Here is a 288,358-nt window from a genome sequence, read left to right as displayed (position 1 = left end):
ATCATTCACATCAGGCAATACTTCTTGTGAAAAGCAAACCTAGAACTGGCGTGTGTTTTTTTGTTTCATTTCGGTTTTATTGAAGTTTTTTCGGTACAACCAAAATAAAGGTATGCACATATTCAAACAGTGCAAACAATTCAAATATGGTGTCCACAAAATTGTAGTGGGAATGCATACTCGTCATTACACAGTACCGGTCATGAATAAGTATGAATCAAACACAACTAGATGGGTTTGTGAATTCTAATAACAGATAGACAGACAAGACATCGGACAAGGGAACAGGGGGGGGAGGGGGGGGGAGGGTACATTCTCTGTTGAGGCAGTTAAATTTGCGCATCACGGAATGCAGTTGAAGAGCGAAAGGTTTCCCAGGGGCCCCATATCATCACATATCGTGCGACATCTACAGGCGTAACACTAATGAGGTCTTCCAACCTCTGGTACAAAGCGATTTCATCAAACCACTCCTCAGGCGAGGGGGAGGAGACGGTTTTCCAGTGCCTAGGGATCACTACTTTCGCTGCCTGAATCATGTACTTTAAGAGGGACTTCTTATATGCCGGAATATTTAGGACACTGTCGAACAGCAAGAGGGCTTCCGGGGAATTCTGGAAGGGGACACCTGTGACCTCCTTGATCGTTCTGTGTACGAAGTCCCAGAAAGGTCGTAAGCCACTGCAGTTCCACCAAATGTAGATCATCGTGCCTTCCTCCTTGAGGCATCTCCAACAACGGTCCGACAACGTCGGGAACCATTTGTGGAGCAATGCCGGTACTCTGTACCATCTGGAAATAATTTTGTAACTCGTTTCCTGAGCTTTGGCAGAGACCATAGATTTATGTGCTAAAAGGAAGCACCTGTTCCACTGGGCTGGGGCATACTGATTCCCCAAATCCCGCTCCCAGGCTTGACAATATGGAGGAAGGCATGAGGACCGCTGTTGTATCAGTAGCTTATATACCGCGGATATGGGGTGTGGGGTCGCTGAGGGAGAAACACACATTCGCTCAAACTCAGTGAGCTTTGTGGCCAGCACATGGGTTCTACTTAAAGAGGTATAGAAGTGCTGAAGCTGCAGGTATTCAAAGGAATTACGGGTCAGTGGGGTCTCTAAAATCTGGGACAAGGGCTTAAGTGTGGGACCAGAGACTACCTGGCAGAACCTGATTGGTCGGGATCTCGTACCCTGAAGAAAGTGTTTGGGTGAGTGCCCTGGAGGGAATCTAGGGTGATCAGTGACTGGTACCAGTGGGCCTTTAGGATCAATCAGCGAGGTTGGGCGACCGATGGACGCCAAAGTTACAAATGTATGATGGGCAGAGAAGGACAATCGCGACAACGCTGGGCGCGGAGAGCCTACTAGCCATGGGAGGGTTGATACCGAACACGATGAGGTGTCCTTTGCAATTCGTACCCACGCCTTAGTATTATCAGTACGCGTCAGGTCTAACAGTCGGGCATAGGCTGCAGAATGATAATATAGTCGACAGTCAGGGAGACCCACTCCTCCTGTTTCCTTGGTGCGAGTCATTATTTCCCATTTAATCCGTGGTCGGCCAGGGGCCCATACAAATTGCGTGAAGCATCTACGGAGCTGGGACCAAAAAGTAGATGGGATGTGCAGGGGAATAGTCTGCAAAAGATACAGTAGTTTTGGCAAGAGGGTCATCTTTATTATACTAATCCTACCAAACCATTAGAAGTCTCGCTTACGCCATCCGTCTAAGTCTTTTTGGAACTGGAGGAGGAGGGGTGCAAAGTTCAATTTGTGAAGTCGCGAAAGATCTGCCATCACTTTAATCCCCAAATATGTTATGCCTCTAGGTGGCCAAGCAAAGGGAAAAGAGGCCTTAAGAGCAGGGGTCAGGTCTTTTGGCAAAGTGACATCTAGGGCCTCTGACTTAGACATATCAATCTTAAAATTGAACCAAGCACCAAAATTAGATATCTCCCGCAACAAGGATGGCAGGGAGATGCGTGGGTTGGTAATGTAAAGAAGGAGGTCGTCAGCAAACGCCGCACACTTATACTCCTGTGATCCTATCTTTATCTCCGTTATGTCTGGGTTGGCACGTATGGAGGCCAGCAGGTGTTCCATGACCAGGACGTATAGTAAGGGGGACAGTGGACATCCCTGCCGTGTCCCATTATTAATTGGAAAGGAGGGGGAGAGGGTACCATTTACCTTGACTCTAGTGGTGGGATGTTGGTACAGTGTCAGGATCCTGGACATGAATATCGGGCCCAAGCCTATATGCAAGAGAGTCTCACGGATGGCGCGCCAAGAAATCCGATCAAAGGCCTTTTCTGCATCAAGGGAAAGTACCATCAGGGGGACCTTTTTAGATTTAGCATAGTGGATGATGTCCAGGGTTTTGAGAGTGTTGTCCCGGGCTTCCCTCCCCGGCACAAACCCTACTTGATCAGCGCAAACCAGGGAAGGCAGATAAGAATTTAGCCTGTTCGCCATTAATTTGGCGAAGATCTTAAGATCAACGTTTAAAAGAGAGATAGGGCGATAGCTGGCACACAAGTGCGGGTCCTTTCCTGGTTTCGGGATAACCGTAATATGCGCCTCCATGGTCTGCGCCGGGAAGGGGAGCCCAGGAGACACCCCATTGAAGACTTGAAGCATAATAGGGGAGAGATTGGAAGAGAAGGCCTTATAGAACCTAGCCGTAAACCCATCAGGACCCGGGCTCTTGCCACTCGGGAGCAACTTGAGTACCGCGTGGAGTTCAGTCTCTGTGAATGGGGCCTCCAAAATGGCCGAGTCAAGCACAGAGAGTTTGGGAAGTAACAGAGGTGAGCCAGGAGACCCGCCCTCCACCTGAGGGGATGCTTGGGGCAGATTATAAAGTTTTGAATAGAAGGAGTGAAAAGTAGCCGCAATATCAGTGGTCGTGTGAACCATATGGTCCTGGGCGTTCTTGATAGCGGGAATGTGAGAGGCTGCCTGTCGTCCCCTAATGGCCCTTGCCAACATACGGCCACTTTTGTTCTCGTATTCGTAAAATTTACTCCTACAAATTTGAACCATGCGCTTATAGGATACGTCTATTCTGGAGATCGTGAAGGGTTTGCAGGGTAAGCGCTCGTTTGTGGGCAAGCTCCAGGGAAGTGACTTTTTGTAAAGCGAGCTTAAGTGAGTGGGCTTTCTCCTTCCTGAGAAGGGAGCCATGTTTAATGAGCACACCTCGAAGAACGCACTTCAAGGCCTCCCATTGGATCGGCAGTGGGGTGGTATCCTCCTTGTGATCTGACAAGAAGTTAGTTATACTACTAGTGAGGTCAGCAGCGCATCCCGTATCAAGAAGGAGACTTTCGTTTAATTGCCATGTCCATTCCTGTTTAGTGAGGAAAGGCAATTTCAGGGAGCAGTATATGGGCACGTGGTCGGACCAAAGGATACTCCCTATTTGTGTAGAGTCAAGCCAGGACAGGGCTGATTGCTGAATAAGGATATGGTCAATACGACTGTATGAACCATGGGGGGCAGAATAGAAAGTGTAATCCTTATCAGCTAGGTGTTGGATCCGCCAGGCATCTCGCAGCTGCAATTGGAGCAGTGCCCACTTAACTTTTTTAATGGTGGAAAATGTGAGGGAAGCACGCCCAGTCGAATTGTCAAGAGTCGGGTCAAGCGTCACATTAAGGTCACCACACAAGAGAAAAGTCCCCCGAAGCAGCGGTATGATGTTATTAATAAGGTTTACAAAAAATGGGGCTTGATTTTGATTCGGGGCATATACGTTAAGAAAGGTTAGTTCTTGGCCTCCAATAAGCAATGTGAGGGCCAGATATCGCGCATCTGAGTCGGCAGTACACCCCAGCACTTGATGGGGTAGAGACTTGTGGATCGCTATGGCGACTCCTTTAGTCTTATTCACCGCATTATTTGCAAAGTGCCAGGTTGTGTAGTGTCGATGTTGTATGTTCGGGGCACTCCCTTCCTTAAAGTGCGTTTCCTGGAAACAGACATGTACCTTTTGGCGATGAAAGTGGTGGAGTACCTGGGCCCTTTTTTCTGGAATGTTGAGACCCTTCGTATTGAATGATGCAATCTTTAGAGACCCCATTGCTGTGGGGGAAGGGGGTAAGGGAGGAGAAACACAAGGGAGGAACGGGAAAACGACCGACAAAAAACAAAGAGAAAAAAAAAACTGTTAGAAGTGAACAAACAGGAAGAAAACCCTGAAAAGGGAAGATAGAGGCGACCCTAAGGTCCAAAGAGGCTGTCACTTGGGGCAAGCACCCCAAGGAAAAGTCTCTGCGTATTTGGGGTAAAAAGTGTCAGCCAGACAAGAGCTAACCCCCCACAACACCGGAAGATGCATATAGTAACTTATAAGCACCAGCAAATTAGGAGCGTAAAGACACATAGAAAGGATGGGAAAAAACAACCGTGAGCCAGTAAGCAACATTTAACAAGCTAAAGCTTCGGTAGACCCGACCAGGTCAAGGAGAAAGTCCCTCAGGTAACAGGGCGAGGCGGGGATCTGCGGCTAGAGTAGCTTAGTCCCTTCTGGCGTTTTCCTCTTGAGGTCGTAGTAGTAGATCTGGCCGCTTTTTCGGCAGGCGGTGGACGTTGTCTTCCCGTCGACTCAGAGGCAGGTGGGAGAAGAGAAGGCAATGGCCCCAGATCAACCGGCGGTAAGTCCAGCTGCTGCAGAAAATGGGGTAGATCTGTAGGGTCACAACTTGGTCTTTGGGACCCGCCAGTAGTGCAAAAGGAAAGCCCCAACGATAGGGGATACTGCGCTCCTTGAGGAGGTGCAAAAGCGGACGCAGAGCAGCGCGCTGGGCTAGAGTATAGTGGGATAAGTCCTGTAGCAAGATAAAGGGGACGCCGTCATAGGACAGAAACGACATCTGTCGGGCATTGAGCAGAATCTGATCTTTTATTGCATAAAAGTTGACTCTGCAGATGACGTCCCTTGGCTTTGAGGGGTCAGGATTAGGAGGTCTCAGTGCCCTGTGGGCTCTATCAATTTCAATGTTGGAGCTTGGCGGACGTCCCAGGAGGTCATTGAAAATGTTCACAATGGTAGGGAGAAGCGCCGCCTGCGTGATTGACTCAGGGAGGCCTCTGATCCGAATGTTGTTGCGACGACTCCTATTTTCGACGTCGTCCAGGTGATATTGCAAAGCGTGCAGTTGCGCATCATGAGATTGTAGTTTATCTTTCAATACCTGCACATCTGCAGATAGGGAGTCATGCTCCTGCTGAACAGTGTCCACCTTTGTATCAATCAAGGCCATCTCAGAGCGTACTTGTGTGAATTCTCTCTTACATTCTTGTAAAACGTTGGCTGCAAAACTAGAGAGATCTGCTTTGGTGGGCAGCGAGCGTATCATGTCACGCAAGTCTGCCATGGTAGGTGGCCGAGAGTCCTCATCAGATATAGGAGCACGAAACACAGATCTCTGGGGCAATGGTGGTGAGCCCCAAGAGGCTGGTACTGCAGGTGCGACCAGAGACTGTGTGCCTGACGCAGCAGTGCCATCACAACGTGGATGGGACCCGTCCCAGGACGAGCCTGTGGACCAGCGTGGGGAGTTCGCTAAGGACGGCTCAGGAGACTGAGGTGAGGGAGGCTCCCGCTGCGTGCACGGGGGATTGGCCACCGCCTGTGGTGATTTTGGGGCCGTTTTAGTAGCCATTCCAGGCTGCCCCCAGTGAGAAATTTCCCCTTGTGGTAAAGAATGCCCCATAAAGCTGGCAGGGGCAGAAATTTCTTGGCCAAATTTCAAAAAAGGGGGTATCCTACCCAGCTCCTTGATTCCCACAAACATAAGGTCCGTAACCTGGACAGAAGCAGCACTTTGGAGAGGGGGATGTCCGATAAGTCTTCCAAATGGATCCCCTTTATCTCCAAATATACAGAGCAAAGTGAGGCCATTAATCGCATTATTAAGCGACATTGGGGGATTCTGGGTGGCTGCCACAGTGAGATCTTAGAGTTTAGATCCCCTCCCCTTTTCTCTTTCTGTAGGTCCAGAAATTTGCGTAACCAATTGGTCAGAGCAGATATCGGACCTAGGTCCAAGTCTGTTCAAACTTCCTTTACTACACATGGCAAGGGTAGTTTTCCCTGTTTATGTTGTATTGATTGCAAATATATGGGTAGGGGCAGTACCTTTATCCATCCTACCACTGGAGTTTCATATCCAATTCGATTTTACCTTACATGCAATTCAAACTATGTAATTTATGTTTTAATTTGTCCGTGCAAGCTACTATATGTGGGTGAGACGTCGACGGATCTCAAAACGCGGTTGAACAATCACAGATTGTCTATACGCAAGAAAAGAAAGGACCTCCCTGTTGCCAAACATTTTACGGAGCTTCAACACTCCGAGAAAGATCTTAAATGTTGGGCCATTGACCATATACCCATGCCAAGAGAGAAAAAGAGAGTTTTTTTGGATCTATACTCTCAATAGTTCGAGACCCAATGGTCTCAATGTGGATTACAATCCGGGAATATATGTCTAGAGGAGCAGTTTGCCCTACAGTGTTATTTATGCGATGTATGTCTCTTTTTTTGGTGTTACATGATGCACTATGAACACCATTAAGCCAATTTCTAATTTTAATTTTTTCTTTCTTTTATTCTCATAGATAAGAATGATGCTGCGGGTTGGAGAAGTGAAGCATACCCGATGGGTTCCGTATTTGCCTGCATGCCTCTATTTAGTATACATAATGGCTTCTTGTTTACACTTTTTTATGCCTGTTATATTATGCTCACTGTTTTGTGTCCTATATTGAATGTGTCCCCATTGGGAATTGTTGGCCTTTTGTGACATGCCCGCAGTATTCCGCTTTGGATATTGCCCCAATTGGTCCGTCTGGGAGGCAAATTGCATCTTTCTTAGCTGCATTTTCTCCTCTGTCCCTTATGGGTATACAATTAGGTACACAGCAATATTTCCGTGTTGCGCTATCCTATCTATCACTAGGCTGTGCGCACACACAACAGTTGGCATTTTTATTCTTTTTTGTTTTGATGATGGTTGATCAAGTGTTTTTCTGCGGTCATCTTGTACATACTTTGCTATCATATGCAGTGATATTACACTGGATCGCATCGTTGATGCTGTCTAGTGTTTGCCCTCTCCTTTTTTCTATTTTGAGAGTCTTTTGTACCTCTTTCAAGATGGCCGACCAAGCGTCGTTAGACGTGTGCGCATGCTCCGGCTACGTCATCTGAGGGAGCCACATTATGTTCCTTGTGCGACTCGGCGCTTGCGCACTGTATTCATCCGAACGCCGGACGTGGTGATACTTGGCATGTGTGGCACGGATAATAACACCTGGTATGTTGTCGCTCCTCCCTCCCTTGACAGCATCATTTTTTCTTCTGGTTCCTCCCACCATTCGTGCACCTGGTACTTATTGATTGATTATTATATTGTTATGCTATAATGCACTTTTATACTTTAATGCATTCACTTTATAATGTATTTTACTACATCAGTGATTGATCTTTGTATATTACACTGATATATTTACAGTCTGATTCTCTTTACATGCACTTTTTGCACTTTATTGTAGATGTTTGTTTATTGATTACATTGTGACATCATAGGGGTTGGGCTATATATACCCCATTTTGTATTGTGTTCATTGCTTGAGAAAGGCTCTTGTATGAGCCGAAACGTTGCCATCCACATGGGTGAATAAACACCACTTACTTTTACTTGGAGTGCTGTCCGTTTTTTATATATATATATATATATATATATATACACAACTGCATATGGGTTTGAGCACTTCCTGCCTGTTTAACACCATCCCATTTTTTCAGTTTGTTTGTATATAGAGATGCCTAGAGGTGTATAAACTCCAATTTAAATGTGCCTGTTTTCCATCCATAGGCTACATTTAGGTGCACCTGCGAGACCTGGGCCATATCAGCTAGTCTTGAGTGGGATTCGCAGACTCCTCCCTCCTCCTATTGCTAGCATGGCTACATGGTGGAGGTAACTGGTGAGTTGTCTGTGAGTCGGACCTCACACTCCTGTAATTCGCCCACTGGCCCCTGCTATTGCCCATACGGCACAGGTAGGTGAGTGTTAGGACCCGAGCTACTTGAGAAACCTTGACGCGGTGCTCGGGCTCAGACATGTCCTCTATAGTAGGACATGTTGGCTAATCTCTCAATTTTAACCACTTCCCATCTGGGCCATTTGCCCCCTTCCTGACCAGGCCTAATTTTGCAAAACTGACATATCTCACTTTATGTGGTAATAACTTTGGAACGCCTTTATTTATCCAAGTCATTCAGAGATTGTTTTCTCGTGACACATTGTACTTCATGATCGTCATAAATTTGAGTCAAAATATTTCACCTTTATTTATGAAAACATCCCAAATTTACCCAAAAATTTGAAAAATTCGCAATTTTCTAAATTTCAATTTCTCTGCTTTTAAAACAGAAAGTGATACCTCATAAAATATTTATTATTTAACATTCCCCATATGTCTACTTTATGTTGGCATCATTTTGGAAATGTCATTTTATTTTTTTAGGACGTTAGAAGGCTTGGAAGTTTAGAAGAAATTCTTCAAATTTTTAAGAAAATTGCCAAAACCCACTTTATAAGGACCAGTTTAGGTCTGAAGTCACTTTGTGGGGCCTACATAGTGGATACCCCCATAAATGACCCCATTGTAGAAACTACACCCCTCAAGTTACTCAAAACTGATTTTACAAACTTTGTTAACCCTTTATGCGTTCCACAAGAATTAAAGGAAAATGGAGATCAAATTTTTAAATTTCACTTTTTGGGCAGATTTTCCATTTTAATCCAATTTTTTCTTTAAGACATCAATGGTTAACAGCCAAACAAAACTCAATATTTATTACCCAGATTCTGCAGTTTACAGAAACACCCCACATGTGGTCGTAAACTGCTGTATGGGCACACGGCAGGGCGCAGAAGAAAAGGAACTCCACATGGTTTTTAGATGCCATGTCCCATTTGAAGCCCCCTGATGCACCCTTACAGTAGAAACTCCCAAGAAGTGACCCCATTTTGGAAATTAGGGGATAAGGTGCCAGTTTTATTAGTACTATTTTTGGGTACATATGATTTTTTGATCATTCATTATAACACTTTATGGGGCAAGGTGACCAAAAAATTGGTTGTTTTAGCACAGTTTCTATTTATTTATTTTTACAGCGTTCACCTGAGGGGTTCAGTCAAGTGACATTTTTATAGAGCAGATTGTTACGGACGTGGCGATACCTAATATGTATACTTTTTCTCATTTATTAAAGTTTTACACAATAATCGCATTTTTGAAACAAAAAAATTATGTTTTAATGTGTCCATGTTCTGATAGCTATAGTTTTTTTTATTTTTTGAGAGATTTTCTTATGTAGGGGCTCATTTTTTGCGGGATGAGGTGACTGTTTTATTGGTACCATTTTATGGGACATACGCGTTTTTGATCACTTGGTGTTGCACCTTTTGTGATGCAAGGTGACAAAAATTGCTTGTTTTGACAGTTTTTATTTTTTATTTTTTACGGTGTTCATCTGAGGGGTTAACTCATGTGATATTTTTATAGAGCTGGTTTTTACGGACACGGCAATACCTAATATATATACTTTTTTTTATTTGTTTCACTTTAACACAATAATAGCATTTTTGAAACCAAAAAATGATGTTTTAGTGTCTCCATGTTCTAAGAGCTATAGTTTTTTTATTTTTTGAGAGATTTTCTTATGTAGGGGCTCATTTTTTGCGGGATGAGGTGACGGTTTTATTGGTACCATTTTGTGGGACATACGCATTTTTGATCACTTGGTGTTGCACCTTTTGTGATGCAAGGTGACAAAAATTGCTTGTTTTGACACAGTTTTTTGGGTTTTTTTTTTACGGTGTTCACCCGAGGGGTTAGCTCATGTGATATTTTTATAGAGCTGGTTTTTACGGACGTGGCAATACCAAATATGTCTATTTTATTTTTTCTATTTTAAATTTTTTTTTTTATTCCTTACTTGGGGACCTTTTTTTTTCACATGTGAAACTTTTTTTTATTTTATTTTTTTCAACCCTTTATTTTTTATTTTTTACACTTTTCGTCCCCCATAAGGTCATACAAGACCTCTGGGGGACATTTGCTTCACTTTTTCTTCTTTTTTTCACTGTTGATTTCTCCTGTAACTGGGGCTGACATAGTAGCCCCAGTTACAGAAGAAATGCACCCCCCAGAGAGGCTGTACAGCATGATTCTGCGCTGTACAGCCTCATAGCAGGGCTGATCGAGGTCTCTGAGAGACCTCACACAGCTCCTGCACGCTCCAGTCCCGGCGGTCACATGACCGCCGGGCCGGAACAGGAAGCGCATAGCGCTTCCTGCTCTGCAGACACAGCGCTCGGTGAGCGCTGTGTCTGCAGCGATCTAGCAGGCAGGGACACTTGGGCACTGTCCCTGCCTTATCTCCGGGTTGCCCTGCTGTCACTGACAGCGGGCAACCCGATCAGCAGCTGCACGATTAGCGTGCAGCTGCTATTTCTGAAAGGACGTTTTAAAACGTGCTTTCAGAAATAGAGGTCCACCCATAGGACGTTTATATCCTATGGGCGGACTTAAAGCGGTTAACATCAGTTTGAGGGTTTAGTAAGACCGCAGAGTGCACCTGTCTTTGCAAATATTATTAAGCTGAGAGAATTGGCTTAGCAAAATGTCTACTTTGGTTGTCAACTTGTCAAGCTATATGAGTAAGATAGGTATATTAGCACATTGCTTAGATTTATGACCTAACATTTAAGACAAAGAAAGTTCTCCTAAAAAAACTTTTATGGTGTGTAGACAGTCTCCAAAAGCAGGGCCGGCGTCAGCACCCAGCAAACTCGGGCAAGTGCTGGGGCCCACTGCTCCTAGGGGACCCACTCAGGTCTATGCTGAAGATCGCTGTACGGGAAATCCCCCAGTGCTACTGAACAGTCAGGACTCTAGTTCCCGGATTAGGAGTCCCTGCTCTGACTCCATATTTCCATATAGTTTCTCATGTATTAGGCATTCATATACAGCAGAAGTATAATTTTATTTTATTTTTTTGTAATTACAAAAAAATGTATATGAACATGAAGGAGGTATCCCCAAGCATTATCAGTATGCTTGGGGACACTCAGTGTATTTAAGTCTAATTTAGCCTCTGTTTCTAAAAAAAATATGTTTCTGCCAGGATTTGAACTCACAATCATCTACATTAGAGGCAAGAACCTTAACCACTGAGCTATGACACACAATGCTAAACTGTGCTAGAAAAACCTCATAGTAGTTTCTCATGTATTAGCTATTCCTATACAGGCATCAAAACTATGAATTAACACATGTGGAATTATATACATAACAAAAAAGTGTGAAGCAACTGAAAATATGTCATATTCTAGGTTCTTCAAAGTAGCCACCTTTTGCTTTGATTACTGCTTTGCACACTCTTGGCATTCTCTTGATGAGCTTCAAGAGGTAGTCACCTGAAATGGTTTTCACTTCACAGGTGTGCCCTGTCAGGTTTAATAAGTGGGATTTCTTGCCTTATAAATGGGGTTGGGACCATCAGTTGCGTTGAGGAGAAGTCAGGTGGATACACAGCTGATAGTCCTACTGAATAGACTGTTAGAATTTGTATTATGGCAAGAAAAAAGCAGCTAAGCAAAGAAAAACGAGTGGCCATCATTACTTTAAGAAATGAAGGTCAGCCAGTCAGATGAAAAATTGGGAAAACTTTGAAAGTAAAGGCTATTTGACCATGAAGGAGAGTGATGGGATGCTGCGCCAGATGACCTGGCCTCCACAGTCACCGGACCTGAACCCAATCGAGATGGTTTGGGGTGAGCTGGACCGCAGAGTGAAGGAAAAAGGGCCAACAAGTGCTAAGCATCTCTGGGAACTCCTTCAAGACTGTTGGAAGACCATTTCAGGTGACTACCTCTTGAAGCTCATCAAGAGAATGCCAAGAGTGTGCAAAGCAGTAATCAAAGCAAAAGGTGGCTACTTTGAAGAACCTAGAATATGACATATTTTCAGTTGTTTCACACTTGTTTGTTATGTATATAATTCCACATGTGTTAATTCATAGTTTTGATGCCTTCAGTGTGAATCTACAATTTTTATAGTCATGAAAATGAAGAAAACTCTTTGAATGAGAAGGTGTGTCCAAACTTTTGGTCTGTATATATATATATATATATATATATATATCAATCATACTTCTGATATATAGGAATGCATAATATGTGGGAAACTACTACTGGGGTTTTTAGCCATAATATATGTACAGCATGTTAACATGAAGCTCTATAGCCCAGTGGTTAAAGTTCTTGACTTTAATGTAGTAGGCTGTGAATTCAAATCATTGTGAGTGGCATAATCATTAAAAAAATAGAGGCTAAATAAAACTTAAATAGACACACCAACCTTTTTAATTTGTGTAACTATTATTTTTTTGTTGGGAAAGGTGGCAACCCTAACAGAACCCCTGCTCCCGGTGACCCCCATAACTTTTTCTTTATAGTTACGTCTACAGATATGTATGGGGGCTCATTTGGAGAAAATCTGTCTTATTCTGTGGGGGGTGTATGACTTGATCACTTTTTATTAAAATTTTCTTGGAAGATAAAGTGATGAAAAAATGGCAAATCGGCCTTTTTTTTTCTGTTACATCCTTCACCATATGGGCTAACTTTTTAAAAATATTTTAATAGTATGGGTGTTTTCGCATGCGACGATGCCCATAATTTTATTCTTTTTTGTTCATTTTTGAGGAAAGTGGGGTGATTTTGCATTTTAATTTTTTTTTATCTTTTCAAAACTTTTTTTTTTGCAGTTTTTTAAATTACTTTTCATCAGATTGCAACTTATACAGAATAATGGAAATTGCTTCATTATTCTCTATAGAAATCACTATATCACAGTTTAGTGCTGCCACCTAGTGGCCTGAACTGGGATATACTAACAATGAGCCTGGAACCATAGTATAGGCTGCGGCTCATTTTTAAGAACAGGGTGCTTTCCCTGATCTCCGCTGGGGGAAGGTGCGTCTGAGCAGGAAGCCTGTGCTTCAATTTTTTAACACACTCAGATGCCGACATTTGACAAATGCCACAAGGGGGCCCACTGAGATTTATCGCCCAAGGGTCCACATGAACCTGGAGCCAGCCCTGTCCAAAAGTGTGATCAGTCATGGATTCATTTTCTGTATGGAATAGTGGCCAAGCATGCACGTGCCTTGCTACTTCAGTGGGACACTCCAGTTCTTAAAGTGGCTGTCTGAATATTAAACAAATAAAGTGCCTGGAGCCACTAAATGTGATAAAATAAAACAGAAGGTACAATCACCCTCTAATCCCCATTGTTTGCAGAGCTGTAGCTCTGCTCCTCCACACTTTGTTTACTTGGCTGCAGCGATGATGTGCTATATACCCCATGTCACCTATGTAGCCAGTCACCGGCCGCAACCTTATATGACGCGCCATGACTGCAGCCAGGTGAATATGCCCATTTGGAAGAAAAGCGGTATAAACAGCAGAGAATTAATGAGTATAGCTTTTTTTATTTAATATTTTTGGCTTTTTATACTTTAACCCCTTAGTAACCACTAAAATGTCTTTTTACGGCAGTCACTAAGGGACCTTAGGCCGAGCTGCCTCCTTTTTACGGCAGGCCAGTCTAAATGCTGCACGGATCTCCCATGCAGCGGAGAGCGGCAGCTCTAATGGCCCAGACTGGCAGAATCCGCAAAAAAATGGCAAAAAGAAAATCTACTCCACATTTGGTATTGCTGTGTCTGCAACAACCTGCACTACGCAAATATCATGTAAATTATCGTGTACCATAAATGCTGTAAAAGACAATGAAAAAATAGCTTGGCCCAAAACAGACTGGCCACTAAGGGGTTAATTTTGGTGAGAACACCATATTGGACTGCAGCAGTTATAGGTTTATTGCATGTGTAATGGATATCCCCAAAAAATAAAAAAAAGTTGTTTGTGGGGAAACTTACACTAGGCCTCTTCCATAGTATTCGGTGCAACTCCGAAGCCCCAGGTGTTTAGTGGTTTGAAAAAGAATAATTATGAGCTTGTATTCACACATTACATGTATATTGACTAAATGCACCAATTTTGGTGGTACTGAATGACTATTTAATGTGTATGCGCATAGTCGGACTGGCATTCCTTGGGCCCACCAGAGAAGATTCTTTATCAGGGCTTATCCCCCAAATAATCAAAGTCTAATTATGTTTTGATTTAAAGAAATAGAACCTAAATTATTGTCTCTAAAGACAGCTCCAAATGTTTTTTGGGCCCATCAGAGGATCTTCTGGTACTCTGGTGGGCCAGTCCGAAGCTGGATATGAGATAGATAGATAGAAGGTGCACTGTACAACAATTTTCTTGCATATACCCATCAAGCTGATCTTGGCCCCATTTCATAGTATCCCCAGAATCCAATGGGTGGGTAGTTTTCAGTCTGGGAGGCAATAAAAGGGTTTTTTCACAGTTTGAAAGACAGCAGTATAGCAGCTGCATATGCAAATGAGCACATGACATAACATCATTCCATGACATCATAATGATGGCTCTTGTATAAGAACAACAGACACTATTGGGGCTGCTCATTCCTTTGCGGGAGGGTGACTTGCCTGGTCAGAGGCTACAGCAGATATGTAAATGTTACATTGAGTGGGTTCATGGCCATCGGCTTCCTGTGTGTGAATTAGGACTTGTTTTCATTGAATCACCATGGGTCAGCAGCCAACCACACAGACTATTCCAAGAGGTAGTGGCCTGGTGGCTCTCCTGCATCAAATCCCTATATAGGTGTTATAAGGTAATACCAAGGGACTACCAGGATAATGCCCTTACGTCTAGACCAAATTCAAACCGGTTGTTTGGCACAGTGGTTCCACAACCATTGCTGTAACAGTACAGAGGTTTTCCAGTTTCTAGTATGCTCACGAGACACACTGGGGGAATTCATTTTTTGGGGATTGATAGACTAAGAAAAACATATCCATTCTGAATTGTATGGTTTTACATAGCAGGACATACAAAAAAATAAAATAAAAATCTGGTCCTTAGAAGATCTTAAAATTAGGTACATACACCCTCCAATAAACAACAACATGCAACAGATTCCAGAATTGTATTATTTATTCGGTAAAAAAGAATCCAAAATAGAAAAGCTATATGTGAAAAATTAAATACACAACATCAATCTGTAAAACCATCTTTACCAGTAAAAACTTAAAGAGGACCTTTCATGGGTTTGTAGTAAGTGAGATAAATATCTGTACCTGCGGGGTACCCCCTGCTGTGCTGCCGCCCTGCCAGTTTTTTTTTAAATAGCGCTCCTGTGCCCTGTTATTGTCCCCTTCAAATTTCGCACTCAATATGCTAATACTGAGCATCTGAGCAATGGGGAGGAGATGCAGTCTCTGTCTCCTTCTCCCCCTGGATGTAGCGCTGTCCAATCGCAGCGCGTAGCGTCACAGCCAGGGAGAAAAACCTCACTGGCTATGACGCGCTGCGATTGGACCGCGTTAAAGCCAGGGGAGAAGGAGACGCCCACAGAGAAAGACTGCGTCTCCTCCCCATTGCTCCGATGCTCAGTATTAGCATACTACAAACCCATGAAAGTTCCTCTTTAAAGTACTTATTTCCTGTATGACTTTATCAGTCTCTCATAATGTTCTGAAGGGATTATGGCCCACTCTTCTTTACAAAGTTGCCCGAGTTCATTGAGGTTTGTTGATGCCTAGCTCTCATATGGTTCGGCCATGCATTTCCCTTGGGTTTAGGTCTGGACTTAAACCGGGCCATTGCAACAATTAGATTATTTTCTTTTTCAGCTATTTTGTTGTAGATTTTCTGGTGTGCTTGGGATCATTGTTGTATGATCCAGTTTTGGCCATCTTTAGCTGTTGCATAGATGGCCTAACATTTGATTCTAGAATACTTTGGGATACACTGATCATGGTCAACTCAATGACTGCAAGATGGTCAGCTCCTGTGGGTGCAAAACAAGCCCAAATCATGACCACACCACCACCACCGTGCATGACAGCTTGATATGCCGTGTTTGGTTTTCACCAAATGTGGCACTGTGCATGATGGCCAAACTTCTCTACTTTGGCCACTTTGGTCCAAAGAACATTGTTCCAGAAGCCTTGTAGTTTTTTGAGATGCAACTTTACAAACTTAAGCCGTGCTGCCATGTTCTATTAATAAAGAAGAGACCTTCCCTCTGGCCACCCTCCCAAATAAGCCATACTGTGCTGTCAAGAACTTGAACATTTAACATGGGATGGGTTTGCTGGGACATCCACTCTGGATAAGATTGGCAGCTTTAATGTTTTCCACTTGTTAATTATCTTTATCACGGTAAAAAGATGAACTTCAGAGAATTTGGAAATGGCCTTATAACTCTTCCCAGATTCATGAACAGCAACAATTGCTTCTCTAAGATCATTGCTAAGATTATTTTATTGTATTATGTCCTGATAGCTAAAACCATAGAATTCAAAGAGGAGGTATTATGTTGTTATATGACTGTAGATGGATGCATACATGCACTACTGTTCAAAAGTTTTAGGTAGGTCTGGAAAAAAGGCTGCAAAGTAATAATTCTTTAAAGGATAGATGTGTCTTTTTATCAATGAACAAAATGCAGTAAATGTACAATTGATGATAGAATAGATTGATGAGGAATAGATTGATAGACATACAGTACAGACCAAAAGTTTGGACACACCTTCTCATTCAAAGAGTTTTCTTTATTTTCATGACTATGAAAATTGTAGATTCACACTGAAGGCATCAAAACTATGAATTAACACATGTGGAATTATATACATAACAAAAAAGTGTGAAACAACTGAAAATATGTCATATTCTAGGTTCTTCAAAGTAGCCACCTTTGGCTTTGATTACTGCTTTGCACACTCTTGGCATTCTCTTGATGAGCTTCAAGAGGTAGTCACCTGAAATGGTCTTCCAACAGTCTTGAAGGAGTTCCCAGAGATGCTTAGCACTTGTTGGCCCTTTTGCCTTCACTCTGCGGTCCAGCTCACCCCAAACCATCTCGGTTGGGTTCAGGTCCGGTGACTGTGGAGGCCAGGTCATCTGGCGCAGTACCCCATCACTCTCCTTCATGGTCAAATAGCCCGTACACAGCCTGAAGGTGTGTTTGGGGTCATTGTCCTGTTGAAAAATAAATGATGGTCCAACTAAACGCAAACCTGATGGAATAGCATGCCGCTGCAAGATGCTGTGGTAGCCATGCTGGTTCAGTATGCCTTCAATTTTGAATAAATCCCCAACAGTGTCACCAGCAAAGCACCCCCACACCATCACACCTCCTCCTCCATGCTTACGGTGGGAACCAGGCATGTAGAGTCCATCCGTTCACTTTTTCTGCGTCGCACAAAGACACGGTGGTTGGAACCAAAGATCTCAAATTTGGACTCATCAAACCAAAGCACAGATTTACACTGGTCTAATGTCCATTCCTTGTGTTCTTTAGCCCAAACAAGTCTCTTCTGCTTGTTGCCTGTCCTTAGCAGCGGTTTCCTAGCAGATATTCTACCATGAAGGCCTGATTCACACAGTCTCCTCTTAACAGTTGTTCTAGAGATGTGTCTGCTGCTAGAACTCTGTGTGGCATTGACCTGGTCTCTAATCTGAGCTGCTGTTAACCTGCGATTTCTGAGGCTGGTGACTCGGATGAACTTATCCTCCGCAGCAGAGGTGACTCTTGGTCTTCCTTTCCTGGGGCGGTCCGCATGTGAGCCAGTTTCTTTGTAGCGCTTGATGGTTTTTGTGACTGCACTTGAGGACACTTTCAAAGTTTTCCCAATTTTTCGGACTGACTGACCTTCATTTCTTAAAGTAATGATGGCCACTCGTTTTTCTTTACTTAGCTGCTTTTTTCTTGCCATAATACAAATTCTAACAGTCTATTCAGTAGGACTATCAGCTGTGTATCCACCTGACTTCTCCACAACGCAACTGATGGTCCCAACCCCATTTATAAGGCAAGAAATCCCACTTATTAAACCTGACAGGGCACACCTGTGAAGTGAAAACCATTTCAGGTGACTACCTCTTGAAGCTCGTCAAGAGAATGCCAAGAGTGTGCAAAGCAGTAATCAAAGCAAAAGGTGGCTACTTTGAAGAACCTAGAATATGACATTTTCAGTTGTTTCACACTTTTTTGTTATGTATATAATGCCACATGTGTTAATTCATAGTTTTGATGCCTTCAGTGTGAATCGCCAATTTTCATAGTCATGAAAATAAAGAAAACTCTTTGAATGAAAAGGTGTGTCCAAACTTTTGGTCTGTACTGTATACACATATATATACAGGTCCTTCTCAAAAAATTAGCATATTGTGATAAAGTTCATTATTTTCTGTAATGTACTGATAAACATTAGACTTTCATATATTTTAGATTCATTACACACCAACTGAAGTAGTTCAAGCCTTTTATTGTTTTAATATTGATGATTTTGGCATACAGCTCATGAAAACCCAAATTTCCTATCTCAAAAAATTAGCATATTTCATCCGACCAATAAAAGAAAAGTGTTCAGTTTATGTTCAGTTATGCACTCAATACTTGGTCGGGAATCCTTTTGCAGAAATGACTGCTTCAATGCGGCGTGGCATGGAGGCAATCAGCCTGTGGCACTGCTGAGGTGTTATGGAGGCCCAGGATGCTTCGATAGCGGCCTTAAGCTCACCCAGAGTGTTGGGTCTTGCGTCTCTCAACTTTCTCTTCCCAATATCCCACAGATTCTCTATGGGGTTCAGGTCAGGAGAGTTGGCAGGCCAATTGAGCACAGTAATACCATGGTCAGTAAACCATTTACCAGTGGTTTTGGCACTGTGAGCAGGTGCCAGGTCGTGCTGAAGAATGAAATCTTCATCTCCATAAAGCTTTTCAGCAGATGGAAGCATGAAGTGCTCCAAAATCTCCTGATAGCTAGCTGCATTGACCCTGCCCTTGATAAAACACAGTGGACCAACACCAGCAGCTGACATGGCACCCCAGACCATCACTGACTGTGGGTACTTGACACTGGACTTCAGGCATTTTGGCATTTCCCTCTCCCCAGTCTTCCTCCAGACTCTGGCACCTTGATTTCCGAATGACATGCAAAATTTGCTTTCATCCGAAAAAAGTACTTTGGACCACTGAGCAACAGTCCAGTGCTGCTTCTCTGTAGCCCAGGTCAGGCGCTTCTGCCGTTGTTTCTGGGGAATGCGGCACCTGTAGCCCATTTCCTGCACACGCCTGTACACGGTGGCTCTGGATGTTTCTACTCCAGACTCAGTCCACTGCTTCCGCAGGTCCCCCAAGGTCTGGAATCGGTCCTTCTCCACAATCTTCCTCAGGGTCCGGTCACCTCTTCTCGTTGTGCAGCGTTTTCTGCCACACTTTTTCCTTCCCACAGACTTCCCACTGAGGTGCCTTGATACAGCACTCTGGGAACAGCCTATTCGTTCAGAAATTTCTTTCTGTGTCTTACCCTCTTGCTTGAGGGTGTCAATGATGGCCTTCTGGACAGCAGTCAGGTCGGCAGTCTTACCCATGATTGCGGTTTTGAGTAATGAACCAGGCTGGGAGTTTTTAAAAGCCTCAGGAATCTTTTGCAGGTGTTTAGAGTTAATTAGTTGATTCAGATGATTAGGTTAATAGCTCGTTTAGAGAACCTTTTCATGATATGCTAATTTTTTGAGATAGGAAATTTGGGTTTTCATGAGCTGTATGCCAAAATCATCAATATTAAAACAATAAAAGGCTTGAACTACTTCAGTTGGTGTGTAATGAATCTAAAATATATGAAAGTCTAATGTTTATCAGTACATTACAGAAAATAATGAACTTTATCACAATATGCTAATTTTTTGAGAAGGACCTGTATATATATATATATACATACACATTAGTCCTGATCAAAAGTTTGACCACTTGAAAAATGGCAAAAAATCTTATTTTACATCATTGTTGGATCTTAAAGAGGACCTTTTACCGATCCTGACATTGTGAACTAAGTATACAGACATGGAGAGCAGCACCATTAAGTTATAGTAGGCGGAGATTTCAGTCACTAAGTTATAGTAGGCAAAGTCTGCCCTTGTTCTGCTGTAGCGCTGGCCAATCGCAGCGCAGAGCTCACAGCCTGGGAGGTTATTTTCTCCCAGGCTGTGAGCTCTGCGATGCGATTGGCCAGCGCTACAGCAGAACAAGGGCAGACGCCGCCTACTATAACTTAGTGACCGAATATACTGGAGGGCATAGCAGGAGAACGGAGCTGAGCCCAGGGATAATAGTAAGTGCAGTGAGATCCCCGGGCGCCGCTCTCCATGTCTGTATACTTAGTTCACAATGTCAGGATCGGTGAAAGGTCCTCTTTAAGGTTCCAAGTAGAGCTTCAACATGCAACAAGAAGAAATGGGAGTGAGACAAAACATTTTTTGAGCATTCAATTTAATGAAAACAACGAATAAACTGAAACAGGCTATTTTTCAGCTGATCCAAATTTTAGGACCACATGCCTTTAAAAGGCCAAATCTGTGCAAAGATGTGGATTCATTGTCATTTTCTGTCAGGTAGTCACACGTTGTGATGGCAAAGGCAAAAAAAATCGCCCCGAGGTCGGGTTGTTGAACTGCATAAGCAGGGTCTCTCACAGTGCACCATCGCTGCTGAGGTAGGACGCAGTAAGACAGTCATTTGGAATTTCTTAAATGATCCTTAAGGGAACAAAAAAGTCAAGTGGAAGACCCCAAAAAATGTAATCAGCACTGAGCCGGAGGATCCAATTGGCTGTCCATCAAGACACTGGAAGATCCTCGACCCAAATTAAGGCCCTTACTGGTGCTGACTGCAGCCCCATAACCATCAGACGGCATACGAGACTGAAGGGCTTCAAAAACAAAAAAAGTCTTCAAAGACCTCGTCTCCTTGAACAGAACTGCTCGTTTGGACTTTGCAAGAGTGCACAAAACATGGGACATTCAAAAGGTGGAAGAAAGTTTTATTCTCTGATGAGAAAAAATGTAACCTTGATGGTCCTGATGGTTTTCAACGTTACTGGCATGAAAAGCAGATCCCACCTGAGATGTTTTCTACGCGCCATAGTGGAGGGGGCAACATAATGGTCTGTTGTGCTATTTCCTTCAGTGGAACAATTGAGCTTCAGAAAGTGCAGGGGCGGTAAACGGCCGCTGGCTATGTCCATATGTTGCAGAGAGCATTCCTCATGATTGAGGACCCTCGTCTGTGTGGTAACGACTGGGTTTTTCAACAGGACAACGCTACAGAACACAATGCCCGCAGGACAAGGGACTTCTTCCTGGAGAATAACATCACTCTTTTGGCCCATCCTGCGTGTTCCCCTGATCTAAATCCAATTGAAAACCTTTGGGGATGGATGGCAAGGGAAGTTTACAAAAATGGACAACAGTTCCAGACAGTAGATGTCCTTCGTGCGGCTGTCTTCACCACTTGGAGAAATGTTCCCACTCACCTCATGGAAACGCTTGCATCAAGCATGCCAATACAAATTTTGGAATTGGTCCAAAAAAAATTATTTGTCGTTTTCATTAAATTGAATGCTCAAAAATGTTTTGTCTCACTCCCATTTCTTGTTGTTGCATGTTGAAGCTCTACTTGGAAACTTGTTAAGATCCAGCCATGCTACAGCAGCAAGGAATAACTAAAGACAATATATAAAAAAAAAAGTACAGCTACAGTGCTAACAAGTTACCAAAAATATGACAAAAAGGACATAAAGACAAGCAAACCGTATATAAATAAAGGGATACAATTATGACTCACATACTAGTTAAATCAGTGATGGATCCACGCTGGGAGAACAGGGAAAAATTGAGATTTGGACCCTGTGTGACTTGCAGTATGCAATGTTTAAAGAGTTTTAACTGCCCCCCCCCCCCCCTTAGTCATGTGACAGGAGGCTGGCTGGAATGGAAGGTTGTACAGCATAATTCTAATTTGACCCAAAACTTCTTAGAGGTACCTCTGGAAAAGATACCATATTTTTCGCCCCCCTAAATATGCATCCCCCCCCCTCCCCCCAGAGGACGACAGGAGGACATGGACCGGAGGACCAGGAAGCGGTGAAGACTCTGTACTCACCGCTTCCTGGTCCTCTGCTGTCGGCTGTGCAGTGGCTGCGCACAGCGTGAGGGCGCTCTGTGACCTCACACTGTGAGCGTCGGTTCACAGCACAGCCGACAGCAGGAAGAAGAGGATTGCACTGGAGGAGAGGAGCGGCAGCATCCAGGAGCAGGAGAGGCAAGTGCTTTTTTTTATTTAATTCAATATGAGGTTGATGGGGGCTAATATATCATGGCTGGGGGCTGGTGAGAGGCAATGGGGCTTATATAACACTGCTGGAGGCTGGTGACAGGCAATTGGGGCTTATGTAACGCTGCTGGGGGCTGGTGAGAGGCAATGAGGGCTTATATAATGCTGCTGGGGGCTGGTGACAGGCAATGGGGCTGATATAAAGCTGCTGAGGGCTTATGAGAGGTAATGGCTGCTGAAGAGAGGCTGCTGGGGGCTGGTGAGAGGCAATAGGGGCTGATGTAAGGCATGGGGCTCTTATGCGAGGTCTGATTGGGGGTCTGAGCTGAGGTCCTTTTAACATTGGGGGTTTTATTGGGGCTGTCAGCTGAGGTCTGATTAAAATTGGGGGTATGATCATAGGTGTAATGAAACTTTTTTTTTTCTTCTTATTGTACTGGTGCGTCTTATAGGGCAAAAAATACAGTAATATGACTAACAAGTTTTCCAGGATATTTTACGATCCAGGCATGTCATACACAAATATGAAATTGGTCTGTTGGTATATACAGCAGCATTGGGTGGCATGGAAACGTACCATCTATGGAATAGATCAATTCTATCCCGCAGAGTTGGACAGCCACAATAAATGAAACAATGAAAACAAAAGAGTAGCAATACCACTAATCCATGCCCATAAAGTAATTGAAACATACCAGGAGAAAATCCCAGCCAAGATATACAACATAAGTAGAGGGCAAAGTGGAATGTAGGAAAATATTGATACCATATGTAGCACGCCGACTCTGCAAGCCACGTCCTCCCAACGCCGTTTCTCCTCACAGGCTTCTTCCGGGAGAATGGATAGTGGTATTGTTTCTTACTCTTTCGTTTTCATTGTTTCATTTATTGTGGCTGTCCGACTCTGCGGCCCCCTCCTGGTCCTCATTTGGGGGTTTCACTTGCTGCTAATTGTTTCTTTGTATTTTAAGATGTATTAATTATGTATTCAATAAAGATGTTCTGTTATTTATCTGGAATGGAGGTTATTTGCGTTTTTTGTGAGGTATAGTTCTATTTATTGGTCGTTCCTCCTGTTATGCTCATTTAAAGGGGTTCTGCCGTTTGTTTAAACTGATGATCTATCCTCTGTTTGAGAAGGCAGCGGTGCTCCGAAAGCGATGCGGCCTTCTCACTGTTTACCGCTGGCCAAGTGACGTCACGACTAGTATCAACTTGCCTGTGCGCGGCTAAGCTCCATTCAAGTGAACAGAGCTTAGCCGCGCACAGGCAAGTTGATACTAGTTGTGATGTCACTTAGCCAGTGGTAAACAGTGAGAATGCTGCGGCGCTGCTGCCTTCTCAAACAGCTGATCGGTGGGGGTCCCGGGTGTCAGACCACCGCCGGTCAGATGCTGATTATCTATCCAGAGGATAGATAATCCGTTTAAACAAACTGCAGAACCCCTTTAAGTATCAGAGTTAAGTATTTGGTGTTATAATGCATCAAGTCTATTAGCATCTCTATGTTACCTGGAAAAGCAGTACAGTTTGGCCTTTTTATTAAATTCTATTAGCACCTCCGTGATAACTGGCATACAGTCTGCAGTCTTATCTGCAGACAACTTTAACTACCACATACTGTGTCTAATAAACGCTTAGCTGTCTGAGGAAAATGTCATCATAACTCCTAACACAAGGATAGATAAATGATACAGTTCGGGCACTTTTTTACAGATACCCATGTAGTAGCTGATCTTGGGTTCTCTTCATGTTGCGTCCACAGGATCCAGTGGAGTTTTTTTTTTACTCTGGAAAGCAATAAAAGGAGTTTTCCAGGCATCAGATTGGCAGCTGCAGATATAGATGAGCACGTGACATCACAGGATTCTGTGACATCACAGTGATGGTCTTTGTTGATTATGAACACCAGACACTATTGAGGCTGCTCATTCCTTTACCGGAGGGCGACCTGCATGATCAGAGGCTGCAGCAGGTTTTCCAGCTTCCATTATGCTCCTAGGACACATTGGGGGATTCATTTTCGAGGATAGATAGATACACAGATATGAGAGAGATTATATAGATAGATGCTGTTGGATTTCTCTCCGTTTTCAGGTGGAGATAGGTCACCACCAGAGTGGTCTGGCAACAGCTTACTCCACCGGCCCTCTTCAGAGCACATGTATGCTCAGCATAGCATACATATGTTTGGGGGGGGGTGACACTTATTCAGCCATGTGCACGGCCAAACTTAGTGTGGGCTTTTTCGGTTTCAGATTCCCCATTGACTTCAATATAAAAATATATATATTAGACGCTGCATGCGATTTCTTTTTTTTTTTTACATAAAGTTGTAAAAGACATGGTTATAGAAGCAAATAGAAAGGTAGTGTTTTTTGTGGCAAAACAAACACATCTCTCCTTCTGCTAATGTGTACAAGTACAGTACTTAGCAAACTAGAAACTCACTGTACATCTTTATCTTAGATTGCTCAATTTCCATCAAGTTTACTGCTCTTTTGAGAGCACAATGGCACATTGTGTCTTATTGTGCTGTTTGCTATCAACAATGGCTTGTAACACAGCGATCCTTCCCATCCTCTGTTCTGAGAAAGCAGCTTCACTTTTACTGATTAACAGATGGAGCTTGTTTCCTGGTGGTTTTCCTTGAAGCAGACTTTCTTCTTTATGGGGTATGCCTTCCCTCTGCTCGGCATGCAGTAAACAGCACAGCTATCAACTCTCTAACAAGCAAAGGAGACTCCAGTTATTTTAGCTTGATGTCATACATACTGCACATTTTAATATATTTTTTGCGATTCAGGGGTCGCAGTTGAAACAAACATGGGACTTGCTCTGCGACACCATTAATTTCCATGGGATCACCTCTACACTGCGATGTCCCTGCGATCCTGGCCACGACCAGTATCCCCTTCTAGTCATACTCGTATTTTTCAGACTTTAAAGCAGAAGGAGGAAGGTACATAAGCTTGTAATCGTAGTTGTAATTTTTACAACAATCGGTACCAACGATACTTTCAGGAAACATTTCAATGAATATTCTATGAACTACCTATGTATTAATATTAAAATATGCAGTGTTTATTAAAATTTTAAAACTATATATTTTGTTGACATTTTTTATTAAAACTTTAGCAATTTTTTGTAGACATCACTTCAGCTTACATATAAATATATTTACCTTTCAGAGCAAGTTCGGCTTTTTATTTCAATTTCATATCATCTCAAGTTATGGTGCAACTGTGAATTTGCATGCTGCTAAATTAGCACAGATTTAGGTGGTGGATTCTACACAGAATACAGCGATTTACAGTACTATACGTATATGAGAGGTTTTAAAATCTTCAGATGTAGTGGAAAAAATTAAAAATAACTACACAAAGTTGGACACATACTGCAGATTTTCTAATCTGCAGTAGGTCAATTCAGCTGCAGATAAGGCTATTTTCACACTTGCGGCAGTGTGATCCGACAGACGGTTCCATCGTCGGAACTGCCCGCCGGATCCGCTGATCTGGATGTGACTAAAAGCATTTCTGAGATGCATCCAGATCCGTCTCTCCGCTTGTCATGCATTTTGAATGCCGGATCCGGCACTAATACATTGCATTCCGGCAAGTCTTCAGGTTTTTTCGCCCAAGATAAAACCGTAGCATGCTCCCAGGTCTTCAAATATTCACGCTTATACAAGAATCTGGTCTCCGCTGCAGGGGAACCATCAGTCCACCATCATTTGGAGTAGTTTTTTCAGTGACAGTTGGCCTTGGGGGGGTGGGGGTCAAGAGACACCGGTGTGGAGTGCCAAAGAGGACAGGCAGAATCAGTCGGTGGATAAGCCAAGGTCAGAAAGACAGCACAGGGTCAGTACCATAAACAGATGGAGGTCAGTGCAGGCAAAATAGGTACAATATGGCAAACAGGCAGAGGTCAGGCACAGACGATCAGGCACTAAAACACCTTTACAGGGATTAGTAAGCTAGGAACATTTCGCCTTATCTCACGGAGAGACAGCAGCTATTGAGCCATTGGCTAGGGATACATTGAGTTGCACATGAACTCCCTGGCTCTTAAAGGGAACAGACCACAGGAGCAGACATGGAAAACACCTAGCAGGCAAAAGTCAGAGCACTATGAAAATGAGGCTGGTGGACACGGTCCATGCCATGTCAAAGCTGCAGGAGGGTTGAGTGCTAGGAGAGGAAGGCCACTGGTGGGCACAGACTGCAGGCTTAACAGAGAGAGGGAGAATTCTAAGTTAGACAAACTACGATATTTAGAACAGATTTATCATTTTTCTCTAGCAATCTGTGCTCCTTCAGAATGAGAGCCATTCTGACCCCAATAGTGTAATGTCCTACTGTCAAGGCAGTGGTTCCCCTGCAAATGGGTTTTAATGTGCATTCCTATATGTATGTGTATAAAAGATCAGAAGTTGGATATATTGTGTATTTAGCTTTGTAAGGGCAGTATGGAGTTATTAGGCCATAACATCCACCCACTATGTAGAGCTGGATCTTCTCCCTAGAGGGCGGAGCAGCCAAGAACATGTCTAGTTTAGAGTAAAACTGTGGGAAGAGCAGACATAGCTGAATGAATCCTGCTCTGAATTAAATCAGCCACAGACGTGCAAAGCTGCCAACAAGCAGAGAAAAGGAACAAGGACATACTAAAAGAGCATGCCAGAGGTATAAAAGGAGGTGCGAAGTTCTGTGGAGAAAAGTTATCTAAATAGGACATTTGAGTCTCCATAGCCACATGTCTGGGATAAATAAGCCACAGGGTACAAGGCATACTTTATAAATAAGCTGGCCGGTTATAGTTATAGAAGAGGAACTAAATTCTGTAGAGAAAAAACTAGTCCACAGCAACCTGTAAAAAATTATGCAGAGCATTGTCTGATGTTGGGGCCCGGCCTATAGTTGCATTGCATAAAAAGAGTGTTGCACCTCCATTCCTGTATGCTTAACTACAATTGGCTAGAGAAGTGCAGTATAAGGAGAATTGCTGTAACAAGACACTTGACACCAATCCTGCCAGTGACCCTACTGAAATGTGTATTGCAGTTTGACAACCACTTTGTATGGAGGATGACTGCTATTGACTGACACACTATACAGCCACTAAAGTTTATGGTTTCATTTAGCCACTCACACAGCTCATATTATATAGAGTATAAGCACGTATAATAAAATTAAGTGCTGTTTTTCTATTTTATTTTGCAGAGGTCTCCATAGCAAAATAAGAGGGGCCCTCACTACCTTGTATGGGAAACTAAAACAGCGGCAAATGCAGCATTAATTAAAGCAAACCTTTCACCTCATTTTCACTTTATAAACTAGCAACAGTACCTTATAGATTATCTTCAGTGTGTTCCTTATACATGTTAGTGCCGCTTTCCTGCGCTGTTTATTCTTGAAAAAATCATCTTATAAAGTTCTCATTTCCTGCTCCTCAAGTCACGCTACAAGTCAAGGGGGTAGCTGTTCCCTCACCTCTGGCTGTACCTCCCCTGCCCTAACCCCGCCTCTATGCGCTGTAATTGACAGCTGGCTCAGTCGCCGGGACCGTGCTTGTGAATCCTGCGCATGCGCCGTCCTCCTCATTCACCGTGCGATCCCGTCTTTCTTGCGGACAGAAGCGCGATCCTGTAACAGAATCGCGCATGCGCCGTCCGCGATGCCTGCCTGTCTCGCGCTTGTGTCCGCAAGAAAGACGGGATCGCGCGGCGAAGGAGGAGGACGGCGCATGCGCAGGATTCACAAGCGCGGTCCCGGCGACTGAGCCGGCTGTCAATTACAGCGCATAGAGGCGGGGTTAGGGCAAGGGAGGTACAGCCAGAGGTGAGGGAACAGCTACCCCCTTGACTTGTAGCGTGACTTCAGGAGCAGGAAGAGAACTTTATAAGATGATTTTTTCAAGAATAAACAGCGCAGGAAAGCGGCACTAACATGTATAAGAACACACTGAAGATAATCTATAAGGTACTGTTGCTAGTTTATAATGTGAAAATGAGGTGAAAGGTTCGCTTTAAATGTATAATAGTACCATATATCTTAAAACCCAAATTATAGCCAAAAGGCTCTAAAAAGGTACAGTGTTCTTGCACCTGATTGGGCCCTCTCCAACTCTAGGCCCCATAGCAAGTGTTATGGCTATGTTAGTTTGCCATATACAGATGTCAGATACACAAGAGTCTGCAGAGCCAGAGAATCAGTGCATCACAAAAGTTATTATACTGGATCAATAATCTGCCATGACTGCCAAGTCTAATACAACACAAAACATCAGGATATCGGCAATTAATATACAATCTAAACAGTTATACAGATCTCAAGCTGATGGCAATGCAAGCAAAGCATATACCAAATTACAATGAGTGCTCATTGCTTCTGTGAACTATCATCCCTGATTTCCCCATACTGGCAGCAATCCAGTTACTACAACTATTCTCTCAATATGAACCACAATACTAATTAAAAATGCAGGACTCTGATTCTGCCATAGAAGGATGTAAAAGACTGTGCCCAGCAGTGGAAGAAACTCATATTCTGCCATTATAGCAACATTAACCCTGGCATCATGTCTGTTAAAGGCTTTTTTGGTCTGCATCCAATCCTCCTTTTTTGCGGGTTGGATGCGGACCCATTCAATTCATGGGGGGCCGCAAAGGATGTGGACAGCACACCCGTGTCCATTTTGTGGACAAGTATAGGACAGTTCTATAGAGGACAGGATGCGGAACACACATGGCCGGCAATTTGCGGACCACAAAAATGGCAATGGCCGTGTGCATGAGCCCTAAATGATCTAAAAATGTCTAAGCAGAAATGACTTTTCGTGAAGATAAACTAATATGCACTCTGTCTAGATGGACCCTGAAGACATATTTAATCTGTCTGACTTCTTGCTAATGTTTGGTTGGATAGCAAGATGTAGGGGACATGTGGAAGACAGTATGACTGCAGGATCCGTCTAAACAGGGTTTGTTTGTAGTGTGTTAACTTGGAGATGCATAGACCTGCAAAGAAGCTGCACACACTAAACAATATGACATTTCTGAGGGCTCACCCTCCAGGTATACAAAACAAGTACATACCTACATTTGATGAATGTATTGTGTTACCATAGTCCATTATCATTGGGAGTATTATTTTTTTTAAATAAAGCCAGTGATTTGCTTCAGCCATCACATGTTGACTTTACCTGGCTGCAGCGGTTATGTCATGAGAGCACGGCTGGGAGAAACAGAAAGACAGAGCAGGATCTACTAGGTAAGTGATCATCTATCCTTTATTGCAAGGTTGCCTGGTTTCCTCTTTTCCTTAGCTTGATCATATTGAGGCTGGGCTCTTTAAAGGGACTTTCCATGTTCTAGATATTGATTAACTATCTTCTGAACTACTGTGTTATTTCCAGTGCAGCTGCTGAGAACAGTTGACCCCCACTGATCTGATATTGATGACCCATCCCGAGAATATACTAGCAATATCTAGAACCCGTAACGCCCCCATTTCATTTTATTTAGAGAGGACCCTCCAATTTTAGTTTTCCCCAAAAGGTTGCATAATTAAACCCAGATGACAAATTATACAGCGATCATAATTTTTATAGCAACTTAGGGCACTACAACAGGTAGACTGGTATGAAAAGGTGTAAAATTGGTCATTATGTGGTTTTATACAACTGCATGTATACTAGGTAAAGAGGTCTATACTACAGACCCTGTAATTGGCATATTAGAACATACAGTTTTACTTTTTGTCCACATTTAGATTTCCCTATCACATAAAAGCTATACATGATTTTCACCGCCATCTAGTGGTTTAAGCATTGAAAGACCTGTAAGGATTTATATTGTCAAACTATTCTCATCTCCCCTTTCATGTTCCTATTCTCTATCTCTGTCGTCTTCAATATGTATCCATACTTATATGATAGATACATATAAAGAACCAAGCACACAGAGGATTCTGAAATCTTCTACTCCTGAAATGTAGACCACTAACAGATGTCACTAATATACAGAACTCAGGAAGATACTGAAAATACCAGTCACAAAAATGTCTGGTCAGCCTTTTCTATGGTATTTTTACAGACAGTGTAAACCATATACATGAAAAACTACAGGTGGTCTACTGGAAGAACATCATCTAGATCGGGTATGGGGAACCTTTTTTTGCTGCCGAGGGCCATTTGGATATTTGTAACATTGTTCGCAGGCCATACAAAATTCTTAACTTTAAAATTTGACTGCTATATTTGGTCTAACATATAATTGACTTAGTAAGTTACATAAATTGCGGTTCAATAAAAAAAATGCACTGTATTTTTGCTGCACAAAATGGTGCCTGCGCTATATATTACATATAGTACAGGTGCCATTTTGACCACACATAGTCAAATTTTATATAAAATTTTTTAATTAAAGGATAACTGTCACACTTAGACCCTAATTTCAATTTTCATATATGTAGTTACTAATAACATGATATTCCAGAATCAGTTACTTTTAGACTGACTTACCCCATATTTAATAAGATTCAGCCCTTAGCGACCAGTCTGCATAAAACTGCAATATCACTATTCAGTTAAGATGGCCACCACTGTCCTCACCCTGAGGCTAATCCCGCCTGCCCTCACTAGCCAGTAACAATAGCCCCCCAAAAGTGTCAGTAACCAGAGCCCTCCCCCTAAAGGGTTAATCTCCTGCAGCACAAAGGGGTCCTCTTACCACATGTTGCTTTCATTTATACACTGAGCAGATGGCAGATCTTCCTTCCCTGGTCTGCGCTGCACCAACTCTGCATTCTCCAGCTCTGCTCTGAGGGAGCGTCTGCCAAGCGCAGGGACAGGGAGAAGTGCACACAGCCCAGGCACTGTTATCAGCTGCTGGGGAGGACCTGGCTTTAATCATTTACTTACAGTCCCTGGCTGTCAGGAATGTGACCTTGCAGGCTGCCTGCTTCTGCGTCCTCCAACACAGAGGACGGACCCTGCATAGCAATCCAATACTTAATCCAATAGTCCCCAAAAAATATATATGACAGCTATACTTTGTCTTTTTTATAAAAATTTTATAAAACTTTTACGCACAGAAACCCCAAATCCCCTATACCCTCCCCCAACATAATAACCTGTAGATGCGCCATCCGCCAAATTTCTCACGCTTGACAACATCATTTCAATATGACAAATACATGCTCCACCTCTCCATAACTCCCATCAATACATTTGATTTAAACATTGATCCAATTAACAAAGTTACATTTGTTATTAGGCACAACATTTCTCCATTAAATAGTAGAAAAACAATCCCTAAACCACGCAAGAGACCGCCAACCATGGAGCCGGACGTATATATCAGACATCAGTACTCCTCACACCAATCCTTCGACCATGGGACCTCTGCAGAGGGACGCAGGCCAGGCAGGACAATAATGTCTAAGTGACAATTGGCCCCAGAAAGGCAGCTGGAAGCCCACAGAGGAGGATTTCAGGATACTTGGCGGGAGCTTGCACTCACTGCTGTCGCTCACATCCCCGGCCAAGCCACGGCCCGCAGTACAGAAAGAGGCTCACCCAGCTTTCACTCTCCCTGCCTCTTTCTTCGCAACCATCCCTGCCTATATCCCTTTCTCAGCCTTAGATCTGCACCCAACCTCCATCAGCCTCCTATCATACCTCCCAGCCTTCATCAGCCTCAGATCAGACCCCAATCAGACCCTTCCTAGCCTCCGATCATACCCCCAAGCCGCAGATCAGACACGCATCAGACCACCCAGCCTCAGATCAGACTCCCATTAGACCCCCAGCCTCAGATTAGACTCCCATCAGACTCCCCAGCCTCAAATGAGACCCCCATCAGACTCAGATCAGACCCTCATCAGACGCCCCCAGTCTCAGATAAGACCCCTATCAGACCCTCCCCACCCTCCATTAGCATCAGATCGGCCTCTATCAGACCCCCAGCATTAGACCTCAGATCAGACGTTTAAAAAATAAACGTACCTCTCCAGCTCTGGACAGCGCTGCCACTCGGCAGATTCACTTACCCTCCCTGGTCTTCTTCCCGACGCACTGTACTGTGATCCGACAGCGCACAGCGTCAGGTCATAGTGCGTGTCTACGTGCACTACCTCCTGACACTAAGTGTCAGGTCACAGAGTGGGGCCAGAAGACGACCAGGGAAGGTGAGGACAGCCAGTGCAGCACTGTTCTCATCTTCCTGTGCCTCCCATAATGGAAGCTGTCATTAGCATTTTTATTGTGTTCAGGCAGGGGGCCACATAAGATGGTCCCGCGGGCTCTATGTGGCCCGTGGTTCCCCACCCCTGATCTAGATGTAAGACCCTTTGGGAACCAGATACTCTACTTCTGCAGATACTCTGTCTTCATATTCGTGATGCAGATTCAGTGTTGGTAGTACAGTATATGTGCATTTGGGCATTGCAGCCTAACATGTGCTCTGGAACACACAGAGGGTAAAATGTTGCTGGTCCTTAAAGGGCATCTATCAGCACATTTGTACCTATGAAACTGTCTGACCTGTTTGTTGCAAGTGCGCTTGGCAGCTGAAGACATCTGTGTTGGTCCCATGTTTATATATGCCTGCATTGCTGAGAAAAGTTTTATTTTTTACATGCAAATAAACATCTAGGAGCAATGGGGAAGTTACCATTACACCTAGAGGCTCTGCTCTCTCTGCAACTTCTGCGTTGTCTCCAATTTGACTGACAGGGTCAGGCAAGGAAAACGCCATCACGCCTGGCCCTACCAATCAAAGTGCAGAGGGCGCAGCAGTTGCAGAGAGCGCCCCTAGGTGTAACGGCAATGCCTCCGTTGCTCCTACATGCTAATTTTCATATTATAAAACATACTTTTCCTCAGCAATGTGGACACATATGAACATGGGACCAACACAGATATCTTCAGCTGCCAGGAGCACATTCAACAGGTCAGCCAGTTTCATAGGTACAAAAATGACGACAGATGCCCTTCAAGGCTAAAATTAGTTATGCCACTAAGGGGTAAAAATTCACTTCAGTCACCTGAGTTGTGCTCCAACTATATTTCAGACATAAATTCATTATCGAAAATAAAAAAGTGACATTTTAGGAGGGGGGGGGGGAGATCTGATTGTGATTGTTGGGGGGGGGGGGGGGGGAGGTTAACTCAAATTGGTTTGTGACACCGATAAAGAACACATTCTACATATATAAATGGTAAAAATTAAGATACTTTATTATGATGCACGATTAAAACACGAGTGTAAGGTCTTGACACACACAGATGAGGCACCAAATACGTGGTCATAAATGACACAATGGCAGCAAGATATAATCAAGTAAAGCAGGACATATATCCAAGCTGATATACAAAACTGCACACACAAATAATACAGATCCAGTATGGCGCCTCAAAACAACCACAACACGTGTTTCGTATTGTGCTATGTACCTATGAAACTGCTGACCTGTTGCACGTGTGCTGTATGGATGCATGTCCTGCTTTCTTGCTGCCATTATTGTGTCATTTATGACCACGTATTTGCTGCCTTATCTGTGGGGTGTGTCAATACCTTATAATCATGCATCATAATAAAGTACCTTCATTTTTACCATTATATATGTAGAGTGCGTTCTTTATCGGTGTCACTAGTTTGGGATATGCATCTGCATTGTTACCAATGTGTCCTATGTGGGTGTTCAAAGGGGTTTGTGACAAACATATGACATTTGTAGTAGACTTTGTGCTTTAAATATTCATGCTCAATGTTTCAAAGAGTTAGTGGCCAAATTATAGTTTTCTGGACAGTTGATGACCTCCTGCTGAGTTATGGCCTCACATTCTCTCTCTAACCTTGGGCAAGGAGACTGGGACTATTAGGCTCCATTTTGCCTTTGAAGAGGCTGAAAATTAACCTAGAACCAATGGCCACTAAATGGACTGGCTGGAGGGCAGGACACGTCTGCTAACATTATCTGTTAACCATCTGATTAGGCAAAGAAAATATAGGGTGTGTTTTCTCTGGGAATGTTTTAAAAACCCAAGTAAATGTGTGTGGGGGAGAGGGAAACCCAAGTAGATGTGCGAGTGAGAAGCTACATTATAAAATTAGAATCACAGCTCCCCAGATAAAGGACTACAAGAATAGAATGCCAAGCTCCTCTGGCAGGATTACCCGAACCACATCTTTTAGGGATGGAAGTTTACACTGTAGTTTTTAGATAATTATTTTTTCTTTTACCTCCCTTTGTATTGTCCTTCTGTAACTTGTATGTACTGTTGTTAAATCATATTAAACAGTTCTGTTTAATAGCTGCGGTGTTGTCCCGTTGATGGAATCCGGTTATATTTAGTGTTGTAATCTACTATGTGTACACCAGTGTTTTGGCTTGGCTGCAAAATACCTGAGAGTGGTACCCCCTGCAGTTGCTGCACAGTGGGTGTGAATATTCTGAGCACATGTAGGAGTCCCAGCAGGTAAGGTTGGGGTCCCTTAGAGTACTGGATCCGGCTTTGTTAGCCTGTGGATAGCCCTTTGGATTGACCCACAGGGAAGCATGCATACACCTAGCTAAGAAGGAGTGAGTGAAAGAGCATGTGTGGTGTAGTGTGCTGTGCTAGAGTTGTATCATTAGGACGACTTATCCCCTATCCACAAGATAGGAGATAAGTACCTTAAAGGTGGGGTTTCAACTGCTGGGACCAGTTATCTACCATTTAAAAAAGCATCGCCACGGCTCAAAATTATTTATCACATATGTATCATGTCTGATATGGCAGGTAACAGACGTGCGGAGCAGAGGGGAGGGAAGGCGAGTACCCTTTCACTAGGGAGAGGGAGGAGTGGTGACCCATTACTCACCTAGCACTAGCGCCTGGCTGCCCTGACGTTCCTAGACTGGCTGCTCACCGATGCCGATCACGTGCCTTGTCCCTGGCTTACCCTGAAAGAAGCCCAAGGTAGTTAATAGGGCAGTGGGAGCACTAGTCCTCACCACTGACACCTAGGGTAACAACAGGGAAAGGACAAACCCTAACGCAAAATACAATCCCCGAAGGGAGACAACAAACAGGAGAGAACCGGAGATCCAACAGCACCCGTTCCAACAACTCCACAGCAACTCCAACTCGAGGTCAGAATAGAAAATCTGGAAGGAAGGTCTATATCTGGCAACAAGGGAAGTAGAAAGGGAGGATATATAGTAGCTGGGAGTGGCTGGCAAAGAACAGCTGAAAGGAAAAGCTACCGATTCCTAAATGGGACAAAAAGGATCGCAAACAAAAGCAGGAAAACCTGGATCGGAAGCCTTTCCCACAACTAGGTCATGGAGCGATCCCTTGAAATCGAGTGAGTAGTCACCTGCTGCGACCTTCTGACCCCAGGCACAACAAGGTCAGTGCTTGGTCGTGACACCCTTGTGACAATATGATTCACCTCTGATGAATAAAAAGTGAACTAAGTCATACATACTCCAAAAAAAAAAAAAAAAAAAAAGGAGCCCTCAAAGCTCCGTAGATCTAACTATAAAAAAATTATGGGGTCAGAATATGGCAAAAGAAAAGTATTAAAACATAAGGAAAACTATATAAATGTGGTATTGTTATAATCGTGCTACCCCGGAGAATGAAGATAACAGGGCAGAGAACACCATAAAAAACGAAACCCATAAATCTGTGGCAGAATTGCGTAATTTTTTTTTCCAATTCCCATTTTTTATTTTTTCCAGCTTTCCCACTACATTATACACAATATTAAATGGTACCATTAGAAAGTACAAATTGTTCTGCAATAAACAAGCCCTCAATATGTCTATGTGAGTAAAAAAAAAAAAAAAGTGATGGATCTGGGAGGGCAAAGGGTAAAAATTGGAAATGTAAAAGATTGAAAATTCTGCATATTTAGACAAATAGCATAATATAGTACCAATACATAAAATATTTGATTTTAAATATTTCCATCTGTGTCCTGGCTTCCGTTTACAATTGAAACCATGGTGCTCAGCTAAATCTGTCAGAAAGATACTAATGGCAAAGGATGGATTTAAAATGGGGTCTATCAGCATTTCATTATGGCGTTATTTTGAGGGCATGAACAGCACTACATTGTGAAGAAACGGAGGCTCCAAACCGAGCCTCTAATGGCAGTTTTAATTAACACTGGATATATAAAGAATCTTGGTTATATTATAGACTAGACTAGGAATTCTGACTCACAAACAGAACTGCCTGTAACATAAATAACGCTTAGTGAGATTGTGAATGTGCCACATGAAATGTAATGCCATTATGGATTATACTCTAGTCAGATTGGATAACATTTGCAGAAGCATGTGGTAAGGGTAATTAGATCAGACTTGACACCCAATAAGTGACTGTTTAAACGTGTTCAGCCATGCCAAATGTTGAATAATTCTACTAAATGCTGTTTAATAGCATTTTCAGTTGGGTTTAGTGTGAAATAGAAAATACTCTGATTACACAGTCTATATGCTAACACAATATTGATTCAAAAAAATGTAATGACCTTTACATATTTATGCTGTAATATAAATGCAGATTTGCAAGCAGTACTCCTTGAGCAATATGCCTAAAACTCAAACACTGATTTGTGTAGCTACATTATAATGGAATAAATGAAAATTTTTAAATAACAAATGAAAAAAAAAAAAAATATATAATAATACACTGACATTTAGATTAGCGATTTTTGCAATGCTCCTTTAAGGCAGGATTCACATGTGCAGTTATGATGCAGTTTATGAGCCAAAGCCAGGAATGGATCTAAAAGGAAAGGAAAATTATAAAAGGAAAAAACTTCTCTTTTTCTATATCCAAGCCTGCGTTTAGCTTAAAAAAATACATTAAAACTTCATGTGTGAACCTTCCAGCCTAAGCACAAATAGAAAAATAGGCCAGCACTACTCACTATTATTATAGCGGATCCAGTACGTGGTGGTGCCTGTAGCATTAAATCCTGGTCCTGGGATTTCCGTAATAGACAATGTTGAATAAGCCACGGCACTCCAGAGGGATTCCAATCAATTTCTTTATTACACCTTGTGTAGCAACGTTTCAACCTGATGGTCTTTGTCAAGCTCCCATTACACAAATGACACAGTGAACATTAAATACAGTCCCCTAGCTCCGCATTGGTTACTGCTGAGCCCTACCCATTAACCCCCTCATTACTTCTTACAGACATTTACATATTACATATTGCCCACTCCATGATCCCTAATAACATACTTTCATCCTTTGCTCCCTTGCTTTACCATGCTGCAGGAGACGCCGTCCCATCCTCCTCACTACTGGTGCATATCGATGTTCTCACATTACAACACGAGGCTTCCGCGTCTCTGTGTATAATCTGCGCATGCGCGAAAATTCTGCGCATGCGCGAAAATTCTTCCGCCCTTTTCTGCGCATTTCCATCAGATCATGCCCCACTTCCTGGTCTTGTGATCTCGTCGCTCCGATGACGCGCTATCACAAAATCATACTCCGTTCCATTCAAACTCTAATCTAAATGCCATCAGATGCTGAAGATCCATGTTACTATATATTTTTAACACAGTCATATAAGATTATTAATGAGACCCCCAATTACACGGTGCGGGCTGTCTGGTATCCACCACACTCTAATCGACATTCAGTCTGGACATTAATTATGCCATTCTAATTCTTTACTTTTCTTATGGAGGCTGCCACTATCTGGACCACCAATACATTTATTTAATTTCTATTATTTTGCCCTATCTTCAGAGTGACTATCATGGTATTTCAGAGGCTGTACATACAGGTTTGCCACCATTCGTTCAGTGACTAGTGTATAGGGTAAGCGTTCATGGGGTGATTAACCCTCAGTACGCCAGCCCATCCAGTCTCATACTATCATTCATTCTATATGGGAGTTTCAGCGGGGGACTGTGGGTCTACCCCCCCATTTGAGGAGCCGCCCACATTCCCTCACATTCTCCCTAAAAGATTTTTTATGGCGAAAACCTATTCCTTCTAGATTTACCTCCAGTACCATTTCACTCAATTATTTATTAGAAAGGAGTTCTCAAACTATGTGAAATATCACACAAGTGGACCCTTTTAGTAGCAGTCTCCATATACTATAGATTTTACTCAAAGATTATATCATATATGGTGCAAACCTTGACAGCCCCACATCGTCATTAGGAGAGACGACACAGCCCTGTAAAAACAGAATTAACCAACATAGGTACACGATACGTAAGCTATTAGCTAAAAAAGAAAAAGAAAGAAATCAGCAAAATCAAGGAAGTGATGATGAAGCAGAATTACCAGTGCCTGAACACTTTTGGAAATATAGGCATAATGTCTCTCAATTGAGATTTAGGATTATTGATAATGTCCCGACTTTAAGGAGAGGTGGAGATAGGGAGAAGCTGTTAAAACGAAAAGAGTTAAGATGGATCCACGAGTTGGAGACATTGGAGCCGAAGGGCCTTAATAGGGAATTTAAGGTGGGTTCCCTTTTCTGACTCCCGATCGGGTTGTGTGTAAATGTGTTTCAAATACCAGGCTAAGAAGCCAGCTTTTAATACATATGTATATATGAATATATCTAAACTCCTGTGTGTGCCCATATCTCCATTTTTATGATGATAGTTTATCTAAAGAAATCCTTTTTTTCCCTTTTGTCTTAGATTCTGTTTGGACATACATGCTGTGGGAGAACCGTCTTCTTATCTTCACGATGCCCTTGTGCGTGAAGGACCCATGACTGATAGGCTAAAAGGGGAACCAGTCATATAGACCCTCTAATGACGATGTGGGGCTGTCAAGGTTTGCACCATATATGATATAATCTTTGAGTAAAATCTATAGTATATGGAGACTGCTACTAAAAGGGTCCACTTGTGTGATATTTCACATATTTATTAGAAAGGAGTTCGCAAACTAATTGAGTGAAATGGTACTGGAGGTAAATCTAGAAGGAATAGGTTTTCACCATAAAAAATCTTTTAGGGAGAATGTGAGGGAATGTGGGCGGCTCCTCAAATGGGGGGGTAGCCCCACAGTCCCCCGCTGAAACTCCCATATAGAATGAATGATAGTATGAGACTGGATGGGCTGGCGTACTGAGGGTTAATCACCCCATGAACGCTTACCCTATACACCAGTCACTGAACGAATGGTGGCAAACCTATATGTACAGCCTCTGAAATACCATGATAGTCACTCTGAAGATAGGGCAAAATAATAGAAATTAAATAAATGTATTGGTAGTCCAGATAGTGGCAGCCTCCATAAGATAAGTAAAGAATTAGAATGGCATAATTAATGTCCAGACTGAATGTCGATTAGAGTGTGGTGGATACCAGACAGCCCGCACCGTGTAATTAGGGGTCTCATTAATAATCTTGTATGACTGTGTTAAAAATATATAGTAACAGGGATCTTCAGCATCTGATGGCATTTAGATTAGAGTTTGAATGGAACGGAGTATGATCTTGTGATAGCGCGTCATCGGAGCGACGAGATCACATGACCAGGAAGTGGGGCATGATCTGATGGAAATGCGCAGAAAAGGGCGGAAGAATTTTCGCGCATGCGCAGATTATACACAGAGACGCGGAAGCCTCGTGTTGTAATGTAAGAACATTGATATGCACCAGTAGTGAGGAGGATGGGACGGCGTCTCCTGCAGCATGGTAAAGCAAGGGAGCAAAGGATGAAAGTATGTTATTAGGGATCATGGAGTGGGCAATATGTAATATGTAAATGTCTGTAAGAAGTAATGAGGGGGTTAATGGGTAGGGCTCAGCAGTAACCAATACGGAGCTAGGGGACTGTATTTAATGTTCACTGTGTCATTTGTGTAATGGGAGCTTGACAAAGACCATCAGGTTGAAACGTTGCTACACAAGGTGTAATAAAGAAATTGATTGGAATCCCTCTGGAGTGCCGTGGCTTATTCAACATTTGCCTTCCAGCTTAAGGGTACGCCCACATGGGGCAGATTTTCCACAGCAGTATCTTCTGACGCAAATCTGCAGCAAATCCATGACAGGTCCAAAGTCTGCATGTGTTAGGCCTAGTTCACACTAAAGTGATTTGGTCATTGATTTTCATCACCGATTGTGAGCCAAAACCTGGAGTTGAGGCTACACAGAGATAGGCCAGACACACACCAGAAAGGTAAGTGCGAGAAACTCGCACTGTGTGGCAGTGAGTACCCATTCTGCTGACTTCAGTGTAATTCAATAGATTTCAGGTCTCTGTGTTACACAGCATTATAAATTAGTATAACGCTTTGCTATCCTGCTTTTGATCTGGACATGGTTTTGGCTCACAATCACTGATAGAAATCACCGACCAAGTTGCTGAAATGTGAACTAGGCCTTACATGTGGGTCTATAGAATTCAACCTATGCAAAGGATAAATTGACATGCTGTAGATTTAAAAGCCGCTATGTGGGTCAATTTACAATGCAGATATTTTTACCACAGCGTGCGGATGATACTTGCTAACATTTCATCCACTTGTTGGTACTGTAATATGCAGCTGATTTTTTTGCACCCAATTCATTTGCCAGAAATGTCTAGACAGTCCGTAAAAGATGATAATTACTTACTGGTAATTGGATTTTCCTTTAGCCTCCACAACGGCACCACCCAAAGGGTACCCCGCCTCCCCAGGGACAGGAAACAACTAAAAGACCAGCACTTAAAAACCTCCTCCCTCTTACCTTCTCCAGTTAATAACCTAGGACTCAAATATAGATGCCAGAACAAAGTTTATTGAACTGTTAATAAAGACTTCGGTCCTATATCATTGAACAACAGACTACGCTCAATTACTATGTTGATAACACTATGTTCAACCATTTAGGTTATACAATGTACTGAACTTGAATTGTAATACTTAGCATTAAAATGAATGCTCTGTATACTATCCTTACTCTTGTTTTATTGTTATGACATTTTGCATTGTAGTAAGTATTCATACTTTTCTGAATTTAAAAAATGTACCTTGCAAAAACCTTTAATAAACAAATAATTTACTCAGAACAAAAGTTTATTATAAGATATTTGCTATATCAATATAAGCAATTATTGACCAAATCAAAAACAATTGGACATATATAGTCAAAACATAATTCTCAAAAGAAATTTAAGGGTGGGGAAAAAAACGTGCTGTTGAGGAGGCTAAAGGAAAATCCAATTACCAGTAAGTAATTATTATCTTTTCCCCACACATCCACAACGGCACCACCCGGAGGATTAACAGAGAACCCAATTAGGGGGTGACAACAGCAGATAACACCTTTCTGCCAAAAGTCACATCTCTGTTCGAAAATACATCAAGTCTGTAGTGTCTCAAAAAGGTTGAGGGACTCGACCAGGTAGCTGCATGACAAATCTCCTCTAGCGAAGCCGAAGCCCCCTCCGCCCAAATGGAATGAGCCGTCAACCCCACCGGAGGAGAGATATCCTTTATTATATAGCACATGACAATGCAAGATTTGATCCAGATCCCCACTTCACAAAGATGGTGTTGAAGACTGACTGATTCAGGCTTCACTCCTTTTAATCTCTCTGCTCAGAAAATCTGCCAGTAGATTCTCTTTTCCCTTTACACAAATTGCAGTCAGATATTCCAGGTTCTGTTGAGCCTACAAGAATATTTTTTGCGACAATGTCACCAGAAAACGACTTCTTGTCGTCCCCTTCCCCCCCATTTGTTGATATATGAGACAGTCGTGGTGTTGTCTGCCAAGATTTTTACAGGTCTTTGTTTGAATTTTCTGGGAAAAAGCCTTTAGAGCCTGCAATACTGCGCAGAGCTCCCGCATGTTTGAAGATGCACCCGACAGATCTTTCTCCCAAATTCCTTGGGCTGCCGAATCTTCTAGATGAGCTCCCCATCCCTGTCTGCTGCCGTCCATCGTAATTATCTGCTGCGTCTGACGCCATTCCACACCTTGTGAAAGATTCTTGTGATTGCACCACAACTTCAGTGATTGTTTTACTGCAGATGGGACTCTCACCTTTTTGTCTAAGGATATTTGTCTTCTGTCCCATGTTCTCAATAGGAACGGTTGTAGAGTTCTGGTATAAGCCTGGGTCCACTTGGCTGCTGGAATCGAGGAGGTCATAAGGCCCAGGATGATCATGATGTGTCTGAAACATAGCCTTTCTGTCCCACAAAATTCATTTACACTCTGCTTCAGGGAGACTTGCTTCTCCATTGGAAGTAAGGACGACATGAGGCGGGAGTTTAGAACTCCCAAAAACAAACACTCTTTCCTGGGCAGGAATGAAGTTCGATTTTTGAATATTGAGTATCCAACCAAGCTTTGATAAAGAGTCTATTACAACCTGCAGTTGTACATATAGAGCTTCTTCTATTGGGGCTGCTATCAGGAGGTTGAACTCTTAGAGCTGAACTCAGGTCAAGAGGTAGAACCTGGAATTGAAAGTGCTGAAGGGAATCTTGAAACCATACTGCTATTAAATATTTCTGGTATTTCTTGTGGATTGAGATATGATAGTATGCGTTGGTTAAATCTATTGTCGCCATAAAACAATTCCTTGTTAACAAGTTGATAGTGGACCTCACTGTTTCCATCTTGAACCTTTTGTATACTATGTACTCATTGAGGGTCTTTAGATTGATAATTGCCCTGAAGGTTCCATTCGCTTTTTTTCACCAGAAATATTGGAGAATAGAATCCCTCTGTTCTTTCCTGAATCAGGACTTTCTGAATAAGTAGAGAGATCTGGAGATCCATTACTTTCTGGTCTTCTTTTAGTTTTATGTTTACCCAATATCTGCTTGGAAGAATTTTTACGAATTCTAGTTGGAGACCTGATTCTATCACTAATAATACCCAAGGAGATGCATGAATGTTTTCCCAGGTTTCGACAACGTTTTTTTTAGTCTTTCTCCCCCACCGGAATCTGGCGTCATTGGGAGGAAGGACGACAAGATTTCTCTTGGTTAAAAAGTAAACCTCCACCTCTCCCTTTAGTGGGCTGCCAGGCGCCTGAATCTTTTTCTTTTGGTCAAATCTAGGATGTCTCTGGGCCCGAAATGACCGTTTTTTGTGGAAAAACTTGGATTCTGTGGAAAAACTTGGATTCAGCCTTTTCCAATATATCATCTAATGCTGTTCTAAATAGCCTATCACCTTCAAATGGAATAGAACAGAGCATGTACTTAGAAACAGAATCACCGGACCATGTTCTAAGTCAGACGGCCCTTCTGGAGGCGTTAGAAAGTTCTGCCGATCTGGATGCTAGTTTCACCACATCCGCAGAAGAGTCCGCTAGAAAATTGGATGCCTGTTTGAGAATCAGGATAGAGGCTAAAATATCTTCCCTGGGAGTGCCCGATTGAATGTGCTCCTCTAATTGGGAAAGCCATAGAGGCAGGGTACGAGCCATGCATGCAGCTGCAATACCCAGGCGTAGAACAGCAGTAGAGGACTCCCATTTATTTATTTTAGGCAGAGACTCACATTTTTTGTCCATTGGATCTTTCAGAAGACTTAAGTGTTTAAATGGTAATGCAGATTTTTTTAAAATTTTCACCACTGGGGCATCTATCCTAGGAAGAGGAATCCTCCTCTGTAAACAGGTACTTACTTTTAAATTCTTGGGATGTAGCTCGTCTTTTCTCTCGGTCTTTCCATTCTTAAAGGATACGGTTTTTTATATTATTGTGGAACGGGAAGACTATTTCTTCTGTCCGCCAACCCCAAAAATATTTGGTCTTGCACCAACAAAAGTTCCTTTGATTCTTCAAGATTTATAGAGGCCCTAATATTTTTCTGAAAAGATTCTGTCTCTTCAATAGAGCATAACAACCAACCTGACATATCCTTTGAGAGACTGGAGCCAGAATCTGAGGATAGTTCACCCTCATCCAGATCTGAATCCTTTTCTTCAGGTGGAGAAGACAAGGCTTTGGATGTGGTTGGCCTAGGAAAAGCCACGGCTAGTTTTGCTTCAATAGCAGCTCCAACTTCCTCTTTCTTAATGATCTATCAGTGAGGGAGATTCATCAGACACAATCTGATCAGTACAAGAGAGGGCTCTTCTGCATAAGGGGAAAAAAAAATTGTGACGGCTCTCCACATGGTTTTAAGCTCCCTTTCCCTTGAACAGAGTAAACGAGCCAATTTTAATTCAAGAAAAAACAAGACTGTATGCTGCTCCCACGTCAGTCCTTGGTCTTGGGAGAGGGGCTGTATACCATCACTTCCTGGAGAACCTAAATGTCTGACATTTTTCTGTCAATAACCACCCATTCCTCTGCCACAAACAATACAAGAAAGCGTGTGCTTCCAATATGTCCTCCCCCATGTATTTTGTTTTAACAAAAACTAAAGCTACATTTTAAAAAAGACCAAACACATTACTTCTGAAGTACATACTTATATCCAATAATGGCAAAATTACATGAGCCATTCCCTTATAAAGATTTATGTTTTGCTACCACTGCAGCTGGCAGTTCCTCTCGCTTGTTGTACCATTTTCCACCAATGCTGATGGGTATCCCTATAATTTCAAAGAGGTTGTCCTAGATAATAAAAAATCTTGGACAAGCCACTCAATGGTCTAAAATGACTAAAATGGTGATCTGCAAGTATTTGCCACATTATCGCTGAAGTCAATCACTGTCCTCAGTGGTCTACTACAGAGGACACTGACTGGCTGCAGCAGTGCTGTACACCTGCAAGTCAAAAAGGCAGTGCACCTTCAATGTAGCAGTGATGTTGAATTTAATTACTGGAGTTTTATCCAGTAATGCAATGTTTCGCCTACAATTAGCCTTTCTCAAGCATTTTACTTTGGATTAAATTACACATCACACTGCATGTGCTGGATCAGAAACACCCCAAGGCATGCACAGGCTGAACTTCAGTCATATCTGAGGGTGCCGAGCTGCTTTAATTTTTTTCTATGTTAGCAACACTTCTGCCGGCATTGACTGTGGTATCTATGGGGGTTAAATGGCAGGAATCGGAGTCACCATTTGAGTGAGGTACCAGAAATGCACCTGCCACTGATGGTACTCCGTCCACAAGGCCTGGACACACTTTAAACTAATCAATACATTTTTGGCAATATTTATATGTAATAAAACATTTAAGACTATGGTAGTGCCACACAATAGTCCATTTATATTATCCGGTATAATGATATCACGTGCAATGAAATATTATACTGTAGCTAAAACAATACAATATAATGAAACACAAGGTACACAACAGAAGGTACACTATAATGACATATAAATAATAAATAAAAGGACAAGATCTTGGATTAGGAAAGTAATTTTAATTTAAGCAGTTTCCATAAATGTAAACTGTTTAACTATACATATTACAATACAAAATTTTAAATAAAAAAACAAAAAACAAAGATTGCGTAAAAAAGTGAATATAAGTGTGATGGAATGCTATTTTCATATATGCGTTAAAGCTATCCGACAGGCTGTTCTAGCAATGGAACAGCCTGCCGGAGTTCACTGTATCGACATAGCCGGATACTGCTGTTTGTCACCGGAGCTCAATGACTATAATGGAAGTGAGCGGGGATCCAGACGGCTTCCGGCATGAGTGCAAGGATTAGGCATACAAAAACCAGTACAAGCACCATTTTTTGTCTGGACAAGTTAAACAGGCTGGATCCCCGCTGAATCTCTTTATAGTCAAAGGGGTCTGGCAGTTCTCCAGCCCTATCCAGCTATGCCAGAACCGATTAACCTTGCAGACTGTTCCACTGCCAGAACAGCCTGCCAGATAGTTTATGCATATTTGAAAGTAGCCTAAAACTCTTCATCACGGCCCTAATGTAAAACACAAACAAGTGTATTTTTCTTTATAGTCACAACCAGACTTTAAACAAATATGTATTGGTTGCCTCATCCATAAAAGGGTAGGCACTTAAATATAGTTTTCAAAATTACAGAATATACCATGTAAATATATACATGAAGAGCTGAACCTAGACTACATGGCTGACTTTGCTGTCTGTAAATGGAGTGGCAGTATTGTTACGGCAATAACAGCAGCTTTTGTTGGAAAGTCTCTGTCCAACAGTCCAGCTTTTGTTGTCACTGTATAGCGCCAATATGATCTTGTCTGTCAAACAATAGTGCCGTTTTGACACAGTTTGAATAGTGAACATGTCTTCTCATCCAAAATGTTTAAAGAGTCACTGTACTTACACACAATTTAACAGAGAAAGGTATAATTAGCACATTTCTAAATCACTTTAATAAAAAAAAAAAAAAATAATCTGTGGTTACTTCCACCCTGCCTGCATCCACCTGAAAAAAAGCTGTAATGTCATGGCCACTAGGACTTTCATTATCATCCAATTTGCAGTCCACTGCCTGTTAGGCTGGGTCCATCTTTTTATTAAATTTTGAGCATATACAGTTAGGTCCATATATATTTGGTCATTGACACACATTTCGTTTTTTTACCCGTTTACTAAAACATATTCAAGTTATAGTTCTATAATGGTTATAAATCCAGACTTTTAGCTTTCATTTGAGGGTATCCACATTAAAATTGGATGAAGGGTTTAGGAGTTTCAGCTTCTTTACATGAGGCACCCTGTTTAAAGGGACCAAAAGTAATCAGATAATTGACTCATAGGCTGTTTCATGGGCAGGTGTGGGCAATTCCTTCATTATTTCATTCTCAAATTAAGCACATAAAAGGCCTGGAGTTGATTTGAGCTGTGGTGCTTGAATTTTGAAGATTTTGCTGAAAAGATGCTGTCAAAGGAGCTCTCCATGCAGGTGAAACAAGACATCCATCATCTGCAAAAACAGAAAAAACCCATCCGAGAAATTGCTACACTATTAGGAGTGGCAAAATCTACAGTTTAGAAGAAAGAAAGAAAGAAAGAAAGAAAGAAAGAAAGAAAGAAAGAAAGAAAGAAAGAAAGAAAGAAAGAAAGAAAGAAAGAAAGAAAGAAAGAAAGAAAGAAAGAAAGAAAGAAAGAAAGAACTGGTGACCTCAACAATGCAAAAAGAACTAGACGTCCACGGAAGACAACAGTGGTGGATGATCGCAGAATAATTACCATGGTGAAGAGAAACCCCTTCAAAACTGCCAACCAAGTGAACAACACACTCCAGGATATAGGCTCATCAATATCCAAATCTACCATAAAAGAGAAGACTGCATGAAAGTAAATATAGAGGGTTCACTGCACAGTGCAAGACACTCAAAAGCTTCAAGAATGAGAAGGCTAGATTGGACTTTGCTAAAAACGCATCTTAAAAAAACAGCACGGATGAATTCTGGGGTTTTCAGAGACATACTGTGTGCTTAAATCCAGCCAAACTGATTGTCCATCTGTTTTATAAAACGCCGACCAATGACCCAAAACATCAAGCCAAACCCAGGAGTTTATTAAAGCACAGGAGGAGTATTTTTGAATGGCCAAGTCAGTCACCTGATCTGAACCCAATAGAGCATGCATTTCACTTGTTAAAGACTAAACTTCAGACAGACAGGCCCACAAACAAACAGCAACTGAAAACCGCTGCAATAAAGGCTTGGCAGAGCATTAAAAAGGAGGAAACACAGCGTCTGGGGATGTCCATGAGTTCAAGACTTCAGGCAGTCATTGCCAACAAAGGGGTTTCAACCAAGTATTAGAAATTAACATTTTATTTACAATTATTTAATTTGTCCAATTACTTTTATGCCCCTGAAATGAAGGGATTGAGTTAAAAAAAATGCTTTAGTTCCTCACATTTATATGCAATCATTTTGGTCAACCCACTGAATAAAAGCTGAAAGTCTGAACTTCAACTGCATCTGAATTGTTTTGTTCAAAATCCATTGTGGTAACGTACAGAACAAAAATTAGAAAAATGTCTCTGTTCAAATATATATGGACCTAACTGTAGTTGCACAGACTATACGCAATTATACAGAAATTCTCAATAGTAGTATAATCACAATAAAAGTACAAACCGTATAAAGTCATATATTCTAAGGTAATGGTAATAAGAGACCAAACAACAATATCAAAATCTGTGACCTGGTATAGTCTGCCAGTCTCCATCCACCCACTTCTACCCACCACTCGGTATGCCAAATTGTGTGAAGAACATAAAGGAAGGATCATAAAAAAGATGTCGGAAGTCGAGTCGCAAAGGGTCCCTTAACTATGTATCCCACCTGTTGCAAACCTTAATTCTAGTCCGTGGAGAGGAGGCATATATTATCTCATACTGCATATACTGATTGACCAACAAGGTCATTTCAGACAGACATACTAGGTGTAATGGGGAGCTTCCATGTCCTGGCGATACGTTTTCCAGCAGCTGTGAGTATATTACACACCAACCATCTACGATGGTGAGGTACAGTTTGCATTCCTATACAAAGTATGGCTAGGGAAGGCTCAGGGGAGACGGGGAGACGGGGAGACAGGGAGACTCTGAAATAAGTTTAAAAACCTCATTCCAGCACTGAGTAATTATGGGGCAATGCCACCACATATGTGATAGAGTGCCCCTGTTGCAGCAAGAAGAATTGTAACTATGATTAATATGAGCTATCCTAGCCAGGGTAAGGCAACATCGGAGTTGCTATTTCAGATTCTGCATAGTTAATAAAACAGACACTGCCCATTTAAAGGTGTCACGCACTTCCTCCAGCAACCACGTGAGGCTAAATTCTTCCTCCCATTTCATCATATGGCCCAACTTACATTCTAGTGCAGGACTCTGTGTAAGATAGGCAGTAGAGAGCCCTCAAAGGTGCGATGAGTTCTCACTAAAATAACATTCAAGTGGTGAGATCCTAGGTGGCGAAACAGGAGGAATTTCCACTATCAAGAATATGCCTCATTTGTAAGAATTGGTAAAAATAAGAATTGAGGATATGATAATGATGCAATCTTGTATTAGGTGATTTAAGAGTTGTGGACTGTAAGTAATTATGCCATGTCCCTATTGTGCGCATAGTTGTGAGAGGAAGATTGCGGAGGACCCAAGCAAAAGAATGTGCAGCCAGAAGACCTCAAAGAGAAGGCTAGATCCATCTCTAGTAACAGACTGTTCACAGGAAATGGGGACATGCCAGAGCCAGCTCAGCCGGATAGAAGCACTGCCTCTACACAGCTTTTGAAGAGCAGAGAAGCTCCTGTGTGTCTGTAACCCTGATCTACCCATCCTTATGAAACAAATATAGCAGGAAATAAGAAAAGTGAAAAATAGCCTATTGCGATTGGTGGATCCAGTCCTATCTTTACACAGAGGTGACATCATTACAAGCAGGATTAGAATGACAGATGAGCAGGTAACTGCAGTAAAGTGATCTGTACAGATCAAGAAGTGGCTCTATTATTGGGCTTAGTGGCGAGTGAGAAAACGTCAGGATTTTATGGTCGTTTAAATATAGATAATGACATGGAAAATGAAAAATATGTTAAATATAAAAATGTGATTCAAACAGTAGGTCAATTTCTGATGAGATATTCCCTTTAAAGAAGCTTTTTTTTTTTAAAAAAGAAACCAGTTAGTGACTTCAGATCAGTGGTTCTTAGAATATGACATAGAAAAAAATAATACAAATTACAATACATACAGAATGAATGAAATCAGGCACTTTTTAAATCATCACTTACTAGAGATGAGATATTTTGAAATTCGTTCACGCTTCGTTTACTGGTGAAAGGTGAATTGCGTTATGGATTCCGTTACCACGGACCATAACGCAATTCTATGACTGAATACATAACAGAATGCCTTTAGAGGCATTCCGTTATTCATTACGTCAATAGAAGTCTATGGGCTGAATAACGGATCCTTTCCGTTTCCATTATGCAGGGGAGTGAACGAATTTCATATCCTGATATTCGCTCATCTCTAGCGCTTACATAAAGACACACCAATTCCTTTACAAGCATGATGTGTCAATGGGCTGTGAAATATTCGAGAAAATGCAGTGATTATTGACATTACATTCTTGAAACTGGATTTAACGCAAAAGTTTTTATAAACCTTCAGTAAATCACTGCTGTGTGAAACTTCTTAGATTATGTGCAGTAATATGCTAGATATCATTCTGCACATGTAACATCTACAGCCTTTTCATGTAAATAACCTAGTTATATAAGCCACTTAAAATGATAAGTTTAAAAATAGGGGTACCACAGTGTTTATGATGGCGATTTCACACATTCTAGTCAAATATGGCACTGGTTATAGAATTATATAGTAGTCAAACACCTATTCAGTTACTCCATAGATCCAGCTGTGGCACTGAATGGAATATAGTGGCACACAAAAAGTAACACGTATTTTGTCACCATGCTGCTTGGTAGAATAGTGGCTTTGTCCCTTTTGATGCATGTGTGACTAGTTGAACTGTCCTTCATGTCACATGTGATTTCCCAAGCAATACTCAAAACAGCAGGATGACACGGGTGAATATATACTGTACGTCACCAAAGTATGTGGACTACCTTTGAAATAAATTGCTAACAAGTAAATAAGAATTAAGTGTAAGGCCATGCAACTGCAACTAATATACATCAGCCTCAGCTTTGGTTATGCTGACGAGCTCGCTTGACTCATAACAAGGTTACAATCATAAGAAGACACCACATTTTTGCCCCATTAGTGCTTTTCTGATTAACTGTAAGTGGTGCTCTTGTCTAGAAGCAGTGCCAGCTGATCTGTTGGAGCCACACAAGGAGCTCTAAGTGCTCAAGTGAGTAGTGTGAGAAATATCTCCAGGAGCTTCCTGGATTGGTGTTCCATGGCTGATAAAACACCACCATCTTAAAAAGTAAAAAGGAACTTCTGAGTGATGAATCATGCTCTATTGTCTAATAATCAGCTGGATGGCTTTGTAGAAGAAACTAGTTTGAGGTTCTTTGAAGAAAAAAAACTTACGGTAATTCTTCAGCATAAAATAACATTCTAGTAAACTGTATTCTTCCAACTGGAAAGAACTTTGAGAATATAATGAATACAAATATAAAATATATGTAAAACTTCATATAAAATGTGTACATATGAAAACCACCATTTTCAAATGAAATGCAGTTGTTTTGATTAAAACTGGACATTGATTATTGGTAAAGTTGCATAATCTATATGTAATATAATGCATAGACATGTTATTTCTCATTCCTGGTTATTCTCCGTAAACTTTCTTGACACTTCTAAGGCTTGATGTGAAGTGATGAGCAACTACAATGTCCTGTCCTCAGTAACAGTCACTAACAAATCATAGAGGTCTAATCTAACTTGTCCATAGTCCGGTTGTCTACACCTTTTAGAATTTTATCAGCCAAAGTTCCCATCTGTTTTTTCACCAACTTTAAATGTTGCTCATGTAAAAGCTTCTGTATGAGGTACTTTTCTCTCTTGATTTTCTCTTTGGTTTCATTAGGGATGTCAGGGATAACGTATGATATAATAAACTTAACAAAGTAGACAATATGCTGTGGAAAGGAGAAGAGAGAGAAAATAAAATGCAAAACATACAATTCATATTAATCTGATATTTCACTAAAGGCAATGCATATTGTAATTAAACTAATAGAGAAAAATCACCAGATGCACGAATCTTGTCTGCACCTTGACCAACTCCCTGCCCCAGGGGTTGTCCACAATTCTGCAAAAGTCTCTCACAAATCAAATGAATCTTAAAATTTTTAGCATTTTTATTTAGAATTACACGAATATAAAAAAAGAAAATAATTGGATAGTTTGTAATACTGTTGCTATTATTTGAGACACTTGTTAGTATTCTTTTTTACATTGGATAAATTGGGCCTGAAGTGGTGCGTTTACAGTGGGAACCAAAAAACTGTGGAACGTTGAAAGATTTGTAAAAGGCTTTGGTGGTTTGAGGCCCCATTCACACATTCGTGGGGCCATCATGCTCGCTCTGTGGACTGCAAACCAAGGGTCCACAAAACACTGGCACCAGGAGCATGCACTATGAATCACATGACTTTAATGGGTCAGTAATCCGCAAAATGGCATGAAAGATTGGACACATCCTAGCTTTTGCGATGCAGGGTACGGACCCAGAAACACACAAAAGCATACAGTAGGCTGTCGGTGAGCTTCCAGGTCTGTGCCTCTGCTCCACAAAAGTTAAAACATGTCCTATCCTTTGCAACATCTTGCAGATCACAGACTTATTGAATTTAATGGGTCCACATCACGATGCAGAGAGCACACACCCAAACCTGTGTTCTGCGGACCTGTAGTTTACAGTCTGCAACACGGGCACAGCGGCTCCACGGGTCGTGTGAATTGGGCCTAAAACAGCATATTTCCAACAGACAAACAGAAACTTGAGTGGCTTACCTCCATTACAATGAGAAAAGATAGCTTGGCAGCAATCACATGCCAGTAAAAAATGCTATGTTCATACTGGTGTTCATGGCCAGGTGGATATCGGAAATCACGATACCTAAGCAGTGTTAAAAATATTTAGTCACATGTAATACCAAGCAGTAACCACAAGATGGAGCAAATCTATGCCTGCCTTATGTATAATTAACATTTACTGCCTACAAGAACTTTTATACTGATACATGACATAAATGCCATGTGAAGATACAAATAGAATTTGGCATTCTTCAGTTTCTACCTCCTTCTACAATATCCAATTTGTAAAAGTGCCCCAGTAACAGTGGAAAACTGCAAAATAAAAAATTATTCAAAAGCCTGAATGTCTCCCAAAGGTCTTTTTTTTTTTTATCTCATGGGGGGCATATGTAAAAGAATATATACAAAACTAAGCAAAATAAATGTCTGAAGGTTCTCATTTATCCAGGTCATGGTATATATCTGTAAAGAATAAATCAAGGCAACTGGACTTACTGTAGATTTCTTGAAAACGTTTCACTCGTTCTTCCAACGAGCTTTCTCAATTTGTACAATCACTCAGAATTGAGAAAGCTCGTTGGAAGAACGAGTGAAACGTTTTCAAGAAATCTACAGTACGTCCAGTTGCCTTAAATTATTCTTTACAGATAAGTAAAATAAAGGGAAAAAAAAAACACCAAAGAAAACGGTCACCCCAGCTGCCATGTAATTTGAGACTAAGCTTATTATATATCAGAACAACTGAAACAAAATAGGAAACGTAATCTAACACTTTGAGTCTAAATCTAAAAAAATATCCACCAATTAAAAAAAACTTTTACACATTAAAGCTAAAAAGATTATAAACAGCCCTATGAGTCATAAAAAATAAAAAAAATGTGTGCAAAATTAGCGCAAAAAAGGGTCTCGTCATTTAAGACCAAGACATATTGGTTATTAAGGGGTTAAAACATGCTACAAAAGATGCTGAAAGATAGGACTGTAATGTTTACTAAGGAAAATTCGGTCAGTACTTGCCTGCATGTCGTTTCTGTGCCAAACCAAGGTGGTGGAACCGGTCTGCTCTCAGTTTTGAAATCTGATATACTGAAGACTGAAAGTGTATTGTTAATGTACCCTTGCATAGTGTTGGAAGAATGGGTGCCATAGGGTGGGATAGAGAAAGACCAGTAATAAACCAAACGAGGTATCATATCAGACGTAAAGGCAATGATCATAGCCTGCAGCATGAGCAACAACAAAAAAAAAAAAGGAAACTTTTTTAAGGAGCAGTCTGAGGTGTATCAGCAAACATGTACAGTATAGAAGACATATACAGTCACATACATGAGTCCACAACGTTCCTATGTGGCAGATGATGAGGGGGTGCTAAACTCAGGTGGCCATCCCCTCCATCCCAAGAATGCTGTGAACCTGCACAAGCCTCCTCCAGTCCACAGATAACGGATATACTGTTTGTCCTATTATTCTTGGGTATAATGACAGAAGTGGTTCCTGAGGGTCTTGTTTTTTGTGTACACACTCGATTAGGTGTGTGACACAAACATGATTTCAGTACAGTGCTAAAGTATACCATATGTCATAAGATTTCCTCCGATTGTCATCTTATATGAAAAAGAAGAACCGCAGACTCCAGGATTTTCAACATGTTAGTCCACATTTTTGCTTGAGTAAAACCTGCTACAATTCCTTACCTCATGGTGCATCGAGAAAAGGAATGGGCCAACCTCTGCACACTAGCCACTAGCAAAGGGCCTGCAGGGGATATGGTTGGTGGGGATCCCAGCAGTAGTACCCCCACCGATCTTAGTTATCCCCCTATCCTGTAACTCGTACCAACCGGAATACTCTTTATTATGCAACAAAATAAAGCTAAAGAATCTGCTTTCTATCATCTGGAACGTCATGAGAACAAGGGTGTACATGATGAACTCCGATGCAATGGCCACAATGAAAGCACATCTCATTAGAGACAGCAGTTCTTAATCACACTTACTAAAAAAACATTGTAAGTGGTTCAACTATGTAAAATCCAAACAATTTAACTATACTTAACGTTTAAGGCTACTTTCACACTGGCGTTTTGGCTTTCCATTTGTGAAATCCGTTCAGGGCTCTCACAAGCGGTCCACAACGGATCAGTTTTCGCCCTAATGCATTCTGAATGGAAAAGGATTGGCTCAGAATGCATCAGTTTGCCTCCGATCCGTCTCCATTCCGCTTTGGAGGCGGACACCACTGCCTGCAGCATTTTCATGTCTACCTGACGATGCGGAGGCAAACGGATCCGTTCTGACACACAATTTAAGTCAATGGTGACCGATCCATTTTCTTTAATTTTTTTTTTAGAATTGTATATTTATTAAAGAATATATAAACGACAATGCACATCTACAATAGATGCATGCACAATAGTACAAGGTAAAAGATGAAACATGTAAAGCATCCCATTCATGTTGATTGAGCACGTATAACACTCGATAATATGCGATGATGGAAAATGAAAAACCGAGCAGTAATATAACAATAAAAAGTGAACTAAGAGAAACTGTGTCTATAGTTAATCAGTCCAAGATAGGACTACTGAGCAGCAAATCCTAGAACCAATAAGACATCAAGTAGTAGTGAAGGTGTCTTAAAGGCCCGAGAGCCCAGAGCTTCTCAAAAAGTAATGCTTCATCAAACTAATATCCAAAAGACAAGACAAATAACAGACAATGACACAATGGTGGGGGATTCGTCCACCATAGCCGTCTTGGCTATGTTAAAGATAATACAAACGGATCAGTTCTGACACACAATGTAAGTCAATGGGGACGGATCAGTTTTCTATGACACAGTCTGGCACAATATAAAACGGATCCGTCCTCCATTTACTTTCAATGGTGTTCAAGACGGATCCGTCTTGGCTATGTTACAGATAATACAAACGGATACGTTCTGAACGGATGCAGACGGTTGTATTATCTGAACGGATCCGTCTGTGCAGATCCATAACGGATCCGCACCAAACGAGAGTGTGAAAGTAGCCTAAATTGGGGACCGTTTTAGTATATCTTGTTAAAAATGTAACTTCTTTAACTTTACCTTGAGAGTACGACCACACAGCACGCTTGTGTCACGGTTATACTCCACGGCCCTGCAGTGGGATCTTATTTAACTAATGAAGACCGCATTGTTTAGTGCGTCTGTATTGTTAATGGCCGTGCTCTTTTGCAGGGGCTGTGTGGCCATTAACAATGCAGACAAGCTGAACAGCGTGGTCTCATTAGTTTAATTAGGGTCTTGTGCGGCCGCACGGCCCTTGATCACAGCATGGTCTGGCCATGTGGTCATACAGTGAGCTATTATTCCACAATCATTTTACAGCAATACCATCGATTTCCATTCTAAACAGACAAACACCTTTTGTCCAGAACATCTGAGCCCTCGACAACATTCAACTTTGTCGGGAAATCATGTGCAAAATGTAAGGCTGCATATTTGCAGCAGAGATTTTTTTTTTATATTGCAACTGATGAGGAAATAACACACTTACATTTGTTACCACAGCAAGTATTGCCACTCCTTGCATGATTGGCTGCCAGGCTCCAATGTCCTGTGCCTTCTCCGGGACCATACGCCTGAACTGAGTGGTGAGCTTCCAGGCATCCACCCGGATCTCCAGTAAGTTATTCACAAGGGCCAGAAGGGGAGCAAGAGGAAATGACGCCACAAACAACGTAACAAATCCAAACTGGATCACTGTCAGAAGGGAGAGACAGGTAAATAAATGGGTTGGTCCTGCATTGTGTGCTATCCTAATATATGGTACCAATAAAAAAAATGAAGATAAAAATACAATACACTTATATTGTAAAAAATTAAAGGGGCTGGCCACCATACGCATAAAAATAAAAAATGGCCCCAGATAATAACTAAAGCCACAAGGTATTTGCATCATGAGAGATATACTGTGTACATATAATTTTTCTAATATGTTCAGCACAGCATGCTCCCATTGATGAGAGGCTGTGTGGGCGGAGCAACTTCAAAGTGAAAGTAAAAATCCCAGCATGCATCACATCAAGTTCAGAGGAGTGGTCACATGACATCCCTGGCCCCAAAAAAACCAAATCTTTTTCTGCCGATAGTCTTGTGCAGGGGCTAATTTTTTGTGGGAAGCGTTGACATTTTTATTAGTCCCAATTTTAGGTACATAATATTTTTTGATCATTCAATATTACATGTTATTGGGCAAATAGACCGATAAAATTGGTTGTTTTGGCACACTTTTCTATGGCATTTACCTTTTGGCGAAAGAGTGTATATTTTTAAAGAGCAAGTCGTTACGGACGCAGCGATACCTAATTTGTCTATTTTTTTGGGCAATTGTCTCATGTAGGGGCTCATTTTTTTCGGGATGAGGCGACTGATATTTTTATTTTTTATTTTTTTTTATTTTGAATCAATTATAAATGTATGGCTTTTTTTCACTTTTTTTTTACCCAGACCCACTTGGTTCTTGAAGATCCAGTGGGTCTGATGGTTTACAATACACTGTATAGTGTACTGCAGTGCATTGTTACTTACAGTAAGCCTGATCAGTCTCCTGCCTTTAGCAGGAGCCTGATCAGCTATACCAAGGCAAGTCAGATACCAAGGCAAGTCAGCAGCGTAGCACCCGGGCGGCTGCCACAGCACAGCAGAAGCCCGATGAGGGAGGGAGCTCCCTCCATCTCTCAACCCCTTCCATACAGCGGTGCCTATGGACGCAGCATGGAAGGGGTTAAACGGCAGACATCGGTGCCAACACCGATGTTGGCCGTTTCAAGCAGAGTGTGAGCTGTATATTATAGAGGACACTGCAGGGGGAATCTGCAGCGCTGCCAGCAGCCATCCTGAAATTAGGGGGGCACAATGGGACCTGGAGCCCACAGGGGGTTGGAGAGGGGTGGGGATATTATATATATATACACACACACACACACATTTTTAGAAGGTTCTGATCCCCACAGTCACGGACTGTGGGGATCAGAACCTTTCAGACGGCATTAGGATCCTGTGATTGACTAGTCTGTACAGCAGATTAGGAAAAGCAGAGCATGTGCAGTTACAATAAAGGCATGGACGAGCTTTCTCTAAAGATCCTCCATGTCGCGTGCAGCCATGGACAAACTGGCTGCACGGCAGAGCGTGGCTTACTTCAAAAAGATTACCAGACAGATTTTTAAAATAAAGTAAATTTGGAAACTCATTTTTACCCTGCCTCCAACAATGTTGTGTAAAGTACTGATATAGTGGCGAACCCCATTAACTTTTAGGAAGCAAATCTTTGCAGTTTTCATTTTGCATTTCTTATTTTTAGAGAAAACAAACAATTACTGATAATGCCACTTATATACCACAATAAATCATGTAAACTTTTCAGGCCAAGGGCTCATGCACACGAACTTATTTTCTTTCTGTGTCTTTTCCGTTTTTATTGCGGACCGTATTTGGAACCATTCACTTCAAGAGGTCCGGAAAAAAATAAAAATAAATGGAAGTTACTCCATGTGCATTTTATTTCCGTATGTCCATATTTTCGTTCTGCAAAAAAATAGAACATGTCCTATTATTGTCTGCATTACGGACAAGGATAGTACAGTTCTATGAAGGGCCAGCTGTTCCGTTTCGCAAAATACGGAATGCACATGGATGTCATCCGTATTTTTTGCAGACCGCTAAATACATACGGTTGTGTGCAAGGGGCCTAATGCATATCATTTTTGAAGTAGGAAGAAGGGAAATATTAAAGCCTAAGAGCCCATTTAGATGGGTCAATAATTGGAAATGAACCATTAATTCCTGAACACTGCCGCTATGAGCTACATTTACATGCAGCAAGCCTTCCCCTCTGCAATTGTTCATCCATCCTTGTACAGTTTCATTGTCTCTGTTTACATAGGACCATATGCTGCCGACAATGATTTTATATGCTGCATAAGGGCTCATGTACACGGCTGTAAGTGTTTTGTGGTCTGCACAATATGGATACCGGCAAAGTGCATGCTGCCATTTTATTTTTTACTCCTACTCCTATCCTATACTTGTCCGCAAAACAAAAATGAATAGGGCATTTTTTATTTTTTTTGCGGTGCCAGGGAACAAAGGTGAAGTGACTAAAAATAGTCCATTTTGCCTTTTTTTTCCACTTTGCCGTTTCCGTATGGGATAAATATTTTCAAATTTAATACTATGGGCGGTTTCACACGCGGCGATGCCCATGAGGTTTATTATTTTTATTGCTTATTTTGATTTTGGAGAAGGAGGGGCGGGGTGATTAGAATTTTTATTAAAAATAAATAAATAAAAAATTAACACTTTTTAACAGTTCCCCTAGGAAACCTGAACATCCAATCATTAGATTGCTTCTTTCATAGACCCCAATGCATTAGCATTGGTGTCTATGATACTTACGCTATGTTCTTATGGAGCCCTGCCACAGGCTCTCCATAGGAGCCTATCTGCAGCAGCCTCAGATCATTCAGGAGGACTGAGGCTGCCACACACACACACACACACTATCCGGCTCCCCCAATCAGTCTGGGAGCGCACTATTCTGGATTTTTAAGCTCCCAGATTCTGTCGTCACATTTTACCAGGGCATCTGAGGGCTGAAGGGTTAAATGTGTGCGATCAACGTGATAGATCGCATACATTAGTCCTGGGTGTCTGCTGTTTAAAACAGAAGGCACCTGGCAGCTTTGGCGCCGGCTGCATTCGCGAGCAGGCGTCATCTTTAAAGACCTCAACAATGTCGTACACGTATGGCGCTTGGCGGGAAATGGTTAAGTTGGGTTCATAGGGACAAAATCCACATGACAGAACCAGATCAGTAGGATGAACACAGCTTTTTTGGTGGTGAAAATGCCACAAAAAAAGCCACACTAGCTATTTTAGCCCTTCTCCATTGTCTTCTACAGGAAACACAGCAAAAATCTGCTTGAAAGAATTAGCATGCCACTTCTCAAGTGGATTTGAAATCTGCGGTGAAAAAAGTCAATGGCAAGCAGCCAGTGGTGTTTTCATAGCAGATTACACAGCAGAAAAAGAATCATGTGAACATAACCTTACAATGCACAGCCGTTTTGGAACATGTCAGCTTATCTTGGCTTTACTCAAGAGAGCAGAAGCCAACAGATTTGCATCAACTGCCTTAACCCTTTTACTACTGGAGGTTTTTTCTTCCCCATATTCCTTGAGCCATAACTTTATATTTCCGGTCACATAGCTGTATTTATTTGCGGGACAAGTTGAACTTTCTAATGCCACCATTAATTATGGCATATAATGTAGAAGCGGTAAAAAAAATCCAAATGGGGTGGAATTGGAAAAAAAACAATGCAATTCCTCCGCTGTTTTACGGCTTTTGTTCCCATGGAGTTTCGTTTGCGGCAAAACTGACCCATGTCCTTCATTCTCTACATCGGTATAATTACACCGAAACCCCATATGTATATATTTTTTTTTTGTCTAAAAATAGTGTAAAAATAAATGTAAAAAACTTTAAAAAAAAGTATATCACCATATCCTGACCCCCATAACTTTTTTTTACAGTTATGTCTACTGAGCTGTGTAGGGGCTCATTTTTTTGTGGGACAATCTGTGCTTTTTATTCATACAATTTATGAGTGTTTGTGACTTTGATCACACTTTATAAAAAAAATTGGGTAAAAGAAGCAATTAAAAAAAATACACCATTAATCGTATTGGAAAAATATTTTTATATTTGAATAGTACGGGCCTTTTAGGTCGTGATGTCACCCATGATGTTTAATTTTTTTTGTTGTTTTTTTTTTTTTTTTATTATACGGAAAAGGGGGGGGGCAATTTAAAAACGTATACTTTTTTAAAATATATTTTTAACTTAAAAAAAACAAAAAACGATTTTGAAGCTCATGAGCCTATAAAATCTTTTTTTTTTTTTTTTTTAAATTAGGTCAATTACTCATTTCTTATGTTGGCCTGCCATCTGGTGGCCAATATAAGAATTTCAGTATGAATACTGTGGGTCTCCTCAGTGAGACTCACAGCATTCAAAGCAGCTACCGACATCCCCATTGGTTGCAGGGGATGTCGGTAGGCAGCTTGGAAGCGCGAGCTCCCAGGTTTTGGTAGCAAACGGGTTAATCTCTAGGTAAAGTAAAGAGCTTAAGCAGCTTCATTCTAGAGATTTGGAACTCCACCAATCAAAACTTAAAGGGGTTTTCCAGGCTCCTGACACTGATGACCTATCCTCAGGATTTACCATTAATATGAGATTGGTGAGGGTCTGACACCCGGCACTCTCACCAATTAATTGTTCCCTGCAACTTCCGATGCCAGAATTAGCAATTTGACCGGAGTGGGAAGCACAGCTTCAGTCAAGATATAGTGGCTGTGCCGGTTACTGGACCTCAGCTCCCATTGAAGTGAATGGGAGATGCGCTGCAGTTACCCGATATGGACACTACACTTTGAATAGGGAGGTGCTTCCTGCTCCATTGAAACAGCTAGGTCCAGCTCAGGAGACTGCAGGGAACAAATGATTGGTGGGAGTGGCAGGTGTCAGATCCCCACCTGTCAGATATTGACGACCAATCCAGAGTATAGATCATCAGTGTCAGGAGCCTGGAAAACCCCTTCAACGTGTAAATGACATATCGAAAGTTTTCTGAAACTGTAGGTAAGCTACAAACAAATGGCTAAAAAAACTGTATAAACAACCTACCCATTTCAAGATACTCATAAAACAAGCCTAATTTTCCTACAGGCTGCAGATGGTAATCCTGTTCCCACCGAGGCTTTACTGTTTCTATACCTGAAGAACGACATCTTGCAATAAGATTTTTGATCCAGCTGCAATGTGAAAAAACGTCTATTAGCATTAGCTGTTGCTAAATACTATATTCTACACTTTGTTGCCTACTTCACATTATGATGTACAACGCAATATAGAGGAAATAGAACAACTGAAGACTCCCCTAAAGAATAGAAAAATAAGTGCAAATCTATAAAGGGCTGGATATGGATATTTTCAACTTTTCTAGGTCGCCACCATCATATTTCGTAGTAGGGTCTACAGGAGTATAATACTCCATCTAACTCTGCCAGTTTAAAAGAAAACAATGAATTGTTTAATAATATTACTTCTTTTGAAGTGAATAGGAATCAACTAGTTCTGTCCAATACACACAATAGATGAAGCTGTGTAGGTCTGGTGAAACAGGTACTTGGGATCAGATATTGATGGCTCACGAGGTTAGGCCACTTGATTTATAAATGCTGGCAGTCCACCAAAACCAGGAGCTATATGCAACTGCTAGATTTAGCTGGTAGAGAGGGGAACCAAGTAAGAGATCACTTACTGTATTAAAAGAGGTTGTTTCGAGCAGTTAATGTCGTCATGCAAAAATAACAATAACACTTACGGCAGAAGAATTTCCTGGATATTGTTCCAGATCGCTTTGCCTCCCATTATAATGGTAAGCTGTGTTGTCAGTTCAAGAAGGCAGCCACCAGGATCACACTGGGAAAAAAAATGTTCAAATACTATTCGTGGGTTTCAGATGATCATTAGCAATAATATGAGGGGGAAAAAAAAAAAAAACTGAATAAAGCTTGGTTTATACTGTTAAAATAGTGAGGTTTATTTGTCCATTTGCAGTACGCTCTGTGAAAGATGTGCATATATGTCAAAAGTATCCATAGTCCCTCATTTACCCAAGGCCAAACAGATGAGGATGCGCTTTTCCATACACAAGACATCCTGCACAAAAATGTATACTGCGTTTTACACAGTCTTCCAACATGGGGGCCTATCGGTGATGTCTGCAACTGTGGCATTCATCAGATGCGTCCATCAGACGTATGCGTCAGGAAATCCCAACAACTAGCTAACATATGCTGCCCCCCAAGTCACCTGGATTTGTAAGGATCCATTTGAAAAAGGTTCCATAAAAGCTACCATGGCTCCATCAAGAAAAGCAAACACTACAATGAGCAGTAATGCAATTCAGAATAATCGCCTATTTGCGTACATCTTTGTGCATGTAGCAGAGTGCAGCTACATGCAGCGTTTGTTTTCTTTTACATGTCAGCCACGGTTCAACTTGTACATTTATTTCATTTTTTTGGAGGTGCTCGTCTTTGTTTTTTGCATTACACATTAGCGTGTTGTTGAACAAACCCATCTGTTTTTGACAATCTTATGTGTACAGGGGCCTTCCTCCCAACTGTACCCCGTCAGATGATGTTAGGGAAAGAAGGGGAAAGTCAAATTTTAACAGCCATTTTTTGGTGTGCTGACAAGACATGAACTGCAACGTTTTGCAGCAATTTTCTCCTCTTTTGCCAAGAGCGGTTGTCCAACAGCTGCTGAAGGTGTATGGACACCTTTACTGGTGATAGTTACGTAATCTGATATTTGAGGATGCCCACTCAGAAAACATAACCATCTGGTTTCTACATTAGATAAACCTCCAACAGCTACTTAACCTCATCAGAAAACCTTACACACCTTGCTACGATGCTACACATTCTATGCTGCTCATACTGTTTTTGTTTTATGACAGTGGTGCTACCACCCCATTTCATCCACAGGTTCACACTGATTAATCAGATTCAGTTTTATTTTACTGAAAAAACTGATGCAAACTAATGTAAATCTGTCAATTTCAAAGTGATTTTTTATTTTTTTTTGGGAGAAAACAAACAAACATATGGGTCGTCTAGCCTATTCCAGTACACTAGAGATTTCAAAACAACTTACTTCTTCATTGCGATATCTTCCAAACCAATAGACTGGATCTCCCGGGTACCCCACAAACTTCCCTTTGAAAAAGGCAATGTAGAAGCAAGACGAGTAATAATTGACAAATTGGAACAAAAACATTTTTGTGGTGAGACTGTTTTCATATTCAGTCTTTGTTCGAGGAAGCTCTGCAAAAAAAAAAAAAAAAGTTACCAGTTATTAAGACCGATTTATGGCCGTTAACAGTACAGGATGATACACATAAAAGGCCACCAATTCTATGCTTTCGTATTAAGCCAATGTCTGAAGGATAAATTTACGTCTGCAATTCATTGAGGAGATGAAGAGGCTCAAACAGAGAGCTGTAGATTAGGCACATTTTCTGGTCAGTGCCTTATTTGCAAAGACAATAATTGTGGATTGCCTGTTTTGCATGTAAAATCTGTGAAAAAACACACACCAACATATCTACCATCCAAAGGACACACCAAAATAACTGTACCATCAAAATTGTCTCTGTAAATAAGTGGTTGGTGCAATATATTGTATAAAGTGAATTTAAAAATTAAATCTTAGAGGCAATATCTTGTGTACTTAATTTTAGTGCCACTAAATACATTTAGGTCTGTAAAAGAATCTGTTAAGATTTTAGCACAATTTAGGTTAGATTAACATTCAGAAGATCAAAAGAGCTGCTAGCAATCCAATTGTCGGACAGCCAAAATGACAGATTTCACAGTCAATGGAATTCTGCAGCCTGCTATTTATTAGAATACACGCAGGCTGCAGAACGAAAACGACACATAAAAAATAAAAGAAAGTGTCCATGATGTTTAGAGGGGTTCTCATATCAAGGACTCCTGTATGGACTTTAGAAAGAGTATTGGCCTGCCTGGAACCTCCCCTCTCTGAGCCAGACCAGCCATGTAAGTTTGGCTCTCACTCTCAACCCATCCATACTTTGCACAGTTGGCCATTAAAATAAACGGTTGGGATGTAATGCTTTGTAGCGGGGGAAATCTATAGCCAGACACTGGTCCCTCTGATCACAAGGGGATAAGAGACACCAAACTTGTGTTATTCAGCAAAGACAAATCCTTAGGTCACTTTGGATGATCAATGTTTATTTTACATAAAGAAACCATTGAAGAGACAAAGTGGTTATTCTTACCAAAGTCTGTAATCATTATTGCCACCTTTTCATACACCATGTTCAGGAGCATAATAATTATGAAGCTGATGATGGATGCTGTGACTGTGGTGGCGGTCTGGGGAGTTAAGTACTTCTGAATTGCTTCTGTTCCATTAATGTGCCTTGGCAGGGTTGCAGAGAACACCAAGAAGACAGAAAGTCGATACACAATAATCCCAACTACTGATGCAACTATCAGCAGAATCTGTGAAAATAAAGAACAAAATGCGATACAAATTGTAGAGGAGAAAATCTAATACTAGAGATGCTGAGAGGACACTGACCTTGTATAGGAACAGGATATGTGATCGGAGAGGAACAAAAGCATTTCACCATTTGTTTTTAAGTATTTATTAGGGTTTGTTCACATCAGTGTTGTGTTTTCCATATTGCTGTTCCATCAGAGGAGTAGAAAAACTGAAACAAATGCCTCTGTTTGAATATGTTATTTTGAGCATCATTTGTTCTCAGTTTTGTGTTCATTCTATCAGATTTGTTATTTTTAACGGGAGAAAAAGTGCTGTCTGCAGGGTTTTCCCCCTGCAAAAACTAATAGAAACACGACTGAAAGAAACATTTTTTTTTTTTAACCAGTGAAGTCAATGATTTATAAAAACCAAAAGTGTTCTGTTTGTTTCCACCATTAAATCCGATTCACATATCCATTCTTTTCTGTTTTCTCATTCATCTAATGGAACAGAAATACTAAAAACGCAATGCTGATGTGAACAGTCCCCTACTCTGCTGCTATAACAGACATGGTGCATTTGTGTTCAATATCTAGGGATAAGCAAATTTGAATATATTATACACTTACTTCCCTGAAGTCTTGAAGGTCCATTACATTTAAAAATCTATTTTTTTGTCCATTTGCTATGTTGAAGAATGCATTGTATATTTTTTTCTACAAACAGTCATTTTAGAATAGAAGGCATCTGATTGTACTTCAAGTGAATTACTAACAGAAAAGCAATACATGCAAATGTATTAACAATATTAACAGGACTACCGCCCCTTTATGGGGGTTATGCAGGAATTACTATTGATGACTTATCCTCTTGATTGGTCATCAATATCAGATCGGAGGAGAACCGGACCCCCGCCAATCAGCTGTTAGAAGAGGCCAAGCGCTTTGTGAGCACTGTGGCCACTTCCTAGGCCATGTGATGTCACTTTGTGTTGATCACATGGCCTAGTTGCAAGCTCAGCCTCATTCAAGTGAACGGGGCTAAAAGCTGCAATGCCAAGCACAGCCACTATATGATGTATGGCGCTGTGCTTGGAAAGCTGAAGGGAGCCTGCAGCACTCACCAGAGCTCCAGTGAGCACAGCAGCAAACTGAAACAGCTGCGGGACTCTGATAACGCCATTCTGATAACGATCACCTATCTTTTGGATAGGTCATCATTATCTTTACCCGGACAACTTCTTTAGAGTCACACTAATAACAGTAATAACTGCTTTTGTGTGGAGTGGAAACACGCATGCCACGCTCGAAGTCTCGTCTATCTGTTCCCCATTGATCAGGAGATGAAAAGGTGCCTTTCAGGATGCTTCCAAGTTCAGGATGCCTGAGACTTTGTATATGTAACATGTGTATGTGCATAGTTCTTATTATAGGGACTGCATGGATAAGAATATGGGGCAGGGTTGCCAACCGGTCAGAAATTTCTGGACAAGCCGTAAAAATAGGTGACTTTTTTTTCATGTATTTGTGAAAAAAAATAGATGCATCTGTGATTTTTTTTTTTAAGCTGGTGGTACTTAAATAGATTATTTTGGTGGTATTTATCATCATTTTACAGATCACAGTAAATGCTGGTAATGAGTTCTTATCAGTATATTGAGACATGTATTACTTATAATTAGGGATGAGCGAACTCGAACTGTATAGTTCGGGTTCGTACCGAATTTTGGGGTGTCCGTGACACGGACCCGAACCCGGACATTTTCGTAAAAGTCCGGGTTCGGGTTCGGTGTTCGTCGCTTTCTTCGCGCTTTTGTGACGCTTTCTTGGCGCTTTTTGAAAGGCTGCAAAGCAGCCAATCAACAAGCGTCATACTACTTGCCCCAAGAGGCCATCACAGCCATGCCTACTATTGGCATGGCTGTGATTGGCCAGAGCACCATGTGACCCAGCCTCTATTTAAGCTGGAGTCACATAGCGCCGCCCGTCACTCTGCTCTGATTAGCGTAGGGAGAGGTTGCGGCTGCGACAGTAGGGCGAGATTAGGCAGATTAACTCCTCCAAAGGACTTGATTAACTGATCGATCTGCAGCTGTGGATCATTGAGCTGCTGATCCTCAATTGCTCACTGTTTTTAGGCTGCACAGACCGTTTGTCAGTCTCATTTTTCTGGGGTGATCGGCGGCCATTTTGTGTCTTGTGGTGCGCCAGCACAAGCTGCGACCAAGTGCATTTAACCCTCAATGGTGTGGTTGTTTTTTGGCTAAAGCCTACATCAGGGTGAAGCTGTCACACCAAGTGCATTTAACCAGCAATAGTCTGTTCATTTTTTGGCCATATACAAAATCAGGGGCAAGCTGCGCCTGTCACCAAGTGCATTTAACCCTCAATGGTGTGGTTGTTTTTTGGCTAAAGCCTACATCAGGGTGAAGCTGTCACACCAAGTGCATTTAACCAGCAATAGTCTGTTCATTTTTTGGCCATATACAAAATCAGGGGCAAGCTGCGCCTGTCACCAAGTGCATTTAACCCTCAATGGTGTGGTTGTTTTTTGGCTAAAGCCTACATCAGGGTGAAGCTGTCACACCAAGTGCATTTAACCAGCAATAGTCTGTTCATTTTTTGGCCATATACAAAATCAGGGGCAAGCTGCGCCTGTCACCAAGTGCATTTAACCCTCAATGGTGTGGTTGTTTTTTGGCTAAAGCCTACATCAGGGTGAAGCTGTCACACCAAGTGCATTTAACCAGCAATAGTCTGTTCATTTTTTGGCCATATCCCAGTCTAATTCTGTCACTAAATCCATACCGGTCACCCAGCGCCTAAATACTAGGCCTCAAATTTAATTCCCTCTAAATCTCTCGTTACCCACCGGTGTACTGTTGTTGCTGGGCAAGATATTTAGTGTCCGTCAAAGCACATTTTTTGTTCTGGGTTGAAGTACAATTCCCAATTTAGCAATTTCATAATTTAGTGGTTTCTGCTATATCAGAGCTATTTGAAATCTATCCCTAAAAGGGTATATAATATTGAAGGTGCACATAGGGTCATTCAGAATAACTTCACACACACCCGCTACTGTGTATTTCCAAGTCTAATTCTGTCACTAAACCCATACCTGTCACCCAGCGCCTAAATACTAGGCCTCAAATTTAAATCCCTCTAAATCTCTCGTTACCGTTGTCCTGTTGTAGCTGGGAAAGTTATTTAGTGCCCGTCAAAGCACATTTTTTGTTCTGGGTTGAAGTACAATTCCCAATTTAGCAATTTCATAATTTAGTGGTTCCTGCTATATCAGAGCTATTTGAAATCTATCCCAAAAAGGGTATATAATATTGAAGGTGCACATTGGGTCATTCAGAATAACTTCACACACACGCTTCTGTGCATTTCCAAGTCTAATTCTGTCACTAAATCCATACCGGTGACCCAGCGCCTAAATACTAGGCCTCAAATTTAATTCCCTCTAAATCTCTCGTTACCCACCGCTGTACTGTTGTTGCTGGGCAAGATATTTAGTGTCCGTCAAAGCACATTTTTTGTTCTGGGTTGAAGTACAATTCCCAATTTAGCAATTTCATAATTTAGTGGTTTCTGCTATATCAGAGCTATTTGAAATCTATCCCTAAAAGGGTATATAATATTGAAGGTGCACATAGGGTCATTCAGAATAACTTCACACACACCCGCTACTGTGTATTTCCAAGTCTAATTCTGTCACTAAATCCATACCGGTGACCCAGCGCCTAAATACTAGGCCTCAAATTTAATTCCCTCTAAATCTCTCGTTACCCACCGCTGTACTGTTGTTGCTGGGCAAGATATTTAGTGTCCGTCAAAGCACATTTTTTGTTCTGGGTTGAAGTACAATTCCCAATTTAGCAATTTCATAATTTAGTGGTTTCTGCTATATCAGAGCTATTTGAAATCTATCCCTAAAAGGGTATATAATATTCAAGGTGCACATTGGGTCATTCAGAATAACTTCACACACACACGCTTCTGTGCATTTCCAAGTCTAATTCTGTCACTAAATCCATACCGGTCACCCAGCGCCTAAATACTAGGCCTCAAACGCAGCCGCCTGTCTACAGCCAATGTGGACAAGCTGACGTTCATAAAAATGAACCAGGCATGGATCCCACAGGATCTGTCCGTCCCTTGTCCAGATTAGACATTAACTACCTCCCCTTAACCATATATTATTGGACTCCAGGGCACTTCCTCATTCAATCCTATTTTTATTTTCATTTTACCATTATATTGCGAGGCTACCCAAAGTTGAATGAACCTCTCCTCTGTCTGGGTGCCGGGGCCTAAATATATGCCAATGGACTGTTCCAATGTTGGGTGATGTGAAGCCTGATTCTCTGCTATGACATGCAGACTGATTCTCTGCTGACATGAAGCCAGATCCTCTGTTACGGGACCTCTCTCCTCTGCCTGTGTGCTGGGCCTAAATTTATGAAAATGGACTCTTACAGTGGTGGGTGACGTGAAGCCTGATTCTCTGCTATGATATGAAGACTGATTCTCTGCTGACATGAAGCCAGATTGTCTGTTACGGGACCTCTCTCCTCTGCCTGGGTGCTGGGCCTAAATATATGCCAATGGACTGTTGCAGTGGTGGCTGACGTGAAGCCTCATTCTCTGCTATGACATGCAGACTGATTCTCTGCTGACATGAAGCCAGATTGTCTGTTACGGGACCTCTCTCCTCTGCCTGGGTGCTGGGTAGTGTTGAGCGCGAATATTCGAAAAGCAAATTTTTTTCGCGAATATCGCAACTTCGCGATTTCGCGAATATTTCGAATATAGTGCTATATATTCGTAAAAACGAATATTCGTTTTTTGTTTTTTCCCCCCCCACAAAATTACAGTACACATATAATTGATTGTTTCCCAAAGGTCCAACAGCTCAGATCTTACTCACATTGCCTAGAAAGTGATTGAGGCGCGAATCTTCGTAAGGCGATTTTATTAGCGCACATGCGAATATCGGCACGTCCCAGAACAGAGGCAAAGGGCTTTGCATTCATACATTAGTGAATTGAGTTGCGAATCTTCGTAAGGCGATTTTATTAGCGCACATGCGAATATCGGCACGTCCCAGAACAGAGGCAAAGGGCTTTGCATTCATACATTAGTGAATTGAGTTGCGAATCTTCGTAAGGCGATTTTATTAGCGCACATGCGAATATCGGCACGTCCCAGAACAGAGGCAAAGGGCTTTGCATTCATACATTAGTGAATTGAGTTGCGAATCTTCGTAAGGCGATTTTATTAGCGCACATGCGAATATCTACACTTGTCCCAGAACAGAGGCAAAGGGCTTTGCATTCATACATTAGTGATTGAATTGAGCTGCGAATCTTCGTAAGGCGATTTTATTAACGCAAATGCAAATATCTACACTTGTCCCCAGAACAGAGAGGCAAAGGCCTGTGCATTCATATAGTATAGCACCATATTCGCGAATACGTAGAACTTCGTAAAATTCGATTTACGAATATTCGTATTTTTTATTTTACTTTCCACCTTACAGATTACATTGATCTGTACTCTGTCAACTACTGTCATCACCCCCCACTGTATCTCGATTGATTCCCAAAAGTCTCACATTCCCTAGAAAGTGATTGAGTTGCGAATCTTCGTAAGGCGATTTTATTAGCGCACATGCGAATATCTACACTTGTCCCAGAACAGAGGCAAAGGGCTTTGCATTCATACATTAGTGATTGAATTGAGCTGCGAATCTTCGTAAGGCGATTTTATTAACGCAAATGCAAATATCTACACTTGTCCCCAGAACAGAGAGGCAAAGGCCTGTGCATTCATATAGTATAGCACCATATTCGCGAATACGTAGAACTTCGTAAAATTTGATTAACGAAAATTCGTATTTTTTATTTTACTTTCCACCTTACAGATTACATTGATCTGTACTCTGTCAACTACTGTCATCACCCCCCACTGTATCTCGATTGATTCCCAAAAGTCTCACATTCCCTAGAAAGTGATTGAGGTGCGAATCTTCGTAAGGCGATTTTATTAGCGCACATGCGAATATCTACACTTGTCCCAGAACAGAGGCAAAGGGCATTGCATTCATACATTAGTGATTGAATTGAGTTGCGAATCTTCGTAAGGCGATTTCATTAGCGCACATGTGAATTTTGCATAGCATATGTATTATGCGATGCGAAAATTCGAATTATCGCATATGCGAAATAATAACGAATTTGAATAATCGCGAATATTTTACGAATATTCTTTCGAATATTCACAAAATTTCGCGAATTCGAATATGGGACATGCCGCTCAACACTAGTGCTGGGCCTAAATTTATGACAATGGACTGTTGCAGTGGTGGGTGACGTGAAGCCTGATTCTCTGCTATGACATGCAGACTGATTCTCTGCTGACATGAAGCCAGATTGTCTGTTACGGGACCTCTCTCCTCTGCCTGGGTGCTGGGCCTAAATATATGCCAATGGACTGTTGCAGTGGTGGCTGACGTGAAGCCTCATTCTCTGCTATGACATGCAGACTAATTCTCTGCTGACATGAAGACAGATTCTCTGTTACGGGACCTCTCTCCTCTGCCTGGGTGCCGGGGCCTAAATATCTGAGAATGGACTGTTCCAGTGGTGGGTGACGGGAAGCCAGATTCTCTGCTATGGAACCTCTCTCCAATTGATTTTGGTTAATTTTTATTTATTTAATTTTTATTTTTATTCATTTCCCTATCCACATTTGTTTGCAGGGGATTTACCTACATGTTGCTGCCTTTTGCAGCCCTCTAGCTCTTTCCTGGGCTGTTTTACAGCCTTTTTAGTGCCGAAAAGTTCGGGTCCCCATTGACTTCAATGGGGTTCGGGTTCGGGACGAAGTTCGGATCGGGTTCGGATCCCGAACCCGAACATTTCCGGGATGTTCGGCCGAACTTCTCGAACCCGAACATCCAGGTGTTCGCTCAACTCTACTTATAATCTTTATAATTAATTATAGTTTCCCAATTTGTCCGTAAAAAAAAACGTAGCTATCCGTGAATTTTGGATAAGTTAGAAAAATTCTGGTTGGCATCCTCTGTATTGGGGCGGGAGCTGTGGATTGTCACGTTAGATCAGCACAAGATCAGTGTATAACCATTCATACTGTACAAGTCAGAAATTTGTAGATGAGCAACATTACCCAGAAAAACACTGCGCTTGTACAGAAAGCCATCCTCAAGCACTTTCCGAATGTTGTGTAAGGAACATGTTCTTCTTGCTGCAAACAGAGGAATGAAAATGACAGGGCTTAATAATAGCAAGTCTACTGACAGTGCAGCTCTCTAGCATTAAAAGGGTTTTCCAGGATTAGCATAATGACAGCCTATTGAGAGAATAGGTTGCAGTGATTGTGTGAGCACTGCACCCTTTTAATGTTTACCTCAGACTGTCTACCTGCACCCCATACACATAGCAGGCACAGACTGAAAATAGTCCATCAATATGTTGATCCTGGAAAACCCTTTAAATTAACGTACAATTTACCTGGGTGATGGGATTCACAACCACATGGGTACATTTTGCTTCATACTCTGGAAGGGGCTGTTCTTCTTGCTCTAAAAACTCAACAGTGTCCCACTCATATTCTAGCTCGGCTTGTCGACGCTTCCAAAATTCGAGGAACAAAGTAACTGTTAAATATCAAAAGGATAGTATTACACATAATGCACTGCTTACAATGCATCTTAATATACGGACAAAATTCTTTGCACTGCACTACAATATCATCCATGAAAATATGCATCTTAAATGCTCCACTTTTGCTGACAAAATCTGTCTTTTTATTTCCCAACCACATATTTCTCTGTCAACTCTGATAGTCAAATATTTCAGTTATAGCAACTTTTAAAATCAATGATTAAGATCAACAAACTTTGCATAAGTCAATACAAGCAACTTTATAACAGATCTTGTCAGTGAAAAAATGCCTCTTTTTCCACTTAACAGGCTCTTCACTCTACATTCTCCGCTAAAGTTGTCTTGAGACCAAGAAGGACTGCCAGCATATTGAAGGATCATATTACAGCTGGCTACAGAAGAACATGGAAACAGGTGGAACAGGAGGAGTGAATGGATAAGGGAAAATGGCATTTTTCTGTAATAACATATACTACAACATTTTTTATACTTCACTGTACAATTTATTTATGCAAAGTTTCTTGAAAGGCTAGTGACCATTTACATTACACCCTCCTGTTCAAACTTTTCATGCTTTGCTGATGGTCTCGGTCTCAGCATTATGAGCAGCCTCAATGTACACTGAAATATATATGGTTGTTAGCTTCAATCTAAGTAGGGATAGATTATCCAAATGGAACAATCGTTTTAAGGCGAGATCAGTATAACAAACACAAATTAGTACAATATCATAACTGGAGAGCCCTTACCCCATATTCCCATAAACACTGCAAACACAAGGGTTCCAAAACTGTCAAATATGCAAAGTTTCTGCAACAGAAAATAAATAATTCAGTATAGCAAGAGGACATTATGTTTCATTATTGGCCCGATTAGCCCAAATGTTGCATTATGTACAAATAATATAGCTTTACGTAGGATCTGCAAAATTAGCACTTGTGCTTTACTTTTAACATAACTCATAATTCTAACGTTGCAGGAAGTACAATAATTGAGATATACAGAGCCTTGGGTAAAAGTTATTATGCAATATAGAAAACGCAAATAAAATAAAAAAATACTTTTATACTATAAAGGACAGATTTTCATTTCATACACTACTGTAACATTCCTTTAAAATTACTTTAATCAAGCACTTGGGCTCAGGCTACACGGCAACATTTGTTGCACAACTTCTTGTCATAGAAACGTTGCACAATGTTTTTCGTAATAATAGTCAATGGTGTGTGTTGCACCCTCACATGCAACATGCTGCGACATGACAAGTTGGATTTTCGTGCGACAGTCACATCGCAGTGGCAGTGCAACACCATTGATTACCATTACAAAAAATTTTGCACAACATTGCCATGGAGCCCTAGCATTGTGGGAACAGAAAGATCCAAAATTAAGAAATATTGATTATTGGTCGGTCACAGGAAATATGTAATGTACCAGTATAGGTGCGACAAATTCAAATAAGAAAAGTTTGTGCTCTCTGAGTGCCTACAAAACAAATACTTTACAATGGACAAACCATAACACGATTCAAGAGAGGTACTATTACCTTTGATGATTCACAGGTGATATTAAGGTACCAGTATGTACACTCTTTGTCACACTGTGGACACATAATAATGTTTCCTCCGATGTTAGGGTCACAGACTTCTTTGCTGAAATAAAAAATATATATATAATGTTTCCCATGTAAAGCTATTGCTTTGTATTGTGGATTCTAAAGTAATTATACACAAGTAGCACATTTGCGATTGAACATGTGTATGCAATATTCTTATCCGTGAAAAGAGGCTTCTACTGCGCAGAGGTCATTTTACAGGTTTAGATCACCAAAAAAAAAAAAAAAAAACGACAAAAAGCATAAATTAATGTATTTTGTATTTCTTTGACTGAAAGTCAATTCACAAATATGGGTAAAAATTTGCAATGTATACATATAATTCTATCCTATAAAAAAAATCTTCAATAAAAAGACAGATCTGTCGCAACCGTATGTATTCGGCATTGATATATATTTTTATAGAGTACACCCCTCACATTTTTGTAAATATTTTATTCTATCTTTTCATGGGACAACACTAAACATAGGACACTTTGATATAATGTAAAGTAGTCAGTGTACAGCTTTTACAACAGTGTAAATTTGGTGCACCCTCATAATAACTGAACACACAGCTATTAATGTCTAAACTGCTGGCAACAAAAGTGAGTACAACATGGCACCTCATGGCAAAGAACTCTGAGGATCTGAAAAAAAGAATTCTTGCTCTACATAAAGATGGCCTAGGCTATAAGAAGATTGCCAACACCCTGAAACTGAGCTGCAACACGGTGGCCAAGACCACACAGCGGTTTACCAAGACAGGTTTCACTAAGAACAAGCCTCGCCATGGTAGACCAAAGGCGTTGAGTGCACGTGCTCAGTGTCATATCCAGAGGATGTCCTTTACAAATAGACGTACGAGTGCTGCCATAATTTCTGCAGAGGTTAAAGGGGTGGGGGGTCAGCCTTTCAGTACTCAGACCATATGCCACACTCTGCGTCAAATTGGTCAGCATGGCTGTGACCCCAGATGGAATCCTCTTTGAAGAAGAGGAAAACATGAATGCCAACATGTACTGTGACATACTGAAGCAGAGCATGATTCCCTCCCTTCAGAAACTGGGCAGCAGGGCAGTACTCCAACATGATAACGACCCCAAGCACATCTCCAGGATGACCACTGCCTTGCTAAAGAAACTGAGGTTAAAAAGGTGTTGGACTGGCCAAGCATGTCTCCAGACCTAAACTCTATTGAGCATCTGTGGGGCATCTTCAAACGCGATGTCATCAAGGAGACATGGATGAGGATTCCAGTGGCAACCTGGGAAGCTCTAGTGAACTCCACGCCCAAAAGAGTTAAGGCACTGCAGAAAAATAAATGGTCGCCACAGAAAATATTGGCACTTTTGGCCCAATTTTGCCATTTTCACTTAGGGGTGTACTCCATTTTGTTGCCAGCAATTTAGACATTAACCCCTTCAGGACCCTGTCATTTTTCAAGGACCAGGCCATTTTTTAGCAACTCTAACATGGGTCACTTTATATGGTGATAACTTTAAAACGCTTTTACTTATCCAGGCCATTCTGAGATTGTTTTCTCATCACATATTGTACTTCAGGACACTGGTAAATTTGAGCCAAAATATTCCATTTATAAAAAATACCAAATGTCCCCAAAAAAAAATTTGAAAAATTAGCGACTTTCAAAATTTCTATTTCTCTACTTTTAAAATAGATCGTAATATCTCCAACTTCATGTTTAAATCATTTTGAAAATTACATTTTCTTTTTTTGGGGACGTTCGAAGGCTTAGGCCACATGCACACGATCGTTGTGTGCTTTGCGTTCCTCAAATCACGGATGGCCTTTAATATAACTGCCTATTCTTGTCCGCAAAGCGCGGACAAGAATAGGACTGGTTATATTTTTGGGGCGGACCACGGAACGGAGAAACGGATGCAGACAGCACACTGAGTGCTGTCCGCATCTTTTGCGGTCCCATTGAAGTGAATGGGTCCACATTCGAGCCGCCAAAACTGTGGCTCGGATGTGGACCAAAATAACGGCCGTGTGCATGAGGCCTTAGAAGCAAATCTTAAAATTCTTAAGAACATTTCCAAAACTCATTTTTTTAAAGGACCAGTTCAGTTATGAGATCACTTTGTGGGGCTTACATATTAGAAACCAACCATAAATCACCCCTCAAGCTATTCAAAACTGATTTTACAAACTTTGTTAACCATTTAGGTGTCCCACGACATATAAAGGAAAATGGGAATGAAATTTCAAAATTTCACTTTTGGTTTAGCAGATTTTACATTTCAATAAAAAAAAATTCTGCAACACATCAAGGGTTAACAGCCAAAAAAACCTCAAAATCTATTACCCTGATTCTTGAGTTCACAGAAACACCCCATATGTGTTAAAAAACTGATGTATGGGCGCACAGCAGGCTTCAGAGTGGAAGGACCACAATATGGCTTTTGGAGAGCGGATTTAGCTGGAATGGTAATCGAGAGCTATGTCGCATATGAAGACACCCTGAGGTGGCCCTACAGTGGAAACCCCCAAAAAGTTACCCCATTTTGGAAACTACACCCCTCAAGGAATCTTTCAAATGTGTTTAGTGAGCACTTTGACCTCAAAGGAAACACTTGGAAGTAAAAATGAAAAATTGCATTTTTTTCATAGAAAAAGTTGCTGTATAACCAAATTTTTCACTTTTCCAAAAGGGTAACAGGACAAAATGCACCCTGCATTTTGTTCCTCATTCCCACCCCCCCACCCCGAATACGGCAACACCCCATATGTGCTCCCAAAATGATGTATGGGCACACAGCAGGGCTCTAGAGTCAAACTGCAAAATATGGATTTTGCTGATCTTTAATTGGCAGACATTGATTTTAGGTGCCATGTCATAAAAAAAAAATTCATAAGGTCCCCAGAAATGAAAAACACCAAGAACTGACCCCATTTTGGAAATAGCACCCCCATACAAACATTTTAAGTGGTGGAAAGGGTCAGCAAACAGGTGTCTCACAGAAGGCAGAAACACTTGTTAAAAGGATTTCAAAGCACACATTTGTGAAAATTGAAAAATTACAAGCAGACCCCAATTTTTCACTTTCACAAAGGGACACCACAGTATGTGTTCCTAATTTTCTCCCCATTCAGGAAACATCCCATATGTGCTTGTAGCCTGCTGTATGGGAGCACAGCAGGCAAACAGCTAAATGTGATTTTGGCTGGCAGGCCTGAATTGGCAGACATGGATTTAGGAAATTAAAAACCTCAAGAAGTAGCCCCAGTTTAGAAAGTGCACCCACGTACGAACATTTTAAGGCAGGGATGCTCAACCTGTGGCCCTCCAGCTGTTGTAAAACTACAACCCCCACCATGCCCTTCTGTAAACTGATAGCTGTAGGCTGTCCGGAAATTATGGGAGTTGTAGTTTTACAACAGCCTAAGGGTCGTAGGTTGAGCATGCCTGTTTGAAGGGGAGGAAAGGGAACTTTTGACCTAACAGGTGAAATGAATATGTAGTGGTTGGTGAAAAGTGGATATGTAATCTATGCGGACTAAATCAGAGATATAAGGTGGTAAAACTACAGGATACATCATGGATGAAATTAAATTAATACTCCATGGATGTGTGGTAGATTTAAAACACTCCTGCATGCAGAGGCCAGGTTTTTCAGGGCAGGTTTCACAGTGGTAAATGGTGTCTTTCCTTATCCCCCTTTTGGATCGCACCCTGCATCTTTTGGGGGTCCTTCCCTTTCTTGCTGTCTGGAGGACTTGACGTGGAAAATGTTGCCATGGTACAACGCGGGCACCATGACTTCCTGAAGTACTGGCACCCTCCCTGGGCTGGCTTTGAAAATTTAGGGCCTTGATAACCACCTCTTGGAACTGAAGGAAAGTTAATGTGTGGCCTGCAGATTAAATAGCGCGTACGCATTGCACATTGCCATCTTTACAATGTGTACGGCCAGCTTTTTGTACCACACTTTCGTTTTCGTGTGGCACTGTAGGGCTTCAGAAGTTGATCTGAAAGATCCACCCCTCCCATGTGCCTGTGGTACTCCAGGATACAAACAACGACGTCCCTCTTGTCCTTGTACTTAACCACCAGCATGTTCTCATGGAGGAGAGCCCTACTTTCACCCATTCTCAATGGTTGCCCTAACAGGATCTAGGGAGGCCACAGTACCTCTGGCAGTTAGGGACATGAATAGGGGTATGTTGGTATAATAGTTATCGACAGAGGTGGTAATCCTTATCCAGCATTGAGTGCAGTAAGTCCCACACGATCTTCCCACTAACTCCTACGATAGGGGGGCATTCTATCCGTGAATCTTTCCCTTCGTAAATGCGGAACTTGTGGGTATACCCGGAGCTACTCACAAATTTTGTAAATCTTTATGACATACCTTGCCCGTTTGCTAGGCAGGTACTGCCGGAATCTAATCCTCCCTTTGCATAGTAATAGGGACTCATCTACACAGACATTTTTTTTTATCAGGGTTGTACACCTCAGCAAACTTGGTGTTAAAAGTGGTCAATGATAGGCCTAACCTTGAACAGACTATCAAATATCGGGCCGTTTTGGGGTGGGCACTGTGCATTGTCGTTGTAGTGTAGGAATTTCTGAATTGACTCAAATTGCTTCCGGGTCATTATCTTACTGTAAATTGGAGTCTGGTAGAAAATGTCTCAACTCCAATATTGTCTAACATTTGGCTTCTTTACAACGCCCATATGCAGCACGAGTCCCCAAAACTTAATCTCTGGTGCACTTACTGGGGTCCAACCTAGGGGTCTAGCACATGGCGATATAGGGTTCTGATCAATGAATTGTTGGGCGTATAAATTGGTTTGGGCCACCATTAAATTTACAAACTCTTCAGGAGAAAAAGATTTTGAAAAAAAATCTAGTTCAGTGAAACCCATCTGTATTCCGGAGCTGCCCTCAAAATACGGAATTAGGGGCTGATAATCGTCAGGGGGTGGGGTCCATATGGGCTCACCCTGGGGGGTTTCCTCAGCTGTTGTTCTGGGGCGCCTTCTAGAGGGTCCCTCATCAGCGGATGATGATGAGGGGGTAGAGGAAAGTGGCATCCTCTTCTCCCTCACCGACAGACTCCGTATCGGAGGCAAGCATGGCGTATGCCTCATTAGCCGAGTATACTCGTTTGGACAGACCGGCCATTTTTATTTTATTTAGGTGTGACGTGTGAAATGTGTAAACCTTTATTTAGTTTGAGGGTTGTGTATGTTGCGTTTTCACATGTGAAGGGGCTTGTAATAATAAATTTGAAATGTAGGAAAAGGAGTAGATAAAAAAAGTTTAAAAAAAATTGCAGGATGCACGCACAAGGATGTTGCATGCATGCAAAAATCTACACTAACTACTAAAATTGAAAGAGAATATATATATATATATATATATATATATATATATATATATATATATATATATATATATATATATTACAGTACAGACCAAAAGTTTGGACACCCCTTCTCATTCAAAGAGTTTTCTTTATTTTCATGACTATGAAAATTGTAGATTCACACTGAAGGCATCAAAACTATGAATTAACACATGTGGAATTATGGGAAGGGGGGCAAAAACTGTTAATTGTGGCCTGTTTGTCCACTCCTCTTCAATAGCTGTGCGAAGTTGCAGAATATTGTCAGGAACTGGAACACGCTGTCGTATACGCTGATCCAGAGCATCCCAAACATGGTCAATGGGTGACATGTCCGGTGAGTATGCTGGGCATGCAAGAACTGGGATGTTTTCAGCTTCCAGAAATTGTGTACAGATCCTTGCAATAGGGGGCTGTGCATTATCATGCTGCAATATGAGGTGATGGTCGTGGATGAATGGCACAATAGCCCTCAGGATCTCGTCACGGTATCTCTGTGCATTCAAAATGCCATCAATAAAATGCACCTGTGTTCGTTGTCCATAAGACACGCCTGCCCATACCATAAACCCACTTCCACCATGAGCCACTCGATCCACAACATTGACGTCAGCAAACCGCTCACCCACACAATGCCACACAAGCTGTACGCCATCTGCCTGAACAGTGAAAACCGTGAGTCATCCTTGAACAGATTGCCTCTCCAAAGTGCCAGATGCCATCGAATGTGAGCATTTGCCCACTCAAGTCGATTACGAACTGCAGTCAGGTCCAGACCCCGATGAGCATGCAGATGAGCTTCCCTGAGACAGTTTGTGCAGAAATTCTTTGGTTATGCAAACTGATTGTTGCTGCAGCTGTCCGGGTGGCTGGTCTCAGATGACCATGAAGGTGAACATGCTGGATGTGGAGGTCCTGGGCTGGTGTGGTTACACGTGGTCTGCGGTTGTGAGGCCGGTTGGAGGTACTGCCAAATTCTCTGAAACGCCTTTAGAGACTGCTCATTGCACGGGCAACAGTTCTAGAAGACATTCCTGCATGCTCCCTCAAACGTTGCAACCTCTGTGGCATTGTGCTGTGTGATCAAACTGCACATTTCAGAGGGTCTTTTATTGTGGGCAGGCTAAGGCACACCTACACTAACTACATGAAAATAAATAAATAGGTCTGCTCAGTTTACGGTGCAAATTATCAGAGAAGTGGATGTTTCTAATCAGCGGTTAGCAGGTGCAGGACGGACGCACGCACACATATGTGCGTAACACTATCTAAAAGTGATTTTTTATTTAACACTAAATGTATTTTTTTACACACATAAATAAATAAATAAATAAATAAATAAATAATGAGCACAAAAGCGACCAGTGGGAAAAAAATAATAATATGCACGCAAGTTGACGTTTGGTGTGTGTAAACATTTACTGCCGATACAAAAAAAGAACACCATAAAAAAATCAACTTATAAAAGTGCAAAAAAATAAATAAAAAATCACTGCAGCAGATGTTCCAGATGTTGTTCTTTTCACAGGTACCAGTAGGCAGTGGTGGTGCACCACAAGTCCCAGCAAGCCAACAAGCAGCACAGAAAAGAACAGAACTTCTCTGCACGCAGTCACCAGCCAGAATGGCTGCCAGACAGTTTCAGCCCTTTCCTGTTCTGTTATAGCGCTGCCATTGGCTGGAGCGTTGTTGAGAATGTGGCCCCTACATTCTCAGGATCAGCAGGGATCCAAGAGGCTAGACCACCTCAAGCCTGAGAATGAAGGGGGCCAGATCCCTGGTGTAGCACTGTGTACCCTCACCGTTTTATTTACTGGAAACTGCAGCATAACTCTATTCAAGTGAATGGGGCTAAGTGTAGGTCCATGCACAGCCAGGCTGCTGAGAGCACTGCTGTGCATGGAAAACTTGGAAGCAGATGTAGCGTTTACACCAGCACTGGATCAGTGGCAATCCCAAAGGCCAGACCTGCACCAATCGTTAACATATGGCATAGTGATACTGCATTAACCTTTTAACGATTACAGGATTTCAGCCACTCAGATGCTGCAGTCAATAGTGACTGTGGCATCTGTGAGGTTAGACGGAGGCAAGGAGCTACCTCTATCCACCAATCAGCACCTCCTGAACACAATTGCAGGGTTGTGAGTGTCAGAATATGCTAACACAAAGAAATCTTTTTTTTTTTTTTTCAGAATTTATTTATTTATTTTTAAAAGGGAACCTGTCACCTCCAACAAACATTCCCAGCCGGCAGCAGTACCTTAGAGTAGCCAGCAGCATGTTTGTAACGATCATTTTCTTCCTGCAGGCAGATGAAGCAAAAGCTGTAAAAGCGTTCTTTAATCCCCTGCCGCCGTGCGTTTCTCTAGTCAGGCTTGAAGTCACGGAGGCAGCGGCCACCTTGCTTCAAGTCATGGTAACCACGCCCCCTTCGCTGCCCCTTCTCTGTAACCGACAGCCGGCTGTTTGGCAAAGGCAGTCGAACTCTTGTGCATAAGCGCCGTCAGTCACAGCAAAGGGGGCAGGGAAGGGGGCGTGGCTACCGTGACTTAAAGCAAGGAGGTCACTGCCTCCATGACTTCAAGCATGTGTGGAGAAGCGCGCCGGGCAGGGGATAAAACAAAGTTTTCTGTACTTTTGCTTCATCTGCCTTCAGGAAGAAAGGCATCATCAGAAACACACTGCTGGCGGCTTGGGATGGTTTTGGGAGGTGTCAGATTCCCTTTAAGTAGGAGAAATAACAAAACCCATATAAATGTGGTATCAATCGTACGACTCTTGAAATACAGTTAAAGAGCATCTGTCAGCACGATCAACCTTATTAAACCAGGCATACTGCCTGCTATGGTTGATCCTGCTAATCATAATGATGCCTATCTTGTGAAAATCGGTTACAGCATTTCTGAGAAAAAAAGGTTTATTCTTTATGCAAAATAGGGCTTTGGTGCACCAAAGGGTGGAGCCTAGAACCTCTGTGCACCTCAACCTACCAGTGGTGGACACCCAAACGGAAACTGAACAGTCGCCATTATAGTTTATGGGGCCTATTAGGCTCTGTTTGTTTCACTTATGTGCTGTATCTGGGGCTTACGCTATTTTCGTTGTTCTGCTCCTCTAACGGAGGAGAACAGAAACTGGGAGCGCTGATGTGAACGTGGATTTATTAAAATGATGAATGGAAAGCAAACCATCAATAAAAAACCAGCTAATAATAAAGATCATTTCATAATCACAAAGGTTACACTTGATGTATGATTTTGCTGTAAAACCAAAATGTCTTACCTCCAGGTGCAGGATTCCTGAGATTTATACCCATATAAGAAACAGCACAGTCCAACTATTCCTGCCAGCAGCAACATTTGTGTGTAGAAGCCCAGCCAAGCAAAATAAATCCCAACTTTCTCACCATAGTATTTTCTATAGAAGAAATAAAAAAAAAAACATTGTTTCTTAGCTTATTAGCCTTTATGAAATGCACCACAAATTTCCCCAGCATCTCATAATAATGTTATGTTCAAGTGTCATATTTGCATATTGAAAAACTGACATCTAACCGATATATACTTTACTGCAAGTAACCCTAATAAAACACATGGGATGCAGATGAATTTGTATATGCAATCCACACTGAAATTTCTGTCAAATATGGCGCTTGTGAAGATAAACACTGAGGGAAAAGTAGGCCATCTTAACCATACCTCCCAACAGTCCTACATCTGGTGGAACAGTCCTAGATTTCGGCTGCTGTTCCATGGTCCCGGGACGGCTGAGGCATGTCCCTCTTTCAACTGTCTCCTGAAGACGCAGAGACACTTGAATACAATGGTGAAACAGGCCAGTTTGGCTAAGTAAGAGCGCGCACAGGCTAGGGAATGGTGATCATATTTATCTTGGGAGACCAAGATGGCCCCCATTCACCGGGGAATGCAGATAAGTGAGTTATTAACAGTACAGGCTATATTATTATAAGGTGGGCACTAAATAATGGGGCAGCAGAGCTGCACTATTGTAAGGGGGCACTAAGTGGGCATTCTGTTGTGTGTGGGGGAACTAAAGGGACGTTGTACTCTTTATGGGGGCACAAAGGGGGCATAGCCACAGTGTGGGGGCACTTTGGTGGGCAGAACTGTTTAAGGGCACAAAGGCCAGGATTAGGCATGTATTGAGCAGCGTTAGAGACTTGGATTAGTGTAAAAAAAAAATAATAATTGTTGCATAGAATGCCGCTGATAGTGTCCCTCCTTGGGCTTTTTAAAAGTTGGAAGATATAGTTACCTAATGCCAGTAATGTACCTAGTACATCATGAACAAAGATCCATCATAGGAGACCAAAATCACAAACAGACTTTTGTCTCATGATCTAATGACCAAAAGACAGTCACTTCCTGCAACGTGTAAAAAGAGAAGTCATACTACTCCCTGGTCTGACAGTGAGCAGAGACAAAAATAAGAATTATACGCATGAGAAAGAAAAATGTGCGTGCACTTTATGTAACTAAACATACAAACTCCACCCTTACTCCGCACCACCTAAACTTTTATACTTAGCAGGATTTTTAAGCAAACCTATATTTGCATGAGACATTTGGTTACAAACTTGAAAGAAGCCGGCGCTGTTTGAAATGCAAAGCACAAGGAGATAGTTTCTAAAAGGTGTTTCCTGTCTAAAAACATCCGATCATGATGGAAAAAGTGTAAGCCCATAGAAAACTAGTTTAGCATTCTCAAAAGAGAAGCAAAACGAGAGTCTACGCCTGACGAAGAGACTGAAGTGGTCTCGAAAGCTTGCTATGCATGAGCATTGCTTTTATTTTTGTCGGCCATTGAAAGGTATCAGACTGCAAGACTCTGATTTTGTTTCTCTTAAAGGGGTTGTCTCACTTCAGCAAGTGGCATCTTATCTTGTAGAGAAAATTAATACAAGGCACTTACTGATATATTGTTATCATCCATATTGCTTCCTTTGCTGGCTGGATTCATTTTTCCATCACATAATACACTGCTCATTTCCATGGTTACGGGCACCCTGCAATCCAGCAGCAGTGGTGATCGTGCTTGCACACTATAGGAAAAAGCACCAGCCTCTCTGGTGGCTGAGACTGTGGGAGCACATATAGGCTTTTTCCTATCATGGTGGCTAAGTGGTTAGCATTGGGGTCCTAGGTTCGAATCCGACCAAGGGCAACATCTGCATGGCGTTTGTATGTTCTCCCCGTGTATGCGTGGGTTTCCGCCGGGTACTCCGGTTTCCTCCCACACTCCAAAAACATACTTGTAGGGACCTTAGATTGCGAGCCCCATTGGGGACAGCTTGATGCTAATGTAGAAGATGTTAATACAAGGCACTAATGTAATGTGATTGTCCATATTGTGTCCTTTGCTGGCTGGATTCATTTTCCCACCACATTATACACTGCTCGTTTCCAATCCATAAGCAGTGACAGTGCTTGCACACAATATTTATTTATTTATTTTATGCACTTATAGGGCGCTGTTATATTCTGTGTGCAAGCACGGCCACTGCTTATGGATTGGAAACGAGCAGTGTATAATGTGGTGGGAAAATGAATCCAGCCAGCAAAGGACACAATATGGACAATCACATTACATTAGTGCCTTGTATTAACATCTTCTACATAATAAAGGCCATTTGCTGAAGTGAGACAACCCCTTTAATGAAAGCACTTAAAAGGCATGTCTCACAAACAAATTCTTTACGCTCACCGAAAGAGAAACCTAGCAAGACTAGAAAATGAAACATATGAACGATATATTAATCTCAAAATATATAATTTTTTTTAATTTCCTGCTCTCCATTGGAAATGAATCTGGGGTAAAGTCTTACGATATTTAAAGTTATTAAGTTACAGCTAAACAGCTTCTGTTACTCACTTCCATAAACCAATCCTGCATATGAAAAAAGTACACATTAACACTTTAAAGGGCGCCATTTTATGGGACATCAAAGTTTAATATTTATAATGCCATAAAAATTCAGTGAAAGTAGAAAAAAATGAAAAAGGAGAACACCGTCTACTGTACAAAAAACTGGTATTCCTCTTTTCCTTTGACCGCAGAAACAATTACCTGTAAGTTTCATCACATACAATATGAACAGTAGCTCACTGAAAACAAGACTAAGGACTATGCTGCTCTTCATGGCAGCAAAGCTAAACATTGGGCATTTTTCTATACGACACAAAATTATAAAAAAAAAAAAAAATTTAAGAGAATATACATATTATTTACAATAGAGATGAGAGAAGTTCTGGAAATTTGCTTCATGACTGATTCAGGAAATTTTTATTTCAGGCCTGAAGTGATTCTACACAAACAAAAAATGTTCTCTAATTATTCTGAAAATGTATATATTGGTCTCTGGTCTCTTAGGACCCATTTTTCTGACAGATTCAGAGAACACGGAGAGAGGGAGAGAGAGAAAGAAAGAAAGGAAAGAAGAAAAGAAGAAAAGAAGAAAGGAAAGGCCAGGCCGCACTGGAAGTGAGACATGCAGGCCAGTTCTCCTCTCAATAGGACAAGAGAACTGGATGTCCCAGTAGTATTACATTTCTTTAAATAGAACATGCAAGCCAGTTCTCCCTCCAAAAAGGTTCACAGAATGGCCTTAGGGGTACTCTCTCATTTGGGAGACCCAACAAGTATGCATGAGGAATACTGTAGTCCAGCCATCGCTGCTCTGCCTTTTTTGGGAAACATAAATTAGTATCTTTCTTTTCTATTCTCTTTTTATTAGTTTTTATAATAAAATAAGAGACTGTTTACATTGTGTCGATGTAGAAGAAATCAAGAACAAGTTGATATGCAACAGTGCTCGTTCTATCTGCTGGCATCAGATAGACTTTATGGTTTTTTTGGGGGAAAGGAAAGCTAATTTGCATACTTCTGAGTTTGTGAAATATATTCAAATTAACTTTCCTTTTAAATACATATGGATTAGCTTTCCTTCTAAAAGGAAATTCCAAAATTGGTAGAACTGATTCATCTCTAATTTAGAACAATTCTGATTATTACAGGAAGTGCAAAAAAAAAAAAAAAGGAAGATCCTATAGCGAGATTGTTAAAAGTTATCGGATGGGACTAGAAAACATGGCTGCTTTAGTCCAGTAGCAATGCCACACCTGCCCATGGGTAATGTATGGGTATTGCTGCTGAGCTCCACTGAAGTCAATGGAACGTAGCTGCAATACCACATACAACCTATGGACTAGTGTGGTGCTGCTTCTGGAAGAAAGCAGCCTGTTTTTCTAAACCTGTACTACAACCAGGGCACTGCATTGCCTTTTATGAGATATTTTCCCTAACAAGGTGCAAGCTACTGAACAACTGTTATACTTGACATTGTTTTATACTATTTTTCTAAATGAAAAGTGATGGAAACCTTGCACAAATCAAACCCCTTTCCACCACAAGCTAATCTTGTTGGCAAAACTTCATACATTTCTTGCAAATAAAGGATGAATACTGTGTAGATTCCTGTATTGTTCTGAATTGTGAATTATCCAAAGAAAGCAATAGGTTTGTGCCTTTCTGGAATGGTTTACTCCTGTTTGATTTAGCAACAGAATAATTGTTTACACACCTATCATACGTGTACAGCATCTTAAAGGCCATGTATACATTTTTTAAAACTGCATTGTACTCATTTTGAGCTAAAAAAATTATTGGTCTTTATGAAAAATATGGCGTCCTTTTTTCTGTACATAGCCGAGATGCTCTAGTAGCAACCTTTGGCGTTTTGGTCTTTTCCGTCATACAAGGAGCTGACGGACTCCTTATGTCTGCTTTCTGACCTCCTAAACACTCATAGCTCAGTTCTTATTTTACTGATATGTTTATGAACTCTTAGTAATATAGAGATAAGGCTCCAAGAGAAGGGGCGCGGCTGGGCACAAACGGCCAGAGGGACAGCCCCTTGGGCAAGTTATGAAGGTCATTTGCATATAAATAAAACATATTTTTATCAAAAATGAAAAGGACAGGTGGGGGTAAGACTAGTATATTTTTAATTAGATAATGGAGACTGATAGGATGATATGAACAGCTCTATATCGAAAATCTTGCTGACAGAATCCCTTAAAAAGGTTGCCGGAGGCCAAGCCTTCCTTATGCAGGTGTCCAAGCCCATCTCCTTGAAGAGCCCGGGTCCGCCTCTACACAAGCTCCCAGTGCTGCCCCTTGCTCCTTCATGACCGCCCCGCCTCTGAGACATCAAAAGCTAACCAAAACTACACCTGCCTGCTCATCCTGCATGCCGCCACAATCTCGCACATGTGCAGAGCAGATGACTGGCAGATTTTGGCGAGACGCAGGATGAGCAGCCGGGTGGAGTTTTGGCTAGCTTCTGATGTCGCAGAGGACGGGCCAGTCATGAAGGAGCAAGGGGCCGCACTGAACTTTTGTAGAGATATAGTTATGATGATGTTAACCTAACCTAACATGCATTGCCATTTGTTAGATATGCATGGAAGCGCAAAATAGAGCTTTATGACTTTTTGGGCATATTTGTGAAAACATTAATTTTGCATTTTTACCCCACTCACTTCACTTTAGATTTATGAACAGCAACTTTTTAAAGTCGCAAAAATTGTTGCCTTAAAGACGCACCAAATTTAACGTTGCGCCACATTTGATATACTATATTTGGTGCACATTATGGCAAAGCAGACCCCTGCAAGACAGACTTCAAAATCCACCTCCTCCGTGATAAATCTTCCCCTAACAGCTGTGAAGCAACATAATTATTTCCGAAAATGAGACCGAAATGTAATCACTGTAATTCTGCCCACGAGATGCACTATTCTTTCTGTCCTCTATACACAAAAGGTCATGATAGTTATATGCTTAAAAGTCTTGATAAAATCCTTAGGGCTTGAGAAACAGTGGAGAAAGTCAGCATTCTTGCTCTCCTCCCTCTAAACAGTAATCTAAAAAAACTTCTGCTTCCCCCATGGTAATGGTGTGGACACTTGTTCAACAACAACTTGTTCAAAGTGCAAAAAAAAAATAAAAAAATGCTGGGTGTGCAGGTCCTACTGCATCCAGTGAGAAGTGTCCCCACACCATCAAGTGGAGATTATTATTTTTTTAACCCCTCAAAAGGCACGTGTAGCCATTTTTAATGGCCTTTAGATGCACTTCTGTCTACACTGCCATTAAGACTAGGCCCATTGATTTGAATGGGGTCTATTTGCCCCATTATCACTTCAAGTAAAAAAAAAAAAAGCTATGTGAATAGCTCTATACACTTCAATTGGTTCTAAAAAAAAATGGCTGCAAAAAGGTGGCATATTGCTAAAAATGCAATGTATTGCCATCTAGACTTTTCATCAGGAAAACGGATTTGGGTCTAGGACAGGGGCTAAAACTGAACTGACCAGGACTATCAAGAAGATGCACGTTTCACTGGACAAACAAACAGATTTCTTCTCAGAGCATAGGGCGTTTTTAATTACCAGTTTTTAAAGGACATTTTATGATTGACACTTGCCATACCAAAAAATATTTTTCTTGCATTCACTGATGAGGAAGTAAAACACTTAGCGCGAACCCCTAGAGTTTTCCGATGTGCCCGTCTCCAAAAGAACTACTACAAAACACTCACTAGGTGGTACTACACTCCGGAGAGACTACACAAGATGTATCCCACAACAAAAATATACAATTAATATACATAAACACCACAGATGTGCCTTCTGGGTATGCTGTCCCATTCTTCTAATACTAGGCATAAAAGACAGTTTATGCCAACACCTGTTGGCGGCAGCAAGACTAATAGCTTTGTGCTGGAAATCTACAGCTCCCCCACCAATCCCACAATGGTTAACTAAATGTGGCCAGATTTACCGCATGGACCAAATAGCTCATTGGGAATCAAACACACTTGTTTGAACGTACATGGGGTCCTCAGAAAAAGTATAGAAATCTCCTCTAACCAAGTAGAAATAGAAGCCTTACCGACTTTACACGTTTTTCTTTATCGCTCAACTGCATGTGAAATTAGTGTTTAGCAGTATAGACAATAAGAACTAATACAACACACAAATTTCGTTGAATAAAAGAAAAATAACTGTTTTATTAATAGCTACAGCACAGTAATAAATGAGACAGTATAAGACCATATGATCAGCAGATGCTGATCTAAATATTATATTTAGATCTTTTTGACCATCTAATGCTTATCGGTTTAGATTCAAGTTTACATCTAAACAGATATAAATACCAATTATATATGTAATAAAGATTATTTGGTTTCTAAAAGAATTCCAGTGATTGCATGTGTAAAATATATCAATTACACTTTGAGATACACTTCTCCCCAAGAAAAATATTACGTTTTTAAAACATTTTATTGAAGGAACAGAAATGACAGTAAATTTCGATATTACAGAAGTACAAAATGTCAATTAAAGGGATTCTGTCATCAGATTTTACCCCTATAACCTAAAGATATCCTCATGTCCGGACTAAGAAGAAGAATCCTAAGCTGGCCTTATTAAACCTCACTGATGCTCTATTTGTCCAAAAAACAGGTTTTTATAACCTGCCAATCACTTACTTAAGGTGCCCAAGGGGAGGTCCGTTAATACAGGGTGCCCGTCCTGTTTAGATGTAAACTGGAATCTAAACCGATAAGCATTAGATGGTCAAAAAGATCTAAATATAATATTTTTAAAAAAAAATCCAGAAGTGGACATCAAGAAATCAAACCATCAAGCTCCTATTCTCAAAAGTCAAGAACCTTCCTTCAAGTCTAATAATTCTTTTAATTACAAAGTTAGTATGGTTAAAAAACAAAAATAAAAAAAACAAGCATACCGTATTATTATTATTCGCCCTATAAAATACACTCCACATACCCCCACTTCACGCTGTGCGCAACAGGAAGAAGAGAGCTGGACCTTAGGAGAGACAGCATCTGGAGCAGGAGCGGTAAGTTTCTATTTTTAGTTTATTTGCTCTGAGGTCTGAATGGGGGGGCTGATCTGAGGTCTGAATGTAGAGGGTCTGATCTGATGTCTGAATAGGGGGGGGGGGTGTCTCTGATCTGAGGTCTGAATGGGGGGGGGGGGGGTCTCATCTGAGGGATCATGCAAAACCGTAGCCAGGAAAAAAACTGAGAAGCACGCAAGCAGTTTTCGTGCAATCAAGTAAACAGTCTAAAAGGTTTTGGCGGGCAGCACAGAGTCAATACAAGGAGCAGTCAGGTCAGACCATGCAGCAAAGGGACAAATCCAGATAACAGGTAGAAGTCGGTACACAGGCAAATGAACATAATAATTGCACACCTTCATAGGAATCTAGAAGCTAAATCTTATTGCTCAGGGACACAGCCTTGTGGGAAGATACCTCAACCACAAAATCTGACATGTGTCACTTTATGTGGTAATAACTACTTTGGCTTTTACTTATCCAAGCCATTCAGAGACTGTTTACTTGTGACACATTGCACTTCATGTTAATGGTAAATATGAGTCAATATGTTTTACCTTTATTTATAAAACAAATCCAAAAGTTAACGAAAATGGGGAAAAAAATCACCGTTTTCAAAATTTTAATCTCTGCTTTTAAGACAGTGATGCCTCAAAATATTTATTAATTAACATTCCCCATATGTCTACTTTATGTTGGCATCATTTTAGTAATGTAATTTTATTTTTTTAGGACACTAGAAGGTTTAGAATTTTAGAAGCAATTTTTGAAATTTTTAAGAAAATTGCCAGTCAACTTTTTTAAAGGGTTTCTATCACTTCGCTGCACATATTTAGCTGTCAGACACTAGCGATCCGCTAGTGTCTGCTCTGCCCAACCATCCTAATATAATTGCTTTTGGGGCAGCCGTTTTGCTAAAAAAAAAGAACTTTTATTAATATGCTAATAAGCCTCTAGGTGCTATGGGGGCGTCATTAGCACCTAGAGGCTCAGTCTACCTTCAGAAACTGCCGCCGCCCAGCGCGTCCCTCCAGCCCGCCCATCTCCTCCTGAATGCGATCCTCCTTGTGAGCGCCTGTATTCGGCGCATGCGCAGTGAATGTCTGACAGCTTCCCTGCTCAGACATCTCCACTGCGCCTGTTCCTCGGAGCACTATGGCGTCATCGCGCAGGCGCAGTGGAGATGTCTGAGCAAGGAAGCGGTCAGACATTCACTGCGCATGCGCAGAATACATACGCTCACAAGGAGGATCGCATTCAGGAGGAGATGGGCGGGCTGGAGGGACGCGCTGGGCGGCGGCAGTTTCTGAAGGTAGACTGAGCCTCTAGGTGCTAATGACGCCCCCATAGCACCTAGAGGCTTATTAGCATATTAATAAAAGTTCTTTTTTTTTAGCAAAACGGCTGCCCCAAAAGCAATTATATTAGGATGGTTGGGCAGAGCAGACACTAGCGGATCGCTAGTGTCTGACAGCTAAATATGTGCAGCGAAGTGATAGAAACCCTTTAAGGACCTGTTCAGTTCTGAAGTCACTTTTTGGGGCTTACATAATAGAACCAACCCATAAATAACCCCACTTTACAAATGACACCCCTCAAACGATTCAAAATTCTGGTTTTAGAAATGCTGTTAACCATTTGGGTATTCCACAGGAATTAAAACAAAATAGGAGGTAATATTTCAAAATGTCACTTTTTTGGCAGATTTTCCATTTTAATAATTTTTTTCCTGGAGCAAATCAAGGGTTAACAACAAAACAAATATTTATTACCTTGATATTTATTACCTTGATTCTGCAGTTTGCAGAAACACCCCATATGTGGTCGTATACCGCTGTTTGGGCACATGACAGGGCACAGAAGGCAAGGAGCGCCATATGGTTTCTGGAGGGCAGATTCTGCTAGAATGGTCTTTAGGCACCATGTTGCATTTGAAGAGGCCCTGAGGTAACCCCACAGTGAAAACCCCCAAAAAGTGACCGTATTTTTTAAACTACACCACTCAAGGAATTTATAAGGGGTGTAGAGAGCACTTCACTCAACAGCTGTTTCATTGAATTTTTAATACAAATTTTTAGGCACAAACTTTCTTTTTCACAAAACATAACAGGAGAATATCCTCCCCCAATTTGCTACCCACTTTTTCCTGAATACAGTAACACCCAATTGTGGTCATAAACTGTTATCTGGGTATATGCCAGGGCTCAGAAGGAAAGAAGCAGCATCTGGATTTTCTAACATGGAATTTTCTGTCATGATTTTTAAGAGCGATAACTTTTTTTAATCTTTTTTGTTGAATGAGCCTTATTTTTTACCATTTTGGAGTACGTTTGTTTGTTTTTTATCTAATTTTTGGCAGGTAAAGTCACCCAAAAACTGTTTGGTGTCTTTTTTCTATTTTTTTTTTTTTTTTTATAGATCCAGTCATTACAGATGCAACAATACCAAATAGGTCTATATTTTTTATTTTATTTTTAATGTTTTACAGAATAAAAACAGTACATATGACTTTTTAAATGATTACCATAGTGTTTTTTTGGGAGGTGAGCTCACAAAAAAAAAAAAAAAAAAAAAAAAATCTGTTTTGGAGAAATGCAATTTTTTTTTTACGGCGTTCACCTGATTGGGTACATCATATGATATTATTGAAGATCCGGTCGTTGCGGACGCGGTGACACCAAATGTGGCCATTTTATATTTTTTCTTCTATTTTTCTTAATGTTCCCCCCAGATCTTGTAACTGACATAGTAGCCCCAGTTACAGGGGAAATACACCCCCAAGAGAGGCTGTACAGCATAATACAGCGCTGTACAGCCTCAGTGCAGGGCTGATCGAGGTCTATGGAAGCCCTGACAGCTCCTGCACTCACCCGGTCCTGGCGATCACATGACCGTTGGGCTGTATACAGCGATCTAGAAGGCAGGAACATACAGGAACGGTTCCTGCAGTTGCATGATTAGCGTACAGCTGCCATCTCTGAATGGACGTTCCAGAATGTCCATTCAGAGATAAACAACCAGCCCAAGGAACTTTATAGTCAATGGGCGGTCGTGAAGTGGTTAAATAAGCAGGAGTAAACCGCGATAGACTGGAGAAGATTAGGGAGCGCACTAGCCTTTTGAGAGCAAAAGATAGAGTGCAAGCACCCTAAAAAGGCTGATGACAAGGAGAGAGCAGGCCCCCCAGACGTGGAGAAATAAGCAGACATATTACAGTGTTATAATCATCCAATAATTACAATTATTATTTTTTTTAAACATTCTTTGTTACTGTTGTGCCATAATATCAAATTATGTCACATAAATCTCAGCTTGAAGTAATACTCTAGACCTCCCTACCTTATAAAATCCAATGGCTGTACCTTGTAAAAACTACGCGGGTGGGCCCATTCTCTGTACAACAGATATCTTTCATTTGGGCATCTGGGATCTTCAGACTTGACATTAAATCTACACTGTGAAAGGAACAAACAAAACAGGTCAGAAACTGAGTTAAATCACTTGGGATTTACAGCGCCTTAAAAAAGTTAATACCCCCTTTTCCACATTTTTTCATTTATTCACTAAATAATTTCCAAACCATGCATCATTTTCTTTTCACTTCACACATACTTGCTACTTAGCGTTGGTTCTATCACATAAAATCCCAATAAAATACTTTTAAATGTGGAACATTTCAAGGGGTATGAATTATTTTTCAAGGCACTGTACATGAGCAAATTTCTTAAGTCAGTTTGCCTCAGACTACAATGCCGTAATTAACTTAAACGTATCAAATGCTGCACTTTGATAAATTTGGTACATCCTAAAATATAAATGCCTAGAGATGTTCCTATACCTTTTTTTTACATCTCTCTACTGAAGTTAGTTTGATATTAGTTTGCTTTTTTTTTTTTTAAGTCACAGTTATACAAATACTCAGCTAGCCAACTATCCCCTATTACAGCAAGTGCTATTTGTGCACAAATTCAACTTTATGCCTGAAAACTGACAATTTAGATCTTCATATATCCCCCATACTGGTCTTTTGCAACTGCTAGGACCCCCACCAATCACTAGAACAATGGGCCCTGTACATGACAGGAACCCCCAAATCCCCGGTTCAGGTCCAGTACGGACCCCTGAAGTGAACAGAGAGCAGCTGCACATGCGTGGCCACCTTCTGTTTATCGCTATGAGAGTTCTGAAAATAGGCAAGTGCTGGCTCTGCTAGTTCCAGCAGTCCCATAGCAGTGAATGGAGAAGTGGCCGCACTTGCTCTCTCTAATCGCCCAGCACTCTCACTCGGCTACTTTCTGAACTCCAAACTCATGACACCTTTATATATGTGTATTATTGGTTCTAACAAACATATAATGTAATTGGCGGTACAGAAGTCCATTCTGCAAAAACACCCACACACTCTAGAAAGATCTATGAGAACATCTAAAACGTCTTACATCATGAAGAGGAAATGCAGCCTTGTAGATCCCAGAATCTAGCAATTTGTGGATTCCAAATTTTTTCACATTTTCCTTCACTGCATATTCGACACGAGACAAAATGAACTGAACCTGAAAACATGAAATCACACAGTCAATATACAGAAAATATCCAGAATCAGTTGTATTCATGCAAAATAGTAACTAGTTACTAATAGTAACAGACATGTACTGAAAAAGCTTGTAGGCAAGAAGAAGTGTATGCAAGCTACACAGATGTGAGGTTAGGCTACTTTCACACTTGCGGCAGAGGAATCCAGCAGGCAGTTCCTTCCCTGCAACGCATGCAAACCAATTGCATTTCAAGACTGATCAGGATCCTGATCAGTCTTAAAAATGCATTGCTAGAACGGATCTGTCTGTTAGTTTGTCATACAGACAAACAGATCTGTTTTGATATTTTTTTCACATTTGTACTGCTCTGCGTATGCGCAGACCCGAAGGAAGGATCCGGCATTCCAGTATTTTGAATGCCAGATCCGGCACTAATACATTCCTATGGAAAAAAAATGCCGGATCCGGCATTCAGGCAAGTCTTCAGTTTTTTTGGCCCGAGATAAAACCGTAGCATGCTGCGATATTATCTCTGTCCTGAAAAGTCTAAAAGACTGAACTGAAGACATCCTGATGCATCCTGAACGGACTGCTCTCCATTCAGAATGCATTAGGATAACACTGATCGGTTCTTTTCCGGTATGAGCCCCTAGGACGGAACTCTATGCCCGAAAAGAAAAACGCTAGTGTGAAAGTACCCTAACATATGAACCTGACATGTCAAATATGCAATTTTAGTTGTGCACAGTACCTCATTCATGCACTTGTGGGGCTCTGGAAGCAGTTCTTGTTGCTGTATTTTAACTACAAGGTGGCCCACAAAAAAGCAGCCAGCCTCCAATGTCTCCAAATCAAACAGCCTGTCACTAAATCTGCTTTAATGTCCATAACAACCAATCGGAGCTCAGCTTTCATTTTTTCAGAGCCCTGTAGGAGCTGAAAGCTGAGCTCTGATAGGTTGCTATGGGCAACTAATACAGATTTACTATTAGGCAGTTTGATTTGGAGAGATTGGTGGCGGGCTACCCTATAGTAAATGCACTTTTAATCTTCTTCCCATTGTACAGAAATGAGTCTGTTCAAGTCATGAAGGCTTTCAGAGCCCTATGAGCACATGAATAAGGCACTGTGGGTAGCCAAAATTGCATATCCGAGATGTCAGGTTCCCTTTAAATTGTGTTGTGTTAAAGGGTGCTAGTCACAGACCACTTTCTTGCTTCTCCAGAAAATCCCCTGGAGCCAGTGTCAGACACATGTAATCTACAGGTGAAACTCGAAAAATTACAATATCGTGCAAAGTTAATTTATTTCAGTAATGCAACTTAAAAGGTGAAACTAACATATGTGATAGACTCATTACATGCAAAGCGAGATATTTCAAGCCTTTATTTGTTATAATTTGGAAGATTATGGCTTACAGCTTATGAAACCCCAAAGTCACAATTTTAAGGTACCCTTTGCTCAGGGGGTATTAGAGTGTGACACTTTGAGCCTAGAATATTGAACCTTTTCACAATATTCTAATTTTAAGCTGCATTACTGAAATAAATGGACTTTTGCACGATAGTCAAATTTTTAGAGTTTCACCTGTAGATACATTTTGTACCATAAATACCTGCCCAACTGCAAGTCTATTGACTCAACTAAGGCCTCTTTCACACGGGCGAGAATTCTGTGCTGGTGCAATGCGCGAGGTGAATGCATTGCACCCGCACTGAATCCGGACCCATTCATTTCTATGGGGCTGTACCACATGAGCGGTGATTTTCACGCATCACTTGTGTGTTGCGTGAAAATCGCAGCATGCTCTACTTTGTGCGTTTTTCAAGCAACGCAGGCCTCATAGAAGTGAATGGGACTGCGTGAAAAATCGCAAGCATCTGCAAGCAAGTGTGGATGCGGTGAAATTTTCACGCACGGTTGCTAGGTGACATCACTGTGCTCATCACATGGTCCGTCACATGATCCATCACCATGGTGATGGACCATGTGATGAGGCAGTGATGTCATCAAAGGTCCTTTTCCTACTACACAGCAAAGATGAAGACAGAAGAGAAGCCGGGCTGCGCAAACAAGTGGATTAAGGAGAGTTAAATTATTATTATTTTTATTTGATTTTTTAACCCCTCCAGCCCTATTTTACTAAGCATTCTGTAGTAAGAATGCCATTAGTTTCCCTTATAACCATGTTATAAGGGAAAATAATAACATCTAAACAACACTGAACCCAAACCCGAACTTCTGTGAAGAAGTTCAGGTTTGGGTACCAAACATGCCGATTTTTCTCACGCGCATGCAAAACGCATTGAAATGTTTTGCACTCATGCAGAAAAATTGCGCATTTTCCCGTGACGCACCCGCATCTTATGCGGCCCAAAAACATGACGCCCGTGTGAAAGAGGCCTAAGGCTACTTTCACACTAGCGTTAATATTTTCCGGTATAGAGATCAGTCATAGGGTCTCAATACCGGAAAAAAAACGCTTCAAAATGCATCCCGTTCCATTCTCATACCAGAGAGCCAACAGCAGCATGTTAAAGATAATACAACCAGATCTGTTCATAACGGATGCAGGTGGCTGTATTATCAGTAATGGAAGCGTTTTTGCTGAACCGTGCCGGATCCAGTAAGAACGCTAGTGTGAAAGTAGCGTAACAGCATCATAGGATATTTTGCTCTCCTGAAACAGGCCCTGCTGGTAACAAAACAATCGCTATGTTCCAATATCTAGTAGAAAAGCAGAAACCAGGGACTAATGCCATAATAATGCATATGGTTCCTGAATGAGGAATTTTGGAATTTGGATGATCAGCCACTGGCGAGAAGGAAGAAAAAGGGTGAGCGCTTCCGTCATAAATACAACATACTGTAAACGGTTAGAGCTCACTTTAGGTTACTGAGCTGCAGAATATGTTGGAGCTATATAATCAAAGATTATTATTATTATACTGTTGCATTGATCAATGTCTTTTCAGTTTGAGGTCATGGACTTCTACCCATACATACTCCTGTAAAATCTCTTAATATAAAACTTAGAATGAATTCTTCCCTCAATAATCACAAAGCATCCAGGGCCTCAGGCAGCAAAACAGCCCCAAACCATGATGCTCCTTCCACCATGCTTTACAGTTGTAATGGGAGATCCTGGTGTGTGTGTGCAGTGTTTTTTTTCCTCCAAGCAGTTCATTTAGATTGTGTCTTGTCCTGTACTGTTTCTAAGATAACAACCCAACCACAATTTTTCTCACTTACTTTTTCTTGCAACTGTATTCGCAAAATTGCACAATAATATTTGGGCCGTTCAGACTACTAGTACAGTACTGCCCTTGAAGGGGTATCCTCAATGATGACTTTTAAAGAGAACCTGTCACCTGGATTTTGGGTATAGAGCTGAGGACATGGGCTGCTAGATCATCTGCAATATCCAGTCCCCATAGCTCTGTGTGCTTTTATTGTGTAAAAAAAAAAAAAAAAAAAAAAGATTTTATAGATATGTAAATGAGGCTACTAACATTTCCAGAGCCCAGCACCGCCCCATATCCTCAGAAATCTCCTCCTTGCTCCCCGACGTCACAAAGCTAGAGCGCCGTAATCTCGCGATTCACGAGCTAGTGCATGCACAGTGTCGGCATAGTGTTCCTTCCCTGTGCTGGCATCAGCCTCAGGGAATGAACGGCGCATGTGTTAGCTCGTGCATCGCAAGATTACGGCGCTCTAGCTTTGTGACGTTGGGGAGCAAGGAGGAGATTCAGGGGATGCGGGCCGGTGCTGGGCTCAGAGCCAGAGAACGCTGGACTCCTCTCTGAAGCACGGAGGAGACAGGAATCATTGAAGGGTCATTTACTTATCTATAAAATCATTTTTTGACACAATAAAAGCACACAGAGCTATGGGGACTGGGTATTGCGGATGTGCTAGCGGCCATCTAGCAGCCCATGTCCTCAGCTCTATATCCAAAATCCAGGCGACAGGTTCCCTTTAAATTAAATATATGATCGCTGGGGGCCATACCGCTCGGACCCCCAACAGTGACTAAGGAGGGTGCTTCCTACCCCTGCAAGTGTGACGAAGAGAAGATTGAATGTAATAGCAGTCAGGCACGCACCCTCAAAGTCCATTTTAAGTATATGGGGCCAACCGCTGCACATACCGGAGGTTGTACAGAGTCCTAATACGGCCTAATATGGAGTCCTTACAATGCAATACATAGAAATCTATAATAATACACTTTGCATATACTTAACCATATCCCTTGGCTGATGTGATTTCGTTTACACGGTTTCAAGTCTACTTACAATGCGGCTTCTTGTAGCTGGAGTGAAGAATACATCTCTGTCGTTTATATAAAAGTCATTTACGCGATCCTTTTCAAATGGAGCCGTGAAGAACTCTTGTTCTGGCTTTATCACATCCTCACTGACACTAAAAATCTTTGTGAACCAGTTAAAAGCTGAACGCTTTTGTCTTAGATCATTGGGCTGTATAGGCAGTTTGATATGCATCACTTCCGCATAAGTACAAAGGACCTCCCATGGAGCGTGCACCTTCACAAACACAAGTCCATTATCTGAAACCTAAAGCAGATTTCATAAGAGATTGTTAGAGAAATATATATATATATATATATATATATATATATATATATATATATATATATATATATATATATAAATATTATATATTGTTAGAGAATAGTTAAAGACAAAATATGACCTGCGAAGTAATGATTAATGGGGTATTAGGACATAAAGACATCCTAGACAGGTGATCTGCTCTATGAGCCGGAGCAGAGAGCCACTGAGTAGTAGCATCTCGCTCCCTGGCAGATCCATCCTATTCCATGCATTACATGGACGACCAGTCATTTGAATTGCTAGCCATATACGACAACATTTTCAGCAGATCCAGAAAAATACTAAACTTCTATTTTAATACAGTTTTTTCTGTAACAAAACAACGGTTAACGGCAAAACAAACCTCGATACTCATTAGTGCGACTCCTCAGTTTACAATTGCACATGAGGTGTTTCTATAAACTGCTGTGTAGACACACCGCAGGGCTTACAAGGAAAGGAGCACCATTTGGCTTTTGGAAGGCAGATTTTGCTGGAATGGTTTTTGGATGCCATGTTGCATTTCAACAGACCCTGAGGTATCCCTACAGTGGAAACCCCCTAAAACCGAGCCCATTTTGGAACTACACCCCCTCAAGGAATTTAATGAGGGGGTGTACTGAGTGCTTTGAGCCCACAGGCGTTTGTAAATTCTATGAATCACTTGGCTGTGAAAATGAATTTTTTAAATTTTTCCAATGATGCTCTAGCCCCAATTTTTTTTCCCACAAGGGGTAACAAGAGAAAAAGAACCCCATAACTTGTTACCAATTTTCTTGTGAATACATCTCATGTGTTTGTAAATGTATGGGTACACTGCAGAGCTCAGAAGGGTAGAAGTGCCATTTGGAGGGCAGATTTTGCAGGAAAAATGTTCAACAGATATGCAATTTTAGTGACCAAGATGATGTGCCCAGAGTGTGCCAGCCTTCTGATTAGGCAATATCCGGAACAGGTGTGGACCCATCCATTCTCAATGGGGCAGGAATGGATGCGGAGAGCACACTATGTGCTCTCCGCATCTGCATTTCTGGAGCGCGGCCCTGATATTCCAGTCCGCAGCTCCAGAAAAAAAAATATAGAACATGTTCTATTCTTGTCCGTGGACAAGAATAGGCAGTTCTACGGGGGTGCCGGCCAGGTGTATTGCGGATCTGCAATACACTACGGACGTGGGAATGGACCCTTATGCTGTGCTTCCTGGTTTTAGAAACGCCCTACATGTGGCCGTAATCTTTTGCCTGGTCATACAGGCACCATGTGCATTTAAAGTGCAAGGTTGTGATTTATGCAGCTTGTGCTGACAACTGTAGAGGTTTTGGGGTGAGATAATAAATGGAACCCCTGAGAAGTGACCCCATTTTGGAAACTACATCCCTTAAGGTATTACAGGGTATTTTAATCCCACAGGTGTTTTGCAAATATTAAAAGGGTTGTGCAGGGATTTTATATTGATGACCTATCCTCTGGATAGATCATCAATATCTAAAAATCGGTGAGGGTCTGACACCCAGCACCCCGGCCAATCAGCTGTTTGAAGAGGAGTCCATTTCCTCTTCATTACACTACGCGCCATCAATATAAAACCTCTGCACAACCCCTTTAATGCACAGCAGATGATGTAAAGTGAAAATTAAAATGTTTCTACTGACATGCCATTTCACAGCCTAATATGCTGTACCCATTGTGTGCCACTGTAAAATGTAAACCCTTTTGTTATTATGCTGTGTCTCCTGGTTTTAGAACCACCCTATATGTGGTCCTAATCTTTTGCCTAAACAAAGCCTAGGGCTCAGAAGTATAAGAGCACCATGCTCATTTTGAGGCCCAATGTGTTGATTTACACAGCTTGTGCTGGCAACTGTAGGGAACTAATAAATGGAACCCCTGAAAAATAAACTACATTTTCAAAACACCATCCCTCAAAGTATTGGGGGATGGAGTGAGAATTTAGAGACCACAAGCAAGTTGCTTTAAAACAGCCCCTGGGATACCAGTAGAGCCATTTTCTGAGAATACATTTTTATTTTTGACAGAGCTGTTTTAGGGCTTATTTTTTGTGGGACGACTGGTCACTATCATTGGTTCTATTTTGGGTACATACAACTTTTTGACCATTTTTTATTTTACTTTTTTCGAAGCAAGAGAAAGAAAAAGGCAACAATTCCGCCATTGCTTTTTGTTATTGCGGAGTACACCGTGTAACCCCAAAAGCGGTGGATAATGGCAGCGCTGGACCCGTCTACCAGGCGTTTAGTTATAGGGACCCATCTGCGGAAGCCACCTTGACGCCTGGTAAATCGGCCCGACACGTATGTGCACTAAGAGCTTCCATTATTAATTTATAGTCGGTATTGTACCACTTTTATCTAGAATGACCCCCATTTCTTAGCTCTATTGTTTGTATATATATAACGGTGTGCAGCCATTTTGTTTTTTGTAATTATGTCTCTCAGGGCAGCTCTTGTATTCACTCCCTTAGCAGTGCAGGGGCAGGTATGTTTGAATGCATGTAAACAAAGGGCCAGAAAAGAAACCAGGGAAATGAGGAAATATATATATTTTTGTTTGCATAAAACTTGCTTAGCTTAGTTATATTTTGCTGCCCATCAGATTTTCAGTGCTATATATATATTTTTTTTTTAACCACTTCAACCCCCCTAGCTGAAACCCCCTTAATGACCAGGCCACTTTTTATACTTCTGCACTACACTACTTTCACCGTTTATTGCTCGGTCAAGCAACTTACCACCCAAATGAATTTTACCTCCTTTTCTTCTCACTAATAGAGCTTTCATTTGGTGATATTTCATTGCTGCTGACATTTTTTGTTATTAATCGAAATTTAACGATTTTTTTTTTGCAAAAAAGTTGTAAAATTTTGCAAAAAAAAAAAACAACGACATCCATATATAAATTTTTCGCTAAATTTATTGTTCTACATGTCTTTTATAAAAAAAAAAATGGTTTGGGTAAAAGTTATAGCGTTTACAAACTATGGTACAAAAATGTGAATATCCGCTTTTTGAAGCAGCTCTGACTTTCTGAGCACCTGTCATGTTTCCTGAGGTTCTACAATGCCCAGACAGTACAAACACCCCACAAATGACCCCATTTCGGAAAGTAGACACCCTAAGGTATTCACTGATGGGCATAGTGAGTTCATAGAACTTTTTATTTTTTGTCACAAGTTAGCGGAAAATGATGATTTATTTTTTATTTTATTTTTTTCTTACAAAGTCTCATATTCCACTAACTTGTGACAAAAATAAAAAATAAAAAATTCTAGGAACTCGCCATGCCCCTCACTGAATACCCTGAGGTGTCTTCTTTCCAAAATGGGGTCACTTGTTGGGTAGTTATACTGCCCTGGCATTTTAGGGGCCCATATGCGTGAGAAGTAGTTTGCAATCAAAATCTGTAAAAAATGACCGGTGAAATCCGAAAGGTGCTCTTTGGAATGTGTGCCCCTTTGCGCACCTAGGCTGCAAAAAAGTGTCACACATGTGGTATCGCCGTACTCAGGAGAAGTTGGGGAATGTGTTTTGGGGTGTCATTTTACATATACCCATGCTGGGTGAGAGAAATATCTTGGCAAAAGACAACTTTTCCCATTTTTTTTTTATACAAAGTTGGCATTTGACCAAGATATTTCTCTCACCCAGCATGGGTATATGCAAAATGACACGCCAAAACACATTCCCCAACTTCTCCTGAGTACGGCGATATCACACGTGTGACACTTTTTTGCAGCCTAGATGCGCAAAGGTGCCCAAATTCCTTTTAGGACATTTGGATCTCAGACTTCTTCTCACGCTTTCGGGCCCCTAAAATGGCAGGGCAGTATAAATACCCCACATGTGACCCCATTTTGGAAAGAAGACACCCCAAGGTATTCAATGAGGGGCATGGCGAGTTCATAGAAATTTTTTTTGGCACAAGTTAGTGGAAATTTTTTTTTTTTGTATTTTCTTACAAAGTCTCCCTTTCCGCTAACTTGGGACAAAAATGTCAATCTTTCATGGACTCAATATGCCCCTCCCGAAATACCTTAGGGTGTCTTCTTTCCGAAATGGGGTCACATGTGGGGTATTTATACTGCCCTGGCATTTTAGGGGCCCTAAAGCGTGAGAAGAAGTCTGGAATATAAATGTCTAAAAAATGTTACGCATTTGGATTCCGTAAAGGGTATGGTGAGTTCATGTGAGATTTTATTTTTTGAGACAAGTTAGTGGAATATGAGACTTTGTAAGAAAAAAAAAAATATATTTCTGCTAACTTGGGCCAAAAAAATGTCTGAATGGAGCCTTACAGGGGGGGGGGGTGATCAATGACAGGGGGGTGATCACCCATATAGACTCCCTGATCACCCCCCTGTAAGGCTCCATTCAGACGTCCGTATGATTTTTACAGATCCACGGATACATGGATCGATCGGATCCGCAAAACACATACGGACGTCTGAATGGAGCCTTACAGGGGGGTGATCAATGACAGGGGGGTGATCAGGAAGTCTATATGGGGTGATCAGGGGTTAATAAGTGACCAGGGGGGGGGTGTAGTGTAGTGTAGTGGTGTTTGGTGGTACTTTACTGAGCTACCTGTGTCCTCTGGTGGTCGATCCAAGCAAAAGGGACCACCAGAGGACCAGGTAGCAGGTATATTAGACACTTATCAAAACAGCGTCTAATATACCTGTTAGGGGTTAAAAAATAATAAAATCACATCTCCAGCCTGCCAGCGAACGATCGCCGCTGGTAGGCTGGAGATCCACTCGCTTACCTTCCGTTCCTGTGAACGCGAGCGCCTGTGTGCGCGCGTTCACAGGAAATCTCGGCTATCGCTGGAGGACGTGTATATGCGTCCACCCAGAAGAGCAGGGCCGCCGCCAGGACGCAATCCTGCGTACGGCGGTCCTGAGCAGGTTAAACTCGGACAACCCCTTTAAGGACCAGGCAATTTTTTGTAAATATGACATGTCACTTTATATGGTAATAACTTTAAAACGCTTTTACTTATCCAGGCCATTCTAAGATTGTTTTCTCATCACATATTGTACTTCATAACAGTGGTAAAATGGAGTAAGAAAATATGTCATTTTTATTTATAAAAAAAATACCAAATAAAAAAAAAAAAATTTTTTTTAAACATTTTAAATTTCAATTTCTCTACTTTTATAATAGATAGTAATAGCTCCAAAAATAGTTATTACTTTACGTTCCCCATATGTCTACTTCATGTTTGGATCATTTTGAAAATTACATTTAATTTTTTGGGAAAGTTAGAAGGCTTACAAGTTTAGAAGCAAATCTTTAAAGTTTTAAGAAAATTTCCTAAACCCAATTTTTTGGTGTCCGCCTCCAGAGCGGGGTGGAGACTGAACTGAGGCAAACTGATGCACTCTGAACGGATCCTTATCCGTTCAGAATGCATTGGGGCTAAACTGATCCGTTTTGGGCAACTTGTGAGAGCCCTAAAACCACAGTTTAGGAACTACACCCCTCAAGCAATTTAAAACTGATTTTACAAATGTTAACCCTTGAGTTGCCCCACGAGAATTAAATGAAAATAGAAATGAAATTTCAAAATTTCTTTTTTTTTTAGCATATTTTACATTTTCATCAATTTTTCTGCAAAACTTCAAGGGTTAACAGCCAAACAAAACTCAAAATCTATTACCCTGAATCTGGAATTTACAGAAACACCCCATGTGTGCTGAAAAACTGATGTATGGGCGCACAGCAGGCTTAAAAGTGGCTTCTGGACAGCGGATTTAGCTGGAATGATAATTAGGAGCTATGTCGCATATGAAGACACCCTGAGGTGGCCCTACAGTGAAAACCCCCAAAAAGTGACCCCATTTTAGAAATGACACCCCTCAAGGAATATTTAAAAGTGTGTAGTGAGCACTTTGACCTTCAGGCGTTTCACAGAATTAGGAAACACTTGGCACTGAAAATGAAAAATTGCATTTATTTCACAAAAAAGTTGCTTTAAACCCACATTTTTCACTTTCACAAGGGGTAACAGGATAAAATGCACCCCACATTGTGTTACCCATTTCCCCCCCGAATACAGCAACAGAGAGAAGATGTACGGGTGCACAACAGGGCTCTAGAGTCAAACCAGCAAAATATGGATTTTGCTGACCTGAATTGGCAGACATAGATTTTAGGTGCCATGTCACATTTAAAAAATTCCTGAGTTCCACAGAAATTAAAAACCTCAAGGTTTTTATTATGTTTTTGCTTTGGGTGGGGGGGAAAGGGGGAGCTATTATTGGATTGCCAAATGGAAAAATGCTAAACTGAAAATGTCTTCCCATGGATTAATTAAAGGGATTCTGTCATGAGATTTTACCCCTATAACCTAAACATATGCCCATGTCCGTACTAATAACATGAATCCTAAGCTGGCCTTATTAAACCTGCTTGTGGCTCTATTAGCCCAAACAACTGGTTTTTATAACCTGTCAATCACCTACCTAAGGTGCCCAAGAGGACGTCCGTTAATACAGGGTGCCTGGCCGCACCCCTCGCCATCCGGTGCCCAGCGCCGCCTTTTAAACTTTAACTGGTCTTTAAAAAATAAATAAAATTTAACAGCGAACTAAAATCCTGTATATCATTTAGGATAAAAACTCCCCGAGTCACTTGGCAGTTATTGACAGGTGTCACAGGTAGCACAGATGGCTGGCGATGAGCCTCAGGAGGCTGAAAATTATATACAGGGGTCTAGTATGGGGCACAGAGTAGCGCCAATATCCTTATTGGGGCAGAAAAGGGGTTAATTAATTTATTATTTTACAGTTATAGGTGGCACAAATCCACATGGGACATAGGAGAATTTACAGAAGGAGATATGGTGCCACTCAAGCACAGGACACCAGTATGTACACAGAAGAGGATGGCACACGTAGTGACAGTTATTTATATCTATTTTTTTTATGTAACTTGGGAGTGTGTGACAGGTGTCTTGACAGACCGACAGGTGGAAGTGACAGGTGTCTGGACAAAGTGATGATGACAGGACTGATCTGTCACTGACTGGGGAAAGAAAAATCAGGCACAGAAGAGCGGCAAATCAGCACTGAAGGGCTTAATTATGTGTGAAGCAGAGGATTAGGCACAGAACTGATGATAACAGATGTGTCACTGATTGGGGCACAGAAAAGTGGCGTTTCGAGACTAAAGGCGTTAAAACATTTGTGGCGAATGGAGTCTGACAAAGCTCCTTCTCTGACAGGAATTTGGACGATCAGAGGAGAGGACACACAGTACACAAAGTCCCTCCCTAAATAGCGTCAATGCGCGGTGATTGGTCCATTACTGCAGATGGACCAATCACAGCGATCGCCGGCCGGTGAGCGATGCGATTGGCTCTCCGCCGGCATCACTGGTTGCCTAGCAACCCCAGTGTGTCGGCAAAACTGAATTGTCAGCGCATCGCTGACAGTGTAATCGCATAACATACATGCACGCAGGGATGCAGTGAGACACTACATTCCCCCACATACATGTCCGCAGTGATGCGGGAAGGGGTTAAATAAAAAAATTATATATATATATATATATATACACACACACACATACACATTTTTTTAAGTACATTTTGCTAACCTTTAAAAGGGGTTGTCTCATATGAGACAATGGAGGCATATCGCTGGGACCCGCACCTATTTCCTAAACAGAGCCCCAAAAGTGGTGGAGGGCACACATGTGCAGCCGCCCTTGACTAATTTCTATGGGGTTGCAGAAAACAGCCGAGCCCATAGACGTGAACGGGAGCGCTGGCTGGTCACACACGGTGCACTCCTATTCACGTCTATACGGAGAGCGCTTGGTGGTGGCCTGTATCCACCACTTTGGCCCGCTCCATTCTTGATATAGGTGTGGGTCCCAACGGTGGGACCGCACCTATCAGACAATGGGGGCATATCCTAGCGATAGGACCCTATTGTCTCAGATGAGACAACCCCTTTAATTATTAATATTTTTAGTCCCTCTAAGGGACATGACAATGCCCACCATTTGATAGTTTTTATATTGCACTGATATACCAATGCATTATAGTCTGTTACTGTAACAGTGACAAACTGCCTATTAGGCTGTACCTGTGGCACAGTCTAATAGGCATACAGTCTGGGGGCACCCTCCCTCTGTCTAACCCCCTAACTTCGCCACAGGGGGTTAATTGGCTGGGATTGGAGTTCTCTCTGACCGTGGCCTGACCTTCAGTCAGTGCTGCGTTCACAGGGAGTTTGCGCAGCCTGCAGGCAGGGCTTATACTGGACCGCACAAATCATGCTCAGATTAATTTTTGTTTAAAATCACCTAGCCTTAATTCACAGACATTTCAGTTTTCTACAGGAAGACACCTAATGTTATTATTCACAAATGAAACAAGAAATCAACTGTAAATGGCTTTCAGCACAGGACCCCAACAGTAAATACTAAGCATATCTTTAAAAGAGATGCCTAATGCATGACAGTCAGCTAATGGCAGGAATGGTCTTTGAAACTCACAGATCTTGTTGCCTCCAGCTGTAAGCCATTTCTCATAAGATTGGACTCATAGGCCTGACGCTTTTTCTGTAAAAATGAAATGACACAAAAAGTACTTCAGTACAACAGAACAAAAAACCATCATATACAAACAATTATGGAGCTATACTGATAGGCAAGCCTGTATGCAATAAAGTAAAAAATACATTTACAATACAGATCTTATAATAAAGTAGAGATAGATAATTATGACCAAAGTAAAAATTGTGATCAGCTGAACAGATAGATTATTTTGTTTTCATTTCATTCCTAGTTCATTGTCTAAAGTTGGAGCGGTGGGAGGAGGTGGGCGCAGTTGGAGCAGCAGGGGGCCGCAGTGGAAGCAAGTGGAGGAGCCTGACAAACATCTGAAGAGCAGGGGAGGAGAGGCACAGTTAAATCAAATCAGGCATATTTATTTTTTTATTGATCGCCCAGCTCTATAATAATGGACTGAAACTGAAAGATTATGTGAAGGGAGTACAAAATCTGGCCCAGGGGGGAAATGTAAATATATACAGAACACAGCCTGATAGTTCACCAGCCTCCCTCTATTAGGCCCTTTAAAAAACTTAAAGGGATTTCCCAAGATTTTAATACCGATTACCTATCCTCAGACCTTTTTTTTTAGGGTCCATTCACACGTCCGCAATTTTGCGGAACGGGGGCAGACCTATTCATTTTCAATGGGGCTGAAATGTGCTGTCCGCATTTGCGGATCCGTGCGTCCGTTTTCGCAAAAAATAGAACATGTCCTATTCTTGTCCACAATTGCAGACAAGATTAGGCATTTTCTATTATAGTGCCGGTGATGTGCGGTCCACAAATTACGGAATGCACATTGCCGGTGTCCGTGTTTTGCGGATCCGCAAAACACTTACGGACGTTTGAATGGACCCTTAAAGTGTAACTGTTGTTGAAGTATATTTTTAATAAAGTGTAGGAACAGAGATGTGAAGCTCTGAAGATGCCCGTCTGTAAGGCTACTTTCACACTGGCGTTTTGGCTTTCAGTTTGTGAGATCCGTTCAGGGCTCTCACAAGCGGTCCGAAACGGATCACTTTGCATTCTGAATGGAAAAGGATCCGCTCAGAATGCATCAATTCAGTCTCCATTCCGCTTTGGAGACGGACAGCGTTTTGATGTCCGTCTGATGAAACTGAGCCAAACGGACCTGTCCTGGCACACAATGCAAGTCAATGGGGAAGGATCCATTTTCACTGACACAATCTGGCACAATAGATTGTTCAATGGTGTTCAAGACGGATCCGTCTTGGCCATGTTAAAGATAATACAAATGGATCCGTTCTGAATGGACGGTTGTATTATATGAACGGACCAGTCCATAAAGGATCCACACAAAACGCCAGTGTGAAAGTAGCCTAAAATACAAAGGCTTCCAGTCTGACAGATGTAGATGTGCCCCAACTATCACTGTATATCACCCTGCCTATATGACTTGTTAGACTGAAGACTCCTTAGCAATGCTCAGTTAGAGCGTCTCGAAGATTCAGAAAATGAAACAAGGGAATTACAGTTAAACTTTAATAAATTCATAAGAATGGGTTTATTGACCATGTACACCATACTTCTAGTAATTCAAATTCCCTGAGGCTGCTCTCGTAGTGCTGAATGTACAATACAGACATTAATATTCCCTCCACTGTATCAAAGGAGAGAGCAAACAAGACATTCATGTGCGAGTCACAAAATTGGAACAGCCCCCTACTCACATTACTAATTGCTTCTAGTCACAACAGAGCCAATTTAGAATAGATCCCATTCTGTCATCAGGGTTTGGGAAATTTCGCTGCATGCAACGGTTTTGTCCGGCCATAACCCAGCACTCATGCAAAGCTGGAAGCCAGCCGGACCCCACTATAGTCAATAGGGCCCAGCTGTAAGGCTAGGTCTACACGACGACATTTTTTTTTAATAATGATAGTCTATGGCAGGCAAGCTCAACCTGCGGCCCTCCAGCTGTTGCAAAACTACAACTCCCAGCATTCCCGGACAGCGTACAGCTATCAGTCTACAGCAGGGCATGGTGGGAGTTCTAGTTTTACAACAGCTAGAGGGCTGCAGGTTGAGCATCCCTAGCCTATGGTGTCTCACTGCGACATGCTGCGACTGCAACGCAACAGTCGCAAAAAATCCATTCAAAATTTATTCTTCTGCTACTGTCACCATAGACTATCATTATAAAAATTGTTGCGCGACATTGGTGCGACACATGTTGCAGTGTAGTTGTCGCGTGACACATTTCGTTTTGTAGACCTAGCCTTAACGGCCATATCAGACTATGCTTCACACAGTGATCTCCGGCAGCCTGCAGGATCGGGTAAACGCAGGTGTGAAACTAACAGTAGGTAAAGTGGAGAGTATGAAAAGTACAGAATTTTGGACTTTCATATATTTTTTTATTACAAAAAACACCAAAAAAAACAACATAATTAGAACTCACACTTTGCTGACAGCAGTAGTAAAAACAGCAGTGAAGTAGCCCAAAATGCTCTCCACTTTTCCTCAAATCTCTTACTCAGTGTGGTTTGGGTAAGAAAATTTTCAAATCTTTACACTGTGAACTTCCTTTTTCCTTAGAAATTAATTAATTTCTACTAAAGTTTTGCAATGAAAGTCAGTATTTCCTGAAAAAGAATGTAGTGCTGAATGCTGCCACCATATAACACTGCAATAAGCAGTAGATTGTTCCTTGTTTATTTCCATTTAGAGAAATCTTAATGCCAGCATATGAGATCATACAGAATATTTTAGTTTTTTTTTTCAAATCCTGTTTACATTTCACACTTTGCAGAGTTTGTGAGTGGTTTATGAACAGATATATGCCACTTTTTGGCGTAAAGCTGTCACAGAATGCTGCACAAAGGTTATTTACGCCGCTACATAACTTAGCCCCCAGAAGAAGGTCCACCGAAACGCGTGTCAGGGTTGGCGCCATCCCAGAGGAGACACATAATGGGTAAATAGACTCTTGGTTTTATATGTGTTTGATGTTCTTATGCACTTGCACTTTATTATTGGTTATGTATGTAATGGAGCCACCATTTGTGTCTCCTATGTGGATGTCGCCTTTTTCCCTGCACTTGGCTTTTATGTATGACTTGTCAATTATGAATTATGTCAAATTATATTTGTATTTCATGCGGTCTGGTAATTTTTAATAGGTATATACATAACTTAGGCGGATGAACCACCAGCGCAGGAGGGACGAACGTAGATGCTGGTCTTCATAAATGTCCTCCTTTGTTTTCTGTTTCTTTAATTCTAAACCACAGTGCGCCCTATGACAGAGATCTATTAAATCTCATCTTCTACTATGTAGTTGTATTGCGGTTTCCTGCTGAACTAATACTAACCCATGAGAACATTCAGGATACATAGCAAAATATATGGAAGTATTAACCCCTTTGATGGAATAACTTTTTTCGGAAGTTTTCAAATAAATAATGAAGACAAGTTATAACAGAAAATCATCAGAAGCTGCCATAGCTATTTTTCAGCTCAGGCAAATGTAACTGATGAGTAAATGGTTATCGGTGCTAGAAAAATCTGTCAAAATGAGTTAAATTGGAAAGTATGTCCCAGTAAGTATGTCTATTCAGTCTCTAACACAAATACAAATAAAGGTGTGGTTAGTAACAGAGTTTGTCATTTGGCATTTCAGTGCGTCATTTACAATGCGTTCAGAAAATCTTCAGACTCTTTCACTTTAACGTTTTGTTATGTTGTAGCCTTGTGCTGAAATAATAACAAGTCGTGAAAAACTGCTATGACACTTGAAATTTAGCTCTAGGGTGCTCCCATTTCTCCTGATCATCTTTCAGATGTTTCTACACCTTGACTAGAGTCCACCTGCTTTAAATTCAGTTGATTGGACATGATTTGGAAAGAGAGCAAAAACAGAGTTATGAGGAGAAAATAAATGTCCACGGAGCTCAGAGACAGGATTGTGTGGAGGCACAGATCTGGAGAAGGGAACAAAAAAAATGTCTGCTGCACTGAAAGTTTCTAAGAGCATAGTGGCCTCAATTCTTAAATAAAAGAAGCTAGGCACAATTAGGACTCTTCCTAGAGCCTACTGACTCACCAAACTAAGTAATTGAGGGAGAAGGCCCTGTGTGCAGATAGGACAAAATTCCAGAAGGTCAACCATCAATGCAGCACTCCATCAATCTGGGCTTTGTGGCAAACTGGCCTAAATGCAGCCTCTCCTCAGTAAAAGACACATGAAAGCCCACATGGAGTTTGCAAAATAAATAAATAAATAAATAAATACACACCTAAAAAGGACTCAAACTCTGAGAAACCAAGATTGAACTTTTTGACCACAATTCTGGAGGAAACCAGGCACTGCTCATCAACTACCTAATACTATTCCTAAAGTGAAGCATGGTGGTGGCCGCATCATGCTGTGGAGGTGTTCTTCGGTCAATAAGACAATGAGCCTAAACAGCCAAGGCAACACAAGAGTGGATTCGACAACTCTGTGAATGTCCTTGAGAGGCCCAGCCAGAGCCCTGACTTGGACCCAGTAGAACATCTCTGGAGAGACCTGAAAATGGCTGTCCACTGACAGTCCCCATCCAACCTGACAGAGTTTGAGTGTGAATGTATCTTCAGAGAAGAATGTCAGAAAATCTTGAAATGCAGGTGTTCAAACCTTGTGGCATCATACCAAAGAAGACTGGATCACTGTAAAAAGTGCTTCAACTAAGTACTGAGTAAAGAGTCTGAATACTTTTGTCTATACAAAATTTTTGTTTTTCCTTTTAAATAAATTAGCAAAGACTTCAAACGTTCTGTTTTTACTTGGTCATTATGAGGTACTGAGTGCAGAATGGTGGGGGAAATCCTTTTTTCAAATTTTAGCACAAGCCTGCTGCATAAAAAAAAAAAAATGAAAAAAGTGAAAGGATCTGAAGAATTTCCGAATTCACTGTATGCAAATGTGCATGGGAAGAACTATTCAAAATGTTCCAGAGTTTTGCAAATGCCGACTATGTCAGGACAGCGTCACTGCAGCCACCTGTTCATCGGTGAATCACTTATCTACATGCGTGTACCCCTAGTGCTTGGCTTTTGCACTGCACAACTGCCTGGCTAAGGCATCTAAGGCTGGGTTCACATCACATTTTTCCTATCAGTTTAACGTATACAAAAAACATATACGTTAAACAGATGCCTCAGACTGATGCCATACAGAATTGATCTAGTAACTAAACAAAAAAAAATCCTCAATGCATATTTTTTGCATCGAGGATTCGTTTGTGTCATGTGACCACGGAGCGTGAGTGAAGCACTTGCCATTATTCACGTACAGTGGTTTCCTACTGGCCCGCACCACGCTGCACTGGACCCTGACACAGCGTCAGGACACAGGGCACTTGGGTAGCTGAGGTTTTATAAAGGAAAACATTCTTTAATGTATTTTTTCTTATTATAGTACTCGATTAATCATTAGATTAATCGATAGAATACTTGATTACTAAAATAATCGATAGCTGCAGCCCTAGTGGCATCCGTTCACCAACTATAGAGTTCCATTGCAAAAAAAATAATATATGTATCTTTTTTTTTTCAACCGGACTCTGCAGGGTATAAGAACGCAGTGTCTTCTTTCAGAAACAATGTAGAACTAGGATTTTACCATACATATGGTAAACTTAAGTCTAAAACGTTCCCCATTTTCATATGACAAGCAAGCCAAACGATCAGATATTCCCCTCGCATCACTTTAAAGGGTTGTGCTGAAAAGCAAGTGCAAATTATTTTTCCTTAGAGAGCAGACATTAGAGACAGGCAATCAGGCTGGCAAGCTGCTTGCACACCTTGCGCGTAGCAATAGCATGTCTCCCCCAGTGATTCCCATCATGCTTCAGGAGCTTTTACACAGATCTCTATGATTCTGTAGCGAATTATACGACGCATAAGCTCGAGGATTACCTCTTTGAGGTGTCTCATCCTCAGCTGAGGGAACTGGATAGAGTTCTCTTGGATGATGATATCACACTGGAGGAGATCAAACTAGCAATTGGGGACCTTTCTGCTGGGAAAGGACCTGGCCCGGACGGCATCCCGATAGAGGTCTATTCCAAATATGTTGATGCATTCGCCCCGCAACTTCACAAATTATATGCAACTGTTCATTCCCGTGGATGCTTGCCGGACACTCTGTATGACGCAACAATAGTGGTGATCCTAAAACCTGACAAAAATCCAGTGGCATGCGGATCATACCGTCCAATTTCTCTCTTGAATTTGGATTATAAAATACTCACTAGAGCTCTGGCTACTCGACTGAATAAGGCGATTACCACAGTGGTCCACAAGGATCAGTCAGGTTTCATAAATCAACTTCTGATAATATTAGGAGGGCACAGGTGATTGCACAGATAGTGGCGGCTGAGGGTAAGCATTGGGCTATGGCCTCCCTAGACACTGCTAAGGCCTTTGACTCGATCGAGTGGCAGTTTCTGTTGACAGTGTTGAAGAGTTTTGGATTTGGTCCAAAATTCATTAGATGTATCGAGATACTATACAAACATCCAAAAGCAAAATATATTGATCAATGGTCAACATTCTGACTCGTTCCCGCTAAAGATGGGCACAAGGCAGGGATGCCCTCTGTCGCCTTTGCTATTTGCGGTGGCGATAGAGCATCTGGCCCTTAGAATCAGGCAGGACCAGATCTACACCGGTATTGACATGGGATGTAGAGAGGATAAAATAGAGCTTTACGCGGATGATCTAATCCTCTTTATGACTAATCCTGAGATGGCGCTCACCAGAGCATTTGGGATTATTGAACAGTTCAGAAAGTTCTCAGGGCTGAACATAAATTGGAATAAGTCCGCCATCATGCCCCTTTGGGCCCACACGTGGCCATTGCACTACCACAACCTGCCTGTGGTTGACCGCTTCAAGTACTTGGGGGTAATAATCATAAAAGATGCACAAATGTCATACTCCCTAAATATAGAACCTCTGGAAACCCTTTTTACTGATGATAAAATTAAAACCTGGAAGACTCTCCCTCCGTCCATTATGGGCAGGCTGAACTTGGTAAAAATGATTTTGCTCCTTAAGGGCTGTTTCACACGAGCGGATGCCGTGCGTGACATCCGCTCCGTGAATGACAACCAAGACCCGCTGCGGACAGCAGAGACACGGAGCAGTAACATGATTGAGAATGCTCTGTGCCTCTCTGTGACCTCTTTACTACAAAATCACAGTGAGATAAAGTTGTCACTGTGATTTCGTAGTAAAGAGATCACAGAGGCACGGAGCATTATCAATCATGTTACTGCTCTGTGTCTCTGATGTCCGCATCGGGTCTTGGCTGTTATTCACGGAGCGGATGTCACGCACGGCATCCGCTCGTGTGAAACAGCCCTAAGGGTTTGTATCTTCTGTCCCACGCCTGTGCACCAATCTCTAGGGGGTTCTTTGACCGCGTTCATGCTATAATTGCATCCTTTATATGGGGAAATTCCCTTCCCGACTTTTTCCTGTACTTTCTAGCAAGTCAACTGAAATTCCTGAAGCCTTGGGTGGTAACTAATGAACTACCCAACGATGAGTATTACTTGAAAGAGTACCTGCAGTTGAGCACTCTATGGCCCGTATTAGACTCCTATTCTGCGCGCTGTCGCCCCCTTCTGCTCCACAAATTGGCGCATCAGGTGTGGAAGGCCTCCACATATATACAAGGATTTCCCTGACGAGGTCCCGTTGTGGGATAACCCTATGTTTACTCATCTAGTGTCGTTAGAGGGGGGCGGTGAATGGAGACACTGCGGTGTGATCTCTCTGGGAGATATATATGAGGGTTGGCACTTGTGTTCCTTCTCACAGATTCAGATACCTACAATTGAGACATGCCATGCAAGCTCAGTTCAGGGGAATGGTGAGAGGTATATCGAAGTATCCTCTAACCGGGGTGTTACAATCCCAGGGCCCGAAAGGAATTATTTCTGTGCTGTATACACATTTGCTTAGTAATCTCATGAAGAGGAATCCCCTGGCCATTGAGCAAGGCTTTGTTGGCTCCGGCAAGAGTTTCGCATCCCATTAATAATAGACTGGTTGAACTGTTTATACTGCGCAGAAGCTACCTCACTCCAACCAAGTTATGTAAAATGGGAAGAATATCTCACAGTAGATGTCATAGATGCTCAGCAGACAATGCTGACTTCTGGCATATGATTTGGGACTGCAGTTATATCAGTCATTTCTGGTCTGCGGTGCTTGAGATCCTGTCAACCATGGTCCCAGCTACTATACCTTTATGTCCCAAGATGTGTATTCTAGGCATTTTTGATGAAGAGTCTTTGTCTCATTATAATAGAATCTTTCTGGGGGAAACTCTATTCTTAGCTAGACAAGATATAGCGCTGTGTTAGATGGGAGTTAGACCGCCTACAATAGGACAGTGGAGGTCCTTAGTAAACCACACTGCGACTATGGAAAATATTGTCTACAAACATAGGAAATACCTGCTAAAATTCCACAAGGTTTGGGGAGATTGGTGCTCTTCCTTGTTAACATTGCAAAATTCCAATATGTACTCGAATGATGGCCCAAGCCTGGTAGATATGTAATGGACTGCCTCCCACTCCCCTTTGTTCATTTGCTGCTCTGTTTTGAATGACTAATGATATTGTATTCTATATGCCCTGTACAGCATGCACTTTTTTTAGTTATAGATCATCCCCTGCGTGGGAATCTCTACTGTCTTTACATGACTCACACCTGTATTGTTTACTCTTTAATAAAAAATAAAAAAAGAGTAAAAAAAAAAAAAAGGAAGGGTTGTGCCGAGAGGGTTGCCATGCCGTCAAGACAAGGCTGCTGGACCTATTAGTGTGACTGGAAACCCGGCCAGTCAGGTTTCTAACTCTGTGTCCTACCCAAATGCTAGGGCTGTTGATTCCTATCAACTTTGTCATTGTGTTCACCATCAGAGTTCTATACTTTGCGACTTCCTGCTGACATTTCTGGTGTTCTGACTACTGGCTTGTTGTTTTTGGAATTTCCCTGTGGCTGCTGTTTCTACTGATATCAACTCTCCTTGTAACTCACCTTGGCTTTTCTCTAGATTAACTACTTGTGTACTGCATTTATCAAGTCTGTTTTCTCTTGGTTTTGCCCCGTTTGCTGCATTCCCTTTTTGTTTCCGTTGTCATCTGGGAAGGTGCCTCTCTAGTGTGCCCGCAGGGCCGGTTTTTAGACAAAATGTGGCCCTGGGCAAAGTCAAAAGTGGGGCCCCAAATCTTGTAATAATGTACTAACAACACAGTTACGTTCTGTTGATTCCAGCGCTCCCTCACAGAGTTACACCCCATAAAGCTCCTCACCCTCATGGCCCCAGAATTTGCCACATGCCCCCTCCCCTCACAGCAATAAGTTCCCTTTACTCACAATATCTGAGAGTGTTAAAAACGAAGCGCGGGATTCCTCTTCAAGTGCCCTTTCCCCCCCAGAGTAGATCAGGGAAAGCGCCCTGTTCTAAAAAAGGAGTCGCAGCCTGGATTTCTATAAAGAATAAATCGAGCAATTTACATTTGATGATTGTAAGATGTGGTCCACTTGGGGGACTTAAAGGGGGGGGGGGGGGGGGGAGTAGAAAATGTTTTGAAAATATAAAAAAATAAATTTAAAAATCACCCTCAGTCTCAAAAATGAAAAACAAAACAAAAAAATAAATAGAATTATGGGCATTGCCCATTATGGACGTATGCATATATGGAGTCAGAGCGGGAAATTCCCCACTCTGGAGTCCCGACTGTTCAAAGGCGGGAATGAAGAAGGGGGCCCCTTACAGGCCCCAGGCCCCCGACCCCCCCCCCCCCCCGGCCCTGTGTACCCACACTAGCATTCTGTTATCCACATCACAGACATATCCTTGGTCCTCAGCAGCAACGACCATCCAGCCTTGAGGCGGGCCCTGGTGGAGAACCTAGGAGATAACCCTAGTTTCATACTACCAGTGTGGTGTTGGAAAGCTGGTAGCAGTTTTGCTGTGATCTGGACAGTTACCCTAGTACTCCCTAGCACAAACCCAACAATAAGTCCTTGTAGGACATGGATTGGGAACATAGAAGGTCACACACAACTGAATACAGTTCAGTAGAGGGGTTCTACCATGACTAAAGTAAAAACTGAAAGACATGATATAGTACATACTCTCTAAGAAAGTCATCAGCGGTACACCAAGAAGCGTAATAGCACAAGCACAGTTGGCACCTGCTCTGCTCAGGCATCAACAGCAGAGCCTCTGTACTTGCGTCGCTACAGGGAGCAGTAGCGCAGGCGCAAAATTGACAGGTTCAGGTGAGATGTCTGGCCCTGTCGATCAAGCAGGTCTCTTGAGCAGTGGGGACACCCCCTTGCTGCTTAAACAGACCAAGTGAGGAGCAAATTGAATTCAAACAAATCAACTCACCCATTTCTAATTGCTCTGCTAGATTTATTTTAAACTGGCAGGTCAGGGGGTGTGCCGCTGATCAGGTGGGGGGGGAGTGTTATTTAACTGTCACAACTTCTAACAGTTAAAACAGATGGTAGCAGTTGAAATATGGAACTGTGCAAATGCGTCCACCTCAATGGAGGTACAAACAGCAGGTGGCGCTATATAGATACATTTTATTGAATTACCCAGTGTCTGCTAAATTTTCAATTACACGCAACTACAAAAGTATTCAAAGCCAGGTGCTGGTTTGAAAAACGTACAATATTTTTTGTGGGACAAACTCTTTAACTTAGGGTACTTTCACACTAGCGTTTTTGTTTTCTGGTATTGAGTTCCGTCCTAGTTTTATCCTAATGCATTCTGAATGGAGAGCATTCCGTTCAGTATGCATCAGGATGCATCAGTTCAGTCCCTCTTACGTTTTTTGGCCGGAGAAAATACCGCAGCATGCTGCAGTTTTCTCTCTGGCCAAAAATCATAAACACTTGCCTTATCCGGCATTAATTTCCATTGAAATGCATTAATTCCGGATCCGGCCCTAAGTGTTCTGGAAAAACTGATCCGGTTTTGCGGTCTGCGCATGGGCAGACCTTTAAAAAGGAGAAGAAGAAAAAATATCGGATCCGTTTTTCTGGATGACAACTGGAAATACGGATCCGGTATTGCAATGCATTTGTGAGACGGATCCGCATCCAGATCCGTCTCACAAATGCATTTGTTTGCGTTCCTGCGACGGAACTGCCTGCCGGAATCCTCTGCTGCAAGTGTGAAAGTACCCTAAACCTAAACAGATCAACCATTTTCATATCAAAAAGGGTTTTCCAGAGATGATAAAAAAGGTTATATGTTACACAGAAGGAAGCCAAAGGAGCTGTACATATTCAATAAAGCCAGATGAAAATGTTTCACTTCAACTGTATCTTTTATGCAGAAATGAGAGCATAAAAGTACACTACATATATATTTGCCTATACTCTTACATTTAATGTGCTGTAATTGCAGGAAGCATTTACTGAATGATAAACTTAACAATTAAACTACAAGAAAATAACCTTAAAGCAGCGTTCCAGGATTGTAATATTGATGGCTTACTAGTGAAATAAATGGGAGCTGCAGTTACGTACAATAGACAGAGCTATGCTGGAAGCTACTCTGAAATAGATGATTGGTGGGGTGGCAGACCCCGCTAATCATATATTAATAAGGATAGGCCATCAATATTAAAATCCGACCTGGAATATTCCTTTAAAGGTGACAAACAGTGAACAAAACCTATTTCAATCCAGCTGATTTCTAAGGGATTGGCCAATGAGCTCATATGTTAGAAGGCCACAGCAGATATTAGGAGAAAGAAAAATGGGACCTGTTGGATTTCTTTACCGTGGATCGAAACACTGCCAAAAATATTGTCTTACGATTGTTTAAAGATCAGCTATGTACAAGAGGATTTGTCAGTATGCAAATGGTAACATTACACAGGTAGGTAAACCAGTTTTGCCTGATTCCATAGAAGTATTTTGTGTTGCAAATGGCTGAGGAAGACTTACATGAGAGGACACACCTTGAAGCTAAATACGCCACGTAAGTATTGTGGCTGACCACTTCAAGATAATTACTGCTCATACTGACCCTGCACTGAAGCAGATTTTGCAGCATTTCATTTCAATTTACCAATCTGCCCAACTCAGCACCTAGGGTTCCCAAGTTATCAACCCAGGAGCCAACTTCAATAATTACACAAACAGTGCCATGGCTAGTGTTTTTTTGGGCTGGATTGTGAAGTTTCTGTCAGAACCAACCAATCTAATGGTCCTCGTTTACCATTTGGTAAGTTAGCCTATTGAAACCCAAGGCATATGATTTTTTTCCAAAGCTCTACGGCTTTTCTTAATGGAGACCTGACTCTTCAGAAGCTTACTTATTAAAAGTGAATCTGTTACCGGTTTTAAACGACGCCCTCTCCACAAAGCTCTAACACCACTACATAGGTGCCAAAAATACAACCATACTGTATTCTGATATGACAAAATAACAGAGCACTTCTGGGAGACAAAGTAATAATTTCTCTAGAAGGAAGAAAATGACAAGGATATAGAAATTGACACAAATAATGTTTTTCAAATTGAGGGTTCCAGGCAAACATGCAGAGTATAGGGTTCCGTACATTACCTGTCACGCTTCGGTGTGGGAGGAGGGAAGGGGGGGGGGGGGGGGGGGGGGGGGGAATCAGGCCTGAGAACTAACTAAGGAAGATGGACACCTCCTAGTAAAATCCTAACCAAAATCCTGACTGACTATCAGTATGAACAGACCCCAGAAGTAGGACTCAGGAATACCTAGAGTCCTATCTAGCACCCTGGTACTAATGGCAGGGACAATACTACCTGTTCCTCCAAAAGGAAGGACGAACAGGAGTCTCCCTCAGGCCTAATACAAATAGGGAAATGCAACACACAGAACCCAAACAAAATACAAAAAGGGAAAGGAAAGACAACTTCAAAAGGAGCAATGGAAGCACCAGGAACTCTGCCGAGATCCACACACCAGCTATCCACAACTGAAACCTGTAGCTATAAACCGCACTGCATTGTTTAAGAAGCAACAATAAATAAGGAAGGTTAAATGGCCACATTACCAACACCTGAGGCAAATGGTGTGGCCATTACCAGAAACAACACTGGCAACACGTGGTTGATCTGACAGGTTTTCCTTGTGGATCAATAGGTGCCTGTCTTACAGATCTCCTGCCACCTGTCGCAGGAACGGTGGTGACATTACCCCAAATTTATCCACAGGGCTTTATTCACCCAACAGAGGTCAAAAGAATGTTCTTTTGTTCCTCTGTATACATCACTATACCTTTTTTTGCTTTATGTATTAGCTTAGTAGACAAAGGTATACGATAACATAAAAAATCAAAATAAATGTTTTTTAAAAGAACGCCGTGACACACTTTGCAGCCTTCCACCAATGGTATACTTCAGGAGATTATCCTAATGTATACCTCTGATGGAAAGCTGTTTGAACAGAGCCTTCAACTTATTATATGTTCATCTAAAAGCCATAATACAAAGCAGAAGACTTTGTTCTAATGATAGTAACAGGCGGCAAGAGCATAATCTTACTTCACTTGGTAGTAAAGATACAACCCTTTGGTTGGCCTAATTATACTACTGAGACACTAACCAACAGCAACAAAACTCTCCAAGGCATTCTGCTCCACGCCACAATATAAGAACAATGTTATAATTAAAGCTAAATATACTCCTGGTTAACAACCACACGATTCAAAGACATTTGTGAGAAACCAGATTTTTACAGGATGCGTCTGTGTACAGTTACAACTTAAGATATAAGGGCTGTGTGGGTTTTTCATCTTAGGTTCTTAGGGTTCACTACCACTACTTTGGTTTTATGTTACTAGTAATCAAACAAAACCTATTTGGAAGGATTTCTAAAAACAGCAGTAAGACTGAAGAAACTGGATTAAATAGACCTCCTTGCATTTCATGGGGCTTTCCCACAAATATTCATTTAGCCTCTTAGATCAAGCAAAACATGGGAATCCATCAAAAAATGCTCTTAATTAAGATCCATTTAATACATTCAGTTCTGGTGGGAAGCGGTCTTCTCAGGAATTACTCCGCTTCCCATGTACAAGAAGATCCAGGCAGTAGAAATTAGCTACTGGCCATGAGTAACCACTGCCAATGTAGAAAATAAGGCCGATCAGCAGCACTCCAGGAGTCTACTCATGGGAAACTTTTTCAAGGTTGCATGCACCGTCAGGCTCCAGCTTGTAAAGCTCCAATATAGGCCTTTAGATGCGAAGAAAACGGTAGCACTTCTGCTGCGGGCTTCCGAAGAAAATCAACCTTGCTTTTGACATTTTCAAATTTCTTCTCTCAGTAGGAACATGTATTGTTCAAATATAACCCTTGGATGATTATTATTATTACTACAAAAAATTTCAATTTCTTGTACTTACTGAAAAACCTGCACAAATTCATAACAAAATCAGTCTCTAAAAGTTTCCCCCCTGTCAGAACTAGCCTGTGTCTGTCTCATCTGTCCATACAAATTAGATTACAGTCAGCCCCCCCCATACACATGCATGCTCAGCTGAGTGTGCATGTGTTTGCAATAGATACAGGGAAGTGAGCTAAAGCCAGACAACTCTGGAGTTGGCTTGTCAACCTTAAAGGGGTTGTAAATGTAACACCCCAGAGTGGCATTACCACTTCTGCACCCTGCTACGGTCTTTACTGGTTAACCTCATGTGTATTTATTTCAGGTCCAAACACTGTGCATTTCCTATTTTTTAACGGTTTTTGTTCATTTCTAATGTACCTGGTTTACCAGTAGGTGGCAACAAGCATGGCAGAGCTTCAGTTATAGAGAGAATGGAACCCTTCTTTCCATTCTAAGGCTAAATGCACACGGTCAGGATTGCGTGAGGATTTTCCACGCGGATTTGCGTTATGTAGATTGTATTCTATGAGAATTTAAAATTCTCATTGCAGATTTTTATCTGTGCGGATTTTGACCTGCGGTGCAAATTTTAAAATCTGCAGGATGTCAATTTATTTTATTTTTCCTGACCGGATTTTCTCCATTCACTTTAGTAAAAATCAGTTTGCAAATCCGCATAATTGAAGCGGATTGACCACATGGATTTGCCTGCAAACAACTACAGATTTCAGTGCGGATTCTCTGCACATGAATCCTGGACGTGTGCATGTACCCCAACTCTCCCTCTAAGGAGGGCAGGGGACTAGTTAGTTAGAGGTCAGTTTAGCTAACCCCCTGCTAGGGGGAAGGAAGCAAGGGCTGGGCACATCGCCGTTGGACGTGCCCCAGCTAAGCTCAACAACCCAGCTCGTGCACCTTCAGCTTTACTGGCTATAGCGGCCACAGCTTAAAGCCTCAGAAGCCAGGAGGAGTTTTCCCTGGACAAATCTAGAGACAGACCAGACTACAAAGTGAATTACAGCCTAAAGAAGAAGCAGAGTTCTATAGCCAGCCTGTCAGTACAGCAGAGCCAGGGAGCAACAGATGTAGCAGAGAGGAGTTTTCCTGCCACAGTTTTAATGCTAAAGCCTGCTGGAACAAAAAGTCTGTAAACCGTTTGGAGAAACGTTTATGCAAAGTAAAGCTGTTACTGAACTTCATCACAAGGTCTAGACTCAGGTTATTTCCTTTATCCCCCGCGATTCAACTACCCCTTATTTGCTGCTTCGGAAGACAACGCCTGGGGTCCAGCGTATCCAGGTAGGAGCACCGTGACAAAACAGTAAGGGACACTGTAGGCCACCCTATACCACTCATCCATTCCTACACCTGGGTACCACCACCAACACCATTTCTTAACCACTACACGACCGCCTAACGCAGGATTGCGTCCTGCGGGAGGTCTGTTCCTCGACGCGCCGGCGCGTCATCTCGCAAGAGGCAAGATTTCCTGTGAACGCGCGTTCACAGGATCGGAAGGTAAACAAGAGGATCTACAGCCTGCCAGCGGCGATCATTCGCTGGCAGGCTGTAGATGCGATTTTTTTAACCCTTGAAAAAGGTATATCAGACGGTGTTTTGCTAACAGCGTCTGATATACCTACCTGGTCCTCTGGTGGTCCCTTTTGCTTGGATCGACCACCAGAGGACACAGGCAGCTCTGTAATAAGTAGCACCAAGCACCACACTCCACCCCCTTTCCCCAGTCGCTTATTAACCCCTGATCACCCAGTCATTGATCACCCCCCTGTAAGGCTCCGTTCAGACGTCCGTATGTGTTTTACGGATCTGTAAAACACGGACACCGCAGATTTGCAAAACACAGACACCGGTAATGTGCTTTCCGCATTTTGCAGATCCGCACATTGCCGGAACTATATAGAAAATGCCTTTTCTTGTCCACAATTGCGGACAAGAATAGGACATGTTCTATTGGCTCTACAAAAAACGCAGTGTTCGCCTGATCAGGCCTGATCTTGTGCGCACACTTGCGTTCAGTCCGCCCCACCACAGTGACAGTTTTTTTTTTTCCTGTTTACTGCAAAAACACAGTAAAATCGCTGTGGCACTATAAAGATCACTTTTGAGGGGCATGGCGAGTTCATAGAAGTTTTTTTTTTTTGGCATAAGTTAGCAGAAATTGATTTTTATTTATTTAATTTTTTGGTTTGTTTTTTTCTTACAAAGTCTCATATTCCACTAACTTGTGACAAAAAATAAAATCTCACATGAACTCACCATACCCCTCACAGAATCCAAATGCGTAAACATTTTTAGACATTTATATTCCAGACTTCTTCTCACGCTTTAGGGCCCCTAAAATGCCACCAATACCCCACAAGTGACCCCATTTTGGAAAGAAGACACCCCAAGGTATTCCGTGAGGGGTATGGCGAGTTCATGTAAAATTTTATTTTTTGTCACAAGTTAGCGGAATATGAGACTTAAAAATATAAATAAATAAATAAAAATCAATCATTTCCGCAAACTTGTGACAAAAAATAAAAACTTCCATGAACTCACTATGCCCATCAGCGAATACCTTAGGGTGTCTACTTTCCGAAATGGGGTCATTTGTGGGGTGTTTCTACTGTCTGGGCATTGTAGAACCTCAGGAAACATGACAGGTGCTCAGAAAGTCAAAGCTGCTTCAAAATGCGGAAATTCACATTGGTTCACAAACCAATAAATATACACCTATTGCATTTTTCTTTATCAAAGACACTTAGAACAATAAATTGAGAAAAATGTATATAGAAATGTAGTTTTATTTGAAAAAATTTATAACGATAGTGAAAAATTTCATTTTTTTGCAAAAATTTCAGTCAATTTCGATTAATAAAAAAATAAATAAAATGTCAGCAGCAATGAAATACCACATTAGTGAGAAGAAAAGGAGGTAAAATTCATTTCGGTGGTAAGAATTGTAAAAAGTGGTCTGGTCATTAAGGGGGTTTAAGCTAGGGGAGCTGAGGTGGTTAAAGGCATTCTGTCCTGTTACTTCACTGGAACTGGCATCAAACATTTCTTAAAGGGACCCTTTGCCGCTGTCGGACGTCGCATTTGGCATCACGAACAGGATTCACGTGTGTTTCCTTGTGTCACAGAGCCTACAGAATTCACAGAAACCCCTTAAAAATTACTTTATTAAGTTTGCTGCGGAGCGGCAGTCGCAAAGTTGCGAGTGCCGGCGTCCGAAGGGTTAATCAGTCATCTTTAACTATGATGGCGCATCTTCTTGTACAATCAGAGCAAGAAAAACAGGGAACACCCCGATATAGAGCAGGAAGCTACAGCCCTGCCCACAGGGAACAACATCTTAGCACAAAGAAAGGAAGTGGGACTCCTCTCCTAAGGCCCCTCCTTCACCAAACCAAACTGGGGCGAAATGCTGTACGGCGATGATCTGCCGGAATTGCGCAATGCCATACAAGAAATAAAAGTGTCCCAGGTTGTGGAGCGAACCAAACCGGGGTCCGGAGCATTCCCCGTGCTGGCAGGCGCAGCGGAGGCGACTGGAGTTACCACTCCGCCGCCCAAGAAGAGTGGGACCTACGACAGCCTGAACCCAATGGTGCCTATAGGAGTCACGGCCTACGCATCCTCCGCCTGGAATTACCGCAAGGCCATAGAGGATTGGGTAGTCAATTTGCTAGACTGACCGCTGCACCACGACCCAGTGCTGGAGAGGAGGACCGGAACTGTGGTGTGGTTCTCTGTGGAACAAGGTACCGGTTTTATTCGAGATGATGTGACTGGCGAGGAGCTATTCGTCAACCGACGATCGGTTAAGCGCCCTTATTTACCTCAGGCCCGGAACAGTTTGTATAAGGGAGACCAAGTAGAGTATACCCTGATGAAGTCTCCAAAAGGCCCCTTTGCCACTGGGGTGAATCTGTTGGAAAAACCCTTGGTCCAGCACTTTCTTCACCTTCAGTCCGACAGTGGTAAACTACCAGTTACCTATGAAGATTGAGTCAGCCATGAGAAGAGCCTCCCCGGGAATTACCACCACCCAGAGAGGAAGACTACTTACCAGCACCCTCACAGCCGGAGGTACTGTATCCCTACTCCATGGCAGAAGTAGGCTATAAAAGGTTCTCAGTACCTTTGCTATTCTTCTACCCATGTGGATTACAAATAATGACATTATTTCCCATGGTAAGAGAATATATAAGTAAATAGTGGCCCTCCCGTTTAGTCTCTGGATATAGGTGCACCGTTTTAGAACGCCCCTTCGTTCATAAAAGGAAGGTATCAATTATCAAATGTTTAAACAGGCACTCAATCACCGGGAACTGTACCAAAAATAATTTACTGCACCCAACTTCATACGGCGTAACAATCATATAAAAACATCCCGAAAAAAGTAGAATTAAATCAAATAAAAAAAAAAATTCAAAACAAAAGTAGTGTTGCGTTTTCCTGTCCAATCCTATAGCAACACTGGGATTTATATAAATGAGGAGGGCAGGAACCCACAACATCAAACAAGCATCCTAGTATTGCATGAAGGTAATATTTGCAATCTTGTTGACCGGCCAACCTATATACCAAGAACATTAATACATATGAAAATGATATGTCTTCCCATCCGCCGCAATGTGAAACACCTAAATTATAGATGTAATTTAAAAATTGGGAGGAAAGGTGACATACCAGGCTCTCCATAGGGTAAGCTAGTCGGCAGCTAGTGACGTCACCAGCACTAATGAGCAAGTGTCTGTAATACGGCTAGGGCAGCGCTAAAGCCGCCCAACAGTGCTGGTGAGGTCACCGAATACACTGCTGGGCAGAAGCCTCTGCCAAGCAGTGTGAAAATATAATCAAAAAAGCCCTTGCCCTGCGCGATACAGAGCAGGGCAAGGAGAGCATCATATCACAGGGCCTGTCTGGGTAAAAATGGGGGTATGTCCGGGCAGCAGTGATGTCACATCAACCACTGCAGCCAATCACTGGCCTTATTTAGTGCTCTGCAGAGGCCAGTGATTGGCTCCAGCAGTCACACGTTGCCTACATGATGTGACTGCAGCAGCCAATTAAACAGCCAAGGAGGGAGAACTGGAGCAGCATCGTGGAATTTGTCAGGTAAGTAACAATCAAACAGTTGTGTTCAAAATAATAGCAGTCAGACATCACTAACCTGATCAATCACTGTTTTTGGTAGAAATGATATTTCTACATGCCAAATAATTTACTAGCAGGTGTAGTAGAGTAATAGAAATCCAACAGATCCAACAGTCAGACATGCATGTTGCCGATTCTGTGTAATTGAATCACTAATTGAAAGGGGCATGTACAAAATAATAGCAGTGTGGAGTTCAATGAGTGAGATCATTCATTCTTTGAAAAACAGGTGGCATTGCCCTTATTTAAGGAAGGAAGGAAGGCAGGCATCAAATGTTGTACATGCTGGTTACAGTGCATTTCTCTCTGAAATTCTGAGGAAAATGGGTTGTTCCAGACATTGTTCAGAAGAACAGCGTACCTTGATTAAAAAGTTGATTTGAGAGGGGAAACCATATAAAGAAGTGCAGAAAATGATAGGTTCAGCTAAAATGATCGCAAATGCTTTAACCCCTTAAGGACACATGACGTATCGGTACGGCATGTTTCCCGAGTCCTTAAGGACACATGACGTACCGGTACGTCATGTGTTGTTCCGATCACTGCCGTGCGGCCGGCTGTGATCGGAACAAGGTGCCTGCTCAAATCATTGAGCAGGCACCTCGGCTAAATGCGCGGGGGGGTCCCGTGACCCCCCCATGTCCGCGATCGCAACAAACCGCAGGTCAATTCAGACCTGCGGTTTGTTGCGCTTTCTGCAGTTTCTGATCGCTGCGGTCCCTGACCGCGGCGATCAGAAACTTTAGTGTGGCGAAAATATATATTTATCACCCCCCCTGCACCTCTGAATGATTTTAGCCCGGTGGGAGGTGCAGGGGGGGTGTTGCGGGCGGTGGGGGCGGTGCGGGAGGCGGGCGGTGCGGCAGGCGGGATCGCGATCCCCCGCCCGCCTCCTATTGCGTAATCGTTGGTGTACAGTGGGTATACCAGGGTGCCAGCACATTGCTGGCACCCTGGTATAAACGGCTGACATCGGTGATGCGATGTCAGCCGTTTAACCCTTTCCATACAGCGGTCCGTACGGACCGCTGTATGGAAAAAGTTAACAGTAAGAGGGAGCTCCCTCCCTCTCCGATCGGGGGGCTGCAGTGCCTTTGCAGCCCCCGATGGAGAGGGAGAGAGCCCCCAGACAGCCCCCCCAGAGCCCCGTCCTTACCCTTCCCCGTCTGCGCAGTTCTGACCATAACTGAGCAGACGGGGAAGGTTCCCATGGCAACAGGACGCCTCTCAGGCGTCCTGCTGTCCATGGTGCTGAACAGATCTGTGCTGAAAGCATAGATCTGTTCAGTGTAAGTAAAATATAGTACAGTGCAATATATATTGTACTGTACTGTATTATACAGACATCAGACCCACTGGATCTTCAAGAACCAAGTGGGTCTGGGTCAAAAAAAAAGTGAAAAAAAGGTAAAAATCAAAAAACACATTTATCACTGATTAAAAATTAAAAAAATAAAATTCCCTACACATGTTTGGTATCGCCGCGTCCGTAACGACCTGATCTATAAAACGGTCATGTTACTTTACCCGAACGGTGAACGCCATAAAAATAAAAAATAAAAAACTATGATGAAATTGAAATTTTGTCCACCTTACTTCCCAAAAAAAGGTAATAAAAGTGATCAAAAAAGTCGCATGTACGCCAAAATTGTAACAATCAAACCGTCATCTCATCCCGCAAAAAATGAGACCCTACTTAAGATAATCGCCCAAAAACTGAAAAAACTATGGCTCTTAGACTATGGAAACACTAAAACATCATTTTTTTTGTTTCAAAAATGAAATCATTGTGTAAAACTTACATAAATAAAAAAAAGTATACATATTAGGTATCGCCGCGTCCGTATCGACCGGCTCTATAAAAATATCACATGACCTAACCCCTCAGGTGACCACCGTAAAAAAATAAAAATAAAAACGGTGTAAAAAAAGCCATTTTTTGTCATCTTACGTCACAAAAAGTGTAATAGCAAGCGATCAAAAAGTCATATGCACACCAAAATAGTGCCAATCAAACCGTCATCTCATCCCGCAAAAAATGAGACCCTACTTAAGATAATCACCCAAAAACTGAAAAAACAATGGCTCTTAGACTATGGAGACACTAAAACATTTTTTTTGTTTTAAAAATGAAATCATTGTGTAAAACGTACATAAATAAAAAAAATTGTATACATATTAGGTATCGCCGCGTCCGTGACAACCTGCTCTATAAAATTACCACATGATCTAACCTGTCAGATGAATGTTGTAAATAAAAAAATAAAAAACGCTGCCAAAAAAGCTATTTCTTGTTACCTTGCCGCACAAAAAGTGTAATATAGAGCAACCAAAAATCATATGTACCCTAAACTAGTACCAACAAAACTGCCACCCTATCCCGTAGTTTCTAAAATGGGGTCACTTTTTTGGAGTTTCTACTCTAGGGGTGCATCAGGGGGGCTTCAAATGGGACATGGTGTAAAAAAAAACAGTCCAGCAAAACCTGCCTTCCAAAAACCGTATGGCATTCCTTTCCTTCTGCGCCCTGCCGTGTGCCCGTACAGCGGTTTACGACCACATATGGGGTGTTTCTGTAAACTACAGAATCAGGGCCATAAATAATGAGTTTTGTTTGGCTGTTAACCCTTGCTTTGTAACTGGAAAAAAAAAATTAAAATGGAAAATCTGCCAAAAAAGTGAAATTTTGAAATTGTATCTCTATTTTCCATTAAATCTTGTGCAACACCTAAAGGGTTAACAAAGTTTGTAAAATCCGTTTTGAATACCTTGAGGGGTGTAGTTTCTTAGATGGGGTCACTTTTATGGAGTTTATAATCTGGGGGTGCATCAGGGGGGCTTCAAATGGGACTTGGTGTCAAAAAACCGGTCCATAAAAATCAGCCCTCCAAAAACCAAACGGCGCACCTTTCCCTCTACGCCCCGCTGTGTGGCCGTACAGTAGTTTACGGCCACATATGGGGTGTTTCTGTAAACAGCAGAGTCAGGGCAATAAAGATACAGTCTTGTTTGGCTGTTAACCCTTGCTTTGTTAGTGGAAAAAATGGGTTAAAATGGAAAATTAGGCAAAAAAATGAAATTCTCAAATTTCATCGCCATTTGCCAATAACTCTTGTGCAACACCTAAAGGGTTAACGACGTATGTAAAATCAGTTTTGAATACCTTGAGGGGTGTAGTTTCTTAGATGGGGTCACTTTTAGGGAGTTTCTCCTCTAGGGGTGCATCAGGGGGCTTCAAATGGGACATGGTGTAAATAAACCAGTCCATAAAAATCAGCCTTCCAAAAACCAAACGGCGCACCTTTCACTCTACGCCCCGCTGTGTGGCCGTACAGTAGTTTACGGCCACATATTGGGTGTTTCTGTAAACGGCAGAGTCAGGGCAATAAAGATACCGTCTTGTTTGGCTGTTAACCCTTGCTTTGTTAGTGGAAAAAATGGGTTAAAATGAAAAATTAGACAAAAAAATTAAATTCTCAAATTTCCTCCCCATTTGCCAATAACTCTTGTGCAACACCTAAAGGGTTAACAACGTATTCAAAATCAGTTTTGAATACCTTGAGGGGTGTAGTTTCTTAGATGGGGTCATTTTTGGGTGGTTTCTATTATGTAAGCCTCGCAAAGTGACTTGAGACCTGAACTGGTCCCTAAAAATTGAGTTTTTGTAAATTTCTGAAAAATTTCAAGATTTGCTTCTAAACTTCTAAGCCTTATAACATCCCCAAAAAATAAAATATCATTCCCAAAATAATTCAAACATGAAGTAGACATATGGGGAATGTAAAGTCATCCAAATTTTTGGGGGTATTACTATGTATTACAGAAGTAGAGAAACTGGAACTTTGAAATTTGCAAATTTTTCCAAATTTTTGTTAAATTTGGTATTTTTGGTGCAAAAAAAATAATTTTTTTGACTTCATTTTACCAGTGTCATGAAGTACAATATGTGACGAAAAAACAATCTCAGAATGGCCTGGATAAGTCAAAGCGTTTTAAAGTTATCAGCACTTAAAGTGACTCTGGTCAGATTTGCAAAAAATGGCCTGGTCCTTAAGGTGAAATAGGGCTGTGTCCTTAAGGGGTTAAAATGGCAACTAAAACCTGAAAGATGTGGAAGAAAGCGAAAAACTACCATTCAAATGGATAGAAGAATAGCCACAATGGCAAGGACTCAGCCAACAATCAGCTCCAGGAAGATCAAAGAAGGTCTAAAGTTACCTGTGAGTACTGTTACAATTAGAAGGCGCCTAAGTGAAGCCAAGCTATCTGCAAGTACCCCCCCCCCCCCCCCCCCCCCCCGCAAAGTCCCACTGTGAAGAGGTTACAATTTGCCAAAGAGCACATTGACTGGCCTAAAGAGACATTTTGTGGACTGATGAAAGCAAGATTGTTCTTTTTGGGTCTAGTGGCCGGAGACAGTTTGTCAGGTGACCCCCAAACACTGAATTCAAGCCACAGTGCACTGTGAAGACAGTGAAGCATGGTGGCGCAAGCATCATGATATGGGGATGTTTCTCATACTAAGGTGTTGGGCCTATTTATTGCATACCAGGGATCATGGATCAGTTTGAATACATCAGAATACTTGAAGAGGTCATGCTGCCTTATGCTGAAGAGGAAATGCCCTTGAAATGGGTGTTCCAACAAGACAACGACCCCAAACACACCAGTAAACGTGCAACATCTTGGTTCCAGACCAACAAGATTGACGTTATGGAGTGGCAGCCCAATCTCCGGATCTTAATCCAATAGAAAACTTGTGGGCGACATAAAAAAAATAAAAAAAATAATGCAGTTTCTGAGGCAAAACCAAGAAACAGAAGAACTGTGGAATGTAGTCCAATCATCCTGGGCTGGAATACCTGGGCCAGTAGTTGGTTGACTCCATGCAACACAGATGTACAGCAGTTCTCAAACAGTGAAGTGATTCAAAGGAAAGCAAAATCTTCAAACATTTTTTTAGTTTATATAGCGAATGTTTGAGTTTGTAAAGAATATTACAAACACTGCTATTTTTTAAACAGTCTAATATTCACTTTTCTTCAATTTTTTTTTAGAGGAACAACACAAATTTTATATATTTTTCATGTTTTGATTTGGAATAGAATGTGTAGTGTTCCCAATGCATTTGGGTGTATGGAAATAAAAGCTATTAAAAGGATTTTGAGCTTCACTCACATTTTTTTTTTTTTTTAAACACAACTGTATGAGGTTTAGTTACCTCCTGAAACTGTAACAAATAACCTGACCCAGGAGAGAGTCAAAAGAGCCACCCCAGGAATGCACATCCGACAATGAATCAATATTAAAAATGTATGTAAAGTTTATTAGACACACAAACAGACACACATTAAAAATTGTATACAATAAAATACAAAGTGCGGTATGCAATAGAATATATGTAACCGACACAACCCGGTCCACTGAATTGCCACAAATAGGCACATGTGCTATAAACCAGCATATAAAGGAATTCAATAAATAACAAAGCAAATGTCAGGTAAGGTAAGACCACTAAGAATAAAGACTGACCATGATGAGGTCAAATATCACAAGCCAAACCTACATAACCAGCTAGTGCAGTCGGCGTTTCTCTTGTTTCCAGGTCCACTGCACTAGCTGGTTATGTAGGTTTGGCTTGTGATATTTGACCTCATCATGGTCAGTCTTTATTCTTAGTGGTCTTACCTTACCTGACATTTGCTTTGTTATTTATTGAATTCCTTTATATGCTGGTTTATAGCACATGTGCCTATTTGTGGCAATTCAGTGGACCGGGTTGTGTCGGTTACATATATTCTATTGCATACCGCACTTTGTATTTTATTGTATACAATTTTTAATGTGTGTCTGTTTGTGTGTCTAATAAACTTTACATACATTTTTAATATTGATTCATTGTCGGATGTGCATTCCTGGGGTGGCTCTTTTGACTCTCTCCTGGGTCAGGTTATTTGTTATATGCTCTTTCGCCACCCTTTGCACTCCTTGGATTATTTGGTGTGCCCCCTGTCTCTTTTAATATTACCTCCTGAAACTGGACAACCCCTTTAAATCTAACATGTATGGCCAGGTTTACCTCTGCTATAATATTCAAAAGCCATTAACTCACTTGTAAACTTGCTTGTGAACGTACAAGTATTGTATTCACTAACTTGACGTGTTATGCAGCAAACAAGACTGTTATATAAATGTTCATAACACTGTATAAAGCGACCTTATAGTAAAAAATATAGCTACAGTGTAATTATACTGGTCAGCTATATCAGCCATATAAAAAACATTGTGTAAACAAAAATGTTTTCCATATCTACTCCACGATGCTGGGAAAGGATGTGAAAATCAGAACCTCCTTGCTCACTCTCTCCGATAAATTGTGAAACTGTATGACTCGCCCAGAATTTAATGGAAAAAAACATGACTCTGCTTTGGACACAGTGAAATGAAAATCATGTTGCCTCGCATTTGACTGTTCTATTAGAAGGGAAAACAAATGCTCTTCTGGCTCTAGATCTCCAACTACACATGCATTTATTAAGCACAATTGTTCTGGTCTGAAAAATAAAGTGCCCTGAAAAGAAGAGGGAAGGTCCTACTAACATCTGCTGCTGCAGGAAATATCCCACTAGTAGGATGTGTGTGTCTGCTAATTCCATTACAGAGGGATACTGGCAAGCCTCAGGAAATCAGAGTCAGTATAACACTGTACTTGAGTATGTTACTTTCATTTGGAAAGGAAACTGGAAACAAAGGTTTCAGAGATCAGGACTTTTACACATATTTAGGTGGGTGGAGGTTTTAGTTAAAATTTGTAGACCTAATAGCATTCTATGTGTTTATTTTATGCCATGACTTTTCAAAACCACGAATGGATTAAAAAAACAAAATGACAAAGTATTTCCCAAGGGTGGGTTCACGTCAGCGTTAGGGATTCCATTATGGCTTTCCGTTCCAACGGAAAATAACGGAATGCCCAGACAGAATGCAAAATGGAAGCCTTTAAAAGGCATTCCGTTTGCTTTCCGTCCTAATAAAAAATCTATGGGAAAGCATAACTGATCTGTCTGGGTCCCATTATGCAAGACGGAAAACAAAGTCCTACTTTGTTTTCCGTCTTGCATAACGGGACCCAGACAGATCGGTTTTGTTTTCCCCAGACTTCTATTAGGACGGAGAGCAAACAGAATGCCTTTTAAAGGCTTCCATTTTGCCTTCCGTCATAATACAAGTCTATGGGCAGAAGAACAGATCAGTCCTTTCGTCTTATGGATTCCGTTATAACCATGTTATAACAGAAAGCCATAACGGAATCCCTAACGCTAGTGTGAACCCACCCTTAAAAGGGGTTGTCCACAGTTTAGTTTTTTTTCCGCCCTCCACCCAGTGAGACTTGTCAAGAGAACTATACTTACCTGCTTCCCACAACTTAGTTCTGGCTTTGCGGGTCTCTGGTTGTCTTCATTGTACTTCGAGTCTCTGTATTTAAATTTCTTGCACAGACGTGGTCACATGAGTCGCTGCAGTCAACGACTGGCCTCAGTGGTGACATGTCCCCAAGCGGCATGTCACCATTGAGGCCTGTCAATGGCTGCTGTTGGGTTCCTTTTAAGATGGCCTCCACCCTCTCAGACCATCACATACCCCTCTTCTAATGTTCTCAGATGGACTTAGCACCAATATCAACCTAGGATCCAGCATTACTGACACTGGGCAGCTACCTACCTACAATATCTAAAGTGAAACAATTACCTACTGGAAAAAAATGAACAAAAGCTCAACATACTGTAAATCGATTTTGAACCATATAGAAGCCCCTTTTTTGCATACAGAACACAATATTCTCTGTACAAAGTTAGTAAAATGTACATAGAGACCCACCAACAGGTATCATTAAATAAATACCGTATTTTTCGCCCCATAAGACGCACCCCCCCCCCCAAAAGTGGGGGAAAATGCCCCTGCGTCTTATGGGGTGAATGCTGCCATTTTATGATTTTGATGTATCAGCTGGAGGTGGAGGGAGGAGGGGCCGGTGTCATGCAAATGCAGTTGGGCGGTGCGGTCACTGTACTCCGCCCCCGCCGCTCACTCACTGCTTTATTGCTTAAACATTTTATAATAGCTTTAAAGGACGTTCCGATCCCCAGCCCCATCTGTACTACCGTACTTACTATATGTCCTATAGCAGACAGAGCAGGCAGGGCAGCCGGAACTCACTGATGTCAAGTGATGTGCCTGTGCCTGCGCCCACCCTGCTCTGCCTGCTACAGGACATTTAGTAAGTACGGTAGTACAGATGGAGCTGGGGATCGGAACGTCAATTAAACCCATTATTATAAAATGTTTAGGCATTAAGGAGGTGAGTGAGCGGCGGGGCCGGAGTACAGTGACTGCACTGGCCCCACCGCATTTGCATGACACCGGCCCCTCCTCCCTCCCACAGGTTTAGCTATGGTACATAGGGCACTATGGGGTGGGGCATATGTGGATGGCACTGTTATGGGGTGGGGGATCTGTGGGTGACACATATATAGCAATGCCATCCACAAATCCCCCCCATAACAGTGCGTCATCCACAGATCCCCTCCATAATAGTGTCATGCATAGACCACCATTAGTACAAAACCCACCAAAAGCACACCTTTTGGTTAAAAAATTTTTTTTCTTATTTTCCTCCTCAAAACCCTAGGTGCGTCTTATAGGGCGAAAAATACGGTAATTCATACTTGCAGTATTTTATGCTGGAATCCAGACATACAGTACCTAAAAGATCTGATGATATACCAGTTCAAGTGGATGTATCGGATATGGATTTTGTATATTTTAGAAGTCTAATAACTAGACAGTCTGCGTTTTTATCAAAATGACCTTTACAAAGGTTGTGACCAGGATATACGTCTCACAAACCATCTCCGTCTAGAATTTAAAACAGATAACATACCATCTGCTTTAAGAGAAGGTTCTTCTTCGTGTTTCTTGTCTGATCCTTCAAAGTCTCATCTTCATACACCAAAATATAGTCGATTCGCCTTTGATCATCGTTGAAGTATAATGATTCAGAGTTTTGATTAAACTCTACCTGGAATTGGTAAAAACAAAAACACGTGAACTATGGAACTCAAATACACTAAGTAACTGCAAGATCTCCAAGAACGTTCTGGATTTCTCGCCATTTTCCATATGAGTTGCTACTAACAGCCACACCAATGACAAAAACAGGAACTCAACACAAGGTTGGGAAAGTGATCACTTCCTGACCTCTGCAATGTAAAAATAAACTCTGCATTATTTATATTCATCTGGTAAAATCTAGAAGTATAGTAATTACATTTGTATAGCTTCAAATATTTCTAGTATGCAAATCAACTTAAACTCAATAACTAAAATAATTTGACTGCATCAGATTTTACTTTGCAGTGATAAAATATGCCGGATGGTTCATTTTAGATAAAGAAAGAACAAAACTAAGGATACTTTCACACTAGTGTTATTCTTGTCCTGCACCGAGTTCCGTCCTAGGGGCTCATACCGGAAAATAACTGATCAGTTTTATCCCCATGCATTCTGAATGGAGAGCAGTCCGTTCAGCATGCATCAGGATGTCTTCAGTTCAGTCTTTTAGACTTTTCAGGACGGAGATAATATTGCAGCATGCAGATCCGGCAATTCAAAAATTGATCCTGATCCATATCACAAATGCCATTAGTTCGCATGCGTTTTGACAGATCCGGCAGGCAGTTCCGGCGACCTGCCGGAATTCTCTGCCGCAAGTGTGAAAGTACCCTAAAATAGTACAGCAGTTACAGACAGAAAATCTTACACTCTGGAAAGTGGTTAGCTATTGTACAACATCTGTGTGTGGGGGAGTTGGGAGGAATAGCTGTTGACTTAATATTTGTTTGACCGCCAGCTATTGAAGGTATGCAAGCACCTTAAGGGTTACGAGGAAGTCTGCATAACACAGTAAAGAGTAAAATGTACTGCGTTAGCCAGCTAAAAAAGGTGTCACTGCTCGTTCAGTGAAACAAAATAAGTCTTGCATATATACCTTTTAATGGTGAGCAAACATAAACAGCAACCTGTGAGGGATATCACCCCTCGTGCCCACTTGGGCCTAGGGGCAGGGGTAGCAGATGCAGTGTGCGTCTTACCCCCTCTCCAGCCGACAGGTTTCCGGGCCTCTGCAGTACTGTTGTTGGTGTATTCATCGGCCAGGGCTGCTGTTGCGGAGGCCCACTTGGACTTCCGTTTAACCACTTCAACCCCGCTAGCTGAAACACCCTTAATGACCAGGCCACTTTTTACACTTCTGCACTACACTACTTTCACCGTTTATTACTCGGTCATGCAACTTACCACCCAAATGAATTTTACCTCCTTTTCTTCTCACTAAGGCTACTTTCACACTAGCGTTCGATCGGATCCGTTCTGAACGGATCCGATCATAATAATGCAGACGGAGGCTCCGTTCAGAACGGATCCGTCTGCATTATTTTTAGCATATAAAAGCTAAGTGTGAAAATAGCCTCGGACAGATCCGTCCAGACTTTCAATGTAAAGTCAATGGGGGACGGATCCACTTGAAGATTGAGCCATATTGTGGCATCTTCAAACGGATCCGTCCCCATTGACTTACATTGAAAGTCTGGACGGATCCGCACGCCTCCGCACGGCCAGGCGGACACCCGAACGCTGCAAGCAGCGTTCAGCTGTCCGCCTGTCCGTGCGGAGGCGAGCGGAGCGGAGGCTGAACGCCGCCAGACTGATGCAGTCTGAGCGGATCCACATCCATTCAGACTGCATCAGGGCTGGACGGAAGCGTTCGGGTCCGCTCGTGAGCCCCTTCAAACGGAGCTCACGAGCGGACCGACGAACGCTAGTGTGAAAGGAGCCTAATAGAGCTTTCATTTGGTGGTATTTCATTGCTGCTGACATTTTTACTTTTTTTGTTATTAATCGAAATTTTACGATTTTTTTGCAAAAAAAAAAAAAAAATGACATTTTTCACTTTCAGTTGTAAAATTTTGCAAAAAAAATGACATCCATATATACATTTTTTGCTAAATTTATTGTTCTACATGTCTTTGATAAAAAAAAAAATATGTTTGGGTCAAAAAAAATGGTTTGGGTAAAAGTTATAGCGTTTACAAACTATGGTACAAAAATGTGAATTTCCGCTTTTTGAAGCAGCTCTGACTTTCTGAGCACCTGTCATGTTTCCTGAGGTTCTACAATGCCCAGACAGTACAAACACCCCACAAATGACCCCATTTCGGAAAGTAGACACCCTAAGGTATTCACTGATGGGCATAGTGAGTTCATAGAACTTTTTATTTTTTTGTCACAAGTTAGCGGAAAATGATGATTTTTTTTTTTCTTTTTTCTTACAAAGTCTCATATTCCACTAACTTGTGACAAAAAATAAAAACTTCCATGAACTCACTATGCCCATCACAAAATACCTTGGCAAGCATTTCCAAAATGGGGTTACTTGTGGGGTAGTTATACTGCCCTGGCATTCTAGGGGCCCAGATGCGTGAGAAGAAGTTTGCAATCAAAATCTGTAAAAAATGACCAGTGAAATCCGAAAGGTGCACTTTGGAATGTGTGCCCCTTTGCCCACCTAGGCTGCAAAAAAGTGTCACACATCTGGTATCGCCGTCCTCAGGAGAAGTTGGGGAATGTGTTTTGGGGTGTGATTTTACATATACCCATGCTGGGTGAGAGAAATATCTTGGCAAAAGACAAGTACGGCGATACCACATGTGTGACACTTTTTTGCAGCCTAGATGCGCAAAGGGGCCCAAATTCCTTTTAGGAGGGCATTTTTAGATAGACATTTGGATCCCAGACTTCTTCTCACGCTTTAGGGCCCCTAAAAAGCCAGGGCAGTATAAATACCCCACATGTGACCCCATTTTGGAAAGAAGATACCCCAAGGTATTCAATGAGGGGCATGGCGAGTTCATTGAATTTTTTTTTTGGGGCACAAGTTAGCGGAAATTGATTTTTTTTTTCTCACAAAGTCTCCCTTTCCGCTAACTTGGGACAAAAATTTAAATCTTTCATGGACTCAATATGCCCCTCACGGAATACCTTGGGGTGTCTTCTCTCCGAAATGGGGTCACATGTGGGGTATTTATACTGCCCTGGCATTTTAGGGGCCCTAAAGCGTGAGAAGTCTGGAATATAAATGTCTAAAAATGTTTACGCATTTGGATTCCGTGAGGGGTATGGTGAGTTCATGTGAGATTTTATTTTTTGACACAAGTTATATTCCACTAAGACTTTGTAAGAAAAAAAAAAAAAAAAAAAAAAACAACAACAACAATTTCCGCTAACTTGGGCCAAAAAAAATGTCTGCATGGAGCCTTACAGGGGGGTGATCACCCATATAGACTCCCTGATCACCCCCCTGTCATTGATCACCCCCCTGTAAGGCTCCATTCAGACGTCCGTATGATTTTTACGGATACATGGATCGGATCCGCAAAACACATACGGACGTCTGAATGGAGGCTTACAGGGGGGGTGATCAATGACAGGGGGGTGATCAGGGAGTCTATATGAGGTGATCACCCCCCTGTAAGGCTCCATTCAGACGTCCGTATGTGTTTTGCGGATACGATCCATGTACCTGTGGATCCGTAAAAATCATACGGACGTCTGAATGGAGCCTTACAGGGGGGTGATCAATGACAGGGGGGTGATCAGGGAGTCTATATGGGGTGATCAGTGGTTCATAAAGGGTTAATAAGTGACAGGGGGGGGGTGTAGTGTAGTGTAGTGGTGTTTGGTGCTACTTTACTGAGCTGCCTGTGTCCTCTGGTGGTCGATCCAAACAAAAGAGACCACCAGAGGACCAGGTAGCAGGTATATTAGACGCTGTTATCAAAACAGCGTCTAATATACCTGTTAGGGGTTAAAAAAAAAAAAAAAATCACATCTCCAGCCTGCCAGCGAGCGATCGCCGCTGGCAGGCTGGAGATCCACTCGCTTACCTTCCGTTCCTGTGAGCGTGCGCGCTTGTGTGCGCGCGTTCACAGGAAATCTCTGCTATCGCGAGATGACGCACGGATGCGTCCAGGAGGAGTAAATCAACCACCTTCCGGACGCATCCGTGCGTTAGGCGGTCCGGAGGTGGTTAAAGGAGGTACTGCTTTAGGTCCTCCAGGCAATTCCACAAGAACTGCTCTGTGGCGATGAGCTCCTTCAACTGCTGGACAGTGGTGAGCTCCAATCCTGTGGTCTATTGGTCGACTGCTCTCGGCAAGGCCCGCATGTGATCGGCCCAGCTCGAGGTAGAACCCCTCTGCAAACTACAGAGTTTTTTTGTCGGTATGTCTCAGGGGTCAGGTTGTACTGCCTTACTAGAGCCTGCTTGATGTCCTCATAACTCAGGATGGTCTCACTGGGGAGGTACCTGAAGATTTCAAGGGCTTTTCCCCTGAGACATGGCGTGAGGAATCTGATCCACTGGTCCTCTGGCAGCTGGGACTGACGGCAGGCCGTCTCAAATGCCAACAAGAAAGTGTCCAAGTCCCCATCTTTGTCCAGCAGGGGAAAGTCCTTCACCTGCAGTTTGGGAATCCGGATCTCTGGAGACTCACATCGGGCTGGAGAGGGCTGCTGGAGCACTTGTAGCTGGTGCTCACGCTCCGCCTGTGCTTGCTCGCGACATTCTGCAGGTTCTGCTTGAGACGGTCCAGGGCAGCTTGCAAGTGAGCAGCCGAGCCTGCCTGCCTTGTGGGGGAGCTTTGTCTGTGCTCCCCCTTGCCTTGAATACAGTTGCCTTCCACCTCCTCTCGGCCCCCTATCTGGACTGCAACCTCCCCGCCATCATTCATAGCCTCGGCCGTCTCCTTAGCCTTGCTTCTTGTGCAACTGGCCATTATTGCCACGGATGGTCACTGACACAAACTGCAACCTGATGCACAGACACCTTATTGTATTTGCCCTCAGACTGTCTAGTGTTGAGCTGATCTTAAGACTCCAGTGGCAAAAGCAACAGCTGGTAGTCTTTAGTGTCTGGGAGTATGGGTCTCACACTCACACACTTATCTCGATCCCACTCTGCTCCAATATGTGAAATACCACACCTTATGCCCGCTTGATGTTAACTACGTCGAGCTCACAAGACGCGGTATGATCCCTGGTTACTAACACTTGACGTTACACCCTCCTGGAGGAGAAGGTAAGGTTAGCTTGGCACAGTTTACACAGACACCTCCTGTCCACACGGGCAAAGAGAGGCAACAAGCTCAGAGAGCGCTGTCTTAGCCTGGGTAATCTGCCACCAGCTTCTCATTTGATATAAGCCCGGTCCGCTAATGGGATTATATAGGGTGAGAAACAAACCCGCGGTAGCTTATAACTAGGCCAAAACACGGACGTGGGGATTAGTGATCGAGATACAAGATAGCACAAGATTAAATTATTTAATTGCCTTAAGGGCACACTAGATCTAACACTATACACACACAGAATATATACAGTGGTCTGAGGTTACAAATACAGGTAATATGGTACACACAGGATTACACAGAGCACAAGTCAGTTACCGGGTAGATGAATGTCCCTTTGAGTTAGGATGGGGTAATAGTCCTTGGCTACGGTGGGGGCGGGGGGCGGGGGGCAGTGATGTCAGCTGTTTCCAGGTCTCTCCAAAACACATAGCAAGATGTGATCCCCTTTCAGAAAAAGGCACGCCAACTTGCTGGCACAAGCCTTTTAACCTGTAGCCGGTCCCTCTTCTCCCGGCCTTTGGGAGGGGATCATCCCCCCTCTGCTGGGCTGGCAGCAAATGACCTACAAAACCCTTTAGGATTCATAGCTCCAGGCCACAAGGTCACAGGGAGATGGTTCTGGGACCAACGGATCCGCCTGGGTTCCGGCTACAAGTGGAGTCCAAACATGGTACAGATCGTTGGTTTCTGTGGGGAGATATGTACATCTCCCTTCCCTGGCATCCCACCACCAAAACTAAGACCATGGGCATGTTCATCGTGGCCACTGGGACACAAATATGTATCCGGTTTGCACCTGTGATGGCCGGGCGATTCAGAATTCCTTATAAATCGCCGGTTCTATGCCGTCTGCTAGATTTTATTGAACTGGGGAATGGCTTAGACCCCCTGCAGGGAGGTTTTCCTGCAGGATCCCTGCTGTCTGAATGGAGGTATGAAATGTAACCAAATGTGGCCTGCTAGAAATGTTATGCTATCTGGCTGGGGCTTTGAAGCAGGGCCCTCCTGTGGAGTTCACTACCTCTGCTATATTTCAGCAAATAGCGGGTGTGGGGACATGGCTGACAGTAAATAATTATCCATATTCTTCACACAACACATGATGACCCAAGTTGTCTTGAAAGCTTGCCATTAAAAGCCATATCCTTATCAGCTTGATAAGTATTGAGCTATAGTGAGCATTTATAAGGTCATGAGAACAGAGATGAGAGTTACACATGAGCTGTCTGATGACAGGATTCAAATAAAACAGGCTGTGACAGCCTGCAAACAATTATTAACCCTTGTAACTCAGAAGCGGCTGAACATTTTTAATAAATACCAACTGATAAAATTATGTTCAACTCAAAATGAGTAAAATGCAATCAAACAAAATTGCCCCAAAAGGTGTCCAAAGTCTTTAACATCACTTATTTTATATTTGCTAACCTATTATACCTGCATTGAGAGATCTAAAACACAGCAAGAGCGTTCTGGATTGGACCAAAGCCCTCGATTCATTTGACAATACAAATTGAAACAGGTCTTGACTCTCAGACCCCTTAAAAAGTCAGCCACAGCTTAAGTGTCCATTAGTGTGCATAGCAGATTCATCCTTGCTTCCATTACAGTTTATCATGATTCCTCAGCTCTCCAGAGTACAGGCCATTTTACACAGGCCAATTATCAAACAAGAGTTTGTTTCAGATCATTAGCCAAATGTAAACATCCGACCGATCAGTCGACAAATGAGCAAACTCTTGTTGAGTGATATATAGCTTTGTGGGGAAACTTTCAGTAAAACTTTATAGTTGTACATTTAGATCTTTGCTTTTTCTAACTTAAGAGCAACCCCTTGAACAGCAATTAGTATATGGGGAAGGCGTTATTACTGATTGATAGCATTCTCTGCTTAAGTGTCTATACAGAGATAGCTGTTAGTCATTGATAGCTGTACACAGGGGAGGTGTTATTAGCGATTTGCATTCTCTGTGTAACTGTATATACAATTATTGATAACACCTCCCCTGTGTACAGCTATCAGCGACTGACAGCTATCTCTGTATATATAGTTACACAGAGAATGCCATCAGAGAAAGCTGTACACAAGGGAGGTTTTATCAGTGATTGATAGCTATTTATGTATACAGACTTAAGCAGAGAATGATATCAGTCACTGATAGCTGTACACAAGGGAGGTGTTATCAGTGACTGATAGTATTCTCTGTGTAAGTGTGTATACATAGCTAGCTATCAGTCACTGATAACACCTCCCATGTGTACTGAGAGCTGTTCAACAGGATGGTCTTAAGTTAGGAAAAGCAGAGATATAAATATATAAATTACAAGTTTTACTGAATCTTTTCCCACAAAAATATATCAATCTGCTCAGTTCCTCCTGCTCTATAAGATGCTGCCTGCAGATTGTACTGCATTTCGTGGTGACAGATTCTCTTTATGCCACATTTTCTCTGTATTCTAATGACCCCCATAAGCTTCTTTCCGGAAAACAGTTAGGACCGGCTAACTTTATAAAACTTTTATATTTTGGGGTTTGTTCCCAATCTTAGTATTATTTATAGCTCAGAATGCTGATGAAGTAACAGGTAAAACAAGTAATACCTATAGAGACAGAAACAAAAGACAAAGAAAGACATCATAAGGAAACAAGTGGGAGATGGTGCAGAAAGGGTGGAGAGCTCACACAGGCTTTTTAGAGGCACATTACTATGCAAGATGGGTAAATCACGACATTGATAAGGACTGATGATCCTATTTTCCTCTTTTCTTGCCACTTCAGAAAAGTCTCCAGAACCATGCGCCGCCATAATGGATTTAGGATCTGGTCCACCATTAGAACAGTCCGCAAGCCATTCATCGTTCATGTGACCACCACAGCCAACCACCTGCCTAAGCGAGCACATTTTGTTCATACACATGTAACCGCTGAGGCCAGTGATTGGCTGCAGCAGTCAGGAGACTGTTGCAGGCATAGCAGGGATCAGAGTAACAGTGCAGGACAGGTAGGACATTTAAAAGCAAGACATCTGTTTATTGATTTTTCACAGCCCCCTGCTCTGGGCAAAGTTGTTACAAATCTCAGAATACCCCTTCTTCATCAATGGTTAACCCGTCACCATCAGCGATACACAGATTACAGATAGTGTGGCATGTTGGATCTATATGATCACACACAGGTTTGAGGTGGTTGGGGCCACTTAAAACATAAGAGAATGGAGTAAAATATTGGCATAAACTCTGGAGTAGCTTGTGAGCATACCAGGATGATTCTTAAGCCAGAATACTACTTCTGTGCTAAAACAAAAAGGTATGAGACCCCACTCAGAGGACAAGTGCCTTATCTATGAGGTTTGGTCCTTGGAGAGACCTGTGACTTGATATCCATGCTTGTTCTGCTAACAGTTATTTCTAAAGACACGCTTACATATTCTGGCTTTGGCAAGTATCCTGAAAGAGGAGAGGAGAGAAAACTGCTGCCAGACACCTATAATGGGCAGCTTAACTCCCCGAGAACAATATGATTGGGCATGTTGGATTTCATCTGCCCTATCTATATCATCACTAACATCTGCCATTGGGGGGAAGAGTTCCTATACACATTGAATGGTTGGTCGATTCATGTCGCCCGATCCTTGGGAAGCTCCCCATACACATGGGCCATCAATAAGCTAATGTGCAAGGGGGCCTTAAAGAGGTTGTGCAGACAGTATATATTGATGACCTATCCTCAGGAAAGATCAATATCTGTTCGGCAGGGGTCCGACACCAGGCACCTCCACTGATCAGCTGCTTTAAGAGGTGCTCCATGGGAGCGCTGCTTCCTCTTCATTACACTGCCCAATGTGTCACTTGCACGGCGGTGCAGTGTACTTACAAGTACTTGCTCCATACATTCCATTTTAATTAGGCTACATGCACACGACCGTTGTGTGTTTTGCGGTCTGCAAATCGTGGATCCGCAAGACACAGATGGCGTCCGTGCACATTCTGCAATTTGCGGAATGGCACAAACAGCCTTTAATATAACTGCCTATTCTTGTCTGCAAAGCGCGGACAAGAATAGAACACGTTATATTTTTTTTTTGCTGGGAACAGAGCAACGGATGCAGACAGCACACACAGCTCGGATGCGGACCAAAACAACGGCCGTGTGCACGAGGCGTTACACTGTGCCTCCGAGATGACAGTCAGTGTAAAGCCTCATTCATACGTCAGTGTTTTTGTCAGCGATTTCCATCAGTGATTGTGAACGAAAACCAGGATTGGAGCCTCCACAGACATAAGGCATAAGGGAAAGATCTGCACATGTTCTGCGTTTAGAGCCGCACCTGGTTTTGGCTCAAAATCACTGATGCAACGAATGAAGCATAATGAATAGGAAGTAGCACTCACTGCCTCCTCTTCAAAATAGCTGTTTGGGGGGGGGGGGATTTCCAGGTGTCCTAAGGATAGGTCATCAATATATACTGCTATACTGCCTGCACAACCTCTTTAAAGAGGTTTTCCGTTTTTCCTATATTGATGTCTTATCCTCAGAATAGACCATCAATATCAGATTGGAGAGGATCCAACTCCCATCACCTCATGTGAGTGCTGTATTCTGTTCACCGTTTACAGCTCCTCCATACCATTCACTGGGACGGAGTGTAACTACAACTGCTCCTTCTCATTCAAGTGAATAGGATGGAGGAGTTGTAATTACATCTGCTGTGAAGTCGACGGCGAGCTGGTAAAGAGTGAAGAGAGTGCGTTATTTTCAAGTAGCCGATCAGCTGAGGTGCCGTGACCCCCGCCAATCTGAAATTGATGACCTATCCTGAGGATATGTCATCAATATGGAAAAAGCGGAGAACACCTTTAAAGATGTACCAAATTTACCACAGTGGTTCAGGCTGGATAATAAATTTGGTGCATGACCTGACAATATTGTCTAACTTTATACCATATTGTGGTTGGCCTCACCTTCCAGCAGAAATTTTTGGCAATATTTTCATACAATTTTAGGCCTCATGCACACGCCCGTATGCATTTTGCGGTATGTAAATTGTGGATCTGCAAAATACGGATACCGTCCGTGATGCATATGCATTTTTTGCAGACCAATTGACTTTAATGGGTCCGTGGTTCACATTTTGTGGCAAAGTATAGCACATGTTCTATCAGTTTGCGAAACGGACATATGTACAGATGCGGAAAGCACACTGATCATTCGACATCTGTATATCCATTCTGCAAAAAGAAAGAAAAAAAAAAAAAAAGGGGATGGCACATGGACCACATCTGGATCTGAAATTCTGCAGACTGCAAAAGGTATACGGTCAAGCACATTAGGCCTAGGCACAGTTACATTAATAAAGGTGGGAGATTTACCATTTCTGCAGTATGAAGTCTGCACGGATTTTCTTGCATGGTTCCATAGGTTTGTAATACTGTTTGCTCCATTTCTTCAGACACTAAAATAAAAACAAGAGTTGTTAACCATGAAATCCCAGAATCCTGTCTGGTTTCTTAACAGGCAGAATCTCTTCTGAAGCATCCTTAGAACATAAATTAAAGTGAGCTTAAAAAAGGGGTGGTCTGATTTATTAAAAAAACATAATTAAAAGATAAAAAGGCAGGGAAGTTGATAACACAATAAAACAAAAAAAATAAAAAAGTTATATCAACTGCAGCACTGATGTGCCCATAAACGGCAACCGCTGCAGACAATCACTGGCCTCAGCGGTTTTTCATGCTGTATAAGGGCGCATGCACAGGACCATATGCATTTTGCGGCCAGCAAAACACGGATCCGCAAAAAATACGGATCATGTCCTTGTGCATTCTATATTTTGCGGAACGGAACAGTTGGCCCCTAATAGAGCAGTCCTATCCTTGTCCCTAATGCAGGCAATATTAGGACATTTTTTTTTTTTGAACAGACATTCGGAAATGGAATGCACACAGTAACTTCCGAATGGTTACGCATATGGGCAACAAAACAAAAAAACACGCAAACTAAATACGTTTGTGTGCATGAGCCCTAACGTTGAGGACAGGACCTAGCTGCAGGCGGTTATTTGCGGTATATACAACGTCACTGCTGCATTTAAGAAGATGACGTCATTTACCAACCTCCCTGACTGAGAGTATCTAATACACATTGAGGGAAACTTACCAAGACTGGTGTTCCCTGTGCGCCTGAGTGAGATGCACCTTATTTATTGAAAGGCAGATGCCCGTTAATAAATTAGGTGCATATCTGCCCTGCCGTGTGCCAGGGGCTGGCGCAGACTTCAGCTATAACTTCTGCCCATTTTCTGACGTCAGTTATAGTAAATCCAGCAGGTCGTGCACAGCCCCGTCCCCTCCCGATAAATATGAAATTTAAAAGATTGCATTACACTATTTATTTCCAAGTTCAACGGATCTACTATAGTGTAAATGTTGAAGGCCAGGCACAGATATCCTAATGCTTACCTATAATTATATTTGCGTTGGAGGCTCTGTTGCAAATCCCACGAGATTTAATGTAAAAGCTACTCTTCCTGTCAAAAAGACAGACACCACAATGGAAGTGGAAGGACCCTAAGTAATTGGTGTCCAATGGATGTCTATGGTATCTATCGTACAATGGATCCGGCAATGTGTCATGGTTTTCCTTATAAACAGAAACCAAAAAGCAGTTATGAACAGACCACATCTGACAGCCGTTCCTTAAAGGGGTTGTCCAGTTTCAGCAAGAAACAGGACAGTGGTGGAGAATAGACTACAATAGAAGAACTGAGCAGTACTTGCCTAATAGACCCAGCGCTACTGCTACAGTTATCCTGGCCGGGCTTTGTTTACTGGGCTGCAGCAGTGACATCATGTCAACATGTGATGTCACCTCTGCAGCTGGGTATAAAAACCCCAATCAAGGGCCTTGATGATGCACCAAGGAGGCAGCGATTGGCTCCAGCAGTCACGTGTTGTAAACATTTCACTGCTGCAGCCAGGTAATCAGAGACCAGCTTAGGCTACTTTCACACTTGCGTTCAGAGCGGATCCGTCTGAGACGGATCCGCTCATATGATGCAGACGATGGATCCGTTCAGAACGGATCCGTCTGCATTATATTGTAAAAAAAATTCTAAGTGTGAAAGTAGCCGCAGACAGATCTGTCCCGACTTTACATTGAAAGTCAATGGGGGACGGATCCGTTTGAAAATTGAGCCATATTGTGTCAAATTCAAACGGATCCGCCCCCATTGACTTACATTGTAAGTCTGGACGGATCCGTTTGCCTCCGCACGGCCAGGCGGAAACCCGAACGCTGCAAGCAGTGTTCAGGTGTCCGCCTGCTGAGCGGAGGACAAACGGTGCCAGACTGATGCATTCTGAGCGGATCCGCATCCACTCAGAATGCATTGGGGCTGGACGGATGCGTTCGGGGCCGCTTGTGAGAGCCTTTAAACGGAGCTCACAAGCGGAGCCCCGAACGCAAATTTGAAAGTAGCCTAAGAGAACCAGGGTGGTGTCACGGCTGTGTCATGGTCTGGTGTAGTGGACCATGACACTTTTGCCGTGCATGCTTGTTGTCGTTTTGCATGTTTTGACACTTCCCTGTTACGTTGTGTGCCCCTTCCCATCTTGGTGTGTGCTTGGTGGAGCTGGGTGCGGCCTCTGGCTCTTTTATACTGTGTTGTGAGCCTGAAGGTCAGTTTTGGTTGTTTGACTGTATACGTGTATGAGCTCTGCTCCTTTCTTGATGTGTAATCTTACCTTCAGGGATAGGATTAGGGCGGCTGTAGGAGGTGACCCGCTTCCCTATAACTGTTTCCAGGCTTAGTAACAGCTCCCATTATACGGTGGGGGTTTCCCCCACTCCCCACAGTGACAGTATGTCCAACTAGGATGCCCTCACACAGGTAAGATTACACATCAAGAAAGGAGCAGAGCTCATACACAGTCAAACAACCAAAACTGAGCTTCAGGCTCACAACACAGTATAAAAGAGCCAGAGGCCGCACCCAGCTCCACCAAGCACACACCAAGATGGGAAGGGGCACACAACGTAACAGGGAAGTGTCAAAACATGCAAAACGACAACAAGCATGCACGGCAAAAGTGTCATGGTCCACTACACCAGACCATGACACAGCCGTGACAGCTCTGGATCTGTTAGGCAAGTACTGCTCAATTCTTTATGGCAGGATACTCACCAGAGTTGCCCATTTTTTTTATTGAGACTGAACAATCCCTTTAAGTTCACAGTCTCTGAAAAAAAAAGTTGATAAGCTGGGCAGCTTTTGGTAATTGAGCCTTTAAATGATTTGTTGGCAGCTACCATTTAAGCTAGTCTTGTAACCTATAGATATTAAGAGGATACTTTCGGGCCAGAGGCATATTATTACAGGGTACCTTACAAAGACTCAAGACAATCAAAATTATTACACAGTAAAAATAAAAATAAAACAAAATTACAGACACCCCTTTAGTCAGGACTTTAATAAAACGGTATGTTTTCTGGTTTGAATAAGAATGGCTTATGGTTTATATGAATGTATGTGCACAGGCCATGTATGAAAGCAGCTGTTCGTTCATACAGTCCCCAAAATCTGAGCTCTACTGCAGAATTTAGGCCTCATGCACATGACCATTTTGAGGTCTGCAAATTGTAGATCCACAAGATACAGATGCGGTCGATGTGCTGTCCGCAGATGATCCATGTGCTTTCCGCATCCATACTTCCATTCTACAAAAAGAGAGCATGTCCAATACTTGTCTGCAAAATGCAGACGCAACGTCAATGGGTCCGCAAAATGGATGTGGTTGTGTGCATGGGGCCTTAAGCAGCACATTTTTTATTTTTATTTTTTAAGAATTAAGCCTCATGCACACGTCCGTGAAACACGGACCATGTGATACCGGCCTGGATTTCTTCTGAGTGCAGGAGCGCGTGGCGTCATTGGTTGCCATGATCTATACCAGTGTATTACTGTACTGCGGCGGGAGCAGGGGGCACACGGTGCCATACCAACCAATGACGCCATGCGCTCCTGCACTCAGAAGAAATCTAGGCCGGTATGACATGGTCCGTGTTTCACGGACGTGTGCATGAGGCTTCAATAATATTTATGCATAAAATAAGAGCCTGTTTAAAACCATCATGTGTTAAAGGGAGTCTGTCACCTCCATATGGCCATATACAGTGCTTACATGGCTCTGTAGCACACCTATACAGGATTGTAACGGTACCTTTGTCTTTAGACTTGCACCAGCAGGAAAAACTAAGTTTAATTAATATGCAAATGAGCACTCGCAAGTGCCCAATGTGTGTCTAAACGGCACCAGCCTTTGGGCTGTTTCACACGAGCGGATGCTGTGCGTGACATCCGCTCCGTGAATGACAGCCAAGACCCGCTGCAGACTGCAGAAGCACGAGCACGGAGCAGTAACATGATTGATAACGCTCCGTGCCACTCTGTGATCTCTTTACTACGAAATCACAGTGAGATAAAGTTGTCACTGTGATTTCGTAGTAAAGAGATCACAGAGAGGCACGGAGCATTATCAATCATGTTACTGCTCCGTGTCTCTGCTGTCCGCAGCGGGTCTTGGCTGTCATTCACGCAGCGGATGTCACGCACGGCATCCGCTCGTGTGAAACAGCCCTAAGGGTGGTGTAAAGTTATAAAAAAAAAAAAAAAAAACACAAGCATGCCTAGCAAATTGATCATCCGTTGTGAGTCACTGAGATAAATCCAGTTCATCCTTTAACTGCCTGACATTACACAGCATTAGTAAAATTACCCCGATGCCTTCTCCTATATTAGAAAATACAATCCCTAATTAACCCCTTGACGACTGCCCAATGACTAGATACATCCCCCGTGCAGATAGCACATATATAAACAGTCAGGCAGCGCTTTAATCCCAGCACCGCAGGTTGCTAAGAGATGGTTAGTAAATTGATTAAAGTCAATTTACTGTATTATTTTCACTTATAACATGGTTATAAAAGGAAAATAATAGCATTCTTTATACAGACATGTCCTTTTGCAGGTCCTGAAAGAAGAAAAAAGACGACTACCGGCTGCACGAACAACAGGATGAGGGGAGTAAAAAAATTTTTTTATCCCCCTCAAGCAAATTGCGTGTCACAATGCCCGAACACCAACCGTGGGGCAGCCACAGAGGATCGCAGACCCATTCACTTTAATGGATCCACGATCCGCTTGTTCCGCAAAAAGATAGGACATGTTCTATCTTTTTGCGGAACGGAAGTACGGGACGAAACCCCACGGGTTCTGTTCCGTGCTTCTGTTCGGCGCCATTCCGCATCTCCAGATTTGCAGACCCATTCAAGTGAATGGGTGCGCATTCGTGATGTGGAATGCCCATGGAACAGCGCCCGTATGTGGTCCGCAATACGGCCACGGAGTGCACACGTTCGTGTGAAAAAGGCCTAAGGCTTTCTCCTGCTCACTAAATTACACATTATATAGTGTGTAAAAAGATATTAGTAACTACAATAAGAAACACTGATATTGATGCAACAATTACATGTTAGATAACTTTTATGCCCTGGAATACAAAATTTATGTGGCGTTGGTCTAGATTCCCATATGCAATGTGCTGACGTATCCCTTAGAACAGCTAAAAGGTATAGTTACACCCTGAAGTAGAAACGCAAACATTTACTATTCCATTTGTACAACCAAATATACCCTCCCATCTTCTGGATGATACACGTAACACAATCTATGTCCTCCTAATTGACATTTATAAGGTCACCAGACCTCCAGCATCTGATTAAACCATTATTAAATTCAAACACAACATGTTCTACAACCAAGCCAGCTCACCGGAGACAGACGCATTGATTTTCCAGTTGTCCCAACCATTTATGCTCAATCTCTCCAGATTAGTGCAAAAACAGTGTGACAGAAATCCACCCACCGAGACCTTCTAACTCAAAAAGGGACTCTCTGGGTGTAAGTGGCCAGAGACTAATGAAAGGAGTATACCGGTTAGCAGTATGGAGATAACTGTCAGATCAGAACACAGGGATGAATGGAGTAGGAACTACATTCATACTCCATAGGACTGCTGGAGATAACCGGGACATTACTGGCAGACTAGGACTTCACTGAAATCCTTGCTTAAATAATTTATCTTTTACAATTTACGAAAATTTCTAAACAGAATATTTTAGTGCAGAAAATGGGCAATGAGCTGATGCACATCCCTCTGCTGCAGTACTGACATACCCTGATGGAAGAGAATAATGCTGTGGAGTCACGGGTCGGGGAACCCACATCAGGCAGATCTGTCAGTTAAGGCCCTTTTACACTGCCCGATTGTTGGGGACAAACATTTGTACGAATACACAGGCGGATTTATCCAGAACGAGCAAAGGTGCCACTCAGCCCAGAAACAATGACTATAGGAGGACCAGCGATTGTTCATACATACAGTGGAGGGGATCACTGCATATAAATACAGCGGTCTCCTCCACTGATGAGCAGGCAGTTGGGAAGGATCGCCTGCCCCACCAGGACCTGTAAATCAGCTTTTAGACTGACATTACAGATAATAATCTTAAAAGTTAGGCTTCAGCAGCATTTTTCTGGATTTGTCACCGAACTCCTGAGATTTGTCTAGTCTTAACCAAATGATACTTTGTAACAATACTATTTCCACAGTGATCTGAAGTGGTTACATGCTTTACATGGACATTTCTGCTGGTGTCCACTTTCAGGTTGTGGATTCAAAAAGAGGAGAAGTTTACATTTTTCCTTTATAGGAGCAGTTTGTGGCTTTGTTTAAAAAACTGCATATATATATTCTCCATCATTTCTGAGTACATTTAGTCTGAAATACCTGCTCAATATTCCAACACTGCGATGCACATAGAGAGATCCTCAGCATGTATTGGTGTGACAGCCTACACCAGAGACAGATCCAGTATTTCAATGCATTTGTCAGACGGATCCGGAAATAAATGATATCCGTTTGCATATGGATTTCTGGATCCGGCAGGCAGTTCTGGCAACGCTAGAGTGAAAGTAGCCTAATAGAATGGAGCCTTGCACAGAAACATATCATCTATGCACTAGAAGACGTCTCTACACAGTACAAGCAGTAATATAGTTGTTTCCTTGGAGAACCAAGATGTCACAAAGGCACTGCTTTAGGGTACTTTCACACTTGCGTTGTGAAGATCTGGCTGCCTGCTGGATCCAGAAATCCGTGGGCAAACGGATAGCATTTGTAGAAGGATCCGGATGCGGATCCATCTAACAAATGCATTGAAACAACGGATCCGTCTCTCCGGTGTCATCCGGAAAAACGCAACCGGTATTTATTTATTTTTGGGCATTTTTAAAGGTCTGTGCATGCACAGACCGGAAAACTGGATCTGCTTTGCCATTTCCATTTTAATGGAAAATAATGCCGGATCCGGCATGTGTTCCTGAATTTTGGACGGAGAAAATACCGCAGCATGCTGCGGTATTTTCTCCGGCCAAATATCGCAAGAGGGACTGAACTGATGCAATGCATTAGGATAAAACTAATCAGTTATTTTCCGTTATTGAGCCCCTAGGACAGAACTCTGCACCAGAAAAGAATAATGCTAGTGAGAAAGTACCATTATTTACAGAGCAGGTCACCATGAGGTCAATTAAAGAATAAGAAGACCCTAAGGGGATATTACTGAGGCTACTTTCACACTTGCGTTTGGGGCTCCGCTTGTGAGCTCCGTTTGAAGGCTCTCACAAGCGGCCCCGAACACTTCCGTCCAGCCCTAATGCATTCTGAGTGGATGCGGATCCGCTCAGAATGCCTCAGTCTGACACCGTTTGGCCTCCGCTCCGCTCAGCAGGCTTGCAGCGTTCAGGTGTCCGTCTGGCCGTGCGGAGGCAAACGGATCCGTCCAGACTTACAATGTAAGTCAATGGTGACGCATCCGTTTAAATTTGACACAATATGGCTCAATTTTCAAACGGATCCGTCCCCCATTGACTTTCCCCGTCCCCGTCTGAAGCTACTTTCACACTTTGAATTTTTTCTACAATATAATGCAGACTGATCTGTTCTGAACGGATCCCATCGTCTGCATTATGTGAGCGGATCCGTCTGTGCAGACCCCAGACGGATCCGCTCTGAACGCAAGTGTGAAAGTAGCCTAAACAGTTTAACACCAAAAAGGACAAAATACTATAAAAGATTGCAAGGAAGAAATACAAGGTTAGAAAAGTCACTACTGACATCAAACACAGTATGTGCACATTTGTAAGTAATTAGAAGGTACCGCTGGCACACAGCGTCCAGAGCCTTGACAGCCTGGCATTACCTGACATATCTCCCTATCCCCGGGCTCCAGCATTCGTAGAGCTCCCCTCCATGGCAGTCACAACACAGTGCCCCTTCCTTCTACTAGTAACACTTGTGTCCTCCAGTTTTCCCTTTAATCTTCCAATGAACACGTCTCTTCACCAATTCTAGGAGACGTCCCCCTCCACTTGTTCAGTAGAGCCCCTTCCAGAGTAGGCAGTCCCAACAAGTCTCCTTCACGCCCCCACCTTCCACTGTCTGGAAGCTCTATACAATGTAGCCTTCTGCTGACAGTACAGTAACGTGAAGTCTGCTGTGTCAGGGGTGGTCAGACAGCATCCAGCTCACTAGAAGAATGTGCCATCTGCCAGCTTCAGGATGGGCACCTGGTTGTCAAGGGCAATTTTGTAGCCATCATGATGACAATGTTTCACTTAGGGTACTTTCACACTAGCGCTATTCTTTTCCGGCGCTGAGTTCCGTCACAGGGGCTCTATACTGGAAAAGAACTGATCAGGATTATCCCTATGCATTCTGAATGGAGAGTAATCCGTTCAGGATGCATCAGGATGTCTTCAGTTCAGTCTTTTTGACTGATCAGGCAAAAGACGAAACCGCAGCATGCTACGGTATTATCTCTGGCGAAAAAAACTGAAGACTTGCCCGAATCCGGCATTTTTCCCCATAGGAACGTATTAGTGCCGGATCCGTCCTGCATATGCAGACCGGTAAAAATGTGAAAAAAGATACGAAACAAATCCGTCTGTCCGCATGACAAGCGGAGAGACGGATCCGTTCTTGCAATGCATTTGTGAGATGGATCCGCATCCAGATGCTTCTCACAAATGCTTTCAGTCACATCCAGACCAGCGGATCCGGCGGTCAGTTCCGACGACGGAACTGCCCGCCGGATCACACTGCCGCAAGTGTGAAAGTAGCCTAAGCCATGTCTTAAGGTTCTGCTGCTCCAGTGTCAGGACATGAATCATTTTCTATGGGTGGCAACATTTACCTGTAAAATGCCATAGGCAAAATAATATTTTTTGGGTCCCAACATTTTTGTGTAAACTGAGACATCATGGTTTTCAAGAATCACAAAACAATAAAGCGGTTCTACACCTTTTGATTACTGATGATCAGCATCTCATTTGTGGGGGGTCTGACACCCGGACCCCCGTCGATCAGCCGTCTCAGAAGGCAGTAGCGCTACAGCCTCCTCGCTGTTTCCCACAGGCCTAGTGACGTCATGACTATTATCACTGGCCTTGGCGCAGCTCAGACCCAATGAAGTGAACAAGGCCGAGCCACACCCAGGCTAGTGATAATAGTCATGGCGTCACTGACCTGCCGGAAACAGCGCTACTGCCTTCTCAAACAGCTGAGTGGTGGGGGTCCAGGGTGTCAGATACTGATGATCTATCCAAAAGGTGCAGAACCCCGGACATATCCCCATCTTCCCCCACTCTGCCCCTCTGTCATGAGCATCTTGCCCTGCTCTGTATCTGGAGATCCGGGGACGTACCAGGCTCTCCATTTGTAAGCTGGGGTACTGCAGATGTCACTGGCACTAATGGACAGGCTTTAACGCTGCCCTAGCCGGTTCGGCAGTTTTAGAAATATAAACAAAGTTTGATGTGGAAATGCAGAAAAAGGAATGTGGAAAATCTGCATAAACGACACTGCCGTGTGCATATACCGTACCACAGTGATGGAACAGATCCCAACATGACCGTATTTTGGATTTGCATGTCATCCGTGTGCTGTCCGCACCTGTGCGCCTTTTCCGCAAATAATGGAACATGTCCTATTCTTGCCTGTTTTGCGCTATTGGGTAAATGCAGCATGCACAAGGCCTATTGCAGTATTTGAGCGATACGGATGGGGTCAGGATCTGTTCAGGGAAAGGCCTAATGCACACGGCCGTTGTTTTGGTCCGCATCCGAGCCGCTAAAACTGCGCTGTCCGCATCCGTTGCTCCGTTCTGTGGTCCACCCAAAAAATTACAACCTGTCCTATTCTTGTCCGCGTTTTGCGGACAAGAATAGGCAGTTATATTAATAGCTGTCTGCGCAGTTTCGCAAATTGCAGAATGCACACGGGCGCCATCCGTGTTTTGCGGATCTGTGGTTTGTGGACCGCAAAACACACAACAGTCGTGTGCATGAGGCCCAAAACTGACGGTTTTGCACACAACTTGAATAAATTTCGGTTGGCCCCATTCAAATGAAGGGAACGGATGTTCAGTCGCAGCAACTTCAGCAACGAGGTATATGCCCTGAATGCACACACCGTGAACACTGCCTGGTGTCTATGGGCGGCCCAGCGTACAATGAGGACAGCTACATTACTAAGGGCACATGCACACTGACGTATTTTCTTTCCGCTTCTATTCCGGGTTTTCTTTTGCAAATCGTATGCTGAACCCTTCAGTTCAATGGGGCTGTAGAAAATACAGAAATTACTTTGTGTTCATTCCGTTTATGTTTGTCCACATGGCCGTTCAGTTTTTTGCGTTCCGTATATTGTCCGTTTTCGGAACCATTAATTTCAATAGGTCCGCAAAAAAAACTGAATGTACTCCGTATGCATTCCGTATTTCCGTTTTTACGTTCCAAGATAGAACATGTCCTATTATTGTCCGCATAATGGACAAGGATAGTACTGTTCTATTAGGGGCCAGATGTTCCGTTCTGCAACAAACAGAATGCACATAGATGTCAGCCGCAGGGCCGGCCTTTGGGGTGTGCGGCCGCACAGGGCGCCATAGCAACAGGGGCGCTGGGCGGCCGACAGCTCGCAATGTATATGAGGCAGCGGCAGGCGAGGCTGCACTTGTGTTCTACCTCGGGGCGCCCCCTCCATCTCCCCCTCCCCTGTCTGACCTGATTCCTCCTCCCCTGTGTCTGACCTGCCTGCTGCCCCCGCCGCTGCCAATAAGAAGAGACGGGAGGAGGAGGGGAGGGGCTGTGGCCACTGTGCCACCAACGTTTCTTATAAAGTTATACAAATACAGGAGGCGGGTGCCGGAATCAAATAGCCGGCACCCGACCTCTGTGACAGGGAGCTGCGATCAGCGGCAGTTGAGTTAACCCTTCAGGTGCGGTACCTGAGGGGTTAACTGCCGCTGATCGCAGCTCCCTGTCACAGAGGTCGGGTGCCGGCTATTTGATTCCGGCACCCGCCTCCTGTATTTGTATAACTTTATAAGAAACGTTGGTGGCATAGTGCGCCCCCCCCAACACCCCAGTATAAGAAACGTTGGTGGCACAGTGCGGCCCCCTCCCCCCCCAACACCCCAGTATAAGAAACGTTGGTGGCACAGTGGGAAGTGCCAATGAGGGTTAAAAAATAATAAAAAAAATTAACTCACCTCCTCCAGTTGATCGCTTAGCTGCCGGTCTCCTGTTCTTTCTTCAGGACCTGTGGTGACGTCACTGAGTTCATCACATGGTCCATTACCATGGTGATGGATCATGTGATGAGAACAGTGATGTCACCACAGGTCCTTTGACAGGTCATGAAGAAAGAACAGGAAACGATCAATTGGAGGAGGAGAGTTAATTTTTTATTTTTTTTTTAACCCTCATTGGCACTGCCCACTGCACCACCAATGTTTATTATATGGGGGGGGGGGGGGGGCGCGCACTGCGCCACCAATGTTTATTATACTGGGGTGTTGGGGGGGCGCACTGTGCCACCAATGTTTATTATACTGGGGTGTTGGGGGGGGGGGTGCACTGCGCCACCAATGTTCATCATACTGGGGTGTTGGGGGGGCGCACTGTGCCACCAATGTTTGTTATATTGGGGGGGCGCACTATGGGCCAGTGCACAGGTGCGGTGATCGGATGGATGTTCTCAGCTGGACACCGGCCGACACTGCGCATGCGCTGGGAGCCTCACCAGCGGTTAGGGTAGGGAAAAAGCACTGGCCCGTACGTAATTTTTCCCTTCCCTAACCGCTGGCGAGGCTCCCGGTGCATGCGCAGTGTCGGCCGGTGTCCAGCTGAGAACATCCATCCGATCACTGCGCCTGCACACTGGCCCATAGTTTTTCCCTACCCTAACCGCCGGCGAGGCTCCCGGCGCATGTGCACTCTGCTGTGAAATTTCCCTAACCTGTCGTTGTGCGCCTGCACGGCGCTGCACACCTCCTCACATCATGTCCGGTGCGACCGGAAGTGACGAAGGTAGGGAAATCTCACAAAGTAGGGGAGTATAACATTACACCGGCCTTTGGGGTGTGCGGGCTGGTAACTACTTGGTTGGATAGTCAGCCAGCCTATGCCATGATGCCAGCAACAAGCAGTGTTTTTTTTTTTTTTTTTTGGGGGGGGGGGGGGCGCCACAAGGTTAGCTCGCACAGGGCGCCTGAACACCTAAGGCCGGCCCTGGTCATCCGTATTTTTTGCGGACCGCAAAATACAGAAAAATTCACACAGTCGTGTGCAATTGGCCTTATTGTTCGCAAATCACGGTCCGAGGCCCCACTCAAGAAAAAAAAAAAAAAAAAAAAAAAAAACCCACACACGGAATTAGAGTTGTTGCGATCCCAAATTTTTTATTCTGTTTCGATACCATGAAAAAGTATTGCGATACTTGATACCATGCGGGAAAAATCGCACAGTTTTTATTTATTTTTTCTGTTCCGGAGTTCACTGCATAGATTTTTTTTATATTTTAATAGTTTGGACTTTTCTGACGTGGCGACGATATGTTTATTATTTATACATTTTATATGTGAAATTGGGGTGATTTTTTTTTTTTTTATACACTTTTTTTTATTGAATAACCATTTCCCCCCTTAGGGACTAGAACCTGGGATTTTTTTCATCCCTTGTCCTATTCAACCTGATAGAGCTCTATCAGGGTGAATAAGACTTCACACTGTCCCTGCTGCTGTGCACACAGCATCAGGGATGTTACCATGGCAGCCAGGGCTTCAGTAGCATCCTGGCTGCCATGGTAACCGATTGGAGCCCCAGGATTACACAGCTGGGGCTCTGATCAGAAGCTGCCACTGCCACCAATGAGGGGGAGGGGAGAGGACCCTGTGGCCACTGCCACCTAGGGTTGGACGATATCAAAAATATACCCACGATAACGATATTAAGAAATGTATTGCAATAACGATATATATCGCGATAAATGCCCATTTAGAAGAAAAAAACACTTGGGGCCACAAGGAGACGTTACACTGTATGGGGGCAGCCACAAGGAGACGTTACACTGTATGGGGGCAGCCACAAGGAGACGTTAATTGTATTAATCATTGGTGGCAGTGGCCACAGGGTCCCCCTCCCATCATTGGTGGCAGTGGGCCCCCCCCTCCTCCCTCCCCAATATTAATCTTTGGAGGCCACAGGGTCGTCCCCCCATCATTGGTGGCAGTGGGTAGTTCTGATCGGAGTCCCAGCAGTGTAATGCTGGGGCTCCGATCGGTTACCATGGCAGCCAGGAAGCTACTGAAGCCCTGGCTGCTATGGTATGTTAGTAAGCAGCATTATACTCACGTGCGCCGTGGCCACCGGGCGCTCCTTCTTCTGTTTGTGCGGCGCACAGACCTATGACCTATGAGAAAAAAGAGCGCCCGGCGGCCACTGCGCACGTGAGTATAATGCCGCTCACTAACATACCATAGCAGCCAGGGCTTCAGTAGCTTCCTGGCTGCCATGGTAACCGATCGGAGCCCCAGCATTACACTGCTGGGGCTCCGATCGGAACTGCCCACTGCTGCCACCAATGCAGGGACTTAAGAACATTCCCGGCACCCGACCTCTGAGAGGACGCTGTGATCACTGCGCTGGGATTAATTGCGTGGATCACAGAGTCCTCTCAGAGGTCGGGTGCCGGGAATGCGAGTCACAGTATTCCTTCCCTCCCTCACGCCGGCCGAATGGATAAGAGCGCCGCAAGTACTCTGTAAATGTGCCGTACGGTACTTCACGCTGGGGCGGGCGGCCGCGGATTTAGAAGCGGTCAGCGAACATGACCGCTTCTATGACGTCACGAAATACCACGATATTTAGGAAACGCGATATCGCCATATCGAAGTTTTTTTAATACCGCGGTATATCGTGATACCGGTATATCGCCCAACCCTACTGCCACCAATGATTTTAATGGGGTGGGGGGGTTGAGGGGGGGCCACTGCGCCACCAATGATAATTACCCCTTAATACAGGAGGCAGGTACTGGCAGATCAGCGGCAGTTAACCGCACCTGAGGGATTAACTGCCGCTGATCGCAGCTCCCTGCCGGCACCCCCTCCTGTATTATGTTTTAAAGACTACTTTTCCTGGGTCCAGACTTTAAGTATTAGGCTACACAGAGCGGCGCCCAGCAATGTCCCAACACTTACTATTAGTCCTGGGCACCGCTCCGTTCGCCCGCAGTGCCCAATTACTGTCTCCTCTCCTGCTCCATATGCTAATTACAATCGGAGCAATGGGGAGGAGAAATCAGCTTCTCTAGTGGGCGTTTCTTCTCCCTGGCTGTAGCGCTGTCCAATCACAGCGCAGGTAGAAGGAACTCCCAGGAGAGAAGCTGATGTCTCCTCCCTATTGCTCCGATAGTAATTAGCATATGGAGCAGGAGAGGAGACAGTAATGGGGCACTGCGGGTGAACGGAGCGGCGCCCAGGAATAATAGTAAGTGCTGGGACATGGCTGGGTGCCGCTCTGTGTAGGAAAAGTCGTATCATTGGTGGCGCAGTGCGCCCGCCCCTCTCTTCTCATTGGTGGCAGCGGCAGCAGAGGGGGAGGGAGAGACTGCTTCCTTCTCTCCTGTGCTGCTGAGAGAATTTGAGCGCGCTGACAGCTGCACGCTCATGTTCAGAGATACTAGGCTGCGCAGCAGCGCAGCCCAGTATAGAAAAAATGGAAATATCGATACGATACCGGGACAAAAGTATCGATTGGGTATCGAAATTTCGATACCCACAACAACCCTACACAGAACACATCCGTATTTTGCGGATCCATACTGTAGAAATGCTATGCCCAGCCCATATTGCTCATGTGTTTGGTGATTAATAAGTTACTGTTTCTGTATACGATTCGCAAAAAATGTATCAAATACAGAAACCATACGGAAATGTCTTGTGCAATAACAGAACGGAAGAGGACTTAAGGCTACAAGCACACGAACGTATCTGTTTTGCGGTTACGACATCCGTATGCCATCCATTTTTTTGGGCGGATCCATTGTAACAATGCCTAAGGCAACTTTCACACTGGCGTTTTGAATTCTGGATTCAATTGATGCGGACACCAAATCGTTTTGGTGTGCGCCTGGCGATGAGGAGCCAAACAGATCCGTCCTGACTTACAATGTAAGTCAATGGGAGCGGATCCGTTTTCACTGACACAATATGGTGCAACTGAAAACGGATCCGTCCCCCATTGACTTTCAATGTAATTCAGTACGGATCCGTTGTGACTTTTTTCTTCATAATGCAATGGATCCAATCGTTTGCATTATAGGTGCGGATCCGTCTGTGCAGAAACCAGATGGATCCACACCTAACGCAGGTGTGAAAGTAGCCTAAAACGGACAAGAATAGGACGTGTTCTATTTTTATTTTTTTTGCGGGGCTACGGAACGGCCACGCTGATGCGGACAGCGCACGGTTTGCTGTCCGCATTTTTTGCAGACCTGTTGAAATGAATGGGTCCGCATCCTATCAGCAAAGAAAACTGAACGGACACGGAAACAAACAAAGTGCGTGTTCATGTAGCCTAAATCAGAGAGAGAAAAAAAAAAAACTCAGATACGGAACAACGGATCAGTGAAAAATGGACTGCAAAACAACAGCGGTCGTGTGCATGAGCCCTAATGCTGTGCACACAGTACCTGTACTCCAGGTTGATCCACTGGCACACACATTCATCCCTTTATTTGACTTCTAGGAGGCACGATTTATAATAAAACAGGGGGGTCATGCAGCGTTCTATCACTTTCTTCCGCACATTTAGATCCTGGCCTGTGTAGTTTTACACTATATGGTAGCTGATCTTATCACGTTACAGGAAGTGCAGAAGTGCAGAATCGTGAGGTTACGCCCCAAATAACAGACAAGTCTGGATAAGTATAGCACATTAGTACAGGAGCAACAGTCTCTAAGTCATACACCCGCCTCTAGTCCCAAAAAATAGGCCTATTGCACAATCCTAGGCTGAAATATAACGGGATCCTGAGTAAAACCCAGCTCAGCTCTTATTACAAAGGTGGAGTCAGCTGTTTGGAATTCCTCTGGACTCCTCAGCGCCGAGCAGTTTACTGTTAGACATGGCCGATGCCTTATCTTCACAGGTACAGGCTACGCAGGAGTGTTTCTTCCAGCCAAAGTGACGACACAAGTCATGTCATAAAGAACACTGAAGGAAATGGATCAAAACTGGTGGAAAGTAGAACTGGCTTAGTTGCCCAGAGCAACCAATCAGATTCCACCTTTCATATTCCAAAGGAGCTGTGAGAAGTGAAAGGTGGAATCTGATTGGTTGCTCTGGGCGCTCCTTTACACCAGTTTTGATAAATCTCCATATTACACCTAGGTGGGCTGTCCATTTTTAAGCCATTATATCCAATATGTTGATATTTCGATCACTTTGTCCATACAGTACCCACCTGGCAGATAAGGGGGTACGACTATCGAATAAGCCAATCACCAGTGTGTCCAGCCTGAGAAGAGGAGTGGGTACCAGGTGAGAATCATTTTATATAAAAACATTGCACCCAATTACGTGCACATGGCGGAATTTGGCATTGGAATCTTGGTATGGACAACATGCCAAAATTCCGGAGGCAGCCAGGTGGCGCCTGCCTCCCATTGCTGGAGTTCATGGGCCAGCTGTTTAAAGCCACGACTCCACCAACAGGGAGCCTGTCCTTTATCAGTGCAGCATCTAGACGGTTAAACTGCATGTAAAACAGATCCGCTCTTCTCACACCGTCACGGCTTTGGCACAAGCCCCTATTTTAGCTCTGCGTCCAATCCACATTTTGTGAGGATCACACGTGGAAATGTCATCCATGTGCTGTCCACATCCGTGTGGGCGTTCCGGAATTTAAAGGAACATGTCCTATTCTTGTCTGCTTCGCGGACAAGAATAGTCATTAGAAAAATGTGGCATTGTGGTTTGTAGACCACAATATACATACAATTGCGTTCATGAGCCCTTAGGGTGCTATTAGGGTACTTTCACACTAGCGTTATTCTTTTCCGGCATAGAGTTCCGTCCTAGGGGCTAAATGCCGGAAAATAACTGATCAGTTTTATCCCCATGCATTCTGAATGGAGAGCAATCCGTTCAGGATGCATCAGTTCAGTCTTTTAGACTTTTCAGGACAGAGATCATACCGCAGCATGCTACGGTTTTATCACCGTCCAAAATTCCGGAACACTTACCGGAATGCCGAATCCGGCATTTTTACCCATTGAAATGCATTAATGCCAGATCCGGTCCAGAGTGTTCCGGCATTTTTACCCATTGAAATGCATTAATGCCAGATCCGGTCCAGAGTGTTCCGGCAAAACGGATCCGGCATTGCGGTCTGCACATGCTCAGACCGGAAAAAAAAAAAATATATGCTCTGATATACAGCAGCCCGGCAGTCCTGCTATGCCAGTGCCCATCTGCTTGGATATACAGCAGCCCGGCAGTCCTGCTATGCCAGTGCCCATCTGCTTGGATATACAGCAGCCCGGCAGTCCTGCTATGCCAGTGCCCATCTGCTTGGATATACAGCAGCCCGGCAGATCCGGACTAGGACTATACAGGGAACGCAGAACCTCTCAGGCAAATTGTAGGGCAAGCGAATTTGACAAAAAGAAATACACATTTAGAATCAGCGTGGGTCGCACCATGACTGATGGGTTACAGGTAGTGAAGGATTCATTGGCACAGACTACGACAGAATCATTTGTTACCATAAGGGTCCATTCACACGTCCGTAGCGTATTGCGGATCCGCAATACACCCAGCTGGCACCCCCATAGACCTGCCTATTATTGTCCGCAATTGCAGACAAGAATAGGACATGTTCTATTTTTTTCAAAAGCTGCGGACTGGAAGATCAGCGGCGCGCTCCAGAAATGCGGATGCGGACAGCACACTGTGTGCTGTTCGCATCCATTCCGTCCCTATAGAGAATGAATGGGTCCGCACAATTGCGGAACGGATGCGGACCAGATTTAGCCTCCTCAGTATAAATGGGTCACAAACTTTGTTGGGTGCAAAAAAATAAACTAAAAAATACTCGCCTTATCCCCCGGAATGAGCGGGCACCTGCTCTGTGACGGACACTTGCTAGCTAGACTTTTTTTATCCCCTAAAAAGACAAGTTTAATTTTTTTTAACAGCCGTTGGACGGGTGCTCTACTGTCTACGGGCATGTGAATAGCCCCATAGACTGTGATGGTTCGGAAAACGTCCATGTGACAGCCCTTTGTCACTGCCATAGGGTTCATACACAAGACCGCATTTGCTTCCGCGTCCGTTGCTTTATTTTGCAGCCTGTATGCGAAACCATTCGCTTCAAAGGGTCTTCAAAAGAAGAAAAAGGCAGATGACTGTGTGCATTCCATTTCCGTATGTCCGTTCTGCAAAAAAAATAGAACGTGTCCTACTCTTGTCTGTTTTGTGGACAAGGACAGGCATTGTTACAACGGATCCGCAAAAACCGACGCAACACGGACTTCACACAGATGTTATTCGTATTTGTTGCAGATCGCAAAATACATACGGTGGTGTGCATGAGCCCTTAGGCTGGGTTCCCATGTAGCGATAGAGATTGCTGCGGTTTTGGACATGTATTGCAGATTGCTCAGATAGACTGGCGCTGCACACTACTACTATATGTGAATTGTGCCTAAGGGGTCAATATCCGCACGTCAGCTGACTACTGGGGGCTCCAGGAGGGGGGCTTCCAAATCCAGCTGGAAGGAATCAGTGCAGGAATCTGATATCCGGCAGGGTATGCCCTTTACAGATCGGGCAAAGTGGCATACTGCCACATACACGGGCACCACCACAGAGTAAGTAAAGGAGTTGGCTCTGAACTTCTGACAGGAATGTGAGACCCAATAATCACGCGTTCTCTCCCCAAACGCCTACCACAAGTCAGCCGCGGGCACACGGCGGGCACACCACCCACCTATCATCTCCCCGTCCTCTGACATTTCGTCCAGCTCCAGGGAGGTCTCGTCGCTCGGGAACGCCATGGTGAGAGGCGCAGGATGTGAGCGCTCCTCCTCCGCAGTCTCAGGGTGTTGTCTCCGGAGTTGGCGGGAGGCTTCTTTCCGTCCTGGGTAGTTGGGGGCACCGGCCGCGCTATGCCCGCTGCCCAGCTCTAGCTGAGGGGTAAATACCAGCGCGGGGCAGTGCGCACAGGGCTGGGGGAGGGGCGGGGCTCAGCCCTAGTGTGTGAGGAGCCTGGAAGATGCTCGAGGAGGCGCTAGAGACGTCATTGCTGCTGCCTCCGGGCGCCTTCTGTAGTAGAGTACCGCAGGTGCCCCAACCAGAGGGTGGCTGCCCTTTAGCTCCCCCTGCTGGCAGGTAGCGGACTAGTGAGCAGCCGGCTATCCCAAGATCTGTAGAAATAGGTTTTGCCACGGCTGAAGTAACAGAAGCCCGGAGACCCTGCTCTGCCAAGGTATTAGCTCTCATGGACACCACCAGGTGGTTCCCTAGCCAGGCTAGTAAAGGGGTTAGGTCATCAGTATCTGATCAGAGGTGGTCCTACACCTGGGCCTATAAGCTGTTTGAGAAGGCAGGAGTGCTCGCACTAGCACCGTGGCTTTCTCTCAGCTTTTCCTTGGCTAGTGATGCCACGTTCATCAGTCACGTGGCCTAGGTGCAGTTCAGCTGGGGTTGCCACCTTTAGGCAGGATTTGCTCCCCCAGGTAGAAATACCCAACAGCATTTGGGGTGTTGAGCATCTTTTGCCTCTTATACCAAATTAATTAGTGATTTTGTTTGCCACCTTTCCCAACAATACAAACTACAAATTGGCGTGGTATTAAAAAGTAGGAAGTGCTCAGCCCCATATGCAGTGTTGCATCTGTACCGGGGGGCATACAATGGAGGATGCCTGCAGCGGACCACAAGTACCACAATGGACATCCTACACAGGATAGCAAATGTGTGGATGTTATAAACAGTAAAAATAATATAACAAGAACAGGTGCACTCTGCGCTCTTACTAACCCTCATACTGGTGTAAAATTGAGAATTAGCCAACATATCCTGATTTATCGCTAAGGCTGGGTTCACACCTGAGCGTTTTACAGCGCGTTCCTACGCGCTGTAAAACGCTCAACAAGGAGAAACCAATGCTTCTCTATCGGCATGGTTCTCACCTGGGCGTTTTACATCGCGTACGATCGCGCTGTAAAACGCCCGACGCCCCAAGAAGTACATGAGCTTCTTTGGGGCGTCTCGTCGCTCGTTCCTGTACATAGACTTTCGGGAACGCGCGACAATGGGCATTCGCTTGTCTCTGTATGCGCGATTGCAAACGCCGGTACAATCGCGCATACAGAGCGCTCCTTTCAGAACGCTCAGGTCTGAAGCCAGCGTAAACCTACCTGGGTCGTGTGGGCAAATTACAGGAGCACAAGGTCCGACTCAAAGCAATCTCCCAGTAACCTCCAGCATGTGACCATGCATACAATGGGAGGAGGCAGAGAGCTCCGAGCCCCACCCAAGACTGGCTGATATAGCCCCGGCCTCACATGTGCACCAGAATGCTGCCTGTGGATGGAAATAAAGGCACATTCAGACTAGGCATTTCTACACCTACAAAAATTCTAAATACAAACTACAAATTAGCGTGGTATTAAAAAGCAGGAAGTTCCCAACCCCATATGCAGTGGTGCATCTATACCTGGGGGGGGGCAGATCCTGCACTTGTGGTCTGCTGCTAATGGCGATCCCCAGCAAAAATGCATACAATGGAGCAGGGGTGGCCAACCTTACAGACACAAAGAGCCCAAAAAAATAATGTATGACCACCAGGAGCCATAAGCTATACATTTAGACACTAGTCAACGTATTTTTCGCCCTACAAGATGCACCTAGGTTTAAACAAAGCAAAATAAGAGAAAAACTATATTTGTCATCTTAGGCTTGGTCTACACGACGACATTTGTCGCGCAACAAAAGGGTGCAACATGCGACATGCTGCGACTGCGACGCGACAGTCGCAGAAAAATCCATCTTAAATGGATTTTCTGCGACTGTCGCAGTCGCAGCATGTCGCAGTGCGACACCATAGACTGCCATTATAAAAATTGTCGCGCGACATTGGTGCAACAAAATGTCGCGCGACAAATGTCGTCGTGTAGACCTAGCCTTATCTGAGGTCTAATAAAAATATTTTTTCATTAGCAGAGAAAAAAAAGATAAAATATATTTTTCATCAAACCGCAGATTAGACTCCCAAATCAGATCCTTAATCCTCATCTGACCTAAAATAAGATCCCCAAAATAAGACCCCCAATGTTCAGCCCTACCCATGCTGAGATCTGCCCTACCCATGCTCGGTTCTATCATTTAAAAAAATCTCTTCCCTCTCCTGATCAGGCACTGGGCTCCAGCTAGGTCAGGAACCTTCTACTCTGCAGGTCTGACACGCTCTCCACTGTGACCTGATGAGCGCAATATCAGGTCATACTGTGTGTCTCCACGTACTACTTTCTTACACTGTGTGCATCAGGATGTAGTGGAGAGTGAGCTGGAGCTGCAAAGTAGTAACAGTGCCCGATCAGGAAAAGAGATCTGAGCATGGGGTGGAGAGTGTTTCCTGGCTTCACAGCTAGAGCCTCACTTTAAGAAGCAAAGAGCCACAGGTTGGCCACCCCTGCAATGGAGGATGCCTGCAGCGGACCACAAGTACCACAATGGACATCCTACACAGGATAGCAAATGTGTGGATGTGATAAACAGTCAAAATAACATACCAAAGACAGGTGCACTCTGCGGTCTTAACCCTCATACTGGTGTAAAATTGAGAATTAGCCAACATATCCTGCTTGACTGACATGTCTGAGCCCGAACACCGCGCCAAAGTTTTTCAAGTAGCTCGGGACCTAACGCTAAACCTACCTGGGTCGTGTGGGCAATACCAGGGGCCAGTGGGCGAATTACAGGAGCGCAAGGTCCGACTCAAAGCAATCTCCCAGTAACCTCCAGCATGTGACCATGCATACAATGGGAGGAGGCAGAGAGCTCTGAGCCCCACCTAAGACTGGCAGATATAGCCCGGGCCTCACATGTGCACCAGAATGCTGCCTGTGGACAGAAATAAAGGCACATTCAGACTAGGAGTTTCTACACCAACAAAAAGTACCGGCCAAGTTAAGCCACACCCCAAAGGGGGTGTGGTTATAGGAGCGTTCCCCCAGTAAGAATAATGCCCCCATTAGTGCCTCCAGTATTAGTAATGCGCCCATTAGTGCCCCCCAATAAGAATAATGCCCCCAGTAAGAATAATGTCCCCATTAGTGCCCCCTAGTAAGAATAATGCCCTCATTAGTGCCCCCCAATAATAGTAATGCCCCAATTTGTGCCCCTTTCTTTGCTTGCGCTGCGGTGAACGCTCACTGCTGACTGGAAGCTCAGGACAGTACCGGCGCTCCAGTGTGATGATGTCGCGCAGGTCCTGTTCCTCAGTCAGCACTGAGAGTTCCCCCGCGGCGTGATCAAATGGAAGAGGTGATTTATTTTATTTTTTAATTAACACAAGTGGGGGGGGGGGGGGGGGGGAGTAATGGCTATACTAATGAGCGCTCCACAATGGAAGCGCTCATTAGTAACAGGCCTTGTAGGAAAAAAAATTATATCGCCAGTAGAAAAAAATTACCGGCACTGGTAGGGCCACTAAAATACTGGCCCTGCCAGTGAGATACCGGCCAGGTGACAACCCTAAGCTCAGCTCCATAGATGTGAATGGGGCTGAGGACGATACCAAGAACAGCTGCTATCAAATGTACAGAGAAGGCTGTAGGGCTCACAGGAGCTCCAGTGCCTTCTCAAAAAGCTGATCGGTTTTGATGACCAATCCTGAGGATGGGTCATCAGTATTAAAATCTCATAAAACTCTTTTAAAGTGCCCTGGAAAAAAACTAAAAGTGGCTCCATGTTGTAGGTGGGTTCAAATTGAAAGAAGGTGGGGAACATCAGCGATATCTTGGTGCAGCCCAAAATACCTCCACCGATGTATTCAGCTGTATCACTGTCCTGAGGATGGAGATATAGCTGAATTCAGGTGGGTGCCTATGGCTGCCAGCCAGTTACATAAGTGCCTAATGCTTCTAGCATTATATAATGCTGAGAGCATCAGATCATTATGTACCAAGCTGGCATCTGTGAGGAGGGGCGTTGCCCTACCGGGAAATTTCCCTGTAGGGTCATGGTTGGTCCACCCCTGCCCCAGTCTTTCTGTCTGACCCAGCAGCTAGCCACAGTCCACCCTCCTCTTATTTAGGCCTAATGCACACGACCATATTTTCAGTCCACATTCAATTGAGATTTTTTGAGAAAATCAAATGTGGACACATTCATTTCTATAGGGACACAAAAAATGCCAACAGCAGATGAATGTCATCAGAGTGGTGTCCGCATCTGTGTGGCCGTGCCGCAAATGATAGAAAATGTCCTATTCTTGTCTTCTTGTCACTTTTGCAGATGCGAATAGGCATTTATACAATAGGGCCCGGGATGCACATTTATTTAAAGCACTTATATAGCGCTACTATATTCCGCAGCGCTTTACAGACATTGACATTAAGCTGTCCCCAAAGGGGCTCACATAGACCACATCCATATTTTGCTGATCCGTAATTTGGATGTCCTTAATAGAATGTCAGGGATGAGAAGTGGGACACAGGTTCACAGTGCCCCTTCTAGGATTACTACCTTACCCAACAAAAAATACTGGCCAAGTTTACAATGGTTAAAATGGAGTGTGACCCCCAAAAGAATTCAGGCCCCAAAATGACTTCAGACCAGATCCCCTAAATAAATCAGACCCCAGACCAAACGCTCCTGGTCTACAGTCCTGGGAATTCTTGTGTTCCCCACTCGTAGAAACATAGAATGTGTTGGCAGATAAGAACCATTTGGCCCATTTAGTCTGCCCATTCCTGCAGCTTCTGGGTTTCCTTTTCTTTTTTGGGATCTGGGAGGGAGGGGATATGACCGGAAGGGAGGTGGTGTGGTCCCAGGGATGGGCAGAAAGTGGTGTGGGGAGTGGGGATGCATATTGGCAGTGGGAACAGAAACAGGTGGGTAATAAAAAATTCAGATCAGAATGGAAAGGAAGCTGGAGAGTGATGAACCATAAATGAAAGTGCAATGCAGAGAGGAGGATGAGGATGTAGATCTATGCAATGTTACTGAGGTAGACATGGAAGGGTCCAGCATAGAGATGGGATGAGAAGATAAGGCCCCAGCTATGATATTATTGGGTATGGATGTGAGTACCGGAGAAGGATTATAGGTCGGAGCTGTGGGTATGGATATGAGCAATGGTGAGGGATTGGACGGTGGGGATCAATTGGTATAGGGCTGGTGGAAGGGAGGAGAATGGAGGGGAAGATTGGGTGAGAATGGTTGGATGAGATGTGAGGTGGATGATGGAATGGAGGATTGGTTGTCGGGAATCTCTTGGACTGGTTGAGATCTGAACTGGATGATGAAACATTAACCTTGAAGTGGTAATTAATGATGGTCCTGGTGTGGGTGGACGAGTGAGGAGGAATGGAATGTTTGAGAGACGAGAGTAAAGGCAGACTGTGTGTCAGATAAAGGCGAAGGACAGAAGGAGAAGGAAAATTATTAGCACTACTTGATTTGGTCCAGTTATGGATCTGTTTATTGGCATAATCCTGTTTTTAGACTTTTGTTTTTGATAGTGTCCGATTCAAGTTTACTTTTAGTCTAAGAGTAATGGAATGATCCAATTTCTGGAACTCATAGGAAGAAGTGTAGGGTAAACGTAATGCTTTATTACAATTGATTTCTCAAATTGCAGAGGTGGCAATCTCCTTAGGCCTCTTTCACACGAACGTGTGTGCCCCGTGGCCGTGCTGCAGCCTGCAAATTGCAGGCCGCAATGCACGAACACCCACCGTGGGGCAGCCGCAGCGGATCGCGGACCCATTCACTTCCGCAAAAAGATAGGACATGTTCTATCTTTTTGCGGAACGGAAGTACAGGACGAAACCCCACGGAAGCACTCCGTAGTGCTTCCATAGGGTTCCGTTCTGTGCTTCCGTTCAGCACCATTCCGCATCTCCAGATTTGCAGACCCATTGAAGTAAATGGGTCCGCATCCCTGATGCGGAATGGTGCCCGTGTATTGCGGATCTCCAAATGCGGTACCATATACTGCCACAGAGCGCACACGTTCGTGTGCAATAGGCCTTACTCTGTTGAATAAGCCTGGTCATTAGTCTAATAGAGCATTGTCCAAGATATGAGTCCCTTCCAGTAGTAAATGTAGTGTCCTCCGGGAAGGAAGATACAAAGGGAAGTCTTACACTGTAGAATAGGATGCTGTTTTAGATACAATTCAAGGAACATTATATTAACATTCTGTTGGATTTCTATTTTATAATTGTTCTCCATTTTCAGGCATAATTTAGATATTTTCTGAAACTCTTCCCCCCCCCCCACCAAAAGTATAGTTGGAAATTAAGTTTTCTCTTGTAAGGGTCCAATGGTGGAGAAAGTCCATTCTTGTTGATGTTCCAACAGAACAAGAGGTAGAAACGGTCCTGGCTGGTCACTAGATGCAGCGATCTTCAAGGAACCTGGGGTTCACCGATGGACAGATCCAGTCGTTGAGCTAAGACATATAAACGAGGAAGCTCTGCACCGTAGTGTAAACCGAGAGTTACCGATGTAGCAGAGCTAAACTTGATTCTGATAACACATGGCACAGTGTTATCTCAGTTATCTCGTGACAAAAGCCACTGAAATCCACTGAACAGTTACCGTATCTTTTTCTTACCATTCTTTACTTAACGCGATAACCATCAAGTTTAGCTTGGCTGCATCTGTAAATATAAGGTTGCTTACCAAGTGGCTAAAATGCACATTGCACTCTGATTTTAGTTCTGTTTTTATTGTTTGACCTGGTCCTTTACCCTTCTGCATGTCAAACAGAGAGCGCATGATGCTCACACGCTATAATACATACAAAACTTCTGTAATCACACGATGTAAGCACGAGAAAGAACTAGTAGGGTTAAAAATGGAGTATAAAGCAGTTATCCAGCCTTGGAATTCCAATGGTTGGAACCTGTGCCAAATAAAAAACACCTGTCTACAGTTCCACAGTTCCCACACTGCTGCCCTGTTTCCAGCTGTTGTGGAAGTGGCTTGGTCCATGACCTCTGTGGACAATCACTGGCCTCAGCGGTCACTTGTGCTACAACTGCAATGGCCGTGTCAGCAAGGCTAATGCCCAACTAGGAAGTAATGCCCAAGCCTGGGCATAGCTGTCTAATGGTAGGAAAGGACTTTTTAATCATGAGATTTAACCCTCTTCTGATCATCTTGAACACAGTTCGTTCCGGCAGGAAAGGCCAATTCTGTTCTGAACAACCTGTGTGGTCTGTATGGCTGCAGAGGGGGTTCACTTCTGAGGTCTTCTTGCTGGCTTCTAGAAAAAGAGGGGGAAGTTGAGTGTTTGCCCTTGTAATCACCCCATGACCCAGGTGACTACCAAGGAACAATAGGGGTCATTTATCAAACTGGTGTAAAGTAGAACTGGCTTAGCTGCCCATAGCAACCAATCAGATTCCCCCTTTCATTTTTCACAGCTCCTTTGGAAAATGAAAGGTGGAATCTGATTGGTTGCTATGGACAACTAAGCCAGTTCTACTTTACACCAGTTTGATAAATGACCCCAAATGTTTTTCATTTAGATGACACACAAGCTGGCCCCCTGCATAGGGCTGCATGGCACAGGGGGCTGCAGCACTGAAATAGGTAGAAGGCATTTTTCCTGGCTTTGTGGTTATTTGCTTCTCCATAAGAGCTCATTCAATATTAGAAAGCCTTTGCATCATTGGCTGCATTTTATTGAAAAAAAAATTCTAAAAGGGATTTGAAAAAACAAAACAATTTTTTAACAAACCATTGATATCAAATAACACCATGTGTTAACCCTTTCTTGACGGAGCAATATTTCTTTTTTGCCTTTTCGTTTTTTAACTCCCTGCCTTCCTGGAGCCATCACTTTTTTATATTTCCGTTCACATAGCCGTATGGAGACTTGTTTTTGAGGAACAAATTGTACTTTATAATGTCACCATTTAATATTGCATAGGATGTAGGGGATAGCTGGAAAAAAATTCAAATGGGGATCGAATTGGGGAAAAAAAACGCTATTAGTCACAGTTTTATGGGTTTAGTTTTTACGGTGTTCACTATCTTGTGCTCTTCAGGATCCTAGGGTCTGTATAATAGGTCTGTTAGGGTCCATTCACACGTCTGTATGTGTTTTGCGGATCCGTAAAACACGGACACCGGCAATGTGCATTTCGCATTTTGCGGACCTCACATCGCCGGCACTCTTATAGAAAATGCCTTTTCTTGTCCGCAATTGCGGACAAGAATAGGACATGTTCTATTTTTTTGCGGAGCAGAAGTGCGGATCTGCAAATGTGGATGCGGACAGCACATTCTGGCCCCATTGAAAATGCACCTGTTCCGCAAAATTGCGGCCCCTTAGAGGGCCAGCCAGCCTGCAGCCTGTAAGTATTACAATGTGAGAGACTGTGTGCAATACTGTATGTCGTGATGAAGGACATACCGGTTGAGACAGTACACATTTGCAGTATTGAGCCGCGTCAAGTGGGAGCAATGGTTCTAACAGCAGATACAACCATCTTCAAACATACAGTTTAAGACCTTAACCCATGACAGATATATCTGTCATGGTTCGGCGGGGCATGTATGGAGCATGCTCAAGAGATGATCCAACTCCATACACATCGGGTACAGACTGTATAATACAGCTGGCACCCAGTCGCAATGATCAGGATTGGACAAAGTCCTGCAGATGGTGCAGTCAATAGCGACCGCGTCATCTGAGTGGTTACATAGAGGGAGGGGTTTCCCTCTCTCTTCTTTGATTGGAGGTCATCAGTGAAATTGCGGGGCTCTGATAGGTTGCTGTGACCACCTTGTAAATGCTTCCAGGCTTGTTATAGCGAGCTGCCTGCAGAGCCGTTCATGAGACATGGCCTGACCGGCAGCATGTAAAAATACGGTAGACTGCAATAGCAGTTTATGGTAGAAGCGATCAGAAGATTGCATGTTCAAGTCCCATCAGGGGACAAAAAATTATAGTAAATAAAATGAACGTTTAAAAAAAGAAACAACATATAAATGCAACACGCCAGACCTGCAGGGGATGACGAAGTGAGGTCACAGTTATGGGCAATCGAGGGTACTCACTATATTTGAAGAACCCTGGGCAGGCGCGTGGCAGTGAAGGAGAGGTAGACACAGTTCCTCTGTGGCACGCTCTGTAGATAGGGACCAGGCCTGATGGTAGTTGAGGTGCCCTGGATGTTACAGGTGTTTTGTGTGCCTGGGGCAAGGTCCCTGTGGTATTCGTGACGCCAGTGCCTTTGGCCGGTGGCACGCCGGTTGATGGTTGGAAAGATGACGGTACACAAGTATGCAGTGAACCAAACGGAAACTTTACTGGACAATCCAACTTTGTACAGCAGGGAGTAGTATAGTCTCTGTATTACAGTTCCACAAAAGGGGCTTATTCACAGATATGGCAGGCAATAGTCATGCAAGTTACACTGAGGGTAAATTCCACAAGCACTCAGCAGCAGGTTGTACTTTTCCTAGAATCACGTACACTGTCCTTTCTAGAACTCCTACTCTGGCTTGATAATTCCCAAGGCCCGGATGCCTAAAAGGGTGGCTTATATCCTTGGTTACCTCCTTCCTCAGGTATTATACTCCTTGCTATGATTCCTAAGATCCTCTGCCCATCAGGTTCACTTCGCTTACCCTGGGACGCCTCCTCCTATCAGGTGGGTAACTGTCGGTTTCTCCCAGGAGGTTGAATCCTGCAACTGGGGTATCTCTTCAGAGCTAACTTAGGCTCTCTTGTTCTCAGGCAGGCTGGAGCTTCTCAACAGCCTCCTGGACATCACTAGCAGCCAGGGCTATCCAGCTGCATGTCAGGAGCAGGCTTACTGGCCTCTGTCTTCTCAGACTCCTGACTCTGCACTAACTCTCCCTGTGTGGGCCTGGACATTTATACTAGGGGCTCCCTATCTCCCTCTAGTGTCTGGGATGTCTAACTACACCCAACTAGGCCTGCTGCTGCATTAGACAGGGGTACATTGCACATAACAACACATTAAACATACATTAAATGCAGAATTAAATATGACATTTCTGTTCCTTGTGAGTAGGAGTAACGCGCACACCAATTGACCCTTGTGTAGTGCCCACCCATACCTAGTGGGACACTACATAAACAATTCAAATGATCGCCCTTTCCCAATGTTGCATATTAAAATAAACAAAAAAATAAACATAATTGTTAGTGCCATGTCCAAACTATTAAAATTGAATGGTGGCTCAGTGGTAAGCACTGGTGCCCTGCACCCCTGGGGACCTAGGTTCAAATCCAACCAAGGACAACATCTGCATGGAGTTTGTATGTTCTCCCCGTGTTTGCGTGGGTTTCCTCCGGGTACTCCAGTTTCCTCCCACACAGGGCCGGCCTTTGGGGTGTGCGGGCTGTGCGGCCGCACAGGGCGCCATAGCAACAGGGGCGCCGGGCGGCCGACAGCCCGCAATGTAATATGGGCAGGCGAGGCGGCACTTATGTTTTCCCACGGGGCGGGCCCCGCCCCCTCCATCTCCCCCTCCCCCTCCATCTCCCCCTCCCCCTCCCCTGTATTCAGCAGGGGGCGCACGTTGCGGTTTAAAAAAAAAAAACTTGCTTATATAAGTTCGGGCGGCTGGCGGCGCCCCTCATTCTGCGCCGCCTGAGTGGCTGAGGCTGAGCGCCTGCCTGCGCCTGCTGTGTGCTGTTAATGTAGCGTGGCCGAGCTCTGTTCGATCCGCGGTACAGGAGCTTTTGTTTCCTGTACCCGGCCGGACTGACAGGAAGTGCTCACTTAGTGTGCACTTCCTGTCAGTCCGGCCGGGTACAGGAAACATGCTCCTGTACCGCGGATCGAACAGAGCTCGGCCACGCTACACTAGAGGTGGAAAAGAGAGTGAAAAGGGGGAGGGGGAGGGGGAGGGGGGGGGGGAGAAATAATGAGAGTGATGGGGGGGGAGGGGAGAAATAATGAGAGTGATGGGGGGGGGGGGAGAAATAATGAGAGTGATGGGGGGGGGGGAGAAATAATGAGAGTGATGGGGGGGGGGAGAAATAATGAGAGTGATGGGGGGGGAGAAATAATGAGAGTGATGGGGGGGGGGGAGAAATAATGAGAGTGATGGGGGGGGGAGAAATAATGAGAGTGATGGGGGGGGGGAGAAATAATGAGAGTGATGGGGGGGGGGGAGAAATAATGAGAGTGATGGGGGGGGGGAGAAATAATGAGAGTGATGGGGGGGGGGAGAAAGAATAATGAGAGTGATGGGGGGGGGGGGAGAAATAATGAGAGTGATGGGGGGGGGGGAGAAATAATGAGAGTGATGGGGGGGGGAGAAAATAATGAGAGTGATGGGGGGGGGAGAACTAATGAGAGTGATGGGGGGGGAGAAATAATGAGAGTGATGGGGGGGGGAGAAATAATGAGAGTGATGGGGGGGGAGAAATAATGAGAGTGATGGGGGGGGGGAGAAATAATGAGAGTGATGGGGGGGGGAGAAATAATGAGAGTGATGGGGGGGGGAGAAATAATGAGAGTGATGGGGGGGGGGAGAAATAATGAGTGATGGGGGGGGAGAAATAATGAGTGATGGGGGGGGGGGGAGAAATAATGAGAGTGATGGGGGGGGAGAAATAATGAGAGTGATGGGGGGGGGGAGAAATAATGAGAGTGATGGGGGGGGAGAAATAATGAGAGTGATGGGGGGGAGAAATAATGAGAGTGATGGGGGGGAGAATAATGAGAGTGATGGGGGGGGGAGAAATAATGAGAGTGATGGGGGGGGGGAGAAATAATGAGAGTGATGGGGGGGGGGAGAAATAATGAGAGTGATGGGGGGGGGGAGAAATAATGAGAGTGATGGGGGGGGAGAAATAATGAGAGTGATGGGGGGGGGGAGAAATAATGAGAGTGATGGGGGGGGGAGAAATAATGAGAGTGATGGGGGGGAGAAATAATGAGAGTGATGGGGGGGGGGAAATAATGAGAGTGATGGGGGGGGAGAATAATGAGAGTGATGGGGGGGGGGAGAATAATGAGAGTGATGGGGGGGGAGAATAATGAGAGTGATGGGGGGGAGAAATAATGAGAGTGATGGAGGGGGGAGAAATAATGAGAGTGATGGGGGGGGAGAATAATGAGAGTGATGGGGGGGGGGGAGAATAATGAGAGTGATGGGGGGGGGGGGAGAATAATGAGAGTGATGGGGGGGGGGGAGAATAATGAGAGTGACGAGGGAAGGGGGGGGGGGGAGAGAGTGACAATGGAGTCCCCAGAGCCAGACTGCAGCCAGAGTCCAGATCATCTTATTGTCCTGGTGGTAAGTAGACAATGCAATATGTTTATTATTTAATTGTTTAGTTATTAGTGATGAGCGAACTTCTGTTTTAAGTTCGGCGTCTAAAGTTCGGCTTCCGGTTAGCGGAGAATCCCGATATGGATTCCGACTTCCGTTGTGGTCCGTGGTAGCGGAATCAATAATCGGCCATTATTGATTCCGCTACCAGGGACCACAACGGTATTCGGAATCCATATCGGGATTCTCCGCTAACCGGAAGCCGGACTTTAAACGCCGAACTTAAAACACAAGTTCGCTCATCACTATTAGTTATTAATACTACATTGGAAACTAATTTTCTCAGCTGGACACCGGCCGACATGCGCTGGGGGCCTCACCAGCGGTTAGGGTAGGGAAAAAGCACTGGCCCGTACGTAAATTTTTCCCTTCCCTAACCGCTGGTGAGGCTCCCGGTGCATGCGCAGTGTCGGCCGGTGTTCAGCTGAAAACATCCATCCGATCACTGCGCATTGGCCCATAGTTTTTCCCTACCCTAACCGCCGGCGAGGCTCCTGGCGCATGCGCATTCTGCTGTGAAATTTCCCTAACCTGTCGTTGTGCGCCTGCGCGATGCTGCACACCTCCTCACGTCATGTCCGGTGCGACCGGAAGTGACGAGGGTAGGGAAATCTCACGAACTAGGGAAGTATAACATTACACCGGCCTTTGGGGTGTGAGGGCTGGTAACTACTTGTTTGGATAGTCAGCCAGCCTATGCCATGATGCCAGCAACAAGCATTTTTTTTTTTTTTTTTTTTTTTTTTTTTTGGGGGGGGGCGCCACAAGGTTAGCTCGCACAGGGCGCCTGAACACCTAAGGCCGGCCCTGCTCCCACACTCCAAAGACATACTGATAGGGAACTTAGATTTTGAGCCCTTTAGGGATAGCTTGATGCTAATGTCTGTAAAGTGCTGTGGAATATGTCAGTGCTATATAAATGAGTATAATAAATAAATAATAATATGAGTCCAGTAAAAAGTCTTTAGGCCTTTTTAGGTTTTATTAAGATTTTCCAACATAACACATTAGAACAGTTTAAAGTCATGTGACATGAACACTTCAGTTATGGTACTTATAAGGGTCCATTCACACGTCCGCAAAAGGGTCCGCACCCGTTCCGCAATTCTCTATGGGCCCGGACGTGAAGCAGAGAGCACACTATGTGCTCTCCGCTTCCGCATTTGCGTAGCGCGGCCCCGAACTTCAGGGTTTCGGCCCCGAACTTCCGGTCTGCAGCTCCGCAAAAGATAGAACATGTCCTATTCTTGTCCGCAGCTGTCCTATTCTTGTCCGGGCATTTCTATAGCGGGTGCCGGCCGGGTGTGTTGCGGGTCCGCAACATACCACGGATGTGTGAATGGAGCCTAAAGTTGTAAAGGGTATATACAACCCGGTATCGAACAATATGAACCATGAAACAACATGGAGTTAAATGCCCTAATTAGGGTCATGAGAGAGGATGTTTTTTCTCTATTGCCTGCAAACTGTCGCTGCCCGCCCTCTCCTCTTGCCATCTGGCTCAGATCACAGCCAGCTGAAGGAGTAGGGCCACTTGAATCCATCATATCTTGCACTGTATAGGCGCCAGAGATGTGGGCCTGATCTTGTAGCATCTGAAATCTGCTTTTAACTGCCATTACTTCTGCCCCAGTTTTTTAAGGGTATATCTCCCAATGTAGAGGAACTAATGCAGTGATCTCACATTTCTGCCTGCTACCCAGCCCAAGGTATGAAGGCTTAAAGCAGCCATCGCCCTGCTGACTGGCTCGGGCTGAACTGTTAGGTTCATATCCCAAAGGTGTTGGACACTTTCTGGCTTCTGTTGCTCAATGTATACTCTATGCAAGATGACTATATGGCACTTACTAATGTAGCCTTTGTTGATATCCATTAGCAGATATTTCTGTAAACTGCAGAAACAGAGTAATATATATAGAGGTTTATTTTGCTGTTAACCCTTGCTGTGTTGCAAGAGAAAATTGATTAACATAAAAAATCTACCAAAAAAGTGAAATTTTTACATTTTACCTCCATTATCCTTTAATTCTTGTGGAACACCTGAAGGGTTAACAAAGTTTGTAACATCAGTTTTGAATAATGTGAGGGGTGTAGTTTCTAAAATGGGGTCATTTATGGGTGGTTTCCATTACGTAAGCCCCTCAAAATCACTTTATAACTGAAATGGTGCTTAAAAAAATGGTTTTGGAAATCTTTTTGAAAATTAGAAAAATGGCTTCTAAACTTTAGGCTACTTTCACACTAGCGTTCGGCTGTCCGCTCGTGAGCTCCGTTTGAAGGGGCTCACGAGCGGACCCGAACGCTTCCGTCCAGCCCTGATGCAGTCTGAATGGATGCGGATCCGCTCAGACTGCATCAGTCTGGCGGCGTTCAGCCTCCGCTCCGCTCGCCTCCGCACGGACAGGCGGACAGCTGAACGCTGCTTGCAGCGTTCGGGTGTCCGCCTGGCCGTGCGGAGGCGTGCGGATCCGTCCAGACTTACAATGTAAGTCAATGGGGACGGATCCGTTTGAAGATGCCACAATATGGCTCAATCTTCAAGCGGATCCGTCCCCCATTGACTTTACATTGAAAGTCTGGACGGATCCGTCCGAGGCTATTTTCACACTTAGCTTTTATATGCCAATATAATGCAGACGGATCCGTTCTGAACGGAGCCTCCGTCTGCATTATTATGATCGGATCCGTTCAGAACGGATCCGATCGAACGCTAGTGTGAAAGTAGCCTTAGCCTTCTAACGTCCTAAAAAAATAAAATCTCAGAATGGCTTTGATAAGTAAAAGCGTTCCAAAGTTATTACCACATAAAGTGATATGTCAGATTTGCAAAATTCGCCCATGGAATTTAAGGTGAAAAGTGGCTCGGTACTGAAGGGTTAAGCTTCTATGCCAGTGGAACTTATGGAAACAGGGTAGCTTGATGTACTTTGTAGGTAGCTCCCATTGTCTACTATGGAAGTTACAGAAACAGCAAGTCCTTCCACACCTGGTTTAGGAAGAGAGTTGAACGGCACACCTCTGGAATGCAGGCGATGTTCAGTGGTAGTTTTAAAGCTCATAAAATATTAAAAGGACCACGGCACTCTTGTTTTCTGTTGCAAGCTTCTTGATTAAGTAGACCACATAGGAGTAAGTGCATGTGAAAGAGCCTTTTGAATGGTAAACTTTGCCTGAATGGGAAAGTTTATTATTATGATTTTCACCATGTACCATTTTTTCACAATGTACTACTCCTGTTAAAATCTCCGCTGGCGATACCTATGACATTCTATAATTATGATAATTTAACACCTTTTCGTAACTATATCTGAACAAGGCAGACATAGCAGAGCTGAAGAGGGTTCAGAGGAGGGCAACTAAAGTAATAACTGGAATGAGAGGGACTACAGTACCCTGAAAGATTAGCAAAATTAGGGTTATTCACTTTAGAAAGAAGACGACTGAGGGGAGATCTAATAACTATGTATACTGTAAATATATCAGGGGACAGTACAGGGATCTCTCCCATCATCTATTTATCCCCAGAACTGTGACTGTGACGAGGGGACATCCTCTGCGTCTGGAGGAAAGAAGGTTTGTACACAAACATAGAAGAGGATTCTTTACGGTAAGAGCAGTGAGACTATGGAACTCTCTGCCTGAGGAGGTGGTTTATGGTGAGTACAATAAAGGAATTCAAGAGGGGCCTGGATGTATTTCTGGAGTGTAATAATATTACAGGCTATAACTACTAGAGAGGGGTCGTTGATCCAGGGAGTTATTCTGATTGCCTGATTGGTGTCGGGAAAAATTGGCTTCTACCTCACAGTATATTTTATTTTCCTTCCTCTGGATCAACTTGCAGGATAGTGGGCCGAACTGGATGGACAAATGTCTTTTTCGGCCTTATATACTATGTTACTATGTTATATCCTGAATCACTTTTTTACTCTTGTCTATATATAAATTAGGCCGTGAACAAGGTCTGAGTGCAGACTGAAACGTTGGTCAGTGGCTAAAATATAATTCTTATTTGGATGGATTAATAATATAACAAAATAAATAATAAGCTTGCAACAGAAAACAAGAGTGCCGTAGTCCTTTCCATATTTTATGAGCTTCCACACCTGGTCACCAGTTATTCCCATCTCTACCATGAAAGTCCAAGATGGGACCACCCCTTTAAGAATACGTGCACCAGAAAACTGGTTTTATTTATATTTGTTTATATAAAACTTTATAAACCTTTGATAATTTTTTATACTGTCACTAGGAAACATGGCTTTTATAATGAATAACGCAATGTAGTGCATACAACCTATTAATATAACAGTGACAGGCAATCTATTAGGCTGTGTCTGGGGCACAGTCTAATAGACATACAGTCATGACAGGCCTATGGGCTTTTGTTAGGCCCCTACCTCAATTGTGTTCATGGGGGGGGGGGGGGGGGGGCAGTGGTGACCAGCACCATACCCAAACCGTGTGTAATATATCGGAATAAACGCATTCAGTTTATATAGCATTTTGTTTAGTGAATGGAACCTTAAGGTTGTTCAATCACTAGTGAACTGTCCTGTACAGTCCACATGGCATGGCTTCTCCTGTCTTCAGTAGTGTCACGGGTAGTACGGGGAAGGAAAGACAACCAAAGGGAACAACAAAACAACTACAGACTAGGCCCCAAGCCCAGGGAATAAAGAGGTCACCTCCTAGCAATCCCTGATACTCTCCCTAAGCTGCTAACCACATGTGCAAGTCTCAAAGGTAGAAATACACATGCACAGGAACCTAAGACTGCTGACACACTGCACCAAACCCTCAGCTTAGGGAACAGGGAAAGAGGCAACCAGCTCCTTCCAACCTGAAGGAGCCAGTGTCTCCCTGAGGCCTAGTCAGGAAAGACACAACAAAATAAGGGAAAGGACAACAGGAACAGAAGAACCACCACACAAGAAGAGCACTCCACAGAAGAGCTATTAGCCGCAGGGAAACCAGTGAGAGGCTGAACATATTAAGAGCCACCTGACTGATAATGAGCAGCATCTGCGAAGGGGTGGAAACCTGTCAGCAACAATGAAATCAATAGAGAGCTGTCAGATCGCCTCCTGAGTCTTCCGTCCATCTGAACTTCTAAGATCTCTTCCAGAGCCGGCGGTGACAAGTAGTTACTACTGCATATTTGCTACAGTCTAACACAAATTTAAAAATAAACACTCTGGATATTAAAGTAACCAAAAATAATTGGGCTAGAATCATACATGCAGTTCTTTCCACCAAATCCAGCAGTGGATTGAGCAGGAAGAAGTATAAGCCCTTCCTATATATTTCCTATTTGTTCTGAATTCACAGATTTTGCCTCAGTCTGCATTAAAAATTGCACCAAAGTCACTGTTCAACAAACTTTGCATAAATCAATAGTACAAGTGAAGGTAAGAAGCCTTTTAATATATTACAGTAAAATGCATTTTCCTAATTATTAGAACATCTTCTCTTTGCCTCCTGTATTTTTCTCTCACTGTAAATTCACTGATAAAAATCTGTCTTGAGAATGATGGAGATGAGATGTTCAGCTTCTCTGAGAGATCAGGTTACAGCTGCTTGCTATAAATGTGGTGTGGTAAGAGGGAGCAGCTGCAGAGAGAGAGAGAGAGAGAGAGAGAGAGAGACACACACACACACACACAGATGTTGCTACTGGCTCTAGTTTTCCCAATGCTAGATTTTACAGCAACACTGCTCAGAACTGCTGCATAATGCCTTTCATGCAGCTGCTGAGGCTATGCTACAGAAATAGAGGAGCAGGATTTCCTCTTCTCTGTGTGCTGTGTTTTGGAGACATCTTAGCAGCTAGTCTCCATTCACTAGTTGAGGAAAACTGAGAATTAGGGACAGAGTATGCAAAGAAGAAAACTACTAGAACATCTCCAAGTCATATAATGTTATTGCTTATGTACCTCCACATGACAGCTTATTCTGAAAAGTCACCTTATATATGTGGTACAATTTAAAAGGTCAAACCAAGCAGTATTTATTATAAAAATAAAATAATACAATGGAGAGCTTTGTTGTAAAGTTGTACTATATGTGTTATCAGGATTTAAAGGTATTGTCGCATAAAGACAGGTGGACAAAGCACATCCATGTTAAATTTAAAGTATATAATATTTGTAGTTATTTTTAAGTACCTGAATTATCCCATTTGCCCTTTAGAACATATGTGGGGTTTGGAGGACTACTTAAAGGGGTTGTCTCATCTGAGACATTGGTGGCATGTCACTAGGATATACCACCAAGGTCAGATAGGTGAGGGACCCACCTCTGGGACCCGTATCTATTTCCAAATAGGGCCCCCGAAAGTGAAGGAGTGCACACCACCAAGTCTCAATGACTAATTTTGAAATAACAAGCTTACTTCACAAAAAGGACTCATTCACATGTCTTTATAAAATCCATGTGACGTTAAGTAGCTTTTTGTAATGCTTAGTATATCCCATAAGATGCTGTATATATGCCCCATATTGCCCATCTGAGGCATTATGTCACAAATCTGACTACAATGCTGTTGTGTCATGCACGTGATTGTGGTCATAAGGCCTAAGAATGGGCATTAATCATATTTTGTTTGCTTGTAATCTAGAAGTACATAGTCGGGAAAAGCAGAGGTTTATGTATGATTACTGTTCACAAAACTAGTCAAACTGGTACCTGTATGTTATATGTGCCGTTATTTGCTGTGTGCACTTCCCATGTTACACCCAAACATCTGACAACTATTATTCTAGTATTTTAAGCCAAGCTCTATTGATATAATTTTTGTCATAAAGCACATAAAATACCAGGAACCATCATTAGGAACATACACATGTGGACAAAATTGTTGGTACCCTTCCGTTAAAGAAAGAAAAACCCACAATGGTCGCTGAAATAACTTGGCAAGTAATAAAAAATAAAAAATTTACAGAAAACCAGCTATTTCTTTTGAATTGTTCAACAGACTCATTTGTAAAACAAATGAATGTGGCCTAGTCAAAAATGATGGTACACTTAGACAAGACTGAAAATTATTTGACCATAGGCATATGGTAAACTAAGGTGTGTTCTATAATTAGCATCACAGATGTCTTCAAACTTTTGGTCAGTCAGTCTGCCTATTTAAAGAGTGAAAAGTGGTCACTGTGCTGTTTGGTATTTTGGTTTGTACCTCACTGAACAGGACCAAAGAAAGCTAAGGAGAGAGTTATCTCAGCAGATTAGAATACATCTATAGACAAACATGTTAAAGATAAAGGCTATAAGACCATCTCCAAACAGCTTGATGTTCCTGTTTCTACTGTTGCACATATTATTTAGAAGTTTAAGGACTGCAGCCAACCTCCCCGGATGTGGCCACAAGAGGAAAATCGATGACAAATTAAAGAGACGGATAATACGAATGGTAGCCAATAAGCCCACAACAACTTCTAAAGAAATTAAAGGTTAACTCCAAGGTCAAGGTACATCATTGTCAGATCACACCATCTGTCACTCTCTTAGCCAAAGTAGACTTAGGCTGGGTTCACACGGGCGTGTCCGAATTAGGTCTGGATGCATCCCGGTGTATTGCGGCAAACCCGCTCGATTAGGTACGCAATTGCAGTCAGTTTTGACTGCGATTGCGTTCCGATGTTCAGTTTTAAAATACAGACTGTGGTACCCAGACCCGAACTTCTTTACAGAAGTTCAGGTTTGGGTTCGGTGTTGTGTAGATGTTATTATTTTCCCTTATAACATGGTTATAAGGGAAAATAATAGCATTCTGAATACAGAATGCTTAGTAGGTGATCAATTGAGGGTTAAAAAAATAAAAAAATTAACTCCCCTTCTCCTTTTGATCGCGTAGTTCCCGGTCTCTTCTTTACTTCTTTAATGATGAGCTGTCGGCTAAAGGACCTGTAGTGACGTCAGATCACATGCTCCAATCACATGGTCCATCTCCACGGTGATGGACCATGTGATTGGAGCATGCGATCTGACGTCACCACAGGTCCTAGCCGGTATTTCATCATTAAAGAAGTAAAGAAGAGACCGGGAACTACGCGATCAAGAGGAGAAAGTGAGTTAATTTTTTTTTAAAAATTTAACCCTCAATTGATCACCTACTAAGCATTCTGTATTCAGAATGCTATTATTTTCCCTTATAACTATGTTATAAGGGAAAATAATACAGTGAATAGACTGTCACCTAGCAACCATGCGTGAAAATCGCACCGCATCCGCACTTGCTTGCGGATGCTTGCGATTTTCACTCAGCCCCATTCACTTCTATGGGGCCTGATAAACGCACAATATAGAGCATGCTGCGATTTTCATCAACGCATAAGTGATGCATGAATATCACAGCTCATGTGCACAGCCCCATAGAAATGAATGGGTCCGGATTCAGTGCGGGTGCAATGCGTCCACCTCCCGCATTGCACCCGCATGGAAATCTCGCCCGTGTGAACTCAGCCTTAATGGAAGGCGACTGAAGAGAAAATCACTGTTGAAAGCAAATTGTAAAAAAGCGAGACTAGAATTTGCCAAAAAGGCATATTGACAAGCCATAGAGCTTCTGGGAGAATGTTCTTTGGACAGATAAGACAACTCAGGAGCTTTTTGGCAAGTCACATCAGCTCTATGTTCACAGACGCAAAAATAAAGCATACAAATAAAGAACATTGTACCTACTGTGAAACATGGAGGAGGCTCGGTTATGTTTAGGTGCTACTTTGCTGCATCTGGCACAAGGTGTCTTTAATCTGTGCAGCGTACAATTAAATCTCAAGACTATGAAGGCATTCTGGAGCTAAATGTGCTGCCCTGGTCTCAGTAACAGGCTATGGGTCCTCCAACAGGATAATGATCCAAAACACACAGCTAAAAACATCCTAGAAGGGCTAAAAGCAAAGCATTGAATGCCTCTAAAGTGGCCTTCTATGAGCTCTGAACTATCCTGTTGAGCATCTCTAGAAACAGCTGAAACATGCAATCTGGAGAAGGTCCCCTTCAAACCTGAGATAGCGGGAGCAATTTCCTGAGAAGTGGGCCAAAATACCTATGGACAGGTACAGAAGTCTCATTGAGAGTTGCAGAAATTGCTTGATTGCTGTGATGGCCTCAAAACATTGAGCAACAAAATTGTTAATGGGCTTTTTTTTATAGTATGCAAGCACAACCACTGCTGCTGGATTGCAGAGTGGTCATAACCATGGAAACAAGCAATTTATAATTTGATGGAAAAATGAATCCAGCCAGCAAAGGAAGCAATATGGATAATAACAATACATTAGTAAGTGGCTTGTATTAACTTTCTCTACATGAGAAATGCTACTTGCTGAAGTGAAAAAACCCCTTTAACCACCTCCGGACCGCCTAACGCACATGTGCGTTCCGGAGGTGGCAGGGCTGCGCACAGTCACGCATATACGCGTCATCTCGCGAGACGCGAGATGACGCGAGTATGCGCCAGCGCGTGCGCAGTTCGCGCCGGCATTTCTTTCAGGACCATTTCGTCAGCAACCTGCCAGCCAATGATCGTGGCTGGCAGGTTGCTGATTTTTAAAAAATCCAATCAAAGTGCCAGATAACAGATCATATTTGTAAATATGATCTGTTATATGGCTGCCTGCTCCTCTGCTGGTTCTTTTCGTCGGTTGGATCCAGCAGAGGAGCAGGCTTCACAGTGAGTACACCAACACTACACTATAGCCCCTGATCACCCCCCTGAACCCCAATTAACCCTTTGATCACCTCTTTGATCACCCCCTGTCAATCACAAGTGAAAAGAAAAAAGTGATCAGTGCAAACTGTCACTTTTTTTTTTCACTGTTATTGACCGTTAGGTTTTAGGTATAGTTTAGGTCCCTTGGTTAGGTAGTTAGCGATCAGTTAGCGCCCAGCCCACCGCACCGCAGTCCGTTATTCGCTGATTAGCGTATCGCTAATCAGCATTTGTACTTTTATAGTATCTGAAAGTGATCAAAACTGATCACGGTCAGATCTATAATAGTACTAGTGTCACTTTAGCTCGCCCTCCACCCAAAACGCAGTGTTTGCCCGATCAGGCCTGATCGGTCGCCCACACGTGCGTTCGCCCACACCCGCCCCACCGCAGTGACAAAAAAAATATTTTTTTTTGATCACTGCACATTCACTTTACACGCACTGCGGCGATAAAAAAATCAGTTTTGATATTTTTTATCAACCGCAGCGGCCTCCGGTACTTCGCTAGCCTCCCCTTTGTAAGACAGGCTTGCTTTTTTTTTCTTGGGTAGTCTCAGGGAATACCCCTAAATTTAGTTGCCCACATGTCAAACAGGGGGTATTCTTCTGAAGAGGCCTACAGGCTTCTGACCCAGTCGGATGAGGAGTGGGAACCCTCATCTGATGAATCCAGTGGGTCAGAATACGAACCTGTAGAAAGCAGTGGCTCTCTGACCCAAAGTTCGGACGAGGAGGCTGAGGTCCCTGATAGCACCAGGCGTACCCGGCCCCGTGTCGCTAGACCGCAGGTTGCGCAGGATCCGCTTCAAGAGCAGCAGAGTGGGGCTGGTGCTGTCGGATTACGTGGTGAGGCATACACCAGCAGCCCAGCCCTCCCTGGACCTAGTACCAGCACTGCCGTACAACCTGGTGAAGTAGCGAGCACCAGAAGGGCAGTTGAAGCTGGTACGGTGGCACGTGCAGTAGTGACCCCGTCGCAGCCACCGCAAAGACGTGCCCGTAGAGCCCCTAGAATCCCAGAGGTGCTGGCAAACCCTGATTGGCAGTCCCCAACTTCAGCCGCACCTGTAGTTTTCCCTTTCACTGCCCAGTCTGGAGTTCGGGTTGAGACGGCTCAGATCGGTTCGGCCCTGGGATTTTTTGAGCTGTTCTTGACTGCGGAGCTTTTAGACATAGTTGTGGCCGAAACAAACAGGTATGCCACACAATTTATCACCGCTAACCCGGGAAGCTTTTATGCCCAGCCTTTCCGGTGGAAACCAGTCCAAGTTTCCGAACTTAAAACTTTTCTGGGCCTCCTCCTCAACATGGGCCTGACAAAAAAACATGAATTGCGGTCATATTGGTCCACGAACCCGATTCATCACATGCCCATGTTCTCTGCTGCCATGTCCAGGGCACGTTTTGAGGCCATCCTGCGGTTCCTGCACTTTAGTGACAACACCGCCTCCCGTCCCAGGGGCCACCCTGCTTTTGACCGGCTCCACAAAATTCGGCCCCTCATAGACCATTTCAACCAGAAATTTGCAGATATTTATACCCCAGAGCAAAACATCTGCATAGACGAGTCCCTGATACATTTTACCGGGCGCCTTGGCTTCAAGCAATACATCCCAAGCAAGCGCGCCCGGTATGGGGTCAAATTGTATAAGCTCTGTGAAAGGGCCACAGGCTATACCCACAAATTTCGGGTCTATGAGGGAAAAGATCAGACCCTGGAGCCGGTCGGTTGCCCTGACTACCTGGGGAGCAGTGGGAAGACAGTTTGGGACTTGGTGTCACCCTTATTCGGCAAGGGGTACCATCTTTATGTGGACAATTTTTACACAAGTGTGGCCCTCTTTAGGCATTTGTTTCTAGAACGGATTGGCGCCTGTGGTACCGCGCGAACTAGTCGCGCGGGCTTCCCCCAACGGCTCATTACCACCCGTCTTGCAAGGGGGCAGAGGGCCGCACTGTGTAACGAAGAACTGCTCGCGGTGAAATGGAGAGACAAGCGTGACGTTTACGTGCTCTCCTCCATTCACGCAGACACGACAATACAAATTGAGCGAGCAACCCGTGTCATTGAAAAGCCCCTCTCAGTCCACGACTATAACCTCCACATGGGAGGGGTCGACTTCAATGACCAGATGTTGTCTCCGTATTTAGTTTCCCGACGCACCAGACGCTGGTATAAGAAGGTGTCTGTATATTTAATTCAATTGGCTCTGTACAATAGTTTTGTTCTCTACAGTAAGGCTGGGAGAACTGGATCCTTCCTCAAATTTCAGGAAGAGATCATTGAGAACCTCCTGTATCCAGGAGGTTCCGTGGCCCCAACCACCAGTGTAGTTAGCCGTCTACACGAGCGACATTTCCCCAATGTCGTTCCTGGTACCTCAACCCAACCGTCACCCCGAAAAAGATGTCGTGTCTGTAGCAGGAGTGGAATAAGGCGTGACACCCGCTATTTCTGTCCTGACTGTCCGGACCACCCTGCCCTATGCTTTGGAGAGTGTTTCCGGAAGTACCACTCACAGGTACACTATTAGCATAGGGATCATCTCACCAGGACAGGCACACAGGGCTATTAGGGCCCATTCACTCACTGCTGCTGCAAACGTCTCCTTTCACATGGGACAAAGTGCATAACGCACTTCGCCACATCTTTGGGCGATTTGCGCTTTGCACATTGACCCATGGGGAAGGAGAGGTTTGTTCTATAAAGGTAAAAAAACAAAAAAAAAAAAACAGGTAAGCAAACAGGTTAATGTTTAGTTCCAAAAGTTAAAGTTACATGTTCTGTTCCAAAGTTAATAAAATTATTGCGTTGTGGCCTGTTTTTTTCTTTTTTTTTGTCTTTTTACCTTCCAGGTGGACCAACCGATCTACTAGCTGCAGCACCGATGTGCATTCTGACAGAAGCATTGCGCTGGTGTCAGATTACACGCAAGTCGGTGTATGCGGCGCTGCAAGACGGGATTTTCTCCTCTGCAGTGACAGATACGTTTGCCGAGGCATACGAGCTGAGGAGGAGGCGGCGTTCCTATGCTTTGGCAAGCACTTTGTATGTATATATATATATAAAAAAAAAAATCCCGGCAATGATTTATTCATCCACATCGATTGATGCGAATGGAGAAATCTGGTTTGCCAGGGCATACGAGCTAAGTGGGTATGGATGTAGGGCGGAGCTCCTATGTCCTGGCAGACGCCTTTCCCCTCCATTTTTTTTTTTTGGCAGAGATTTTTTCATCCACATTGATCGATGCGAATGAAGAAATCTGTGCCGTTCATTTTTTTCTTTCAGCCCAGAGGCTGAACGGAAAAAAAAATCTCATTACCTGTATGCTCAATATAAGGAGAATAGCAGAAACTCCTAATGCTGGCCATACATGTAATGATTGCGGAGACCCTCAAATGCCAGGGCAGTACAAACACCCCACAACTGACCCCATTTTGGAAAGAAGACACCCCAAGGTATTTGCTGAGGGGCATATTGAGTCCATGAAAGATTGAAATTTTTGTCCTAAGTTAGCGGAAAGTGAGACTTTGTGAGAAAAAACAAAAAAAAATCAATTTCCGCTAACTTATGCGAAAAAAAAAAAAATTCTTTGAACTTGCCAGGCCCCTCATTGGATACCTTGGGGTGTCTTCTTTCCAAAGTGGGGTCACATGTGGGGTATTTATACTGCCCTGGCTTTTTAGGGGCCCTAAAGCGTGAGAAGAAGTCTGGGATCCAAATGTCTAAAAATGCCCTCCTAAAAGGAATTTGGGCCACTTTGCGCATCTAGGCTGCAAAAAAGTGTGACACATCTGGTATCGCCGTACTCAGAAGAAGTTGGGGAATGTGTTTTGGGGTGTCATTTTACATATACCCATGCTGGGTGAGATAAATATCTTGGTCAAATGCCAACTTTGTATAAAAAAATGGGAAAAGTTGTCTTTTGCCAACATATTTCTCTCACCCAGCATGGGTATATGTAAAATGACACCCCAAAACACATTCCCCAACTTCTCCTGAGTACGGCGATACCAGATGTGTCACACTTTTTTGATGCCAAGGTGGGCAAAGGGGCGCATATTCCAAAGTGCACCTTTCGGATTTCACCGGTCATTTTTTACAGATTTTGATTGCAAAGTACTTCTCACACATATGGGCCCCTAAATTGCCAGGGCAGTATAACTACGCCACAAGTGACCACATTTTGGAAAGAAGACACCCCAAGGTATTCCGTGAGGGGCATGGCGAGTTCCTAGAATTTTTTATTTTTTGTCGCAAGTTAGTGGAATATGAGACTTTGTAAGGAAAAAAGAGAAAAAAAAAAAAATCATCATTTTCTGCTAACTTGTGACAAAAAATAAAAAATTCTAGGAACTCGCAGTGCCCCTCACGGAATACCTTAGGGTGTCTTCTTTCCAAAATGGGGTCACTTGTGGCGTAGTTATACTGCCCTGGCAATTTAGGGGCCCAAATGTGTGAGAAGTACCTTGCAATCAAAATGTGTAAAAAATGCCCTGCAAAATCCGAAAGGTGCACTTTGGAATATGTGCCCCTTTGCCCACCTTGGCAGCAAAAAAGTGTGACACATCTGGTATCGCCGTACTCAGGAGAAGTTGGGGAATGTGTTTTGGGGTGTCATTTTACATATACCCATGCTGGGTGAGAGAAATATCTTGGCAAACGACAACTTTTCCCATTTTTTTATACAAAGTTGGCATTTGACCAAGATATTTTTCTCACCCAGCATGGGTATATGTAAAATGACACCCCAAAACACATTCCCCAACTTCTCCTGAGTACGGCGATACCAGATGTGTGACACTTTTTTGATGCCAAGGTGGGCAAAGGAGCGCATATGCCAAAGTGCACCTTTCGGATTTCACCGGTCATTTTTTACAGATTTTGATTGCAAAGTACTTCTCACACATATGGGCCCCTAAATTGCCAGGGCAGTATAACTACGCCACAAGTGACCCCATTTTGGAAAGAAGACACCCCAAGGTATTCCGTGAGGGGCATGGCGAGTTCCTAGAATTTTTTATTTTTTGTCGCAAGTTAGTGGAATATGAGACTTTGTAAGGAAAAAAGAGAAGAAAAAAAAATCATCATTTTCTGCTAACTTGTGACAAAAAATAAAAAATTCTAGGAACTCGCAGTGCCCCTCATGGAATACCTTGGGGTGTCTTCTTTCCAAAATGGGGTCACTTGTGGCGTAGTTATACTGCCCTGGCAATTTAGGGGCCCAAATGTGTGAGAAGTACCTTGCAATCAAAATGTGTAAAAAATGCCCTGCAAAATCCGAAAGGTGCACTTTGGAATATGTGCCCCTTTGCCCACCTTGGCAGCAAAAAAGTGTCACACATCTGGTATTGTCGTACTCAGGAGAAGTTGGGGAATGTGTTTTGGGGTGTCATTTTACATATACCCATGCTGGGTGAGAAAAATATCTTGGTCAAATGCCAACTTTGTATAAAAAAATGGGAAAAGTTGTCGTTTGCCAAGATATTTCTCTCACCCAGCATGGGTATATGTAAAATGACACCCCAAAACACATTCCCCAACTTCTCCTGAGTACGGCGATACCACATGTGTGACACTTTTTTGCTGCCAAGGTGGGCAAAGGGGCGCATATTCCAAAGTGCACCTTTCGGATTTCACCGGTCATTTCTTACACATTTTGATTGCAAAGTTCTTCTCACACATTTGGGCCCCTAAATTGCCAGGGCAGTATAACTACGCCACAAGTGACCCCATTTTGGAAAGAAGACACCCCAAGGTATTCTGTGAGGGGCATGGTGAGTTCCTAGAATTTTTTATTTTTTGTCGCAAGTTAGTGGAATATGAGACTTTGTAAGAAAAAAAATAAAAATAAAAATCATCATAATTTTCCGCTAACTTGTGACAAAAAATAAAAAGTTCTATGAACTCACTATGCCCATCAGCGAATACCTTAGGGTGTCTACTTTCCGAAATGGGGTCATTTGTGGGGTAGTTATACTGTTTGGGCATTGTAGAACCTCAGGAAACATGACAGGTGCTCAGAAAATCAGAGCCGTTTCAAAAAGCGGAAATTCACATTTTTATACCATAGTTTGTAAATGCTATAACTTTTACCCAAACCATTTTTTTTTTTGCCCAAACATTTTTTTTTTTATCAAAGACATGTAGAACTATAAATTTAGCGAAAAATTTATATATGGATGTCGTTTTTTTTGCAAAATTTCACAGCTGAAAGTGAAAAATGTCATTTTTTTGCAAAAAAATCGTTACATTTTGATTAATAACAAAAAAAGTAAAAATGTCAGCAGCAATAAAATACCACCAAATGAAAGCTCCATTAGTGAGAAGAAAAGGAGATAAAATTCATTTGGGTGGTAAGTTGCATGACCGAGCGATAAACAGTGAAAGGAGTGTAGTGCCGAAGTGTAAAAAGTGGCCTGGTCATGAAGGGGGATTCACCTAGCGGGGCTGAAGTGGTTAACTTCTTCCGAACGCATGACGTGCCGATACGGCATGTTGTCCCGGTACTTAAGGACACATGACGTACCGGTACGTCATGTGTATTTACGATCACCGCCACCCGGCGGGCGGTGATCGGAAAAAGGTGCCTGCTCAAATCATTGAGCAGGCACCTTGGGTCAATGTGTGGAGGGTCCCTTGACCCCCCCGTGCATTGTAAAGAATTAGACCCCCAAAAGTGGGACAAAAAATAAAGTGAAAAATAGCTGAAAAAAAGTTTTCCCCCAAAAAAATTTAGTTTCAAATAAAAATAAAGAAAAATGTCATTTTCCCCAAATAAAGTTAAAAAAAATTGTAAAAAATAGGGAAATAAAAAAGTTGACATATTAGGTAAAAACTGTGCTAAATAAATATTTTTTTTGTCACCTTACAGCCCCTACCTGAGACAATCGCCCATAAAAAAAAAAAAACTATGGCTCAGAATATGGAGACACTAAAACATCATTTTTTTTGTTTTAAAACAGCTGTTATTGTGTAAAACTTACATAAATAAAAAAAAGTATACGTATTAGGTATCGCCGCATCCATATCGACCGACTCTATATAAAAATCACATGACCTAACCCCTCAGATAAACACTGTAAAAAAAAAAAAACTGTGCTAAATAAACTATTTATTGTCACCTTACATCACAAAAAGTGTAATAGCAAGCGATCAAAAAGTCATATGCACCCCAAAATAGTGGCAATCAAACAGTCATCTCATCCCGCAAAAAATGAGACCCTACCTAAGATAATCGCCCAATAACAGAAAAAACTATGGCTCTCAGAATATGGAGACACTAAAACATGATTTTTTTTGTTTAAAAAATGATATTATTGTGTAAAATTTACATAAAAAAGTATACATATTAGCTATCACCATGTCTGTGACAACCTGGTCTATAAAAATACCACATGATCTAACCTGTCAGATGAATGTTGTAAATAACAAAAAATTAAAACTGTGCCATAACAGCTATTTCTTGTTACTTTGCCTCACAAAAAGTGCAATATAGAGCAACCAAAAATCCTATGTACCCTAAAATAGTACCATAATAGTCACATCTACACCCGGCGCAGGCGCATTGAGGATGGAGCGGCCGAGCGAGCGTCCGCCTCTCAGTGCGCCTGCGCCGATTGAAGACAGGTACGGCGCAGGCGCCAGGTTTTGAATGCAAACAGGGCCAGCAGAGAACGATCCTGTTCCCTGGCCCTGTCAATCAACATGCGGAGGGGGCGTCATTATGATAGGAGGATGCGGCTGCTACCAGCAAGTAGCCGCCCTACTTGCTGGTAGACAGGTAATTTACATATTATAAAAGTAAGTTTTTAGCAAAATCTACTGAACCAAAATGATTAATCACATTATGGATAAATCGCAGTATAGGGATTATAACTACACAAAAAAAAATGTTTAGTGGGGTGACAGAATCAGAGATTGATAAGAGAACTGAATCAATACAGGCTATGAAAACACTCCGAAGTGATAAATGGACAATGGACCCCTACACAGAGGAAGGGGGGAATATACTTATTTAAAATATAACTTTTAATGTGGTCTAGAAATTACAGAATAATAGGACTCACTACATTGTTAAAGACATACATACACGAATAGGACCAAATTAATGGTGCCTTGCCGGTATAGACAAAAAATATTCTTCTCCGTCCGTGGGGACGCGAACAGTCTTACCAGACCCTTTGTAGATAATGGGACAGGTTCCTTGATGACAGGAGGCAGGAAACACTGGGTGTATGCCGGGCGGGAGTAGGTGCTTTTGGTGTGTAGCCGGGTAGATCTGGTGGTAGGATTGGTCCTATATAACCCTATCAAAGTGAAGGGGGCTATTATGCTTCTACCTATCTACACGGAGCACTCGTCTTTGAAAAGGCGACCCCGTCCGGTAGCCTGTCCCTGTAATGGACCTGACCCTAGAACTGCAGAGTTTACCAGTGGTAGATGGATGATGATACTTCCAGTGGTCTCCCAACATGGCACGTTTCTGTCCGTGACTTCTTCAGGGGAACGACTGCAGGAGGTAACGGGATAGCCGCAGGTATCTAACCTTTGGCTGAAATAAACACTGGGGGAAAGAACAAGCTATGGAAGCTTGTGTTCTGCTATCCCAGAGTGGGATGCAGTGTAGCACAGGAGGAGTAGTCCTGTACAGGACGGTCCGGGGGATACGATAATCCCAAACAAATGAGGCCCTTATGGTTGAGGGTAACAATGTTGTCAGCCAGCTGCAAATATGTGCCTCAGGAGTGAGTTTAAATGGACGCGCTCTATCCCCGTCGCCCCTCCCTCCCCATGACGTCATCCGCGTGCGACGCCAACCTGGAGCGCCGCCCTCCGTCCGGTCACGTGACCCAGGCACCAGGAAACCTGAGCCGAGTCATCGCAAACAGGGCAGGGAGCGGACGCAACCGGTGACGTCACACGATGGCGACACCACGTGGGATGGGTGGGATCGCAGCCGGAGATGGGGGCGGGAGTCAGGATCACATAGCCAATGTTTAGCTGGTCTTGTGGTCACATGGGACGCAAAGTATATGCGTCTCCTTGGTAACATATAATGATAATAATAAAGCCTAGAGACGGCTAGTAGCATTTGGTGCAAGATTAACTGGTGCAGAACGGGGTGCAGATAATGTTAAGAAGTTTACTAAATGGGCCACATGGAGTCAGATATACACATGTGGAGATGCGTCTATAGTATACAGTAGACAGGGGTGCCATGTAATAAAGGCACAGTATGCGATCCCTGTGAATGTACTTGAAATGGCGCAGCCCCAACATTGTGTACACTCCATGTATGACCACACCGACCCCAGGAGACAATGTGCCTCCAGGGACATATGTGTATTAGTAGAAGTACACTCAGTCATGGACAATTATGCAAATTGCAAGAGGAGGCGGGCGAGTATTATGTGTGTATACATAGAAATGTGCCTGTGCCGTTTAAAGGATGTGACCGTAGGTGCATATACAAATGCAAAACCCCAGGAAACCATCAGGGAAACGGAATTGCAGACAAGGCATTATGATAGATATGAATGAAATTTTTTAAAGAAAACAGGCATAATTTAGCCTTTCGTTCATACCACTTGGTGCTGCTGTTTTCAGATTGAAAATCCAGCGTGCTTCACGTTGGAGTAGGCTCTTATCCCAGTCCCCCCCTCTTGGTGGGGGTTTCACAAGGTCGATACCCATGAATTTTAACTGGGCTTTGCCATTGTGATCAGTGTGCATGTGTTTGGACACCGGGGTTTCCCTCTTGTGTGTGACATCCCCCATGTGCTCACCGATCCTCCTACGAAATTCCCGTATGGTCTTGCCGACGTATTCCAGACCACATTCCCAGAGGATGTGGTATATCACACCTCTGGATTTGCAGTTGATAAAATGTGGAATGGAACACGTCTTGCCCGTGACCGAGCTGGTAAAGATTTTGGTGGTCAAGATATGCTTGCAGGCAACGCACCTGCCACATTTGTGACTGCCCACTACGGTGGACCGCAGCCATGTTGAATGTGTACTGATAGGTGAAAAATGACTGCAGACCAATTTATCACGCAGGTTGGTACCACGTCTGTACGTGATCTGTGGGCTGTCTCCTATTATATCCTGAAGGTCGGGGTCCATCTTGCATGTGCAAATCTCAATGGTAGAAATGCACAGGAACCTGAGACTGCTGAAACACTGCACCAAACCCTCAGCTTAGGGAACAGGGAAAGAGGCAACCGGCTCCTTCCAAACTGAAGGAGCTAGTGTCTCCCTGAGGCCTAGTCAGGACAGACATACCAAGAAAAGGGAAAGGACTTAGCTTGAGATGTAACTGGAACAGGAGAACCACCACACAAGCAGAGCACTCCACAGAGGAACTATCATCCGCAGGGAAACAAGTGAGAGGCGGAACATATAAAGAGCCACCTGACTGATAATGAGCAGCATCTGTGAAGGGGTGGAAATCTGTCAGCAACAATGAAAACAAGAGAGATCTGTCAGATAGACTCCTGAGTTTTCCGTCTATTTGAACTTCTAAGATCTCTCCCAGGGCCAGCGGTGACATCCTGTGGGTGGGTCATAAATGTCTATGGAAAAACCTTTTTAAATGCCACTGCTGATGGACATTATATCAGTTAAACCTTTATATAATAATATAATAAAGCATATATCTTTCTAGAAATATGTGCAGATATTGTAGTAACACTGAGTAAAAAAATTGGTGATGCATGATTACCCTTTATGGATGTGATCCATTTGGACCTTCAAAATACAGCAATTTTTTCATTTTCCATCGTCCTATTCCAAGAGACATAACTTTTTTATTCTTCTGTCCATTCTGTAGCACAATAAGGTACCTTTTTGGGTACCACAGTGTTTTTCCAGGATTTTGCAGAACATGCCCTGATGGTATGAGTAGAATTCCGGAGCCAAAATCTGCATGAAATTCCTATGTATTCAGCATCCCATTGATTTCAATAGGAATCCACAGTGTAGTGCATACAATGTCGATTTTTTTTCACACGTGGAACTCAAGGCAGTTCAAACTGCCAATCCATGTAACAAATCTGACAATCAGCCTTGGATTTTTGCTGTGGATTCAGCAGCAAATTTTTCTGACAGAAAAATCTGATGTCTGAACATACCCTAAGGATATGACCGCATGGTGTGGTTGCAACCATGTGGCCATATTACCCGCAGCAGCCTGAAATGAAACAAATTAGGATCACAATGTTTAGTTGGTCTGAATTTTTTATGGCTGAGCGGCACCCACAATACTGGATGTCCATGACCCGAGAACTACTGACTACTACTGAGCAGAACAGATGTTTGAGTGTTGATTAGGCTTCTAGATAAAGTTGGAAAGTTTTACAAAAGTAATCTCTACCAGCAGATGGAAATACAAGCGCCTAGGTTAAGTAGGAGATCTTTGTGTCTGATATCAGAAAATGGAAAGAATTTGTAGAGTCAGTGCACACTACACTTTTCTCCTTACATGTACTATACAGTTGCAAGAAAAAGTGTGTGAACCCTTTGGAATGATATGGATTTCTGCACAAATTGGTCATAGAATGTGATCTGATCTTCATCTAAGTCACAACAATAGACAATCACAGTCTGCTTAAACTAATAACACACAAAGAATTAAATGTTACCATGTTTTTATTGAACACACCATGTAAACATTCACAGTGCAGGTGGAAAAAGTATGTGAACCCTTGGATTTAATAACTGGTTGAACCTCCTTTGGCAGCAATAACTTCAACCAAACTGTAACGGATCTCCTGGCACCCAAGCTTCCAGGGAAGACTAACCAGATACTTGACCTCACGCCGGTCGGTACCTGAGTTAGTCTGGCAGTCCACCCACAACCAAATACTGGACCTGTTGAATTTTGGGGCCTGACTCTGTTCTGTACGTCCCCAGCTGTTGAGTGGGCATCTGCTACTCCTTGTTTCATTGGTGTTCTCTAGCTTGGAGCTGTAGGTACTTGGTGGGCAGAAGCCGACTGCGCTCTGCCCAGATGCCAGCTCTTCCGCTGGGGTAGCCAGTGGGGAGTCAGCCTCTGGACAAGAGGATAGGGGAGGGCAGAGGCCGACTGTGCTCTGCCCAGATGTCAGCTCTTCCGCTGGGTTAGCCTGTGGGAAGTCCGGCTCTGGAGAAGAGGATAGGGGAGGGCAGAGGCCGACTGTGCTCTGCCCAGATGCCAGCTCTTCCGCTGGGGTAGCCTGTGGGAAGTCCGGCTCTGGAGAAGAGGATAGGGGAGGGCAGAGGCCAACTGCGCTCTGACCAGATGCCAGCTCTTCTGCTGGAGTAGCCTGTGGGGAGTCAGGCTCTAGAGAAGGGGATAGGGGAGGGCAGAGGCCAACTGCGCTCTGCCCAGATGCCAGCTCTTCCGCTAGGATGGGGTCAGGGAATCCTGCCCCCAAGACCTTGTTGCGGATCAGCTGTGGAGAGGAGGGATCGCTTATCTCCTCCTCCTGGCATTCTTGCGGGGTTGGTGGGGGATCCGTACCGGCCGTCCAGCATCCCGGTAGGCCTGGTGCAGAGACTGCAGTCCCAGCCGCACCATCGGAGTTAGGGGTGCTGTCTCCTGTGGTTGGGGAGAGAGACCGATTGTCTCCTCTCCCTTCAAGGTACACTGCCGCTGGGGAATGGAGACAATGCTCTTCTCTCCCTGCAAAACATACTGCAGCTGGGGAGCAGGACCAACTATCCCTACTCCCTGAAACTCCGTCTGCCGTTGGGGATCTGGGCCGACTGCCCAGCATCCCTGTAGGGCCGGTGGAGGGATCTGGGTCCCATCTGCACCTGCCATATGGGTTAACCCCCAGGACCAGTCTATTAGGTCCCCTACCTCTGTAGCTGGTACTGAAGCAGGGGATACTTCAGTCGGGTCTTCCCAGCTGTAGGGTTGTAGGTTTGGGACTGCCACCCAGCTCTCTGGCATTGTATATTGGGACCGAATTGAGCTGAAGAAGTATTGGTAGTCCTGCTCCAGCTCCCACTCCTTTGTCGCTAGAGATGCCAGGTCTTGTCTCACCTCTCTCGCTGTAGCCCAATCATACATAGCCTCCCTGTAGTCATAGATATCCCAGAACCGGGACTCTCCAGCATCTCCGAATTCTGGTTCTGTGAAGGCCTCACTCTCGGGTCCGTCGTGCTCAGCCATCCAGGGGGAGTGCCGAATCACATACCACCAGAGTGCCTGGTAGGCGTTGTCTAGCCAAAGCTCCTTCCATACCAGGCTCTCCAGTTCTGTCACCCACTCATCCAGGGGCTTCTATACCAGAAGGGGCATTCGCAGGGCCACTTGCATCTGTAACTGCTGCTCCTCACTGGGGAGACACTTGCCCCGCCGACGCTGTACATCTTCCAGAGCCTCGTGCCAGACGCCTTTCCGGACTGCATCCCTCCAGTCCGGGTCATCCTCCTCCTCGTAGTGGAACGCTGTTCGAAGACTAGCCAATTCCATCCTGCTGTAGCGAGGGGCGCTGTACGGATACTAGCATTGCCCTCAATTTTGTAAATCCACGAACTGTGTCTCCGAGCTGCTTCTCCTCTCACTAGGACGCCATCCCACTGCTTGCCACCAATGTAACGGATCTCCTGGCACCCCGACCGGGTACCTCAGTTGATGGATGCTCCCAGTGCTTCCCGAGGACTCCAAGCACTCCGCTCTACACCAAAACCACCACAGGAGCCAGGAACAGCTCTTACAAGAGCTAGTAGTTATAGCCAGGGGAGTATAGCAAATCTTCAGCGTATAGCAATCCCCACACACATGAGACGAGGCTCCATGTTTAATGTAAAACAGCAACTCTTTAATGGGTTATTTTTCAGCCTTTTATGCAGGTCTCCTAGCAAGGGACACTCCCCCTGGGGCCCTTGTAAAAGACTGTGACAGTTTATATTTTAGCCAATCACATATATTTACAGTATTGAAACCTTCCCAGCAATTGTACACAAAACCCCCTTCCCTCTGTCTGTAATGCAATCAACAATGATCATTTTCTTTGACGCAATTAACTAACACACTGGCATTGTCTGAGACGCAATCAACAAAATACAATTACCAAACGTAATGGGCTAACTTAATCACTTATAGACAGAAAACAGACATTTTTCCCAACACACAAAAAACACCTCAAAACCCCACACATCCCCATAATGTATACATCCACGGATAGCTCGGATCTGGGTGAACAACATATCCCAAAATCATCCAGATCCGAGCAGGGTTTCCCGAATTCTATGGAAGTCACATTTGGCCTTCTGCAAGCATGGTTTTCCTGCCCAAAACAGTTCCACAGATTTAAGCTGTGCGACCGGTCTATCTTCTCCTTCAAAGTTAGTATGGGCCATAATCCTGGGGCAAGAGGCTGGCAACCAGGCCCCTCCAAAACCCAGTGGCGAGGTTGGTTTCACCACACAAATGTTTCCTGTAGTTGCAGTCAGACGTGCACAACGGTCAGGAGTAATTCTTGACCATTCCTCTTTACAGAACTGTTTCAGTTCAGCAATATTATGGGATGTCTGGTGTGAATCGCTTTCTTGAGGTCATGCCACAGCATTGGGTTGAGGTCATTACTCTGACTGGGCCACTCCAGAAGGCGTATTTTCTTCTGTTTAAGCCATTCTGTTGATTCACTTCTATGCTTTGGGTCGTTGTCCTGTTGCAACACCCATCTTCTGTTGAGCTTCAGCTGGTAGACAGATGGCCTTAAGTTCTCCTGCAAAATGTTTTGATAAACTTGGGAATTCATTTTTCCTTCGATGATAGCAATCCGTCCAGGCCCTGACGCAGCAAAGCAGCCCCAAAACATGATGCCCCCACCACCATACTTCACAGTTGGGATGAGGTTTTGATGTTGGTTTGCTGTGCCTCACTTTCTCCATACATAGTGTTGTGTGTTTCTTTCAAACAACTCAACTTTGGTTTCATCTGTCCACAGAATATTTTGCCATTACTGCTGTGGAACATCCAGGTGCTCTTGTGCAAACTGTAAACGTGCAGCAATGTTTTTTTGGGATAGCAGTGGCTTCCTCTGTGGTATCCTCCCATGAAATCCATTCTTGTTTAGTGTTTTACGTATCGTAGTTTTGCTAACAGGGATGTTAGCATATGCCAGAGACTTTTGTAAGTCTTTAGCTGACACTCTAGGATTCTTCTTCACCTCATTGAGCAGTCTGCGCTGTGCTCTTGCAGTTATCTTTACAGGATGGCCACTCCTAGGGAGAGTAGCAGCAGTGCTGAGCTTTCTCTTTTTTTAGACAATTTGTCTTACCGTGGACTGATGAACAGCAAGGCTTTTGGAGATACTTTTATAACTCTTTCCATCTTTATGAAAGTCAACAATTCTTAATCATAGGTCTTCTGGGAGCTCTTTTGTGTGAGGCATCATTCACATCAGGCAATGCTTCTTGTGAAAAGCAAACCCAGAACTGGTGTGTGTTTTTTATAGGGCAGGGCAGCTGTAACCAACACCTCCAATCTCATCTCATTGATTGGATTACAGTTGGCTGACACCTCACTCCAATTAGCTCTTGGAGATGTCATTAGTCTAGGGGTTCACATACTTTTTCCACCTGCACTGTAAATGTTTACATGGTGTGTTCAATAAAAACATGATAACATTTAATTTTTTTTTGTGGTATTAGTTTAAGCAGACTGTGATTGTCTATTGTTGTATCTTAGATGAAGATCAGATCACATTTTATAACCAATTTGTGCAGAAATCCATATCATTCCAAAGAGTTCACATACTTTTTCTTGCAACTGTATATATATATATATATATATATATATATATGTATATATATATATATATATATATACATTTATTACCTAATGTAAAATATACCTGTACTGGTGTTGATCAAGCATGCTCGGCACATGGCGGTATTTGGCCGAATACCACATGTGCTCGAGCGCAATGCTACGCAGCCAATAAACGTGCAGGTAAATACTGCCCTTCACTGTAATGCCGTATCCATGTTGGTTACTGGCATTACAGTGATTGGCTGGCCGGAACACGTCATGGGGTGCTATATAGCACCCGATGACACATATTCAGCTCAGTGTTAGTCAGAGAGAGCTGTTCTGAAGAAGGTAAAGATAGTGTAAGGAGTGAAATATTTTTTTTTTAAGTTGAAAAACTTGTCAGAGACCCAAAAGTCCTTTTAAGGACTGTTGTATGTGGCAGCAATATCTATTTTTAGCACATCCTGTGCTAAATAGCGTGCAATAGTTAGGCCGCTGCAGACAGTGACATTATCTGCGCTACATCTCCTGTGTAACGTGTGCGCATCCCAAAAATATCTATGACATCCAGTGTACTTTTTCTGTAGACTGCGTCCACTGTGGACAGTGACATTACCTGGGTTACATCTCCTGTGTAAAGTTTCCACATCCCAAATACCTGTGACATGCCCTGTAATTTTTTATTAGCCGCTGGTGACATCAGCGACATTATCTGCGGTATTTCTCCTGTGTAACGTTTCCACATCCCAAATACCTGTGACATTCCCTGTAATTTTATATTAGCCGCTGCTGACATCAGCGACATTATCTGCGGTATTTCTCCTGTGTAACGTTTCCACATCCAAAATATCTGTGACATTCCCTGTAATTTTATTTTAGCCGCTGGTGACAGCATTAACATTATCTGCGGTATATCTCCTGTGTGACGTTTCCACATCCCAAATACCTGTGACATTCCCTGTAATTTTATATTAGCCCCTGCTGACATCAGCGACATTACCTGCAGTATTTCTCCTGTATATCGTTTCCACATCGCAAATATCTGTGACATTCCCTGTAATTTTTTTAGTAGCTGCTGGTGACATCAGCGACATTATCTGCAGAATTTCTCCTGTGTAACGTTTCCACATCCCAAATACATGTGGCATTCCCTGTAATTTTATATTAGCCGCTGCTGACATCAGCGACATTATCTGCAGTATTTCTCCTGTGTTACATTTCCACATTCCAAATACCTTTGACATTCCCTGTAATTTTTTATTAGCTGCTGGGGACTGCATTGACATTATCTGCGGTATATCTCCTGTGTGACGTTTCCACATCCCAAATACCTGTGACAATCCCTGTAATTTTTTATTAGCTGCTGGTGACATCAGCGACATTATCTGCGGTATTTCTCCTGTGTAATGTTTCCACATCCCCAATACCTATGACATTCCTGTAAGGCAAGTAGTAAGGGACAGTGAAGTGGCCGTGATGCTGATGGTGCACGCAGAGGCTGTGGCACTGGGCGCGTTGAAACTGTGCCTGCTGCCAGAGCACAAGAAAGACAATCATCTACGATACCTAGATTCATGTTCCAGTTTGCAGGACGGTGCAGGACAACGCTCTCAAAGTCAGACCAGTGCGACCAGGTGGTCGGTTGGATTGCAGCAGATAATGCTTCCAGTCAGTTAAGCACCACCCTGTCTGCCACCAAATCCAGTCTCAGTAACCAAGAGTCTGGTCAACACAATCCTCACCCTGATCCTTCTTCCTCCCACCATGGAGAGTCTTTTTAAACAAGTGATCCCACACTCGGATATTCTGAGGAGCTCTTTTCAGCGCCATTCCTTCATTTGGGCCTCTCGACAAGCCCACTTGAAGAGGGACATAAGATCTTGTGCCATGATTCCCAAACGCTTGAGCATCCACAGTCACAAGAAGATGACGGTGGGGAACGGCAATTAGTGTTTCACGAGGTGGATGATGATGATGAGACACAGTTGCTAATAAGTCAACTGCAATTAGTGTCTCAAGAGGTTGATGATGAGGATGAGACAGTTGTCAAAAACTGATGTTGTTGTTAGGTCAACAAGCCAGAAGGATGAGCAGAGTGACGAAGTGGAAGAGGAGGTGGTGAATGATGAAGTCACTGACCCAACCTGAGAAGGTGGCAAGCCGAGCGAGGACAGCAGTACAGAGGGGGAGGGATCCGCAGCAGCGCAACAGGTTGGAAGAGGCAGTGAGGTGGCAAAAGGGAGAAGGCTGGCCACACCAAACAGGCCTGCAATTGTTCCCTGAAGCACACCCTTGCAGAAATCTCCCTTGCCAAGGGGTAGGTGTTCCGCAGTCTGGTGCTTTTTTGAGGAAAGTGTGGATGACAAAAGAATTGTAATTTGGAACCTGTGCCATACAAAAATGTAAGCAGCGCTTACAATTGCCAGCTCTCTGAATGTTGTGCGACGTGAGCATGCACTGGAACTCGACGTTCCACATGTTGGCCAGGCTTTGTGAGCAACAGAGGGCAGTAGTGGAATACCAGCTGCAACATGGTCATCGCCTTTCCAGTCAGCTTCCGCTCTTCACAAGCGAGGAGTGGAAATGGATGTCTGACCTCTGTGAGATTTTAAGAAACTTTGAGGAATCAACACAGATGGTGAGCGGCGATAATGCTATTATTAGCGTCACCATCCCACTTCTGTGTCTACTCAAACGCTCGCTGCTCACAATTAAGGCTGACGTTTTGCATGTGGAAGAGGTGGAAATGGGGGAAGACATTACACAGGGTGATAGCCAGACAACCCTCAGTTCGTCTTCTCAGCACAAACTGGATGATGATGATCATGAGGAGGAGCATGAGACGGTTGCCTCTGCTACAGAGGGTAGTACCCATGGAACTTTAATTTCATCTGTTCAGCGTGGATGGGCAGAAGAGGAGGAAGATGATGAGGAGATTGAGAGTCATCCTCCTGATAATGACAGCGAAGTCTTGCCTGTTGGGACTCTGGCACACATGGCTGATTTTATGTTAGGCTTCCTTTCCCGTGTCCCACGCGTTTTACGCATTTTGGACAACACTGATTACTGGTTGTTCACCCTTCTCGACCCCCGCTACAAAGAACTTCTCATCTTTCATTCCTGCGGTGGAATCGATGAGCAAAATGGTGCAATACCAGAAGGTCCTTGTGGAAAATTGCTCCAAAAATTTCCAGCTGACAACGCTAACGGCAGAGTACATCGTTTCTTGGGCAACCAAGGAAGGGTGTCAGGATGGGGAGTGGGGGAAACCCCCCACCGTACAATGTCAGGTATAATGGGGAAGCAGCTAGGCCAGGATACCGGAATCAGGGAGCAGGTCACCTCCTAAAGAGTCCCTAATCCTCGCCCTAACTCCTCACCGTATGAGCGGACCTGGATGGTAGGACGGCTCATACCTAGGATACCTAGGACCCTGAGTCGCCCTGATAATCCCTCACATAGGAGCCGGGGAGAGATGACCTGTTCTTCCACGACTCGGAGTCTCAACTGACAGGAGTCTCAACCGACCTAGTTGAACGGCAGGTAAGTTTCCAGTGGCGGGGATAACCACTGAACCTAGAACCCAGGAATGCATGATAACTTACCCCTGGCAGCTGCTGGATGGCACAACAGAAGACCACACCAAGGTAAACTGGAACCCATAAAAACATACTGCAATCCAAACACCAAACAGATGCAGTATGTACTGACACACAGGAACCAGCACTCCAGCAACAGCTCACAGACTTGACATTTGGTTCACCCCTCCAGGAAACCATGAGACCCCCTTCCGGAGGCCACGACAGACAAACAGGGGAAAATCTAGCATCCTTGCCGGACAGAATAATACACCAAACACTGACCAGAAACAGAACAACAACTAGACGAACAACCACCCCAGAATGTATACCCACACCTAACATAACCACAGGTAAGGTAGGGAAAATGGAGGAGACATAAGGAAGACATCGCTGGAGACATCGATGTCCCACTAGGTGGCCCTCACACAGGAAGAAGGAAAATCCAGACAATGAGCATACCTCCAGCACACACCAAGGCTGGAGTACAACTGACTCCTGGCCAAAGGCCACAGATCTAAGAAGCACCTAGTGACCACACCCAATCAGGGGGTTAACTCTTACAGCACCAGACAGGGGAAGGCTACAACTGAAGGGGAAGTGCACACACCAGCCACCACGTTGCCACCGGCAACAGCATGCGTGGCAACCATGTCACGGCGCACACAGCCAAAGCCAAGACACTGCCACCACATGCCATAACAGCAACACGTTGCCACCGGCAACCGCAAGCATGGCACAAGTGTCACGGCGCACACCAAAGGCCGTGAAAAGATTGATGAGGGGAAAACACAGCAGTTCCAACAGAGGCAGGGAAACACTCTCCAAGCCTGGGACAGTTTCATGACACCCCGCCAGCACCCTCACCCTGATGCACGGCCTAGTGTCACAAGGAGGGAAACATTTTGGAATATGGTGAAGGAGTACGTAGCAGACCGTATCAGCGTCTTAAATGATCCCTCTATGCCTTACAACTACTGGATGTCCAAGCTGGACACGTGGCACGAAATGGTGCTCTACGCCTTGGAGGTGCTGGCCTGCCCTTCTGCCAGCGTTTTGTCAGAGCGGGTATTTAGTGCTGCTGGGGGCATAATAACTGATAAGCGCATCCGCCTGTCAACTTAAATTGCTGACAGGTTGACTCTCCACCAAAGGAAAGCGGCTGAACATAAAGGCACTTTAAATGTGTTTTTTATAATGTACTGAATACACTGTATTCTCATGCACCCCTTCCACCACAAAAAAGGGTATATGGTTAAATCTTCCTTTTCTCGTCATCCTCCTCTTCCTTCATATCAACATGCTTATTAGTCTGCCCTCGCTCCTAATGTTGTGGAGGGTCAGCTTACCTGCGGGCCTTCCCATATAATGTTTTAGAAGGTCAGCTCACCAGCAGGCCCTTACCTACAATCTTTTAGAAGGTCAGCTCACCAGCAGGCCCTCACCTACAATCTTTCAGAGGGTCAGCTCAGCAGCAGGCCCTCGCATATAATGTTTTGAGGGTCAGCTGACCAGCAGACCCTCAACTATAATGTTTTACAGGGTCAGCTCACCAGCAGGCCCTCGCATATAATGTTCTTGCGGGTCAGCTCACCAGCAGGCCCTCAATCATAATGTTTTACAGGGTCAGCTGATGAGCAGGCCCTCACCTACAATCTTTTAGAGGGTCAGCTCACCAGCAGGCCCTCACATATAATATTTTTGAGGGTCAGCTCACCAGCAGGCCCTCAACCATACTGTTTTACAGGGTCAGCTCACCAGCAGGCCCTCGCCCATAATTTTTTCAATAGTTAGCTAAGCAGCAGGCACTCGCCCATAATTTTTTCAATGGTCAGCTCAGCAGCAGGCACTCGCCCATAATTTTTTCAATGCTCAGATCAGCAGCAGGCACTCGCCCCTAATGTTTTAGAGAGTTAGCTCTGCAGCAGACCCTCACCCCTAATGTTTTAGATGGTCAGCTCAGCAGCAGGCCCTCGCCCGTAATGTTTTAGATGGTCACCAACAGGCCCTTGCTCCTAATGTTTTTGAGGATCACCAGCAGGCCATCAATCATAATTTTTCAAGGGTGTATGATGCCCTCCTTTATGTGTAATAAAGGGTGTATTGGAGTGCCAGTTCCTTGTACTTTTTGGAAGGCTTTATGAGTGTAGGAGTCCCACTACCTGAATAATTGTACCACAATGTGAATGAGGCCCTCCATTATGTGAAATACAGGTTGTATTGGAGTGCCTCTTCCTTGTAATTTTTGGCAGCACTTGCATTTTATATACAAGTAAATATACAGGAAAGAATGTTTCCTAACAATTTTTCCTCTAAAATCGATTTTATCTTTGGTTTTGTGCGTATTTTTGTCAGTCTCTAAAAGTGGCGTACTACTCGGACAACATCGTTCCCAGCAGCGACCTGGGAGTCCAAGATCCATCCAGACATCCTCCCCATGCTGTTCCCGAACCATTTCGGTGATGTTTCCATCAATTTCTGACCTTTTCCTATGAATCAGACACCCTCTCCTCTTCAGAGCAGGGGGTGCCTGGTTAAATGCTCGGGTTCTCCCATTTACTTCCATTGTGCTCGGTAGAGCACCCGAGCATCCCGAGGTGTTTGACCCGAGCACCCGAACACCCGAGCACGTTGGTGCTCGATCAACACTAACCTGCACTTTTAGCAAACTTTTGATATGTCATAGTGACATATTATAGATTTTGATCGGTGGGGATATGAGTCCTACATGGTGGATGGAACCTTCTGCTTCCAGCTCCATCCACTGTATAGTTTCAGCACCGGTGACTGTCTGTAACAGCTGATTGGTAGGTGTGCTTAGTGTCAGACCCTCACCGATCTGATATTGATTGATTGGTTATCACTATCTAAGTCCTGGAAAACACCTATAAAAGGGTTGTGTCATGAAACATATTCTACATTTTTTAAACCTGCACCTGGATCTGAATACTTTTGTATTTTAATGTAATTAACTATTCAGTATAGCTAATGAGTTATTCATTAAAATGTATCTGTACAGCGACACCTGCTGCTTGTTCTTTTCCTTATTTTTGTCTGTCTCAAGGGCTCTTTCACACTTGCGTTCTTGTCTTCCGGCATAGAGTTCCGTCGTCCTGATCAGGATTATCCTAATGCATTCTGAATAGAGTGAAATCCGTTCAGGATGCATCAGGATGTCTTCAGTTCCGGAACGGAACGTTTTTTGGCCGGAGAAAATACCACAGCAGGCTGCGCTTTTTGCTCCGGCCAAAAATCCTGAAGACTTGCCGCAAGGCCGGATCCGGAATGAATGCCCATTGAAAGGCATTGATCCGGATCCGGCCTTAAGCTAAACGTCGTTTCGGCGCATTGCCAGACCCGACATTTAGCTTTTTCTCAATGGTTACCATGGCTGCCGGGATGCTAAAGTCCTGGCAGCCATGGTAAAGTGTAGTGGGGAGCGAGGGAGCAGCATACTTACCGTCCATGCGGCTCCCGGGGCGCTCCAGAGTGCCGTCAGGGCGCCCCAGGCGCATGGATGATGTGATCGCATGGCACGTCATCCATGCGCATGGGGCTCTCTGACGTCATTCTGGAGCGCCCCGGGAGCCGCGCGGACTGTAAGTATGCCGCTCCCCCGCTCCTACTATGGCAACCAGGACTTTAATAGCGTCCTGGCTGCCATAGTAACACTGAAAGCATTTTGAAGACGGATCCGTCTTCAAATGCTTTCAGTACACTTGCGTTTTTCCGGATCCGGCAAGTGGAGTACACGCCGGATCCGGACAACGCAAGTGTGAAAGAGGCCTTACTGAGCTGGTCGAACATGCTTAGTTTAAATCTTCAACTGCCACCAGTCATATATTCTGTTAGAAGCTGTAACAGTTACAGGAAGAGAGCTGCAGCAGAAAGGACATGCCCCACTGAGCTGCCTGGCTGAATATATTCTAGCAGAGCAACTGGTTTTAGCTTTGTTAGAAAGGTATTGTCATGTACTATATGATGTCTGATTTTCTTTTTTTACATCAATCATGACATAACCCATTTGAGGACAGTTTCAGGTGAGCGTGTTCACTGCAGGAACCATATTCCGTGTCAGAGCTGTATTTTCCTTATGGACGCTGCTTATTTGGATTGGATTCACAGCAGCATTTGTCAGCATAAATCAAATATTCTGATAAAAAAGGCTGACACCCCACTAGTCGAACATTTTATTTCACAAAAAAATGCCATTAGCCAACTACGGTTTCAAGTGATAGATTGGATTCCTCCCCTGAGGAGAGGAGGTGATCGTCAAGTGTTGTTACGGGAGAGAGAGATGATGTGGATTCGACGCCTAAGCACTCTACAACCTATTGGACTCAATAGGGATTATCTTTTGGATGAATAATGTTTTAATTTTCCCTTTATGAGCTATTCTAATGTTTGTTTTTTCTTTCACCTTGTAGGACCAGAGTTGTCCAGTAGCGGGTGGAGACATCGACCAAGCACGTTCCACGGTCCATTTGTCATGACCTCCAGCACCCTATAATTTATGTGTCTCATAGCAATATGGGGTATTTTTTTTTGTCTACTACCTTTTTTTGTCTACTACTGATTTATAGTATAATCCATACATATATGTGCTAGTGTGTACCGTTGTCTCTGCCCCTTTTTATTGAGATGGATGTTCGGTTCCCTTTCAATTCAGGCATATTTTAGCTCTCTTTTATACATGGCTACCTAATCTGACCCTTTACTTGCACCCCAGGTTATCTGGCTCCCAGAACACTTAGCTATATGAGGCATTGCTGGCGCCCATACTTTTTTCCCCCTTCTAAGATGGCCACCAGCAGATGCCCCTTGTTCGGCGCATGCGCACCCATGTGACGTTCACGTCACAGACTTGTATTCGCATCTTTCTAGCGCTTGTCTGTCACTCTGCGCATGCCCAGCCTGGTCACAAGTAAGATATGCCGTGCGTGTGTTCCATGCCTCACTTTTGGACTCTCCCGCCCACTGGGGCGGACACGTGACCCCTGGCCACCAATTAGGGATCCCTTGCCGGTATTTATTATGGTGCTCCGCATTACAGGCTAGTGCCGGCAGCGTTTGACATGTGGTCTTGTTATTGGTAAGTTTTGAGCTTAGGGCTTCACTATACCGAACATTGTTCTACTATGGGATATGGCTTGCATTGTCTGCTCTTTCTTAGAGCTTTATCTTTAAAGGGCTTCTGTCAGCCCACTAAACCGTTTTTTTTTGTTTTTTTTTGTTGTTTTTTTTTGTTTACTAATAATCCCTATACTGCGAGCTCTGCATACATAAGTTAAATAATCATTTTGGTTCAGTAGAATTTGATAAAAAGCTATTTTTAAAATATGCAAATTACCTTGCTACCAGCAAGTAGGGCGGCTACTTGCTGGTAGCAGCCGCATCCTCCGATCCTAATGACGCCCCCTCCGCAGTGTGATTGACAGGGCCAGGGAACAGAATCGTTCTCTGCTGTCCCTGCCTGTTTGCATTCAAAATCTGGCGCCTGCGCTGCACCTATTTTCAATCTGCGCAGGTGCACTGAGAGGCGGCCGCTCGCTCGGCCGCTCCATCCTCAATGCGCCTGCGCCAATGACGTCACATCTACACCTGGCACAGGCGCATTGAGGATGGAGCGGCCGAGCGAGCGGCCGCCTCTCAGTGCGCCTGCGCAGATTGAAGATAGGTACGGCCGCGGCGCAGGCACCGGATTTTGATTGCAAACAGGCAGGGCCAGCAAAGAACGATTCTGTCATCTCATTGGGGTTGAGATCCAATACCATGCACAACTGCTATAAAAATGTATGGTGAGCACCGCGGCTCCCTGAAATAGCTGATCGGCAGAGGTGCCTGAACTGGGACTCCTACTGATGTGATAATAATGACCTATCCTTTATAAATTTGTCCAATCAAATTGCTAAAAATATGGATTCAGTTTTGACTAAATGTTTGAAAAATTCAGGTCCAATTCAAATTTCTTTTTTCATTTTTTTATCAATTGCTCATCTCTAGTAGCAGCCAATCAGATTTAATTACTCTTCTAGAGTAATTGTATTTACAACAAAAGACAAGAATAAAAATGAATAAATTCATGAGATCGCTATGTACTGTACATGGTAAACTATACTCTGCTAATTAGCAAAAGGGGGTTTCCTTGGCTTCACTCATGAACATACCATATGAGAACTCTTCCGGAGATGGATTTTTTAGAAATGCATTTACTTTCTCAGAAAAGTATATTAATGAGACGGAGATCCCTCTTCTACCCAGCAAATGTAACTTTGGGACAGACCATTACAGTATTACTGGTTTATTCTTACATGTTGCAGTAACCAGGCTAATAATATCCTGGTGTTGATCTCTACAACTCTACAGTGTGCCACTGCAAAATGCATGCTCAACATATCATGTAAAGCATGTGGCTTAGTAGCTTAGATGCACACTACGAAAATATGTATTTTAATATTTAAAGTGCATGGAAATCTATTGTATATTTAGTCTGTTGCAATAATTTAAAATATATTTTTTGATATAACATTTTCTTGGATTCATATGGATATGCAAGTTTCAAAGTCAGAAAAACACTGCCTAATGTTGAAAGCACATAATTGCAAACAATTTTTAATCTGACCCATCTCACCCTCTAGTGGAAATTAGATGTTACTACAGTTTATATTTACACGATGGATAAATGATATTATTACATGCAGCTTCTGGGCTGTATCTGATGGTTTATTTTATATACAGAGAACTAAGTGTTTAGTTTTTTCCCACACGTGTAAACCCAGCCTGAGGTGCACTTTTGATGCAAGCTTTGTCAAACGAATTAACCAGTTGTGTAAGCAGTAGAGATGAGCGAATAGATTATACACAAATCAAAATCATTGTGAATTTACCCAAAGGTTTGGTTTTCAGCTTTTGAGAAATTTTGTGATTCATCCTGCATGAATCTCTTAACCCCTTAGGGACCCATGATGTACCGTTACGGCATGGATCCCGAGTCCTTAAGGAACATGACGTACCGGTATGTCATCTATAGTTCCGATCACCACTGCCCGGCGGAAGTATTGGAATGCATTGTAAAAGAATATACCCCCAAAAGTTCAAGTCCCAAAGTGGGACAAAAAAAAAAGTGAAAAAAAAAGTTGCAAAAATTAAGTTTTCCCCCCAAAAAATTAAAAGTTTCAAGTAAAAATAAACAAAAACGTAATTTTCCCCAAATAAAGTAAAAAAAAATTGCAAAAAATTTGCAAAAAATTTGCAAAAAATAGGGGGGGGGGGGGGGGGGGAAGTATACATATTAGGTATCGCCACGTCCGAATCGACCGGCTCTATAAACATATCACATGACCTAACCCCTCAGATGAACACCGTAAAAAATAAAAACTGTGCTAAATAAACAATTTTTTTGTCACCTTACATCACAAAAAGTACAACAGCAAGTGATCAAAAGGCGTTTGCCCACCAAAATAGTACCAATCTGAGACCCTACCTGAGACAAAAAATGTGCTTCTAAACTTCTAAGCCTTCTAACTTCCTAAAAAAATAAAATGACATTTACAAAATGATGCCAACATAAAGTAGACACATGAGGAATGTAAAGTAATAACTATTTTATAAAGTACCACTATTCGTCTTAAAAGCAAAGAACTCAAATTCACCACTATCATGAAGTACGATGTGTCCCAAGAAAACTGTTTCAGAATGGCTTGGATAAGTAAAAGTGTTCCAAAATTATTACCACATAAAGTGACTCATGTCAGATTTGAAAAATGGGGCTCCGGCATTTGGTCCAAACAGGCTGTCGCTTGAAGGGGTTAATCCAAGCATTTACCAATCGGATCGTGGCAGTGTAAAAGTGCCTGTTTCAGACTCTGATCTTCAATCTGCAGATGAGAACCTGAAATCAGGTAGTATGTGCTCTGTGCCCCATATCTGTAAGACCCATCTGTGCCCCTGCATCGATCTGTGTTCCCCCCACCTCCCATGCGCCCTGTCTCCAACCCTGTCTTTGCTGGCCATGCGCTCTCTCTGCCGACATCTGTGCCCGCCTGCCCCCATCCATGTAGTCTGCCTTCATGAATGTGCCCTGCCCCCATCGGTTTCTCCCCCTCCCTCACCTGTGCCCCCTTGTAAGGTTCTCCTGCTGTATGTGATGGCGGCGGCTCTATACCTGAGCCCCCGCCATGAGCAGCGAGTGTCAGCTGTATGCTGACGCTCTGCTGTAACCCCTTAGATGCCACACTCAGCGGCATCAAGAGGTTAACAGAGGGAGAGGGCTCCCTCTCTTAACCATTACAGGACCGCGGCGGTAATTCCTCCTGGACGCGCCGGCGCGTCCTCTCACGAGACGCGAGATTTCCTGTGAACGCGCGCACACAGGCGCGCGCGTTCACAGGAATGGCAGGTAAATCGTTCGCTGGCAGGCTGTAGATGCGATTTTTTTAACCCCTAAAAGGTATATTAGACGCTGTTTTGATAACAGTGTCTAATATACCTGCTCCTCTGGTGGTCCCTTTTGCTTGGATCGACCACCAGAGTACACAGGCAGCTCTGTAAAGTAGCACCAAACACCACTACACTACACCCCCGTCACTTATTAACCCCTTATTAACCCCTGATTACCCCATATAGACTCCCTGATCACCCCCCTGTCATTGATCACCCCCCTGTCATTGATCACCCCCCTGTAAAGCTCCATTCAGACGTCCGTATGTGTTTTGCGCATCCGCAAAACACGGACACCGCGGATCTGCAAAACACGGACACCGGCAATGTGCTTTCCGCATTTTGCGGATCCGCACATTGCCAGAACTATATATTCTATAGGCTCTACAAAAAAACGCAGTGTTCGCCCGATCAGGCCTGATCTTGTGCGCACACTTGCGTTCAGTCCGCCCCACCGCAGTGACAGAAATTATTTTTTCTGATTACTGCAAAAACACCGTAAAATTGCTGCGGCGCTATAAAAAGATCACTTTTGAGGTGCATGGCGAGTTCATAGAAGATTATTTTTTTTGGGCACAAGTTAGCGGAAATTTTTTCATTTTATTTTTTTTGTTTTTTCTTACAAAGTCTCATATTCCACTAACTTGTGACAAAAAAGAAAATCTCACATGAACTCACCATACCCCTCACGGAATCCAAATGCGTAAAATTTTTTAGACATTTATATTCCAGACTTCTTCTCACGCTTTAGGGCCCCTAAAATGCCAGGGCAGTATAAATACCCCACATTTGACCCCATTTTGGAAATAAGACACCCCAAGGTATTCGCTGAGGGGCATATTGAGTCCATGAAAGATTGAACTTTTTGTCACAAGTTAGCGGAAAGGGAGACTTTGTGATAAAAAAATAAATAAAAATTTCTGCTAACTTGTGCCAAAAAAAATAACTTCTATGAACTCGCCATGCCCCTCACAGAATACCTAGGGGTGTCTTCTTTCCAAAATGGGGTCACATGTTGGGTATTTATACTGCCCTGGCATTTTAGGGGCCCTAAGGCGTGAGAAGAAGTCTGGAATCCAAATGTCTAAAAATGCCCTCCTAAAAGGAATTTGGGCCCCTTTGCCCACCTAGGCTGCATAAAAGTGTCACACATGTGGTATCGCCGTACTCAGGAGAAGTAGGGCAATGTGTTTTGGGGTGTCTTTTTACATATACCCATGCTGGGTGAGATAAATATCTCTGTCAAATAACAACTTTGTATAAAAAAATGGGAGAAGTTGTCTTTTAGAGAGATATTTCTCTCACCCAGCATGGGTATATGTAAAAAGACACCCTAAAACAGATTGCCCTACTTCTTCTGAGTACGGCGATACCACATGTGTGACACTTATTTGCAGCCTAGGTGGGCAAAGGGGCCCAAATTCTAAAGAGCACCTTTAGGATTTCACAGGGCATTTTTTACGCATTTGGATTCCAAACTACTTCTCACGCTTTAGGTGCCCTAAAATGCCAAGGCAGTATAAATACCCCACAAGTGACCCTATTTTGGAAAGAAGACACCCCAAGGTATTTCATGATGGGCATAGTGAGTTCATGGAAGTTTTTATTTTTTGTCACAAGTTAGTGGAATATAAGACTTTGTAAGAAAAGATAATAAAAAAGAAAAATCATCATTTTCCGCTAACTTGTGACAAAAAAAAAATTCGATGAACTCGCCATGCCCTCTTTTAACCTCCATTTTCCTTTAATTCTAGTTGAAAACCTAAAGGGTTAACATAGTTTGTATAACCAGTTTTGAGTTATTTGAGGGGTGTAGTTTCTAAAATGGGGTCATTTATGGGTGGATTCTATTATGTAAGGACCTCAAAGTGACTTCAGAACTGAATTGGTCCTTGAAGTTCAACTGGATTGACGTCTGGCGTTATTTAAACCCAGAAGAAACAATGTATTCATGTTACTCCAAAACACACCAGACGTGGTCAAGAATAGATATGGTATTGGGAAATAAAAATCTAATGACCAAAAGTAGGATTAAGATAAAGTACTTGCCTATGGCGCTATCTGATCACAGTGCCATTGTAATGGACTTGGATTTGAATAGAAAGCTAAATTTGCCAATGTTCAAATTCAACTCCCATTGGTTATCGCTTATCCCGGATAAAGAAAGTATATTGCTGGAGTTAAAAAATTTTTTTTTTTAAATAATGGTTCCGCTAGTAGATTTATAGTCTGGGACACCGCCAAGGCATACCTAAGAGGATGTTTGTTTAAAAAGGTGAATTATTATAAAAAAATCACTAAAGAAGAGGGGAAATTGTTGGAGAAAAACTTAGAGGAAGCAAGATTACTTTATATAATAAACCCCAATGGAAATAACAAGAAGAAATGGGAAGAGGAACAGGAAAATCTAAAATCATATTATATGGATAAAACAAGGAAGGAATTGGTCTTCCAGGGGTTTCAGTTAGCCTCAGAGGGAGAAAAGGTTGGGAAAATTTTGGAAGGCATAGTGAAGAATCAGCGAGGGAAAACATGGATAGGGGCAATTAGGGATAGCAGAGACAAAATAATCACATCTTCCGAAGGAATCAAAAAGGTCTTTGTGGACTATTTTGAGGATCTCTACAAGTCTAGGGCACAATATACCAAAAAGGACCTGGATTATTATTTAGACCAGATCGCTATGTCCAAGATATCTAAAGCTCAAAAGGAATATCTGGATAAAGAAATATCTATCTTAGAAATAGAAGAAGTCTTAGGTCAGGTGAAACCAGCAAAATCACCAGGATGCGACGGTCTCCCTTTCGAAATATATAAGAATTTTTTGCAGGTTTTAGTACCAGAGTTGAGAGCAACACTGAGGCCCAAAAAATAGGCGACTTACCAGATTCAATGAAAGAAGCAATTATCACATTGATTCCAAAAAAGGGTAAAGAACAATTAGACCCGGGTTCATATAGACCAATATCACTGTTGAATACAAATATTAAGATATTGGCAAAAGTTTTGGCAGGTAGACTTTCTAGGGTGATTAAAGGTGTAATTGGAGGAGATCAGACAGGTTTTATACCCGGAAGAACAATATATTCGAATATAAGAAGGCTGTACCTTAACATTGAAGCTAATAAATTAGAAGTCGGAGAAAAAGCTATACTCTCATTGGATTCTTAAAAGGCGTTTGATTGCATTGAGTGGTAGTATTTATTGGCAGTTTTAAAAAGGGTTGGTATAGGGGAGGGATTTATGAGATGGATTCAACTTATATATACTAATCCAAGGTCTAGGGTAATGGTGGATGGGAGCTTGTCCCTGCCTTTTGCTCTATATAGGGGCACTAGGCAGGGATGCTTTCTCTCCCCATTATTATTTGCTATTGCAATAGAACCTCTGGCATGTATGATTAGGAATAAGGGGGAGTGCATAGGCTTTCAATACATGGATGGAAATAAAAAAACAATTAATGTATGCGGATGGTATTTTATTATTTTTACACAACACTGGGGAGGAGTTCAATAGAGTAATAGATATAATAGATAAGTTTGGCTATTATTCTTGTTTAAATATTAATTGGGGGAAATCTGACATGATGGTATTAGGAAATGGGGTATCACAGAATTTCTCAAGGGTGCATGTGCTTGAGCAACACGAGAGCTTTAAATACTTAGGTATTGAAATTTCTAGAAATATAGAAGATTATGAAAGGTTAAATGTAGAGTTGAGCGGACACCTGGATGTTCGGATTCGAGAAATTCGGCCGAACTTCCCGAAAATGTTCGGGTTCGGGATCCGAACCCGATCCGAACTTCGTCCCGAACCTGAACCCCATTGAAGTCAATGGGGACCCGAACTTTTCGGCACTAAAAAGCCTGTAAAACAGCCCAGGAAAGGGCTAGAGGGCTGCAAAAGGCAGCAACATGTAGGTAAATCCCCTGCAAACAAATGTGGATAGGGAAATGAATTAAAATAAAAATTAAATAAATAAAAATTAACCAAAATCAATTGGAGAGAGGTCCCATAGCAGAGAATCTGGCTTCATGTCACCCACCACTGGAACAGTCCATTCTCAGATATTTAGGCCCCGGCACCCAGGCAGAGGAGAGAGGTCCCGTAACAGAGAATCTGGCTTCATGTCAGCAGAGAATCAGTCTTCATGTCATAGCAGAGAATCAGGCTTCACGTCAGCCACCAATGCAACAGTCCATTGTCAGATATTTAGGCCCAGCACCCAGGCAGAGGAGAAAGGTCCCGTAACAGACAATCTGGCTTCATGTCAGCAGAGAATCAGTCTTCATGTCATAGCAGAGAATCAGGCTTCACGTCACCCACCACTGTAACAGTCCATTTTCATAAATTTAGGCCCAGCACCCAGGCAGAGGAGAGAGGTCCAGTAACAGACAATCTGGCTTCATGTCAGCAGAGAATCAGTCTTCATATCATAGCAGAGAATCAGGCTTCACGTCAGCCACCAATGAAACAGTCCATTTTCATAAATTTAGGCCCAGCACCCAGGCAGAGGAGAGAGGTCCCGTAACAGACAATCTGGCTTCATGTCAGCAGAGAATCAGTCTTCATGTCATAGCAGAGAATCAGGCTTCACGTCACCCACCACTGTAACAGTCCATTTTCATAAGTTTAGGCCCAGCACCCAGGCAGAGGAGAGAGGTCCCGTAACAGACAATCTGGCTTCATGTCAGCAGAGAATCAGGCTTCACATCAGCCACCAATGCAACAGTCCATTTTCATAAATTTAGGCCCAGCACCCAGGCAGAGGAGAGAGGTCCCGTAACAGACAATCTGGCTTCATGTCAGCAGAGAATCAGTCTTCATGTCATAGCAGAGAATCAGGCTTCACGTCACCCACCACTGTAACAGTCCATTTTCATAAATTTAGGCCCAGCACACAGGCAGAGGAGAGAGGTCCCGTAACAGACAATCTGGCTTCATGTCAGCAGAGAATCAGTCTTCATGTCATAGCATAGAATCAGGCTTCACGTCACCCACCACTGTAACAGTCCATTTTCATAAATTTAGGCCCAGCACCCAGGCAGAGGAGAGAGGTCCCGTAACAGACAATCTGGCTTCATGTCATAGCAGAGAATCAGGCTTCACGTCACCCACCACTGTAACAGTCCATTTTCATAAATTTAGGCCCAGCACCCAGGCAGAGGAGAGAGGTCCCGTAACAGACAATCTGGCTTCATGTCAGCAGAGAATCAGTCTTCATATCATAGCAGAGAATCAGGCTTCACGTCAGCCACCAATGCAACAGTCCATTGTCAGATATTTAGGCCCAGCACCCAGGCAGAGGAGAGAGGTCCCGTAACAGACAATCTGGCTTCATGTCAGCAGAGAATCAGTCTTCATATCATAGCAGAGAATCAGGCTTCACGTCAGCCACCAATGCAACAGTCCATTGTCAGATATTTAGGCCCAGCACCTAGGCAGAGGAGAGAGGTCCCGTAACAGACAATCTGGCTTCATGTCAGCAGAGAATCAGTCTTCATATCATAGCAGAGAATCAGGCTTCACGTCAGCCACCAATGCAACAGTCCATTTTCATAAATTTAGGCCCAGCACCCAGGCAGAGGAGAGAGGTCCCGTAACAGACAATCTGGCTTCATGTCAGCAGAGAATCAGTCTTCATGTCATAGCAGAGAATCAGGCTTCACGTCACCCACCACTGCAACAGTCCATTTTCATAAATTTAGGCCCAGCACCCAGGCAGAGGAGAGAGGTCCCGTAACAGACAATCTGGCTTCATGTCAGCAGAGAATCAGTCTTCATATCATAGCAGAGAATCAGGCTTCACGTCAGCCACCAATGCAACAGTCCATTGTCAGATATTTAGGCCCAGCACCCAGGCAGAGGAGAGAGGTCCCGTAACAGACAATCTGGCTTCATGTCAGCAGAGAATCAGTCTTCATATCATAGCAGAGAATCAGGCTTCACGTCACCCACCACTGCAACAGTCCATTTTCATAAATTTAGGCCCAGCATCCAAGCAGAGGAGAGAGGTCCCGTAACAGACAATCTAGCTTCATGTCAGCAGAGAATCAGTCTTCATATCATAGCAGAGAATCAGGCTTCACGTCAGCCACCAATGCAACAGTCCATTTTCATAAATTTAGGCCCAGCACCCAGGCAGAGGAGAGAGGTCCCGTAACAGAGGATCTGGCTTCATGTCAGCAGAGAATTAGTCTGCATGTCATAGCAGAAAATCAGGCTTCACGTCAGCCACCACTGCAACAGTCCATTGTCAGATATTTAGGCCCAGCACCCAGGCAGAGGAGAGAGGTTCCGTAACAGAGGATCTGGCTTCATGTCAGCAGAGAATTAGTCTGCATGTCATAGCAGAGAATCAGGCTTCACGTCACCCAACATTGGAACAGTCCATTGGCATATATTTAGGCCCCGGCACCCAGACAGAGGAGAGGTTCATTCAACTTTGGGTAGCCTCGCAATATAATGGTAAAATGAAAATAAAAATAGGATTGAATGAGGAAGTGCCCTGGAGTACAATAATATATGGTTAAGGGGAGGTAGTTAATGTCTAATCTGGACAAGGGACGGACAGGTCCTGTGGGATCCATGCCTGGTTCATTTTTATGAACGTCAGCTTGTCCACATTGGCTGTAGACAGGCGGCTGCGTTTGTCTGTAATGACGCCCCCCTGCCGTGCTGAATACACGTTCAGACAAAACGCTGGCCGCCGGGCAGGCCAGCACCTCCAAGGCATAAAAGGCTAGCTCTGGCCACGTGGACAATTTAGAGACCCAGAAGTTGAATGGGGCCGAACCATCAGTCAGTACGTGGAGGGGTGTGCACACGTACTGTTCCACCATGTTAGTGAAATGTTGCCTCCTGCTAACACGTTGCGTATCAGGTGGTGGTGCAGTTAGCTGTGGCGTGTTGACAAAACTTTTCCACATCTCTGCCATGCTAACCCTGCCCTCAGAGGAGCTGGCCGTGACACAGCTGCCTTGGCGACCTCTTGCTCCTCCTCTGCCTTGGCCTTGGGCTTCCACTTGTTCCCCTGTGACATTTGGGAATGCTCTAAGTAGCGCGTCTACCAACGTGCGCTTGTACTCGCGCATCTTCCTATCACGCTCCAGTGCAGGAAGTAAGGTGGGCACATTGTCTTTGTAGCGTGGATCCAGCAGGGTGGCAACCCAGTAGTCCGCACACGTTAAAATGTGGGCAACTCTGCTGTCGTTGCGCAGGCACTGCAGTATGTAGTCGCTCATGTGTGCCAGGCTGCCCAGGGGTAAGGACAAGCTCTCCTCTGTGGGAGGCATATCGTCATCGTCCTGCCTTTCCCCCAGCCACGCACCAGTGATGGGCCCGAGCTGCGTTGGGTGCCACCCCGCTGTGACCATGCTTCATCCTCATCCTCCTCCACCTCCTCCTCATCCTCGTCCTCCTCGTCCTCCAGTTGTGGGCCCTGGCTGGCCACATTTGTACCTGGCCTCTGCTGTTGCAAAAAACCTCCCTCTGAGTCACTTCGAAGAGACTGGCCTGAAAGTGCTAAAAATGACGCCTCTTCCTCCTCCTCCTCCTGGGCCACCTCCTCTTCCATCATCGCCCTAAGTGTTTTCTCAAGGAGACATAGAAGTCGTATTGTAACGCTGATAACGGCGTCATCGCCACTGGCCATGTTGGTGGAGTACTCGAAACAGCGCAACAGGGCACACAGGTCTCGCATGGAGGCCCAGTCATTGGTGGTGAAGTGGTGCTGTTCCGCAGTGCGACTGACCCGTGCGTGCTGCAGCTGAAACTCCACTATGGCCTGCTGCTGCTCGCACAGTCTGTCCAGCATGTGCAAGGTGGAGTTCCACCTGGTGGGCACGTCGCATATGAGGCGGTGAGCGGGAAGGCCGAAGTTACGCTGTAGCGCAGACAGGCGAGCAGCGGCAGGATGTGAACGCCGGAAGAGCGAACAGACGGCCCACACTTTATGCAGCAGCTCTGACATGTCGGGGTAGTTGTGAATGAACTTCTGCACCACCAAATTCAGCACATGCGCCAGGCAAGGGATGTGCGTCAAACCGGCTAGTCCCAGAGCTGCAACGAGATTTCGCCCATTATCGCACACCACCAGGCCGGGCTTGAGGCTCACCGGCAGCAACCACTCGTCGGCCTGTTGTTCTATACCCCGCCACAACTCCTGTGCGGTGTGGGGCCTGTCCCCCAAACATATGAGTTTCAGAATGGCCTGCTGACGTTTACCCCGGGCTGTGCTGAAGTTGGTGGTGAAGGTGTGTGGCTGACTGGATGAGCAGGTGGAAGAAGAGGAGGAGGAAGCCGAGAAGGAGGAGGTGGCAACAGGAGGCAAAGAATGTTGCCCTGCGATCCTTGGCGGCGGAAGGACGTGCGCCAAACAGCTCTCCGCCTGGGGCCCAGCTGCCACTACATTTACCCAGTGTGCAGTTAGGGAGATATAGCGTCCCTGGCTGTGCTTACTGGTCCACGTATCTGTGGTTAGGTGGACCTTGCTACAGATGGCGTTGCGCAGTGCACACTTGATTTTATCGGATACTTGGTTGTGCAGGGAAGGCACGGCTCTCTTGGAGAAGTAGTGGCGGCTGGGAACAACATACTGTTGGACAGCAAGCGACATGAGCTGTTTGAAGCTGTCTGTGTCCACCAGCCTAAATGACAGCATTTCATAGGCCAGTAGTTTAGAAATGCTGGCATTCAGGGCCAGGGATCGAGGGTGGCTAGGTGGGAATTTACGCTTTCTCTCAAATGTTTGTGAGATGGAGAGCTGAACGCTGCTGTGTGACATGGTTGAGACGCTTGGTGACGGAGGTGGTGGTGGTGTTGGTGGTACATCCCCTGTTTGCTGGGCGGCAGGTGCCAACGTTCCTCCAGAGGCGGAGGAAGAGGCCGAGGCGGCAGCAGCAGAAGAGGCCGAGGCGGCAGCAGCAGAAGAGGCCGAGGCGGCAGCAGCAGAAGAGGTAGCAGGGGGAGCCTGAGCGACTTCCTTGTTTTTAAGGTGTTTACTCCACTGCAGTTCATGCTTTGCATGCAGGTGCCTGGTCATGCAGGTTGTGCTAAGGTTCAGAACGTTAATGCCTCGCTTCAGGCTCTGATGGCACAGCGTGCAAACCACTCGGATCTTGTCGTCAGCACATTGTTTGAAGAAGTGCCATGCCAGGGAACTCCTTGAAGCTGCCTTTGGGGTGCTCGGTCCAAGATGGCGGCGGTCAGTAGCAGGCGGAGTCTCTTGGCGGCGGGTGTTCTGCTTTTGCCCACTGCTCCCTCTTTTGCTACACTGTTGGCTCGGTCTCACCACTGCCTCTTCCTCCGAACTGTGAAAGTCAGTGGCACGACCTTCATTCCATGTGGGGTCTAGGACCTCATCGTCCCCTGCATCGTCTTCCACCCAGTCTTGATCCCTGACCTCCTGTTCAGTCTGCACACTGCAGAAAGACGCAGCAGTTGGCACCTGTGTTTCGTCATCATCAGAGACATGCTGAGGTGGTATTCCCATGTCCTCATCATCAGGAAACATAAGTGGTTGTGCGTCAGTGCAGTCTATGTCTTCCACCGCTGGGGAAGGGCTAGGTGGATGCCCTTGGGAAACCCTGCCAGCAGAGTCTTCAAACAGCATAAGAGACTGCTGCATAACTTGAGGCTCAGACAGTTTCCCTGATATGCATGGGGGTGATGTGACAGACTGATGGGGTTGGTTTTCAGGCGCCATCTGTGCGCTTTCTGCAGAAGACTGGGTGGGAGATAATGTGAACGTGCTGGATCCACTGTCGGCCACCCAATTGACTAATGCCTGTACCTGCTCAGGCCTTACAATCCTTAGAACGGCATTGGGCCCCACCATATATCGCTGTAAATTCTGGCGGCTACTGGGACCTGAGGTAGTTGGTACACTAGGACGTGTGGATGTGGCAGAACGGCCACGTCCTCTCCCAGCACCAGAGGGTCCACTAACACCACCACGACCATGTCCACGTCCGCGTCCCTTACTAGATGTTTTCCTCATTGTTATCGTTCACCACAACAACAAAAATATTATTTGGCCCAATGTATTGTATTCAAATTCAGCTGAATATAAATTTGAGGCCTAGTATTTAGGCGCTGGGTGACAGGTATAGATTTACTGACAGAATTAGACTTGGAAATGCACAGTAGCGTGTGTGTGAAGTTATTCTGAATGACCCTATGTGCACCTTGAATATTATATACCCTTTTAGGGATGTATTTAAAGTAGGCCTGATACAGCAGAAACCACTAAATTAGGAAATTGCTAAATTGGGAATTGTATTTCAACCCAGAACAAAAAATGTGCTTTGACGGACACTAAATAACTTGCCCAGCCAGAACAGTACACCAGTAACGACAGATTTAGCGGGATATAAATTTGAGGCCTAGTATTTAGGCGCTGGGTGACAGGTATAGATTTACTGACAGAATTAGACTTGGAAAAATGCACAGTAGCGTGTGTGTGAAGTTATTCTGAATGACCCTATGTGCACCTTGAATATTATATACCCTTTTAGGGATAGATTTAAAATAGCTCTGATACAGCAGAAACCACTAAATTAGGAAATTGCTAAATTGGGAATTGTATTTCAACCCAGAACAAAAACTGTGCTTTGACGGACACTAAATAACTTGCCCAGCCAAAACAGTACAGCAGTAACGACAGATTTAGCGGGATATAAATTTGAGGCCTAGTATTTAGGCGCTGGGTGACAGGTATAGATTTACTGACGGAATTAGACTTGGAAATGCACAGTAGTGTGTGTGTGAAGTTATTCAGAATGACCCTATCAGCACCTTGATTCTGATATACCCTTTTAGGGATGTATTTAAAGTAGGTCTGATACAGCAGAAACCACTAAATTAGGAAATTGCTAAATTGGGAATTGTATTTCAACCCAGAACAAAAACTGTGCTTTGACGGACACTAAATAACTTGCCCAGCCAGAACAGTACAGCAGTAACGACAGATTTAGCGGGATATAAATTTGAGGCCTAGTATTTAGGCACTGGGTGACAGGTATAGATTTACTGACGGAATTAGACTTGGAAATGCACAGTAGCGTGTGTGTGAAGTTATTCTGAATGACCCTATGTGCACCTTGAATATTATATACCCTTTTAGGGATGTATTTAAAGTAGGCCTGATACAGCAGAAACCACTAAATTAGGAAATTGCTAAATTGGGAATTGTATTTCAACCCAGAACAAAAAATGTGCTTTGACGGACACTAAATAACTTGCCCAGCCAGAACAGTACACCAGTAATGACAGATTTAGCGGGATATAAATTTGAGGCCTAGTATTTAGGCGCTGGGTGACAGGTATAGATTTACTGACAGAATTAGACTTGGAAATGCACAGTAGCGTGTGTGTGACGTTATTCTGAATGACCCTATCAGCACCTTGATTCTGATATACCCTTTTAGGGATGTATTTAAAGTAGGCCTGATACAGCAGAAACCACTAAATTAGGAAATTGCTAAATTGGGAATTGTATTTCAACCCAGAACAAAAACTGTGCTTTGACGGACACTAAATAACTTGCCCAGCCAGAACAGTACAGCAGTAACGACAGATTTAGCGGGATATAAATTTGAGGCCTAGTATTTAGGCACTGGGTGACAGGTATAGATTTACTGACGGAATTAGACTTGGAAATGCACAGTAGCGTGTGTGTGAAGTTATTCTGAATGACCCTATGTGCACCTTGAATATTATATACCCTTTTAGGGATGTATTTAAAGTAGGCCTGATACAGCAGAAACCACTAAATTAGGAAATTGCTAAATTGGGAATTGTATTTCAACCCAGAACAAAAAATGTGCTTTGACGGACACTAAATAACTTGCCCAGCCAGAACAGTACACCAGTAACGACAGATTTAGCGGGATATAAATTTGAGGCCTAGTATTTAGGCGCTGGGTGACAGGTATAGATTTACTGACAGAATTAGACTTGGAAAAATGCACAGTAGCGTGTGTGTGAAGTTATTCTGAATGACCCTATGTGCACCTTGAATATTATATACCCTTTTAGGGATAGATTTAAAATAGCTCTGATACAGCAGAAACCACTAAATTAGGAAATTGCTAAATTGGGAATTGTATTTCAACCCAGAACAAAAACTGTGCTTTGACGGACACTAAATAACTTGCCCAGCCAAAACAGTACAGCAGTAACGACAGATTTAGCGGGATATAAATTTGAGGCCTAGTATTTAGGCGCTGGGTGACAGGTATAGATTTACTGACGGAATTAGACTTGGAAATGCACAGTAGTGTGTGTGTGAAGTTATTCAGAATGACCCTATCAGCACCTTGATTCTGATATACCCTTTTAGGGATGTATTTAAAGTAGGCCTGATACAGCAGAAACCACTAAATTAGGAAATTGCTAAATTGGGAATTGTATTTCAACCCAGAACAAAAACTGTGCTTTGACGGACACTAAATAACTTGCCCAGCCAGAACAGTACAGCAGTAACGACAGATTTAGCGGGATATAAATTTGAGGCCTAGTATTTAGGCACTGGGTGACAGGTATAGATTTACTGACGGAATTAGACTTGGAAATGCACAGTAGCGTGTGTGTGAAGTTATTCTGAATGACCCTATGTGCACCTTGAATATTATATACCCTTTTAGGGATGTATTTAAAGTAGGCCTGATACAGCAGAAACCACTAAATTAGGAAATTGCTAAATTGGGAATTGTATTTCAACCCAGAACAAAAAATGTGCTTTGACGGACACTAAATAACTTGCCCAGCCAGAACAGTACACCAGTAATGACAGATTTAGCGGGATATAAATTTGAGGCCTAGTATTTAGGCGCTGGGTGACAGGTATAGATTTACTGACAGAATTAGACTTGGAAATGCACAGTAGCGTGTGTGTGACGTTATTCTGAATGACCCTATCAGCACCTTGATTCTGATATACCCTTTTAGGGATGTATTTAAAGTAGGCCTGATACAGCAGAAACCACTAAATTAGGAAATTGCTAAATTGGGAATTGTATTTCAACCCAGAACAAAAACTGTGCTTTGACGGACACTAAATAACTTGCCCAGCCAGAACAGTACAGCAGTAACGACAGATTTAGCGGGATATAAATTTGAGGCCTAGTATTTAGGCACTGGGTGACAGGTATAGATTTACTGACGGAATTAGACTTGGAAATGCACAGTAGCGTGTGTGTGAAGTTATTCTGAATGACCCTATGTGCACCTTGAATATTATATACCCTTTTAGGGATGTATTTAAAGTAGGCCTGATACAGCAGAAACCACTAAATTAGGAAATTGCTAAATTGGGAATTGTATTTCAACCCAGAACAAAAAATGTGCTTTGACGGACACTAAATAACTTGCCCAGCCAGAACAGTACACCAGTAACGACAGATTTAGCGGGATATAAATTTGAGGCCTAGTATTTAGGCGCTGGGTGACAGGTATAGATTTACTGACAGAATTAGACTTGGAAATGCACAGTAGCGTGTGTGTGACGTTATTCTGAATGACCCTATGTGCACCTTGAATATTATATACCCTTTTAGGGATAGATTTCAAATAGCTCTGATACAGCAGAAACCACTAAATTAGGAAATTACTAAATTGGGAATTGTATTTCAACCCAGAACAAAAACTGTGCTTTGACGGACACTAAATAACTTGCCCAGCCAGAACAGTACAGCAGTAACGACAGATTTAGCGGGATATAAATTTGAGGCCTAGGGGGGGCGTGTCCTGACTATGGCGGAGTGAACACGCATCGCTGTGAGCTCCTGTCCTGAGAGAGCCTTAGCAAGCTTTTCCAGCTCACCAGCACCTGCATTTCCAGGCTCCGATGGTTCGGACGAGAAGGGGATCCTCTGCCGGTTCCGTTAATACCCCCACGGACGTGAGGCATAAGAACATCCAGCAGTTTTTCGCCTCTGAAGGCCAGAAGGTAACGGGCCGCGACTTGGGCGCCACGGTTCTCCCGCAAGCTGTGAGTGAGTTGAACGTCGCTGCACCCCCATACAAGCCCTCGCAGTCTTCGAGACAAGTGGAGAAATCAGGGGTAGCTCACCGAAGCATGAACCAGCCCCACTCGCCCGCTGTACACCAGATGAGGGACTCGCCTCCTCCGGCCGGCGCTATGTCTGGCGGAGACTACGGGTCGGCGCCATCTTGCCAGGCCCCACGAGACTCCTCGTCGCCGGTTCAGGCCGCGCAGACTCCACAAAAACAGGCCTTATCCCAGGCTATCCCTACGGTGGACTTGGAGGAGCCACCCTGGGACTGGAGAGCCCATGTCCGACAACTGCCGACCAGGCAAGAGATGGAACAGTTTATTGCACGCCTAGAAACCTCCTACAAACCATACCCTATCCACAAATCTGCAAGTGGTAGAGGAGAGGGTGGACGATGTATCCTCCCATCAGGCTGAACTGTCCTCCCACCTGGACATGCTGGAAGATAAAGGTGTGCAGAGAGATCTACACATCAGTCAGCTTTATCGTCTACATGAAGATGTGGAAAATCGTAGTAGGCGCAACAATATTAGGCTGCGGGGCCTCCCTGAAGCTATTCCTTCTGCTGATCTTATTCGCACCTTGCAAGAACTGTTCAAGATCCTGCCAGACCCAGGGATGTGATATGTCGCCTCCATTATTATTCCATCAAAGAGGAGATTATGTGGAAGGCGCGCAACACCGCTACGATCGAGTTCAGGGGTGCTCATGTCTCTCTTTTGCAGGACCTGGCTCGCTCCACATTACAGCAGAGAAGAGCTCTCCGTCCCTTGCTGGAATGCCTCCGTGAAAGGGACATCCCCTATATGTGGGGTTATCCGTTCCAGTTGGTGGTCAGAAGGGGGGGCAAGCGCTATGAACTACGTGACCCATCTGAGTTAGCCGATTTCTTAGCAGCGCTGGGCCTCCCTGATATTGAACTTCCTGACTGGACAATCACCCCCCCGATCCCGTCGAGATTCTCGGTTTGGAAGGCTGCCTCTCCAGGGCGGAGCAGAGGGGTGGATGACAGGAGACAGCCTTTCTGATTGTGTCTCTTAACTATATTTTGGGGAGCGGGATGTGCTCCTCTCCACTGTTTCCCCACGAAGCCTCTATTGGCTTAAATCCAGCGCTCAAGTGCCTGTCTCTTCTATATGTTCTAGGGTCGGGGTCCTCTTTTCCTAGGAAGAAGCATCCCATCTCACCAGGCATCCCTTCCCCGCAGTTTTATCTCTGGTTACTGAGTTTCCTGTGTTTTTGCCGGGGTTGCGTGCATTCTTATGGAGCGGCTCTCCCCCTTCTCTGCCCGCCATCTATCTGAGGCGTGCTGGAGTGTAAAGTTGGTCAATGATACTCTCAGGCAGGTCTCTACACTTGCTGTTGGAAGACAGTTCCCTATTTAACGTTTATTCGTTTATTCACCTCATTCCCGAGGTTTTCTTGATACCTTAGGGTGTCTCCCCTGTCTGGGATTGTGTCTGTCTGTAGTTTTTCTCCTTTGTTCTTTTTGTGGTCTTGTCTTGTCTGATTTCCTTTTCCCTTCCCTTATTTTGTGTATCGTTGTGTCTCTGTGTGATTCTCTGTTGTGTGGTTTTACCGGTGTGTGTTTCCCCACCCCCGCTCCTGTCACTTATCCTGTTAGGGTTTCCCTGTAATTTGGTCATGGCACCTCCGACTAATCAGAGAGCGGAGATCAAACTGGTCTCCCTGAATGTTAGGGGCTTTAATATTCCAGACAAAAGGGCAATGATCCTAGCTGGGTTACAAAAAGAAAAGGCTCAGATCCTACTTCTTCAGGAGACACATTTTAGGACGCATCATGTACCAAATTTCAGATCCAGAACGTACACCACTTGGTTCCATAGTACTAACCCAGATGCTAAAGCAAAAGGTGTCTCGATAGCGTTGAACAAAAATTTACCCTGTTCTGTTTTGGATTCTAGATCTTGCAGTTCTGGACGATACGTCTTTGTCAAGCTGGTCATACATGGGAGAGTGTACACAGTAGGTAATATATATCTCCCGAATTCGGGTCAAGGTAAGGCATTTGCCGCTATTATGTCAAAAATGGAACCTTTCTTGGATGGTATTGTACTGCTGGGAGGGGACTTTAACTTACCTCTTGATCCGTTGCTGGACACCTCTCTAGGTAGATCACTAATTCCGCACTCGACCCTTACTAGGGTCCGCTCTGTTTTGCGATCCAATAGGTTGGTGGATGTCTGGAGGGTGTTAAACCCGACGAGCCGTGATTACACATACTACTCTCCAGCTCATGACTCCTATAGTAGGATTGACCTGTTCGTTATCTCTCATCATGCTTTGTCCTATCAGCCTAAGGTGGGTGTTGGATCGATATTGTGGTCGGATCATGCCCCAGTTTTTCTTACCCTGGCTCTTCCTGATTTAGTAGCTAAAGAGTGGACTTTGCGGCTCAACGCGCATTTATTGAAGGATATGGTCTGTAGACAAGCCATAGAGAAATCCATTTCAGACTTCATGGTCACTCACGCCAATGACTCCACAGCTCCTCCTCTGCAGTGGGAAGCACTTAAGTGTGTTTTGAGGGGGGTTTTTATCCAACATGGTTCGAGACTGAAAAAAGAAAGGGAGGCACGCATTAGGAGCTTATCGGACGAGTTACTTCGCCTTGAGTCCCTTCATAAGGGTTCTCGTACTCCAGATCTGTTGTCAGAATTGTCCTCAGTGAGAGATAAATTGAGGGAGGAGATCAGCAGGAGACATGCGCACGATAGGGAAAGATATCAGGGCTTTTTGTTTGAGAACGCCAATAAATGTGGTTCGGCCCTTGCCAAACTTCTCCATCCTAAATCATTGCAATCCTATATCCCTGAGATTAAGGATTCGCGAGGTAAGACATTGCATCATCCTCTCCATATTGCTGAAGCTTTCAGAGAATACTATGCATCTTTGTATAATATCAGAGGCCAGTTTGCGGACATGAGGCCCTCTGATCTGGACGGTCGTATATCTTCCTATCTAGCTGAGACGGCCCTGCCCGCGATTACGCCTGAGCAGCAAGCTGATCTGGATCTACCCTTCTCTGAGACTGAGGTAAAACTGGTGATTAAATCTCTTAAAGGTCATAAGAGCCCGGGGCCGGATGGATTTACTGGCGCTTTCTATAAAAGATTCCTTGATCTACTTAGTCCCCTAATGGCAAAAGCGTTCAATTGCATCTCTCCTGCTTGTCCCTTCCCTAAACAATCCTTAGAGGCTCATGTCGTTGTCATTCCCAAGCCCAATAAAGATAGTACGGTCTGTGGTAATTATAGGCCGATATCTTTAATAAATTGCGACATTAAGGTCTATTCCAAGATCCTGGCGAATAGGTTGCGGCTGATTCTACCGCAATGTATTAGCCTGGATCAAGTGGGCTTTGTCCCTGGCAGAGAAGCCAGAGACAATACCATACACACCATCACATTGATCCACCATGTGCAAAACAATCAGATCCCTGTTGTTTTGATGTCTGTAGATGCTGAAAAGGCATTTGACAGGGTCCATTGGCGATTTATGTTAGCCTCCTTGCGACATCTTGGATTGGGACATAGATTTATGGATTATGTGTCGGCCTTATACACTAACCCCACAGCTAGAGTTAGGGTTAATGGGGTCCTAGCACCTCCTTTTGAGATCCATAATGGAACCCGTCAGGGCTGTCCACTCTCCCCTCTCCTATATGTATTACAAATGGAACATCTCGCTCAGGCTATCCGCCTCAATCCCGATATCCCAGGTGTTACTGTCAGGAATAGACAACAGAAACTGGCGTTGTACGCGGACGATTTGCTCCTATACGTGTCATCCCCTCATACCTCAATCCCATCTTTGCTCCGGGAGTTTGACAGATTTGGCCACTTGAGCAATTTTAAGGTGAATCTCTCTAAGACGGAGCTACTTAACATTTCTCTGTCTGAGGTGGATGTAAACGCTCTTAGAACTAACTTTTCTTTCAAATGGAAGGAGCAAAGTTTGGTGTATTTGGGTGTCCAGATCCCTGCGCAGCTACATTTGCTTTTTTCTCTCAACTACTTGCCTCTGCAGAGGAGGACGCTGGAGGACATGCAGAAATATTCCCTCAGGAAGCTGTCATGGTTTGGCCGCATGTCTGCCTTCAAGATGGACATCCTACCGAGGTTTCTTTACCTCTTTCAAACTGTCCCGATATACGTACCACGGTCGTACTTCCAAGAGCTGCAGAAAGGCTTGAATAAGTTCATATGGCAAGCTAGCAAGCCTAGGTTGGGGAGGCAAGTCCTGACTAAACAGAAATCCCTGGGCGGGTTTGGCCTCCCAGACATGCTAATCTATCATAGCGCCTCTGTGCTAACCAGACTCAGGGACTGGCTACATAAGGATGCTCAGAAGTTGTGGATAGGTTTGGAGCAGTCTTTGTCTCCTCTCCCTCTTCAAGCGCTGCCTTGGCTTGAATTGGATAAACGTCCGGCCCCTGAGGAATGGCCATACCTGGTAAGACACGTCCTATCTATCTGGGATAAATGGATCTCCATGTCACAGGTGTCAGCTAGACCAGGCCCCATGACCCCATTGCATGGCAATCCTGCATTTTTACCGGGTCTTCGACCATCTGCTTTTCTCATTAAGACCGTAGGGGATGGGATCCTGAGAGTTAGGGACTTAGTCACCTCGGGGCTCTTATCCTCCATTGACTGCCTTAGACAGAATGTGGCTTTTGCACAAGTTCCATGGTTGGGGTATGCTCAGGTTAGGTCTTTTGTGGCTCAGACGTTCCAAGGTGGAGCAGTAGGTCAGTTGACAGATTTCGACAAACTTTACCTGGCCTCCATCGACGGTCGCGGTACAATATCATCCATGTATCAGGTTCTGCTACAATCCCAAAATGGTGACAGAGCCCCCTGCTTCGCAAAATGGGAAAGAGACTTGCAGGTTACCTTCTCGGCGGAGGAGGTAGAGAAAATATGTACACTCTACCATGGGATGTCCATGGCATCTCAAATTAAAGAGAAGAATTATAAAATTGTCTCTAGGTGGTACTACTGCCCTACTACTCTGCACCAGATGTTCCCGTCGGTTCCCGATCACTGCTGGCGGTGTGAAAGGGAGCGAGGTTCCATGCTGCATATCTGGTGGGACTGCCAGCGGATAAAACCGTTCTGGGAGAAAGTTTTGAGCATCTATACCAGCTTTTCGAACCAGTCCGTAGCTAATACACCCCAGATTACATTGCTGTCTTTAATTCCTGGCTCTATCTCGCAAGTTAAGAAAGGCGCACTACGCCTCTTCTTGGCAGCGGCGCGCATGGTGATTCCAAGACACTGGAAAACCACTGCCCCGCCCACTTTGTCTGAATGGGCCAAGGAATTGAAGCATATTCTTAGGATGGAAGAGTTGATAGCAGATAGCCAGGAGAGAGGTGGGATTTACCAGAAAAGATACAATCCTCTGATTCTCTTTTTAGACTCTCAGAGATTTGGTGATTTGGTGTGTCCCTGAATTTTTCCCTTGTAGGGTTTTTGTCAGACGTATCATCCTTAGTACCCTTCCCGCTTCCCATTCCCATTCCTCTTCCCTTCTGTGTCTTTTATGTCTATTGTATGGTTGGGTCCCCCGTTCAGGTTTACTCTCTTTGTGCGATTATTTGTCCTCTCGGGGATTAGAACGCGGATAATTCGTCTGCATAGGGTTAGCCCTCCCTGATTGGGGTTCTCTGTTTGGTAGGGACAACCGTGTCCCACTAATGGCCATTACCTTTATGATATTTCAACTGTTTTCGTGAGGGTCCTGCGTGTCCCTGTGTTGGACTTTGTCCACATTACTTGTTTCAATGCCTGTGATGTAATGACTCTTTTGCTTATGAAAACCAAAAATGAATAAAATGAGATTACACATAAATTTGAGGCCTAGTATTTAGGCGCTGGGTGACAGGTATAGATTTACTGATGGAATTAGACTTGGAAATGCACAGTAGCGTGTGAGTGAAGTTATTCTGAATGTCCCTATGTGCACCTTGAATATTATATACCCTTTTAGGGATAGATTTCAAATAGCTCTGATACAGCAGAAACCACTAAATTAGGAAATTGCTAAATTGGGAATTGTATTTCAACCCAGAACAAAAAATGTGCTTTGACGGACACTAAATAACTTGCCCAGCCAGAACAGTACAGCGGTAATGACAGATTTAGCGGGATATAAATTTGAGGCCTAGTATTTAGGCGCTGGGTGACAGGTACAGATTTACTGACAGAATTAGACTGGGATATGGCCAAAAAATAACCACACTATTGCTGGTTAAATGCACTTGGTGTGACAGCTTGACCAACCACACTACTGAGGGTTAAATGCACTTGGTGACAGGCGCAGCTTGCCCCTGATGTAGTATATGGCCAAAAAATGAACAGACTATTGCTGGTTAAATGCACTTGGTGTGACAGCTTGACCAACCACACTACTGAGGGTTAAATGCACTTGGTGACGGGCGCAGCTTGCCCCTGATGTAGTATATGGCCAAAAAATAAACAGACTATTGCTGGTTAAATGCACTTGGTGTGACAGCTTCACCCTGATGTAGGCTTTAGCCAAAAAACAACCACACCATTGAGGGTTAAATGCACTTGGTGACAGGCGCAGCTTGCCCCTGATGTAGTATATGGCCAAAAAATAAACAGACTATTGCTGGTTAAATGCACTTGGTGTGACAGCTTCACCCTGATGTAGGCTTTAGCCAAAAAACAACCACACCATTGAGGGTTAAATGCACTTGGTCGCACCACAAGACACAAAATGGCCGCCGATCACCCCAGAAAAAAGTGACTGACAAACGGTCTGGGCAGCCTAAAAACAGTGAGCAATTGAGTATCAGCAGCTCAATGACCCACAGCTGCAGATCGATCAATAATCAAGTCCGTCACAAAGCGTCACAAAAGCGCCAAGAAAGCGACGAACACCGAACCCGAACCCGGACTTTTACGAAAATGTCCAGGTTCGGGTCCGTGTCACGGACACCCCAAAATTCGGTACGAACCCGAACTATACAGTTCGAGTTCGCTCATCCCTAGTTAAATGTACTCCCTCTAATAAAAAAACTTAGAGCCAAAATACACATTTGGAAAAAACTACTAATGTCAATTCAAGGTCGGGTGAATTTAATAAAAATTATTTTCCTTCCCAAAATATTATGCGTATTACAAAATGCCCCAATATGGTTGCCAAAGAAAACTTTTGGGTTGTTGGATAGCTTAATGGGGGATTTTATTTGGAAGGGTGATATCCCTAGGATAAGGAGAGAAGTCCTTCAGCTCCCAGTAAGAGAAGGTGGACTTGCAGTTCCAAATTGTTTCTTTTATTATTTAATAACTCAATACAGTCAGATAAAAGGAAGTTTAAAAGGATTAGTGGGGAGGGAAGAATTAATAAAAATGGGGTGGAGTGGGGATATTAATCACTTAGAGGTATTGGAATCAGGAACACTGGGAAGAAATAGTACAAGAAATAGGATAATGAATTTATTGGAATATATATGGGTATAAGTGAAAAAAACACTGGATATTAAAGGGTACTTGAAGTACACACCTATTTGGAAAAATATGAATTTAAAGGAAGTGCAAAAGATCAGCTCTGATATAGATTGGGATAAAAAGGGAATAAAATACTTAAGAAAACCACAGAAATAAGATAATAATGCACTTATTAAAGCAGATGCAAGCACTATATATGTACTAAGTCCTCACTCTGATATGATAATGTCTGAGACACTTAGTCAATATATTTTGATCAAAACACATCTAAGCCGCCTACCGAACGCCAAGGTGGTCTCAGGTCAGCAGCACACCATATGTGCGGCGTCTGCGCTCCTGAACATAGAAGCCCAACGGCTTAGGTAGGTTTAGCGTAGGACCGCCTGACCTGAGACCACCTTGGCGTTCGGTAGGCGGCTTAGATGTGTTTTGATCAAAATATATTGACTAAGTGTCTCAGACATTATCATATCAGAGTGAGGACTTAGTACATATATAGTGCTTGCATCTGCTTTAATAAGTGCATTATTATCTTATTTCTGTGGTTTTCTTCAATAATATGGCCAGGGACATCCGCAAATTTGTATCATATCGTGCAGGATGTTTTTATCTTAGTTTTTTCTGTGATTTTTTTGTTTATGTAGTGTTTGCTTGAGGGAGTGGCACCTTCAAGTGTGAATGCGCACCTAGTATCTTGGGAGTAGCATTCCTCTGCACTTTTGCCCCCATCCCCTATCCAATGAGCGCCTTAATTAGGTGGTACATATGGCTGTGCTTGCTCCTCCTCCCATTGGTTGCTTGATGCACATGGAGGTTACTAGGAGCAGCACACCATATGTGCGGCGTCTGCGCTCCTGAACATAGAAGCCCAACGGCTTAGGTAGGTTTAGCGTAGGACCGCCTGACCTGAGACCACCTTGGCGTTCGGTAGGCGGCTTAGATGTGTTTTGATCAAAATATATTGACTAAGTGTCTCAGACATTATCATATCAGAGTGAGGACTTAGTACATATATAGTGCTTGCATCTGCTTTAATAAGTGCATTATTATCTTATTTCTGTGGTTTTCTTCAATAATATGGCCAGGGACATCCGCAAATTTGTATCATATCGTGCAGGATGTTTTTATCTTAGTTTTTTCTGTGATTTTTTTGTTTATGTAGTGTTTGCTTGAGGGAGTGGCACCTTCAAGTGTGAATGCGCACCTAGTATCTTGGGAGTAGCATTCCTCTGCACTTTTGCCCCCATCCCCTATCCAATGAGCGCCTTAATTAGGTGGTACATATGGCTGTGCTTGCTCCTCCTCCCATTGGTTGCTTGATGCACATGGAGGTTACTAGGAGCAGCACACCATATGTGCGGCGTCTGCGCTCCTGAACATAGAAGCCCAACGGCTTAGGTAGGTTTAGCGTAGGACCGCCTGACCTGAGACCACCTTGGCGTTCGGTAGGCGGCTTAGATGTGTTTTGATCAAAATATATTGACTAAGTGTCTCAGACATTATCATATCAGAGTGAGGACTTAGTACATATATAGTGCTTGCATCTGCTTTAATAAGTGCATTATTATCTTATTTCTGTGGTTTTCTTCAATAATATGGCCAGGGACATCCGCAAATTTGTATCATATCGTGCAGGATGTTTTTATCTTAGTTTTTTCTGTGATTTTTTTGTTTATGTAGTGTTTGCTTGAGGGAGTGGCACCTTCAAGTGTGAATGCGCACCTAGTATCTTGGGAGTAGCATTCCTCTGCACTTTTGCCCCCATCCCCTATCCAATGAGCGCCTTAATTAGGTGGTACATATGGCTGTGCTTGCTCCTCCTCCCATTGGTTGCTTGATGCACATGGAGGTTACTAGGAGCAGCACACCATATGTGCGGCGTCTGCGCTCCTGAACATAGAAGCCCAACGGCTTAGGTAGGTTTAGCGTAGGACCGCCTGACCTGAGACCACCTTGGCGTTCGGTAGGCGGCTTAGATGTGTTTTGATCAAAATATATTGACTAAGTGTCTCAGACATTATCATATCAGAGTGAGGACTTAGTACATATATAGTGCTTGCATCTGCTTTAATAAGTGCATTATTATCTTATTTCTGTGGTTTTCTTCAATAATATGGCCAGGGACATCCGCAAATTTGTATCATATCGTGCAGGATGTTTTTATCTTAGTTTTTTCTGTGATTTTTTTGTTTATGTAGTGTTTGCTTGAGGGAGTGGCACCTTCAAGTGTGAATGCGCACCTAGTATCTTGGGAGTAGCATTCCTCTGCACTTTTGCCCCCATCCCCTATCCAATGAGCGCCTTAATTAGGTGGTACATATGGCTGTGCTTGCTCCTCCTCCCATTGGTTGCTTGATGCACATGGAGGTTACTAGGAGCAGCACACCATATGTGCGGCGTCTGCGCTCCTGAACATAGAAGCCCAACGGCTTAGGTAGGTTTAGCGTAGGACCGCCTGACCTGAGACCACCTTGGCGTTCGGTAGGCGGCTTAGATGTGTTTTGATCAAAATATATTGACTAAGTGTCTCAGACATTATCATATCAGAGTGAGGACTTAGTACATATATAGTGCTTGCATCTGCTTTAATAAGTGCATTATTATCTTATTTCTGTGGTTTTCTTCAATAATATGGCCAGGGACATCCGCAAATTTGTATCATATCGTGCAGGATGTTTTTATCTTAGTTTTTTCTGTGATTTTTTTGTTTATGTAGTGTTTGCTTGAGGGAGTGGCACCTTCAAGTGTGAATGCGCACCTAGTATCTTGGGAGTAGCATTCCTCTGCACTTTTGCCCCCATCCCCTATCCAATGAGCGCCTTAATTAGGTGGTACATATGGCTGTGCTTGCTCCTCCTCCCATTGGTTGCTTGATGCACATGGAGGTTACTAGGAGCAGCACACCATATGTGCGGCGTCTGCGCTCCTGAACATAGAAGCCCAACGGCTTAGGTAGGTTTAGCGTAGGACCGCCTGACCTGAGACCACCTTGGCGTTCGGTAGGCGGCTTAGATGTGTTTTGATCAAAATATATTGACTAAGTGTCTCAGACATTATCATATCAGAGTGAGGACTTAGTACATATATAGTGCTTGCATCTGCTTTAATAAGTGCATTATTATCTTATTTCTGTGGTTTTCTTCAATAATATGGCCAGGGACATCCGCAAATTTGTATCATATCGTGCAGGATGTTTTTATCTTAGTTTTTTCTGTGATTTTTTTGTTTATGTAGTGTTTGCTTGAGGGAGTGGCACCTTCAAGTGTGAATGCGCACCTAGTATCTTGGGAGTAGCATTCCTCTGCACTTTTGCCCCCATCCCCTATCCAATGAGCGCCTTAATTAGGTGGTACATATGGCTGTGCTTGCTCCTCCTCCCATTGGTTGCTTGATGCACATGGAGGTTACTAGGAGCAGCACACCATATGTGCGGTGTCTGCGCTCCTGAACATAGAAGCCCAACGGCTTAGGTAGGTTTAGCGTAGGACCGCCTGACCTGAGACCACCTTGGCGTTCGGTAGGCGGCTTAGATGTGTTTTGATCAAAATATATTGACTAAGTGTCTCAGACATTATCATATCAGAGTGAGGACTTAGTACATATATAGTGCTTGCATCTGCTTTAATAAGTGCATTATTATCTTATTTCTGTGGTTTTCTTCAATAATATGGCCAGGGACATCCGCAAATTTGTATCATATCGTGCAGGATGTTTTTATCTTAGTTTTTTCTGTGATTTTTTTGTTTATGTAGTGTTTGCTTGAGGGAGTGGCACCTTCAAGTGTGAATGCGCACCTAGTATCTTGGGAGTAGCATTCCTCTGCACTTTTGCCCCCATCCCCTATCCAATGAGCGCCTTAATTAGGTGGTACATATGGCTGTGCTTGCTCCTCCTCCCATTGGTTGCTTGATGCACATGGAGGTTACTAGGAGCAGCACACCATATGTGCGGCGTCTGCGCTCCTGAACATAGAAGCCCAACGGCTTAGGTAGGTTTAGCGTAGGACCGCCTGACCTGAGACCACCTTGGCGTTCGGTAGGCGGCTTAGATGTGTTTTGATCAAAATATATTGACTAAGTGTCTCAGACATTATCATATCAGAGTGAGGACTTAGTACATATATAGTGCTTGCATCTGCTTTAATAAGTGCATTATTATCTTATTTCTGTGGTTTTCTTCAATAATATGGCCAGGGACATCCGCAAATTTGTATCATATCGTGCAGGATGTTTTTATCTTAGTTTTTTCTGTGATTTTTTTGTTTATGTAGTGTTTGCTTGAGGGAGTGGCACCTTCAAGTGTGAATGCGCACCTAGTATCTTGGGAGTAGCATTCCTCTGCACTTTTGCCCCCATCCCCTATCCAATGAGCGCCTTAATTAGGTGGTACATATGGCTGTGCTTGCTCCTCCTCCCATTGGTTGCTTGATGCACATGGAGGTTACTAGGAGCAGCACACCATATGTGCGGCGTCTGCGCTCCTGAACATAGAAGCCCAACGGCTTAGGTAGGTTTAGCGTAGGACCGCCTGACCTGAGACCACCTTGGCGTTCGGTAGGCGGCTTAGATGTGTTTTGATCAAAATATATTGACTAAGTGTCTCAGACATTATCATATCAGAGTGAGGACTTAGTACATATATAGTGCTTGCATCTGCTTTAATAAGTGCATTATTATCTTATTTCTGTGGTTTTCTTCAATAATATGGCCAGGGACATCCGCAAATTTGTATCATATCGTGCAGGATGTTTTTATCTTAGTTTTTTCTGTGATTTTTTTGTTTATGTAGTGTTTGCTTGAGGGAGTGGCACCTTCAAGTGTGAATGCGCACCTAGTATCTTGGGAGTAGCATTCCTCTGCACTTTTGCCCCCATCCCCTATCCAATGAGCGCCTTAATTAGGTGGTACATATGGCTGTGCTTGCTCCTCCTCCCATTGGTTGCTTGATGCACATGGAGGTTACTAGGAGCAGCACACCATATGTGCGGCGTCTGCGCTCCTGAACATAGAAGCCCAACGGCTTAGGTAGGTTTAGCGTAGGACCGCCTGACCTGAGACCACCTTGGCGTTCGGTAGGCGGCTTAGATGTGTTTTGATCAAAATATATTGACTAAGTGTCTCAGACATTATCATATCAGAGTGAGGACTTAGTACATATATAGTGCTTGCATCTGCTTTAATAAGTGCATTATTATCTTATTTCTGTGGTTTTCTTCAATAATATGGCCAGGGACATCCGCAAATTTGTATCATATCGTGCAGGATGTTTTTATCTTAGTTTTTTCTGTGATTTTTTTGAATAAAATACTTAGCTCAAGTATTTGAGAGAGATAAACTGAAGGACTTTGCTACCTTGGTAACTACCTTGGTAATGGAGTTTGGGATCTCCCAAAAGGATAGCTATAAATATTTACAGCTTAAAAATGCAGTTAAGATATCAGTTAATTCAAACAAATATAGAAAAGAAGAATCAAACAGAATATATAAATTTAGTAATGGTGAGGAAAAAATAGGAATTACAACAAAAAGATATGGGATACTGATGGAGGCAAAAAAAGAACTAATAACATTACTAGCTAGAGGAAAGTGGGAAATGGAGATCCCAGCCTTCACTGAAGAAAAATGGAAAGATGCCCTCAGAAGCTATATTAAGGTATCGGAAAGGGCCTCACATAAAATGTCTCAATTCTTTATAGTTCATAGGCTGCATCAAACTCCCTGGGTGCTAAAAAAAATGGGGGTTAGAATTTCGGATACGTGCCCAAAATGTGGGGGGGGGGGGGGGGGGGGAAGAGAGGGCAGATCTTATACATTGTCTTTGGAGATGTCCCAAACTGGTAAGATACTGGAAAGAGATTGTAGAGATTACATCAGTATTTTGGGGTATTCGAGTGATGGACGACCCTCTAGTCTGTATCTTAGGGGCCACAGCACATCTTAAACTAAATAAAGCAATACGATCGGTTTTGAATAAAGTATTATTTCAGGCTAGATTGCTTATTCTAAGGAAGTGGGTTAATAAAGACCATCCCACACCGAGACAGTGGCAGGAAGCAGTTCTTAATTTGATCAAATTGGAAAGGGCGTCTGAGGGATATGAAGATAGGTGTAGAAAAACGGATAAAATATGGAAGAAATGGTTGAACCAGGGCCGTGGCGGTCAGGTTTTTTTTTTTTTTCTCTCTCTCCCCTCTCTCGCCCTTCCTTTCTCCAATTGGGTGGAGGGGTGGGTATATGGGGTAAAATGTCATTATAATAATGTCTATTCTAATACGGACCTTTTGGATGGTCTGATGTTGTATATGTTTTTTTTTGTATGTTTGATAATGAATTACGAAAAAAAAAAATAATTGGTCCTTGAAAAAGTTGGTTTTGAAAATGTTACAGAAAATTTTAAAAATTGCTTCTTAAATTCTAAGCCTTCTAACGTCCTAAAAAAATAAAATGTAATGATGCCAACATAAAGTAGACATATAGGAAATCTTAAGTAAAAACTATTTAATTAGGTATAACTATCTGCCTTTAATGCGTAGAAATCCAAATTTAGAAAATTATTTTTTTTTTCAAAATTTTCTTTAAATTTGGGACTTTTTATAATATAAGGGTAAAGCTTATCGACCCAAATTTACCCCTAACATCAAATACAAGATGTCACGAGAAAACAGTCTCAGAATGGCTCAGACAAATAAAAGCATTCCAAAGTTATTAACCCATAAAATGACACGTCACATTTACAAAATTAAGTCTGGTCTTGAAAGGGTTAAAGAAAGGGTATCAACACGTGTGTATATGCAGTGTCCTGAAAAAGTATTCATACCCCTTGAACCTTTCCAAATTTTTTCACGTTTCACCCACAAATGTAAATGTATTTTTATAGGGATTTTATGTAATAGACCATCACAAAGCAGCAAGTATGTGTGAAATAAAAAGAAAACAATACATGTTTTTTTATTTGTAATAAATTAAAATCTGAAAAGTGTGTCGTGCATTTGTATTCAGCCCCCTGAGTTCATTCTTTGTAGGGCCACATTTCGCTGCAATTACAACTGCAAGTCTTTTGGGTACATCTCTACCAGCTTTGCACATCTAGAGGATAAAATATTTGCACATTCTTCTTTGAAAAATAGCTCAAGCTTGGTCAGACTGGACGGAGAGTGTCATTGAACAGCAATTTTCCAGTCCTGCCACAGATACTCAATGGGATTTAGGTCTGGGCTTTGATTGGGTGATTCTAACAGATGAATATGCTTTGATCTAAACCATCCCATTGTAGCTCTAGCTGTATGTTTAAGGTCATTGTCCTCCTGGAAGATGAACCTCCGGCCCAGTCTCAAGTCTTTTGTAGCCTCCAACAGTTTTCACTCCAGGAATGCCCTGTATTTGGCTCCATCCATCTTCCCATCAACTCTGACCAGCTGTCACGCTTCGGTGTAGGAGGGAAACCCACCCACTTCAACATCCCTATTGACACCTGCCACTCGGCCACCTCTAAACTCCTATCACTTTCTTTCTCCTTCGGCCTATCATAGTGGTCTTCAGCTCCCACCCACAGAGATGGTCACACTCTGGATCTTATCTTTGCCCGCCTCTGTTCCCTATCTAACCTTTCTAATTCGCCTCTCCCCCTATCCGACCACAACCTACAGCAGGTGTATTTCGACTTGCTGGATGATCAAGAGGCCAACTACCAAAAAGTAAAGGGTGAGATTTTGGCAAGACTGGGGGTGAATGTGTTGGTCCGGGCCCAGCGGGTACATCAGTGGTGGTTTAAGCCGGCTGAGCTTGCGAGGACCCAGTATTATGACTTACTCCACCTCTTGCAAAAGTGGCTACAGCCTGATGTGCTGAGTCTGCCAGCTATGCTGGATAGACTATTGGCTGATATGTTTTGGAGGGCTCTGCCACCCCCTCTCTAGCACTGGATAGGCCAGGTGTCTCCTGGCAACTCCCTAGAAATGGTGGAGCGTTACAAGGCTACTAAGACTGTTACAGGGAATTCTATTGGGAGGTTTGCAGTCAAACCCCATAAATCTCCATCCCAGACCTGGCGACTTGTACCAACCAAACCCACCCGGGGTGTACCCTCTACGGACCTGGCTCTGATAGTCTGCTGGTGGTGTCAGGAGCCGGGTCATGTAAAAGCTGACTGCCCCCATCAGGTGGAACCCATGGATACTCACTATAGCTACCATCAGTCGCTATATGCCAGGAAGCTGTGTGCAGCAGGTACCTCAAAAACTCTAAACCACCTGTGCCAGGTGGAGGTAAGAGACACTCCAGCAGAGGCTCTGCTGGACTCAGGGAGTCTGGTGTCCCTAGTAAGGGCTCCCCTGGTACGGTCAATGGAGTATACTGGCCGGAAAGTCAGGGCCATGTGCATCCATGGAGACTTAAAAGACTATCCCACCGCCCTGGTGTCTCTAACCACAGGGGCTGACAGATGGACTCGAAGTGGTAGTTGCCCTAAACACGAAGTGGTAATTTTAGTGCCCTAAATTTACACTATGAACTTATAATAGGGAGAGGCTTCCCTGCACTGTGGTCTGCTATGAGAGTGACTGATACCCATGAGACAGGGATCATCACCAAAAAATGAACATGACTTTCACATGTATGAAAATCCAAAAGGCTTTATTATAGATATACATAAAAGTACATAAAACATATACATACATACATACACAATAATAAGAAGGAGAGGCCGGGAGATCAGCACACCAAGAGACAGGGATAAAGAATACTGGCTATAAAAACATACCAAGAAACCTCATGGCAGCAACGCCCCAAACAAAGTACAAGGAAGGCAGTTGTAAAAATATTGAGGTTAGGTAAGAGGACAGAATTAGCATACTCTGTGTGGTGTATCGATCTCTCAGCCGACTCCTGACCCAACGCCGTTTCGCCAGTAAACCTGGCTTCTTCCGGGGATATAGAGACGAATAAAAACATCTCCCCTATATAGTGCCCACACAGGTGTGTAGAGGATAGTTAAGATTGCAAATTGCAGGACCTTATGACATCTGCACCAATGGAGTAGAGACTCCAGTGCTGGGGACCAATCAGTGGAGGCAAGTAAGCCTGATAGGGGCAGGACTGGGCTGAAAAAGCGATCATGTGCACAAACACATGACCGCACTGTCACAGGTGTATCTTGAAATACGCCCAGAAAGCGCCAAAAGAACCAATCCAAAGCCCAGATAATCGGAGGAAACGCTGTGGGTGGTACAATGGGCGTGGCCAAGCGCCTGAGTGGCAGCACCGCCGGAAGGCAAGGAGGCCACAGACTCCAGGAGGAGGGAGGATAGTGATGCGACGAGCACATGACAGGACACGTGACCGCGATGTCAGAGGCGTCGACGGAGCAACGCCCACACCACAGGCTCACGGGCAGTGGGGAACGCCGAACACCGGCACCGCAGGCGGAGCCTGTGTGACGGAGCGATCACATGATCCAACACACGATCGCACGACATGCCTCACGCAGAGATTCGAATACCAGCCCACAGCTTCCTCCGGACATGGGCAGATGATCATTGTACATAATAGTTTGTTTTATATTTCATATGGGGCCAAGATGGGGGATGCCTGGCCATCACATAAAAAAACTATCAAAGAGTAAAAATAAATTGAATAAAATAAAAGTAACAGTAACATATGTGAAGGACACAATTAACCCCCTATAATATTGGTAAAAGGCAAATAACAGATAACAACAACGCAGCGTGGGCAGTGAGCTGCACCTGACCACTCCGCGATGATATATTGCCTAGCCATATTCAGACACATTATGTTCACATGCACCATGTACAGTGTGATAAGTGCACCCACATATATTAGGAGGAAAACAATGGCACAAATGCCAATATTCCAGAGCAAGGGTTTATATACCTTAAGATAAAGTGCTAAGTGCATGAATATAATCCGTTTATATGTAAGCGGTATTAGGAACGCCCAACCAAGGAGTGTAAATTGTTATAATACTAAAGCATACACAATTAATGATAATATGCGTGCCAAATTGATAAAAAAATGTATAAAAAAATTGTATAATACATAAAGCAAAACCAGAGCGTATTGTTTGCTTAACATGAGACAGAGACACAAGTGACAAACAAGTGAATAGGGTGCGCAGTGCCGTGATAGAAAAAGGAAAAGGAAAATAAAAATAAATTACACAGCATGAGGGGTATAACTAGTCAAACCATCTCGATTGAAAAAAAGGTTATTATACACTATCGGTAGGGCTATTGTAGTTATGCAGCCAGCATATAACCCAAAGAAGTCCAAAGATATTTAGACAGCCTTGTACACAGTGATAGACTCTGTATGGAACCATAACTCCACTAGTGTGATCCTCCACTTCAGCAGGCGTCAAAGGTAGTGCTACAAGTAAATGAAGAAAGCACAACATGTTAACAAATAGAGGAACGACAGACAATAAAAATTAATTAAAAACAAGGGACCCGGGATGGGCAGGGGGACCCCAAGGGAACTAAAAAACAGGGAATATCAAACGAGGCATCAGCCGAAGGGCATGTCCATTATAGAAATGGGGCAAAGGAAAGGTGCTTATTTAGCCCCCTGGGTGTCATGCTGTCTAGTTCGTGAATCCAGCGTACTTCTTTCTGCGCCAATACCTTCCTCCAGTTACCACCGCGTGGTGTCATATATACCCTGTCAATCCCACAGATTCTAAATTGCGAACTATCATAGTCGTGGAACAATTTAAAATGTTTGGGAATCGTTTTTAGCAAAGTCGCATCTTTTTCGTCTTTGGCGGCCTCAATGCCCAGAACGTGTTCACGTGTCCTCCTCTTAAGCTCCCTGGATGTCAACACAACATAAATGCGTTTGCATGGACACTTCCCAACATATATCACCCCTGGCGTATTACAGGTGATAGTATGTGTGATAGTGTATTGTTTTCTATTGGTAAGTGGGTTACTGAAGGAAGTAGTCCTATCAATGTTTGGGGCATGCCACGCACCTCCCACATGGGGTGCATCCCCATTTGGGACCTTTTGACTCGGGATTCAATTTGGTCTGATGACCTGGATGGTAGCTGTTTACCAACAGGTCTTTTAAGTTTTTGGTGCGTCTGTATGTAATGGAGGGACAGGTAGGTAATATTTTGGCCAAGATGGGGTCGAGTTGTAAGATCTCCCAATACTTTGCTAATGTATCTCGGATAGATTTCCATTGCAGGTTAAACGAGGTAATGAACCGTACCTTATCGACTTGTTTATACCGTTTGCGGTTGTATGCCAGAAGTGAGTCTCTCTGTGCTTGTTTAGCTTTCTGATGACACTGTGTGATGTTTGCGTCCGAGTATCCACGGTCGTAAAATCTTTTTTGCAGGTCCCGAGACTGACTGTTGAAAGCCTCTTCTCCTGGCCCTTAGGAACTGGCCATATGGAATACTGCGGACAAGGTTCTGCGGGTGACACGACTGCGCATGAAGGACAGAGTTGGTGGACGTTGCCTTGCGGAACAGGTCTGTGGATATCCTGCCGGAGTCGTCTACACGAATCTGCACATCAAGAAAGTCAAGGTATGTCTTGTTGATCCTAGATGTCAATGTAATATTACGGTTGTTATAATTGAGCAACCCCACCAGCTCAGTGAATCCAGATTGTGGGCCCTGCCACACGACAAAGATATCGTCAATGTAGCGGGCCCACATCTGGACCCCGCCAATGTCACAGTATACCTCCGCGAGGAACACCTCCCTCTCCCACAGCCCCAGGAACAGGCAGGCATAGGATGGCGCACAGGCCGCCCCCATGGCCGTTCCCTGGAGCTGCAGGTAGAAGGCGTCCCCGAAAAAAAAAAAATGGACTCACCATGAGACAGGGGTAACCCTAGCAGAGTGGCCCCACTCAGGTGGGAGACCAGAACCATAGGAACCTGAGACCGAAGGGCCAGCGGTAGGGGTGACCGCCATTTTGGTGGAAGTGGGGGAGACAACCCCGCTAGGTGTGATGGGGGAGACGTGGAGGACTTGCCGCCGGGTCCTGATTTGGCAAACCACAATGTCTCCGGGAATAATTTTGGTACCGCCCAACGTCAGGACCCAACCCTATCCCGTGCCTGGGAAAATGTGTTAATAGTAGATGGTGAACCACAAAACCTGGGTTCATCAGGATATGTTGTATCGGGTAAACCAACTACGGGGTGAGCCTATTGAACAGTTGGTGGTCCCCAAGGCTTATCGCAAGCTTCTATTAGATCTAACCTACCAACACGTTCTCGGGGGTCACCTGGGGCTGCAGAAAACTCAGGATCATATTCTACAGCGGTTTTACTGGCCCAGCATATTCAAAGAAGTGGAAGAGTTTTATAAGTCTTGCCTGATCTGCCAGATAACTAGCCCCCAGCCACATTTTCATAGTCCCCTAGTACCTCTCCCGATTATCGAAGTACCGTTTGACCGAATAGCTATGGACCTCATAGGCCCAGTACTGAAGTCCACCAGAGGGCATCAACACATCTTAGTCATTCTAGACTACTCCACTCGGTACCCGGAGGCAGTGTCACTGCGACATTCCTCGGCCAAACTCATAGCTAAGGAGTTAATGGAGATGTTTTCCCGAGTAGGACTACCTAAAGAGGTTCTAACCGACCAAAGGACCCCTTTTATGTCCAAGGTGATGAGGGAACTCTGTAAGTTGCTGCACATAAAACAACTATGGATGTCCGTTTACCATCCGCAAACAGACGGTCTGGTAGAACGGTATAACCAAACATTAACAAATATGTTGAAAAAGGTAGTGTCTAAAGATGGGAAGGACTGGGACCTCCTTCTGCCCTAGCTCATGTTCACAGTGCGAGAGGTACCCCACCCCTACTGGGTTCTAACCCTTCAAACTGCTATATGGTAGACACCCTCGCGGTCTCTTGGACGTGGCCAAAGAGTCGTAGGAGCAACAACCCACTCCACATAAAAGTGTCATTGAGTATGTTACCCAGATGCAAGATTGGATAGAGACATTATTGCCTCTTGTTAGGGAGCATATGGAGGCAGCTCGGCGAGCCCAGAGTCGGGTGATCGGGTTTTGGTACTGGTACTCGAGAAAATTGGAGATGTAAATTACAAGGTACACCAGCCAGGGCGGCGAAAGCCGGAGCAGGTTTACCATGTGGAAAGATAGGAAAACCTGTACAGAAGACAGCCCGCTGCCGGGTTTTCTAGGAGAAAAGGTTCCGGCCCCTCTGTCTGATGCAAGAGAGGTGGCTGCCACAGTAAACTGACTCAGGAGGCGCACTTCCATAATCCAGCCTGAGCCTCAGGCAAAAGTCAGATTAAAACCATACCGGGTACCCGAGGCTCGGCGACAAGCCATATTGGAGAGGTGCAGCTAATGTTGCAGCTAGTATTCATTGAGGAGTCAAAAAGTGAGTGGGCCAGTCATATAGTATTGATACCCAAGCTGGACGGTGGTTTTGTATAGACTTTTGAAAACTTGACGAGGTTTCCAAATTTGATGCGTATCCCATTCCCTGGGTGGATGAGCTCATCGAGAGGTTAGGACAAGCCCGGTATTTTTCTGTTTTGGACCTCACGAAAGGGTACTGGCAGGTGCCCTTAACAGAGGCTGCCAAAGAGAAAACTGCCTTCATCACACCTGAGCGGCTGTATCAATATACGTTCTTATCCTTTGGTCTGTATAGTGCCCCCGCCACTTTTCAGCGACTAATGGACAATGTGCTTTGTCCACATCGTCGGTAAGCTTTGGCTTACCTGGACGATATTGTCATCCACAGTACAGACTGGGAAAGTCACCTACCCAAAGTGCAGGCTAGGGTGGACTCCCTTCGGAAAGCTGGCTTAACCGCTAACCCAAAAAAATGTGTGACAGGGTTAGAAGAGACTAAGTACCTGGGGTATGTCATTGGGCGCGGAGTCATCAAACCACAAGTGAACAAAATAGAGGCGATACGGAATTGGCCCCGACCTGTCACCAGGGTTGTCTTTAATATTGATTGGACCCTGAGCAAGAATTCACTTGGGCCCCCTGGATCCCACCTTCCCACACCCTAGCATGCAATCATGCCCTCCACCACAACACACAACACCCCCTTCCCCTTCTCCAACCACCCAGCACCATTACTCACATAAAACAAGTAATATATATAATATAGCTTACAGTACATCACTGTAAATACTTACAGTTCTGAAGACTCCAGCAGGCTCAGGATCAGTGCTCTGGGCATCTGGGCTCAGGGCTGGAAGTGGGCACCGCTCCACAGTTCAGGAAGGAGACTCAAGCGTTGCAGTCCCTCCGCGTGATGTCACGGCGCGCGGTGTATGCAAAGGGCAAGGGAGGTCGGGAGGAGGAGCAAGCAAGTTAGTCCTTCACTATGCGAGCCATGCTCGCATAGTGAAGGATAGGATCAGGACACGGAGCCGGTGGAGCGGAGGCAAGATATTTTACGATGATGTCATTGACGTTGTGGGCAGTGGCCAGCGGGGCTCAAGAGGCAGCTGCCCCATTTGCCCGGCGTTAAAGACGGCCCTGATGGGGGATTTGTGGATGACACTGTTATGAGGAATCTGTGGATGATGTACTGTAATGGGGGATCTATGGATGACACACTGTTATGGGGGCATCTGTGGATGATACTGTTATGGGCATCTGTGGATGACACTGTTATGGGGGCATCTGTGGATGACACACTGTTATGGGGCATCTGTGGTTGACACACTGTTATAGGGGCAACTGTGGTTGACGCACTGTTATGGGGCAACTGTGGATAACACACTGTTATGGGGATCTGTGGATGACACACTGTTATGGGGGCAACTGTGGATGATGCACTGTTATGGGGCAACTGTGGATGACACTGTTATGGGGGCATCTGTGGATGATGCACTGTTATGGGGCATCTGTGGATGTGCACTGTTATGTGGGCATCTGTGGATGACGCACTGTTATGGGGGCATCTGTGGATGACGCACTGTTATGGGGCATCTGTGGATGACACTGTTATGGGGGGCTCCGTGGATGACACTGTTATAGAGGGTATCTGTGGATGAAACATATATAGCTGGAGGAGCTCTGGAGCATGTGTCCTAGAAGGAAACTGTAAAGGTTACGGCGGCTGGCGTAATGAGTGCTTCGGCAACGCAGCTGGAAATCAAAGACCAGCCCAAAAAGCTAGCCTCTGAGACAACTTCTTGCCTGTTTGTAAGAGGATGCAGCTGCGCTCCTGACTTGGCTGCTCAGTCGACCTGCCGGTCCACAGTAAGGCCTCATGCACACAACTGTAGTTTTTGTGTATTAGGGTCCATTCACATGTCCGTAGTTACGGGTCCACATTCGTTCTGTAATTTTGCGGAACGGATCCGGACCCGTTAATTTCAATGGCTCTGCAAAAGATACGGACATCACGTGTTCCGTTCCGCTTCCCCGTAAAAAAAGATAGAGCATGTCCTATTTGCCGTTTGCGGACCGCAAAACACTTATGGATGTGTTAATGGACCCTAACCCTCATTGTTTGAGGCCAGCACACTGACCCATTGATTTCCAGGCACACATCCGGATTTTATGTGGATCCGTTTGGCCATTCCACAAATTTTAAAACGTGTCCTATTCTTGTCTGTATAGCGGATGAGAATACCCTTCCCATTGATGGAAGTCAGAAAAATGCGGAATTCACACAGAAGGTATCCGTATTTTGCAGAGCGAAACACGGACATGGCCCTCCGCCAGTCACTTCTTACCTATGCCTAGCAACCTTACTATAATGTATAGTCACACACTGACTGACACAGGATACAAATAAGAAAAAAAATGATCATTTGAGGACCAATAAAATAAGTGGGAAATGTATATCCCAGTATGCATATACAGACGTGGACAAAATTGTTGGTACCCTTTGGTCAATGAAAGAAAAAGTCACAATGGTCACAGAAATAACTTTAATCTGACAAAAGTAATAATAAATTAAAATTCTATAAATGTTAACCAATGAAAGTCAGACATTGTTTTTCAACCATGCTTCAACAGAATTATGTAAAAAAATAAACTCATGAAACAGGCATGGACAAAAATGATGGTACCCCTAGAAAACACAGAACATAATGTGACCAAAGGGACATGTTAATTCAAGGTGTGTCCACTAATTAGCATCACAGGTGTCTACAACCTTGTAATCAGCCATTGGGCCTATATATATGGCTCCAGGTAATCACTGTGTTGTTTGGTGATATGGTGTGTACCACACTCGACATGGACCAGAGGAAGCAAAGGAAAGAGCTGTCTCAAGAGATCAGAAAGAAAATTATAGACAAGCATGTTAAAGGTAAAGGCTATAAGACCATCTCCAAGCAACTAGATGTTCCTGTGAGTACAGTTGCACATATTATTCATAAGTTTAAGATCCATGGGACTGTAGCCAACCTCCCTGGACGTGGCCGCAGGAGGAAAATTGATGACAAATCTAAGAGACGGATAATCCGAATGGTAACAAAAGAGCCTAGAAAGACTTCTAAAGAGATTCAAGGTGAACTTCATGCTCAAGGAACATCAGTGTCAGATCGCACCATCCGTCGTTGTTTGAGCCAAAGTGGACTACATGGGAGACGACCAAGGAGGACACCATTGTTGAAAACGAATCATAAAAAAGCAAGACTGGAATATGCCAAACTACATGTTGACAAGCCACAAAGCTTCTGGGAGAATGTCCTGTGGACAGATGAGACAAAAATCGAAGTTTTTGCCAAGGCACATCAGCTGTATGTTCACAGACGAAAAAATGAAGCATATCAAGAAAAGAACACTGTCCCTACTGTGAAACATGGAGGAGGCTCTGTTATGTTCTGGGGCTGCTTTGCTGCGTCTGGCACAGGGTGTCTTGAATCTGTGCAGGGTACAATGAAATCTCAAGACTATCAAGGAATTCTAGAGAGAAATGTACTAGCCAGTGTCAGAAAGCTTGGTCTCAGTCGCAGGTCATGGGTCTTGCAACAGGACAATGACCCAAAACACACCGCTAAAAACACCCAAGAATGGCTAAGAGGAAAAAATTGGACTATTCTAAAGTGGCCTTCTATGAGCCCTGACCTCAATCCTATTGAGCATCTTTGGAAGGAGCTGAAACATGCAGTCTGGAAAAGGCACCCTTCAAACCGGACACAACTGGAGCAGTTTGCTCATGAGGAGTGGGCCAAAATACCTGCTGAGAGGTGCAGATGTCTCATTGACAGTTACAGGAAGCGTTTGATTGCAGTGATTGCCTCAAAAGGTTGCGCAACAAAATATTAAGTTAGGGGTACCATCATTTTTGTCCATGCCTGTTTCATGAGTTTATTTTTTTACATAATTCTGTTGAAGCATGGTTGAAAAACAATGTCTGACTTTCATTGGTTAACATTTATAGAATTTTAATTTATTATTACTTTTGTCAGATTAAAGTTATTTCTGTGACCATTGTGACTTTTTCTTTCATTGACCAAAGGGTACCAACAATTTTGTCCACGTCTGTATGATTAAGATGTGATTGTTATAATTTGCAGCAGCATAGCCATCCCAGTGTAAGGTACAATGAGCCTAGACACTTTTTACTCATGAGAACTAGCCGCACAGCCCTTCACACGAGGCTCTCCCCATCTACATGTGAATGAAGCCCGCAAACACTCATTCCAGCGCCAGTCCCTGAAGCGCGTTCTGCAGCCTGCAGGAGTTTGGCCTCTGCCGCGACCTGTGTACCAGGGGCTACGGAAGGAAGTGAGCTTCCCTAGTGAGGACGGGAACGGAATAGTCCTTAGCATGGCACACAATGTGCAGAATGTTACCCTGGCATTTACCCTCCCCATTACCTGCCACATTTGCCTAGGCAAGGACAGGGACGTCTTTAACGCAGAAAAACCGTCACAGAGCTGCCTTGGGCCCCCCAGGAGCAACTGGGCCCGGCGAAGATGCCCCTTTTGCCCCGTGTTAAAGGTGGCCCTGCCTGTCACCACTAGGCAAATAAAGTAATTCCTGGGAATGGTGGGCTATTACATGAGGTTTGTTCCCCACTTTGCTACTCTAGCCGCGCCCTTGACAGGGCTCTTGAAGGGACGAAAATCAGTGATGGTTCGCTGGGATGATCAGGCGGAAGAGGATTTTGCCACTTTGAAGTTGGCCCTGTGTGGGTCACCGATTTTGTTACGCTCGACTTCAAGAGGGAGTTCGTGGTACAAACAGATACCTCCGAAGTAGGCCTCGGTGCTGTACCGTCTCAGGAAGTCAACGGGGCGGAGCATCCCGTTGTATTCCTAAGCCGCAAGCTCAATCCAGCCGAAAGCAGGTACAGTATAGTGGAGAGAGTGCCTGGCTATCAAGTGGGCACTCGAGTCTCTCTGCTACTATTTGTTGGGGAGAAAGTTCCGCCTGGTAACCGACCACTCCCCTCTCAAGTGGATGAGCCAGGCCAAAGACAGGAATGCCCGGGTCACCCGATGGTTTTTGTCTCTGCAGAACTTTAAGTTCTCGGTAGAACACAGAGCAGGCCGGTTGCAGGGAAACGCGGATGCCCTGTCCCGGGTGCATTGTTTGGCATGTGTCCATTCCGTCAGGGTTGAACAAAGGGGGGGTATGGTAAGGCAGGTATTTTCCTCCCAGCATGTGCGGCTGGGCTGGTTTCCAGCCAGGTGAGGTCAAATACCAGACTGGAGTTTAAGTGCCGGTCCGGGTTTTGGCAACACCTGGCTGTCCTTAAATAGGCATCTGGACTCAGCAGAGATGTCTCTGTTTTTGGGATCTGAGGCCTTGTGCCGTGCTGGAGGGCTGAGAGCCGCACTCTGGAAAAACAGGCCCCCTAAATCCTGCTGTGGACTACTGGAGGCAGAACTGCCAGCAAGGTGACTTGTGTTATATGAACTTTTCATTTCATGTGAATTAACACCAAGACTGCAAAGTTACGTGCTGTTTTGTGCAATTGCCTCAAGTGTGAATAAACACTGACGTTTTGAGTTAAGAACTTGTATTTTGCCTCTGTACTGTGTGCGCTTACCCTATCTACCAGAGCGATACCCCACAATATATACTGGCACTACAGTGGGGCAGGGAAGAGCATCATGATATTGGCACATTGGGCATTATCTACTGGCACTACAGGGGGAACATTACTGTAGATTATGATTGTAGATTTATTTATCCTATTTACTGAACATGATTATGGGGGCTGGCATCTTGCCTAAGCTGTTCTTAACAGCATTTAGAGATATGCTTTACAGCAGCTAATAGACAGGAGCTGACCTGACTGACTTTTATGGGAGAGTTTTCTAGGCATGCTCTGTGACCAGCGTTCAGGAGGGAGTAAATAAACTGTAATATCATCTATTGTGAATAGTGATTATTGATGCACAGAGATGCTGTCTATTATTCTAAATGGCACTTATTATTAGGATTAGTGGGAAAGCTGCAGGATTTTAGGATTATTTTAAATATATATATAGCAACATGGAATATTAAATATAACATAACCAACTATTTAAAACTAGTGATAGACGAACGTAGGCCGGGACGTGGACGGGATCAAATGTTTATCGAACCACACATTTGCGGTGGGCCCCATTGACTTTAAAGTCAGGCGAACCTGAAAAACCTTCAGGTCATATTTGCAGCCACCAAATACTTACTAGAAGTGCACGGATAGTCCCACAACATGGACAGTGATGTACCAGAGGGGGATTATTGGCAAAATTTCCCACAAAAAATATTTACTTTAATCAGGGGCCATTTTTATGCATCTTAAAGGGAAACTCTCAAAAATGTGCCCTGCTGGAGCCTAGAAAATTTTTATTTTAGGCCAAGGAAAGTACAGGCCCCAAAAATTAGGCATTCACCTGACAGAAAAGAACTTGTGATGATGTGGCTAGAGGTACATTAGGCGGTCACTGGATACAAAATCGACTGTAGGACAGTACAGGCCCCAAAAATTAGGCATTCACCTGAAAGAAAAGAACCTGTGATGATTTGGCTAGAGGTACATTAGGCGGTCACTGGCTAAAATTTTTACTGTCGGCCAGTACAGGCCCCCAAAAATGAGGCATTCACCTAACAGAAAAGGTCTTTTATGCTGCTGTATATACATAGGACAAGGACCATTTTTTGTTCTGGGTGGTGACGGATATGTGTGGACTCTGCCAGTGAAGAAGACAGAAGAATGTAGCATCTCTCACAGCAAGGCCTGAAAATGCTGCATTCTGCCAGCTCTCTGTAATGCTGGTAACATGTCCGCCATTTTGTGTTTGTACCGAGGGTCTAAGTACGTTGCCACCCAGTACTGGTCCTTGCATTTTAATGCTTTTTTTATACAGGGGTCCCTCTTCAAACACTGGAGCATGAAGGCCCACATTTGCACTAAATTGGAAGCTGTGGAGCGCCCTGGCTCCTGCTCATCGCCCAGGAGAATTTCGTCCTCGGTCTCCTCCCCCTAGTCACGGACAACACTAGGGATCCCTGAAAAGTTTAAAGACGCCCTCAAACGCTGCTCTTCTTGCTCCTCCTCCCCCAGCCACCATCCTCCTGTGACTCCTCTTCAGATTGCTTCTGACTTGTCTCAGATAGAGTAGCCCCCCCTGGGAATTCATTCAGCATTGTGACTTCCTCATCTTCCAGCTCCTGCTCCTCGGTGGCTTGATCAATGACATGACGCAATGCATGCTCCAGAAAGAAGGCGTAAGGTACGATGTCACTGATGGCGCCCTGGCTGCGACTGACCAGCCAAATGTCTGCAGATGTCTGAGGCGTTGTGCATGAGCAGCCACTAGCGCGGTGAAAAGATACCAAACTCCCCAGAACCTGTCCTGCTGCAGAGTTCATACAGGTAGTCATTAATGGCACGTTGCTGCTGGAGCAGCCTATCAAGCATATACAAGGTAGATTTCCTGCGCGTCAGGCTGTCACAAATCAGATGTCTGACGGGCAGGTAGTGTTGCCGCTGAACGTCAGCGAGGCAAGCCATGGCCGTGTAAGATCTTCTAAAATGGCCAGAGATTTAACTGGCCTGCCGCAAGATGTCCTGGACCCCGGGTTATTTGGCAATGAATTGCTGCACGACTATGTTCAGGACGTGTGACATGCACGGCACGTGTGTCATTTTGCCCTGTTTTAGCGCGCTCAGCAGATTGGCACCGTTGTCGCACACCACTTTACAAACTGTCAAATTTAGCGGGGTTAGCCACTGATTGGCCTGTGACCGCAGAGCTGAAAGCAGTGCAGGACCGGTGTGGCCCTTGGCTTCCAGGCACAAAAGCCGCAGCACAGCATGGCAACGTCTCACCTGGCACATCGAATAGGTTCTGCGGAGCTTGGGGGGTGCAGTTGAAGAGACGGGGCAGTGGAAAAGGGGGCGTGTCAGCCGAGGAGGAGATGGAGGATGGAGGGGGAGAAGAAGAGGCAGGCCTGCATGCAATCCGTGGCCACAAATTTTCTAAAGGCCTTTGAGCCTACCAGGTTATATGGCATACACGAACAAAATATGAACTGAGATTAAACGGGTTGCCTTATTGCCCTCCACTAGGGTTGAGCGAACCCGAACTGTAAAGTTCGGGTTCGTACCGAACTTTAGGATTTTTGGACCTCGGACACGAACCCGAACATTTCAGTAAAAGTTTGGGTTTCGCGTTCGGTGCTTTCTTGGCGCTTTTTGAAAGGCTGCAAAGCAGCCAATCAACAAGCGTCATACTACTTGCCCCAAAAGGCCATCATTGGCCAGAGCAGCATGTGACCCAGCCTCTATATAAGCTTGAGTCACGTAGCGCTGCACGTCATTCTGCTGTTACAAGTGTAGGGAGAGGATGCTACTGGACTTGTGATTTCAGGGAGAGAATAGGAGAGAATCTAACTCATCGATCTACCTAGAAATAGTTGTGTGGGTGCAGGACACAATTGTTTTACTCTGCCCTAAAGCCATTGAACAACAAAAAAAAAACTTTTATAATTCTCTTATTTAGGTGGGTGGCGGCGGCCATTTTATGCATGCTCAGTGCACCAGGGGACATTGCAAATCACCTTTTTTGGGGGGGCAAACTACAACATCTGGATTAGTCAGTGTGCAATTTAAGGTAGAAATACACCCATCATTTTCTGGGGTTTGAAAAGCACACTATTTTTTTTTCAAAAAACAGTATTTATCAGATATGCAAGTGTTAAATTCAAGTTTAATATATACAGCTTTCATATTCTGTTACCAAAAAAAGACTTTTTGGGCAATCTACAACATCTGTAATTATGAGTGTACAATTTAAGCTAGAAATACACCCATCATTTTCTGTGGTTTGAAAAACACACTTTTTTTTCCAAAAACTGTATTTTCCAGATCTACAAGCAAAAAAAGACTTTCCCTTACGTCCTAACCAGCAGCACAAGTGGAATTTTTGTTGACAATAAATTTCCTACCAAGTAATAATTAAATAATTAGTGAAAACCCACCCTTATAAAGGGCAGACTGCCCATTCATTCAGTGCTTTTTTTCTCTGTCCCTGTGGACAGTAGGATGGGTCAGGCTATGGCCTGTCACTTTAAAACTACTTTTACTTTGACCAATTTTTTCCTACCGCTTGTCTGATGGTCCTAGCTTGTGGACATTAAGTCGCTCCGGTCCCCTCTGCTCGTGGCGTTAATTCGCAATCCGCCGCACGCTGCACCAGCGGTAGCGGCAGTCCAGGCTACAGGGGCGGAGCCTATCGGCACTCGGCCGCCTACAGGGCTTGGATCGCCGGCGTCTCGCCGTCTCTTGCTGAATGCTGCACGGCCGTCAGGAAGTGCATCATTGACGACTTCCGGGTTCGGCCAGCGTTGTTAAAACTAAAACGCAGGTGTATTTTAGTTATTTTAGCCCACGGGCTGCATATTTATAAACATATAGTAGGTATATATGTTTTAAAAACTTGTATTTCTAGGGGAAAGTTAAGTGAGGCGGTGCAATCCAGAGGGGGCCGATCTAAGGTTAGGGGTGGAGCTATCCACCTATATAAGCCCATAACAAAAGGAGTACTTCCTCTTTCTGATCAGAGAGCTAAGGCTACAGTTCTGTGCCTGCTAAACTACTACTGAGAGCTAAAGATACACCTGTGGCTATTACTACTACTTCTAATCTGAACATTTCTTTTCAGATGGCATCTCCTAACGGTGATCAGCGCGGTAAATCCACGCATAAGAAGAGACATTTAGTCTGCGCTTCCTGCGAGATTCCAATGCCGGACTCCTACAAGTACAATCGGTGTCCATCATGTCATCCACCTCTGTCGCAACCTACTGCAAACGACATGTTTGGATGGATGAAAGACTTCATGGGAAATTCTATTTCCGAAAGTAAAAGCGCCCTCGCCTCAAGGAGACCAAGAGAATCATCTCCGGGTCCGATGCCTATGCTGGAAAAAATCTCCATGGATGACCATTCCTCCTCTTCCTCTAGCGACGAAGATTCGCTGTTCCTGTTTCCAGCCAAGAAGACTCAAAGGCTTTTACGCTCCATCCGGTCAAGGGACCGTGATGTTGAGCAGGGGGAAGCTCCGCCATCCACCTCTAGGGGGTTAAGAACCTTCAAAGTGGACGAAAACCTTAAGCGTTTTATGCTTACAGAGTGGAAACACCCAGAGAAGGGTCCAGTCCTCAATAAGAGGTTTAAACTCATGTTTCCCCTCCAGGAATTGGAATCTGACCTTTGGGTACCGCCTCCAAAGGTTGACATGGCAATATCCAAACTGTCTAAAAGGACCCTAGTCCCGTCAGATGACGGTAGTAATATCCAGGACCCGTTAGACCATAAGGTCGAATGCACCTTAAGGCGTAATTATTCTGCTGCGGCAGCCTCCGCGCCAGTAGCTGTCGCCTCCTCTGAGACTGCGGACTTTGCACGTTCCCGCATTTTAAGAATTCAGGCGGACCTAGAGGCCGGAGTGGCCAGAACGGACATTCTGGACCAATTTAAGACCCTCCTATTGTGAGCGGATTTTCTATGTGACGCCTCTGCGCAACATTTGAAGCTGGCTGCGAAGAGTATGGCGCTTTCTCCTGTAAGCCGTAGGCCCCTTTGGTTGCGACCATGGGTCGCCGATAACACTTCCAAGTTCAACTTATGTGGCCTACCCTATGAGCCAGGAAGGCTTTTTGGTTCTGAGCTGGATAAGCTCATGGAAAGCTTGGCAGATAAGAAAGGGAAAAATCTCCCTCAACAGTCCTTTCGGGGTCGCAGTAGGTCCAGATACACAAGACCTCAGGGCCCCTCGAGATCCCAGAAGCGTCAGGCGTCCTCCAGATGCAGACGCGGTCGTGGTAGAGGCAGTGAACATAGGGCGTACCTATGACTCTCCCACTTACCTTCTCCCTTCCCGGTCGGAGGTCGTTTATGTTTTTTCCAGCAGACCTGGCTGCAAGAGATCCCGGACCAGTGGGTCCTAAATATAATTATGTTCGGTTACACAATAGATTTCGTGTCTCCCCCTCAGGAGAAATTTGTGTTAACCCGACCATTACCCCAAATCAAACAAAAGATTCTGGAGGATGCAGTCCTCCTTTATATCCACAAAAAAGCCCTAGAGGAGGTTCCCTCCCACAAACGAGGGCAAGGGGTGTATTCCCCCATATTTCTAGTCCCAAAGCCTTCTGGAGACTGGCGCATGATAATAGATCTGCGCTACCTAAATCGCTTCATAAGAAGCGCTTCAGAATGGAGACCATTTGTTCCTTAGTCAACATTCTACATCCCGGAGACCTCATTGTCACCATAGACCTAAAGGACGCCTATCTGCATGTCCCTATTCATCCAACTCACCGAAAGTTCCTAAGAGTTGCGGTCTCCATAAAAAGTGTGGTAAAGCATTACCAGTTTGCTGTTCTACCCTTTGGCATCTCTTCCGCACCCCACACCTTTACCAAGGTTGTGGCTCTGGTTGTTGCCAAGCTCAGGCTTCAAGGACTAGAAATCGTGCCATATCTAGACAATTGGCTCTTAAAAGCTGCGTCTATAGACGTTCTTCAGTCCCATCTTCATCTGGCTCTTCAGACTCTCCAGCGGTTGGGCTGACTGATAAATTGGGAAAAATCCCAAATCATACCTTCCACTTCCAGGGTGTTCCTGGGGTTTATAGTGGATTCTCAAAGGATGACTCTCTTTCTCTCCCCGGAAAGGAAAGATCGAGTCACAAGAGCCGCTCAGTTCCTCATGGCACCTCGTCGAGTATCCATCAGAACACTTATGAAGATGTTGGGCCACATGTCAGCATCTGCAGAGGCAGTTCCTTGGGCCCTTTGGCACCTCCGTCCACTTCAAGAAGAAGTGTTAGCTGTCTGGAACCACAACCCAAAGGGGTTGGACAAGACTCACTCCCTGTCTGTCAAAGTCCGCTCCTCACTCAAATGGTGGAGGAACCTATCAGATGGGAGGTCCTTGATTCAACCTCATTGGATCACGTTGACCATAGACGCCTCCCTTCTAGGTTGGGGAGCCCATCTGGAAGACAGTCCAGTACAAGGTATCTGGACTCCACAGGAGAGGCTTCTCTCATCCAATATGAGAGAACTAAGAGCCGTACTTCTAGCTCTTTATCACTTTTTTCCTCTCATCCACGGGAAGGCAGTGAGAGTCCGTTTGGACAGCACCACTGTGGTCGCTTACGTCAACAGACAGGGGGGTACGAGATCTCAACCTCTTCTCCATGAAGTTGGTCTAATTCTCTCTTGGGCAGAGCTCAGTTTATCCCACCTATCCGCGGTTCACATCAGGGGAGATCTCAAAATAGTTGCATATCGACTCAGTCGGGGTCTACCAGTTCCAGGCGAATGGTCACTGAACAGAGACATCTTCTCCCAGATCACTCTACGTTGGGGTACTTCAGAGATCGACTTGATGGCAACCCAGTTGAACGCGAAGGTGGACAAGTTCTGCTCCCTCTACAAGGAGGACAATCCCTTGGCGATAGACGCTCTGTCCATTCCATGGAGGTTCAGGCAGGCATACGTATTCCCTCCACTTTCCATAATACCACAGGTATTGAAAATCAGACAAGACCAGACCCCGGTCATTGCAATAATACCATTCTGGCCGAAGAGGTCTTGGTTTACCCAGCTCATGAAGATGAGTCAGGGCACATATTGGAGACTTCCCCTAATGCAGGACTTTGTGTATCAGAACACAGGCCCCTGCCTAGATCTGAGGAAACTTAATCTGACAGCCTAGAGATTGACAGGACCCTACTACAAGCTAGAGGGCTTTCTGCGGAGGTCTTGAGAACTATTTCACACTCCCGTGCGGAGTCTACGAACAAGATCTTTCTTCAGAGGTGTGCTGTTAAAAAGGTAGTACCCTCAGATCCTCCTCTTTCAGCTATTTTGAAATTCCTGCAGGACGGCCTGGACAAGGGTCTAAGTCCGTCTACTCTCAGAGTCCACATTAGTGCTCTCTCTGCCTCTTTAGGTAGACCATTATCTCAAGACCCCCTACTCAGGAGGTTCCTCAAAGGAGCCGAAAGACTAAAACCTAGAATCTTGAGACCTATCCCTCGTTGGGATTTATCCATTGTTCTAAAGGGGCTATCCTCTCCCCCTTTGAACCCTTAGAGAATGTAGACCTTAGGTTTCTGTCCTTAAAGGTCACATTTTTACTGGCCATAACATCGGCCAAAAGGATTGGAGAATTACAGGCCTTAGCCGCCACTGAGCCTTATACCCTCTTTCTCCAGGACTCTGTCCTGTTGAGATTTCTACCGACCTTTGCTCCTAAGGTTCCTTCTTTCGGTAACCGAAATCAAACCATCTCCCTTCCGGTCCTATGTCCTATTTCATCATCTCCTGAAGAGGAAGCCCTTCACTCCTTGGACATTTCCAGAAATCTAAAGATCTACTTGGACAGGACTGCGAACTTTAGGAAATCAGAACACCTACTGCTCTCCTTTTGTGGTAAAAGCAAAGGTCTGAAAGCCTCCAAACCCTCTCTAAGTAGATGGGCAAAGGAGGCAATCCGGGAAGCCTTTTTATCCCAAAGCTTGGCTCCTCCATCCTTTGTCACCGCCCACTCCACGAGGGCAATATCTACTTCCTTTGCGGAGAAGAATCTTGTTCCACTTGAACAGATTTGTGCTGCGGCTTCCTGGAGCTCCCACAGCACTTTCATTATACACTATCGCCTAGACCAGTGATGGTGAACCTTTTAGAGACCGAGTGCCCAAACTGCAACCAAATGCCCACTTATTTATCGCAAAGTGCCAACACGGCAATTTAACTTGAATACAATATAGTATATCTTTCATGTACTTTATCATGTAGCTATAATAGCTTAATAGCCTACATTCAGTGCGCTGCCTGTGCTGTTCATAGTGCGTCCTGTGCTGATGAATGGCAGAATAAGTCTAAGGCATATTGGTACGTCATAGACTTTGCAGGGCGCAGGTGCCCACAGAGAGGGCTCTGAGTGCCGCCTCTGGCACCCGTGCCATAGGTTTGCCATCACTGGCCTAGACTCTAGGCGTTCAGAGGGGGTAGCATTCGGACGTACCATTCTGTCTGCCACCCTCAAAAAACAAAACAAAAAAGACCTATAGGTTTATACACGGGAAAGCCCCTCCCAATTTGTTGGGTTACTTGCTAGGTCCCCACTTGTGCTGCTGGTTAGGACGTAAGGGAAGCGTTAATTTTTAACGTAAATTTGTTTTCCCTTAGTCCTAACAGCAGCACACAAATTTCCCACCCTTGTTTGTTTCTATTTGTTAGAAAAGCACTGAATGGATGGGCAGTCTGCCCTTTATAGGGGTAGGTTTTCACTAATTATTTAATTATTACTTGGTAAGAAATTTATTGTCAACAAAAATTCCACCTGTCCTACTAGTTTCACAGGGGAGAACTCCCCCACTTGTGCTGCTGTTAGGACTAAGGGAAAACAAATTTACGTTAAACATTTATGCTTTTTGGCAATCTACAACATCTGTATTAGTCAGTGTGCAATTTAAGGTAGAAATACAACATCATTTTCTGGGGTTTGAAAAAAACAAATATTTTTTTTCCGAAAAACTTTATTTTCCAGATCTGCAAGTGTTAAATTCATGTGTAATATACATCTTTTATATTTCTGTTACCAAAAAAACTCAATTTTGGCAATCTACAACATCTTGATTAGTCAGAGCGCAATTTAAGGTAGAAATGCACCCATCATTTTCTGGGGTTTGAAAAACACACTATTTTGACAAAAAACACTATTTTCAGCACGTGTGAAATTACAGGCTTATATACTGCTGTCAAATTCAGTTGTTCAACAAACACTTGTTTGGGCACAAAAAAATTAGTTGGCAGCCTTTGATTCAGATGTCATTGTGAGATACACCCTTAAAGAGGACCTTTCACCGATTATGACAATGTGAACTAAGTATACAGACATGGAGAGCGGCGCCCGGGGATCTCACTGCACTTACTATTATCCCTCCGCTCCGCGCCGCTCTGTTCTCCCGCTATGCCCTCCAGTATCTTCGCTCACTAAGTTATAGTAGGCGGAGATTTCAGTCACTAAGTTATGGTAGGCGGAGTCTGCCCTTGTTCTGCTGTAGCGCTGGCCAATCGCATTGCAGAGCTCACAGCCTGTGAGAAAATAACCTCCCAGGCTGTGAGCTCTGCGCTGCGATTGGCCAGCGCTACAGCAGAACAAGGGCAGACTCCGCCTACCATAACTTTATGACTAAAGATACCGGAGGGCATAGCAGGAGAACGGAGTGGCGCCCAGGCATAATAGTAAGTGCAGTGAGATCCCCGGGCGCCGCTCTACATGTCTGTATACTTAATTCACATTGTCATAATCAGTGAAAGGTCCTCTTTAAAACCTTTGGTTTACATTCAGAGATTTTTTTAATGCCGCCATTTGGTGCACCAATATTGAATTGAGGGAGATACCCTCTGTACATACAGGGGGTTGAATCAGGCATTTGAAATACAGCCATTTTGTGCAAAGATATATTTACTTCAGGCCTACAGTGGTTCAGACTGTGTGAGATACTCCCTCTACATACAGGGGTTTGAATCAGCCATTTGAAATACAGCCATTTTGTGCAAAGATATATTTACTTCAGGCCTACAGTGGTTCAGACCGTGTGAGATACCCCCCCTACATACAGGGGTTTGAATCAGGCATTTGAAATACAGCCATTTTGTGCAAAGATATATTTACTTCAGGCCTACACTGGTTCAGACCATGTGAGATACCCCCTCTACATACAGGGGTTTGAATCAGGGATTTGAAATGCAGCCATTTAAAATACAGCCATTTTGGGCAAATAAATATTTACTTCAGGCCTACAGTGGTTCAGGCCCTGTGAGATACCCCCTCTACATACAGGGGGTTGAATCAGGCATTTGAAATACAGCCATTTGAAATACAGCCATTTTGTGTAAAGATATATTTACTTCAGGCCTACAGTGGTTCAGAGCATGTGAGATACTCTCTCTGCATACAGGGGTTTAAATCAGGCATTTGAAATACAGACATTTGAAATACAGACATTTTGTGCAAAGATTTATTTACTTCAGGCCTATAGTGGTTCAGACCGTGTGAGATACTCCCTCTACATACAGGGGTTTGAATCAGGCATTCGAAATACAGAAATCTGAACTACAGCCATTGCGTGCAAAGATATATTTACTTCAGGCCTACACTGGTTCAGACCGTGTGAGATACCCCCTCTACATACAGGGGTTTGAATCAGGGATTTAAAATACAGCCATTTAAAATACAGCCATTTTGGGCAAAGAAATATTTACTTCAGGCCCACAGTGGTTCAGGCCCTGTGACACATCCCCTCTACATACAGGGGTTTGAATCAGGCATTTGAAATACAGCCATTTGAAATACAGCCATTTTGTGCAAAGATATATTTACTTCAGGCCTACAGTGGTTCAGACCATGTGAGATACCCCCCTACATACAGGGGTTTGAATCAGGCATTTGAAATACAGCCATTTTGTGCAAAGATATTTTTACTTCAGGCCTACCTACAGTGGTTCAGACCGTGTGAGATACCCCCCTACATACAGGGGTTTGAATCAGGCATTTGAAATACAGCCATTTTGTGAAAAGATATATTTACTTCAGGCCTACACTGGTTCAGACCGTGTGAGATACCCCCTCTACATACAGGGGTTTGAATCAGGGATTTGAAATACAGCCATTTAAAATGTAGACATTTTGGGCAAATAAATATTTACTTCAGGCCTTCAGTGGTTCAGGCCCTGTGAGATACCCCCTCTACATACAGGGGGTTGAATCAGGCATTTGAAATACAGCCATTTGAAATACAGCCATTTTGTGCAAATATATATTTGCTTCAGGCCTACAGTGGTTCAGACCGTGTGAGATACTCTCTCTACATACAGGGGTTTGAATAAGGCATTTGAAATACAGCCATTTGAAATACAGCCATTTTGTGTAAAGATATATTTACTTCAGGCCTACAGTGGTTCAGAGCGTGTGAGATACTCTCTCTGCATACAGGGGTTTAAATCAGGCATTTGAAATACAGACATTTGAAATACAGACATTTTGTGCAAAGATTTATTTACTTCAGGCCTATAGTGGTTCAGACCGTGTGAGATACTCCCTCTACATACAGGGGTTTGAATCAGGCATTCGAAATACAGAAATCTGAACTACAGCCATTGCGTGCAAAGATATATTTACTTCAGGCCTACACTGGTTCAGACCGTGTGAGATACCCCCTCTACATACAGGGGTTTGAATCAGGGATTTAAAATACAGCCATTTAAAATACAGCCATTTTGGGCAAAGAAATATTTACTTCAGGCCCACAGTGGTTCAGGCCCTGTGACACATCCCCTCTACATACAGGGGTTTGAATCAGGCATTTGAAATACAGCCATTTGAAATACAGCCATTTTGTGCAAAGATATATTTACTTCAGGCCTACAGTGGTTCAGACCATGTGAGATACCCCCCTACATACAGGGGTTTGAATCAGGCATTTGAAATACAGCCATTTTGTGCAAAGATATATTTACTTCAGGCCTACCTACAGTGGTTCAGACCATGCCTGCTTGAGAAAGATCCCAGAGAGAAGGATCGAAACGTTGCTGTCTGGTAAATAAAGTACTATTTTTTCATTTTACGCTTTGGAAGTACTGCGGAATTTCTTTTTGTCATTTAAAATGTAGACATTTTGGGCAAATAAATATTTACTTCAGGCCTTCAGTGGTTCAGGCCCTGTGAGATACCCCCTCTACATACAGGGGGTTGAATCAGGCATTTGAAATACAGCCATTTGAAATACAGCCATTTTGTGCAAATATATATTTGCTTCAGGCCTACAGTGGTTCAGACCGTGTGAGATACTCTCTCTACATACAGGGGTTTGAATAAGGCATTTGAAATACAGACATTTGAAATACAGCCATTTTGTGCGAAGATATATTGTCACGGATGGTGTTGCAGAAAACTAGAAGACACAAATGAAGATCCGACTGACTTGATCCAAAACTAAGGAACAAGAGGGTAAGCCCTGTAACAGCCCTAGCACTCTCCCTTACTGCTCAGCCTATGCAAAAATCTCTATGGTAGATAATTGCATACCCTCGTTCCTCGACTGTATGACACCTGAACACCCTATAATAGTGAGGGGACGCGGCCACCGGCTCCCTACACTAAATACGGAGGGAGTCAGGGTCACCTAGGATCAAGACCACAGGAAAACAGAAATAAAGGAACAGACTCTTGTGGATGCAGCAATAGCAGCTTCTAGCATCAGCACAGTCCAGGAAGTTGTATAAACCGCAAGGTGAGGCAGTATGGGGAGAAGATATATAGGGAGGCAATCACTGCTAATAGATGACAGCTGGGAGAGGGAGGAGAGATGTCAAAATGAAAGAAAAACAAAAGAAGATCATGCAGGAAGTACTGAAGAAAGTCTATCAGAACTTCTCAAAGATCTGGTGGTGACATATATTTACTTCAGGCCTACAGTGGTTCAGGCCTTGTGAGATACCCCCTCTACATACAGGGGTTTGAATCAGGCATTTGAAATACAGGCATTTTGTGCAAAGATATATTTACTTCAGGCCTACAGTGGTTCAGACCGTGTGAGATACTCTCTCTACATACAGGGGTTTGAATCAGGCATTTGAATTACAGACATTTGAAATACAGCCATTTTGTGCAAAGATATATTTACTTCAGTCCTACAGTGGTTCAGACCATGTGAGATACTCCCTCTACATACAGCTGTTTGATTCAGGGATTTGAAATACAGCGATTTGAAATACAGCCATTTTGTGCAAAGATATATTTACTTCAGGCCTACAGTGGTTCAGACCGTGTCTCCTGCTGAAAGACCACAGTTGGCACCTGCAGCCAATGTCCATCAGTCTTTCACCTCACCCCCTTGCAAATCAGCCAAGCAGTCTGAGCCCCAAGTCATGCAGCAGTGTCTTCTGATTTTTGATGACTCTGTTAGCAGGGTTTCCCAGGGCCATCCACCTAGCCCTGCCCCAGAAGTGGAAGAGATTGAGTGCACTGATGCCCAACCACTTATTTTTCAAAATGAGTACATGGGAGGACCATTGCAGCACGTCTGGGATGATGACGAAACACAGGTGCCAACTGCTGGGGCTTTTGAAAGTGTGCAGACCGACAAGGAAGTCAGGGGTGAAGACTGGGTGGAAGATGATGTGGAGGACGATGAGGTCCTCGACCCCACATGGAATCAAGGTCATGTGAGTGACTGATGTAGTTCGGAGGAAGAGGCAGTGGACTGTCACGAGGGTGTCAAGAGCCATGTCTGACTCCGTTATACCCGGGGTCAGGAAGTCGCAGCGGGTGGCTGCGTGCTCTATGTCTAAAGATAGTGCTGTTTCTTAATGGTAGTTTTCTGGGTTTGCCTTGCAATCCTTTTTGGCTCGCTCAGGGATCCGTAGCTTCTTCTCCTCAGCTGTTTCTTGTCCAGCAATCCCAACCTTCTTATATTCCCCTCTCCCACTTTTCTGGTTGCCACATATAGAGCTTCCTGCCTGGACTTCTATACTGACCCACTGGAGCTGTGTAGCTGTGATTCCTGGTTGTTGTTCCAGACCGTTACTCTTCGGATCCCTGTTGGGCTTTTGTTGTCTGCTGTTGTTGCCCACCTGGGATTATATGTTTTGTCTGTCCTCTCCTTGGTGTTTTCCTTTAGTGTTAGTGGTGCGGACTAGTGTTCCCACCGCCCTATTCACTACGTACGGTTCATCTCAGGAAAAGCCAGAGTTTAGGCATGTGATTGGCGTACGGGTGAGGAACCTGTCTAGGGACGTCAGGGCAGTCAGGTGCCAGCCTCAAGGTGAGTTAGGGGTCACCACCTTTCCCTCTCCCTTTGCGTCACGTATGTGATCGGCACGCCGGTCATTTCCCTCTCCCTTCCCATTTCCCTCCCTTTGCGTCACGTATGTGATCGGCAAATTTTTTTTTTTTCTTTCTGCCTATTTAGAATCCAGTATGGATCCTATTGCTGCTTTGACAAAGCAACTTCAAGGCCTGTCTTTGGAGGTGGCAGGATTGAAGGCGTCGGTCCTCCATGAACAGCAGCAATTGCAACAGACAGCAAGCCCAGCAGTTGCTATGGGTAACCAGGTTGCTGTGGAACCCAAGGTTGTTCTTCCTGACAGATTTTCTGGGGGAAGGGACAAATTTGTGACGTTCCGTAAGGCCTGTAAGTTATATTTTAAGCTGCGCCCTTACTCCTCTGGTAATGAAGAACAGTGGGTGGGGATTGTTACTTCCCTGCTTCAGGGGGACCTGCAATCCTGGGCGTTCTCTTTACCCACTGATTCCCAGGCTCTTCGGTCAGTGGATGAATTTTTTGGGGCCTTGGGTCTATATATGATGACCCTGACTGAGTTGCCCTGGCTGAGTCGAAATTACGGAGACTCCAACAGGGAGAGCGGCCAGCAGAGGAGTATTGCTCAGTTTCGTAGGTGGGCTACGGATACCCAGTGGAACGACCTGGCTCTCAGGAGTCAGTTCTGCTCTGGGTTATCCGAAAGGGTTAAGGATGCGCTTGCGCTGTATGAGACCCCCTTTTCCCTTGATGCTATTATGTCCCTTTCTATCAGGATTGATATACGTCTTAGGGACAGATTGAAAAATCCTGAGCAATTGGTAACCCCTCCCAAGCAGCAGTTAGTCTGTACGGACCTAGACGAGCCTATGCAGCTAGGAGGAACTACTCGTCAGGTCCGTCCTCCTGAGGCCCGCCGTAGGTGTGGAATTTGTTTTTTCTGTGGGGGGAGGGGTCATTTCATTAATGTCTGTCCTTCCTTTCTCAAAAACAAAAGACCGTCGGAACTACTAACCCCAGGCTGTAAGGAGGATGTCAGCCGGGGGGTATAGGTTTCCTCCATACGAACATCTCAATTTGTGTTGCCAGCGGTTATTGTTTTTGGTTTTAAGACGGAGACTATTTCTTTCTTTCTAGACAGTGGAGCAGGGGTAAATTTGATAGATGCCCATTTTGCCCGCACTATAGGTTTGTCTTTCTGTACGCTACAGCGACCTATTCCCATATTTGCTATTGATTCTGCTCCTCTGTCTCAGAGAAACCTTACTCACATTGTCCATAAATTACACCTTCGGGTAGGGGACCACCATAACGAGTGTCTATCATGTTATGTTCTGGAGGGCCTTCCCACTCCTGTGGTATTGGGTCTTCCCTGGTTGGTAGCGCACAATCCAGTGGTGGATTGGCAGGCCAGGGAGATATTGGAGTGGAGTGAGCATTGCAGAGAAAATTGCTTAAATAGCAATTGCTTAGTTGCCTCCATAGCTACTCTACCTACATTTGTTTCGGACTTTGAGGACGTTTTTTCTGAAAAGGGTTGTCAGAAGTTACTACCTCACCGTCCTTATGATTGCCCGGTTAACCTGATTCCCGGTGCAAAATTACCCAAGACCAGGTTATATAATCTTTCGGGTCCCGAGAGACAAGCCATGAAAGATTATATCTCCGAGAGTCTGGCTAAGGGACACATCAGACCCTCTTCATCACCCGTGGCTGCAGGGTTTTTCTTTGTTAAAAAGAAAGATGGGGGGGCCTGCGTCCTTGCCTAGATTTCCGCGAACTAAACCGGATAACCATCCGAGACCCATACCCTCTTCCTCTCATTCCTGACCTGTTTAATCAGGTGATTTTCCTATTTCATGACGTAAAGTCATGATTTTATTAAAGACACGGAGGCGAGTATTGCTATTCTCCTTCTTTACTCTGACCAATAGCAGCAAAGAACAAATAAAAATATTGAAACATGTCATCAGCCCCTCCCCATAGTCTCTCTATAACAGGCCACACCGCCTGCAAAACCTCCTCTTTCTTTGTAAATCCAAACCGAACAGTCCAACCGAACCGCCAACCAGGAACCGGAACAGCCCGGGAACCAAAGCGCCATCCATCCGGAAGCGAACAGGAACAACAGGAACAACCTTGAAGAACCTCCTGAAGCTGTCCACGTCACATGACCGGCTGGAACCGAACTGCCGACCCTCCGAACCAGGACGTAGAACAAAGGACACCACGGAACTGCCCGATCTGAACCTGAAAAAAGGCGAAAACAAAGCCATGATAGAAGCAAATTGGTGCATCGTATTCACAAACAATTGGTTGCGACAAACCTACTCAGGAAAAAACTCATAGAGTTAAGCAATATGCAAATGACACACAATCAAAATCATTCCAATTTTAAAACTCACATAGGGAGGGAAAACGTAGGGTGGGCAATACTCGCCTCCGTGTCTTTAATAAAATCATGACTTTACGTCATGAAATAGGAAAATCACCTGATTTTATTACAAGACCCGGAGGCTCCTATTGCAAGTTCAAAGTTAAGATAAATTCTCAATAATTGACGAAAAAACGTGAGGACCTGGACGGAAGTAAAATTCCCTGAACGTGGATACTCTGGACCAGTCCGCCAGTTTCAAAATGTCCTCCAGTCTGGCGCCAGAAACCGCCAAAGAGGTAGCAGACGCCCCCCTAGCAGAATGCGCCGAAAATACAGAAGTGTCAACGCCCGCAAGCTCCATGATCCACTTCATCCACCTAGCCAGCGTGGGAGTGGTCACTGGGGCAAAGGGACGAATGGTCAAAAGAAAAAGATGCGGGAACTCACGGGACCGATGCGGAGAAGTGCGAGCCTCATATTCCCTGAGGCAGGCCACTGGGCAAAGTGAAGGTGAAGCCGGGAAAGCAGGATAAGCCACCGAACGGATGTGGGTCTTAGTCCTCCTAGAGATGTCAAAAGAGACCCCCTCCGGGGTGTACGAGCGAGCATCAAAGTCCAAAGCCCGGACGTCTGAAACCCGCTTGCAGGAAATCAGACAAAAGAGAGTGACGAGCTTTGCCGACAGTTGCCGAAGGGAAAAGTCCGTATTCTGAGGCCAAGAAGATAAAAAAGAAAGGACACAAGACACATCCCAAGTGGCAGAAAAACTAGGCCTAGGAGGACGAGACATCCGAGAACCGCGCAGGAGACGACATACTAAAGGATGTTGTCCCGCAGGGGTACCATCAAACCCTTGGTGAGAGGCCGAAATAGCCGATCTGAACAGGCTGATTGTGCGGTAAGCCTTGCCCTGGTCAAACAAAGAAGATAGGAAATGCAAGATCTCCGTCACAGGTGCCGATACGGGATCCAAGTCCCTAGCCACGCACCAGCGAGCCCAAGACCCCCAGGCTGATCTGTAAGATCTTCTGGTGCCAGGGGCCCACGCATTTTCCAAAAGGACTCTAGCTGTTCCCGAAACTCCTGGGACCTCCCAGGGTCCCCTGAAATCCGACATGCCAGCAGGCGCAGGGATCCGTCTAGGAGAAGAGGATGTAGTTGGTGATTCGGACCTCGGAGGAGAGTCCGAGATGTCGGGAGCAGGTACGGGATCTCCATCATCATCTCCAGAAGGTGCGGAAAACATGACTGGGAGTTTCAAAATGGGACCAGCAGCACCAGATCCGCTGAAGAACGTCGCACCTGAATCAGGGTCCTGAGGAGCAGCTGAAATGGAGGAAACGCGTAAAGCAGATCTCTGGACCAATCCTGCAGAAACGCGTCCACCGCTTCGGCTCCCGGGTCCGGGCGCCAACTGTAAAAACGTCGTAGTTGCGAGTAGAGACGGGAAGCAAACAGGTCGATGCAGCAAGGACCCCAAATTGACATTAAGGAACGGAACACCGTGGGATCCAACTGCCAGTCGCTGGAATCGGAAAGATACTGAGAGCTCCAATCCGCATGAATGTTCTGGACGTCAGGGAGATATTCCGCTAAAACAAACAACTCCTTGTCTAGACAGTAGTCCCAGAAATCCTTCGCCAGACGAGACAAGATGGTGGAGCGGGTTCCGCCCATGCCGTTGATGTACCTCACCGCTGACACGTTGTCCATGCGAAGTTGGATGCATGATCTGGCCGTGTCTCTCGTGAAGCTCTTGATCGCAAATGATCCAGCCAACAGTTCCAGCGCATTGATATGGAATCCCGCCTCGGCCTCTGACCAACCGCCTCCGGTCGTGATAGGAAGCTCCCGCCCGAAGGTGGGAGACCTTCAGGCGCTGTAGAGCCCGGTAGTGAAGCGGGGCTGGGAAAACCGCCTGGATAGATGAGGCCAGCAGACCTATGATCCTGGCTAGATGGCGTAGAGGGATCTGGGAAGACGACCTGGCTTTGCACAACTCCTTCCGTAAGGACCGAACCTTGGCTGGGGGTAGGCTGAGCGACCCTGCCGTGGCATCCACCAGAAACCCCAAGAACTCCATCACGTGAGACGGGGTGAGGCAAGATTTCTCCTGATTGAGGAGGAAACCCAGATCCGACAGAAGATCCATGGTCCAGCGAAGATGATCCAGTAATACTGACCAATTCTGGGCCATGATCAGAATGTCGTCCAGATATACGATGAGACTAACTCCACGACTGCGTAGCCACGCCATAGCCGGACGCATCAGCTTGGTGAAACACCAGGGAGCTGAAGAGAGGCCGAATGGGAGGCACGTGAACCGCCAAATCCTGTCCTGCCAAGAGAAAACAGAGAAGGTTCCTGGACGCGTCCTCTACTGGGACAGTCAGATAAGCGTCCTTCAAGTCCAGCTTGACCATCCAATCGCCCACCTGTAGGAGGTCCCGAAGGAGATGGATGCCCTCCATTTTGAAATGGCGGTATCTGACAAACGCGTTGAGGTCGCGTAAATTGATAACAGGCCGAAGATGGCCCCCCTTTTTCGCCACTAGAAAAATATTGCTGATTATCAGGCCAGGGGACATCGGAGCCGGTTCTATGGCTCCTTTGCGGACAAGGTCCGACAGTTCTGAGTCGACCAGTACGCGGTTTTCCGCTGAGAGTATTGCCGGGTGCGGAGGCGGGAGGGATAGTGGAGAGGACGTCAGTTCGATATGGAAAACCCCTGACCGTGGACAGGACCCATCGGTCTGAGGTGATGCGGGACCAAGCTGGAGAAAAAAGACGTAGTCTGCCCCCTACACAAGCCTTTAAAGAATTGAAATGAGTTGGTAGACTCACCGTAGGGACGTCTAGAAGACGGATTTCCTCGATATCCTCTTGGACGCCAGGAGCTTCCTCGTGAAGGGAAGAACGAAGACTGTTCTCGTCTGTGCTCCTGGAAGGAAGACCTCTGGGAGAAGGAGCCTCGGCCCGAACCACGGGACTGAAACTGGGCACGGCCGGACAGGCGGCCCCTGAAGCTGCCGGCCCTGGTAGAGACCCTACCGTGAAAAACTCGCTTCATGGAGGACTGGGCCTTGTCTAAGGCCGTGAAAGCCCCCACAAACCTCCCTAGGTCCTTAATGAAAGGTTCTCCAAATAAAAGGCCTTGGGCCTCCTTTCCAGCCTCCGTCAGAGCTAGGTTTGACAGCTTTGGCTCAATTTTGAAGGGGATGGCCTTTCACCTCTCTATAGCTAAGGACGTATTCACGTTCCCTGCTATGCAAATGGCTCCCTGTACCGATTCGCGCAATTCCAGCGGGTCAACTTGCTTGTTCTCGGCTTTAGCTGTCTCCGCCAGGTCAAATAGCTTAGCTAGCGGGCCAAATATGTCCAGGAGTCTATCCTGGCAGGACCTTAGCGCCGACTCCAGACCCCTACGCGGATTCCACCCGGATTTGGCGAGGAACTGCGTCATTTTGGGGTCGACCGCCGGAGTCTCGCATACCCTGTTAGGGATGACGGGTCTGGGGCATTCCGCACTAAGCTTATTGCGAGCCTCTTTGGAAAGAGGACATCACACTCTAGCCTCCAAATACTTGGAGACGTGCTCCAGCGGCAACCACTCAGCGGAGCGGGGGTGGTGGAGCGAATCTGGGTCGAACAATGGTTCCCAGAGGGATCCGCCAAGGTGCAGGCATACCTTCTGCAGCAGACATTAGGGAGCTACACCCGGGTAGGGGGTTATCATCCATGACCCCTGACGGGTCCTCCTCTGCCTCCTCAAAGGCGTCATCTAAAGCCTCCTCCTCGGATCCGATCTCAGAGTCGGAATCCATCTCCTGCAGTGCTCTAGCACTTTTCCAGTTGTGCGTGCGTTCTGCCCGACGCGTACAGGCTCTCTTGCGCGGACCAGGCGCGCCAACATTGGTGGAAAACATCATCACCTTTATGAATTCTTTTTCTGGAGGCAGACGGCCCTGGCCCGGTGGGTGAGGACACCATGACGGGCTGCGGGGCCTGAGAGGTAGCCGGATGGGCAGCAAGGGCCTGAGCAATAGTCTGGGAAATGACCGAAGTCATCGATCCCATGGCTGCAGCTATGGCGCTGGATAGCGACGCCTGGAAAATCAGTGGTTTGATCCCCAGGGATCGGGATATGGCCATCCTCCCCCGAAGGGGTTAATTCCACCAGAGGGACGTCCTCCTCAGCAGGGCCCTGGCCCGTATGCACATTCTTAGGCATGATGACCTGTGCAACTGTGTACTTATAAACGGTGCTGCTTTATTTCAATATAAAAGGGGGCGATCTAGTAAGGTATGATATGAGGAAGACACAGGGTTAAAAACCCCAGTCTCAAACACACAGTAAGACGCTACCAATGGCCGCTCAATCAATCAAGCAATAGCCACAGGAGCATCTGGGGAGAAGGAACTGGTGATGGGGATTTGCCCCAGGCCAGTAAAAAGAGATCGCTGCAAGAGAAGAACCTAACCGGACACCCAGGACTGAGGCAGCCGAGCTCCAGGCCGAGAAGACGCTAACAGCGGAAGTGCCCGAGATCTCGCGAGATCTCGGGCGCGCTTGCCGGGAAGAAAAGAGAGCACAGCCGCAGCCGCACTGAGGTAAGCGGCGGCGGGAAAAAGAGCCGCCCGATTAAGAGGGGGGACAGAAGAGGGCACAGTGAGGAAAAGAGTGAGCACAAAAGTGAGCACAAGATGTCCGTCCTGGGATCTGAACCACTAACAGGAAGCCCAAAAGAGACCAATACGATAGGGGGGAAAGGACAAATTTAACAGGCACAGTATATAAAAATACCTATATGTACCCCCAAATAGCCCACAAGGGGAAAAAACAAGCCAATACAAAATTCCCAACAAAATAAATGCATTAGTAAGTCATAATGACAAAAAACAGTAACAAGGCACTACTTATCTCTGCGGTCAGCAGCAAAGAAAGAGGAGGTTTTGCAGGCGGTGTGGCCTGTTATAGAGAGACTATGGGGAGGGGCTGATGACATGTTTCAATATTTTTATTTGTTCTTTGCTGCTATTGGTCAGAGTAAAGAAGGAGAATAGCAATAGGAGCCTCCGGGTCTTGTAATAAAATCAGATTGCGGGTTCTAGGTGGTTCTCCAAACTTGATCTTAGGGGGGCCTACAATCTGATTCGTATCAAGGAAGGGGATGAGTGGAAGACAGCTTTTAACACCCCTGAGGGGCATTATTAAAATCTAGTCATGCCTTTCGGTCTGACCAATGCTCCTGCTATCTTCCAACATTTCGCTAATGACATTTTTAGTCATCTTATCGGCAGGTTTGTGGTGATATACCTAGATGATATTTTAATTTATTCGTCTGATCTGAAAACACATGAGGTACATGTCAGACAGGTACTGCAGGTCCTACGGACAAATAAATTATATGCAAAAATTGAAAAGTGTGTCTTCGCTGTTCAGGAAATACAGTTCCTGGGATATCTATTATCTGCTTCAGGTTTCCGTATGGATCCTAGGAAGGTCCAGGCAATTTTAGATTGGGATCTTCCTGAGAACCTTAAAGCACTGCAACGGTTCTTGGGTTTCGCAAATTTCTATAGAAAGTTCATTAAAAATTATTCTGTGATTGTCAAACCCCTTACTGACATGACTAGGAAGGGGACTGATTTTTCTAAATGGTCTGACGCCGCTAAAATGGCATTTTCCTCTCTAAAAGAGAGTTTTACCTCGGCACCTGTACTAATCCAACCTGATGTCTCCCAGCCTTTTATTGTTGAAGTAGATGCGTCAGAGGTGGGAGTGGGGGTTGTACTGTCTCAGGGTCCGTCTCCTGGCAAATGGCGTCCTTGTGCTTTCTTTTCTAAAAAACTATCTGCAGCGGAGAAGAACTATGATATTGGCAATAGGGAATTATTAGCTATTAAAACTAGCATTTGAAGAATGGCGTCACTTTTTAGAGGGGGCAATCCACCCCGTTACGATGATTATGGACCACAAAAATCTTCTGTACCTTGAATCAGCTAGGCGTCTCACCCCTAGACAAGCTAGGTGGTCGCTATTTTTTTTTACCAGGTTTAACTTTTTCATCACCTATCGTCCTGGGGCAAAAAATACTAAGGCAGATGCATTATCTCGTAGTTTCCCTCGAGGGGGTAATGTGGGTGATCCGGTACCCATTTTACAAAGAGGAGTGGTTGTCTCTGCTGTACACTCTGTTCTAGAGGGGAAGGTGTTAGAGGCCCAGGGGGACGCCCCGGTCTCTTGCCCCTCAGAGAAATTATTTGTACCATTAAACCTGCGTCTCAAATTATTAAAGGAACATCATAATTCGGCACTTGCTGGGCACCCGGGTAGTAAAGCAACCTTGGAACTATTGTCTCGTCGTTTTTGGTGGCCAAGGTTGCGTCAGGATGTAATGGATTTTGTGTCTACTTGCGCTACTTGTGTACGCGCGAAAGTCTCTCATACACGTCCTGCAGGGTCTTTATTGCCACTTGCCATTCCCAATCGGCCATGGACACATCTGTCAATGGATTTCATCACTGACTTACCTTTGTCTGCGGGTAAAACTGTTATCTTGGTAGTAGTAGACAGGTTTAGCAAAATGGTACACTTCATTGCGTTACCCGCACTACCTAATGCTAAGACTCTTGCTCAGGTATTCATCAGTGAAATCGTGAAGCTTCACGGGGTCCCTTCCAATGTTGTTTCGGATCAGGGAACCTAGTTTATTTCTAAGTTTTGGAAAGCTTTTTGTTCCCGTTTGGGGGTACACTTGTCCTTTTCCTCAGCTTTCCATCCTCTGTCGAATGGGCAGACTGAGCGTACCAACCAAAACCTTGAGACATAGCTAAGGTGTTTTGTGTCTGAAAACCAAGAGGTGTGGTCATCATATTTACCGTTAGCTGAGTTTGCTATAAATAATCGTCGTCAGGAATCCACTGGCAAGTCACCATTTCTTGGTGCATATGGTTTTCATCCCCAATTCTGTACTTTCAAAGAGGGGGGGTCTTCTGGGGTTCTCAGGGAAAGCCAGGGTTTAGGCACGTGATCGGCGTACGGGTGAGGAACCCATCTAGGGACGTCAGGGCAGTCAGGTGCCAGCCTCAAGGTGAGTTAGGGGTCACCACCTTTCCCTCTCCCTTGGACAGGGCCTTCCCATTTCCCTCCCTTTGCGTCACGTATGTGATCGGCACACCGGTCATGATATGGAAGCACAGAGCCACCAGCACAGCAGAAGAGGGAGCAGGGTGCAAAAGCGGATCGGCCGTCCTCTAGACAGTACGCCTCCTACTGCCCACCGCAGCAAGGGACCGAGCACACCAAAGCCAGCTCCAAGGAGTTCACTGGCATGTCAGTTCTTCAGACAATGTGCTGACGACAAGAGACGAGTGGTTTGCACGCCGTGCAATCAGAGCCTGAAGCGAGGCATAAACGTTCTCAACCTGAGCACAACCTGCATGACCAGGCATTTAAGTGCAAAGCACGAGCTGCAGTGGAGTAGACACCTCAAAAACCAAGAAAGGTCTCTGGCTCCTCCTGCTTCCTCTTCTGCTGCAGTCGCGGCCTCTTCATCCACCTCTGGAGTGACAGTGCCACCTGCCACCCCGCAAACAGAGGATCTGCCAGCAACACCAACACCTGGGTCACCAAGCATCTCCACAATGTCCCACGGAAGCGTTCAGCTCTTCATATCCCAAACGCTGGAGAGGAAGAGGAAGTACCCCCCTACCCACCCACGATCACTAGCCCTGAATGCCAGCATTTCTAAATTACTTGCCTTTGAAATGCTGTCATTCCATCTGGTGGAGACGGCGAGTTTTAAAGGCCTTATGGCGGTGGCTATCCCACAGTATGTCGTGCCCAGCCGCCACTACTTTTCAAGGCGAGCCATCCCTTCCCTTCACAACCAAGTAGGGGACAAAATCAGGTGTGCACTGCGCAACGCCATCTGTGGAAAAGTGCACCTGACTATGGATACATGGACCAGTAAGCACGGTCAGGGCCGTTATATCTCCATAACAGCACACTGGGTAAATGCAGTGGCGGCTGGGCCTGAGGCGGATAGCAGTTTGGCGCATGTCCTTCCACCACCGAGGATTGCAGGGCACTTCAGTTTGCCTCCTGTTGCTATCTCCTCCTACTCTGCATTCTCATCCTCTACCAGCTCCTCATCCGGTCAGCGGAACACCTTCACCACCAACTTCAGCACAGCCAGGGGTAAACGACAGCAGTTTTAAAACGTATCTGTTTGGGGGACAAACCCCACACCGCGCAGGAGCTGTGGACAGGCCTTGAACAACAGACCGATGAGTGGTTTGTCCCAGTCAGCCTCAAGCCCAGCCTAGTGGTGTGTGATAATGGGCAAAATCTCGTAGCAGCTCTGGGACTAGCCAATTTGATGAACATCCCTTGCCTGGCGCATGTGCTGAATTTGGTGGTGCAGAGATTCCTTAAAAATTACCCCGACATGTCAGAGCTGCTGCATAAAGTGCGGACCATCTGTGCGCGCTTTCGGCGTTCTTACCCTGCTGCTGCTGCTCGCCTGTCAGCACTGCAGCATAACTTCGGCCTTCCCGCTCACCGCCTCATATGCGACGTGCCCACAAGGTGGAACTCCACCTTGCACATGTTGGCCAGACTGTGCAAGCAGCAGCAGGCCATAGTGGAGTTTTAGCTGCAGCACACACAGGTGAGTCGTTCGGCAGAACAGCACCACATTCACCACCAATGACTGGGCCTCCATGCGAGAACTGTGTTCCTTGTTGCGCTGTTTCGAGTACTCCACCAACATGGCCAGTGCCGATAACGCCATTCTCAGCGTTACTATCCCACTTCTATGCCTCCTTGAAAAAACGCTCCTGGCGATGATGAAAGAGGATGTGGCACAGGAGGAGGAGGAGGAGGAAGAGGGATCATTTTGTAGGGTTTCCGGCCAGTCATTCCCAAGTGGCTCCGAGGGTGGGTTCCTGCACCCACAAACGCAAGGTACACAATTGTCCAGCCAGGGCACAGTTCTGGAGGATGAGGAGGTGGAGGATGAGGAGGAGGAGATGGAGGAGGAGGAACCATGTTCACAGCAGGGTGGCACCCAGACCAGCTCATGGCCATCACTGGTGCGTGGATGGGGGGATACAGAGGACACAAACGATACACCTCCCACAGAGGACAGCTTTTCGTTTGCCTCTGGGCAGCCTGGCATACATGAGCGATTACATGCTTCAGTGTCTCCGCAACAACCGCCAAGTTGCCCACATTCTAACTTGTGCTGATTACTGGGTGGCCACACTGCTGGATCCCCGTTACAAGGACAATGTACCGTCCTTAATTCCGTCACTGGAGCGTGATCGTAAGATGTGCGAGTACAAGCGCACGCTGGTAGACGCACTGCTGGTGGCATTCCCACCTGACAGCAGGGGCACAGTGGAAGCACAAGGGGAAAGCAGAGGACGAGGAAGAGGTCGCCAACGCAGCTGGGGAACCGCCAGCACCTCAGAAGGCAGGTTAGCATGGCCGAAATGTGGAAAAGCTTTGTCAGCACGCCACAACAACCAGCACCACCAGCTGATATGGAACGTCTTAGCAGGAGGCAGAATTTCACCAACATGGTGGAGCAGTATGTGTGCACACACCTACATGTACTGAATGACGGGTCTTCCCCCTTCAACTTCTGGGTTTCCTAATTGGGCACATGGCCTGAGCTTGCCCTTTACGCCTTGGAGGTGCTGGCCTGCCCTGCAGCCAGTGTATTATCTGAACGTGTGTTTAGCATGGCAGGGGGCGTCATCACAGACAAGCGCAGCTGCCTGTCCACAGCCAATGTGGACAAGCTCACGTTCATTAAAATGAACCAGGCATAGATCCCTTAGGACTTTTTTCTTACCTTGTGCAGAATAGACATGTATACCGGCACTAAGCAGCCATTGTTATACTGCAGCGCAATTGCTCATATTTGTATTTTGGATATTTCACACTCTTTTGGAGTGTACCTTAATTTTACAAAATTAAATTAAAACCAAAAACCTGTGTTGGCTGTCTCGTCCTCCTCCACCGCCGCTTCCACCTACTCTGCTACGTCCACCGCCTCCTCAAACTCCTACTCCATATGGAACTCCACCTCATAAATCAATTATTATTTTTTTGTACGTGTTTTAGTTTAGATCATTTCACTACTTTGTCATTTACATTTTCGGGTATATTTTCAGGTATATCGCAGGCCTCAATCAATATTTGGTGGAAACAGGTATATCGAACCCCTTAATCAGCATTTTGTGGAAGCAGGTATATTGCAGGCCTCAATCAATATTTTGTGGAAGCAGGTATAGCAAACCCCTTAATCAGTATTTTGTGGAAGCAGGTATATCGCAGCCCTCAGTCATTATTTTGTGGAAGCAGGTATATCAAATCCCTTAATCAGTATTTTGGGGAAGCAGGTATATCGCAGGCCTCAATCAATATTTGGTGGAAGCAGTTATATCAATACCCTTAATCAGTATTTTGTGGAAGAAGGTATATTACACCCCTCAATCAGTTTTTGGGGGGGCAACAGGTATATCGCACCCTATGCAATTAGTTGTTCCAATAGCATTTGTCCCTCTGTACAGCCTGTCCCTGCTCTACAAAGCAACCACTCCCTACACTGGCAAAACACAGAATGCAAAATGGCTACCAGATTGGGTTCTGTTATAGGGTGGGGGTGTGTCCATGTGCTGAAACATCTCAATTGGCTCTCCTGTTCCACCTGATAGATGTGTCATGGGTCAAAGTTCGGTGCAATACAAAAGAATATGGCGCCGGCGGACATCGCCATATGTTTGCATGTTTGGCAAATTGCGAACGTGCTAATTTCGCTGCGAAACGACCACCGGGCGAACTGCAAGGCCATCTCTATTTAAAACATGTTTAACATAAAGACTTTATTTAAACAATAGATCATTTTCTGATGGCACATTCTTTAGTGTCTTTTTTTGTCTGAATTGGTGTGCATACTGGACCTGCATTGGGGTACCTGACCAATCAGCTTCTAAATTAGAGCAGAACAAGGGTGAAAGTCCTAAAGGTATATACATGAGTAGCCAATTTGTTAAGATATATAGGTAACCTTTAGGAAAGTTGCAGGAAGAAAATCACATTTACATAGAACAGAATATATTTAGCATAGGATTCTATCATAATTGTTCTAAAGATAGGACAGCAGTGTGCCGTCTCCTAATGTCGTGGCTCTTGGGTTGCAGTTGAACGTTGTGATATATGAAGTTTTTAATAACTAAGTTTGACATGCTCAATTTGTTAAACAGCCAGACAGGTGTTCAGGACAGACTCGTCCACTGGATCTAACAATAAATGTCCCAAATGAATGACTGTAAAGAGAGAAACCACCAGGCATTGATACACAAAGTATATTCAGCTTTTGTATTTCATTGTACAATAAATGATGAAACCATAACAGACCTTTAAAAATGGAAACATAGAAAATGCCATGCAAAACAAGAGAGAACAGCAAAGGTAGTTCCAAGTTAACGATCTATAGAATGGTTAACTCCTTAGGCTACTTTCACACTGGCATTTTGATTTCCGTTTGTAAGATCCGTTTCAGGGCTCTCACAGGTGGTCCAAAACGGATCAGTTTTGCCCTAATGCATTGTGAATAGATAAGGATCCGCTCAGAATGCATCAGTTTGCCTCCGTTCCACCTCCATTCCGCTCTGGAGGCGGACATCAAAATGCTGCTTGCATCGTTTTGGTGTCTGCCTGACGATGCGGAGGCAAACTGATCCGTCCCCATTGACTTACATTGTGTGTCAGGACGGATCAGTTTTTACTGACACAATATGGCACAATAGAAAACCTATCTGCCCCCATTGACTTTCAGTGTTGTTCAAGACAGATCTGTTTTGGCAATGTTAAAGGTAATACAAACAGATCCGTTCTGAACGGATGCATGCGGTTTTATTATCGGTGCGGATCCATCTGTGCAGATCCATTACGGATCCGCACCAAACGCGAGTGTGAAAGTAGCCTTAGACGCAAAAAAATAAACAAACTAAATCTTTATTAAAGTATAAGTTAAAAGGGGGGCACCCAATCAACAGGCCTTATATAAAAATACAAAATACTCTCAACACCCAGCACCCTGATAAGTAAGAACAGGGTATATATGGTGTGTGTAACGAGCAAGTAAAAGTGCTACCTCTAGCATTTAACGTCACATCGCAAGGCTAAGACACCAGGTGTATAGTAACAACACGTAAATGGTGTACAATGGGGGTCCGTGTAGTGCCTAGCTGATGTAATGCCGAGTAACAACTAGGTGAGATATAGTTACATCCACCTACTTCACACCCTTGGCTTATGAACCACTGGAATACACCAGATCTCCCTAGCTTAATGCGGATTGACTACTGCCAGAGGGTTGGTATATATCACTACTGACAGTGTTCAGATCATGTAATGGACTCAGACCCAGCCTAACACCGTGTCCAATCGCACAGCGCTGAGGCACAAGAGCAACAAGCATTCAGTGTGCAGGCTCGACGCGTTTCCACACTTAGTTTCATCAGGATCCTAATACATTATCATGCTGACTGATGTAACTGCATATCAAGAGCTATATTTTTTTATTTTTCCATCAATGTAGCCATTGCGGGCTTGTTTTTTTGCTTAACAAGTTGTAGTTTATAATTGTAATTGTTCAGTGAATCGGAGCCAAACAAATTGACTTTCAGGAAAACTTTAATTCGCCACAAAGCTGAATTTCCTCGCGTTTTGTGATAACCAATCTATTTTTCCTGAAATGGTGGTAAAATTAAACAAAAACATACTCCCCTCCCCTCCCATTTGCTTGCAAAGTGGTCATTGCGACCATCTTGATTGCTACGTATGACGCCACCATGCCGACACTCTAGCCGGTTGCGGTGATGTCATCAGTGATGACGTCACCATGCTTGCCAGCATGATGACATGATGACATGATCACATTATCGTGCAAGACTTTGCGGGGTGTCTTCAATCAAGCTGCATGCGACGGCCTCTACGCGAGCAAATGGATAAGGTGAGTATTTTTTTTTTACCCTGATTAACCCCTGAAAGGCCTAAATTGTAGCCTCAAATGCTGTGATCAGCAATGAACGTGGCATTTGAGGGGTTTGATTGCCGTTCTCCATCATTGCTCCCGCCACATATAAAGGAATGCGCTTTGTGACAAAGTTACTCGTCCTGAATCAAATTTCTTTGTGAAATTCAGTTAGGAATCTGTAGTGCCATGGAGCAGGGGTAAATTGATGTTTGGACATTTGCGGACATTTGCCCCTATTTCCCCTAAGCAAACGTATAAACGTCTAACTTTATTTTACTTGAAATGGTTAATTGCACTGTTTAATGCTGTTTAACTACATTTTATATGTATGTTGTGATATATATCATGTTCATTTGCACTGCATTTGCAAGGCTCTGTGGAAAGAGTTAATGATTACTGAGAAACTGTTGGGACTTTGAATGAGAAGCTGCCATAGGGAAGAGCATGTTTTGGAGGGAAAAGGCTAGATGTTGTTTACCACCAAAACCAGACAGACTGACCTTTTGAATGTATGGTTTAGCTATATTTTTGTGTCTGGAAAGTTATTTTTTGTCTGGAAAAACTGCCGTGTCATTGCCATCGAGTATCACTAATGCTCTAATGTAAGTCTATGACAGATAGGAGTGATAACTTTGTAATTGTTTGTGCTGAGTTTTTCCACTCCACCCCTCCAACTAGAAGGTTCCAGTCTAGCTAAAAATGGTATTTAAGGAGAGCAGTCAGAGCCCTTGGTGTTTAAGGAGAGCAGTCAGAGCCCTTGGTGTTCTGCAGTTAGGGATCAGTGCTTGGAGGGGGAGACTCATGCCAGAAGACGCTGATATGTGACACAGAGCATCAGACCATGGATCACCAACCCTATGACCAAGGAGCCACCCGGACTACTGAGCTACAGTCCGTGGATCTCGAGAATTTGGCCAGGGTACCAGCCTTCTGAGAGCGAGAGAGAGAGGGGGACACCTAGCTCAGGCCTTTCCTCATGATTAAACCCTTCTTCTGCCAGGGCGGAGATTGGAGAAGCCAGCCCTATGCCTCAACTATATTGTTCTGCACCTGAATTCCTCCAGTAAAGAAGCACACTGGTTTACTGCAGACCCTGACTCTCTGAACTTATTTCCCATTGGGGTTTACCACGCCTTACCATCCCTTCCGGAGAGCAGCAACATGTGTTGACACCTCAACGGTGTCCGGGGGACCCAGCGTAGCATGGGGACAATCCAAAACTGTCCACTGCACATCCAAATCAAAAAAATTATTTATATATATATATATATATATATATGGACAGAGCTGTGTAGTTTTGGTGCCTGGTTCTGATGCTGGAGCTTGCAAAAACAGCTGATTGTTGGGGGTGCCAGAATTCAGACCCCCACTGATCTGATATTTATCGCTTATCCCAAAGTCATCAATAAGTAAGTCAAGAAAAACTCCTTTAATAAGAAATAAATCTTAACGGGGGGTTTCCAGGTGATAAAAATATTTAATAAAGCCTCAGAGTGCTCTAAAA

The 288,358-nt window shown here is 44.0% G+C and overlaps 1 protein-coding gene across 2 annotated transcripts; it reads right to left on the bottom strand.

Annotated features, from left to right (window-relative positions):
- Positions 1-48,025: 48,025 nt before the first annotated feature.
- Positions 48,026-166,801, bottom strand: ANO6 (anoctamin 6). Of its 2 annotated transcripts, none has more exons than XM_044280377.1 (20): positions 166,496-166,801; positions 147,447-147,529; positions 136,772-136,909; positions 108,183-108,248; positions 99,340-99,618; positions 94,949-95,062; positions 93,849-93,964; positions 82,842-82,976; positions 74,128-74,233; positions 73,331-73,391; positions 72,429-72,574; positions 72,085-72,162; positions 64,683-64,908; positions 63,530-63,699; positions 62,190-62,287; positions 61,490-61,617; positions 56,294-56,499; positions 53,773-53,975; positions 52,732-52,837; positions 48,026-51,854 (listed from the first exon to the last, which is right to left on the bottom strand). In XM_044280377.1, exons 2-20 carry the CDS (start codon positions 147,516-147,518, stop codon positions 51,648-51,650), a joined length of 2,655 nt encoding a protein of 884 aa, XP_044136312.1. In that variant the 5' UTR covers positions 147,519-147,529; positions 166,496-166,801; the 3' UTR covers positions 48,026-51,647. The 2 variants fall into 2 exon arrangements, with proteins under 2 accessions (XP_044136312.1, XP_044136311.1); XM_044280376.1 differs by having other exon boundaries at positions 166,536-166,801.
- Between the last annotated feature and the right edge of the window lie 121,557 nt (positions 166,802-288,358).

This window comes from Bufo gargarizans, chromosome 2 (assembly GCF_014858855.1).
Source record: "Bufo gargarizans isolate SCDJY-AF-19 chromosome 2, ASM1485885v1, whole genome shotgun sequence".
NCBI classification, from domain to species: domain Eukaryota; kingdom Metazoa; phylum Chordata; class Amphibia; order Anura; family Bufonidae; genus Bufo; species Bufo gargarizans.
The sequence above is the reverse complement of the archived record's forward strand: the minus strand, read 5'-3'. Positions and strand labels throughout refer to the sequence as shown.

Coding starts and splice junctions, on each gene's coding strand:
- ANO6 (XM_044280376.1), bottom strand. CDS start 166,602: ATGGCGTTCCCGAGCGACGAGACCTCCCTGGAGCTGGACGAAATGTCA. Junction 93,965..94,948: donor CTGCATTTCCTCTTCATGAT/GTAAGACGTTTT, acceptor TTCCTTTCACAG/TGTAGATTTAATGTCAAGTC. Junction 52,838..53,772: donor GGCACAGAAACGACATGCAG/GCAAGTACTGAC, acceptor AACACTGCTTAG/GTATCGTGATTTCCGATATC.